This window comes from Scyliorhinus torazame, chromosome 13 (assembly GCF_047496885.1).
Source record: "Scyliorhinus torazame isolate Kashiwa2021f chromosome 13, sScyTor2.1, whole genome shotgun sequence".
NCBI lineage: Eukaryota > Metazoa > Chordata > Chondrichthyes > Carcharhiniformes > Scyliorhinidae > Scyliorhinus > Scyliorhinus torazame.
Window position 1 is genome coordinate 59,428,701 of NC_092719.1, and position 288,358 is coordinate 59,717,058.

Consider the following 288,358-nt stretch of genomic DNA (forward strand, 5'->3'; position numbering starts at 1 on the left):
ATGCACTAGCACACCCAGGTCTCTCTGCACAGCAGCATGTTTTAATATTTTATCATTTAAATAATAATCCCTTTTGCTGTTATTCCTACCAAAATGGATAAACTCACATTTGTCAACATTGTATTCCATCTGCCAGACCCTAGCCCATTCACTTAGCCTATCCAAATCCCTCTGCAGACTTCCAGTATCCTCTGCACTTTTTGCTTTACCACTTATCATAGTGTCGTCTGCAAACTTGGACACATTGCCCTTGGTCCCCAGCTCCAAATTATCTATGTAAATTGTGAACAGTTGTGGGCCCAACACTGATCCCTGAGGGACACCACTAGCTACTGATTGCCAACCAGAGAATCACCCATTAATCCCCACTCTTTGCTTTCTATTAATTAACCAATCCTCTATCATTGCTACTACTTTCCCCTTAATGCCATGCATCTTTATCTTTTGCAACAACCTTTTGTGTGGCACCTTGTCAAAGGCTTTCTGGAAATCCAGATATATCACATCCATTGGCTACCCATTATCTACCGCACTGTTAATGTCCTCAAAAAATTCCACTAAATTAGTTAGGCACGACCTGCCCTTTATGAACCCATGCTGCGTCTGTCCAATGGGACAATTTCCATCCAGATGCCTCGCTATTTCTTCCTTGATGATAGATTCCAGCATCTTCCCTACTACCGAAGTTAAGCTCACTGGCCTATAATTACCCGCTTTCTGCCTACCTCCTTTTTTAAACAGTGGTGTCACGTTTGCTAATTTCCAATCCGCCGGGACCACCCCAGAGTCTAGTGAATTTTGGTGAATTATCACTCGTGCATTTGCAATTTCCCTAGCCATCTCTTTTAGCACTCTGGGATGCATTCCATCAGGTCCAGGAGACTTGTCTACCTTTAGCCCCATTAGCTTGCCCATCACTACCTCCTTGGTGATAATAATCCTCTCAAGGTCCTCACCTGTCATAGCCTCATTTCCATCAGTCACTGGCATGTTATTTGTGTCTTCCACTGTGAAGACCGACCCAAAAAACCTGTTCAGTTCCTCAGCCATTTCCTCATCTCCCATTATTAAATCTCCCTTCTCATCCTCTAAAGGACCAATATTTACCTTAGCCACTCTTTTTTGTTTTATGTATTTGTAGAAACTTTTACTCTCTGTTTTTATATTCTGAGCATGTTTACTCTCATCATCTATCTTACTCTTCTTTATAGCTTTTTTAGTACCTTTCTGTTGCCCCCTAAAGATTTCCCAGTCCTCTAGTCTCCCACTGATCTTTGCTACTTTGTATGTTTTTTCCCTCAATTTGATACTCTCCCTTATTTCCTTAGATATCCACGGTCGATGTTCCCTCTTTTTACCGTCCTTCCTTTTTGTTGGTATAAACCTTTGCTGGGCACTGTGAAAAATCACTTGGAAGGTTCTCCACTGTTCCTCAACTGTTTCACCATAAAGTCTTTGCTCCCAGTCTACCTTAGCTAGTTCTTCTCTCATCCCATTGTAATCTCCTTTGTTTAACACAAAACACTAGTGCTTGATTTTACCTTCTCACCCTCCATCTGTATTTTAAATTCCACCATAGTGTGATCGCTCCTTCCGAGAGGATCCCTAACTATGAGATCCTGAATCAATCCTGTCTCATTACACAGGACCAGATCTAGGACCGCTTGTTCCCTCGTAGGTTCCATTACATACTGTTCGAGGAAACTATCGCGGATACATTCTATAAACTCCTCCTCAAGGCTGCCTTGACTGACCTGGTTAAACCAATCAACATGTAGATTAAAATCCCCCATGATAACTGCTGTACCATTTCTACATGCATCTGTTATTTCTTTGTTTATTGCCTGCCCCACCATAATGTTACTATTTGGTGGCCTATAGATTACTCCTATCAGTGACTTTTTTGCCTTACTATTCCTCATTTCCACCCAAATGGATTCAACCTTATCCTCCATAGCACCAATGTCATCCCTTACTGTTGCCCGGATGTCATCCTTAAATAACAGAGCTACACCACCTCCCTTACCATCCACTCTGTCCTTCCGAAAAGTTTGATACCCTCGGATATTTAACTCCCAGTCGTGACCATCCTTTAACCATGTTTCAGTAATGGCCACTAAATCAGAGTCATTCACGATGATTTGCGCCATCAACTCATTTACCCTATTCCGAATACTATGAGCATTCAGGTAAAGAACACTTATGTTGGCTTTTTTATCCCTGTTCTTAATCTTAACACCTCGATCAGTAACCTCTCCTAAGTTATATTTCCTCTTAACCTTTCTCCTAATTTTCCTTGTCGTCGAACCCATATCTTCCTGTAACAACCTGCCGCGTCGCTTACCATTAATGTTTTCACTTCCCGTTTTATTTCTTTTAGTATTCCTGGTCCTATTCACTGAGCTCCCCTCAGTCACTGTACCTTGTACTGTCGCCCTTTTTGATTTTTGACTATGGCTTCTCTGCCTTACACTTTCCCCCTTACTGCCTTTTATTTCTGTCCCTGCTTTACTACCTTCCAACTTCCTGCATCGGTTCCCATCCCCCTGCAACATTAGTTTAAACTCTCCCCAACAGCTCTAGCAAACACCCCCCCTAGGACATCGGTTCCAGTCCTGCCCAGGTGCAGACCGTCCGGTTTGTACTAGTCCCACCTCCCCCAGAACCGGTTCCAATGTCCCAGGAATTTGAATCCCTCCCTCTTGCACCATCTCTCGAGCCACGTATTCATCCTCTCTATCCTAACATTCCTACTCTGACTAGCTCGTGGCACTGGTAGCAATCCTGAGATTACTACCTTTGAGGTCCTACTTTTTAGTTTAACTCCTAGCTCCCTAAATTCAGCTTGTAGGACCTCGTCCTGTTTTTTACCTATATCGTTGGTGCCTATGTGCACCACGACAGCTGGCTGTTCACCATCCCCCCCAGAAGTTTAAACATTACTCAACACTGGTGGTGGTCTCTGAAGTTGTTGGTCCTGTACTTGCTGCAGTTGTTGTTGGCACTAAATAGCACAGAAAATGGCACAGACTATTCATACACAACTGCTGCAATTGGTTCCCAAGGTAATGTATAGGTACTAGCATCATTACATCAGTCAAATCATCAAGTAGCAAATGCATGTACATCAGTAAGGAGCAAGAAAAATTCATACCAAACTATAATTTCAATAATTCCCTCCCACAAATTCATAGGTTACTCTTCAGCCCACAGTCTTGAATAAGTTGCCTGCAGAAGTTTAAATAAATAATAACGTACTCAAGCATTGAATGATCTAAACAAGTTTGAAATGTTGCTTGTCAGTGAATGATGAAGTTGAAAGGTGACCAAATGATTATTTCTTCCAAAGAATGAAGGTCATTATTTGAAAATTTCACTGAACAAGTGCCATTTCTGATCAATCATTTGTCAATTTCTTGATAATTTGCACTTCCCATTCACCTCTTTTGAAGGAACGATTTTGTCTGTCATTCCAAAAACAAATTTCACATGGAAAGAACATCACTCTCCAGAATCAAAACAAAATACTCCTTTGGTTTTGGAATTCTACAACTCAGATGCTTTCAAGCAAGTACTTTCAGTTTCAGAAAGAAACAGGCAGTCTTATCATCATATTTTTGCTTACCTATTTTCTTTTTTTTTAATAAACATTTTATTGAGGTATTTTTGGTATAGTAACAACAACAAAATAAACAATATAGATGAAACCAGAAACATAGTGCAAAAGCCGTTTACCTTTTGTACAGGTCCCTCCCTTATTACCCCCCTACTCTAACTTAAACTACTCCCCCCCCCCGCCCCCCGTCCCCCATCTGCTGACGATTAATTTTCCGCAAAGAAGTCGACGAACGGTTGCCACCCCCGGGTGAACCCTAACAGTGAACCTCTCAAGGCAACCATGTCCGATAGCCAGGTCTCCGGCTTCAGGGGCTTTGAGTCCCTCCATGCTAATAGTATCCGTCTCCGGGCTACCAGGGAAGCAAAGGCCAGAACATCTGCCTCTTTCTTCTCCTGGATTCCGACACCACGAAAATCGCCACGGCTGGACTCAGCGACACCCTTGCTTTTAAAACCTTGGACATGACATCCGTAAACCCCTGCCAAAATCCCCTAAGCTTTGGACATGTCCAAAACATGTGGACATGGTTCGCTGGTCCTCCCGCCCATTTTGTGCACCTGTCTTCCACCCCAAAGAATCTGCTCATCCGGGCTACTGTCATGTGAGCCCGGTGAACAACCTTAAATTGTATCAGGCTGAGCCTGGCACATGTTGTGGACGCGTTGACTCTACTCAACGCATCCGCCCATAGACCATCCTCTATCTCTCCCAGCTCCTCCTCCCACTTGCACTTCAGCTCCTCGGTCTGCGTCTCCTCCGACCCCATAAGCTCCTGATAGATGTCCAAGACGCTCCCCTCCCCAACCCACCCTCTGGAAATTACCCTGTCCTGAATCCCCCTCAGCGGTAGGAGAGGGAAGGTTGACACCGGTTTACGAAGGAAGTCTCGCACCAGCAGATACCTGAATTTGTTTCCCCTCCCCAGCCCAAACTTTTCCTCTAACTCCCTCATACTCGGAAAGCTCCCCTCTATGAACACATCCCCCATCCTCTCAATCCCCGCTCTCCGCCATAACCGGAACCCCCCATCCATACTCCCCAGGGCAAACCGGTGATTACTACAAATTAGGACCAGACCAATGCTCCCACTGCTCCCACATGCCTCCTCCACTGGCCCCAAACTCTCAGGGCCGCCACCACCACGGGGCTGGTGGAGTACCATGCCGGTGCGAGCGGCAGAGGCGCAGTTACCAACGCCCCCCCGACTGGTGCCCTTACAAGAAGCCGCCTCCATATGCACCCATGCCGACCCCCACCCACCACCCACTTCCTGATCATGGTTATATTAGCCGCCCAGTAATAGTTCATAAAACTTGGCAGCACCAGCCCTCCCCCTGCCCGACTCCGCTCAAGCATTACCTTCCTTACCTGTGGGGTCTTGCCCGCCCAGACGAAGCCCGTGACCACTCTGTTGACCCACTTAAAAAAGGACCACAGAATAAAGATGGGGAGACACTGAAATACAAATAGGAATCTCGGGAGGACTGTCATTTTCAGCGTTTGCACCCTCCCAGCCAGAGACAACGGAATCGCGTCCAATCTCTGAAAATCGTCCTTCATTTGGTCCACTAGCCGGGCCAGATTCAATTCATGCAGCCAGTCCCATTCCCGGGCCACTTGGATGCCCAGGTACCTAAAACTTCCCCCTACTGACCTAAACGGCAGCTCCCCCAGTCACCCCTCCTGTACCCTCGACTGAACCACAAATATCTCACTCTTTTCCATATTTAGCTTATACTCCGAAAACCGGCCGAATTCCCCTAGAATCTTCATGATTTCTTCCATCCCCTCTACAGGGTCCGAAACGTACAGAAGCAGATCATCCGCATGGATCGAATCCCTGTGCTCCGCCCCCTCCCCTCCCCACCTCCTGACAGACCAGTCCCCCCCCCCCAGCCCTTGAGGCTGAGCAATTGCCAACGGCTCTATAGCCAGCTCAAACAACAGTGGGGAGAGGGGGCATCCCTGTCTCGTCCCCCGGTGCAGTCTAAAATAGTCCAAAGTTGTCCTATTCATCCGTACACTTGCCACGGGAGTCTGATACAGGAACCTGACCCAGTCAATAAAGCCCCGCCCGAATCAGAACCGTCCCAGTACCTCCCACAGATAGTCCCATTCTACCCGATCAAAAGCCTTTTCTGCATCCATTGCGATCACTATCTCCACCTCCCTACCTTCCAGGGGCATCATGATCACATTTAATATCCTTCTTACATTGGCCACCAACTGCCTACCCTTAATAAACCCCGTCTGGTCCTCCCCAATAATGTCTGGAACACAATCCTCAAAATCCTCAATTCTGGAGGACAAGATTTTGGCCTCCGCATTTCCGGGGGTTAGGCCGGTGCTGGAGTGGTTGGGGCTAAACCAAAGATAGGTATTGTGGTGTTGGGCGTTCTGACACACAGATGAGCCAACACAGTTGTATTTGGTAGAACGCTGTTTTATTCAAACTTACTATCTTCAGTTTTGTCTTGATACTCTGCACGTGGGGACTCCCTGTCTGTGATGTTAAAACAGGTCTTGTCGTTGTCCTTGTCCCCAGATCTACTGCCCACCAGGTGTCGTGTTTGTCCTTTTATACTGTCCCTGTCTTTGTCTGTGATTGGTTGTGGTGTTGTGTGTTCTGATTTGTCTGTTGGTGTGTCTATCATGATGTGTGTGTTTGAATATCATGACATCCCCCCTTTTTACAAAGATATGTGCCTACGTGGGTATAAATATAATCGTGTCGTGAGTGCATCTAAGAGTGTGTGTGTGTGTGTTGTGTACAGCATGTGCATATGATGTAACTATTTACATGGGGCGATGTCGGGTGCGTCATGCTAACGAGGTTGTACCATAACAAAACATGAGTGCGAAAAAAAACTTTGAATAGTGGTCTGGTCAAACGATATCTGGAACGATAAACAACAACAGGTTATAATACAGTAGTGTTTAACTTTTTAAACGTATGAACAGTGTTATAAGTCCAGTCTAATGGGTGTGCGACGAATTCGGGTTGACCGCCTCAAGGGTGGGTCAAGAACCACCGGCTGATGTGCAAGCCTGGCCATGGGTGGCGATGGAAGGGGCGTGATCTGCGACAGCTCCACGAAGTCATCCTCGGAAGCCTGTTGAGGATCCGGCATGTGTGTACAGCGTGGCTGCGAGCGTGGAAGTCAGCGAAGGGCGCGCCGATTGCGGCGACGCACTGAACCATCCGGCATGCGTATCAGGAACGAGCGGGGAGCCACACGTCGGAGAACTTCGGCCGGTGCTGACCATCCACCATGCGGTAGATGGATGCGTACTTTGTCTCCGGAGGACAGGGGGGGAAGGACCGTCGCCCGTGTGTCGTACAGACTCTTCTGGCGATCACGCTGCATTTGCATCTTACGAAGAACCGTATCATGGTCCGTTGTTGGTGCCAGGATGGATGGCACCGTCGTCCTGAGGGAGCGACCCATCAGGAGCTGTGCTGGCGAGAGACCCGTGGCTAGCGGGGCCGATCGATAGGCCAGCAAGGCGAGGTTAAAGTCCGATCCGGCAGCAGCCGCCTTGCAGAGGAGCCGCTTGGCAATGTGAACGCCCTTCTCTGCCTTCCCATTCGACTGTGGATGTAGAGGGCTGGACGTCACATGAGTGAAACCATATGCTGCAGCAAAGGATGACCATTCACGGCTGGCGAAACAGGGTCCATTGTCCAACATGACAGTCATTGGAATGCCATGGCGAGCAAATGTTTCCTTGCAGGCCCAATTACTGCGGACGACGTCAGATCGTGTAGAGGTATGACTTCCGGGTAATTGGAAAAGTAATCTATAATAATGATGTAATCTCTGCCGAGTGCGTGAAATAGGTCAACACCCACCTTCGCCCAGGGGGACGTCACCACCTCGTGTGGTAGAAGTGTCTCCGGAGGTTGCGCCGGCTGAAACCTCTGACAGGTTGTGCAATTGAGCACCATGTTGGCTATGTCTTCATTAATACCCGGCCAATATACCGCCTCTCGGGCCCTCCGTCTGCATTTCTCGACTCCCAAGTGGCCTTCGTGTAGTTGATTAAGAATCATCTGGCGCATGCTGTGCGGAATGACCATCCTGTCTAACTTCATAAGGACCCCGTCAATGTTGGTAAGGTCATCTCGCACATTATAAAACTGCGGGCACTGCCCTTTGAGCCACCCTTCCGCAAGTGGCGCATCACTCGCTGTAGAAGGGGGTCAGTCGCTGTCTCTGTGCGTATGCGGGCCAGACTTGGGTCGTCAGCCGGCAGACTTGCTGCTGTCAGAGTAACGTGTGCCTCAATTTGACATACAAACCCCTCCGCATCTGGTGGTGTACTCATTGCTCGGGAGAGCGTGTCCGCCACGATGAGATCCTTCCCCAGAGTGTAGATCAGTTCGAAATCATACCTCCTGAGTTTAAGTAAGATGCGCTGGAGGCGAGGGGTCATGTCGTTCAGGTCCATGTTTATTATGTTGACCAGGGGGCGGTGGTCAGTTTCGACCGTGAATCGTGGAAGACCATACACATAATCGTGGAACTTGTCCAATCCAGTTAACAAGCCCAGGCATTCTTTTTCTATTTGCGCGTAGCGCTGTTCCGTAGGGGTCATGGCTCGTGAGGCATATGCAACCGGGGCCCATGACGACGTGCTATCTTTCTGCAAGAGTACTGCTCCAATACCAGATTGGCTGGCAACCGTTGAGATTTTTGTGGGGCGAGCCGTGTCGAAGAACGCCAACACTGGTGCCGTGACCAGTTTGTGCTTGAGCTCCTCCCATTCCAGCTGGTGGGATTGTTGCCATTGGAATTCTGTTGATTTCTTCACGAGATGGCGCATAGCCGTTGTATGAGAAGCAAGTTTGGGAATGAACTTCCCAAGGAAGTTGACCATGCCCAAGAATCTTAGGACAGCCTTCTTGTCAGCCGGCCGTGGCATGGCTGTGATGGCGCTAATTTTGTCTGCATCGGGACGGACCCCTGATTGTGAGATGTGGTCCCCGAGGAACTTCAGCTCAGTCTGGCCAAAGGCACACTTGGCGCGGTTGAGACGCAGGCCATTTTGTCGTATGCGGGCGAAGACGCGTCGTAGACGATGCATGTGCTACTGCGGAGTGGTGGACCAAATGATGATATCGTCCACATATACACGTACCCCTTCGATGCCTTCCATCATCTGCTCCATGATTCGGTGGAAAACCTCAGATGCCGAGATGATGCCAAATGGTATCCGGTTGTAGCAGAATCTGCCGAAAGGGGTGTTAAACGTGCATAGCCTTCGGCTGGCCGGGTCCAATTGGATCTGCCAAAATCCTTTGGACGCATCCAGTTTGGTAAATATTTTGGCTTGCGCCATTTCGCTGGTGATTTCCTCTCGTTTGGGGATGGGATAGTGTTCCCGCATAATATTGTTATTTAGATCTTTAGGATCTATGCATATGCGGAGCTCGCCAGAGGGCTTTTTTACACAGACCATGGGGCTGACCCATGGCGTGGGCTCCGTGAGTCCCCTTGGTCCTGAAGAGCCTGCAGCTGCACCTTGAGGCGGTCTTTGAGTGGCGCAGGAACCCTGCGAGGTGCGTGAACGACCGGGATGGCATCCGGTTTGAGGCGAATCTTGTAAGTGTATGGCAATGTCCCCATGCCTTCAAATACCTCCTGGTTGTGAGCAAGGAGGGAATCGAGATTTGCGTGGAACTCAGCATCCGGGAAGTCGGATATCTCATCTGGAGAGAGAGACATAATGCGCTGTACCAGGTGAAGGACCTTACACGCCTGTGCGCCCAGTAACAAATCTTTTGATGAGCCAACAACTTCGAAGGGGAATGTGGCCGTGTGCATTTTGTGAGTTACCTGTAGCTGGCAAGAACACATGGACGGGATGACGTTCCCGTTATAATCAACCATCTTGAGCCGGGATGGCGTGATGGGTGGTTTGACCTTCATGGCCTGGAATTCAGAATATGCAATCAGGTTGGCGGATGCGCCGGTGTCCCGACGGAAGGTGACGTGCGATCGGTTGACCGTTAGGGTGACACTCCATTCATCGGCCGGATTGATGGCGTTGACCCTGTTTACATCGATGACGGAAACCCGGAAGGCATCCTGGTCATCTGCATCATTTAGCTGGAAGTCTTGATGCGTGGGCTGGACGGTCCTGACGTGTCTGCGAGGTTGTCGGAGATGTGTAGGATCCATGGGTTGAGCCGCACGACAGTGGGCCGCATAGTGGCCCATCTTGCCACATCGGAGGCACTGTCGGTTTTTAGCAGGACATTGCCCTTTTAAGTGTACAGCGCCACAGTTGCCGCACGTCATGATGTCACGGCGTTCGTTGCGCCACTGCGCATGCGCAGTGCGATCTTGCATTGGGCGCACCTGCGCGGTGCGTCCCTCGATGTTGCCGTTGGTTTTGGCGCGCACAAGCGCGGGAGACCGCGAAAAGCACGGGAAGCGGCCGCTCTCGTCGGGGCCGGGGGTCGGGAGATAATCGATGGCCTGGATGCGTTCGGCGTCGTGGGCGGCCTGGCTTGCCGATTCGACGGCTGGGGACCCCCTCCGTGCCAATTCAGACGCCTGAAATCGGGCAAAACAGCTGGTTGCATTCTCGTGGAGGACACAGGCTTCCACTGCAGACGCTAAGGTGAAGCTTTTGATTTTAAGAAGCTGCTGGCGTAGGCCACTAGAGGCAACGCCAAAAACAATCTGGTCCCTGATCATGGAATCTGAGGTGTTGCCGTAACCGCAGGACTGCGCTAGAATTCGGAGGTGCGTCAAAAAGGGTTGAAAAAGCTCCTCCTTACCTTGCAGGCGTTGCTGAAAGAGATATCTTTCAAAACTTTCATTCACTTCAACATTAAAGTGCTGGTCTAGCTTGAGGATGACTGTGTCATACTTGGATTGGTTTTCGCCTTCTTCGAACACCAGTGAGTAGAAGACATCGATGGCGTGCTGACCTGCATAGGAGAGGAGCATTGCAATCTTTGTTTCGTCCGAGGTACTTTGTTTCTCGTTGGCTCGGATGTACAGGTCGAATCGCTGCTTGAAGAGCTTCCAATTGGTACCAAGGTTCCCCGCAACTTGCAACGGCTGCGGTTTATTGGTGAGGTCCATGTCCAGAATGGCAGGTTAGTCGGCAGATATCGATCCAGTCCTGTACCATGTGGTGTTGGGCGTTCTGACACACAGATGAGCCAACACAGTGGTATTTGGTACAACGCTGTTTTATTCAAACTTACTATCTACAGTGTTGTCTTGATACTCTGCAAGTGCGGACTGTCATTCTCCGACCCCCCAGAGGGGTGGAGAATGGCCGTTGGCCGCCGTGAATCCCGCCCCCGCCCCCGCCGAAGTCTCCGAAGGGAGAAAAGTCGGCGGGGCGTTAATGGCGCCGCTGCCGCGGAGAATGTCACGGGTCTGCGCAAGGCAGCCGATTTTCGGCCTGCCGATATTCTCCCTTCCGGATGGGCCGAAGTCCCGTCGACGTGATGACCGTTCACGTCGACGTGAATCAAACCTCCTTTTCATCGGCGTGACCCGGTGCTCCAGGCTCACGCCGACCAGCGAGGAGGTGAGTGACGGCCTGGGGGGTTGGCTCTGGGCAGGAAATGGCGTGGCCGCAGACTGATTGCGTGAGGAGAGGTGTGTCTCGGCTTGTGTGTGTGTGTGTGCGGCGGGGGGGGGGGGGTGGTTAGAGTAGGCTGGGCTCCGGGGGAGTGCCGGGATGGGGTCCGTGCTGGGGTGGAGGTTGGGGGGGGGGGTCCGTGCTGGGGTGGAGGTTGGGGGTTGGAGGGGGTCCGTGCTGGGGTGGAGGTTGGGGAGGGGGTCCGTGCTGGGGTGGAGGTTGGGGGTTGGAGGGGGTCCGTGCTGGGGTGGAGGTTGGGGGTTGGAGGGGGTCCGTGCCGGGGTGGAGGTTGGGGAGGGGGTCCGTGCCGAGGAGGGTGATGGGAGGGCAAATGAGTTGGTCCACCTGGCCAGGTGCCAGCCTCCAACAGTTGGACCCATGCGGTCCATGCCACCTGGCTGGGGGGAGGAGGGGATATGGGCAATGATGACATGTCGTCGTTCCCCTCCCCCCCACCAGGCCGTCATGTTTTCAGATCATCCAGCGATGTTGGCCGCCGTGGTGGCAGCCGCTCATGTCTATGTTGCCCTGGATGAGGAGGAGGAGGAGGAGGAGGAGGAGGAGCGTGCCAGAGAGGCGGCGCAGGCTGCCGCAGAGGGACAGGCGGCAGCCGCCCAGGCTGGAGGGACACCTGACCGACAGGACGAGGAGGGGGAGAAGGACGTCGCGGCCCCACGGCAACGGAGGCACCCGAGGGCACCCCGTGTGTACCGGCCCCGCCAGTCATACCAGGACCTTACGGACCGGGAATGCAGGAGGAGACTCCGGATGAGCCGGGAAACCGTGGCACACATCTGCCACCTGCTGGCACACCTGTCACCGCGTGGCACTGGCGGGGGACACCCTCTCCCCGTGTCCGTCAAGGTTACGGTGGCCCTGAACTTTTATGCAACGGGGTCATTCCATGCACCGAGTGGGGACCTGTCCGGCATATCGCAGACATCGGTGCACCGGTGCATCCGGGCAGTGACAGATGCCCTTTATGCCATGGCGCACCGCTACATCCGCTTCCCCGTGGACCGGGCCAGCCAAGATGCCCGGGCCGTGGGCTTCTCTGCCGTGGCCGGGTTCCCCATGGTCCAGGGCGCGATCGATGGGATGCATGTCGCCGTGCGGCCACCTGCAGATAACAGGGCCGTGTTCACTAATAGGAAGGGGACCTATTCGATGAACGTACAGGTGGTCTGCGACCACCGCATGATGACCCTGCACGTCTGCGCCCGTCACCCAGGCAGTGTACATGACTCATTCGTGTTGTCGCGGTCATCCATCCCCGGCATGTACGAGGGACGCCATCCCCGGCTGAGGGGCTGGTTGCTGGGTGACAGGGGCTACCCATTGCGATCGTGGCTGATGACGCCTATACGGAAGCCACGCAATGAGGCGGAGAACCGCTACAATGATGCCCATGTAGCGACAAGGGGAGTGATCGAGAGGTGCTTTGGCGTGCTGAAGATGCATTTCAGGTGCCTGGACCTCTCTGGGGGCGCCCTCCAGTATCGGTCAGATAGGGTCGGCCGCATCATTGTGGTGTGCTGCGTCCTGCACAACATAGCCCAGCAGAGGGGCGATGTGCCGCAGGCAGAGGAGGGCGGAGTGGAGGAGCAGCAGGAAGAGGCACAGTCCTCCCCAGATGAGGGGGATGGGGGCAATGGTCAGGGCAGACGGGGTAGACACAGGCGGGTGGCTGTCCACCGTTACCGGTTGGCCCAGCGGGCACGGGACAGACTGATAGCCGCCTGCTTCACTGACTAGATGGGCGTGGGAATCGGGTAGTATGGCCACAGACCACACACCATGGCAACAGCCGACCACCCACACCCCCCACCCATCCACCCACCCAGCACCCTCACCCCCCTCCCCAACCCCACACACCCCACCCGCATGCACACCACCCCCCCCCCCATTGCCGATCCACCGGCGGCACAACGGGCCGGGCTCACCCAGTTGCGGGTGGACGCGTGTCTATCGCAGGCCATGGAGGATGATGACAACCCGCCCTGCGATGAGCTCCTGGCTCTACATCGTTGGACTATGTCTGACCCATGGCCACAGTACCACCATCCACCCGGACCATCCCTGCATGCGGCTGTGACACTGCAGCGCACGGTCCCGTCCTCTGCCCGGGGGATGTTGATGGCGGCCCAGGGGGAAGGGGGCAGACTCACCTGGGGCTGAGGTAAGACCACCCCTCACACACACACTTGCGCTCAACGTACATGACACGCCCGCATACTTTGGACAGAGCACAAAGGCAGCTTCGGTAGGTGTAACATTGACTTTAATAACCAAAGGAGTTCATGCACGTGCCCTCGCCCCTGAAACTCATCTGTGCCCTGCACCCGTGCCAACTTACTCAGTGTCTAATTGTTTGGCCTTTCGGGCCCTTTGGCTACGTCTACGTGGTTCCCCAGACGGTACAGCAGAACTGGAGGTGGACTCCTGTGATTCCTGCCCTCTGACACTGGATCCCTTTGGCGGCCGTTTCCTGGGGCGTCCTGGCCTAGATGGGCCAGGCTGCGGCCCGGGCGACTGGGATGGCGAGCTGCCAGCCTGTCCTGCCCGTTGCCCACCCGATGCACCTGGGACGGAAGGGGGGGAGTCCGAGGTGTCGCGGTGTACTGGGACCTCCCCTACAGAGGGAGCCGGGACGGACCACACCACCTCCTCCTCCCTCGGGGTGCCCGATGGCCCCCAGGCCTCTACATGGGTGGGGGATGCGAACGTACTGGCCATCCGACGCCCCCCCGACATCTGGCGCTGCCAGTCCTGGAGGCCCGTGCTGGTATCGACAGGAGTCTGCAGGTTTGCAGCCATGGAGCCCAGGGTGTTCTCAAACCCTGTCTGTGGCAGTGTGACGCCGGCTCGCACATGGCCACTGGCGCCGATGCCCTCAGCGATGGCCTGCTGAGACTGGGCCATGGTCTGCAGAGACTGGGCCATGGCCTGCAGAGACTGGGCCATGGCCTGCAGAGACTGGGCTATGGCCTGCTGAGACTGGGCCATGGCCTGCTGAGACTGGGCTATGGCGTTGAGCGCCTCTGCCATCTGGCGCTGGCACTGGCTCATGGCCTCCTGTGAGAGGGCAGCCATTTCCTGGGCCACAGACGCCGCCTGCACGGAAGGCCCCAGGCCTCGCAAACCGTTCCCCATGTCTGACACCGTCGCACCCATTGCCTCCACCGCGGACGCCACCCGTGCGGTGTCAGCCTGGGTGGCACGCATGACCGGGACCACTCCCAGCTCCTGGACGCGGGTGGACTCCTCCACCTGCGACGGCAGCCGCCGCAAGCCACCCGTCACCCTCTTCGCTCGTCTCCGGGTCGGTGGTTGCATCGGATCTATGTGTGGGTGTGGTAACTGCAGGAACCCGGGATCCATCTGGGCGGCAGATGTTCGCTTGGCCTGGGCTGCCCTCCGACCGCCCGGTCCCTCTGCTGCTCCTACCTCCACCTGCTGTACCGGGACGGCTGTGTTGTGCGCACCAGTGAGTGTACCAGACGCCTCATCACTAAAGTGCCCAACCGTGGTGAGTGTTTCTGCGATGGTGGAGGGTGTTGGTGACAGCAGTGGCGTTGTGTCGTGCTCTTCGTCCCACTCTGACTCCATGGCACTTTGGGGTGGGGGTTCGTCTCCACCCATCCACTCTGAGTCACTGTCCGGTATTTCGTCTTCCCGGGTAGGGGTGTCCTGGGTAGTGCTGTCCCGGGTAGGGGTGTCCTGGGTAGTGCTGTCCTGGGTAGTGCTGTCCCGGGTAGGGGTATCCTGGGTAGTGCTGTCCCGGGTAGGGGTGTCCTGGATAGTGGTGTCCTGGGTAGTGGTGTCCTGGGTAGTGGTGTCCTGGGTAGTGGTGTCCTGGCTCGGATGTGACGGGGGCCTGTGGCTGCCCCCCTCATCGCTGGGTGGTCGCTCCCGCACGTGACGGGGGTGTCGTCTCCCTGTTGCTCCAGGTCTCTCCGTCTCCCGTGGTGTCCGAGGGGCATCCTGCGGGCGTCGCATGCTAGAGGGTCCGGGTCTCTCCGTCTCCCGTGGTCTCCGAGGGGCATCCTGCGGGCGTCGCATGCTGGAGGGTCCGGGTCTCTCCGTCTCCCGTGGTCTCCGAGGGGCATCCTGCGGGAGTCGCATGCTGGAGGGTGCGGGTCTCTCCGTCTCCCGTGGTCTCCGAGGGGCATCCTGTGGGCGTCGCATGCTGGAGGGTCCGGGTCTCTCCGTCTCCCGTGGTCTCCGAGGGGCATCCTGCGGGCGGTGTGCATCTGCGGGGATGGGTGCCTGGACATTTGGTCATGCAATACACAATGAAGCATGCATGGTTAGACATCAGGCAGTGATCAGGTGATACGGGGAGGGGGATATAGGGGAGGGGGGATATGGGGACGGGCTGTCGGTGGCTCACTTGCTGGTGGGCCCCCGACCTCTGCATCAGCAACCTCCCGGTCCTCAGGTCCGCCAGCCAGTTCCAGGGCCCTTTCCTCGTGTACGGTCAGTGGCCTCTCATCAGCGGGCCCTCCTCCAGTCCTCACATGCTCCCTATTGTTGTGTGCGCGCTTCTCCTGTGGGGGGGGGGGGGGGGCGGTGGCAGGGGTAAAAGGCAACAGTGTGAGGCAGGTATATGAATGCACGCCATCGGTTGCACGTGCATTGCAGGGGTTAAGGTTAGGGCTGGATTCATTTGGGGATATGGGGGAGGGGGGATATGGGGGAGGGGGGATATGGGGGATATGGGGGAGGGGGGATATGGGGGAGGGGGGATATGGTGGATATGGGGGAGGGGGGATATGGGGGAAATGGGGAGGGGGGATATGGGGGATATGGAGGAGGGGGGAATATGGGGGAGGAGGGATATGGGGGATTATGGGGGAGGGGGGGATATGGGGTAGGGGGATATGGGGGATATGGGGGAGGGGGGATATGGGGAAGGGGGATATGGGGGAGGGGGCGATATGGGGGATATGGGGGAGGGGGGGATATGGGGGATGGGGGGATATGGTGGAGGGGGGATATGGGGGATATGGGGGAGGGGGGATATGGGGAGGGGGGAAATGGGGGAGGGGGGATATGGGCGAGGGGGGATATGGGCAAGGGGGGATATGGGGGATATGGGGGAGGGGGGATATGGGGAGGGGGGATATGGGGGCTATGGGGAGGGGGATATGGGGGAGGGGGGACATGGGGAGGGGGGGATATGGGGGAGGGGGGATATGTGGGGGGATATGGGTGATATGGGGAGGGGGGATATGGGGGAGGGGGGATATGGGGGAGGGGGGACATGGGGGATATGGGGAGGGGGGATATGGGGGAGGGGATATGGGGGAGGGGGGATATGGGGGATATGGGGGAGGGGGGATATGGGCGAGGGGGGGATATGGGGGTTATGGGGAGGGGGATATGGGGAGGGGGGATATGGGGGATATGGGGGAGGGGGGATATGGGGGATATGGGGGAGGGGGGGATATGGGGGATATGGGGAGGGCGAATATGGGGAGGGGGATATGGGGGATATGGGGGAGGGGGGGATATGGGGGGGATATGGGGAGGGGCATATGGGGAGGGGGAATATGGGGGATATGGGGGAGGCTCACCCTGCCTGCTCTGACGAGGTCGTTCACCTTCTTGTGGCACTGGGTGCCTGTCCGTGGTGTCAGGGCCACAGCGGTGACGGCCTCTGCCACTTCCCTCCACAGACACCGGCTGTGGCGTGGGGCAACTCTGCGGCCGTGCCCGGGATACAGGGCGTCCCTCCTCTGCTCCACCGCGTCCAGGAGCGCCTCCACATCGCGTGACTCGAACCTCGGGGCTGAGCGACGGCCATCCAGTCGGGTGTTGCGGTCGGGTGTTCCGGTCGGTTGGGGGGGAGCTGCGCGGCCTTATGAGCCGTCACGCCGTGCAGCGCGTATCACGCTGTACGGCGTGAACCACTGCGCAAGCGCAGATCCCGTTACGTCGCTGCTAGCCCATTTCGGGCCGGAGACTATCGTCCCATTTCTATGACATGACGCAAGTGGGATTTGCGCCGTTTTTTGCGCCGATCGGCGGACTTTCCGCCGATAACGGAGAATTTCGCCCAGGGTCTGGCTGTGATGTTAAAACTGGTCTTGTCGTTGTCCTTGTCCCCAGATCTACTGCCCACCAGGTGTCGTGTTTGTCCTTTTATGCTGTCCCTGTCTTTGTCTGTGATTGGTTGTGGTGTTGTGTGTTCTGATTTGTCTGTTGGTGTGTCTATCATGATGTGTGTGTTTGAATATCATGACATGTATTCCCTTAAGATTGTGATCCCTGTGACTGATTAGAAGAAGAATTTTAGACTTCCGAGATACTTGAAACGTTCGTGAAAACAACTTTGAAAAAAGCCTTTTGTTGAAATGTCTTTTAATTTGTAAATCTGGAGTTACTTGTATCTTGAAGCTTTTTGCTTTCACTCTTCAGTATCTCAAGGGCTTCTCAATGTACTCTCAAAAGCATTTTGATTTAATTTTGTGCAAATGTACCCAGTGAATTATTGAAAATAAAGAGTGCTTTGTATACTTCTTCAAGTGGACTGAGGGCCTTATCCTGAGTAAGACATGAGAGGATCTTTCACACCGCTAGCCTTATCTAACACCATTCAAGCAAATAAATGGATATATCTTTCTAAAATGAATGGCACAAAATTCCTAGTCCTTCAAAATGCTTTTGCAAAATGTAAATATGTCGAAATTTCAATTTCAATTTACACTTTCAAAACACAAATTCAGTCTGTCAAAACCCAGGTTTCCATCCATCAACTCATTTTGGCAGTCTTCCTTGTTGCTATCTTTTTAAATTTGAAAATGTTGCCATAAATACTCTGAAGTGGGCACCAGGAACACATTGGACGGGAACCATTACAATCGACAATTTTGTTCTACAACGCCATCCTCTCCCAAACGTTATCATTGATAATGCCAGATATCTACTCCAACAGGTCGCAATCATGATTCCAATTACTGGACAATGAAAAGTGGATGCAATATCCACATCAGAAAAAGAGCAAGAAGCACAATCAACCAAAAAGCGCTGACCAAATACAACATGGAACAACTCAACTTCTACTGATTAAACACACTTCCATTGGAATGGACTGAATATAAACTGAACTACAATGACGTGCCAATAACACGCCCCTTAGCAGGGACACATTGGCAGCACAAACATCGTATGACAATGAGAATACATTCACTCACAGTTAACACCCATTTCAGAAATAATAGGACTGACTATCCTATTGGTTGGATTAGGGGCAATGTAACACAGGACATAATGCAGCACGGTAGCCTTGTGGATAGCACAATTGCTTCACAGCTCCAGGGTCCCAGGTTCGATTCCGGCTTGGGTCACTGTCTGTGCGGAGTCTGCACATCCTCCCCGTGTGTGCGTGGGTTTCCTCCGGGTGCTCCGGTTTCCTCCCACAGTCCAAAGATGTGCGGGTTAGGTGGATTGGCCATGATAAATTGCCCTTAGTGTCCAAAATTGCCCTTAGTGTTGGGTGGGGTTACTGGGTTGTGGGGATTGGGCGGAGGTGTTGTCCTTGGGTGGGGTGCTCTTTCCAAGAGCCGGTGCAGACTCGATGGGCCAAATGGCCTCCTTCTGCACTGTAAATTCTATGATGTGGGATAGTTAAAAATCACACATAGCTCTCAATTAACAACAGTTTTATCGTCTCAAAGAAGCTCTGCTCACCTGTAATTCCAGTCTCAGAAACAGTGATACTTGTGAATGTCACTGATGTTGGCGCTAGGTTGCAGAAATAACATGAAACAATATTAATTCACAAGCCACAGAAATTAGTAGTAAAGTGGTGAGGAGAATAAAAACATTACTCACCACTGGCGGTGGTCTCTGAAGTTGTTGGTCCTGTACTTGCTGCAGTTGTTGTTGGCACTAAATAGCACAGAAAATGGTACAGACTATTCATACACTACTGCTGCAATTGGTTTCCAAAGTAATATATAGATACTAGCATCATTACTTCAGTCAAATCATCAAGTAGCATATGCATGTACATCAGTAAGGAGCAAGAAAAATTCATAGGGAATTATAATTTCAATAATTCCCTCCCACAAATTCATGGGTTACTCTTCAGCCCACAGTCTTGAACAAGTTGCCGATTGAAGTTGCCTACAGAAGTTTAAACATTACTCACCGCTGGTGGTGGTCTCTGAAGTTGTTGGTCCTGTACTTTCTGCAGTTGTTGTTGGCACTAAATAGAACAGAAAATAGTAAAGACTAATCATACACTACTGCTGCAATTGCTTTCCAGTGTAATGTATAGATACTAGCATCATTGGGGCTCAACCAATGGGCCAAATGGCCTCCTTCTGCACTCTACGGATTCTATGGTTCCATGCTTCTATGGCAGCAATCCGCTAGGTCATGAAAATGCAAATGCAAGATTTAAATATGTGGTATCACAAATGTCAATATTCGCGTCCCAAACACACAGACTGACTGTCAAACACTGGCAGGGGCAAATTTCACCAATAAAAATTATTCAGTGCACCGTCCGCTTCTGAAAGTTACAATTGATGCTGCCAGACATTGGGTCTCTCAACTAATCATTCACTTTTCCCATACCAATCCAATGAGTTGTTGTAACAATATCAGCGTACATTTTTATCAATGTTCATCGAAGCAAGTAAAAGACCAACAAGATTCAGCACAATGTACCTAATTTTCGGAGCTCAAATTGTACACAAGCGGAAATAAAGCATTTTCTAATTGCGGTTAGTTGATCAATGAAAAAGCAAACACTCACCATTAATCCCATTGTCAGAATTGTTTTTTTAAATTCAGAGTAGCCATCTATTTTTCCAAATAAGGGGCAATTTAGCGTGGCCAATTCACAGAACCTACAGATCTTTGTCTTGTGGGGAGAGGCCCACGCAGAAATGGGGAGAATGAGCAAACCCCACACACACAGTGACCCAGGGCTGTGATCGATCCTGGGTATCGCAGCCTGGAATGCGAACTTCGCGGCCCAAGATCGGAAGAAAGAACAGAGTGTCATGAACACCGCCCATTAAACCACACAACCCGCCTCCCATCCAATGACTCTGTCTACACTTCCCGCTGCCTTGGGAAAGCGGGCAGCATAATCAGAGACCCCCCTCACCCGGCTAACTCAGACTTCCAACATCTTCCATCGGGCAGGAGATAAAAAAGTCTGAGAACACGCACTAACAGATTCAAAAACAGCTTCTGCCCTGATGTTACCACATTCCTAAACGACCCTCTGATGGACTACTGGTCTGATCTGATCTCTTCCCACATCTTGAAATTTAAATGAAAATGAAAATCGCTTCTTGTCACAAGAAGGCTTCAAATGCAGTGACTGTGAAAAGGCCCTAGTCACCATATTCCGGCGCCTGATACGGGAATTGAACCCACGCTGGCGGCCTTGGTCTGTTTTACATGCCTTTCACTATTGAGTAGTACTACACTCCTGTATGATTCACCAATGCCCGTGTCGATCTAATTACATTGTGCATTTTATGTTGACCCTACTATGTACATTCTTTTCATGTATGCAATTGTGCTTTTGAGCCCAACGCGAAACAATACTTTTCACTGTACCTCGGTACACATGACAATAAACCAATCCAATCCAAACCAATCCTCAGCAGCAACAGAATTAACCACTGCGCCACCGTGCTGCCCCCATTGTCAGAAATAACAGCAATGACTGTCATTTAAGTTGCCGCTGGCCCAAATTAGCAGAAAAATTACTGCAGACTTTTAAATCATAAATTGCTTGAATTTAGCATCAGATTTTAATGTAGAAAGAAGCTCGACTCACCAGTAATTGTAGTCTGAGAAACAGTAGGTCCCCCTGATACACTCGTTGCAGTTGGCCCTGTGTAGCAGAGCAAATATGAAACAGTATTGATCCACAAATGAAAAAAATTAATCTCATGTGACGAAGTTGAGAAAAACAATACTCACAACTGATGGTGGTCCCTGAAGTTGTAGGTATTCCAGTTCCTGGGATTGGTGTTGACCCTAAATAGAAAGAGAATTGGCGCAGAATTATATTCACTCCTGCTGCAATTGGTTTCCAATGTGATTTTCAGATTGTAGCATCATTAAATCAAGTAGGAAAGGCTTCAAATTTGAGCAGGAACAGAATGATATCCCTAGCCAATGTCTAAAATCAACAACTCCCTCCTGCAATTGCAGTGGTTACGCATCAAAGAAGAAAGATGAAGAACAAAGAAATGTACAGCACAGGAACAGACCATTCGGCTCTCCAAGCCTGTGCCGATCATGATGGCCTAACTAAAAAAAAAATGTCTGCCCTTACTCGGGCCGTATAAAGATCAAGCCACGAACAAGAGCAGTTCCTCGACCGCATTGGCTCCAAAAGCCAACTACGTTTCAGGCAGCAACAATGAAATCATCTTGGAGTCTGTAATCGCCACATTAACATTTCTCAACAAGATTTTGATGTTGTTGATCAGTAAAGCCTAAATTTTAAAGGCTACTAAAAGGTTTACCTTCCAACAATGAAAGGTGCAATTCAAAAAACTCACTGAACAAGTGACATACATGATCAAGAATTCATCAATTTAAAAATAATGAGCACTTTATTTATTCTGTTTGAAAGAATAATTTATGAGTCATTCTGAATATAAATTTAAAATGCTAGAATCAACCGGCTCCAAATTCAATATAAATGACTCTTTTACTTGGGAAGTCTACAAATGAGATTCTTTCAAGAATGTCCTTTATATCTCAGCAAAAACGTGCATTTCGGTCCTCTTCATTTCTACTGTTGCGTCACCTAACATCATTCATGCAAACAAATGGATATATCTATCTAAAATTAATGGCACCAAATGCCTAGTCCTTCAAAATGCGTTTGCAAAATGTAAATGTCAAATATTAATTTCAATTTGCACTTTCAAAACACAAATTCAGTCTGTCAAAACCCAGGTTTCCATCCATCAACACATTTTGGCAGTCTTCCTTGATGCTATCTTTTTAAATTTGAAAATGTTGCCATAAATACTCTGAAGTGGGCACCAGGAACACATTGGACGGGAACCATTACAATCAACAATTTTGTTCTACAACGCCATCCTCTCCCAAACGTTATCATTGATAATGCCAGATATCTACTCCAACAGGTCGCAATCATGATTCCAATTACTGGACAATGAAAAGTGGATGCAATATCCACATCAGAAAAAGGGCAAGAAGCACAATCAACCAAAAAGCGCTGACCAAATACAACATGGAACAACTCAACTTCTACTGATTAAACACACTTCCATTGGAATGGACTGAATATAAGCTGAATTACAATGACGCGCCAATAACACGCCCCTTAGCAGGGACACATTGGCAGCACAAACATCGTATGACAATGAGAATACATTCACTCACAGTTAACACCCATTTCAGAAATAATAGGACTGACTATCCTATTGGTTGGATTAGGGGCAATGTAACACAGGACATGTGGGATAGTTAAAAATCACACATAGCTCTCAATTAACAACAGTTTTATCGTCTCAAAGAAGCTCTGCTCACCTGTAATTCCAGTCTCAGAAATAGTGATACCTGTGAATGTCACTGATGTTGGCGCTAGGTTGCAGAAATAACATGAAACAATATTAATTCACAAGCCACAGAAATTAGTAGTAAAGTGGTGAGGGGAATAAAAACATTACTCACCACTGGCGGTGGTCTCTGAAGTTGTTGGTCCTGTACGTGCTGCAGTTGTTGTTGGCACTAAATAGCACAGAAAATGGTACAGACTATTCATACACTACTGCTGCAATTGGTTTCCAAAGTAATATATAGATACTAGCATCATTACTTCAGTCAAATCATCAAGTAGCAAATGCATGTACATCAGTAAGGAGCAAGAAAAATTCATAGGGAATTATAATTTCAATAATTCCCTCCCTCAAATTCATAGGTTACTCTTCGGCCCACAGTCTCGAACAATTTGCCTATTGAAATTGCCTATAGAAGTTTAAACATTACTCACCACTGGTGGTGGTCTCTGAAGTTGTTGGTCCTGTACTTGCTGCAGTTGTTGTTGGCACTAAATAGCACAGAAAATAGTACAGACTATTCATACACTGCAGCTGCAATTGGATTCTAAGGTAATGTATAGGTACTAGCATCATTACTTCAGTCAAATCATCAAGTAGCATATGCATGTACATCAGTAAGGAGCAAGAAAAATTCATAGGGAATTATAATTTCAATAATTCCCTCCCACAAATTCATAGGTTACTCTTCAGCCCACAGTCTCGAACAAGTTGCCGATTGAAGTTGCCTACAGAAGTTTAAACATTACTCACCGATGGTGGTGGTCTCTGAAGTTGTTGGTCCTGTACTTTCTGCAGTTGTTGTTGGCACTAAATAGAACAGAAAATAGTACAGGCTAATCATACACTACTGCTGCAATTGCTTTCCAGTGTAATGTATAGATACTAGCATCATTGGGGCTCAACCAATGGGCCAAATGGCCTCCTTCTGCACTGTACGGATTCTATGGTTCCATGCTTCTATGGCAGCAATCTGCTAGGTCATGAAAATGCAAATGCAAGATTTAAATACGTGGTATCACAAATGTCAATATTCGCGTCCCAAACACACAGACTGACTGTCAAACACTGGCAGGGGCAAATTTCACCAATAAAAATTATTCAGTGCACCGTCCGCTTCTGAAAGTTACAATTGATGCTGCCAGACATTGGGTCTCTCAACTAATCATTCACTTTTCCCATACCAATCCAATGAGTAGTTGTAACAATATCAGCGTACATTTTTATCAATGTTCATCGAGGCAAGTAAAAGACCAACAAGATTCAGCACAATGTACCTAATTTTCGGAGCTCAAATTGTACACAAGCGGAAATAAAGCATTTTCTAATTGCTGTCAGTTGATCAATGAAAAAGCAAAGACTCACCATTAATCCCATTGTCAGAATTGTTTTTTTTAAATTCAGAGTAGCCATCTATTTTTCCAAATAAGGGGCAATTTAGCGTGACCAATTCACAGAACCTACAGATCTTTGTGTTGTAGGGAGAGGCCCACGCAGAAATGGGGAGAATGAGCAAACCCCACACACACAGTGACCCAGGGCTGTGATCGATCCTGGGTATCGCAGCCTGGAATGCGAATTTCGCGGCCCAAGATCGGAAGAAAGAACAGAGTGTCATGAACACCGCCCATTAAACCACACAACCCGCCTCCCATCCAATGACTCTGTCTACACTTCCCGCTGCCTTGGGAAAGCGGGCAGCATAATCAGAGACCCCCCTCACCCGACTAACTCAGACTTCCAACATCTTCCATCGGGCAGGAGATACAAAAGTCTGAGAACACGCACTAACAGATTCAAAAACAGCTTCTGCCCCGATGTTACCACATTCCTAAACGACCCTCTGATGGACTAATGGTCTGATCTGATCTCTTCCCACATCTTCAAATTTAAATGAAAATGAAAATCGCTTCTTGTCACAAGTAGGCTTCAAATGCAGTGACTGTGAAAAGGCCCTAGTCACCACATTCCGGCGCCTGATACGGGAATTGAACCCACGCTGGCGGCCTTGGTCTGTTTTACATGCCTTTCACTATTGAGTAGTACTACACTCCTGTATGATTCACCAATGCCCGTGTCGATCTAATTACATTGTGCATTTTATGTTGACCCTACTATGTACATTCTTTTCATGTATGCAATTGTGCTTTTGAGCCCAACGCGAAACAATACTTTTCACTGTACCTCGGTACACATGACAATAAACCAATCCAATCCAAACCAATCCTCAGCAGCAACAGAATTAACCACTGCGCCACCGTGCTGCCCCCATTGTCAGAAATAACAGCAATGACTGTCATTTAAGTTGCCGCTGGTCCAAATTAGCAGAAAGATTACTGCAGACTTTTAAATCATAAATTGCTTGAATTTAGCATCAGATTTTAATGTAGAAAGAAGCTCGACTCACCAGTAATTGTAGTCTGAGAAACAGTAGGTCCCCCTGATACACTCGTTGCAGTTGGCCCTGTGTAGCAGAGCAAATATGAAACAATATTGATCCACAAATGAAAAAAATTAATCTCATGTGACGAAGTTGAGAAAAACAATACTCACAACTGATGGTGGTCCCTGAAGTTGTAGGTATTCCAGTTCCTGGGATTGGTGTTGACCCTAAATAGAAAGAGAATTGGCGCAGAATTATATTCACTCCTGCTGCAATTGGTTTCCAATGTGATTTTCAGATTGTAGCATCATTAAATCAAGTAGGAAAGGCTTCAAATTTGAGCAGGAACAGAATGATATCCCTAGCCAATGTCTAAAATCAACAATTCCCTCCCGCAATTCCAGTGGTTACACATCAAAGAAGAAAGATGAAGAACAAAGAAATGTACAGCACAGGAACAGACCATTCGGCTCTCCAAGCCTGTGCCGATCATGATGGCCTAACTAAAAAAAAAATGTCTGCCCTTACTCGGGCCGTATAAAGATCAAGCCACGAACAAGAGCAGTTCCTCGACCGCATTGGCTGCAAAAGCCAACAACGTTTCAGGCAGCAACAATGAAATCATCTTGGAGTCTGCAATCGCCACATTAACATTTCTCAACAAGATTTTGATGTTGTTGATCAGTAAAGCCTAAATTTTAAAGGCTACTAAATGGTTTAACTTCCAACAATGAAGGGTGCAATTCAAAAAACTCACTGAACAAGTGACATTCATGATCAAGAATTCATCAATTTAAAAATAATGAGCAGTTTATTTATTCTGTTTGAAAGAATAATTTATGAGTCATTCTGAATATAAATTTAAAATGCAAGAATCAACCGGCCCCAAATTCAATATAAATGACTCTTTAACTTGGGAAGTCTACAAATGAGATTCTTTCAAGAATGTCCTTTATATCTCAGCAAAAACGTGCATTTCGGTCCTCTTCATTTCTACTGTTGCGTCACCTAACATCATTCATGCAAACAAATGGATATATCTATCTAAAATTAATGGCACCAAATGCCTAGTTCTTCAAAATGCGTTTGCAAAATGTAAATGTCAAATATTAATTTCAATTTGCACTTTCAAAACACAAATTCAGTCTGTCAAAACCCAGGTTTCCATCCATCAACTCATTTTGACAGTCTTCCTTGGTGCTATCTTTTTAAATTTGAAAATGTTGCCATAAATACTCTCAAGTGGGCACCAGGAACACATTGGACGGGAACCATTACAATCGACAATTTTGTTCTACAACACCATCCTCTCCCAAACGTTATCATTGATAATGCCAGATATCTACTCCAACAGGTCGCAATCATGATTCCAATTACTGGACAATGAAAAGTGGATGCAATATCCACATCAGAAAAAGGGCAAGAAGCACAATCAACCAAAAAGCGCTGACCAAATACAACATGGAACAACTCAACTTCTACTGATTAAACACACTTCCATTGGAATGGACTGAATATAAGCTGAACTACAATGACGCGCCAATAACACGCCCCTTAGCAGGGACACATTGGCAGCACAAACATCGTATGACAATGAGAATACATTCACTCACAGTTAACACCCATTTCAGAAATAATAGGACTGACTATCCTATTGGTTGGATTAGGGGCAATGTAACACAGGACATGTGGGATAGTTAAAAATCACACATAGCTCTCAATTAACAACAGTTTTATCGTCTCAAAGAAGCTCTGCTCACCTGTAATTCCAGTCTCAGAAATAGTGATACCTGTGAATGTCACTGATGTTGGCGCTAGGTTGCAGAAATAACATGAAACAATATTAATTCACAAGCCACAGAAATTAGTAGTAAAGTGGTGAGGGGAATAAAAACATTACTCACCACTGGCGGTGGTCTCTGAAGTTGTTGGTCCTGTACGTGCTGCAGTTGTTGTTGGCACTAAATAGCACAGAAAATGGTACAGACTATTCATACACTACTGCTGCAATTGGTTTCCAAAGTAATATATAGATACTAGCATCATTACTTCAGTCAAATCATCAAGTAGCAAATGCATGTACATCAGTAAGGAGCAAGAAAAATTCATAGGGAATTATAATTTCAATAATTCCCTCCCACAAATTCATAGGTTACTCTTCGGCCCACAGTCTCGAACAATTTGCCTATTGAAATTGCCTATAGAAGTTTAAACATTACTCACCACTGGTGGTGGTCTCTGAAGTTGTTGGTCCTGTACTTGCTGCAGTTGTTGTTGGCACTAAATAGCACAGAAAATAGTACAGACTATTCATACACTGCAGCTGCAATTGGATTCTAAGGTAATGTATAGGTACTAGCATCATTACTTCAGTCAAATCATCAAGTAGCATATGCATGTACATCAGTAAGGAGCAAGAAAAATTCATAGGGAATTATAATTTCAATAATTCCCTCCCACAAATTCATAGGTTACTCTTCAGCCCACAGTCTCGAACAAGTTGCCGATTGAAGTTGCCTACAGAAGTTTAAACATTACTCACCGATGGTGGTGGTCTCTGAAGTTGTTGGTCCTGTACTTTCTGCAGTTGTTGTTGGCACTAAATAGAACAGAAAATAGTACAGGCTAATCATACACTACTGCTGCAATTGCTTTCCAGTGTAATGTATAGATACTAGAATCATTGGGGCTCAACCAATGGGCCAAATGGCCTCCTTCTGCACTGTACGGATTCTATGGTTCCATGCTTCTATGGCAGCAATCCGCTAGGTCATGAAAATGCAAATGCAAGATTTAAATACGTGGTATCACAAATGTCAATATTCGCGTCCCAAACACACAGACTGACTGTCAAACACTGGCAGGGGCAAATTTCACCAATAAAAATTATTCAGTGCACCGTCCGCTTCTGAAAGTTACAATTGATGCTGCCAGACATTGGGTCTCTCAACTAATCATTCACTTTTCCCATACCAATCCAATGAGTAGTTGTAACAATATCAGCGTACATTTTTATCAATGTTCATCGAGGCAAGTAAAAGACCAACAAGATTCAGCACAATGTACCTAATTTTCGGAGCTCAAATTGTACACAAGCGGAAATAAAGCATTTTCTAATTGCTGTCAGTTGATCAATGAAAAAGCAAAGACTCACCATTAATCCCATTGTCAGAATTGTTTTTTTTAAATTCAGAGTAGCCATCTATTTTTCCAAATAAGGGGCAATTTAGCGTGACCAATTCACAGAACCTACAGATCTTTGTGTTGTAGGGAGAGGCCCACGCAGAAATGGGGAGAATGAGCAAACCCCACACACACAGTGACCCAGGGCTGTGATCGATCCTGGGTATCGCAGCCTGGAATGCGAATTTCGCGGCCCAAGATCGGAAGAAAGAACAGAGTGTCATGAACACCGCCCATTAAACCACACAACCCGCCTCCCATCCAATGACTCTGTCTACACTTCCCGCTGCCTTGGGAAAGCGGGCAGCATAATCAGAGACCCCCCTCACCCGGCTAACTCAGACTTCCAACATCTTCCATCGGGCAGGAGATACAAAAGTCTGAGAACACGCACTAACAGATTCAAAAACAGCTTCTGCCCCGATGTTACCACATTCCTAAACGACCCTCTGATGGACTAATGGTCTGATCTGATCTCTTCCCACATCTTCAAATTTAAATGAAAATGAAAATCGCTTCTTGTCACAAGTAGGCTTCAAATGCAGTGACAGTGAAAAGGCCCTAGTCACCACATTCCGGCGCCTGATACGGGAATTGAACCCACGCTGGCGGCCTTGGTCTGTTTTACATGCCTTTCACTATTGAGTAGTACTACACTCCTGTATGATTCACCAATGCCCGTGTCGATCTAATTACATTGTGCATTTTATGTTGACCCTACTATGTACATTCTTTTCATGTATGCAATTGTGCTTTTGAGTCCAACGCGAAACAATACTTTTCACTGTACCTCGGTACACATGTCAATAAACCAATCCAATCCAAACCAATCCTCAGCAGCAACAGAATTAACCACTGCGCCACCGTGCTGCCCCCATTGTCAGAAATAACAGCAATGACTGTCATTTAAGTTGCCGCTGGTCCAAATTAGCAGAAAAATTACTGCAGACTTTTAAATCATAAATTGCTTGAATTTAGCATCAGATTTTAATGTAGAAAGAAGCTCGACTCACCAGTAATTGTAGTCTGAGAAACAGTAGGTCCCCCTGATACACTCGTTGCAGTTGGCCCTGTGTAGCAGAGCAAATATGAAACAATATTGATCCACAAATGAAAAAAATTAATCTCATGTGACGAAGTTGAGAAAAACAATACTCACAACTGATGGTGGTCCCTGAAGTTGTAGGTATTCCAGTTCCTGGGATTGGTGTTGACCCTAAATAGAAAGAGAATTGGCGCAGAATTATATTCACTCCTGCTGCAATTGGTTTCCAATGTGATTTTCAGATTGTAGCATCATTAAATCAAGTAGGAAAGGCTTCAAATTTGAGCAGGAACAGAATGATATCCCTAGCCAATGTCTAAAATCAACAATTCCCTCCCGCAATTCCAGTGGTTACACATCAAAGAAGAAAGATGAAGAACAAAGAAATGTACAGCACAGGAACAGACCATTCGGCTCTCCAAGCCTGTGCCGATCATGATGGCCTAACTAAAAAAAAAAAATGTCTGCCCTTACTCGGGCCGTATAAAGATCAAGCCACGAACAAGAGCAGTTCCTCGACCGCATTGGCTGCAAAAGCCAACTACGTTTCAGGCAGCAACAATGAAATCATCTTGGAGTCTGCAATCGCCACATTAACATTTCTCAACAAGATTTTGATGTTGTTGATCAGTAAAGCCTAAATTTTAAAGGCTACTAAATGGTTTAACTTCCAACAATGAAGGGTGCAATTCAAAAAACTCACTGAACAAGTGACATTCATGATCAAGAATTCATCAATTTAAAAATAATGAGCAGTTTATTTATTCTGTTTGAAAGAATAATTTATGAGTCATTCTGAATATAAATTTAAAATGCAAGAATCAACCGGCCCCAAATTCAATATAAATGACTCTTTAACTTGGGAAGTCTACAAATGAGATTCTTTCAAGAATGTCCTTTATATCTCAGCAAAAACGTGCATTTCGGTCCTCTTCATTTCTACTGTTGCGTCACCTAACATCATTCATGCAAACAAATGGATATATCTATCTAAAATTAATGGCACCAAATGCCTAGTTCTTCAAAATGCGTTTGCAAAATGTAAATGTCAAATATTAATTTCAATTTGCACTTTCAAAACACAAATTCAGTCTGTCAAAACCCAGGTTTCCATCCATCAACTCATTTTGGCAGTCTTCCTTGGTGCTATCTTTTTAAATTTGAAAATGTTGCCATAAATACTCTGAAGTGGGCACCAGGAACACATTGGACGGGAACCATTACAATCGACAATTTTGTTCTACAACGCCATCCTCTCCCAAACGTTATCATTGATAATGCCAGATATCTACTCCAACAGGTCGCAATCATGATTCCAATTACTGGACAATGAAAAGTGGATGCAATATCCACATCAGAAAAAGGGCAAGAAGCACAATCAACCAAAAAGCGCTGACCAAATACAACATGGAACAACTCAACTTCTACTGATTAAACACACTTCCATTGGAATGGACTGAATATAAGCTGAACTACAATGACGCGCCAATAACACGCCCCTTAGCAGGGACACATTGGCAGCACAAACATCGTATGACAATGAGAATACATTCACTCACAGTTAACACCCATTTCAGAAATAATAGGACTGACTATCCTATTGGTTGGATTAGGGGCAATGTAACACAGGACATGTGGGATAGTTAAAAATCACACATAGCTCTCAATTAACAACAGTTTTATCGTCTCAAAGAAGCTCTGCTCACCTGTAATTCCAGTCTCAGAAATAGTGATACCTGTGAATGTCACTGATGTTGGCGCTAGGTTGCAGAAATAACATGAAACAATATTAATTCACAAGCCACAGAAATTAGTAGTAAAGTGGTGAGGGGAATAAAAACATTACTCACCACTGGCGGTGGTCTCTGAAGTTGTTGGTCCTGTACGTGCTGCAGTTGTTGTTGGCACTAAATAGCACAGAAAATGGTACAGACTATTCATACACTACTGCTGCAATTGGTTTCCAAAGTAATATATAGATACTAGCATCATTACTTCAGTCAAATCATCAAGTAGCAAATGCATGTACATCAGTAAGGAGCAAGAAAAATTCATAGGGAATTATAATTTCAATAATTCCCTCCCACAAATTCATAGGTTACTCTTCGGCCCACAGTCTCGAACAATTTGCCTATTGAAATTGCCTATAGAAGTTTAAACATTACTCACCACTGGTGGTGGTCTCTGAAGTTGTTGGTCCTGTACTTGCTGCAGTTGTTGTTGGCACTAAATAGCACAGAAAATAGTACAGACTATTCATACACTGCAGCTGCAATTGGATTCTAAGGTAATGTATAGGTACTAGCATCATTACTTCAGTCAAATCATCAAGTAGCATATGCATGTACATCAGTAAGGAGCAAGAAAAATTCATAGGGAATTATAATTTCAATAATTCCCTCCCACAAATTCATAGGTTACTCTTCAGCCCACAGTCTCGAACAAGTTGCCGATTGAAGTTGCCTACAGAAGTTTAAACATTACTCACCGATGGTGGTGGTCTCTGAAGTTGTTGGTCCTGTACTTTCTGCAGTTGTTGTTGGCACTAAATAGAACAGAAAATAGTACAGGCTAATCATACACTACTGCTGCAATTGCTTTCCAGTGTAATGTATAGATACTAGAATCATTGGGGCTCAACCAATGGGCCAAATGGCCTCCTTCTGCACTGTACGGATTCTATGGTTCCATGCTTCTATGGCAGCAATCCGCTAGGTCATGAAAATGCAAATGCAAGATTTAAATACGTGGTATCACAAATGTCAATATTCGCGTCCCAAACACACAGACTGACTGTCAAACACTGGCAGGGGCAAATTTCACCAATAAAAATTATTCAGTGCACCGTCCGCTTCTGAAAGTTACAATTGATGCTGCCAGACATTGGGTCTCTCAACTAATCATTCACTTTTCCCATACCAATCCAATGAGTAGTTGTAACAATATCAGCGTACATTTTTATCAATGTTCATCGAGGCAAGTAAAAGACCAACAAGATTCAGCACAATGTACCTAATTTTCGGAGCTCAAATTGTACACAAGCGGAAATAAAGCATTTTCTAATTGCTGTCAGTTGATCAATGAAAAAGCAAAGACTCACCATTAATCCCATTGTCAGAATTGTTTTTTTTAAATTCAGAGTAGCCATCTATTTTTCCAAATAAGGGGCAATTTAGCGTGACCAATTCACAGAACCTACAGATCTTTGTGTTGTAGGGAGAGGCCCACGCAGAAATGGGGAGAATGAGCAAACCCCACACACACAGTGACCCAGGGCTGTGATCGATCCTGGGTATCGCAGCCTGGAATGCGAATTTCGCGGCCCAAGATCGGAAGAAAGAACAGAGTGTCATGAACACCGCCCATTAAACCACACAACCCGCCTCCCATCCAATGACTCTGTCTACACTTCCCGCTGCCTTGGGAAAGCGGGCAGCATAATCAGAGACCCCCCTCACCCGGCTAACTCAGACTTCCAACATCTTCCATCGGGCAGGAGATACAAAAGTCTGAGAACACGCACTAACAGATTCAAAAACAGCTTCTGCCCCGATGTTACCACATTCCTAAACGACCCTCTGATGGACTAATGGTCTGATCTGATCTCTTCCCACATCTTCAAATTTAAATGAAAATGAAAATCGCTTCTTGTCACAAGTAGGCTTCAAATGCAGTGACAGTGAAAAGGCCCTAGTCACCACATTCCGGCGCCTGATACGGGAATTGAACCCACGCTGGCGGCCTTGGTCTGTTTTACATGCCTTTCACTATTGAGTAGTACTACACTCCTGTATGATTCACCAATGCCCGTGTCGATCTAATTACATTGTGCATTTTATGTTGACCCTACTATGTACATTCTTTTCATGTATGCAATTGTGCTTTTGAGTCCAACGCGAAACAATACTTTTCACTGTACCTCGGTACACATGTCAATAAACCAATCCAATCCAAACCAATCCTCAGCAGCAACAGAATTAACCACTGCGCCACCGTGCTGCCCCCATTGTCAGAAATAACAGCAATGACTGTCATTTAAGTTGCCGCTGGTCCAAATTAGCAGAAAAATTACTGCAGACTTTTAAATCATAAATTGCTTGAATTTAGCATCAGATTTTAATGTAGAAAGAAGCTCGACTCACCAGTAATTGTAGTCTGAGAAACAGTAGGTCCCCCTGATACACTCGTTGCAGTTGGCCCTGTGTAGCAGAGCAAATATGAAACAATATTGATCCACAAATGAAAAAAATTAATCTCATGTGACGAAGTTGAGAAAAACAATACTCACAACTGATGGTGGTCCCTGAAGTTGTAGGTATTCCAGTTCCTGGGATTGGTGTTGACCCTAAATAGAAAGAGAATTGGCGCAGAATTATATTCACTCCTGCTGCAATTGGTTTCCAATGTGATTTTCAGATTGTAGCATCATTAAATCAAGTAGGAAAGGCTTCAAATTTGAGCAGGAACAGAATGATATCCCTAGCCAATGTCTAAAATCAACAATTCCCTCCCGCAATTCCAGTGGTTACACATCAAAGAAGAAAGATGAAGAACAAAGAAATGTACAGCACAGGAACAGACCATTCGGCTCTCCAAGCCTGTGCCGATCATGATGGCCTAACTAAAAAAAAAAAATGTCTGCCCTTACTCGGGCCGTATAAAGATCAAGCCACGAACAAGAGCAGTTCCTCGACCGCATTGGCTGCAAAAGCCAACTACGTTTCAGGCAGCAACAATGAAATCATCTTGGAGTCTGCAATCGCCACATTAACATTTCTCAACAAGATTTTGATGTTGTTGATCAGTAAAGCCTAAATTTTAAAGGCTACTAAATGGTTTAACTTCCAACAATGAAGGGTGCAATTCAAAAAACTCACTGAACAAGTGACATTCATGATCAAGAATTCATCAATTTAAAAATAATGAGCAGTTTATTTATTCTGTTTGAAAGAATAATTTATGAGTCATTCTGAATATAAATTTAAAATGCAAGAATCAACCGGCCCCAAATTCAATATAAATGACTCTTTAACTTGGGAAGTCTACAAATGAGATTCTTTCAAGAATGTCCTTTATATCTCAGCAAAAACGTGCATTTCGGTCCTCTTCATTTCTACTGTTGCGTCACCTAACATCATTCATGCAAACAAATGGATATATCTATCTAAAATTAATGGCACCAAATGCCTAGTTCTTCAAAATGCGTTTGCAAAATGTAAATGTCAAATATTAATTTCAATTTGCACTTTCAAAACACAAATTCAGTCTGTCAAAACCCAGGTTTCCATCCATCAACTCATTTTGGCAGTCTTCCTTGGTGCTATCTTTTTAAATTTGAAAATGTTGCCATAAATACTCTGAAGTGGGCACCAGGAACACATTGGACGGGAACCATTACAATCGACAATTTTGTTCTACAACGCCATCCTCTCCCAAACGTTATCATTGATAATGCCAGATATCTACTCCAACAGGTCGCAATCATGATTCCAATTACTGGACAATGAAAAGTGGATGCAATATCCACATCAGAAAAAGGGCAAGAAGCACAATCAACCAAAAAGCGCTGACCAAATACAACATGGAACAACTCAACTTCTACTGATTAAACACACTTCCATTGGAATGGACTGAATATAAGCTGAACTACAATGACGCGCCAATAACACGCCCCTTAGCAGGGACACATTGGCAGCACAAACATCGTATGACAATGAGAATACATTCACTCACAGTTAACACCCATTTCAGAAATAATAGGACTGACTATCCTATTGGTTGGATTAGGGGCAATGTAACACAGGACATGTGGGATAGTTAAAAATCACACATAGCTCTCAATTAACAACAGTTTTATCGTCTCAAAGAAGCTCTGCTCACCTGTAATTCCAGTCTCAGAAATAGTGATACCTGTGAATGTCACTGATGTTGGCGCTAGGTTGCAGAAATAACATGAAACAATATTAATTCACAAGCCACAGAAATTAGTAGTAAAGTGGTGAGGGGAATAAAAACATTACTCACCACTGGCGGTGGTCTCTGAAGTTGTTGGTCCTGTACGTGCTGCAGTTGTTGTTGGCACTAAATAGCACAGAAAATGGTACAGACTATTCATACACTACTGCTGCAATTGGTTTCCAAAGTAATATATAGATACTAGCATCATTACTTCAGTCAAATCATCAAGTAGCAAATGCATGTACATCAGTAAGGAGCAAGAAAAATTCATAGGGAATTATAATTTCAATAATTCCCTCCCTCAAATTCATAGGTTACTCTTCGGCCCACAGTCTCGAACAATTTGCCTATTGAAATTGCCTACAGAAGTTTAAACATTACTCACTACTGGTGGTGGTCTCTGAAGTTGTTGGTCCTGTACTTGCTGCAGTTGTTGTTGGCACTAAATAGCACAGAAAATAGTACAGACTATTCATACACTGCAGCTGCAATTGGATTCTAAGGTAATGTATAGGTACTAGCATCATTACTTCAGTCAAATCATCAAGTAGCATATGCATGTACATCAGTAAGGAGCAAGAAAAATTCATAGGGAATTATAATTTCAATAATTCCCTCCCACAAATTCATAGGTTACTCTTCAGCCCACAGTCTCGAACAAGTTGCCGATTGAAGTTGCCTACAGAAGTTTAAACATTACTCACCGATGGTGGTGGTCTCTGAAGTTGTTGGTCCTGTACTTTCTGCAGTTGTTGTTGGCACTAAATAGAACAGAAAATAGTACAGGCTAATCATACACTACTGCTGCAATTGCTTTCCAGTGTAATGTATAGATACTAGCATCATTGGGGCTCAACCAATGGGCCAAATGGCCTCCTTCTGCACTGTACGGATTCTATGGTTCCATGCTTCTATGGCAGCAATCCGCTAGGTCATGAAAATGCAAATGCAAGATTTAAATACGTGGTATCACAAATGTCAATATTCGCGTCCCAAACACACAGACTGACTGTCAAACACTGGCAGGGGCAAATTTCACCAATAAAAATTATTCAGTGCACCGTCCGCTTCTGAAAGTTACAATTGATGCTGCCAGACATTGGGTCTCTCAACTAATCATTCACTTTTCCCATACCAATCCAATGAGTAGTTGTAACAATATCAGCGTACATTTTTATCAATGTTCATCGAGGCAAGTAAAAGACCAACAAGATTCAGCACAATGTACCTAATTTTCGGAGCTCAAATTGTACACAAGCGGAAATAAAGCATTTTCTAATTGCTGTCAGTTGATCAATGAAAAAGCAAAGACTCACCATTAATCCCATTGTCAGAATTGTTTTTTTAAAATTCAGAGTAGCCATCTATTTTTCCAAATAAGGGGCAATTTAGCGTGGCCAATTCACAGAACCTACAGATCTTTGTCTTGTGGGGAGAGGCCCACGCAGAAATGGGGAGAATGAGCAAACCCCACACACACAGTGACCCAGGGCTGTGATCGATCCTGGGTATCGCAGCCTGGAATGCGAACTTCGCGGCCCAAGATCGGAAGAAAGAACAGAGTGTCATGAACACCGCCCATTAAACCACACAACCCGCCTCCCATCCAATGACTCTGTCTACACTTCCCGCTGCCTTGGGAAAGCGGGCAGCATAATCAGAGACCCCCCTCACCCGGCTAACTCAGACTTCCAACATCTTCCATCGGGCAGGAGATACAAAAGTCTGAGAACACGCACTAACAGATTCAAAAACAGCTTCTGCCCCGATGTTACCACATTCCTAAACGACCCTCTGATGGACTAATGGTCTGATCTGATCTCTTCCCACATCTTGAAATTTAAATGAAAATGAAAATCGCTTCTTGTCACAAGTAGGCTTCAAATGCAGTGACAGTGAAAAGGCCCTAGTCACCACATTCCGGCGCCTGATACGGGAATTGAACCCACGCTGGCGGCCTTGGTCTGTTTTACATGCCTTTCACTATTGAGTAGTACTACACTCCTGTATGATTCACCAATGCCCGTGTCGATCTAATTACATTGTGCATTTTATGTTGACCCTACTATGTACATTCTTTTCATGTATGCAATTGTGCTTTTGAGTCCAACGCGAAACAATACTTTTCACTGTACCTCGGTACACATGACAATAAACCAATCCAATCCAAACCAATCCTCAGCAGCAACAGAATTAACCACTGCGCCACCGTGCTGCCCCCATTGTCAGAAATAACAGCAATGACTGTCATTTAAGTTGCCGCTGGTCCAAATTAGCAGAAAAATTACTGCAGACTTTTAAATCATAAATTGCTTGAATTTAGCATCAGATTTTAATGTAGAAAGAAGCTCGACTCACCAGTAATTGTAGTCTGAGAAACAGTAGGTCCCCCTGATACACTCGTTGCAGTTGGCCCTGTGTAGCAGAGCAAATATGAAACAATATTGATCCACAAATGAAAAAAATTAATCTCATGTGACGAAGTTGAGAAAAACAATACTCACAACTGATGGTGGTCCCTGAAGTTGTAGGTATTCCAGTTCCTGGGATTGGTGTTGACCCTAAATAGAAAGAGAATTGGCGCAGAATTATATTCACTCCTGCTGCAATTGGTTTCCAATGTGATTTTCAGATTGTAGCATCATTAAATCAAGTAGGAAAGGCTTCAAATTTGAGCAGGAACAGAATGATATCCCTAGCCAATGTCTAAAATCAACAATTCCCTCCCGCAATTGCAGTGGTTACACATCAAAGAAGAAAGATGAAGAACAAAGAAATGTACAGCACAGGAACAGACCATTCAGCTCTCCAAGCCTGTGCCGATCATGATGGCCTAACTAAAAAAAAAATGTCTGCCCTTACTCGGGCCGTATAAAGATCAAGCCACGAACAAGAGCAGTTCCTCGACCGCATTGGCTGCAAAAGCCAACTACGTTTCAGACAGCAACAATGAAATCATCTTGGAGTCTGCAATCGCCACATTAACATTTCTCAACAAGATTTTGATGTTGTTGATCAGTAAAGCCTAAATTTTAAAGGCTACTAATGGTTTACCTTCCAACAATGAAGGGTGCAATTCAAAAAACTCACTGAACAAGTGACATTCATGATCAAGAATTCATCAATTTAAAAATAATGAGCAGTTTATTTATTCTGTTTGAAAGAATAATTTATGAGTCATTCTGAATATAAATTTAAAATGCAAGAATCAACCGGCCCCAAATTCAATATAAATGACTCTTTAACTTGGGAAGTCTACAAATGAGATTCTTTCAAGAATGTCCTTTATATCTCAGCAAAAACGTGCATTTCGGTCCTCTTCATTTCTACTGTTGCGTCACCTAACATCATTCATGCAAACAAATGGATATATCTATCTAAAATTAATGGCACCAAATGCCTAGTTCTTCAAAATGCGTTTGCAAAATGTAAATGTCAAATATTAATTTCAATTTGCACTTTCAAAACACAAATTCAGTCTGTCAAAACCCAGGTTTCCATCCATCAACTCATTTTGGCAGTCTTCCTTGGTGCTATCTTTTTAAATTTGAAAATGTTGCCATAAATACTCTGAAGTGGGCACCAGGAACACATTGGACGGGAACCATTACAATCGACAATTTTGTTCTACAACGCCATCCTCTCCCAAACGTTATCATTGATAATGCCAGATATCTACTCCAACAGGTCGCAATCATGATTCCAATTACTGGACAATGAAAAGTGGATGCAATATCCACATCAGAAAAAGGGCAAGAAGCACAATCAACCAAAAAGCGCTGACCAAATACAACATGGAACAACTCAACTTCTACTGATTAAACACACTTCCATTGGAATGGACTGAATATAAGCTGAACTACAATGACGCGCCAATAACACGCCCCTTAGCAGGGACACATTGGCAGCACAAACATCATATGACAATGAGAATACATTCACTCACAGTTAACACCCATTTCAGAAATAATAGGACTGACTATCCTATTGGTTGGATTAGGGGCAATGTAACACAGGACATGTGGGATAGTTAAAAATCACACATAGCTCTCAATTAACAACAGTTTTATCGTCTCAAAGAAGCTCTGCTCACCTGTAATTCCAGTCTCAGAAATAGTGATACCTGTGAATGTCACTGATGTTGGCGCTAGGTTGCAGAAATAACATGAAACAATATTAATTCACAAGCCACAGAAATTAGTAGTAAAGTGGTGAGGGGAATAAAAACATTACTCACCACTGGCGGTGGTCTCTGAAGTTGTTGGTCCTGTACGTGCTGCAGTTGTTGTTGGCACTAAATAGCACAGAAAATGGTACAGACTATTCATACACTACTGCTGCAATTGGTTTCCAAAGTAATATATAGATACTAGCATCATTACTTCAGTCAAATCATCAAGTAGCAAATGCATGTACATCAGTAAGGAGCAAGAAAAATTCATAGGGAATTATAATTTCAATAATTCCCTCCCTCAAATTCATAGGTTACTCTTCGGCCCACAGTCTCGAACAATTTGCCTATTGAAATTGCCTATAGAAGTTTAAACATTACTCACCACTGGTGGTGGTCTCTGAAGTTGTTGGTCCTGTACTTGCTGCAGTTGTTGTTGGCACTAAATAGCACAGAAAATAGTACAGACTATTCATACACTGCAGCTGCAATTGGATTCTAAGGTAATGTATAGGTACTAGCATCATTACTTCAGTCAAATCATCAAGTAGCATATGCATGTACATCAGTAAGGAGCAAGAAAAATTCATAGGGAATTATAATTTCAATAATTCCCTCCCACAAATTCATAGGTTACTCTTCAGCCCACAGTCTCGAACAAGTTGCCGATTGAAGTTGCCTACAGAAGTTTAAACATTACTCACCGATGGTGGTGGTCTCTGAAGTTGTTGGTCCTGTACTTTCTGCAGTTGTTGTTGGCACTAAATAGAACAGAAAATAGTACAGGCTAATCATACACTACTGCTGCAATTGCTTTCCAGTGTAATGTATAGATACTAGCATCATTGGGGCTCAACCAATGGGCCAAATGGCCTCCTTCTGCACTGTACGGATTCTATGGTTCCATGCTTCTATGGCAGCAATCCGCTAGGTCATGAAAATGCAAATGCAAGATTTAAATACGTGGTATCACAAATGTCAATATTCGCGTCCCAAACACACAGACTGACTGTCAAACACTGGCAGGGGCAAATTTCACCAATAAAAATTATTCAGTGCACCGTCCGCTTCTGAAAGTTACAATTGATGCTGCCAGACATTGGGTCTCTCAACTAATCATTCACTTTTCCCATACCAATCCAATGAGTAGTTGTAACAATATCAGCGTACATTTTTATCAATGTTCATCGAGGCAAGTAAAAGACCAACAAGATTCAGCACAATGTACCTAATTTTCGGAGCTCAAATTGTACACAAGCGGAAATAAAGCATTTTCTAATTGCTGTCAGTTGATCAATGAAAAAGCAAAGACTCACCATTAATCCCATTGTCAGAATTGTTTTTTTTAAATTCAGAGTAGCCATCTATTTTTCCAAATAAGGGGCAATTTAGCGTGACCAATTCACAGAACCTACAGATCTTTGTGTTGTAGGGAGAGGCCCACGCAGAAATGGGGAGAATGAGCAAACCCCACACATACAGTGACCCAGGGCTGTGATCGATCCTGGGTATCGCAGCCTGGAATGCGAACTTCGCGGCCCAAGATCGGAAGAAAGAACAGAGTGTCATGAACACCGCCCATTAAACCACACAACCCGCCTCCCATCCAATGACTCTGTCTACACTTCCCGCTGCCTTGGGAAAGCGGGCAGCATAATCAGAGACCCCCCTCACCCGGCTAACTCAGACTTCCAACATCTTCCATCGGGCAGGAGATACAAAAGTCTGAGAACACGCACTAACAGATTCAAAAACAGCTTCTGCCCCGATGTTACCACATTCCTAAACGACCCTCTGATGGACTAATGGTCTGATCTGATCTCTTCCCACATCTTCAAATTTAAATGAAAATGAAAATCGCTTCTTGTCACAAGTAGGCTTCAAATGCAGTGACTGTGAAAAGGCCCTAGTCACCACATTCCGGCGCCTGATACGGGAATTGAACCCACGCTGGCGGCCTTGGTCTGTTTTACATGCCTTTCACTATTGAGTAGTACTACACTCCTGTATGATTCACCAATGCCCGTGTCGATCTAATTACATTGTGCATTTTATGTTGACCCTACTATGTACATTCTTTTCATGTATGCAATTGTGCTTTTGAGCCCAACGCGAAACAATACTTTTCACTGTACCTCGGTACACATGACAATAAACCAATCCAATCCAAACCAATCCTCAGCAGCAACAGAATTAACCACTGCGCCACCGTGCTGCCCCCATTGTCAGAAATAACAGCAATGACTGTCATTTAAGTTGCCGCTGGCCCAAATTAGCAGAAAAATTACTGCAGACTTTTAAATCATAAATTGCTTGAATTTAGCATCAGATTTTAATGTAGAAAGAAGCTCGACTCACCAGTAATTGTAGTCTGAGAAACAGTAGGTCCCCCTGATACACTCGTTGCAGTTGGCCCTGTGTAGCAGAGCAAATATGAAACAATATTGATCCACAAATGAAAAAAATTAATCTCATGTGACGAAGTTGAGAAAAACAATACTCACAACTGATGGTGGTCCCTGAAGTTGTAGGTATTCCAGTTCCTGGGATTGGTGTTGACCCTAAATAGAAAGAGAATTGGCGCAGAATTATATTCACTCCTGCTGCAATTGGTTTCCAATGTGATTTTCAGATTGTAGCATCATTAAATCAAGTAGGAAAGGCTTCAAATTTGAGCAGGAACAGAATGATATCCCTAGCCAATGTCTAAAATCAACAATTCCCTCCCGCAATTGCAGTGGTTACACATCAAAGAAGAAAGATGAAGACCAAAGAAATGTACAGCACAGGAACAGACCATTCGGCTCTCCAAGCCTGTGCCGATCATGATGGCCTAACTAAAAAAAAAATGTCTGCCCTTACTCGGGCCGTATAAAGATCAAGCCACGAACAAGAGCAGTTCCTCGACCGCATTGGCTGCAAAAGCCAACTACGTTTCAGGCAGCAACAATGAAATCATCTTGGAGTCTGCAATCGCCACATTAACATTTCTCAACAAGATTTTGATGTTGTTGATCAGTAAAGCCAAAATTTTAAAGGCTACTAAATGGTTTAACTTCCAACAATGAAGGGTGCAATTCAAAAAACTCACTGAACAAGTGACATTCATGATCAAGAATTCATCAATTTAAAAATAATGAGCAGTTTATTTATTCTGTTTGAAAGAATAATTTATGAGTCATTCTGAATATAAATTTAAAATGCAAGAATCAACCGGCCCCAAATTCAATATAAATGACTCTTTAACTTGGGAAGTCTACAAATGAGATTCTTTCAAGAATGTCCTTTATATCTCAGCAAAAACGTGCATTTCGGTCCTCTTCATTTCAACTGTTGCATCACCTAACATCATTCATGCAAACAAATGGATATATCTATCTAAAATTAATGGCACCAAATGCCTAGTTCTTCAAAATGCGTTTGCAAAATGTAAATGTCAAATATTAATTTCAATTTGCACTTTCAAAACACAAATTCAGTCTGTCAAAACCCAGGTTTCCATCCATCAACTCATTTTGGCAGTCTTCCTTGGTGCTATCTTTTTAAATTTGAAAATGTTGCCATAAATACTCTGAAGTGGGCACCAGGAACACATTGGACGGGAACCATTACAATCGACAATTTTGTTCTACAACGCCATCCTCTCCCAAACGTTATCATTGATAATGCCAGATATCTACTCCAACAGGTCGCAATCATGATTCCAATTACTGGACAATGAAAAGTGGATGCAATATCCACATCAGAAAAAGGGCAAGAAGCACAATCAACCAAAAAGCGCTGACCAAATACAACATGGAACAACTCAACTTCTACTGATTAAACACACTTCCATTGGAATGGACTGAATATAAGCTGAACTACAATGACGCGCCAATAACACGCCCCTTAGCAGGGACACATTGGCAGCACAAACATCGTATGACAATGAGAATACATTCACTCACAGTTAACACCCATTTCAGAAATAATAGGACTGACTATCCTATTGGTTGGATTAGGGGCAATGTAACACAGGACATGTGGGATAGTTAAAAATCACACATAGCTCTCAATTAACAACAGTTTTATCGTCTCAAAGAAGCTCTGCTCACCTGTAATTCCAGTCTCAGAAATAGTGATACCTGTGAATGTCACTGATGTTGGCGCTAGGTTGCAGAAATAACATGAAACAATATTAATTCACAAGCCACAGAAATTAGTAGTAAAGTGGTGAGGGGAATAAAAACATTACTCACCACTGGCGGTGGTCTCTGAAGTTGTTGGTCCTGTACGTGCTGCAGTTGTTGTTGGCACTAAATAGCACAGAAAATGGTACAGACTATTCATACACTACTGCTGCAATTGGTTTCCAAAGTAATATATAGATACTAGCATCATTACTTCAGTCAAATCATCAAGTAGCAAATGCATGTACATCAGTAAGGAGCAAGAAAAATTCATAGGGAATTATAATTTCAATAATTCCCTCCCTCAAATTCATAGGTTACTCTTCAGCCCACAGTCTCGAACAATTTGCCTATTGAAATTGCCTATAGAAGTTTAAACATTACTCACCACTGGTGGTGGTCTCTGAAGTTGTTGGTCCTGTACTTGCTGCAGTTGTTGTTGGCACTAAATAGCACAGAAAATAGTACAGACTATTCATACACTGCAGCTGCAATTGGATTCTAAGGTAATGTATAGGTACCAGCATCATTACTTCAGTCAAATCATCAAGTAGCATATGCATGTACATCAGTAAGGAGCAAGAAAAATTCATAGGGAATTATAATTTCAATAATTCCCTCCCACAAATTCATAGGTTACTCTTCAGCCCACAGTCTCGAACAAGTTGCCGATTGAAGTTGCCTACAGAAGTTTAAACATTACTCACTGATGGTGGTGGTCTCTGAAGTTGTTGGTCCTGTACTTTCTGCAGTTGTTGTTGGCACTAAATAGAACAGAAAATAGTACAGGCTAATCATACACTACTGCTGCAATTGCTTTCCAGTGTAATGTATAGATACTAGCATCATTGGGGCTCAACCAATGGGCCAAATGGCCTCCTTCTGCACTGTACGGATTCTATGGTTCCATGCTTCTATGGCAGCAATCCGCTAGGTCATGAAAATGCAAATGCAAGATTTAAATACGTGGTATCACAAATGTCAATATTCGCGTCCCAAACACACAGACTGACTGTCAAACACTGGCAGGGGCAAATTTCACCAATAAAAATTATTCAGTGCACCGTCCGCTTCTGAAAGTTACAATTGATGCTGCCAGACATTGGGTCTCTCAACTAATCATTCACTTTTCCCATACCAATCCAATGAGTAGTTGTAACAATATCAGCGTACATTTTTATCAATGTTCACCGAGGCAAGTAAAAGACCAACAAGATTCAGCACAATGTACCTAATTTTCGGAGCTCAAATTGTACACAAGCGGAAATAAAGCATTTTCTAATTGCTGTCAGTTGATCAATGAAAAAGCAAAGACTCACCATTAATCCCATTGTCAGAATTGTTTTTTTTAAATTCAGAGTAGCCATCTATTTTTCCAAATAAGGGGCAATTTAGCGTGACCAATTCACGGAACCTACAGATCTTTGTGTTGTAGGGAGAGGCCCACGCAGAAATGGGGAGAATGAGCAAACCCCACACACACAGTGACCCAGGGCTGTGATCGATCCTGGGTCTCGCAGCCTGGAATGCGAACTTCGCGGCCCAAGATCAGAAGAAAGAACAGAGTGTCATGACCACCGCCCATTAAACCACACAACCCGCCTCCCATCCAATGACTCTGTCTACACTTCCCGCTGCCTTGGGAAAGCGGGCAGCATAATCAGAGACCCCCCTCACCCGGCTAACTCAGACTTCCAACATCTTCCATCGGGCAGGAGATACAAAAGTCTGAGAACACGCACTAACAGATTCAAAAACAGCTTCTGCCCCGATGTTACCACATTCCTAAACGACCCTCTGATGGACTAATGGTCTGATCTGATCTCTTCCCACATCTTCAAATTTAAATGAAAATGAAAATCGCTTCTTGTCACAAGTAGGCTTCAAATGCAGTGACTGTGAAAAGGCCCTAGTCACCACATTCCGGCGCCTGATACGGGAATTGAACCCACGCTGGCGGCCTTGGTCTGTTTTACATGCCTTTCACTATTGAGTAGTACTACACTCCTGTATGATTCACCAATGCCCGTGTCGATCTAATTACATTGTGCATTTTATGTTGACCCTACTATGTACATTCTTTTCATGTATGCAATTGTGCTTTTGAGCCCAACGCGAAACAATACTTTTCACTGTACCTCGGTACACATGACAATAAACCAATCCAATCCAAACCAATCCTCAGCAGCAACAGAATTAACCACTGCGCCACCGTGCTGCCCCCATTGTCAGAAATAACAGCAATGACTGTCATTTAAGTTGCCGCTGGCCCAAATTAGCAGAAAAATTACTGCAGACTTTTAAATCATAAATTGCTTGAATTTAGCATCAGATTTTAATGTAGAAAGAAGCTCGACTCACCAGTAATTGTAGTCTGAGAAACAGTAGGTCCCCCTGATACACTCGTTGCAGTTGGCCCTGTGTAGCAGAGCAAATATGAAACAATATTGATCCACAAATGAAAAAAATTAATCTCATGTGACGAAGTTGAGAAAAACAATACTCACAACTGATGGTGGTCCCTGAAGTTGTAGGTATTCCAGTTCCTGGGATTGGTGTTGACCCTAAATAGAAAGAGAATTGGCGCAGAATTATATTCACTCCTGCTGCAATTGGTTTCCAATGTGATTTTCAGATTGTAGCATCATTAAATCAAGTAGGAAAGGCTTCAAATTTGAGCAGGAACAGAATGATATCCCTAGCCAATGTCTAAAATCAACAATTCCCTCCCGCAATTGCAGTGGTTACACATCAAAGAAGAAAGATGAAGAACAAAGAAATGTACAGCACAGGAACAGACCATTCGGCTCTCCAAGCCTGTGCCGATCATGATGGCCTAATTAAAAAAAAAATGTCTGCCCTTACTCGGGCCGTATAAAGATCAAGCCACGAACAAGAGCAGTTCCTCGACCGCATTGGCTGCAAAAGCCAACTACGTTTCAGGCAGCAACAATGAAATCATCTTGGAGTCTGCAATCGCCACATTAACATTTCTCAACAAGATTTTGATGTTGTTGATCAGTAAAGCCAAAATTTTAAAGGCTACTAAATGGTTTAACTTCCAACAATGAAGGGTGCAATTCAAAAAACTCACTGAACAAGTGACATTCATGATCAAGAATTCATCAATTTAAAAATAATGAGCAGTTTATTTATTCTGTTTGAAAGAATAATTTATGAGTCATTCTGAATATAAATTTAAAATGCAAGAATCAACCGGCCCCAAATTCAATATAAATGACTCTTTAACTTGGGAAGTCTACAAATGAGATTCTTTCAAGAATGTCCTTTATATCTCAGCAAAAACGTGCATTTCGGTCCTCTTCATTTCTACTGTTGCGTCACCTAACATCATTCATGCAAACAAATGGATATATCTATCTAAAATTAATGGCACCAAATGCCTAGTTCTTCAAAATGCGTTTGCAAAATGTAAATGTCAAATATTAATTTCAATTTGCACTTTCAAAACACAAATTCAGTCTGTCAAAACCCAGGTTTCCATCCATCAACTCATTTTGACAGTCTTCCTTGGTGCTATCTTTTTAAATTTGAAAATGTTGCCATAAATACTCTGAAGTGGGCACCAGGAACACATTGGACGGGAACCATTACAATCGACAATTTTGTTCTACAACGCCATCCTCTCCCAAACGTTATCATTGATAATGCCAGATATCTACTCCAACAGGTCGCAATCATGATTCCAATTACTGGACAATGAAAAGTGGATGCAATATCCACATCAGAAAAAGGGCAAGAAGCACAATCAACCAAAAAGCGCTGACCAAATACAACATGGAACAACTCAACTTCTACTGATTAAACACACTTCCATTGGAATGGACTGAATATAAGCTGAACTACAATGACGCGCCAATAACACGCCCCTTAGCAGGGACACATTGGCAGCACAAACATCGTATGACAATGAGAATACATTCACTCACAGTTAACACCCATTTCAGAAATAATAGGACTGACTATCCTATTGGTTGGATTAGGGGCAATGTAACACAGGACATGTGGGATAGTTAAAAATCACACATAGCTCTCAATTAACAACAGTTTTATCGTCTCAAAGAAGCTCTGCTCACCTGTAATTCCAGTCTCAGAAATAGTGATACCTGTGAATGTCACTGATGTTGGCGCTAGGTTGCAGAAATAACATGAAACAATATTAATTCACAAGCCACAGAAATTAGTAGTAAAGTGGTGAGGGGAATAAAAACATTACTCACCACTGGCGGTGGTCTCTGAAGTTGTTGGTCCTGTACGTGCTGCAGTTGTTGTTGGCACTAAATAGCACAGAAAATGGTACAGACTATTCATACACTACTGCTGCAATTGGTTTCCAAAGTAATATATAGATACTAGCATCATTACTTCAGTCAAATCATCAAGTAGCAAATGCATGTACATCAGTAAGGAGCAAGAAAAATTCATAGGGAATTATAATTTCAATAATTCCCTCCCTCAAATTCATAGGTTACTCTTCAGCCCACAGTCTCGAACAATTTGCCTATTGAAATTGCCTATAGAAGTTTAAACATTACTCACCACTGGTGGTGGTCTCTGAAGTTGTTGGTCCTGTACTTGCTGCAGTTGTTGTTGGCACTAAATAGCACAGAAAATAGTACAGACTATTCATACACTGCAGCTGCAATTGGATTCTAAGGTAATGTATAGGTACCAGCATCATTACTTCAGTCAAATCATCAAGTAGCATATGCATGTACATCAGTAAGGAGCAAGAAAAATTCATAGGGAATTATAATTTCAATAATTCCCTCCCACAAATTCATAGGTTACTCTTCAGCCCACAGTCTCGAACAAGTTGCCGATTGAAGTTGCCTACAGAAGTTTAAACATTACTCACTGATGGTGGTGGTCTCTGAAGTTGTTGGTCCTGTACTTTCTGCAGTTGTTGTTGGCACTAAATAGAACAGAAAATAGTACAGGCTAATCATACACTACTGCTGCAATTGCTTTCCAGTGTAATGTATAGATACTAGCATCATTGGGGCTCAACCAATGGGCCAAATGGCCTCCTTCTGCACTGTACGGATTCTATGGTTCCATGCTTCTATGGCAGCAATCCGCTAGGTCATGAAAATGCAAATGCAAGATTTAAATACGTGGTATCACAAATGTCAATATTCGCGTCCCAAACACACAGACTGACTGTCAAACACTGGCAGGGGCAAATTTCACCAATAAAAATTATTCAGTGCACCGTCCGCTTCTGAAAGTTACAATTGATGCTGCCAGACATTGGGTCTCTCAACTAATCATTCACTTTTCCCATACCAATCCAATGAGTAGTTGTAACAATATCAGCGTACATTTTTATCAATGTTCACCGAGGCAAGTAAAAGACCAACAAGATTCAGCACAATGTACCTAATTTTCGGAGCTCAAATTGTACACAAGCGGAAATAAAGCATTTTCTAATTGCTGTCAGTTGATCAATGAAAAAGCAAAGACTCACCATTAATCCCATTGTCAGAATTGTTTTTTTTAAATTCAGAGTAGCCATCTATTTTTCCAAATAAGGGGCAATTTAGCGTGACCAATTCACGGAACCTACAGATCTTTGTGTTGTAGGGAGAGGCCCACGCAGAAATGGGGAGAATGAGCAAACCCCACACACACAGTGACCCAGGGCTGTGATCGATCCTGGGTCTCGCAGCCTGGAATGCGAACTTCGCGGCCCAAGATCAGAAGAAAGAACAGAGTGTCATGACCACCGCCCATTAAACCACACAACCCGCCTCCCATCCAATGACTCTGTCTACACTTCCCGCTGCCTTGGGAAAGCGGGCAGCATAATCAGAGACCCCCCTCACCCGGCTAACTCAGACTTCCAACATCTTCCATCGGGCAGGAGATACAAAAGTCTGAGAACACGCACTAACAGATTCAAAAACAGCTTCTGCCCCGATGTTACCACATTCCTAAACGACCCTCTGATGGACTAATGGTCTGATCTGATCTCTTCCCACATCTTCAAATTTAAATGAAAATGAAAATCGCTTCTTGTCACAAGTAGGCTTCAAATGCAGTGACTGTGAAAAGGCCCTAGTCACCACATTCCGGCGCCTGATACGGGAATTGAACCCACGCTGGCGGCCTTGGTCTGTTTTACATGCCTTTCACTATTGAGTAGTACTACACTCCTGTATGATTCACCAATGCCCGTGTCGATCTAATTACATTGTGCATTTTATGTTGACCCTACTATGTACATTCTTTTCATGTATGCAATTGTGCTTTTGAGCCCAACGCGAAACAATACTTTTCACTGTACCTCGGTACACATGACAATAAACCAATCCAATCCAAACCAATCCTCAGCAGCAACAGAATTAACCACTGCGCCACCGTGCTGCCCCCATTGTCAGAAATAACAGCAATGACTGTCATTTAAGTTGCCGCTGGCCCAAATTAGCAGAAAAATTACTGCAGACTTTTAAATCATAAATTGCTTGAATTTAGCATCAGATTTTAATGTAGAAAGAAGCTCGACTCACCAGTAATTGTAGTCTGAGAAACAGTAGGTCCCCCTGATACACTCGTTGCAGTTGGCCCTGTGTAGCAGAGCAAATATGAAACAATATTGATCCACAAATGAAAAAAATTAATCTCATGTGACGAAGTTGAGAAAAACAATACTCACAACTGATGGTGGTCCCTGAAGTTGTAGGTATTCCAGTTCCTGGGATTGGTGTTGACCCTAAATAGAAAGAGAATTGGCGCAGAATTATATTCACTCCTGCTGCAATTGGTTTCCAATGTGATTTTCAGATTGTAGCATCATTAAATCAAGTAGGAAAGGCTTCAAATTTGAGCAGGAACAGAATGATATCCCTAGCCAATGTCTAAAATCAACAATTCCCTCCCGCAATTGCAGTGGTTACACATCAAAGAAGAAAGATGAAGAACAAAGAAATGTACAGCACAGGAACAGACCATTCGGCTCTCCAAGCCTGTGCCGATCATGATGGCCTAATTAAAAAAAAAATGTCTGCCCTTACTCGGGCCGTATAAAGATCAAGCCACGAACAAGAGCAGTTCCTCGACCGCATTGGCTGCAAAAGCCAACTACGTTTCAGGCAGCAACAATGAAATCATCTTGGAGTCTGCAATCGCCACATTAACATTTCTCAACAAGATTTTGATGTTGTTGATCAGTAAAGCCAAAATTTTAAAGGCTACTAAATGGTTTAACTTCCAACAATGAAGGGTGCAATTCAAAAAACTCACTGAACAAGTGACATTCATGATCAAGAATTCATCAATTTAAAAATAATGAGCAGTTTATTTATTCTGTTTGAAAGAATAATTTATGAGTCATTCTGAATATAAATTTAAAATGCAAGAATCAACCGGCCCCAAATTCAATATAAATGACTCTTTAACTTGGGAAGTCTACAAATGAGATTCTTTCAAGAATGTCCTTTATATCTCAGCAAAAACGTGCATTTCGGTCCTCTTCATTTCTACTGTTGCGTCACCTAACATCATTCATGCAAACAAATGGATATATCTATCTAAAATTAATGGCACCAAATGCCTAGTTCTTCAAAATGCGTTTGCAAAATGTAAATGTCAAATATTAATTTCAATTTGCACTTTCAAAACACAAATTCAGTCTGTCAAAACCCAGGTTTCCATCCATCAACTCATTTTGACAGTCTTCCTTGGTGCTATCTTTTTAAATTTGAAAATGTTGCCATAAATACTCTGAAGTGGGCACCAGGAACACATTGGACGGGAACCATTACAATCGACAATTTTGTTCTACAACGCCATCCTCTCCCAAACGTTATCATTGATAATGCCAGATATCTACTCCAACAGGTCGCAATCATGATTCCAATTACTGGACAATGAAAAGTGGATGCAATATCCACATCAGAAAAAGGGCAAGAAGCACAATCAACCAAAAAGCGCTGACCAAATACAACATGGAACAACTCAACTTCTACTGATTAAACACACTTCCATTGGAATGGACTGAATATAAGCTGAATTACAATGACGCGCCAATAACACGCCCCTTAGCAGGGACACATTGGCAGCACAAACATCGTATGACAATGAGAATACATTCACTCACAGTTAGCACCCATTTCAGAAATAATAGGACTGACTATCCTATTGGTTGGATTAGGGGCAATGTAACACAGGACATGTGGGATAGTTAAAAATCACACATAGCTCTCAATTAACAACAGTTTTATCGTCTCAAAGAAGCTCTGCTCACCTGTAATTCCAGTCTCAGAAATAGTGATACCTGTGAATGTCACTGATGTTGGCGCTAGGTTGCAGAAATAACATGAAACAATATTAATTCACAAGCCACAGAAATTAGTAGTAAAGTGGTGAGGGGAATAAAAACATTACTCACCACTGGCGGTGGTCTCTGAAGTTGTTGGTCCTGTACGTGCTGCAGTTGTTGTTGGCACTAAATAGCACAGAAAATGGTACAGACTATTCATACACTACTGCTGCAATTGGTTTCCAAAGTAATATATAGATACTAGCATCATTACTTCAGTCAAATCATCAAGTAGCAAATGCATGTACATCAGTAAGGAGCAAGAAAAATTCATAGGGAATTATAATTTCAATAATTCCCTCCCTCAAATTCATAGGTTACTCTTCAGCCCACAGTCTCGAACAATTTGCCTATTGAAATTGCCTATAGAAGTTTAAACATTACTCACCACTGGTGGTGGTCTCTGAAGTTGTTGGTCCTGTACTTGCTGCAGTTGTTGTTGGCACTAAATAGCACAGAAAATAGTACAGACTATTCATACACTGCAGCTGCAATTGGATTCTAAGGTAATGTATAGATACCAGCATCATTACTTCAGTCAAATCATCAAGTAGCATATGCATGTACATCAGTAAGGAGCAAGAAAAATTCATAGGGAATTATAATTTCAATAATTCCCTCCCACAAATTCATAGATTACTCTTCAGCCCACAGTCTCGAACAAGTTGCCGATTGAAGTTGCCTACAGAAGTTTAAACATTACTCACCGATGGTGGTGGTCTCTGAAGTTGTTGGTCCTGTACTTTCTGCAGTTGTTGTTGGCACTAAATAGAACAGAAAATAGTACAGGCTAATCATACACTACTGCTGCAATTGCTTTCCAGTGTAATGTATAGATACCAGCATCATTGGGGCTCAACCAATGGGCCAAATGGCCTCCTTCTGCACTGTACGGATTCTATGGTTCCATGCTTCTATGGCAGCAATCCGCTAGGTCATGAAAATGCAAATGCAAGATTTAAATACGTGGTATCACAAATGTCAATATTCGCGTCCCAAACACACAGACTGACTGTCAAACACTGGCAGGGGCAAATTTCACCAATAAAAATTATTCAGTGCACCGTCCGCTTCTGAAAGTTACAATTGATGCTGCCAGACATTGGGTCTCTCAACTAATCATTCACTTTTCCCATACCAATCCAATGAGTAGTTGTAACAATATCAGCGTACATTTTTATCAATGTTCATCGAGGCAAGTAAAAGACCAACAAGATTCAGCACAATGTACCTAATTTTCGGAGCTCAAATTGTACACAAGCGGAAATAAAGCATTTTCTAATTGCTGTCAGTTGATCAATGAAAAAGCAAAGACTCACCATTAATCCCATTGTCAGAATTGTTTTTTTAAAATTCAGAGTAGCCATCTATTTTTCCAAATAAGGGGCAATTTAGCGTGACCAATTCACAGAACCTACAGATCTTTGTGTTGTGGGGAGAGGCCCACGCAGAAATGGGGAGAATGAGCAAACCCCACACACACAGTGACCCAGGGCTGTGATCGATCCTGGGTATCGCAGCCTGGAATGCGAACTTCGCGGCCCAAGATCGGAAGAAAGAACAGAGTGTCATGAACACCGCCCATTAAACCACACAACCCGCCTCCCATCCAATGACTCTGTCTACACTTCCCGCTGCCTTGGGAAAGCGGGCAGCATAATCAGAGACCCCCCTCACCCGGCTAACTCAGACTTCCAACATCTTCCATCGGGCAGGAGATACAAAAGTCTGAGAACACGCACTAACAGATTCAAAAACAGCTTCTGCCCCGATGTTACCACATTCCTAAACGACCCTCTGATGGACTAATGGTCTGATCTGATCTCTTCCCACATCTTGAAATTTAAATGAAAATGAAAATCGCTTCTTGTCACAAGTAGGCTTCAAATGCAGTGACTGTGAAAAGGCCCTAGTCACCACATTCCGGCGCCTGATACGGGAATTGAACCCACGCTGGCGGCCTTGGTCTGTTTTACATGCCTTTCACTATTGAGTAGTACTACACTCCTGTATGATTCACCAATGCCCGTGTCGATCTAATTACATTGTGCATTTTATGTTGACCCTACTATGTACATTCTTTTCATGTATGCAATTGTGCTTTTGAGCCCAACGCGAAACAATACTTTTCACTGTACCTCGGTACACATGACAATAAACCAATCCAATCCAAACCAATCCTCAGCAGCAACAGAATTAACCACTGCGCCACCGTGCTGCCCCCATTGTCAGAAATAACAGCAATGACTGTCATTTAAGTCGCCGCTGGCCCAAATTAGCAGAAAAATTACTGCAGACTTTTAAATCATAAATTGCTTGAATTTAGCATCAGATTTTAATGTAGAAAGAAGCTCGACTCACCAGTAATTGTAGTCTGAGAAACAGTAGGTCCCCCTGATACACTCGTTGCAGTTGGCCCTGTGTAGCAGAGCAAATATGAAACAATATTGATCCACAAATGAAAAAAATTAATCTCATGTGACGAAGTTGAGAAAAACAATACTCACAACTGATGGTGGTCCCTGAAGTTGTAGGTATTCCAGTTCCTGGGATTGGTGTTGACCCTAAATAGAAAGAGAATTGGCGCAGAATTATATTCACTCCTGCTGCAATTGGTTTCCAATGTGATTTTCAGATTGTAGCATCATTAAATCAAGTAGGAAAGGCTTCAAATTTGAGCAGGAACAGAATGATATCCCTAGCCAATGTCTAAAATCAACAATTCCCTCCCGCAATTGCAGTGGTTACACATCAAAGAAGAAAGATGAAGAACAAAGAAATGTACAGCACAGGAACAGACCATTCGGCTCTCCAAGCCTGTGCCGATCATGATGGCCTAACTAAAAAAAAAATGTCTGCCCTTACTCGGGCCGTATAAAGATCAAGCCACGAACAAGAGCAGTTCCTCGACCGCATTGGCTGCAAAAGCCAACTACGTTTCAGGCAGCAACAATGAAATCATCTTGGAGTCTGCAATCGCCACATTAACATTTCTCAACAAGATTTTGATGTTGTTGATCAGTAAAGCCAAAATTTTAAAGGCTACTAAATGGTTTAACTTCCAACAATGAAGGGTGCAATTCAAAAAACTCACTGAACAAGTGACATTCATGATCAAGAATTCATCAATTTAAAAATAATGAGCAGTTTATTTATTCTGTTTGAAAGAATAATTTATGAGTCATTCTGAATATAAATTTAAAATGCAAGAATCAACCGGCCCCAAATTCAATATAAATGACTCTTTAACTTGGGAAGTCTACAAATGAGATTCTTTCAAGAATGTCCTTTATATCTCAGCAAAAACGTGCATTTCGGTCCTCTTCATTTCTACTGTTGCGTCACCTAACATCATTCATGCAAACAAATGGATATATCTATCTAAAATTAATGGCACCAAATGCCTAGTTCTTCAAAATGCGTTTGCAAAATGTAAATGTCAAATATTAATTTCAATTTGCACTTTCAAAACACAAATTCAGTCTGTCAAAACCCAGGTTTCCATCCATCAACTCATTTTGACAGTCTTCCTTGGTGCTATCTTTTTAAATTTGAAAATGTTGCCATAAATACTCTGAAGTGGGCACCAGGAACACATTGGACGGGAACCATTACAATCGACAATTTTGTTCTACAACGCCATCCTCTCCCAAACGTTATCATTGATAATGCCAGATATCTACTCCAACAGGTCGCAATCATGATTCCAATTACTGGACAATGAAAAGTGGATGCAATATCCACATCAGAAAAAGGGCAAGAAGCACAATCAACCAAAAAGCGCTGACCAAATACAACATGGAACAACTCAACTTCTACTGATTAAACACACTTCCATTGGAATGGACTGAATATAAGCTGAATTACAATGACGCGCCAATAACACGCCCCTTAGCAGGGACACATTGGCAGCACAAACATCGTATGACAATGAGAATACATTCACTCACAGTTAACACCCATTTCAGAAATAATAGGACTGACTATCCTATTGGTTGGATTAGGGGCAATGTAACACAGGACATGTGGGATAGTTAAAAATCACACATAGCTCTCAATTAACAACAGTTTTATCATCTCAAAGAAGCTCTGCTCACCTGTAATTCCAGTCTCAGAAATAGTGATACCTGTGAATGTCACTGATGTTGGCGCTAGGTTGCAGAAATAACATGAAACAATATTAATTCACAAGCCACAGAAATTAGTAGTAAAGTGGTGAGGGGAATAAAAACATTACTCACCACTGGCGGTGGTCTCTGAAGTTGTTGGTCCTGTACGTGCTGCAGTTGTTGTTGGCACTAAATAGCACAGAAAATGGTACAGACTATTCATACACTACTGCTGCAATTGGTTTCCAAAGTAATATATAGATACTAGCATCATTACTTCAGTCAAATCATCAAGTAGCAAATGCATGTACATCAGTAAGGAGCAAGAAAAATTCATAGGGAATTATAATTTCAATAATTCCCTCCCTCAAATTCATAGGTTACTCTTCAGCCCACAGTCTCGAACAATTTGCCTATTGAAATTGCCTATAGAAGTTTAAACATTACTCACCACTGGTGGTGGTCTCTGAAGTTGTTGGTCCTGTACTTGCTGCAGTTGTTGTTGGCACTAAATAGCACAGAAAATAGTACAGACTATTCATACACTGCAGCTGCAATTGGATTCTAAGGTAATGTATAGATACCAGCATCATTACTTCAGTCAAATCATCAAGTAGCATATGCATGTACATCAGTAAGGAGCAAGAAAAATTCATAGGGAATTATAATTTCAATAATTCCCTCCCACAAATTCATAGGTTACTCTTCAGCCCACAGTCTCGAACAAGTTGCCGATTGAAGTTGCCTACAGAAGTTTAAACATTACTCACCGATGGTGGTGGTCTCTGAAGTTGTTGGTCCTGTACTTTCTGCAGTTGTTGTTGGCACTAAATAGAACAGAAAATAGTACAGGCTAATCATACACTACTGCTGCAATTGCTTTCCAGTGTAATGTATAGATACTAGCATCATTGGGGCTCAACCAATGGGCCAAATGGCCTCCTTCTGCACTGTACGGATTCTATGGTTCCATGCTTCTATGGCAGCAATCCGCTAGGTCATGAAAATGCAAATGCAAGATTTAAATACGTGGTATCACAAATGTCAATATTCGCGTCCCAAACACACAGACTGACTGTCAAACACTGGCAGGGGCAAATTTCACCAATAAAAATTATTCAGTGCACCGTCCGCTTCTGAAAGTTACAATTGATGCTGCCAGACATTGGGTCTCTCAACTAATCATTCACTTTTCCCATACCAATCCAATGAGTAGTTGTAACAATATCAGCGTACATTTTTATCAATGTTCATCGAGGCAAGTAAAAGACCAACAAGATTCAGCACAATGTACCTAATTTTCGGAGCTCAAATTGTACACAAGCGGAAATAAAGCATTTTCTAATTGCTGTCAGTTGATCAATGAAAAAGCAAAGACTCACCATTAATCCCATTGTCAGAATTGTTTTTTTTAAATTCAGAGCAGCCATCTATTTTTCCAAATAAGGGGCAATTTAGCGTGACCAATTCACAGAACCTACAGATCTTTGTGTTGTGGGGAGAGGCCCACGCAGAAATGGGGAGAATGAGCAAACCCCACACACACAGTGACCCAGGGCTGTGATCGATCCTGGGTATCGCAGCCTGGAATGCGAACTTCGCGGCCCAAGATCGGAAGAAAGAACAGAGTGTCATGAACACCGCCCATTAAACCACACAACCCGCCTCCCATCCAATGACTCTGTCCACACTTCCCGCTGCCTTGGGAAAGCGGGCAGCATAATCAGAGACCCCCCTCACCCGGCTAACTCAGACTTCCAACATCTTCCATCGGGCAGGAGATACAAAAGTCTGAGAACACGCACTAACAGATTCAAAAACAGCTTCTGCCCCGATGTTACCACATTCCTAAACGACCCTCTGATGGACTAATGGTCTGATCTGATCTCTTCCCACATCTTCAAATTTAAATGAAAATGAAAATCGCTTCTTGTCACAAGTAGGCTTCAAATGCAGTGACTGTGAAAAGGCCCTAGTCACCACATTCCGGCGCCTGATACGGGAATTGAACCCACGCTGGCGGCCTTGGTCTGTTTTACATGCCTTTCACTATTGAGTAGTACTACACTCCTGGATGATTCACCAATGCCCGTGTCGATCTAATTACATTGTGCATTTTATGTTGACCCTACTATGTACATTCTTTTCATGTATGCAATTGTGCTTTTGAGCCCAACGCGAAACAATACTTTTCACTGTACCTCGGTACACATGACAATAAACCAATCCAATCCAAACCAATCCTCAGCAGCAACAGAATTAACCACTGCGCCACCGTGCTGCCCCCATTGTCAGAAATAACAGCAATGACTGTCATTTAAGTTGCCGCTGGTCCAAATTAGCAGAAAAATTACTGCAGACTTTTAAATCATAAATTGCTTGAATTTAGCATCAGATTTTAATGTAGAAAGAAGCTCGACTCACCAGTAATTGTAATCTGAGAAACAGTAGGTCCCCCTGATACACTCGTTGCAGTTGGCCCTGTGTAGCAGAGCAAATATGAAACAATATTGATCCACAAATGAAAAAAATTAATCTCATGTGACGAAGTTGAGAAAAACAATACTCACAACTGATGGTGGTCCCTGAAGTTGTAGGTATTCCAGTTCCTGGGATTGGTGTTGACCCTAAATAGAAAGAGAATTGGCGCAGAATTATATTCACTCCTGCTGCAATTGGTTTCCAATGTGATTTTCAGATTGTAGCATCATTAAATCAAGTAGGAAAGGCTTCAAATTTGAGCAGGAACAGAATGATATCCCTAGCCAATGTCTAAAATCAACAATTCCCTCCCGCAATTCCAGTGGTTACACATCAAAGAAGAAAGATGAAGAACAAAGAAATGTACAGCACAGGAACAGACCATTCGGCTCTCCAAGCCTGTGCCGATCATGATGGCCTAACTAAAAAAAAAATGTCTGCCCTTACTCGGGCCGTATAAAGATCAAGCCACGAACAAGAGCAGTTCCTCGACCGCATTGGCTGCAAAAGCCAACTACGTTTCAGGCAGCAACAATGAAATCATCTTGGAGTCTGCAATCGCCACATTAACATTTCTCAACAAGATTTTGATGTTGTTGATCAGTAAAGCCTAAATTTTAAAGGCTACTAAATGGTTTAACTTCCAACAATGAAGGGTGCAATTCAAAAAACTCACTGAACAAGTGACATTCATGATCAAGAATTCATCAATTTAAAAATAATGAGCAGTTTATTTATTCTGTTTGAAAGAATAATTTATGAGTCATTCTGAATATAAATTTAAAATGCAAGAATCAACCGGCCCCAAATTCAATATAAATGACTCTTTAACTTGGGAAGTCTACAAATGAGATTCTTTCAAGAATGTCCTTTATATCTCAGCAAAAACGTGCATTTCGGTCCTCTTCATTTCTACTGTTGCGTCACCTAACATCATTCATGCAAACAAATGGATATATCTATCTAAAATTAATGGCACCAAATGCCTAGTTCTTCAAAATGCGTTTGCAAAATGTAAATGTCAAATATTAATTTCAATTTGCACTTTCAAAACACAAATTCAGTCTGTCAAAACCCAGGTTTCCATCCATCAACTCATTTTGGCAGTCTTCCTTGGTGCTATCTTTTTAAATTTGAAAATGTTGCCATAAATACTCTGAAGTGGGCACCAGGAACACATTGGACGGGAACCATTACAATCGACAATTTTGTTCTACAACGCCATCCTCTCCCAAACGTTATCATTGATAATGCCAGATATCTACTCCAACAGGTCGCAATCATGATTCCAATTACTGGACAATGAAAAGTGGATGCAATATCCACATCAGAAAAAGGGCAAGAAGCACAATCAACCAAAAAGCGCTGACCAAATACAACATGGAACAACTCAACTTCTACTGATTAAACACACTTCCATTGGAATGGACTGAATATAAGCTGAATTACAATGACGCGCCAATAACACGCCCCTTAGCAGGGACACATTGGCAGCACAAACATCGTATGACAATGAGAATACATTCACTCACAGTTAACACCCATTTCAGAAATAATAGGACTGACTATCCTATTGGTTGGATTAGGGGCAATGTAACACAGGACATGTGGGATAGTTAAAAATCACACATAGCTCTCAATTAACAACAGTTTTATCGTCTCAAAGAAGCTCTGCTCACCTGTAATTCCAGTCTCAGAAATAGTGATACCTGTGAATGTCACTGATGTTGGCGCTAGGTTGCAGAAATAACATGAAACAATATTAATTCACAAGCCACAGAAATTAGTAGTAAAGTGGTGAGGGGAATAAAAACATTACTCACCACTGGCGGTGGTCTCTGAAGTTGTTGGTCCTGTACGTGCTGCAGTTGTTGTTGGCACTAAATAGCACAGAAAATGGTACAGACTATTCATACACTACTGCTGCAATTGGTTTCCAAAGTAATATATAGATACTAGCATCATTACTTCAGTCAAATCATCAAGTAGCAAATGCATGTACATCAGTAAGGAGCAAGAAAAATTCATAGGGAATTATAATTTCAATAATTCCCTCCCTCAAATTCATAGGTTACTCTTCGGCCCACAGTCTCGAACAATTTGCCTATTGAAATTGCCTATAGAAGTTTAAACATTACTCACCACTGGTGGTGGTCTCTGAAGTTGTTGGTCCTGTACTTGCTGCAGTTGTTGTTGGCACTAAATAGCACAGAAAATAGTACAGACTATTCATACACTGCAGCTGCAATTGGATTCTAAGGTAATGTATAGATACCAGCATCATTACTTCAGTCAAATCATCAAGTAGCATATGCATGTACATCAGTAAGGAGCAAGAAAAATTCATAGGGAATTATAATTTCAATAATTCCCTCCCACAAATTCATAGGTTACTCTTCAGCCCACAGTCTCGAACAAGTTGCCGATTGAAGTTGCCTACAGAAGTTTAAACATTACTCACCGATGGTGGTGGTCTCTGAAGTTGTTGGTCCTGTACTTTCTGCAGTTGTTGTTGGCACTAAATAGAACAGAAAATAGTACAGGCTAATCATACACTACTGCTGCAATTGCTTTCCAGTGTAATGTATAGATACTAGCATCATTGGGGCTCAACCAATGGGCCAAATGGCCTCCTTCTGCACTGTACGGATTCTATGGTTCCATGCTTCTATGGCAGCAATCCGCTAGGTCATGAAAATGCAAATGCAAGATTTAAATACGTGGTATCACAAATGTCAATATTCGCGTCCCAAACACACAGACTGACTGTCAAACACTGGCAGGGGCAAATTTCACCAATAAAAATTATTCAGTGCACCGTCCGCTTCTGAAAGTTACAATTGATGCTGCCAGACATTGGGTCTCTCAACTAATCATTCACTTTTCCCATACCAATCCAATGAGTAGTTGTAACAATATCAGCGTACATTTTTATCAATGTTCATCGAGGCAAGTAAAAGACCAACAAGATTCAGCACAATGTACCTAATTTTCGGAGCTCAAATTGTACACAAGCGGAAATAAAGCATTTTCTAATTGCTGTCAGTTGATCAATGAAAAAGCAAAGACTCACCATTAATCCCATTGTCAGAATTGTTTTTTTTAAATTCAGAGCAGCCATCTATTTTTCCAAATAAGGGGCAATTTAGCGTGACCAATTCACAGAACCTACAGATCTTTGTGTTGTGGGGAGAGGCCCACGCAGAAATGGGGAGAATGAGCAAACCCCACACACACAGTGACCCAGGGCTGTGATCGATCCTGGGTATCGCAGCCTGGAATGCGAACTTCGCGGCCCAAGATCGGAAGAAAGAACAGAGTGTCATGAACACCGCCCATTAAACCACACAACCCGCCTCCCATCCAATGACTCTGTCCACACTTCCCGCTGCCTTGGGAAAGCGGGCAGCATAATCAGAGACCCCCCTCACCCGGCTAACTCAGACTTCCAACATCTTCCATCGGGCAGGAGATACAAAAGTCTGAGAACACGCACTAACAGATTCAAAAACAGCTTCTGCCCCGATGTTACCACATTCCTAAACGACCCTCTGATGGACTAATGGTCTGATCTGATCTCTTCCCACATCTTCAAATTTAAATGAAAATGAAAATCGCTTCTTGTCACAAGTAGGCTTCAAATGCAGTGACTGTGAAAAGGCCCTAGTCACCACATTCCGGCGCCTGATACGGGAATTGAACCCACGCTGGCGGCCTTGGTCTGTTTTACATGCCTTTCACTATTGAGTAGTACTACACTCCTGGATGATTCACCAATGCCCGTGTCGATCTAATTACATTGTGCATTTTATGTTGACCCTACTATGTACATTCTTTTCATGTATGCAATTGTGCTTTTGAGCCCAACGCGAAACAATACTTTTCACTGTACCTCGGTACACATGACAATAAACCAATCCAATCCAAACCAATCCTCAGCAGCAACAGAATTAACCACTGCGCCACCGTGCTGCCCCCATTGTCAGAAATAACAGCAATGACTGTCATTTAAGTTGCCGCTGGTCCAAATTAGCAGAAAAATTACTGCAGACTTTTAAATCATAAATTGCTTGAATTTAGCATCAGATTTTAATGTAGAAAGAAGCTCGACTCACCAGTAATTGTAATCTGAGAAACAGTAGGTCCCCCTGATACACTCGTTGCAGTTGGCCCTGTGTAGCAGAGCAAATATGAAACAATATTGATCCACAAATGAAAAAAATTAATCTCATGTGACGAAGTTGAGAAAAACAATACTCACAACTGATGGTGGTCCCTGAAGTTGTAGGTATTCCAGTTCCTGGGATTGGTGTTGACCCTAAATAGAAAGAGAATTGGCGCAGAATTATATTCACTCCTGCTGCAATTGGTTTCCAATGTGATTTTCAGATTGTAGCATCATTAAATCAAGTAGGAAAGGCTTCAAATTTGAGCAGGAACAGAATGATATCCCTAGCCAATGTCTAAAATCAACAATTCCCTCCCGCAATTCCAGTGGTTACACATCAAAGAAGAAAGATGAAGAACAAAGAAATGTACAGCACAGGAACAGACCATTCGGCTCTCCAAGCCTGTGCCGATCATGATGGCCTAACTAAAAAAAAAATGTCTGCCCTTACTCGGGCCGTATAAAGATCAAGCCACGAACAAGAGCAGTTCCTCGACCGCATTGGCTGCAAAAGCCAACTACGTTTCAGGCAGCAACAATGAAATCATCTTGGAGTCTGCAATCGCCACATTAACATTTCTCAACAAGATTTTGATGTTGTTGATCAGTAAAGCCTAAATTTTAAAGGCTACTAAATGGTTTAACTTCCAACAATGAAGGGTGCAATTCAAAAAACTCACTGAACAAGTGACATTCATGATCAAGAATTCATCAATTTAAAAATAATGAGCAGTTTATTTATTCTGTTTGAAAGAATAATTTATGAGTCATTCTGAATATAAATTTAAAATGCAAGAATCAACCGGCCCCAAATTCAATATAAATGACTCTTTAACTTGGGAAGTCTACAAATGAGATTCTTTCAAGAATGTCCTTTATATCTCAGCAAAAACGTGCATTTCGGTCCTCTTCATTTCTACTGTTGCGTCACCTAACATCATTCATGCAAACAAATGGATATATCTATCTAAAATTAATGGCACCAAATGCCTAGTTCTTCAAAATGCGTTTGCAAAATGTAAATGTCAAATATTAATTTCAATTTGCACTTTCAAAACACAAATTCAGTCTGTCAAAACCCAGGTTTCCATCCATCAACTCATTTTGGCAGTCTTCCTTGGTGCTATCTTTTTAAATTTGAAAATGTTGCCATAAATACTCTGAAGTGGGCACCAGGAACACATTGGACGGGAACCATTACAATCGACAATTTTGTTCTACAACGCCATCCTCTCCCAAACGTTATCATTGATAATGCCAGATATCTACTCCAACAGGTCGCAATCATGATTCCAATTACTGGACAATGAAAAGTGGATGCAATATCCACATCAGAAAAAGGGCAAGAAGCACAATCAACCAAAAAGCGCTGACCAAATACAACATGGAACAACTCAACTTCTACTGATTAAACACACTTCCATTGGAATGGACTGAATATAAGCTGAATTACAATGACGCGCCAATAACACGCCCCTTAGCAGGGACACATTGGCAGCACAAACATCGTATGACAATGAGAATACATTCACTCACAGTTAACACCCATTTCAGAAATAATAGGACTGACTATCCTATTGGTTGGATTAGGGGCAATGTAACACAGGACATGTGGGATAGTTAAAAATCACACATAGCTCTCAATTAACAACAGTTTTATCGTCTCAAAGAAGCTCTGCTCACCTGTAATTCCAGTCTCAGAAATAGTGATACCTGTGAATGTCACTGATGTTGGCGCTAGGTTGCAGAAATAACATGAAACAATATTAATTCACAAGCCACAGAAATTAGTAGTAAAGTGGTGAGGGGAATAAAAACATTACTCACCACTGGCGGTGGTCTCTGAAGTTGTTGGTCCTGTACGTGCTGCAGTTGTTGTTGGCACTAAATAGCACAGAAAATGGTACAGACTATTCATACACTACTGCTGCAATTGGTTTCCAAAGTAATATATAGATACTAGCATCATTACTTCAGTCAAATCATCAAGTAGCAAATGTATGTACATCAGTAAGGAGCAAGAAAAATTCATAGGGAATTATAATTTCAATAATTCCCTCCCTCAAATTCATAGGTTACTCTTCGGCCCACAGTCTCGAACAATTTGCCTATTGAAATTGCCTATAGAAGTTTAAACATTACTCACCACTGGTGGTGGTCTCTGAAGTTGTTGGTCCTGTACTTGCTGCAGTTGTTGTTGGCACTAAATAGCACAGAAAATAGTACAGACTATTCATACACTGCAGCTGCAATTGGATTCTAAGGTAATGTATAGGTACTAGCATCATTACTTCAGTCAAATCATCAAGTAGCATATGCATGTACATCAGTAAGGAGCAAGAAAAATTCATAGGGAATTATAATTTCAATAATTCCCTCCCACAAATTCATAGGTTACTCTTCAGCCCACAGTCTCAAACAAGTTGCCGATTGAAGTTGCCTACAGAAGTTTAAACATTACTCACCGATGGTGGTGGTCTCTGAAGTTGTTGGTCCTGTACTTTCTGCAGTTGTTGTTGGCACTAAATAGAACAGAAAATAGTACAGGCTAATCATACACTACTGCTGCAATTGCTTTCCAGTGTAATGTATAGATACTAGCATCATTGGGGCTCAACCAATGGGCCAAATGGCCTCCTTCTGCACTGTACGGATTCTATGGTTCCATGCTTCTATGGCAGCAATCCGCTAGGTCATGAAAATGCAAATGCAAGATTTAAATACGTGGTATCACAAATGTCAATATTCGCGTCCCAAACACACAGACTGACTGTCAAACACTGGCAGGGGCAAATTTCACCAATAAAAATTATTCAGTGCACCGTCCGCTTCTGAAAGTTACAATTGATGCTGCCAGACATTGGGTCTCTCAACTAATCATTCACTTTTCCCATACCAATCCAATGAGTAGTTGTAACAATATCAGCGTACATTTTTATCAATGTTCATCGAGGCAAGTAAAAGACCAACAAGATTCAGCACAATGTACCTAATTTTCGGAGCTCAAATTGTACACAAGCGGAAATAAAGCATTTTCTAATTGCTGTCAGTTGATCAATGAAAAAGCAAAGACTCACCATTAATCCCATTGTCAGAATTGTTTTTTTAAAATTCAGAGTAGCCATCTATTTTTCCAAATAAGGGGCAATTTAGCGTGACCAATTCACAGAACCTACAGATCTTTGTGTTGTGGGGAGAGGCCCACGCAGAAATGGGGAGAATGAGCAAACCCCACACACACAGTGACCCAGGGCTGTGATCGATCCTGGGTATCGCAGCCTGGAATGCGAACTTCGCGGCCCAAGATCGGAAGAAAGAACAGAGTGTCATGAACACCGCCCATTAAACCACACAACCCGCCTCCCATCCAATGACTCTGTCTACACTTCCCGCTGCCTTGGGAAAGCGGGCAGCATAATCAGAGACCCCCCTCACCCGGCTAACTCAGACTTCCAACATCTTCCATCGGGCAGGAGATACAAAAGTCTGAGAACACGCACTAACAGATTCAAAAACAGCTTCTGCCCCGATGTTACCACATTCCTAAACGACCCTCTGATGGACTAATGGTCTGATCTGATCTCTTCCCACATCTTGAAATTTAAATGAAAATGAAAATCGCTTCTTGTCACAAGTAGGCTTCAAATGCAGTGACTGTGAAAAGGCCCTAGTCACCACATTCCGGCGCCTGATACGGGAATTGAACCCACGCTGGCGGCCTTGGTCTGTTTTACATGCCTTTCACTATTGAGTAGTACTACACTCCTGTATGATTCACCAATGCCCGTGTCGATCTAATTACATTGTGCATTTTATGTTGACCCTACTAATGTACATTCTTTTCATGTATGCAATTGTGCTTTTGAGCCCAACGCGAAACAATACTTTTCACTGTACCTCGGTACACATGACAATAAACCAATCCAATCCAAACCAATCCTCAGCAGCAACAGAATTAACCACTGCGCCACCGTGCTGCCCCCATTGTCAGAAATAACAGCAATGACTGTCATTTAAGTTGCCGCTGGTCCAAATTAGCAGAAAAATTACTGCAGACTTTTAAATCATAAATTGCTTGAATTTAGCATCAGATTTTAATGTAGAAAGAAGCTCGACTCACCAGTAATTGTAGTCTGAGAAACAGTAGGTCCCCCTGATACACTCGTTGCAGTTGGCCCTGTGTAGCAGAGCAAATATGAAACAATATTGATCCACAAATGAAAAAAATTAATCTCATGTGACGAAGTTGAGAAAAACAATACTCACAACTGATGGTGGTCCCTGAAGTTGTAGGTATTCCAGTTCCTGGGATTGGTGTTGACCCTAAATAGAAAGAGAATTGGCGCAGAATTATATTCACTCCTGCTGCAATTGGTTTCCAATGTGATTTTCAGATTGTAGCATCATTAAATCAAGTAGGAAAGGCTTCAAATTTGAGCAGGAACAGAATGATATCCCTAGCCAATGTCTAAAATCAACAATTCCCTCCCGCAATTCCAGTGGTTACACATCAAAGAAGAAAGATGAAGAACAAAGAAATGTACAGCACAGGAACAGACCATTCGGCTCTCCAAGCCTTTGCCGATCATGATGGCCTAACTAAAAAAAAAATGTCTGCCCTTACTCGGGCCGTATAAAGATCAAGCCACGAACAAGAGCAGTTCCTCGACCGCATTGGCTGCAAAAGCCAACTACGTTTCAGGCAGCAACAATGAAATCATCTTGGAGTCTGCAATCGCCACATTAACATTTCTCAACAAGATTTTGATGTTGTTGATCAGTAAAGCCTAAATTTTAAAGGCTACTAAATGGTTTAACTTCCAACAATGAAGGGTGCAATTCAAAAAACTCACTGAACAAGTGACATTCATGATCAAGAATTCATCAATTTAAAAATAATGAGCAGTTTATTTATTCTGTTTGAAAGAATAATTTATGAGTCATTCTGAATATAAATTTAAAATGCAAGAATCAACCGGCCCCAAATTCAATATAAATGACTCTTTAACTTGGGAAGTCTACAAATGAGATTCTTTCAAGAATGTCCTTTATATCTCAGCAAAAACGTGCATTTCGGTCCTCTTCATTTCTACTGTTGCGTCACCTAACATCATTCATGCAAACAAATGGATATATCTATCTAAAATTAATGGCACCAAATGCCTAGTTCTTCAAAATGCGTTTGCAAAATGTAAATGTCAAATATTAATTTCAATTTGCACTTTCAAAACACAAATTCAGTCTGTCAAAACCCAGGTTTCCATCCATCAACTCATTTTGGCAGTCTTCCTTGGTGCTATCTTTTTAAATTTGAAAATGTTGCCATAAATACTCTGAAGTGGGCACCAGGAACACATTGGACGGGAACCATTACAATCGACAATTTTGTTCTAAAACGCCATCCTCTCCCAAACGTTATCATTGATAATGCCAGATATCTACTCCAACAGGTCGCAATCATGATTCCAATTACTGGACAATGAAAAGTGGATGCAATATCCACATCAGAAAAAGGGCAAGAAGCACAATCAACCAAAAAGCGCTGACCAAATACAACATGGAACAACTCAACTTCTACTGAATAAACACACTTCCATTGGAATGGACTGAATATAAGCTGAATTACAATGACGCGCCAATAACACGCCCCTTAGCAGGGACACATTGGCAGCACAAACATCGTATGACAATGAGAATACATTCACTCACAGTTAACACCCATTTCAGAAATAATAGGACTGACTATCCTATTGGTTGGATTAGGGGCAATGTAACACAGGACATGTGGGATAGTTAAAAATCACACATAGCTCTCAATTAACAACAGTTTTATCGTCTCAAAGAAGCTCTGCTCACCTGTAATTCCAGTCTCAGAAATAGTGATACCTGTGAATGTCACTGATGTTGGCGCTAGGTTGCAGAAATAACATGAAACAATATTAATTCACAAGCCACAGAAATTAGCAGTAAAGTGGTGAGGGGAATAAAAACATTACTCACCACTGGCGGTGGTCTCTGAAGTTGTTGGTCCTGTACGTGCTGCAGTTGTTGTTGGCACTAAATAGCACAGAAAATGGTACAGACTATTCATACACTACTGCTGCAATTGGTTTCCAAAGTAATATATAGATACTAGCATCATTACTTCAGTCAAATCATCAAGTAGCAAATGTATGTACATCAGTAAGGAGCAAGAAAAATTCATAGGGAATTATAATTTCAATAATTCCCTCCCTCAAATTCATAGGTTACTCTTCGGCCCACAGTCTCGAACAATTTGCCTATTGAAATTGCCTATAGAAGTTTAAACATTACTCACCACTGGTGGTGGTCTCTGAAGTTGTTGGTCCTGTACTTGCTGCAGTTGTTGTTGGCACTAAATAGCACAGAAAATAGTACAGACTATTCATACACTGCAGCTGCAATTGGATTCTAAGGTAATGTATAGGTACTAGCATCATTACTTCAGTCAAATCATCAAGTAGCATATGCATGTACATCAGTAAGGAGCAAGAAAAATTCATAGGGAATTATAATTTCAATAATTCCCTCCCACAAATTCATAGGTTACTCTTCAGCCCACAGTCTCAAACAAGTTGCCGATTGAAGTTGCCTACAGAAGTTTAAACATTACTCACCGATGGTGGTGGTCTCTGAAGTTGTTGGTCCTGTACTTTCTGCAGTTGTTGTTGGCACTAAATAGAACAGAAAATAGTACAGGCTAATCATACACTACTGCTGCAATTGCTTTCCAGTGTAATGTATAGATACTAGCATCATTGGGGCTCAACCAATGGGCCAAATGGCCTCCTTCTGCACTGTACGGATTCTATGGTTCCATGCTTCTATGGCAGCAATCCGCTAGGTCATGAAAATGCAAATGCAAGATTTAAATACGTGGTATCACAAATGTCAATATTCGCGTCCCAAACACACAGACTGACTGTCAAACACTGGCAGGGGCAAATTTCACCAATAAAAATTATTCAGTGCACCGTCCGCTTCTGAAAGTTACAATTGATGCTGCCAGACATTGGGTCTCTCAACTAATCATTCACTTTTCCCATACCAATCCAATGAGTAGTTGTAACAATATCAGCGTACATTTTTATCAATGTTCATCGAGGCAAGTAAAAGACCAACAAGATTCAGCACAATGTACCTAATTTTCGGAGCTCAAATTGTACACAAGCGGAAATAAAGCATTTTCTAATTGCTGTCAGTTGATCAATGAAAAAGCAAAGACTCACCATTAATCCCATTGTCAGAATTTTTTTTTTAAAATTCAGAGCAGCCATCTATTTTTCCAAATAAGGGGCAATTTAGCGTGACCAATTCACAGAACCTACAGATCTTTGTGTTGTGGGGAGAGGCCCACGCAGAAATGGGGAGAATGAGCAAACCCCACACACACAGTGACCCAGGGCTGTGATCGATCCTGGGTATCGCAGCCTGGAATGCGAACTTCGCGGCCCAAGATCAGAAGAAAGAACAGAGTGTCATGAACACCGCCCATTAAACCACACAACCCGCCTCCCATCCAATGACTCTGTCTACACTTCCCGCTGCCTTGGGAAAGCGGGCAGCATAATCAGAGACCCCCCTCACCCGGCTAACTCAGACTTCCAACATCTTCCATCGGGCAGGAGATACAAAAGTCTGAGAACACGCACTAACAGATTCAAAAACAGCTTCTGCCCCGATGTTACCACATTCCTAAACGACCCTCTGATGGACTAATGGTCTGATCTGATCTCTTCCCACATCTTCAAATTTAAATGAAAATGAAAATCGCTTCTTGTCACAAGTAGGCTTCAAATGCAGTGACTGTGAAAAGGCCCTAGTCACCACATTCCGGCGCCTGATACGGGAATTGAACCCACGCTGGCGGCCTTGGTCTGTTTTACATGCCTTTCACTATTGAGTAGTACTACACTCCTGTATGATTCACCAATGCCCGTGTCGATCTAATTACATTGTGCATTTTATGTTGACCCTACTATGTACATTCTTTTCATGTATGCAATTGTGCTTTTGAGCCCAACGCGAAACAATACTTTTCACTGTACCTCGGTACACATGACAATAAACCAATCCAATCCAAACCAATCCTCAGCAGCAACAGAATTAACCACTGCGCCACCGTGCTGCCCCCATTGTCAGAAATAACAGCAATGACTGTCATTTAAGTTGCCGCTGGTCCAAATTAGCAGAAAAATTACTGCAGACTTTTAAATCATAAATTGCTTGAATTTAGCATCAGATTTTAATGTAGAAAGAAGCTCGACTCACCAGTAATTGTAGTCTGAGAAACAGTAGGTCCCCCTGATACACTCGTTGCAGTTGGCCCTGTGTAGCAGAGCAAATATGAAACAATATTGATCCACAAATGAAAAAAATTAATCTCATGTGACGAAGTTGAGAAAAACAATACTCACAACTGATGGTGGTCCCTGAAGTTGTAGGTATTCCAGTTCCTGGGATTGGTGTTGACCCTAAATAGAAAGAGAATTGGCGCAGAATTATATTCACTCCTGCTGCAATTGGTTTCCAATGTGATTTTCAGATTGTAGCATCATTAAATCAAGTAGGAAAGGCTTCAAATTTGAGCAGGAACAGAATGATATCCCTAGCCAATGTCTAAAATCAACAATTCCCTCCCGCAATTGCAGTGGTTACACATCAAAGAAGAAAGATGAAGAACAAAGAAATGTACAGCACAGGAACAGACCATTCGGCTCTCCAAGCCTGTGCCGATCATGATGGCCTAACTAAAAAAAAAATGTCTGCCCTTACTCGGGCCGTATAAAGATCAAGCCACGAACAAGAGCAGTTCCTCGACCGCATTGGCTGCAAAAGCCAACTACGTTTCAGGCAGCAACAATGAAATCATCTTGGAGTCTGCAATCGCCACATTAACATTTCTCAACAAGATTTTGATGTTGTTGATCAGTAAAGCCTAAATTTTAAAGGCTACTAAATGGTTTAACTTCCAACAATGAAGGGTGCAATTCAAAAAACTCACTGAACAAGTGACATTCATGATCAAGAATTCATCAATTTAAAAATAATGAGCAGTTTATTTATTCTGTTTGAAAGAATAATTTATGAGTCATTCTGAATATAAATTTAAAATGCAAGAATCAACCGGCCCCAAATTCAATATAAATGACTCTTTAACTTGGGAAGTCTACAAATGAGATTCTTTCAAGAATGTCCTTTATATCTCAGCAAAAACGTGCATTTCGGTCCTCTTCATTTCTACTGTTGCGTCACCTAACATCATTCATGCAAACAAATGGATATATCTATCTAAAATTAATGGCACCAAATGCCTAGTTCTTCAAAATGCGTTTGCAAAATGTAAATGTCAAATATTAATTTCAATTTGCACTTTCAAAACACAAATTCAGTCTGTCAAAACCCAGGTTTCCATCCATCAACTCATTTTGGCAGTCTTCCTTGGTGCTATCTTTTTAAATTTGAAAATGTTGCCATAAATACTCTGAAGTGGGCACCAGGAACACATTGGACGGGAACCATTACAATCGACAATTTTGTTCTACAACGCCATCCTCTCCCAAACGTTATCATTGATAATGCCAGATATCTACTCCAACAGGTCGCAATCATGATTCCAATTACTGGACAATGAAAAGTGGATGCAATATCCACATCGGAAAAAGGGCAAGAAGCATAATCAACCAAAAAGCGCTGACCAAATACAACATGGAACAACTCAACTTCTACTGATTAAACACACTTCCATTGGAATGGACTGAATATAAGCTGAATTACAATGACGCGCCAATAACACGCCCCTTAGCAGGGACACATTGGCAGCACAAACATCGTATGACAATGAGAATACATTCACTCACAGTTAACACCCATTTCAGAAATAATAGGACTGACTATCCTATTGGTTGGATTAGGGGCAATGTAACACAGGACATGTGGGATAGTTAAAAATCACACATAGCTCTCAATTAACAACAGTTTTATCGTCTCAAAGAAGCTCTGCTCACCTGTAATTCCAGTCTCAGAAATAGTGATACCTGTGAATGTCACTAATGTTGGCACTAGGTTGCAGAAATAACATGAAACAATATTAATTCACAAGCCACAGAAATTAGTAGTAAAGTGGTGAGGGGAATAAAAACATTACTCACCACTGGCGGTGGTCTCTGAAGTTGTTGGTCCTGTACGTGCTGCAGTTGTTGTTGGCACTAAATAGCACAGAAAATGGTACAGACTATTCATACACTACTGCTGCAATTGGTTTCCAAAGTAATATATAGATACTAGCATCATTACTTCAGTCAAATCATCAAGTAGCAAATGCATGTACATCAGTAAGGAGAAAGAAAAATTCATAGGGAATTATAATTTCAATAATTCCCTCCCTCAAATTCATAGGTTACTCTTCGGCCCACAGTCTCGAACAATTTGCCTATTGAAATTGCCTCTAGAAGTTTAAACATTACTCACCACTGGTGGTGGTCTCTGAAGTTGTTGGTCCTGTACTTGCTGCAGTTGTTGTTGGCACTAAATAGCACAGAAAATAGTACAGACTATTCATACACTGCAGCTGCAATTGGATTCTAAGGTAATGTATAGGTACTAGCATCATTACTTCAGTCAAATCATCAAGTAGCATATGCATGTACATCAGTAAGGAGCAAGAAAAATTCATAGGGAATTATAATTTCAATAATTCCCTCCCACAAATTCATAGGTTACTCTTCAGCCCACAGTCTCGAACAAGTTGCCGATTGAAGTTGCCTACAGAAGTTTAAACATTACTCACCGATGGTGGTGGTCTCTGAAGTTGTTGGTCCTGTACTTTCTGCAGTTGTTGTTGGCACTAAATAGAACAGAAAATAGTACAGGCTAATCATACACTACTGCTGCAATTGCTTTCCAGTGTAATGTATAGATACTAGCATCATTGGGACTCAACCAATGGGCCAAATGGCCTCCTTCTGCACTGTACGGATTCTATGGTTCCATGCTTCTATGGCAGCAATCCGCTAGGTCATGAAAATGCAAATGCAAGATTTAAATACGTGGTATCACAAATGTCAATATTCGCGTCCCAAACACACAGACTGACTGTCAAACACTGGCAGGGGCAAATTTCACCAATAAAAATTATTCAGTGCACCGTCCGCTTCTGAAAGTTACAATTGATGCTGCCAGACATTGGGTCTCTCAACTAATCATTCACTTTTCCCATACCAATCCAATGAGTAGTTGTAACAATATCAGCGTACATTTTTATCAATGTTCATCGAGGCAAGTAAAAGACCAACAAGATTCAGCACAATGTACCTAATTTTCGGAGCTCAAATTGTACACAAGCGGAAATAAAGCATTTTCTAATTGCTGTCAGTTGATCAATGAAAAAGCAAAGACTCACCATTAATGCCATTGTCAGAATTGTTTTTTTAAAATTCAGAGTAGCCATCTATTTTTCCAAATAAGGGGCAATTTAGCGTGACCAATTCACAGAACCTACAGATCTTTGTATTGTGGGGAGAGGCCCACGCAGAAATGGGGAGAATGAGCAAACCCCACACACACAGTGACCCAGGGCTGTGATCGATCCTGGGTATCGCAGCCTGGAATGCGAACTTCGCGGCCCAAGATCAGAAGAAAGAACAGAGTGTCATGAACACCGCCCATTAAACCACACAACCCGCCTCCCATCCAATGACTCTGTCTACACTTCCCGCTGCCTTGGGAAAGCGGGCAGCATAATCAGAGACCCCCCTCACCCGGCTAACTCAGACTTCCAACATCTTCCATCGGGCAGGAGATACAAAAGTCTGAGAACACGCACTAACAGATTCAAAAACAGCTTCTGCCCCGATGTTACCACATTCCTAAACGACCCTCTGATGGACTAATGGTCTGATCTGATCTCTTCCCACATCTTCAAATTTAAATGAAAATGAAAATCGCTTCTTGTCACAAGTAGGCTTCAAATGCAGTGACTGTGAAAAGGCCCTAGTCACCACATTCCGGCGCCTGATACGGGAATTGAACCCACGCTGGCGGCCTTGGTCTGTTTTACATGCCTTTCACTATTGAGTAGTACTACACTCCTGTATGATTCACCAATGCCCGTGTCGATCTAATTACATTGTGCATTTTATGTTGACCCTACTATGTACATTCTTTTCATGTATGCAATTGTGCTTTTGAGCCCAACGCGAAACAATACTTTTCACTGTACCTCGGTACACATGACAATAAACCAATCCAATCCAAACCAATCCTCAGCAGCAACAGAATTAACCACTGCGCCACCGTGCTGCCCCCATTGTCAGAAATAACAGCAATGACTGTCATTTAAGTTGCCGCTGGTCCAAATTAGCAGAAAAATTACTGCAGACTTTAAATCATAAATTGCTTGAATTTAGCATCAGATTTTAATGTAGAAAGAAGCTCGACTCACCAGTAATTGTAGTCTGAGAAACAGTAGGTCCCCCTGATACACTCGTTGCAGTTGGCCCTGTGTAGCAGAGCAAATATGAAACAATATTGATCCACAAATGAAAAAAATTAATCTCATGTGACGAAGTTGAGAAAAACAATACTCACAACTGATGGAGGTCCCTGAAGTTGTAGGTATTCCAGTTCCTGGGATTGGTGTTGACCCTAAATAGAAAGAGAATTGGCGCAGAATTATATTCACTCCTGCTGCAATTGGTTTCCAATGTGATTTTCAGATTGTAGCATCATTAAATCAAGTAGGAAAGGCTTCAAATTTGAGCAGGAACAGAATGATATCCCTAGCCAATGTCTAAAATCAACAATTCCCTCCCGCAATTGCAGTGGTTACACATCAAAGAAGAAAGATGAAGAACAAAGAAATGTACAGCACAGGAACAGACCATTCGGCTCTCCAAGCCTGTGCCGATCATGATGGCCGAACTAAAAAAAAAATGTCTGCCCTTACTCGGGCCGTATAAAGATCAAGCCACGAACAAGAGCAGTTCCTCGACCGCATTGGCTGCAAAAGCCAACTACGTTTCAGGCAGCAACAATGAAATCATCTTGGAGTCTGCAATCGCCACATTAACATTTCTCAACAAGATTTTGATGTTGTTGATCAGTAAAGCCTAAATTTTAAAGGCTACTAAATGGTTTAACTTCCAACAATGAAGGGTGCAATTCAAAAAACTCACTGAACAAGTGACATTCATGATCAAGAATTCATCAATTTAAAAATAATGAGCAGTTTATTTATTCTGTTTGAAAGAATAATTTATGAGTCATTCTGAATATAAATTTAAAATGCAAGAATCAACCGGCCCCAAATTCAATATAAATGACTCTTTAACTTGGGAAGTCTACAAATGAGATTCTTTCAAGAATGTCCTTTATATCTCAGCAAAAACGTGCATTTCGGTCCTCTTCATTTCTACTGTTGCGTCACCTAACATCATTCATGCAAACAAATGGATATATCTATCTAAAATTAATGGCACCAAATGCCTAGTTCTTCAAAATGCGTTTGCAAAATGTAAATGTCAAATATTAATTTCAATTTGCACTTTCAAAACACAAATTCAGTCTGTCAAAACCCAGGTTTCCATCCATCAACTCATTTTGGCAGTCTTCCTTGGTGCTATCTTTTTAAATTTGAAAATGTTGCCATAAATACTCTGAAGTGGGCACCAGGAACACATTGGACGGGAACCATTACAATCGACAATTTTGTTCTACAACGCCATCCTCTCCCAAACGTTATCATTGATAATGCCAGATATCTACTCCAACAGGTCGCAATCATGATTCCAATTACTGGACAATGAAAAGTGGATGCAATATCCACATCAGAAAAAGGGCAAGAAGCACAATCAACCAAAAAGCGCTGACCAAATACAACATGGAACAACTCAACTTCTACTGATTAAACACACTTCCATTGGAATGGACTGAATATAAGCTGAATTACAATGACGCGCCAATAACACGCCCCTTAGCAGGGACACATTGGCAGCACAAACATCGTATGACAATGAGAATACATTCACTCACAGTTAACACCCATTTCAGAAATAATAGGACTGACTATCCTATTGGTTGGATTAGGGGCAATGTAACACAGGACATGTGGGATAGTTAAAAATCACACATAGCTCTCAATTAACAACAGTTTTATCGTCTCAAAGAAGCTCTGCTCACCTGTAATTCCAGTCTCAGAAATAGTGATACCTGTGAATGTCACTGATGTTGGCGCTAGGTTGCAGAAATAACATGAAACAATATTAATTCACAAGCCACAGAAATTAGTAGTAAAGTGGTGAGGGGAATAAAAACATTACTCACCACTGGTGGTGGTCTCTGAAGTTGTTGGTCCTGTACGTGCTGCAGTTGTTGTTGGCACTAAATAGCACAGAAAATGGTACAGACTATTCATACACTACTGCTGCAATTGGTTTCCAAAGTAATATATAGATACTAGCATCATTACTTCAGTCAAATCATCAAGTAGCAAATGCATGTACATCAGTAAGGAGCAAGAAAAATTCATAGGGAATTATAATTTCAATAATTCCCTCCCTCAAATTCATAGGTTACTCTTCGGCCCACAGTCTCGAACAATTTGCCTATTGAAATTGCCTATAGAAGTTTAAACATTACTCACCACTGGTGGTGGTCTCTGAAGTTGTTGGTCCTGTACTTGCTGCAGTTGTTGTTGGCACTAAATAGCACAGAAAATAGTACAGACTATTCATACACTGCAGCTGCAATTGGATTCTAAGGTAATGTATAGGTACTAGCATCATTACTTCAGTCAAATCATCAAGTAGCATATGCATGTACATCAGTAAGGAGCAAGAAAAATTCATAGGGAATTATAATTTCAATAATTCCCTCCCACAAATTCATAGGTTACTCTTCAGCCCACAGTCTCGAACAAGTTGCCGATTGAAGTTGCCTACAGAAGTTTAAACATTACTCACCGATGGTGGTGGTCTCTGAAGTTGTTGGTCCTGTACTTTCTGCAGTTGTTGTTGGCACTAAATAGAACAGAAAATAGTACAGGCTAATCATACACTACTGCTGCAATTGCTTTCCAGTGTAATGTATAGATACTAGCATCATTGGGGCTCAACCAATGGGCCAAATGGCCTCCTTCTGCACTGTACGGATTCTATGGTTCCATGCTTCTATGGCAGCAATCCGCTAGGTCATGAAAATGCAAATGCAAGATTTAAATACGTGGTATCACAAATGTCAATATTCGCGTCCCAAACACACAGACTGACTGTCAAACACTGGCAGGGGCAAATTTCACCAATAAAAATTATTCAGTGCACCGTCCGCTTCTGAAAGTTACAATTGATGCTGCCAGACATTGGGTCTCTCAACTAATCATTCACTTTTCCCATACCAATCCAATGAGTAGTTGTAACAATATCAGCGTACATTTTTATCAATGTTCATCGAGGCAAGTAAAAGACCAACAAGATTCAGCACAATGTACCTAATTTTCGGAGCTCAAATTGTACACAAGCGGAAATAAAGCATTTTCTAATTGCTGTCAGTTGATCAATGAAAAAGCAAACACTCACCATTAATCCCATTGTCAGAATTGTTTTTTTAAATTCAGAGTAGCCATCTATTTTTCCAAATAAGGGGCAATTTAGCGTGGCCAATTCACAGAACCTACAGATCTTTGTGTTGTGGGGAGAGGCCCACGCAGAAATGGGGAGAATGAGCAAACCCCACACACACAGTGGCCCAGGGCTGTGATCGATCCTGGGTATCGCAGCCTGGAATGCGAACTTCGCGGCCCAAGATCGGAAGAAAGAACAGAGTGTCATGAACACCGCCCATTAAACCACACAACCCGCCTCCCATCCAATGACTCTGTCTACACTTCCCGCTGCCTTGGGAAAGCGGGCAGCATAATCAGAGACCCCCCTCACCCGGCTAACTCAGACTTCCATCATCTTCCATCGGGCAGGAGATACAAAAGTCTGAGAACACGCACTAACAGATTCAAAAACAGCTTCTGCCCCGATGTTACCACATTCCTAAACGACCCTCTGATGGACTAATGGTCTGATCTGATCTCTTCCCACATCTTGAAATTTAAATGAAAATGAAAATCGCTTCTTGTCACAAGTAGGCTTCAAATGCAGTGACTGTGAAAAGACCCTAGTCACCACATTCCGGCGCCTGATACGGGAATTGAACCCACGCTGGCGGCCTTGGTCTGTTTTACATGCCTTTCACTATTGAGTAGTACTACACTCCTGTATGATTCACCAATGCCCGTGTCGATCTAATTACATTGTGCATTTTATGTTGACCCTACTATGTACATTCTTTTCATGTATGCAATTGTGCTTTTGAGCCCAACGCGAAACAATACTTTTCACTGTACCTCGGTACACATGACAATAAACCAATCCAATCCAAACCAATCCTCAGCAGCAACAGAATTAACCACTGCGCCACCGTGCTGCCCCCATTGTCAGAAATAACAGCAATGACTGTCATTTAAGTTGCCGCTGGTCCAAATTAGCAGAAAAATTACTGCAGACTTTTAAATCATAAATTGCTTGAATTTAGCATCAGATTTTAATGTAGAAAGAAGCTCGACTCACCAGTAATTGTAGTCTGAGAAACAGTAGGTCCCCCTGATACACTCGTTGCAGTTGGCCCTGTGTAGCAGAGCAAATATGAAACAATATTGATCCACAAATGAAAAAAATTAATCTCATGTGACGAAGTTGAGAAAAACAATACTCACAACTGATGGTGGTCCCTGAAGTTGTAGGTATTCCAGTTCCTGGGATTGGTGTTGACCCTAAATAGAAAGAGAATTGGCGCAGAATTATATTCACTCCTGCTGCAATTGGTTTCCAATGTGATTTTCAGATTGTAGCATCATTAAATCAAGTAGGAAAGGCTTCAAATTTGAGCAGGAACAGAATGATATCCCTAGCCAATGTCTAAAATCAACAATTCCCTCCCGCAATTGCAGTGGTTACACATCAAAGAAGAAAGATGAAGAACAAAGAAATGTACAGCACAGGAACAGACCATTCGGCTCTCCAAGCCTGTGCCGATCATGATGGCCGAACTAAAAAAAAAATGTCTGCCCTTACTCGGGCCGTATAAAGATCAAGCCACGAACAAGAGCAGTTCCTCGACCGCATTGGCTGCAAAAGCCAACTACGTTTCAGGCAGCAACAATGAAATCATCTTGGAGTCTGCAATCGCCACATTAACGTTTCTCAACAAGATTTTGATGTTGTTGATCAGTAAAGCCTAAATTTTAAAGGCTACTAAATGGTTTAACTTCCAACAATGAAGGGTGCAATTCAAAAAACTCACTGAACAAGTGACATTCATGATCAAGAATTCATCAATTTAAAAATAATGAGCAGTTTATTTATTCTGTTTGAAAGAATAATTTATGAGTCATTCTGAATATAAATTTAAAATGCAAGAATCAACCGGCCCCAAATTCAATATAAATGACTCTTTAACTTGGGAAGTCTACAAATGAGATTCTTTCAAGAATGTCCTTTATATCTCAGCAAAAACGTGCATTTCGGTCCTCTTCATTTCTACTGTTGCGTCACCTAACATCATTCATGCAAACAAATGGATATATCAATCTAAAATTAATGGCACCAAATGCCTAGTTCTTCAAAATGCGTTTGCAAAATGTAAATGTCAAATATTAATTTCAATTTGCACTTTCAAAACACAAATTCAGTCTGTCAAAACCCAGGTTTCCATCCATCAACTCATTTTGGCAGTCTTCCTTGGTGCTATCTTTTTAAATTTGAAAATGTTGCCATAGATACTCTGAAGTGGGCACCAGGAACACATTGGACGGGAACCATTACAATCGACAATTTTGTTCTACAACGCCATCCTCTCCCAAACGTTATCATTGATAATGCCAGATATCTACTCCAACAGGTCGCAATCATGATTCCAATTACTGGACAATGAAAAGTGGATGCAATATCCACATCAGAAAAAGGGCAAGAAGCACAATCAACCAAAAAGCGCTGACCAAATACAACATGGAACAACTCAACTTCTACTGATTAAACACACTTCCATTGGAATGGACTGAATATAAGCTGAATTACAATGACGCGCCAATAACACGCCCCTTAGCAGGACACATTGGCAGCACAAACATCGTATGACAATGAGAATACATTCACTCACAGTTAACACCCATTTCAGAAATAATAGGACAGACTATCCTATTGGTTGGATTAGGGGCAATGTAACACAGGACATGTGGGATAGTTAAAAATCACACATAGCTCTCAATTAACAACAGTTTTATCGTCTCAAAGAAGCTCTGCTCACCTGTAATTCCAGTCTCAGAAATAGTGATACCTGTGAATGTCACTGATGTTGGCGCTAGGTTGCAGAAATAACATGAAACAATATTAATTCACAAGCCACAGAAATTAGTAGTAAAGTGGTGAGGGGAATAAAAACATTACTCACCACTGGCGGTGGTCTCTGAAGTTGTTGGTCCTGTACGTGCTGCAGTTGTTGTTGGCACTAAATAGCACAGAAAATGGTACAGACTATTCATACACTACTGCTGCAATTGGTTTCCAAAGTAATATATAGATACTAGCATCATTACTTCAGTCAAATCATCAAGTAGCAAATGCATGTACATCAGTAAGGAGCAAGAAAAATTCATAGGGAATTATAATTTCAATAATTCCCTCCCTCAAATTCATAGGTTACTCTTCGGCCCACAGTCTCGAACAATTTGCCTATTGAAATTGCCTATAGAAGTTTAAACATTACTCACCACTGGTGGTGGTCTCTGAAGTTGTTGGTCCTGTACTTGCTGCAGTTGTTGTTGGCACTAAATAGCACAGAAAATAGTACAGACTATTCATACACTGCAGCTGCAATTGGATTCTAAGGTAATGTATAGGTACGAGCATCATTACTTCAGTCAAATCATCAAGTAGCATATGCATGTACATCAGTAAGGAGCAAGAAAAATTCATAGGGAATTATAATTTCAATAATTCCCTCCCACAAATTCATAGGTTACTCTTCAGCCCACAGTCTCGAACAAGTTGCCGATTGAAGTTGCCTACAGAAGTTTAAACATTACTCACTGATGGTGGTGGTCTCTGAAGTTGTTGGTCCTGTACTTTCTGCAGTTGTTGTTGGCACTAAATAGAACAGAAAATAGTACAGGCTAATCATACACTACTGCTGCAATTGCTTTCCAGTGTAATGTATAGATACTAGCATCATTGGGGCTCAACCAATGGGCCAAATGGCCTCCTTCTGCACTGTACGGATTCTATGGTTCCATGCTTCTATGGCAGCAATCCGCTAGGTCATGAAAATGCAAATGCAAGATTTAAATACGTGGTATCACAAATGTCAATATTCGCGTCCCAAACACACAGACTGACTGTCAAACACTGGCAGGGGCAAATTTCACCAATAAAAATTATTCAGTGCACCGTCCGCTTCTGAAAGTTACAATTGATGCTGCCAGACATTGGGTCTCTCAACTAATCATTCACTTTTCCCATACCAATCCAATGAGTAGTTGTAACAATATCAGCGTACATTTTTATCAATGTTCATCGAGGCAAGTAAAAGACCAACAAGATTCAGCACAATGTACCTAATTTTCGGAGCTCAAATTGTACACAAGCGGAAATAAAGCATTTTCTAATTGCTGTCAGTTGATCAATGAAAAAGCAAACACTCACCATTAATCCCATTGTCAGAATTGTTTTTTTAAATTCAGAGTAGCCATCTATTTTTCCAAATAAGGGGCAATTTAGCGTGGCCAATTCACAGAACCTACAGATCTTTGTGTTGTGGGGAGAGGCCCACGCAGAAATGGGGAGAATGAGCAAACCCCACACACACAGTGGCCCAGGGCTGTGATCGATCCTGGGTATCGCAGCCTGGAATGCGAACTTCGCGGCCCAAGATCGGAAGAAAGAACAGAGTGTCATGAACACCGCCCATTAAACCACACAACCCGCCTCCCATCCAATGACTCTGTCTACACTTCCCGCTGCCTTGGGAAAGCGGGCAGCATAATCAGAGACCCCCCTCACCCGGCTAACTCAGACTTCCATCATCTTCCATCGGGCAGGAGATACAAAAGTCTGAGAACACGCACTAACAGATTCAAAAACAGCTTCTGCCCCGATGTTACCACATTCCTAAACGACCCTCTGATGGACTAATGGTCTGATCTGATCTCTTCCCACATCTTGAAATTTAAATGAAAATGAAAATCGCTTCTTGTCACAAGTAGGCTTCAAATGCAGTGACTGTGAAAAGGCCCTAGTCACCACATTCCGGCGCCTGATACGGGAATTGAACCCACGCTGGCGGCCTTGGTCTGTTTTACATGCCTTTCACTATTGAGTAGTACTACACTCCTGTATGATTCACCAATGCCCGTGTCGATCTAATTACATTGTGCATTTTATGTTGACCCTACTATGTACATTCTTTTCATGTATGCAATTGTGCTTTTGAGCCCAACGCGAAACAATACTTTTCACTGTACCTCGGTACACATGACAATAAACCAATCCAATCCAAACCAATCCTCAGCAGCAACAGAATTAACCACTGCGCCACCGTGCTGCCCCCATTGTCAGAAATAACAGCAATGACTGTCATTTAAGTTGCCGCTGGTCCAAATTAGCAGAAAAATTACTGCAGACTTTTAAATCATAAATTGCTTGAATTTAGCATCAGATTTTAATGTAGAAAGAAGCTCGACTCACCAGTAATTGTAGTCTGAGAAACAGTAGGTCCCCCTGATACACTCGTTGCAGTTGGCCCTGTGTAGCAGAGCAAATATGAAACAATATTGATCCACAAATGAAAAAAATTAATCTCATGTGACGAAGTTGAGAAAAACAATACTCACAACTGATGGTGGTCCCTGAAGTTGTAGGTATTCCAGTTCCTGGGATTGGTGTTGACCCTAAATAGAAAGAGAATTGGCGCAGAATTATATTCACTCCTGCTGCAATTGGTTTCCAATGTGATTTTCAGATTGTAGCATCATTAAATCAAGTAGGAAAGGCTTCAAATTTGAGCAGGAACAGAATGATATCCCTAGCCAATGTCTAAAATCAACAATTCCCTCCCGCAATTGCAGTGGTTACACATCAAAGAAGAAAGATGAAGAACAAAGAAATGTACAGCACAGGAACAGACCATTCGGCTCTCCAAGCCTGTGCCGATCATGATGGCCGAACTAAAAAAAAAATGTCTGCCCTTACTCGGGCCGTATAAAGATCAAGCCACGAACAAGAGCAGTTCCTCGACCGCATTGGCTGCAAAAGCCAACTACGTTTCAGGCAGCAACAATGAAATCATCTTGGAGTCTGCAATCGCCACATTAACGTTTCTCAACAAGATTTTGATGTTGTTGATCAGTAAAGCCTAAATTTTAAAGGCTACTAAATGGTTTAACTTCCAACAATGAAGGGTGCAATTCAAAAAACTCACTGAACAAGTGACATTCATGATCAAGAATTCATCAATTTAAAAATAATGAGCAGTTTATTTATTCTGTTTGAAAGAATAATTTATGAGTCATTCTGAATATAAATTTAAAATGCAAGAATCAACCGGCCCCAAATTCAATATAAATGACTCTTTAACTTGGGAAGTCTACAAATGAGATTCTTTCAAGAATGTCCTTTATATCTCAGCAAAAACGTGCATTTCGGTCCTCTTCATTTCTACTGTTGCGTCACCTAACATCATTCATGCAAACAAATGGATATATCTATCTAAAATTAATGGCACCAAATGCCTAGTTCTTCAAAATGCGTTTGCAAAATGTAAATGTCAAATATTAATTTCAATTTGCACTTTCAAAACACAAATTCAGTCTGTCAAAACCCAGGTTTCCATCCATCAACTCATTTTGGCAGTCTTCCTTGGTGCTATCTTTTTAAATTTGAAAATGTTGCCATAGATACTCTGAAGTGGGCACCAGGAACACATTGGACGGGAACCATTACAATCGACAATTTTGTTCTACAACGCCATCCTCTCCCAAACGTTATCATTGATAATGCCAGATATCTACTCCAACAGGTCGCAATCATGATTCCAATTACTGGACAATGAAAAGTGGATGCAATATCCACATCAGAAAAAGGGCAAGAAGCACAATCAACCAAAAAGCGCTGACCAAATACAACATGGAACAACTCAACTTCTACTGATTAAACACACTTCCATTGGAATGGACTGAATATAAGCTGAATTACAATGACGCGCCAATAACACGCCCCTTAGCAGGGACACATTGGCAGCACAAACATCGTATGACAATGAGAATACATTCACTCACAGTTAACACCCATTTCAGAAATAATAGGACAGACTATCCTATTGGTTGGATTAGGGGCAATGTAACACAGGACATGTGGGATAGTTAAAAATCACACATAGCTCTCAATTAACAACAGTTTTATCGTCTCAAAGAAGCTCTGCTCACCTGTAATTCCAGTCTCAGAAATAGTGATACCTGTGAATGTCACTGATGTTGGCGCTAGGTTGCAGAAATAACATGAAACAATATTAATTCACAAGCCACAGAAATTAGTAGTAAAGTGGTGAGGGGAATAAAAACATTACTCACCACTGGCGGTGGTCTCTGAAGTTGTTGGTCCTGTACGTGCTGCAGTTGTTGTTGGCACTAAATAGCACAGAAAATGGTACAGACTATTCATACACTACTGCTGCAATTGGTTTCCAAAGTAATATATAGATACTAGCATCATTACTTCAGTCAAATCATCAAGTAGCAAATGCATGTACATCAGTAAGGAGCAAGAAAAATTCATAGGGAATTATAATTTCAATAATTCCCTCCCTCAAATTCATAGGTTACTCTTCGGCCCACAGTCTCGAACAATTTGCCTATTGAAATTGCCTATAGAAGTTTAAACATTACTCACCACTGGTGGTGGTCTCTGAAGTTGTTGGTCCTGTACTTGCTGCAGTTGTTGTTGGCACTAAATAGCACAGAAAATAGTACAGACTATTCATACACTGCAGCTGCAATTGGATTCTAAGGTAATGTATAGGTACGAGCATCATTACTTCAGTCAAATCATCAAGTAGCATATGCATGTACATCAGTAAGGAGCAAGAAAAATTCATAGGGAATTATAATTTCAATAATTCCCTCCCACAAATTCATAGGTTACTCTTCAGCCCACAGTCTCGAACAAGTTGCCGATTGAAGTTGCCTACAGAAGTTTAAACATTACTCACCGATGGTGGTGGTCTCTGAAGTTGTTGGTCCTGTACTTTCTGCAGTTGTTGTTGGCACTAAATAGAACAGAAAATAGTACAGGCTAATCATACACTACTGCTGCAATTGCTTTCCAGTGTAATGTATAGATACTAGCATCATTGGGGCTCAACCAATGGGCCAAATGGCCTCCTTCTGCACTGTACGGATTCTATGGTTCCATGCTTCTATGGCAGCAATCCGCTAGGTCATGAAAATGCAAATGCAAGATTTAAATACGTGGTATCACAAATGTCAATATTCGCGTCCCAAACACACAGACTGACTGTCAAACACTGGCAGGGGCAAATTTCACCAATAAAAATTATTCAGTGCACCGTCCGCTTCTGAAAGTTACAATTGATGCTGCCAGACATTGGGTCTCTCAACTAATCATTCACTTTTCCCATACCAATCCAATGAGTAGTTGTAACAATATCAGCGTACATTTTTATCAATGTTCATCGAGGCAAGTAAAAGACCAACAAGATTCAGCACAATGTACCTAATTTTCGGAGCTCAAATTGTACACAAGCGGAAATAAAGCATTTTCTAATTGCTGTCAGTTGATCAATGAAAAAGCAAACACTCACCATTAATCCCATTGTCAGAATTGTTTTTTTAAATTCAGAGTAGCCATCTATTTTTCCAAATAAGGGGCAATTTAGCGTGGCCAATTCACAGAACCTACAGATCTTTGTGTTGTGGGGAGAGGCCCACGCAGAAATGGGGAGAATGAGCAAACCCCACACACACAGTGGCCCAGGGCTGTGATCGATCCTGGGTATCGCAGCCTGGAATGCGAACTTCGCGGCCCAAGATCGGAAGAAAGAACAGAGTGTCATGAACACCGCCCATTAAACCACACAACCCGCCTCCCATCCAATGACTCTGTCTACACTTCCCGCTGCCTTGGGAAAGCGGGCAGCATAATCAGAGACCCCCCTCACCCGGCTAACTCAGACTTCCATCATCTTCCATCGGGCAGGAGATACAAAAGTCTGAGAACACGCACTAACAGATTCAAAAACAGCTTCTGCCCCGATGTTACCACATTCCTAAACGACCCTCTGATGGACTAATGGTCTGATCTGATCTCTTCCCACATCTTGAAATTTAAATGAAAATGAAAATCGCTTCTTGTCACAAGTAGGCTTCAAATGCAGTGACTGTGAAAAGGCCCTAGTCACCACATTCCGGCGCCTGATACGGGAATTGAACCCACGCTGGCGGCCTTGGTCTGTTTTACATGCCTTTCACTATTGAGTAGTACTACACTCCTGTATGATTCACCAATGCCCGTGTCGATCTAATTACATTGTGCATTTTATGTTGACCCTACTATGTACATTCTTTTCATGTATGCAATTGTGCTTTTGAGCCCAACGCGAAACAATACTTTTCACTGTACCTCGGTACACATGACAATAAACCAATCCAATCCAAACCAATCCTCAGCAGCAACAGAATTAACCACTGCGCCACCGTGCTGCCCCCATTGTCAGAAATAACAGCAATGACTGTCATTTAAGTTGCCGCTGGTCCAAATTAGCAGAAAAATTACTGCAGACTTTTAAATCATAAATTGCTTGAATTTAGCATCAGATTTTAATGTAGAAAGAAGCTCGACTCACCAGTAATTGTAGTCTGAGAAACAGTAGGTCCCCCTGATACACTCGTTGCAGTTGGCCCTGTGTAGCAGAGCAAATATGAAACAATATTGATCCACAAATGAAAAAAATTAATCTCATGTGACGAAGTTGAGAAAAACAATACTCACAACTGATGGTGGTCCCTGAAGTTGTAGGTATTCCAGTTCCTGGGATTGGTGTTGACCCTAAATAGAAAGAGAATTGGCGCAGAATTATATTCACTCCTGCTGCAATTGGTTTCCAATGTGATTTTCAGATTGTAGCATCATTAAATCAAGTAGGAAAGGCTTCAAATTTGAGCAGGAACAGAATGATATCCCTAGCCAATGTCTAAAATCAACAATTCCCTCCCGCAATTGCAGTGGTTACACATCAAAGAAGAAAGATGAAGAACAAAGAAATGTACAGCACAGGAACAGACCATTCGGCTCTCCAAGCCTGTGCCGATCATGATGGCCGAACTAAAAAAAAAATGTCTGCCCTTACTCGGGCCGTATAAAGATCAAGCCACGAACAAGAGCAGTTCCTCGACCGCATTGGCTGCAAAAGCCAACTACGTTTCAGGCAGCAACAATGAAATCATCTTGGAGTCTGCAATCGCCACATTAACGTTTCTCAACAAGATTTTGATGTTGTTGATCAGTAAAGCCTAAATTTTAAAGGCTACTAAATGGTTTAACTTCCAACAATGAAGGGTGCAATTCAAAAAACTCACTGAACAAGTGACATTCATGATCAAGAATTCATCAATTTAAAAATAATGAGCAGTTTATTTATTCTGTTTGAAAGAATAATTTATGAGTCATTCTGAATATAAATTTAAAATGCAAGAATCAACCGGCCCCAAATTCAATATAAATGACTCTTTAACTTGGGAAGTCTACAAATGAGATTCTTTCAAGAATGTCCTTTATATCTCAGCAAAAACGTGCATTTCGGTCCTCTTCATTTCTACTGTTGCGTCACCTAACATCATTCATGCAAACAAATGGATATATCTATCTAAAATTAATGGCACCAAATGCCTAGTTCTTCAAAATGCGTTTGCAAAATGTAAATGTCAAATATTAATTTCAATTTGCACTTTCAAAACACAAATTCAGTCTGTCAAAACCCAGGTTTCCATCCATCAACTCATTTTGGCAGTCTTCCTTGGTGCTATCTTTTTAAATTTGAAAATGTTGCCATAAATACTCTGAAGTGGGCACCAGGAACACATTGGACGGGAACCATTACAATCGACAATTGTGTTCTACAACGCCATCCTCTCCCAAACGTTATCATTGATAATGCCAGATATCTACTCCAACAGGTCGCAATCATGATTCCAATTACTGGACAATGAAAAGTGGATGCAATATCCACATTAGAAAAAGGGCAAGAAGCACAATCAACCAAAAAGCGCTGACCAAATACAACATGGAACAACTCAACTTCTACTGATTAAACACACTTCCATTGGAATGGACTGAATATAAGCTGAATTACAATGACGCGCCAATAACACGCCCCTTAGCAGGGACACATTGGCAGCACAAACATCGTATCACAATGAGAATACATTCACTCACAGTTAACACCCATTTCAGAAATAATAGGACAGACTATCCTATTGGTTGGATTAGGGGCAATGTAACACAGGACATGTGGGATAGTTAAAAATCACACATAGCTCTCAATTAACAACAGTTTTATCGTCTCAAAGAAGCTCTGCTCACCTGTAATTCCAGTCTCAGAAATAGTGATACCTGTGAATGTCACTGATGTTGGCGCTAGGTTGCAGAAATAACATGAAACAATATTAATTCACAAGCCACAGAAATTAGTAGTAAAGTGGTGAGGGGAATAAAAACATTACTCACCACTGGCGGTGGTCTCTGAAGTTGTTGGTCCTGTACGTGCTGCAGTTGTTGTTGGCACTAAATAGCACAGAAAATGGTACAGACTATTCATACACTACTGCTGCAATTGGTTTCCAAAGTAATATATAGATACTAGCATCATTACTTCAGTCAAATCATCAAGTAGCAAATGCATGTACATCAGTAAGGAGCAAGAAAAATTCATAGGGAATTATAATTTCAATAATTCCCTCCCTCAAATTCATAGGTTACTCTTCGGCCCACAGTCTCGAACAATTTGCCTATTGAAATTGCCTATAGAAGTTTAAACATTACTCACCACTGGTGGTGGTCTCTGAAGTTGTTGGTCCTGTACTTGCTGCAGTTGTTGTTGGCACTAAATAGCACAGAAAATAGTACAGACTATTCATACACTGCAGCTGCAATCGGATTCTAAGGTAATGTATAGGTACGAGCATCATTACTTCAGTCAAATCATCAAGTAGCATATGCATGTACATCAGTAAGGAGCAAGAAAAATTCATAGGGAATTATAATTTCAATAATTCCCTCCCACAAATTCATAGGTTACTCTTCAGCCCACAGTCTCGAACAAGTTGCCGATTGAAGTTGCCTACAGAAGTTTAAACATTACTCACCACTGGTGGTGGTCTCTGAAGTTGTTGGTCCTGTACTTTCTGCAGTTGTTGTTGGCACTAAATAGAACAGAAAATAGTACAGGCTAATCATACACTACTGCTGCAATTGCTTTCCAATGTATAGATACTAGCATCATTGGGGCTCAACCAATGGGCCAAATGGCCTCCTTCTGCACTGTACGGATTCTATGGTTCCATGCTTCTATGGCAGCAATCCGCTAGGTCATGAAAATGCAAATGCAAGATTTAAATACGTGGTATCACAAATGTCAATATTCGCGTCCCAAACACACAGACTGACTGTCAAACACTGGCAGGGGCAAATTTCACCAATAAAAATTATTCAGTGCACCGTCCGCTTCTGAAAGTTACAATTGATGCTGCCAGACATTGGGTCTCTCAACTAATCATTCACTTTTCCCATACCAATCCAATGAGTAGTTGTAACAATATCAGCGTACATTTTTATCAAAGTTCATCGAGGCAAGTAAAAGACCAACAAGATTCAGCACAATGTATCTAATTTTCGGAGCTCAAATTGTACACAAGCGGAAATAAAGCATTTTCTAATTGCTGTCAGTTGATCAATGAAAAAGCAAACACTCACCATTAATCCCATTGTCAGAATTGTTTTTTTATATTCAGAGTAGCCATCTATTTTTCCAAATAAGGGGCAATTTAGCGTGGCCAATTCACAGAACCTACAGATCTTTGTGTTGTGGGGAGAGGCCCACGCAGAAATGGGGAGAATGAGCAAACCCCACACACACAGTGACCCAGGGCTGTGATCGATCCTGGGTATCGCAGCCTGGAATGCGAACTTCGCGGCCCAAGATCGGAAGAAAGAACAGAGTGTCATGTACACCGCCCATTAAACCACACAACCCGCCTCCCATCCAATGACTCTGTCTGCACTTCCCGCTGCCTTGGGAAAGCGGGCAGCATAATCAGAGACCCCCTTCACCCGGCTAACTCAGACTTCCAACATCTTCCATCGGGCAGGAGATACAAAAGTCTGAGAACACGCACTAACAGATTCAAAAACAGCTTCTGCCCCGATGTTACCACATTCCTAAACGACCCTCTGATGGACTAATGGTCTGAACTGATCTCTTCCCACATCTTGAAATTTAAATGAAAATGAAAATCGCTTCTTGTCACAAGTAGGCTTCAAATGCAGTGACTGTGAAAAGGCCCTTGTCACCACATTCCGGCGCCTGATACGGGAATTGAACCCACGCTGGCGGCCTTGGTCTGTTTTACATGCCTTTCACTATTGAGTAGTACTACACTCCTGTATGATTCACCAATGCCTATGTCGATCTAATTACATTGTGCATTTTATGTTGACCCTACTATTTAGATTCTTTTCATGTATGCAATTGTGTTTTTGAGCCCAACGCGAAACAATACTTTTCACTGTACCTCGGTACACATGACAATAAACCAATCCAATCCAAACCAATCCTCAGCAGCAACAGAATTAACCACTGCGCCACCGTGCTGCCCCCATTGTCAGAAATAACAGCAATGACTGTCATTTAAGTTGCCGCTGGTCCAAATTAGCAGAAATATTACTGCACACTTTTAAATCATAAATTGCTTGAATTTAGCATCAGATTTTAATGTGGAAAGAAGCTCGACTCACCAGTAATTGTAGTCTGAGAAACAGTAGGTCCCCCTGATACACTCGTTGCAGTTGGCCCTATGTAGCAGAGCAAATATGAAACAATATTGATCCACAAATGAAAGAAATTAATCTCATGTGACGAAGTTGAGAAAAACAATACTCACAACTGATGGTGGTCCCTGAAGTTGTAGGTATTCCAGTTCCTGGGATTGGTGTTGACCCTAAATAGAAAGAGAATTGGCGCAGAATTATATTCACTCCTGCTGCAATTGGTTTCCAATGTGATTTTCAGATTGTAGCATCATTAAATAATGTAGGAAAGGCTTCAAATTTGAGCAGGAACAGAATGATATCCCTAGCCAATGTCTAAAATCAACAATTCCCTCCCGCAATTGCAGTGGTTACACATCAAAGAAGAAAGATGAAGAACAAAGAAATGTACAGCACAGGAACAGACCATTCGGCTCTCCAAGCCTGTGCCGATCATGATGGCCTAACTAAAAAAAAAATGTCTGCCCTTACTCGGGCCGTATAAAGATCAAGCCACGAACAAGAGCAGTTCATCGACCGCATTAGCTGCAAAAGCCAACTACGTTTCAGGCATCAACAATGAAATCATCTTGGAGTCTGCAATCGCCACATTAACATTTCTCAACAAAATTTTGATGTTGTTGATCAGTAAAGCCTAAATTTTAAAGGCTACTAAATGGTTTACCTTCCAACAATGAAGGGTGCAATTCAAAAAACTCACTGAACAAGTGACATTCATGATCAAGAATTCATCAATTTAAAAATAATGAGCACTTTATTTATTCTGTTTGAAAGAATAATTTATGAGTCATTCTGAATATAAATTTAAAATTCAAGAATCAACCGACCCCAAATTCAATATAAATGACTCTTTGTGATAGTATGTATTAGGGGTCATGTGGGACTGGAAGCCCTAATGTCATTGGCTGACAGATCCCGGTTCCTGGTTGGCCGTTGACCTCTAGCTCCGCCCTGAAGGCGGAGTATAGGTGGGCAGCACGGTAGCATTGTGGATAGCACAATTGCTTCACAGCTCCAGGGTCCCAGGTTCGATTCCCGGCTTGGGTCACTGTCTGTGCAGAGTCTGCACATCCTCCCCGTGTGTGCGTGGGTTTCCCCCGGGTGCTCCGGTTTCCTCCCACAGTCCAAAGATGTGCAGGTTAGGTGGATTGGCCATGATAAATTGCCCTTAGTGTCCAAAATTGCCCGTAGTGTTGGGTGGTGTTACTGGGTTATGGGGATAGGGTGGGTTGTTGACCTTGGGTAGGGTGCTCTTTCCAAGTGCCGGTGCAAACTCGATGGGCCGAATGGCCTCCTTCTGTACTGTAAATTCTATGAAGGATAAGAAGCCGGAGTCCTCCCCCGCAGGCCATTCTACTATCGAGCTGCCAGGGAACAGACACGCTTAATAAAGCCTCATCGACTTCACTCTATTCGTCTCACGGAGTCTTTTTGCGCTACAATTTATTAAGCGTGCCTAAAAAGGACTATGGAGCTCAGGATCATCCTGGAATGCCTGAGGATCAGCCCCCACGCAGTGAACGCGCAGCAGCCTTCAAGCACTGGCAGACTTGTTTCGAGGCCTACCTCAGAACGGCCACCGGCCGGGTCACAGAAGACCAAAAACTACAGGTCCTGCACTCGAGGTTAAGCACGGAGATTTTCTCCCTCATCGAAGACGCGGAAGATTTCCAGACGACGTTCAGCAGCACTGAAAAGTCTCTATGTCCGCCCAGTTAACCAAATCTACGCTCGCTACCAGCTCGCGACGAGACGGCAAGGTCCCGGAGAATCGATGGACGAATTCTACGCCGCGTTGCTGATTTTGGGACGAGCTTGCAGCTGCTCTTCGGTGAACGCAAATGAACACACGGACATGTTAATGCGCGATGCTTTTGTGGCAGGTATGAATTCCTCCCAAATCCGCCAAAGACTTCTAGAAAGAGAGTCGCTAGGACTCTCAGAGGCCCGGGCCCTAGCAGCCTCCCTAGACGTGGCCACGCGTAATACCCGCGCCTACGGCCCCGACCGCGCGGCAGCCCATTGGGCTCCGTACGTACCCGTCGCGACAAACCCACCCCCCCCCCCCCCCCCCGCGGACACCCCACAGGCTTGCGCGGTCCAAACGCCAAGTCGCACCGGGGGCGCCCGCTGCTATTTCTGCGGCCAGGCGAAACACCCCCGGCAGCGCTGCCCAGCCCGCGCAGCAATCTGCAAGAGCTGCGGGAAAAAGGGCCATTTCGCGGTTGTGTGCCGGTCCCGCGAGGTTGCCGCTGTCCCGGGAGAACAGGGAGCCCTGCAAGCCGTTTACGCTCCCCAACCCCCCCCCCCCCCAGCGCCCCATGTACGACCCGCAGGCGCAGCCGCTCTGGGTCCTGACCACCGCGGTCCCGGGTAAACAGGGAGCCCTGCACGCCGCTTACGCTCCCCAACCCCCCCCCCCTGCCCCATGTATGACCCGCCGGCGCTACCACTTTGGGTCCCGACCACCGCTCTCCCCGGAGAAGAGGGAGTTCTGCGCGTCTCTAACGTCCCCCAAACCCCCCCCCCGCGCCCCACGTCTGACCCGCCGGCGCTACCAACTTGGGTCCCGACCACCGCTGTCCCCAGAGATGAGGGAGCCCCGCGCGGTCCTAACGCTCCCCAACCCTCCCAGCGCCCCATGTGCGACCCGCAGACGCCGCCATTTTGGGTCCCGGCCACCATGAGGGGAGGAAGGGCGCCGCCATCTTGGACCACCCCAGACCTGTACGACGCGTGGGGGCGGCCATTTTGTCCACCCCCGCCGCCATCTTGTGACCCCCCAGCCATGTGCGATGTATGGGGGCGGCCATTTTGTTCATCCCCGACGCCATCTTGGATGGCAACAACGGACCCCACTCCACTACTACAACCATGTCTCGCTTCAATTACGCTCGATCAAGCTCGGCCCCGGACACTCCAGACGACGACGACAACGGTGCTAATAAACGGCCACGAGACACCATGCCTAGTTGACTCCGGGAGCACGGAGAGCTTTATCCACCCCGACACGGTAAGACGCTGTTCCTTGACCACCTATCCCAGCGCACAAAAGATTTCCCTAGCTGCAGGATCCCACTCCGTACAGATCCAAGGTTTCTGCATAGTTACCCTAACGGTGCAGGGGAGGGAGTTCAAAAACTACAAACTACACGTCCTTCCCCAACTCTGCGCCCCCACTTTACTGGGATTAGATTTCCAGTGCAATCTACAGAGCCTTACATTCAAATTCGGCGGCCCAATACCCCCACTCACTATCTGCGGCCTCGCAACCCTCAAGGTGCAACCCCCGTCCTTGTTTGCGAACCTCACCCCGGATTGCAAACCCGTCGCCACTAGGAGCAGACGGTACAGCGCCCAGGACCGGACCTTCATTCGGTCCGAAGTCCAGCGGCTACTAAAGGAAGGCATAATCCAGGCCAGCAATAGTCCCTGGAGAGCACAGGTGGTAGTAGTGAAGACAGGGGAGAAACAAAGGATGGTCATAGACTATAGCCAGACCATCAACAGGTACACACAACTAGACGCGTACCCTCTCCCCCGCATATCCGACATGGTCAATCGGATTGCCCAATATAAAGTCTTCTCCACCGTGGACCTCAAGTCCGCCTACCATCAGCTCCCCATCCGCCCACGTGACCGCAAGTACACAGCCTTCGAAGCAGACGGGCGATTATACCATTTCCTAAGGGTCCCATTTGGCGTCACAAACGGGGTCTCGGTCTTCCAACGGGAGATGGACCGAATGGTTGATCAACATGGGTTGCGGGCCACGTTCCCGTATCTCGACAATGTAACCATCTGCGGCCATGACCAGCAGGACCACGACGCCAACCTCCAAAAATTCCTCCAGACTGCCAAAGCCTTGAACCTCACGTACAACGAGGACAAGTGCGTTTTTAGCACCAACCGGCTAGCCATTCTGGGCTACGTAGTGCGCAATGGGATAATAGGCCCCGACCCCGAACGTATGCGCGCCCTCATGGAATTTCCCCTCCCGCACTGCTCAAAAGCCCTGAAACGCTGCCTGGGGTTTTTTTCATACTACGCCCAGTGGGTCCCCCAGTACGCAGACAAGGCCCGCCCCCTAATACAGACCACGACCTTCCCTCTGTCGACATAGCTTGCCAGGCCTTCAGCCGCATCAAAGCGGATATCGCAAAGGCCACGATGCGCGCCATCGACGAGTCTCTCCCCTTCCAGGTCGAGAGCGACGCCTCCGACGTAGCTCTAGCGGCCACCCTTAACCAAGCAGGCTGACCCGTGGCCTTTTTCTCTCGAACCCTCTACGCTTCAGAAATCCGCCACTCCTCAGTGGAAAAGGAAGTCCAAGCCATAGTGGAAGCTGTGCGACATTGGAGGCATTACCTGGCCGGCAGGAGATTCACTCTCCTCACCGACCAACGGTCGGTAGCCTTCATGTTCGATAATGCACTGCGGGGCAAAATCAAAAACGACAAGATCTTAAGGTGGAGGATCGAGCTCTCCACCTTCAACTACGAGATTTTGTATCGTCCCGGAAAGCTGAACGAGCCGTCCGATGCTCGTCCGATGCTTGTGCCAACGCACAAATTAACCGCCTCCAAACCCTCCACGAGGACCTCTGCCACCCGGGGGTCACTCGGTTTTTCCACTTTATCAAGTCCCGCAATCTCCCATACTCTTTAGAGGAGGTCCGTACAGTCACAAGGGACTGCCACATCTGCGCGGAATGCAAACCGCATTTTTTCAGGCCGGATGGTGCGCACCTGATTAAGGCTTCCCGCCCCTTTGAACGCCTTAGTCTCGATTTCAAAGGGCCCCTCCCCTCCACCGACCGCAACACATACTTTCTTAATGTGGTGGACGAATTCTCCCGCTTCCCATTCGCCATTCCCTGCTCTGACATGACCGCGGCCACAGTCATTAAAGCCCTGAACACCACCTTCACACTGTTCGGTTGCCCCGCATACGTCCACAGCAACAGGGGGTCCTCTTTCATGAGTGACGAGCTGCGCCAGTTCCTGCTCAGCAAGGGCATAGCCTCAAGCAGGACGACCAGCTACAACCCCCGGGGGAACGGGCAAGTAGAGAGGGAGAACGGCACAGTCTGGAAGACCATCCTACTGGCACTACGGTCCAGGGACCTCCCAGTTTCACGGTGGCAGGAGGTACTCCCGGACGCTCTCCACTCCATCCGGTCGCTATTATTTACGAGCACTAATCAAATGCCTCATGAGCGTCTCCTTGTCTTCCCTAGGAGGTCCTCCTCTGGAATGCCGCTGCCGACCTGGCTGGCGGCCCCAGGACCCATCTTGCTCCGAAAGCATGTGCGGCCACACAAGGCGGACCCGTTGGTCGAAAGGGTTCACCTCCTCCACGCGAACCCGCAGTACGCTTACGTGGAGTACCCCGACGGCCGACAGGACACGGTCTCCCTGCGGGATCTGGAGCCCGCCGGCAACATGCATACCCCCCCCGACACCATTCACCCAACACCCCCCCCACTTCCTGCCACCGCCGCACCCCGCGACCGCCCCCTTCCCAGGAGGATCGGTTCCCCTCCCCTCAGGCCCGACCAAGAAGAAAGCCCAAGCTGAAACCGTAAGGCTCCTGGAGACGACAACACCGGTACAAGCACCACCACCACCACCGGGGCCGAGGCGATCGACACGGACGACCAGACCGCCCGACCGACTCGTGGCGTCGATCTAAATCAATATATGGACTTTTCACAAGAACATTTTGCATTTCTCCCGATACCTTCTGTAAATAGTTGAAACAGGACAAAATTGTACATACTGTATTGCCATGTGAATGTTTTCCTCCCAGGACCAGCCCTGTAAACCCTTACCACCATGTGAAGCATCACCCCGCCGGGTTCATTTTGACAAGGGGTGAATGTGGTAGTATGTATTAGGGGTCATGTGGGACTGGAAGCCCTAATGTCATTGGCTGACAGATCCCGGGTCCTGGTTGGCCGTTGACATCTAGCTCCGCCCTGAAGGCGGAGTACAAGAAGCCGGAGTCCTCCCCCACAGGCCATTCTACTATCGAGCTGCGGGGGAACAGACACGCTTAATAAAGCCTCATCGACTTCACTCTATTCGTCTCACGGAGTCTTTGTGCGCTACACTCTTTTACTTTGGAAGTCTACAAATGAGATCCTTTCAAGAATCTCCTTTATACCTCAGCACAAACGTGCATTTTGGTTCTCTTCATTTCTCCTGTTGCCTCACCTAACATCATTCATGCAAATAAATGGATATATCTATCTAAAATTAATGGCACCAAACGCCTAGTTCTTCAAAATGCATTTGCAAAATGTAAATGTCAAATATTAATTTCAATTTGCACTTTCAAAACACAAATTCAGTCTGTCAAAACCCAGGTTTCCATCCATCAACTCATTTTGGCAGTCTTCCTTGGTGCTATCTTTTTAAATTTGAAAATGTTGCCATAAATACTCTGAAGTGGGCACCAGGAACACATTGGACGGGAACCATTACAATCGACAATTTTGTTCTACAACGCCATCCTCTCCCCAACGTTATCATTGATAATGCCAGATATCTACTCCAACAGGTCGCAATCATGATTCCAATTACTTGACAATGAAAAGTGGATGCAATATCCACATCAGAAAAAGGGCAAGAAGCACAATCAACCAAAAAGCGCTGACCAAATACAACATGGAACAACTCAACTTCTACTGATTAAACACATTTCCATTGGAATGGACTGAATATAAACTGAACTACAATGATGCGCCAATAACACGCCCCTTAGCAGGGACACATTGGCAGCACAAACATCGTATGACAATGAGAATACATTCACTCACAGTTAACACCCATTTCAGAAATAATAGGACTGACTATCCTATTGGTTGGATTAGGGGCAATGTAACACAGGACATGTGGGATAGTTAAAAATCACACATAGCTCTCAATTAACAACAGTTTTATCGTCTCAAAGAAGCTCTGCTCACCTGTAATTCCAGTCTCAGAAACAGTGATACCTGTGAATGTCACTGATGTTGGCGCTAGGTTGCAGAAATAACATGAAACAATATTAATTCACAAGTCACAGAAATTAATAGTAAAGTGGTGAGGAGAATAAAAACATTACTCACCACTGGCAGTGGTCTCTGAAGTTGTTGGTCCTGTACTTGCTGCAGTTGTTGTTGGCACTAAATAGCACAGAAAATGGTACAGACTATTCATACACTACTGCTGCAATTGGTTTCCAAAGTCATGTATAGATACTAGCATCATTACTTCAGTCAATCATCAAGTAGCAAATGCATGTACATCAGTAAGGAGCAAGAAAAATTCATAGGGAATTATAATTTCAATAATTCCCTCCCACAAATTCATAGGTTACTCTTCAGCCCACAGTCTCGAATAAGTTGCCTATAGAAATTGCCTATAGAAGTTGAAACATTACTCACCACTGGTGGTGGTCTCTGAAGTTGTTGGTCCTGTACTTGCTGCAGTTGTTGTTGGCACTAAATAGCACAGAAAAATAGTACAGACTATTCATACACTACTGCTGCAATTGGATTCTAAGGTAATGTATAGATACTAGCATCATTACTTCAGTCAAATCATCAAGTAGCATATGCATGTACATCAGTAAGGAGCAAGAAAAATTCATAGGGAATTATAATTTCAATAATTCCCTCCCACAAATTCATAGGTTACTCTTCAGCCCACAGTCTCAAACAAGTTGCCTATTGAAGTTGCCTACAGAAGTTTAAACATTACTCACAGCTGGTGGTGGTCTCTGAAGTTGTTGGTCCTGTACTTTCTGCAGTTGTTGTTGGCACTAAATAGAACAGAAAATGGTACAGACTAATGTACTTCTGCTGCAATTGGTTTCCAATGTAATGTATACATGCGAGCACCATTGGGGATCAACAAAAAGGCCAAATGGCCTCCTTCTGCACTGTACGGATTCTATGGTTCCATGCTTCTATGGCAGCAATCCACTGGGTCATGAAAATGCAAATACAAGATTTAAATATGTGGTGTCACAAATGTCAATATTCACGTCCTAAACACACATACTGACTGTCAAACACTGGCAGGGGCAAATTACATCAATAAAACTTATTCAGTGAACCGTCCGCTTCTGAAAGTTACAATTGATGCTGCCAGACATTGGGTATCTCAACTAATCATTCACTTTTCCCATACCAATCCAATGGGGAGTTGTAACAATATCAGCGTAAATTTTTATCAATGTTCAACGAGGCAAGTAAAACACCAACAAGATTCTGCACAATGGTCCTCATTTTCAGAGCTCAAATTGTACACAAGCGGAAATAAAGCATTTTCTAATTGCTGTTAGTTGATCAATGCAAAAGCAAACACTCACCATTAATCCCATTGTCAGAATTGTTTTTTTAAATTTAGAGTAGCCATCTATTTTTCCAAATAAGGGGCAATTTAGCGTGGCCAATTCACAGAACCTACAGATCTTTGTGTTGTGGGGAGAGGCCCACGCAGAAATGGGGAGAATGAGCAAACCCCACACACACAGTGATCCAGGGCTGTAATCGATCCTGGGTATCACAGCCTGGAATGCGAACTTCGCGGCCCAAGATCGGAAGAAAGAACAGAGAGTCAGGAACACCGCCCATTACACCACACAAACCCGCCTCCCATCCAATGACTCTGTCTGCATCTCCCGCTGCCTTGGGAAAGCGGGCAGCATAATCAGAGACCCCTCTGAGTATGTAACAGTATGTAATGGAACCTACAAGGAAACAAGCAGTCCGAGATCTGGTCCTGTATAATGAGGCAGGATTTATTCATGATCTCATAGTTCGGGATCCTCTTGGAAGGAGCGACCACAATATGGTGGAATTTAAAATAAAGTTGGAGGATGACAAGGTAAAATCAAACACTAGTGTTTTGTGCTTAAACAAAGGCGATTACAATGGGATGAAAGAAGAACTAGCTAAGGTAGACTGGGAGCAAAGACTTCATGGTGAAGCAGTTGAGGAACAGTGGAGAACCTTCCGAGCGATCTTTCACAGTGTTCAGGAAAGGTTCAAACCGACAAAAAAGAAAGACGATAGAAAGGGGAAAAATCGACTGTGGATATCTAAGGAGGTGAGGGAGAGTATCAAATTGAAGGAAAAAACATACAAAGTGGCAAAAATTAGTGGGAGACTAGAGGACTGGGAAGTCTTTAGGGACAACAGAAAACTACTAAAAAAGCTATAAAGAAGAGTAAGGTAGACTATGAAAGTAAACTTGCTCAGAACATAAAAGCAGATAGTAAAAGCTTCGAACAAATATAGAAGACAAAAAAGAGTGGCTAAGGTAAATATTGGTCCTTTGGCAGATAAGAAGAGAGATTTAATAATAGGAGACGGGGAAATGGCTGAGGAGCTGAACAGATTTTTTGGGTCAGTCTTCACAGTGGAAGACACAAAGAACATGCCAGTGACTGATGGAAATAAAGATATGATTAGTGAGGATCTTGAGATGATTGTCATCTCGAAGGAGGCAGTATTGGGCAAGCTCATGGGGCTAAAGGTAGACAAGTCTCCTGGCCCTGATGGGATGCATCCCAGAGTGTTAAAAGAGATGGCTAGGGAAATTGTAAACGCACTAATGATAATTTATCAAAATTCACTAGACTCTGGGGTGGTCCCAGAGGATTGGAAAGTAGCAGACGTGACACCACTGTTTAAAAAAGGAGGTCGGCAGAAAGCGGGTAATTATAGGCCGGTAAGCTTAACTTCGGTTGTAGGGAAAATGCTGGAATCTATCATTAAGGAGGAAATAGCGGGGCACCTGGAGGTAAATTGTCCCATTGGGCAGACACAGCATGGGTTCATAAAGGGTAGATCGTGTCTGACTAATTTGGTAGAATTTTTTGAGGACGTTACCAATGCAGTAGATAACAGGGAGCCAATGGATGTGGTATATCTGGATTTCCAGAAAGCTTTTGACAAGGTGCCACACAAAAGGTTGCTGCATAAATTAAAGATGCATGGCATTGAGGGTAAAGTGGTAGCATGGGTAGAGGATTGGTTAACTAACAGAAAGCAGAGAGTGGGGATAAATGGATGTTTCTCTGGCTGGCAACCTGTAACTAGTGGGGTCCCTCAAGGATCAGTGTTGGGCCCGCAGTTGTTCACAATTTACATAGATGATTTGGAGTTGGGGACCATGTGCAATGTGGCAAAGTTTGCAGACGACACTCAGATGAGTGGTAAAGCAAAAAGTGCAGAGGATATCGGAAGTCTGCAGAAGGATTTGGATAGGTTAGGTGAATGGGCTCGGGTCTGGCAGATGGAATTCAATGTTGCCAAGTGTGAGGCTATCCATTTTGGGAGGAATAACAGCGGAATGGATTATTATTTAAACGGTAAGATGTTAAAACATGCTGCTGTGCAGAGGGACCTGGGTGTGCTGGTGCACGAGTCGCAAAAAATTGGTGTGCAGGTGCAACAGGTGATTAAGAAGGCTAATCGAGTTTTGTTTTTCATTGCTAGAGGGATGGAGTTCAAGACTAGGGAGGTTATGCTGCAATTGTGTAAGGTGTTGATGAGGCCACATCTGGAGTATTGTGTTCAGTTTTGGTCTCCTTACCTGAGAAAGGAAATATTGGCACTGGAGGGGGTGCAGAGGAGATTCACTAGGTTGATCCCAGAGTTGAGGGGATTAGATTATGACGAGAGGTTGAGTAGACTGGGACTGTACTCATTGGAGTTTAGAAGGATGCGGGGGGAGCTTATTGAAACATATAAAATTATGAAGGGAATAGATAGGATAGATGCGGGCAGGTTGTTTCCACTGGTCGGGGAAAGCAGAACTAGGGGGCATAGCCTCAAAATAACGGGAAGTAGATTTAGGACCGAGTTTAGGAGGAGCTTCTTCACCCAAAGGGTTGTGAATCTCTGGAATTCCTTGCCCAGTGAAGCAGTTGAGGCTCCTTCTTTAAACCTTTTTAAGAAAAAGATAGATACCTTTCTGAAGAATAAAGGGATTCGGGTTTATGGTGTGCGGGTCGGAGATTGGAGCTGAGTCCACAAAGATCAGCCATGATCTCATTGAATGGCGGAGCAGGCTCAAGGGGCCAGATGGCCTACTCCTGTTCCTAATTCTTATGTTCTTATGTTCTCTCACCTGGCTAACTCAGACTTCCAACATCTTCCATCGAGCAGGAGATACAAAAGTCTGAGAACACGCACTAACAGATTCAAAAACAGCTTCTGCCCCGATGTTACCACATTCCTAAACGACCCTCTGATGGACTAATGGTCTGATCTGATCTCTTCCCACATCTTGAAATTAAAATGAAAATGAAAATTTCTTCTTGTCACAAGTAGGCTTCAAATGCAGTGACTGTGAAAAGGCCCTAGTCACCACATTCCAGCGCCTGATACGGGAATTGAACCCACGCTGGTGGCCTTGGCCTGTTTTACAAGCCAGCTATTTAGCCCACTGTGCTAAACCAGCCCCTTCACTATTGAGTAGCACTACACTCCTGTATGATTCACCCGATGCCTATGTCGATCTAATTACATTGTGCATTTTATGTTGACCCTATTATGTACATTCTTTTCATGTATGCAATTATGTTTTTGAGCTCCACGCGAAAACAATACTTTTCACTGTACCTCGGTACACGTGACAATAAACCAATCCAATCCAAACCAATCCTCAGCAGCAACAGAATTAACCACTGCGCCACCGTGCTGCCCCCATTGTCAGAAATAACAGCAGTGACTATCATTTAAGTTGCCGCTGGTCCAAATTAGCAGAAAAATTACTGCAGACTTTTAAATCATAAATTGCTTGAATTTAGCATCAGATTTTAATGTGGAAAGAAGCTCGACTCACCAGTAATTGTAGTCTGAGAAACAGTAGGTCCCCCTGATACACTCGTTGCAGTTGACCCTATGTAGCAGAGCAAATATGAAACAGTATTGGTCCACAAATGAAAGAAATTAATCTCTTGTGACAAAGTTGAGAAAAACAATACTCACAACTCATGGTGGTCTCTGAAGTTGTAGGTATTCCAGTTCCTGTGATTGGTGTTGACCCTAAATAGAAAGAGAATTTGCGCAGAATTATATTCACTCCTGCTGCAATTGGTTTCCAATGTGATTTTCAGATTGTAGCATCATTAAATCAAGTAGGAAAGGCTTCAAATTTGAGCAGGAACAGAATGATATCCCTAGCCAATGTCTAAAATCAACAATTCCCTTCCGCAATTGCAGTGGTTACACATCAAAGAAGAAAGATGAAGAACAAAGAAATGTACACCACATGAACAGACCATTCGGCCCTCCAAGCCTGTGCCGATAATGATGGCCTAACTAAAAAAAAAAAATTCTGCCCTTACTCGGGCCGTATAAAGATCAAGCCACGAACAAGAGCAGCTACAATAAAATCATCTTGGAGTCTGCAATCGCCACATTAACATTTCTCAACAAGATTTTTATGTTGTTGATCAGTAAAGCCTAAGTTTTAAAGGCTACTAAATGGTTTACCTTCCAACAATGATGGGTGCAATTCAAAAAACTCACTGAACAAGTGACATTAATGATCAAGAATTCATCAATTTCAAAATAATGAGCACTTTATTTATTCTGTTTGAAAGAATAATTTATGAGTCATTCTGAATATAAATTTAAAATGCAAGAATCAACCGGCCCCAAATTCAATATAAATGACTCTTTTACTTTGGAAGTCTACAAATGAGATCCTTTCAAGAATCTCCTTTATACCTCAGCACAAACGTGCATTTTGGTTCTCTTCATTTCTCCTGTTGCCTCACCTAACATCATTCATGCAAATAAATGGATATATCTATCTAAAATTAATGGCACCAAACGCCTAGTTCTTCAAAATGCGTTTGCAAAATGTAAATGTCAAATATTAATTTCAATTTGCACTTTCAAAACACAAATTCAGTCTGTCAAAACCCAGGTTTCCATCCATCAACTCATTTTGCCAGTCTTCCTTGTTGCTATCTTTTTAAATTTGAAAATGTTGCCATAAATACTCTCAAGTGGGCACCAGGAACACATTGGACGGGAACCATTACAATCGACAATTTTCTTCTACAACGCCATCCTCTCCCAAACGTTATCATTGATAATGCCAGATATCTACTAAAAACAGGTCGCAATCATGATTCCAATTACTGGACAATGAAAAGTGGATGCAATATCCACATCAGAAAAAGAGCAAAAAGCATAATCAACCAAAAAGCGCTGACCAAATACAACATGGAACAACTCAACTTCTACTGATTAAACACATTTCCATTGGAATGGACTGAATATAAACTGAACTACAATGATGCGCCAATAACACGCCCCTTAGCAGGGACACATTGGCAGCACAAACATCGTATGACAATGAGAATACATTCACTCACAGTTAACACCCATTTCAGAAATAATAGGACTGACTATCCTATTGGTTGGATTAGGGGCAATGTAACACAGGACATGTGGGATAGTTAAAAATCACACATAGCTCTCAATTAACAACAGTTTTATCGTCTCAAAGAAGCTCTGCTCACCTGTAATTCCAGTCTCAGAAACAGTGATACCTGTGAATGTCACTGATGTTGGCGCTAGGTTGCAGAAATAACATGAAACAATATTAATTCACAAGTCACAGAAATTAATAGTAAAGTGGTGAGGAGAATAAAAACATTACTCACCACTGGCAGTGGTCTCTGAAGTTGTTGGTCCTGTACTTGCTGCAGTTGTTGTTGGCACTAAATAGCACAGAAAATGGTACAGACTATTCATACACTACTGCTGCAATTGGTTTCCAAAGTCATGTATAGATACTAGCATCATTACTTCAGTCAATCATCAAGTAGCAAATGCATGTACATCAGTAAGGAGCAAGAAAAATTCATAGGGAATTATAATTTCAATAATTCCCTCCCACAAATTCATAGGTTACTCTTCAGCCCACAGTCTCGAATAAGTTGCCTATAGAAATTGCCTATAGAAGTTGAAACATTACTCACCACTGGTGGTGGTCTCTGAAGTTGTTGGTCCTGTACTTGCTGCAGTTGTTGTTGGCACTAAATAGCACAGAAAAATAGTACAGACTATTCATACACTACTGCTGCAATTGGATTCTAAGGTAATGTATAGATACTAGCATCATTACTTCAGTCAAATCATCAAGTAGCATATGCATGTACATCAGTAAGGAGCAAGAAAAATTCATAGGGAATTATAATTTCAATAATTCCCTCCCACAAATTCATAGGTTACTCTTCAGCCCACAGTCTCGAACAAGTTGCCTATTGAAGTTGCCTACAGAAGTTTAAACATTACTCACAGCTGGTGGTGGTCTCTGAAGTTGTTGGTCCTGTACTTTCTGCAGTTGTTGTTGGCACTAAATAGAACAGAAAATGGTACAGACTAATGTACTTCTGCTGCAATTGGTTTCCAATGTAATGTATACATGCGAGCACCATTGGGGATCAACAAAAAGGCCAAATGGCCTCCTTCTGCACTGTACGGATTCTATGGTTCCATGCTTCTATGGCAGCAATCCACTGGGTCATGAAAATGCAAATACAAGATTTAAATATGTGCTTTCACAAATGTCAATATTCACGTCCTAAACACACATACTGACTGTCAAACACTGGCAGGGGCAAATTACATCAATAAAACTTATTCAGTGAACCGTCCGCTTCTGAAAGTTACAATTGATGCTGCCAGACATTGGGTATCTCAACTAATCATTCACTTTTCCCATACCAATCCAATGGGGAGTTGTAACAATATCAGCGTAAATTTTTATCAATGTTCAACGAGGCAAGTAAAACACCAACAAGATTCTGCACAATGGTCCTCATTTTCAGAGCTCAAATTGTACACAAGCGGAAATAAAGCATTTTCTAATTGCTGTTAGTTGATCAATGCAAAAGCAAACACTCACCATTAATCCCATTGTCAGAATTGTTTTTTTAAATTTAGAGTAGCCATCTATTTTTCCAAATAAGGGGCAATTTAGCGTGGCCAATTCACAGAACCTACAGATCTTTGTGTTGTGGGGAGAGGCCCACGCAGAAATGGGGAGAATGAGCAAACCCCACACACACAGTGATCCAGGGCTGTAATCGATCCTGGGTATCACAGCCTGGAATGCGAACTTCGCGGCCCAAGATCGGAAGAAAGAACAGAGAGTCAGGAACACCGCCCATTACACCACACAAACCCGCCTCCCATCCAATGACTCTGTCTGCATCTCCCGCTGCCTTGGGAAAGCGGGCAGCATAATCAGAGACCCCTCTGAGTATGTAACAGTATGTAATGGAACCTACAAGGAAACAAGCAGTCCGAGATCTGGTCCTGTATAATGAGGCAGGATTTATTCATGATCTCATAGTTCGGGATCCTCTTGGAAGGAGCGACCACAATATGGTGGAATTTAAAATAAAGTTGGAGGATGACAAGGTAAAATCAAACACTAGTGTTTTGTGCTTAAACAAAGGCGATTACAATGGGATGAAAGAAGAACTAGCTAAGGTAGACTGGGAGCAAAGACTTCATGGTGAAGCAGTTGAGGAACAGTGGAGAACCTTCCGAGCGATCTTTCACAGTGTTCAGGAAAGGTTCAAACCGACAAAAAAGAAAGACGATAGAAAGGGGAAAAATCGACTGTGGATATCTAAGGAGGTGAGGGAGAGTATCAAATTGAAGGAAAAAACATACAAAGTGGCAAAAATTAGTGGGAGACTAGAGGACTGGGAAGTCTTTAGGGACAACAGAAAACTACTAAAAAAGCTATAAAGAAGAGTAAGGTAGACTATGAAAGTAAACTTGCTCAGAACATAAAAGCAGATAGTAAAAGCTTCGAACAAATATAGAAGACAAAAAAGAGTGGCTAAGGTAAATATTGGTCCTTTGGCAGATAAGAAGAGAGATTTAATAATAGGAGACGGGGAAATGGCTGAGGAGCTGAACAGATTTTTTGGGTCAGTCTTCACAGTGGAAGACACAAAGAACATGCCAGTGACTGATGGAAATAAAGATATGATTAGTGAGGATCTTGAGATGATTGTCATCTCGAAGGAGGCAGTATTGGGCAAGCTCATGGGGCTAAAGGTAGACAAGTCTCCTGGCCCTGATGGGATGCATCCCAGAGTGTTAAAAGAGATGGCTAGGGAAATTGTAAACGCACTAATGATAATTTATCAAAATTCACTAGACTCTGGGGTGGTCCCAGAGGATTGGAAAGTAGCAGACGTGACACCACTGTTTAAAAAAGGAGGTCGGCAGAAAGCGGGTAATTATAGGCCGGTAAGCTTAACTTCGGTTGTAGGGAAAATGCTGGAATCTATCATTAAGGAGGAAATAGCGGGGCACCTGGAGGTAAATTGTCCCATTGGGCAGACACAGCATGGGTTCATAAAGGGTAGATCGTGTCTGACTAATTTGGTAGAATTTTTTGAGGACGTTACCAATGCAGTAGATAACAGGGAGCCAATGGATGTGGTATATCTGGATTTCCAGAAAGCTTTTGACAAGGTGCCACACAAAAGGTTGCTGCATAAATTAAAGATGCATGGCATTGAGGGTAAAGTGGTAGCATGGGTAGAGGATTGGTTAACTAACAGAAAGCAGAGAGTGGGGATAAATGGATGTTTCTCTGGCTGGCAACCTGTAACTAGTGGGGTCCCTCAAGGATCTGTGTTGGGCCCGCAGTTGTTCACAATTTACATAGATGATTTGGAGTTGGGGACCATGTGCAATGTGGCAAAGTTTGCAGACGACACTCAGATGAGTGGTAAAGCAAAAAGTGCAGAGGATATCGGAAGTCTGCAGAAGGATTTGGATAGGTTAGGTGAATGGGCTCGGGTCTGGCAGATGGAATTCAATGTTGCCAAGTGTGAGGCTATCCATTTTGGGAGGAATAACAGCGGAATGGATTATTATTTAAACGGTAAGATGTTAAAACATGCTGCTGTGCAGAGGGACCTGGGTGTGCTGGTGCACGAGTCGCAAAAAATTGGTGTGCAGGTGCAACAGGTGATTAAGAAGGCTAATCGAGTTTTGTTTTTCATTGCTAGAGGGATGGAGTTCAAGACTAGGGAGGTTATGCTGCAATTGTGTAAGGTGTTGATGAGGCCACATCTGGAGTATTGTGTTCAGTTTTGGTCTCCTTACCTGAGAAAGGAAATATTGGCACTGGAGGGGGTGCAGAGGAGATTCACTAGGTTGATCCCAGAGTTGAGGGGATTAGATTATGACGAGAGGTTGAGTAGACTGGGACTGTACTCATTGGAGTTTAGAAGGATGCGGGGGGAGCTTATTGAAACATATAAAATTATGAAGGGAATAGATAGGATAGATGCGGGCAGGTTGTTTCCACTGGTCGGGGAAAGCAGAACTAGGGGGCATAGCCTCAAAATAACGGGAAGTAGATTTAGGACCGAGTTTAGGAGGAGCTTCTTCACCCAAAGGGTTGTGAATCTCTGGAATTCCTTGCCCAGTGAAGCAGTTGAGGCTCCTTCTTTAAACCTTTTTAAGAAAAAGATAGATACCTTTCTGAAGAATAAAGGGATTCGGGTTTATGGTGTGCGGGCCGGAGATTGGAGCTGAGTCCACAAAGATCAGCCATGATCTCATTGAATGGCGGAGCAGGCTCAAGGGGCCAGATGGCCTACTCCTGTTCCTAATTCTTATGTTCTTATGTTCTCTCACCTGGCTAACTCAGACTTCCAACATCTTCCATCGAGCAGGAGATACAAAAGTCTGAGAACACGCACTAACAGATTCAAAAACAGCTTCTGCCCCGATGTTACCACATTCCTAAACGACCCTCTGATGGACTAATGGTCTGATCTGATCTCTTCCCACATCTTGAAATTAAAATGAAAATGAAAATTTCTTCTTGTCACAAGTAGGCTTCAAATGCAGTGACTGTGAAAAGGCCCTAGTCACCACATTCCAGCGCCTGATACGGGAATTGAACCCACGCTGGTGGCCTTGGCCTGTTTTACAAGCCAGCTATTTAGCCCACTGTGCTAAACCAGCCCCTTCACTATTGAGTAGCACTACACTCCTGTATGATTCACCCGATGCCTATGTCGATCTAATTACATTGTGCATTTTATGTTGACCCTATTATGTACATTCTTTTCATGTATGCAATTATGTTTTTGAGCTCCACGCGAAAACAATACTTTTCACTGTACCTCGGTACACGTGACAATAAACCAATCCAATCCAAACCAATCCTCAGCAGCAACAGAATTAACCACTGCGCCACCGTGCTGCCCCCATTGTCAGAAATAACAGCAGTGACTATCATTTAAGTTGCCGCTGGTCCAAATTAGCAGAAAAATTACTGCAGACTTTTAAATCATAAATTGCTTGAATTTAGCATCAGATTTTAATGTGGAAAGAAGCTCGACTCACCAGTAATTGTAGTCTGAGAAACAGTAGGTCCCCCTGATACACTCGTTGCAGTTGACCCTATGTAGCAGAGCAAATATGAAACAGTATTGGTCCACAAATGAAAGAAATTAATCTCTTGTGACAAAGTTGAGAAAAACAATACTCACAACTCATGGTGGTCTCTGAAGTTGTAGGTATTCCAGTTCCTGTGATTGGTGTTGACCCTAAATAGAAAGAGAATTGGCGCAGAATTATATTCACTCCTGCTGCAATTGGTTTCCAATGTGATTTTCAGATTGTAGCATCATTAAATCAAGTAGGAAAGGCTTCAAATTTGAGCAGGAACAGAATGATATCCCTAGCCAATGTCTAAAATCAACAATTCCCTTCCGCAATTGCAGTGGTTACACATCAAAGAAGAAAGATGAAGAACAAAGAAATGTACACCACATGAACAGACCATTCGGCCCTCCAAGCCTGTGCCGATAATGATGGCCTAACTAAAAAAAAAAAATTCTGCCCTTACTCGGGCCGTATAAAGATCAAGCCACGAACAAGAGCAGCTACAATAAAATCATCTTGGAGTCTGCAATCGCCACATTAACATTTCTCAACAAGATTTTTATGTTGTTGATCAGTAAAGCCTAAGTTTTAAAGGCTACTAAATGGTTTACCTTCCAACAATGATGGGTGCAATTCAAAAAACTCACTGAACAAGTGACATTAATGATCAAGAATTCATCAATTTAAAAATAATGAGCACTTTATTTATTCTGTTTGAAAGAATAATTTATGAGTCATTCTGAATATAAATTTAAAATGCAAGAATCAACCGGCCCCAAATTCAATATAAATGACTCTTTTACTTTGGAAGTCTACAAATGAGATCCTTTCAAGAATCTCCTTTATACCTCAGCACAAACGTGCATTTTGGTTCTCTTCATTTCTCCTGTTGCCTCACCTAACATCATTCATGCAAATAAATGGATATATCTATCTAAAATTAATGGCACCAAATGCCTAGTTCTTCAAAATGCGTTTGCAAAATGTAAATGTCAAATATTAATTTCAATTTGCACTTTCAAAACACAAATTCAGTCTGTCAAAACCCAGGTTTCCATCCATCAACTCATTTTGCCAGTCTTCCTTGTTGCTATCTTTTTAAATTTGAAAGTGTTGCCATAAATACTCTCAAGTGGGCACCAGGAACACATTGGACGGGAACCATTACAATCGACAATTTTCTTCTACAACGCCATCCTCTCCCAAACGTTATCATTGATAATGCCAGATATCTACTAAAAACAGGTCGCAATCATGATTCCAATTACTGGACAATGAAAAGTGGATGCATATTCACATCAGAAAAAGAGCAAAAAGCATAATCAACCAAAAAGCGCTGACCAAATACAACATGGAACAACTCAACTTCTACTGATTAAACACATTTCCATTGGAATGGACTGAATATAAACTGAACTACAATGATGCGCCAATAACACGCCCCTTAGCAGGGACACATTGGCAGCACAAACATCGTATGACAATGAGAATACATTCACTCACAGTTAACACCCATTTCAGAAATAATAGGACTGACTATCCTATTGGTTGGATTAGGGGCAATGTAACACAGGACATGTGGGATAGTTAAAAATCACACATAGCTCTCAATTAACAACAGTTTTATCGTCTCAAAGAAGCTCTGCTCACCTGTAATTCCAGTCTCAGAAACAGTGATACCTGTGAATGTCACTGATGTTGGCGCTAGGTTGCAGAAATAACATGAAACAATATTAATTCACAAGTCACAGAAATTAATAGTAAAGTGGTGAGGAGAATAAAAACATTACTCACCACTGGCAGTGGTCTCTGAAGTTGTTGGTCCTGTACTTGCTGCAGTTGTTGTTGGCACTAAATAGCACAGAAAATGGTACAGACTATTCATACACTACTGCTGCAATTGGTTTCCAAAGTCATGTATAGATACTAGCATCATTACTTCAGTCAATCATCAAGTAGCAAATGCATGTACATCAGTAAGGAGCAAGAAAAATTCATAGGGAATTATAATTTCAATAATTCCCTCCCACAAATTCATAGGTTACTCTTCAGCCCACAGTCTCGAATAAGTTGCCTATAGAAATTGCCTATAGAAGTTGAAACATTACTCACCACTGGTGGTGGTCTCTGAAGTTGTTGGTCCTGTACTTGCTGCAGTTGTTGTTGGCACTAAATAGCACAGAAAAATAGTACAGACTATTCATACACTACTGCTGCAATTGGATTCTAAGGTAATGTATAGATACTAGCATCATTACTTCAGTCAAATCATCAAGTAGCATATGCATGTACATCAGTAAGGAGCAAGAAAAATTCATAGGGAATTATAATTTCAATAATTCCCTCCCACAAATTCATAGGTTACTCTTCAGCCCACAGTCTCGAACAAGTTGCCTATTGAAGTTGCCTACAGAAGTTTAAACATTACTCACAGCTGGTGGTGGTCTCTGAAGTTGTTGGTCCTGTACTTTCTGCAGTTGTTGTTGGCACTAAATAGAACAGAAAATGGTACAGACTAATGTACTTCTGCTGCAATTGGTTTCCAATGTAATGTATACATGCGAGCACCATTGGGGATCAACAAAAAGGCCAAATGGCCTCCTTCTGCACTGTACGGATTCTATGGTTCCATGCTTCTATGGCAGCAATCCACTGGGTCATGAAAATGCAAATACAAGATTTAAATATGTGGTGTCACAAATGTCAATATTCACGTCCTAAACACACATACTGACTGTCAAACACTGGCAGGGGCAAATTACATCAATAAAACTTATTCAGTGAACCGTCCGCTTCTGAAAGTTACAATTGATGCTGCCAGACATTGGGTATCTCAACTAATCATTCACTTTTCCCATACCAATCCAATGGGGAGTTGTAACAATATCAGCGTAAATTTTTATCAATGTTCAACGAGGCAAGTAAAACACCAACAAGATTCTGCACAATGGTCCTCATTTTCAGAGCTCAAATTGTACACAAGCGGAAATAAAGCATTTTCTAATTGCTGTTAGTTGATCAATGCAAAAGCAAACACTCACCATTAATCCCATTGTCAGAATTGTTTTTTTAAATTTAGAGTAGCCATCTATTTTTCCAAATAAGGGGCAATTTAGCGTGGCCAATTCACAGAACCTACAGATCTTTGTGTTGTGGGGAGAGGCCCACGCAGAAATGGGGAGAATGAGCAAACCCCACACACACAGTGATCCAGGGCTGTAATCGATCCTGGGTATCACAGCCTGGAATGCGAACTTCGCGGCCCAAGATCGGAAGAAAGAACAGAGAGTCAGGAACACCGCCCATTACACCACACAAACCCGCCTCCCATCCAATGACTCTGTCTGCATCTCCCGCTGCCTTGGGAAAGCGGGCAGCATAATCAGAGACCCCTCTGAGTATGTAACAGTATGTAATGGAACCTACAAGGAAACAAGCAGTCCGAGATCTGGTCCTGTATAATGAGGCAGGATTTATTCATGATCTCATAGTTCGGGATCCTCTTGGAAGGAGCGACCACAATATGGTGGAATTTAAAATAAAGTTGGAGGATGACAAGGTAAAATCAAACACTAGTGTTTTGTGCTTAAACAAAGGCGATTACAATGGGATGAAAGAAGAACTAGCTAAGGTAGACTGGGAGCAAAGACTTCATGGTGAAGCAGTTGAGGAACAGTGGAGAACCTTCCGAGCGATCTTTCACAGTGTTCAGGAAAGGTTCAAACCGACAAAAAAGAAAGACGATAGAAAGGGGAAAAATCGACTGTGGATATCTAAGGAGGTGAGGGAGAGTATCAAATTGAAGGAAAAAACATACAAAGTGGCAAAAATTAGTGGGAGACTAGAGGACTGGGAAGTCTTTAGGGACAACAGAAAACTACTAAAAAAGCTATAAAGAAGAGTAAGGTAGACTATGAAAGTAAACTTGCTCAGAACATAAAAGCAGATAGTAAAAGCTTCGAACAAATATAGAAGACAAAAAAGAGTGGCTAAGGTAAATATTGGTCCTTTGGCAGATAAGAAGAGAGATTTAATAATAGGAGACGGGGAAATGGCTGAGGAGCTGAACAGATTTTTTGGGTCAGTCTTCACAGTGGAAGACACAAAGAACATGCCAGTGACTGATGGAAATAAAGATATGATTAGTGAGGATCTTGAGATGATTGTCATCTCGAAGGAGGCAGTATTGGGCAAGCTCATGGGGCTAAAGGTAGACAAGTCTCCTGGCCCTGATGGGATGCATCCCAGAGTGTTAAAAGAGATGGCTAGGGAAATTGTAAACGCACTAATGATAATTTATCAAAATTCACTAGACTCTGGGGTGGTCCCAGAGGATTGGAAAGTAGCAGACGTGACACCACTGTTTAAAAAAGGAGGTCGGCAGAAAGCGGGTAATTATAGGCCGGTAAGCTTAACTTCGGTTGTAGGGAAAATGCTGGAATCTATCATTAAGGAGGAAATAGCGGGGCACCTGGAGGTAAATTGTCCCATTGGGCAGACACAGCATGGGTTCATAAAGGGTAGATCGTGTCTGACTAATTTGGTAGAATTTTTTGAGGACGTTACCAATGCAGTAGATAACAGGGAGCCAATGGATGTGGTATATCTGGATTTCCAGAAAGCTTTTGACAAGGTGCCACACAAAAGGTTGCTGCATAAATTAAAGATGCATGGCATTGAGGGTAAAGTGGTAGCATGGGTAGAGGATTGGTTAACTAACAGAAAGCAGAGAGTGGGGATAAATGGGTGTTTCTCTGGCTGGCAACCTGTAACTAGTGGGGTCCCTCAAGGATCAGTGTTGGGCCCGCAGTTGTTCACAATTTACATAGATGATTTGGAGTTGGGGACCATGTGCAATGTGGCAAAGTTTGCAGACGACACTCAGATGAGTGGTAAAGCAAAAAGTGCAGAGGATATCGGAAGTCTGCAGAAGGATTTGGATAGGTTAGGTGAATGGGCTCGGGTCTGGCAGATGGAATTCAATGTTGCCAAGTGTGAGGCTATCCATTTTGGGAGGAATAACAGCGGAATGGATTATTATTTAAACGGTAAGATGTTAAAACATGCTGCTGTGCAGAGGGACCTGGGTGTGCTGGTGCACGAGTCGCAAAAAATTGGTGTGCAGGTGCAACAGGTGATTAAGAAGGCTAATCGAGTTTTGTTTTTCATTGCTAGAGGGATGGAGTTCAAGACTAGGGAGGTTATGCTGCAATTGTGTAAGGTGTTGATGAGGCCACATCTGGAGTATTGTGTTCAGTTTTGGTCTCCTTACCTGAGAAAGGAAATATTGGCACTGGAGGGGGTGCAGAGGAGATTCACTAGGTTGATCCCAGAGTTGAGGGGATTAGATTATGACGAGAGGTTGAGTAGACTGGGACTGTACTCATTGGAGTTTAGAAGGATGCGGGGGGAGCTTATTGAAACATATAAAATTATGAAGGGAATAGATAGGATAGATGCGGGCAGGTTGTTTCCACTGGTCGGGGAAAGCAGAACTAGGGGGCATAGCCTCAAAATAACGGGAAGTAGATTTAGGACCGAGTTTAGGAGGAGCTTCTTCACCCAAAGGGTTGTGAATCTCTGGAATTCCTTGCCCAGTGAAGCAGTTGAGGCTCCTTCTTTAAACCTTTTTAAGAAAAAGATAGATACCTTTCTGAAGAATAAAGGGATTCGGGTTTATGGTGTGCGGGCCGGAGATTGGAGCTGAGTCCACAAAGATCAGCCATGATCTCATTGAATGGCGGAGCAGGCTCAAGGGGCCAGATGGCCTACTCCTGTTCCTAATTCTTATGTTCTTATGTTCTCTCACCTGGCTAACTCAGACTTCCAACATCTTCCATCGAGCAGGAGATACAAAAGTCTGAGAACACGCACTAACAGATTCAAAAACAGCTTCTGCCCCGATGTTACCACATTCCTAAACGACCCTCTGATGGACTAATGGTCTGATCTGATCTCTTCCCACATCTTGAAATTAAAATGAAAATGAAAATTTCTTCTTGTCACAAGTAGGCTTCAAATGCAGTGACTGTGAAAAGGCCCTAGTCACCACATTCCAGCGCCTGATACGGGAATTGAACCCACGCTGGTGGCCTTGGCCTGTTTTACAAGCCAGCTATTTAGCCCACTGTGCTAAACCAGCCCCTTCACTATTGAGTAGCACTACACTCCTGTATGATTCACCCGATGCCTATGTCGATCTAATTACATTGTGCATTTTATGTTGACCCTATTATGTACATTCTTTTCATGTATGCAATTATGTTTTTGAGCTCCACGCGAAAACAATACTTTTCACTGTACCTCGGTACACGTGACAATAAACCAATCCAATCCAAACCAATCCTCAGCAGCAACAGAATTAACCACTGCGCCACCGTGCTGCCCCCATTGTCAGAAATAACAGCAGTGACTATCATTTAAGTTGCCGCTGGTCCAAATTAGCAGAAAAATTACTGCAGACTTTTAAATCATAAATTGCTTGAATTTAGCATCAGATTTTAATGTGGAAAGAAGCTCGACTCACCAGTAATTGTAGTCTGAGAAACAGTAGGTCCCCCTGATACACTCGTTGCAGTTGACCCTATGTAGCAGAGCAAATATGAAACAGTATTGGTCCACAAATGAAAGAAGTTAATCTCTTGTGACAAAGTTGAGAAAAACAATACTCACAACTCATGGTGGTCTCTGAAGTTGTAGGTATTCCAGTTCCTGTGATTGGTGTTGACCCTAAATAGAAAGAGAATTGGCGCAGAATTATATTCACTCCTGCTGCAATTGGTTTCCAATGTGATTTTCAGATTGTAGCATCATTAAATCAAGTAGGAAAGGCTTCAAATTTGAGCAGGAACAGAATGATATCCCTAGCCAATGTCTAAAATCAACAATTCCCTTCCGCAATTGCAGTGGTTACACATCAAAGAAGAAAGATGAAGAACAAAGAAATGTACACCACATGAACAGACCATTCGGCCCTCCAAGCCTGTGCCGATAATGATGGCCTAACTAAAAAAAAAAAATTCTGCCCTTACTCGGGCCGTATAAAGATCAAGCCACGAACAAGAGCAGCTACAATAAAATCATCTTGGAGTCTGCAATCGCCACATTAACATTTCTCAACAAGATTTTTATGTTGTTGATCAGTAAAGCCTAAGTTTTAAAGGCTACTAAATGGTTTACCTTCCAACAATGATGGGTGCAATTCAAAAAACTCACTGAACAAGTGACATTAATGATCAAGAATTCATCAATTTAAAAATAATGAGCACTTTATTTATTCTGTTTGAAAGAATAATTTATGAGTCATTCTGAATATAAATTTAAAATGCAAGAATCAACCGGCCCCAAATTCAATATAAATGACTCTTTTACTTTGGAAGTCTACAAATGAGATCCTTTCAAGAATCTCCTTTATACCTCAGCACAAACGTGCATTTTGGTTCTCTTCATTTCTCCTGTTGCCTCACCTAACATCATTCATGCAAATAAATGGATATATCTATCTAAAATTAATGGCACCAAATGCCTAGTTCTTCAAAATGCGTTTGCAAAATGTAAATGTCAAATATTAATTTCAATTTGCACTTTCAAAACACAAATTCAGTCTGTCAAAACCCAGGTTTCCATCCATCAACTCATTTTGCCAGTCTTCCTTGTTGCTATCTTTTTAAATTTGAAAGTGTTGCCATAAATATTCTCAAGTGGGCACCAGGAACACATTGGACGGGAACCATTACAATCGACAATTTTCTTCTACAACGCCATCCTCTCCCAAACGTTATCATTGATAATGCCAGATATCTACTAAAAACAGGTCGCAATCATGATTCCAATTACTGGACAATGAAAAGTGGATGCAATATTCACATCAGAAAAAGAGCAAAAAGCATAATCAACCAAAAAGCGCTGACCAAATACAACATGGAACAACTCAACTTCTACTGATTAAACACATTTCCATTGGAATGGACTGAATATAAACTGAACTACAATGATGCGCCAATAACACGCCCCTTAGCAGGGCCACATTGGCAGCACAAACATCGTATGACAATGAGAATACATTCACTCACAGTTAACACCCATTTCAGAAATAATAGGACTGACTATCCTATTGGTTGGATTAGGGGCAATGTAACACAGGACATGTGGGATAGTTAAAAATCACACATAGCTCTCAATTAACAACAGTTTTATCGTCTCAAAGAAGCTCTGCTCACCTGTAATTCCAGTCTCAGAAACAGTGATACCTGTGAATGTCACTGATGTTGGCGCTAGGTTGCAGAAATAACATGAAACAATATTAATTCACAAGTCACAGAAATTAATAGTAAAGTGGTGAGGAGAATAAAAACATTACTCACCACTGGCAGTGGTCTCTGAAGTTGTTGGTCCTGTACTTGCTGCAGTTGTTGTTGGCACTAAATAGCACAGAAAATGGTACAGACTATTCATACACTACTGCTGCAATTGGTTTCCAAAGTCATGTATAGATACTAGCATCATTACTTCAGTCAATCATCAAGTAGCAAATGCATGTACATCAGTAAGGAGCAAGAAAAATTCATAGGGAATTATAATTTCAATAATTCCCTCCCACAAATTCATAGGTTACTCTTCAGCCCACAGTCTCGAATAAGTTGCCTATGGAAATTGCCTATAGAAGTTGAAACATTACTCACCACTGGTGGTGGTCTCTGAAGTTGTTGGTCCTGTACTTGCTGCAGTTGTTGTTGGCACTAAATAGCACAGAAAAATAGTACAGACTATTCATACACTACTGCTGCAATTGGATTCTAAGGTAATGTATAGATACTAGCATCATTACTTCAGTCAAATCATCAAGTAGCATATGCATGTACATCAGTAAGGAGCAAGAAAAATTCATAGGGAATTATAATTTCAATAATTCCCTCCCACAAATTCATAGGTTACTCTTCAGCCCACAGTCTCGAACAAGTTGCCTATTGAAGTTGCCTACAGAAGTTTAAACATTACTCACAGCTGGTGGTGGTCTCTGAAGTTGTTGGTCCTGTACTTTCTGCAGTTGTTGTTGGCACTAAATAGAACAGAAAATGGTACAGACTAATGTACTTCTGCTGCAATTGGTTTCCAATGTAATGTATACATGCGAGCACCATTGGGGATCAACAAAAAGGCCAAATGGCCTCCTTCTGCACTGTACGGATTCTATGGTTCCATGCTTCTATGGCAGCAATCCACTGGGTCATGAAAATGCAAATACAAGATTTAAATATGTGGTGTCACAAATGTCAATATTCACGTCCTAAACACACATACTGACTGTCAAACACTGGCAGGGGCAAATTACATCAATAAAACTTATTCAGTGAACCGTCCGCTTCTGAAAGTTACAATTGATGCTGCCAGACATTGGGTATCTCAACTAATCATTCACTTTTCCCATACCAATCCAATGGGGAGTTGTAACAATATCAGCGTAAATTTTTATCAATGTTCAACGAGGCAAGTAAAACACCAACAAGATTCTGCACAATGGTCCTCATTTTCAGAGCTCAAATTGTACACAAGCGGAAATAAAGCATTTTCTAATTGCTGTTAGTTGATCAATGCAAAAGCAAACACTCACCATTAATCCCATTGTCAGAATTGTTTTTTTAAATTTAGAGTAGCCATCTATTTTTCCAAATAAGGGGCAATTTAGCGTGGCCAATTCACAGAACCTACAGATCTTTGTGTTGTGGGGAGAGGCCCACGCAGAAATGGGGAGAATGAGCAAACCCCACACACACAGTGATCCAGGGCTGTAATCGATCCTGGGTATCACAGCCTGGAATGCGAACTTCGCGGCCCAAGATCGGAAGAAAGAACAGAGAGTCAGGAACACCGCCCATTACACCACACAAACCCGCCTCCCATCCAATGACTCTGTCTGCATCTCCCGCTGCCTTGGGAAAGCGGGCAGCATAATCAGAGACCCCTCTGAGTATGTAACAGTATGTAATGGAACCTACAAGGAAACAAGCAGTCCGAGATCTGGTCCTGTATAATGAGGCAGGATTTATTCATGATCTCATAGTTCGGGATCCTCTTGGAAGGAGCGACCACAATATGGTGGAATTTAAAATAAAGTTGGAGGATGACAAGGTAAAATCAAACACTAGTGTTTTGTGCTTAAACAAAGGCGATTACAATGGGATGAAAGAAGAACTAGCTAAGGTAGACTGGGAGCAAAGACTTCATGGTGAAGCAGTTGAGGAACAGTGGAGAACCTTCCGAGCGATCTTTCACAGTGTTCAGGAAAGGTTCAAACCGACAAAAAAGAAAGACGATAGAAAGGGGAAAAATCGACTGTGGATATCTAAGGAGGTGAGGGAGAGTATCAAATTGAAGGAAAAAACATACAAAGTGGCAAAAATTAGTGGGAGACTAGAGGACTGGGAAGTCTTTAGGGACAACAGAAAACTACTAAAAAAGCTATAAAGAAGAGTAAGGTAGACTATGAAAGTAAACTTGCTCAGAACATAAAAGCAGATAGTAAAAGCTTCGAACAAATATAGAAGACAAAAAAGAGTGGCTAAGGTAAATATTGGTCCTTTGGCAGATAAGAAGAGAGATTTAATAATAGGAGACGGGGAAATGGCTGAGGAGCTGAACAGATTTTTTGGGTCAGTCTTCACAGTGGAAGACACAAAGAACATGCCAGTGACTGATGGAAATAAAGATATGATTAGTGAGGATCTTGAGACGATTGTCATCTCGAAGGAGGCAGTATTGGGCAAGCTCATGGGGCTAAAGGTAGACAAGTCTCCTGGCCCTGATGGGATGCATCCCAGAGTGTTAAAAGAGATGGCTAGGGAAATTGTAAACGCACTAATGATAATTTATCAAAATTCACTAGACTCTGGGGTGGTCCCAGAGGATTGGAAAGTAGCAGACGTGACACCACTGTTTAAAAAAGGAGGTCGGCAGAAAGCGGGTAATTATAGGCCGGTAAGCTTAACTTCGGTTGTAGGGAAAATGCTGGAATCTATCATTAAGGAGGAAATAGCGGGGCACCTGGAGGTAAATTGTCCCATTGGGCAGACACAGCATGGGTTCATAAAGGGTAGATCGTGTCTGACTAATTTGGTAGAATTTTTTGAGGACGTTACCAATGCAGTAGATAACAGGGAGCCAATGGATGTGGTATATCTGGATTTCCAGAAAGCTTTTGACAAGGTGCCACACAAAAGGTTGCTGCATAAATTAAAGATGCATGGCATTGAGGGTAAAGTGGTAGCATGGGTAGAGGATTGGTTAACTAACAGAAAGCAGAGAGTGGGGATAAATGGGTGTTTCTCTGGCTGGCAACCTGTAACTAGTGGGGTCCCTCAAGGATCAGTGTTGGGCCCGCAGTTGTTCACAATTTACATAGATGATTTGGAGTTGGGGACCATGTGCAATGTGGCAAAGTTTGCAGACGACACTCAGATGAGTGGTAAAGCAAAAAGTGCAGAGGATATCGGAAGTCTGCAGAAGGATTTGGATAGGTTAGGTGAATGGGCTCGGGTCTGGCAGATGGAATTCAATGTTGCCAAGTGTGAGGCTATCCATTTTGGGAGGAATAACAGCAGAATGGATTATTATTTAAACGGTAAGATGTTAAAACATGCTGCTGTGCAGAGGGACCTGGGTGTGCTGGTGCACGAGTCGCAAAAAATTGGTGTGCAGGTGCAACAGGTGATTAAGAAGGCTAATCGAGTTTTGTTTTTCATTGCTAGAGGGATGGAGTTCAAGACTAGGGAGGTTATGCTGCAATTGTGTAAGGTGTTGATGAGGCCACATCTGGAGTATTGTGTTCAGTTTTGGTCTCCTTACCTGAGAAAGGAAATATTGGCACTGGAGGGGGTGCAGAGGAGATTCACTAGGTTGATCCCAGAGTTGAGGGGATTAGATTATGACGAGAGGTTGAGTAGACTGGGACTGTACTCATTGGAGTTTAGAAGGATGCGGGGGGAGCTTATTGAAACATATAAAATTATGAAGGGAATAGATAGGATAGATGCGGGCAGGTTGTTTCCACTGGTCGGGGAAAGCAGAACTAGGGGGCATAGCCTCAAAATAACGGGAAGTAGATTTAGGACCGAGTTTAGGAGGAGCTTCTTCACCCAAAGGGTTGTGAATCTCTGGAATTCCTTGCCCAGTGAAGCAGTTGAGGCTCCTTCTTTAAACCTTTTTAAGAAAAAGATAGATACCTTTCTGAAGAATAAAGGGATTCGGGTTTATGGTGTGCGGGCCGGAGATTGGAGCTGAGTCCACAAAGATCAGCCATGATCTCATTGAATGGCGGAGCAGGCTCAAGGGGCCAGATGGCCTACTCCTGTTCCTAATTCTTATGTTCTTATGTTCTCTCACCTGGCTAACTCAGACTTCCAACATCTTCCATCGAGCAGGAGATACAAAAGTCTGAGAACACGCACTAACAGATTCAAAAACAGCTTCTGCCCCGATGTTGCCACATTCCTAAAGTACCCTCTGATGGACTAATGGTCTGATCTGATCTCTTCCCACATCTTGAAATTAAAATGAAAACGAAAATCGCTTCTTGTCACAAGTAGGCTTCAAATGCAGTGACTGTGAAAAGGCCCTAGTCACCACATTCCGGCGCCTGATACGGAAATTGAACCCACGCTGGTGGCCTTGGTCTGTTTTACAAGCCAGCTATTTAGCCCACTGTGCTAAACCAGCCCCTTCACTATTGAGTAGCACTACACTCCTGTATGATTCACCCGATGCCTATGTCGATCTAATTACATTGTGCATTTTATGTTGACCCCATTATGTACATTCTTTTCATGTATGCAATTATGTTTTTGAGCTCCCCGCGAAAACAATACTTTTCACTGTACCTCGGTACACGTGACAATAAACCAATCCAATCCAAACCAATCCTCAGCAGCAACAGAATTAACCACTGCGCCACCGTGCTGCCCCCATTGTCAGAAATAACAGCAGTGACTATCATTTAAGTTGCCGCTGGTCCAAATTAGCAGAAAGATTACTGCAGACTTTTAAATCATAAATTGCTTGAATTTAGCATCAGATTTTAATGTGGAAAGAAGCTCGACTCACCAGTAATTGTAGTCTGAGAAACAGTAGGTCCCCCTGATACACTCGTTGCAGTTGGCCCTATGTAGCAGAGCAAATATGAAACAGTATTGGTCCACAAATGAAAGAAATTAATCTCATGTGACGAAGTTGAGAAAAACAATACTCACAACTGATGGTGGTCCCTGAAGTTGTAGGTATTCCAGTTCCTGGGATTGGTGTTGAACCTAAATAGAAAGAGAATTGGCGCAGAATTATATTCACTCCTGCTGCAATTGGTTTCCAATGTGATTGTCAGATTGTAGCATCATTAAATCAAGTAGGAAAGGCTTCAAATTTGAGCAGGAACAGAATGATATCCCTAGCCAATGTCTAAAATCAACAATTCCCTCCCGCAATTGCAGTGGTTACACATCAAAGAAGAAAGATGAAGAACAAAGAAATGTACAGCACAGGAACAGACCATTCGGCTCTCCAAGCCTGTGCCGATCATGATGGCCTAACTAAAAAAAAAAATTCTGCCCTTACTCGGGCCGTATAAAGATCAAGCCACGAACAAGAGCAGTTCCTCGACCGCATTGGCTGCAAAAGCCAACTACGTTTCAGGCAGCAACAATGAAATCATCTTGGAGTCTGCAATCGCCACATTAACATTTCTCAACAAGATTTTGATGTTGTTGATCAGTAATCCCTAAATTTTAAAGGCTACTAAATGGTTTACCTTCCAACAATGAAGGGTGCAATTCAAAAAACTCACTGAACAAGTGACATTAATGATCAAGAATTCATCAATTTTAAAATAATGAGCACTTTATTTATTCTGTTTGAAAGAATAATTCATGAGTCATTCTGAATATAAATTTAAAGTGCAAGAATCAACGGGCCCCAAATTCAATATAAATGACTCTTTTACTTTGGAAGTCTACAAATGAGATCCTTTCAAGAATCTCCTTTATACCTCAGCACAAACGTGCATTTTGGTTCTCTTCATTTCTCCTGTTGCCTCACCTAACATCATTCATGCAAATAAATGGATATATCTATCTAAAATTAATGGCACCAAACGCCTAGTTCTTTAAAATGCGTTTGCAAAATGTAAATGTCAAATATTAATTTCAATTTGCACTTTCAAAACACAAATTCAGTCTGTCAAAACCCAGGTTTCCATCCATCAACTCATTTTGGCAGTCTTCCTTGATGCGACCTTTTTAAATTTGAAAATGTTGCCATAAATACTCTCAAGTGGGCACCAAGAACACATTGGACAAGAACCATTACAATCGACAATTTTGTTCTACAACGCCATCCACTCCCAAACGTTATCATTGATAATGCCAGATATCTACTCCAACAGGTCGCAATCATGATTCCAATTACTGGACAATGAAAAGTGGATGCAATATCCACATCAGAAAAAGAGCAAGAAGCACAATCAACCAAGAAGGCGCTGACCAAATACAACATGGAACAACTCAATTTCTACTGATTAAACACACTTCCATTGGAATGGACTGAATATAAGCTGAACTACAATGACGCGCCAATAACACGCCCCTTAGCAGGGACACATTGGCAGCACAAACATCGTATGACAATGAGAATACATTCACTCACAGTTAACACCCATTTCAGAAATAATAGGACTGACTATCCTATTGGTTGGATTAGGGGCAATGTAACACAGGACATGTGGGATAGTTAAAAATCACACATAGCTCTCAATTAACAACAGTTTTATCGTCTCAAAGAAGCTCTGCTCACCTGTAATTCCAGTCTCAGAAACAGTGATACCTGTGAATGTCACTGATGTTGGCGCTAGGTTGCAGAAATAACATGAAACAATATTAATTCACAAGTCACAGAAATTAATAGTAAAGTGGTGAGGAGAATAAAAACATTACTCACCACTGGCAGTGGTCTCTGAAGTTGTTGGTCCTGTACTTGCTGCAGTTGTTGTTGGCACTAAATAGCACAGAAAATGGTACAGACTATTCATACACTACTGCTGCAATTGGTTTCCAAAGTCATGTATAGATACTAGCATCATTACTTCAGTCAATCATCAAGTAGCAAATGCATGTACATCAGTAAGGAGCAAGAAAAATTCATAGGGAATTATAATTTCAATAATTCCCTCCCACAAATTCATAGGTTACTCTTCAGCCCACAGTCTCGAATAAGTTGCCTATGGAAATTGCCTATAGAAGTTGAAACATTACTCACCACTGGTGGTGGTCTCTGAAGTTGTTGGTCCTGTACTTGCTGCAGTTGTTGTTGGCACTAAATAGCACAGAAAAATAGTACAGACTATTCATACACTACTGCTGCAATTGGATTCTAAGGTAATGTATAGATACTAGCATCATTACTTCAGTCAAATCATCAAGTAGCATATGCATGTACATCAGTAAGGAGCAAGAAAAATTCATAGGGAATTATAATTTCAATAATTCCCTCCCACAAATTCATAGGTTACTCTTCAGCCCACAGTCTCGAACAAGTTGCCTATTGAAGTTGCCTACAGAAGTTTAAACATTACTCACAGCTGGTGGTGGTCTCTGAAGTTGTTGGTCCTGTACTTTCTGCAGTTGTTGTTGGCACTAAATAGAACAGAAAATGGTACAGACTAATGTACTTCTGCTGCAATTGGTTTCCAATGTAATGTATACATGCGAGCACCATTGGGGATCAACAAAAAGGCCAAATGGCCTCCTTCTGCACTGTACGGATTCTATGGTTCCATGCTTCTATGGCAGCAATCCACTGGGTCATGAAAATGCAAATACAAGATTTAAATATGTGGTGTCACAAATGTCAATATTCACGTCCTAAACACACATACTGACTGTCAAACACTGGCAGGGGCAAATTACATCAATAAAACTTATTCAGTGAACCGTCCGCTTCTGAAAGTTACAATTGATGCTGCCAGACATTGGGTATCTCAACTAATCATTCACTTTTCCCATACCAATCCAATGGGGAGTTGTAACAATATCAGCGTAAATTTTTATCAATGTTCAACGAGGCAAGTAAAACACCAACAAGATTCTGCACAATGGTCCTCATTTTCAGAGCTCAAATTGTACACAAGCGGAAATAAAGCATTTTCTAATTGCTGTTAGTTGATCAATGCAAAAGCAAACACTCACCATTAATCCCATTGTCAGAATTGTTTTTTTAAATTTAGAGTAGCCATCTATTTTTCCAAATAAGGGGCAATTTAGCGTGGCCAATTCACAGAACCTACAGATCTTTGTGTTGTGGGGAGAGGCCCACGCAGAAATGGGGAGAATGAGCAAACCCCACACACACAGTGATCCAGGGCTGTAATCGATCCTGGGTATCACAGCCTGGAATGCGAACTTCGCGGCCCAAGATCGGAAGAAAGAACAGAGAGTCAGGAACACCGCCCATTACACCACACAAACCCGCCTCCCATCCAATGACTCTGTCTGCATCTCCCGCTGCCTTGGGAAAGCGGGCAGCATAATCAGAGACCCCTCTGAGTATGTAACAGTATGTAATGGAACCTACAAGGAAACAAGCAGTCCGAGATCTGGTCCTGTATAATGAGGCAGGATTTATTCATGATCTCATAGTTCGGGATCCTCTTGGAAGGAGCGACCACAATATGGTGGAATTTAAAATAAAGTTGGAGGATGACAAGGTAAAATCAAACACTAGTGTTTTGTGCTTAAACAAAGGCGATTACAATGGGATGAAAGAAGAACTAGCTAAGGTAGACTGGGAGCAAAGACTTCATGGTGAAGCAGTTGAGGAACAGTGGAGAACCTTCCGAGCGATCTTTCACAGTGTTCAGGAAAGGTTCAAACCGACAAAAAAGAAAGACGATAGAAAGGGGAAAAATCGACTGTGGATATCTAAGGAGGTGAGGGAGAGTATCAAATTGAAGGAAAAAACATACAAAGTGGCAAAAATTAGTGGGAGACTAGAGGACTGGGAAGTCTTTAGGGACAACAGAAAACTACTAAAAAAGCTATAAGGAAGAGTAAGGTAGACTATGAAAGTAAACTTGCTCAGAACATAAAAGCAGATAGTAAAAGCTTCGAACAAATATAGAAGACAAAAAAGAGTGGCTAAGGTAAATATTGGTCCTTTGGCAGATAAGAAGAGAGATTTAATAATAGGAGACGGGGAAATGGCTGAGGAGCTGAACAGATTTTTTGGGTCAGTCTTCACAGTGGAAGACACAAAGAACATGCCAGTGACTGATGGAAATAAAGATATGATTAGTGAGGATCTTGAGACGATTGTCATCTCGAAGGAGGCAGTATTGGGCAAGCTCATGGGGCTAAAGGTAGACAAGTCTCCTGGCCCTGATGGGATGCATCCCAGAGTGTTAAAAGAGATGGCTAGGGAAATTGTAAACGCACTAATGATAATTTATCAAAATTCACTAGACTCTGGGGTGGTCCCAGAGGATTGGAAAGTAGCAGACGTGACACCACTGTTTAAAAAAGGAGGTCGGCAGAAAGCGGGTAATTATAGGCCGGTAAGCTTAACTTCGGTTGTAGGGAAAATGCTGGAATCTATCATTAAGGAGGAAATAGCGGGGCACCTGGAGGTAAATTGTCCCATTGGGCAGACACAGCATGGGTTCATAAAGGGTAGATCGTGTCTGACTAATTTGGTAGAATTTTTTGAGGACGTTACCAATGCAGTAGATAACAGGGAGCCAATGGATGTGGTATATCTGGATTTCCAGAAAGCTTTTGACAAGGTGCCACACAAAAGGTTGCTGCATAAATTAAAGATGCATGGCATTGAGGGTAAAGTGGTAGCATGGGTAGAGGATTGGTTAACTAACAGAAAGCAGAGAGTGGGGATAAATGGGTGTTTCTCTGGCTGGCAACCTGTAACTAGTGGGGTCCCTCAAGGATCAGTGTTGGGCCCGCAGTTGTTCACAATTTACATAGATGATTTGGAGTTGGGGACCATGTGCAATGTGGCAAAGTTTGCAGACGACACTCAGATGAGTGGTAAAGCAAAAAGTGCAGAGGATATCGGAAGTCTGCAGAAGGATTTGGATAGGTTAGGTGAATGGGCTCGGGTCTGGCAGATGGAATTCAATGTTGCCAAGTGTGAGGCTATCCATTTTGGGAGGAATAACAGCAGAATGGATTATTATTTAAACGGTAAGATGTTAAAACATGCTGCTGTGCAGAGGGACCTGGGTGTGCTGGTGCACGAGTCGCAAAAAATTGGTGTGCAGGTGCAACAGGTGATTAAGAAGGCTAATCGAGTTTTGTTTTTCATTGCTAGAGGGATGGAGTTCAAGACTAGGGAGGTTATGCTGCAATTGTGTAAGGTGTTGATGAGGCCACATCTGGAGTATTGTGTTCAGTTTTGGTCTCCTTACCTGAGAAAGGAAATATTGGCACTGGAGGGGGTGCAGAGGAGATTCACTAGGTTGATCCCAGAGTTGAGGGGATTAGATTATGACGAGAGGTTGAGTAGACTGGGACTGTACTCATTGGAGTTTAGAAGGATGCGGGGGGAGCTTATTGAAACATATAAAATTATGAAGGGAATAGATAGGATAGATGCGGGCAGGTTGTTTCCACTGGTCGGGGAAAGCAGAACTAGGGGGCATAGCCTCAAAATAACGGGAAGTAGATTTAGGACCGAGTTTAGGAGGAGCTTCTTCACCCAAAGGGTTGTGAATCTCTGGAATTCCTTGCCCAGTGAAGCAGTTGAGGCTCCTTCTTTAAACCTTTTTAAGAAAAAGATAGATACCTTTCTGAAGAATAAAGGGATTCGGGTTTATGGTGTGCGGGCCGGAGATTGGAGCTGAGTCCACAAAGATCAGCCATGATCTCATTGAATGGCGGAGCAGGCTCAAGGGGCCAGATGGCCTACTCCTGTTCCTAATTCTTATGTTCTTATGTTCTCTCACCTGGCTAACTCAGACTTCCAACATCTTCCATCGAGCAGGAGATACAAAAGTCTGAGAACACGCACTAACAGATTCAAAAACAGCTTCTGCCCCGATGTTGCCACATTCCTAAAGTACCCTCTGATGGACTAATGGTCTGATCTGATCTCTTCCCACATCTTGAAATTAAAATGAAAACGAAAATCGCTTCTTGTCACAAGTAGGCTTCAAATGCAGTGACTGTGAAAAGGCCCTAGTCACCACATTCCGGCGCCTGATACGGAAATTGAACCCACGCTGGTGGCCTTGGTCTGTTTTACAAGCCAGCTATTTAGCCCACTGTGCTAAACCAGCCCCTTCACTATTGAGTAGCACTACACTCCTGTATGATTCACCCGATGCCTATGTCGATCTAATTACATTGTGCATTTTATGTTGACCCCATTATGTACATTCTTTTCATGTATGCAATTATGTTTTTGAGCTCCCCGCGAAAACAATACTTTTCACTGTACCTCGGTACACGTGACAATAAACCAATCCAATCCAAACCAATCCTCAGCAGCAACAGAATTAACCACTGCGCCACCGTGCTGCCCCCATTGTCAGAAATAACAGCAGTGACTATCATTTAAGTTGCCGCTGGTCCAAATTAGCAGAAAGATTACTGCAGACTTTTAAATCATAAATTGCTTGAATTTAGCATCAGATTTTAATGTGGAAAGAAGCTCGACTCACCAGTAATTGTAGTCTGAGAAACAGTAGGTCCCCCTGATACACTCGTTGCAGTTGGCCCTATGTAGCAGAGCAAATATGAAACAGTATTGGTCCACAAATGAAAGAAATTAATCTCATGTGACGAAGTTGAGAAAAACAATACTCACAACTGATGGTGGTCCCTGAAGTTGTAGGTATTCCAGTTCCTGGGATTGGTGTTGAACCTAAATAGAAAGAGAATTGGCGCAGAATTATATTCACTCCTGCTGCAATTGGTTTCCAATGTGATTGTCAGATTGTAGCATCATTAAATCAAGTAGGAAAGGCTTCAAATTTGAGCAGGAACAGAATGATATCCCTAGCCAATGTCTAAAATCAACAATTCCCTCCCGCAATTGCAGTGGTTACACATCAAAGAAGAAAGATGAAGAACAAAGAAATGTACAGCACAGGAACAGACCATTCGGCTCTCCAAGCCTGTGCCGATCATGATGGCCTAACTAAAAAAAAAAATTCTGCCCTTACTCGGGCCGTATAAAGATCAAGCCACGAACAAGAGCAGTTCCTCGACCGCATTGGCTGCAAAAGCCAACTACGTTTCAGGCAGCAACAATGAAATCATCTTGGAGTCTGCAATCGCCACATTAACATTTCTCAACAAGATTTTGATGTTGTTGATCAGTAATCCCTAAATTTTAAAGGCTACTAAATGGTTTACCTTCCAACAATGAAGGGTGCAATTCAAAAAACTCACTGAACAAGTGACATTAATGATCAAGAATTCATCAATTTTAAAATAATGAGCACTTTATTTATTCTGTTTGAAAGAATAATTCATGAGTCATTCTGAATATAAATTTAAAGTGCAAGAATCAACGGGCCCCAAATTCAATATAAATGACTCTTTTACTTTGGAAGTCTACAAATGAGATCCTTTCAAGAATCTCCTTTATACCTCAGCACAAACGTGCATTTTGGTTCTCTTCATTTCTCCTGTTGCCTCACCTAACATCATTCATGCAAATAAATGGATATATCTATCTAAAATTAATGGCACCAAACGCCTAGTTCTTTAAAATGCGTTTGCAAAATGTAAATGTCAAATATTAATTTCAATTTGCACTTTCAAAACACAAATTCAGTCTGTCAAAACCCAGGTTTCCATCCATCAACTCATTTTGGCAGTCTTCCTTGATGCGACCTTTTTAAATTTGAAAATGTTGCCATAAATACTCTCAAGTGGGCACCAAGAACACATTGGACAAGAACCATTACAATCGACAATTTTGTTCTACAACGCCATCCACTCCCAAACGTTATCATTGATAATGCCAGATATCTACTCCAACAGGTCGCAATCATGATTCCAATTACTGGACAATGAAAAGTGGATGCAATATCCACATCAGAAAAAGAGCAAGAAGCACAATCAACCAAGAAGGCGCTGACCAAATACAACATGGAACAACTCAATTTCTACTGATTAAACACACTTCCATTGGAATGGACTGAATATAAGCTGAACTACAATGACGCGCCAATAACACGCCCCTTAGCAGGGACACATTGGCAGCACAAACATCGTATGACAATGAGAATACATTCACTCACAGTTAACACCCATTTCAGAAATAATAGGACTGACTATCCTATTGGTTGGATTAGGGGCAATGTAACACAGGACATGTGGGATAGTTAAAAATCACACATAGCTCTCAATTAACAACAGTTTTATCGTCTCAAAGAAGCTCTGCTCACCTGTAATTCCAGTCTCAGAAACAGTGATACCTGTGAATGTCACTGATGTTGGCGCTAGGTTGCAGAAATAACATGAAACAATATTAATTCACAAGTCACTGAAATTAATAGTAAAGTGGTGAGGAGAATAAAAACATGACTCACCACTGGCGGTGGTCTCTGAAGTTGTTGGTCCTGTACTTGATGCAGCTGTTGTTGGCACTAAATAGCACAGAAAATAGTACAGACTATTCATACACTGCAGCTGCAATTGGATTCTAAGGTAATGTATAGGTACTAGCATCATTACTTCAGTCAAATCATCAAGTAGCATATGCATGTACATCAGGAAGGCGCAAGAAAAATTCATAGGGAATTATAATTTCAATAATTCCCTCCCACAAATTCATAGGTTACTCTTCAGCCCACAGTCTCGAACAAGTTGCCTACAGAAGTTTAAACAAGACGGTGCTCCACAATTTCGACATACACTTCAGTGCTGAAGTCAACGAAAGTTTAGAAATGTACCTGTTCCAGCAGCGCTTGCAGGGTAAGGACGAGCCTTTCCACTCCTATTTAACACACCTCCGCATCCTCGCGCAATCCTGTGGCTACGGGCCCACCTCCGACTCCATGATACGCGACCAGATTGTTTTTGGGGTCATGTCGGACACCCTGCGTCAGCAGCTCCTTAAAGTTAAGCAACCCTAGTGACTGCCATCGAGACCTGTGTCCTGCATAAGAATGCCACCAGCTGGTACTCCTACATACAGGCAGCTGAAACGGAACGGCAAGGGCCCCATGAGGCGGAACGGGTCCAAACGATCGAACACCTCCCGGGCCGCAGTCTGGAGGAGGGCGTCCATTTTGTGCGCTTTCCTAGGCCTCCCGCGCTTGTACGCGCCAAACGAGGGGCGGTAACGTGAAGAAATGCGATGCGCAGGCCCTCACCACTCAAGACCGTACCGCGCATACATGGTAGCGCAACAAACGCACTGACGTCACGACGTGCGGCAACTGTGGCTCCGCCCACTTAAAGCAGCAAGCCCTGCAAAATCACGACTGTGCCTACACTGTGGCTGGCTTGGCCACTATGCTGCCTGCTGCCGAGCAGCCCAGCCTGCCAACTTGCAACGATTTAACCAGCCTCGCAGGACTGTTCGGGCAATCCAACCCACCTTCACCGAGTCCGATCCTGACTTCATGCAGACCAGTGACACCGAGGACAGGGAGCTTTTTCGAGTCGATGTCATAACCAAGAACAGGCTGTCCCCGAATCGAATGCACCAGCCGCTGTTGGTGCACAGCATTGATCCGGACGACGAGTGGTGTGCCACCCTGACGGTCAACCGATCCCAGATCAGATTCCGTCTGGACACTGGTGCTTCCGCCAATCTCCTCGCATTGTCAGCATTTCAAACTCTGGGGGTCAAACCAACAATTCTTCCATCCAATTTCCAACTGGTCGACTATAATGGTAACGTCATCCCTGCCACCGGGCAATGCCAACTCGAGGTTACGCACAACTCGCGAAAAGTCACCCTACCTTTCGGGATCGTGGGCTCCTCAAAGGACTCCCTGCTAGGCGCACAGACGTGCAAGCCCCTTAACCTCGTGCAGCGTGTACATTCCCTCTCTCCAGAGGACACGTCTGACTTCCAAGATGCGGACTTCAGGGCGCAACTAAGTGCCATCATCACTCAACACCGAGATGTTTTCGAAGGCATGGGCACACTTCCCTACAATTCCCTACACATACAAAATCCTGCTCAAACAGGACGCCACGCTTGTGGTTCATGCACCTCGCAGAGTCCCAGCACCCCTCAAGGACCGCCTCAAGTAGCAGCTGCAGGACCTCCAGGACCAAGGAGTGCTTTCCAGAGTGACGGAACCAACCGACTGGGTCAGTTCCATGGTGTGCGTCAAGAAGCCTTCCGGCGAGCTCCGGATCTGTATCGACCTGACGGATTTAAATCGTAACATCATGCGGGAGCATTACCCTATCCCCAAGCGTGAGGAGATCACGTGCGAGATGACTCGAGCCAACATATTCACCAAGCTGGATGCATCAAAGGGTTTCTGGCAGATTCAATTGAACAAGTCCAGCAGAAAGCTGAGTACTTTCAACACCCCATTTGGCAGGTACTGCTACAATAGAATGGCATTTGGAATCATATCAGCATCTGATGTGTTCCACCGCATCATGGAGCAGATGATGGAGGGCATCGAGGGTGTGCGCGTCTATGTGGATGACATCATCATCTGGTCCACCACCCCGCAGGAGCATATCAGTCGCCTCCAACGCATTTTTCAGCGAATACGGGACCAAGGCCTGCGCCTCAACAGAGCCAAATGTTCGTTCGGACAGACCAAACTCAAGTTTTTAGGAGACCACATCTCCTGGTTGGGTGTGAGGCCGGATGCGGACAAGGTGGCAGCCATCACGGCCATGCAGAAGCCGGCGGATAAGAAGGCGGTGCTCAGGTTCTTAGGAATGGTCAACTTCCTAGGAAAGTTCATCCCTAACCTCGCTTCCCACACCACGGCTCTCCGCAACCTAGTTAGGAAGACGACGGACTTCCAGTGGCTTCCCGCCCACCAGCATAAATGGGAGGAGCTCAAGGTCAAGCTGACCACCGCCCCGGTATTGCCGTTTTTCGATCCTGCAAGGGAGACGAAAATGTCAATGGACGCTAGCCAATCTGGCATAGGGGCGGTGCTCCTGCACGAGATGATGGCCCCTCGTCATGGGCCCCTGTTGCCTATGCGTCACGGGCCATGACCCCCACAGAGCAGCGCTATGCGCAAATCGAGAAGGAGTGCCTAGGCCTGTTGACCGGTGTCGACAATTTCCATGACTACGTGTATGGCCTTCCCCAGTTCACTGTGGAGACCGACCATCGCCCGCTGGTCGGCATCATCCAAAAAGACCTCAATGACATGACCCCTCGCCTACAACGCATTCTGCTCAAGCTCCGGAGATCCGATTTCCAGCTCGTGTACACACCGGGTAAGGACCTGACCATAGCCGACGTCTGTCCAGGGCAGTCACCACTCCGTCTGACCCAGAGGGGTTTGTTTGCCAAGTCGACGCCCATGTGGCCGTCACAGCCGCCAATCTGCCGGCCACGGATGAATGCCTAACCCACATTCGCCGTGAGACTGCGGCTGACCCCCTGCTACAACATGTGATGCGCCACATGACTGACGGATGGCTCAAGGGACAATGCCCGCAGTTCTATAATATTCGAGACGATTTGGCAGTCGTTGATGGCATCCTCCCTAAAGCTGGACCGTATTGTGATCCCACACAGCATGCATCACCTGGTTTTAGAGCAGCTGCACGAGGGCCACCTCGGCATAGAGAAGTGCCGACAGAGGGCCCAAGAGGCTGTCTACTGGCCTGGCATAAATGAGGACATTGCCAACACTGTGCTCAATTGCCCCACCTGTCAGCGGTTCCAGCCGACCCAACCACGGGAGACCCTTCAACCCCATGAATTGGTCACGTCCCCTTGGTCTAAGGTAGGCGTGGACCTGTTCCATGCGCCCGGCAGGGTCTATGTTCTCATAGTTGATTATTTTTCCAGCTATCCCGAGGTTGTACACCTGCACGACAACACGTCATCGGCTGTTATCCGTGCCTGCAAAGAGACCTTTGCTCGTCACGGCATCCCACTCACTGTGATGTCGGACAATGGCCCTGCTTCACGAGCCAGGAATGGTCTAACTTCGCCAGCAGGTACAACTTTGTACACGTGACGTCCAGTCCCCTGCACTCCCAGTCAAATGGCAAAGCAGAAAAGGGCGTCCACATCGCAAGGCTGCTGATGCTAGATCCGACTTCAGCCTCACCTTGCTGGCCTATCGCTCGGCTCCACTGTCCACGGGCCTGTCACCAGCCCAGCTGCTGATGGGTCGCACCCTCAGGACCACTGTCCCGTCCATTCATGTCCCAGACTTCGATCATGCTCCGGTCCTTCAGCGGATGCAACAGTCTCGCGCGCAGCACAAGGCGGTGCATGACGCTCGAGCGACTGACCGTCCGGCTCTGGCGTCAGGTGACGATTATGTCTATGGTCTGCCAACCTTCACAGTAGAGACTGACCACAGACCCCTAGTTCATATCATACACAAGGACTTGAATGACATGATGCCCAGGCTCCAGTGCATTCTCCTTCGGCTCCGCAGGTATGATTTCAAACTGGTTTACACACCTGGAAAGGAGCTAATCATCGCGGGTGCCCTGTCGCGTGCCATCACCTCGCCCTGTGAGCAGGTAGACTTCATACGCCAAATTGAAGCACAGGTGCAACTGTGTGCCAGCACTCTCCCGGCATCTGACGAACGATTCGTCATCATTCGAGAAGAGGCAGCCAAGGACCCTCTTCTGCAGCGGGTCATACATCACCTCACGAATGGCTGGCAGAAAGGGCAATACCCCCAGTTCTATAATGTAAAGGATGACCTAACACTGTCGAGGGGATCCTCCTTAAATTGGATCGCATCATCATTCTTCGCAGCCTCCAGAGCTTAGTGCTCACGCAGATCCACGAGGGACACCTCGATATTGAGAAGTGCAGGCGCAGGGCCCGGCAGGCTGTCTATTGGCTCAGCATCAATGAGGATATATCAAACGTGGTCCTCAATTACGTGACCTGCCAGCGCTTCCAGCCTGCTCAGCCCAAAGAAACACCCCAGCAGCACGAGATCATGACCTCTCCGTGGTCTAAGGTAGGAGTTGACCTTTTTCACACCAATGGGCGTGACTACGTCCTTATCATTGACTACTTCTCCAGTTACCCGGAGGTGGTGAAACTGTCCGACTTAACATCCAGGATTGTCATAAAGGCCTGCAAGGAGGCATTTGCCAGGCATAGTATCCCGCTCACGGTTATGAGCGACAACGGTCCCTGTTTTTATAGTCAAGAATGGTCCAATTTCGCAAAGCAATACCAGTTCCAGCACATCACCTTGAGCCCGCATTACCCGCAAACTAATGGGAAGGTTGAAAAAGGGGTCCATATCGTGAAGCAAATGCTCTGCAAGGCTGCGGACTCAGCTTCGGACTTTAACCTTGCTCTTCTGGCATACAGGGCAACCCCTCTGTCCAATGGTATGTCACCGGCACAGCTCCTTATGAATCGTAACCTGCGGACGACTGTTCCGGCCATTCATTTACCTGACCTGGATCACCTTCCAGTGCTGCAAAAGATGCAGCAAATCAGAGCCCGGCTTTTGTGAGGGCCACGAAGAATCCAGCACGAGTTTTAAGGATACAAAGTAATAACATTTATTTACAATAACATATATATATATATATATATATATATATATAACAGCAGCAACAACTTTCCTTGCTGCACACTCCATCCTGCTGGTTCCAAACTGGCCAGCTTTATTTATACTTGGAGTTTACTAATGGTTTCTCCACCCCCTCATTGGGGAAGCCCATACTCCCACAGGATTGTGGGATTGTCATTACACCGGCAAAAGCTGACATATGATGCTCATGCTACTGATCTGCCCGTGCTCTCTCCGAAGGATGCTGTTCGCATCAAGTTGCCTGGTGGAGGCTGGTCAGCTCCAGCTGTTGTTGTTTGACAGGCTGCTCCCAGGTCGTTTGTGGTTCGCATGGCTGATGGATCCATTGCCTGTCCACCACCGGATCTCACGTTCCCAGATGTTGTTATGCCTTATCCAGACACCTCGCTCCACGAGGCCACCAATCTGGCTGCATACCAGCCTGTCAAGACGCCATCATCCCCACCTCCACCTCTCAGGCGGTCAACAAGAATCCAACGCCAGCCCCAACGACTGGACTTATAAATAGTTCCTTTGTATATATATATTGTTATGCTTATGCACGCTAGACACCTTACATGTACATATGCAGTCACTCACCAATTGCTGTAAATACTTATTTCTGTAAATATGTTGTATATGCTCTAAGCAACTGACAACGTTTTTTTAAAAAGGGGGATGTCATAATATGCACCCATGCACATCATGAGGTAAACGCAGGCAGTAACAGACACCCAGGTGAGCCAATCAACATACAGAACAGAACACAACCAATCACCAGACAGAACACCAGAGGAGGGCTTCCAACTATAAAACACACAAGGCATCAACACTCCGCCTCTTTCCACTGGTGACAACTGTAGTGACAGTCAGGGTGAACATATCAATCAACACCTTCTACACGTGGATCAGAGCTAGCCTGGTCTAGATAGTTAGAGTTAGTTTACTTGAGTAGTAGAGAGTCAACCCACAGGCAGCTGTGTGCTTCGTTACTGAAGTTCAATAAATCTTATTGAACCAACGCCTACGTTTGGTGTATGCTTTATCATTTATCTGCACCGTGTGCAGTCTGTGTTACCCCAGGGTGAATAACACAACAGTTTTCTGAAGGTGCAATTCACTTAGTGCCTCTTCCCAGCCTGCTCCCTGTAGCCCTGCACATTCTTCCTTTTCACATAATAATAATTCCTTTTTAATTGCATTGATTGAACCCCCACACCACTCATCCCCCTCCCCCCACCCCCAGCCTGCCATACACTCCCCCCAACCTCACCATGCTCTCAGGCCATGCATTCCAGATCCTAACCACTAATTGTGTGAAGTATTTTTTCCTCATGAAGCCATTGTTTCTTTTGCAATGATCTTAAATCTATACCCTCTAGTTCACAATCCTTCCCTCAATGGGAACAGTTGCCCCATACCTATTCTGTCAAGTCTCCACATATTTTATATACCTCTTACGAATCTTCTCTCAACATTCTCTTCTCTAAGGAAACAGCCCAAACGTTTCCTATATATCTGCATAACTGCAGTTCCTCATCCATGGCACCATTCTCATTCCTCTTTTTTGCATCCTCTCTAAAGCTTTCACATCCTTCCTAAACTGTGGTGCCCAGGACTGGATGCAATACCCCAGTTGAGGATTGAACTAATGTTTTGTGCAGGTTTAACAGAAACCTCCTAGCGTTTCTATTATATGCCCTTGATATAACCTAGATTGAGTGTGCTCTAGTAGTCATGTCCTCAACTTAACAAGCCACCATCAATGTTTAATGCACATATACCCACGGGTCCCTCTGCTCCTCCACCCCTTTAAAATTGTAGCTTTTATTTTACATTGTCTGCCCACATTTTTCTGCTGCAATGAATCACATCACATTTCTTGGCATTAAATTTCATCTGCCACTTGCCCGCCTGTTTCCTGAAGCTGTCCATGTCCTTTTGAAGTTCATCCTATCCTCCTCACAGTTCACAATACTTCCAAAAGTTTAACCTTATCCCAGAGTAGTTCGGAGGATTTTTAGAATTCTTCATATAGGGCAGCTTCATGTCAAAGTATAACCCCTTTTGTTTGTTTTATCGTGATCTACTGGTGATTACTTCAATCCGAGTTGAGATGTGACTAAGCAGGAGACAAATCCAACTTGATAAAGTTCACTAATTCTGCACACAAATCTTGGAAAATCCATAAGGGATACTGCTCCTCACTCACTCCCTCATTCATTCTGACTTCATAGCCCTCAAATAGTTCTACAGCTTTGACTGACTTGGGTAGTTCGACAATTGCAGTTGCCCAATCATTATGATCAGTTTTACTAGCACACCGTTCTCTCCAGCTACTTTAGTTCCTCTTCAGCCTGGACTGTGGAAACTTATATAACTGGCTTACTAGTCTTGTATCATGCCTGATTTGGATATGTGCTTCCTGGCTGATAACGCCTTTGTGACTGCCCTTGAAAATGTTGCTTAATTATTCAATAGCTGATCAAGCTTTTTGGTCACCTCAACTTGGGAAAGTTCCAGTGTAACTTCAGCTTGTGAAGCCAGTCTTTATCGAATCACATTTCTTTCTTGAACTGCTGCAATCCTTGAGATGTCAATATGCCGACAGTGCTGTTAGGGGGGGATTTCAGGATTTTGACCCAGCAACAGTGAAGTAACAGTGTTACATTTTCAAGTCAGGATGGTGAGTGACCTGGAGGGGAACCTCCAGGTGGTATTCCCAAGTATTCTGCTGCTCCTATCCTTCTAGATGGAAGTGGCCGTCGGTTTGGAAGTCACTGCAATTGTTTGTCGGTGATGGGGGACTTGAATGTTTATGGAAAGGGGAGCAATAAATTGGGCTTCTTTGTCTTAGATTGTGTCGAGCTTCTTGACTGTTGTTGGAGCTGCACATGTCCAGGCAAGTGGAGAGTATTTCATTACATTCTTGACTGGTGTCTTGTAGATGGTGGACAGGCTTTTGGGGGGGGGGGGGGGGGGTGTCAGGAGGTGAGTTACTTGCTGCAGGATTCCTAGCCTTCAATCTGATCTGATGGCCTGCTCTGTATGTGCTGATGTACAGTTGATTTACTAACACCTTTGTACAAGAGTCACTGTCTTTTGAGTGATTGTTAGGGGCATAAATGCTGTGTGGTTCTTGCTGCTCTTTGCTTAGGCATTCTGGCTTCACTTCAAGAGTGTAAAATCTAACCTTGTAACATCGCTATTTTCCATCACTGCTGGAACAATCTTTCTTTGCTGCTCTGGCCTTCACTCAGCAAGATGTTGCAATATACCCTTTCTTTGGCAATTGAAGCATTTGATATTTCTTTAAAGATGGCTGAGCTATAAGGTTGCCAATACAACAATAACAAGTCACTAAACTGCAATTACCAACACTCTTCTGCTCAGGTTTCCACACTTTAGGCCTGGCATTAGCCTTCTGATCGTGGACAGAGGCTGTACTAGTTACTTGGGTGGGACATAATTCCCAAGCATTCTTCTTTGCCATGTTCATGGAAAGAGCAATCTTACACCTTAGCTCAAATGTAAGATTTTGTGTGTTAAGTAAAATTAATTGGATTCTTCCATGCACCAACACGCACATAAATCTATCTCTAAAGGTACAGTCTAAGGATGTGCCAAAGTTGGAAGGCAGAGATAAATTCTTCAGTCCCACAATGCACTCCCCATTGTTTCATTACCTTTCTGAATTCTGGTTCCACATTTGTAGCTTTCCATTAACTGTAGAGACTTTTAATCATAGATCATAGAATTTTACAGTGCAGAAGGAGGCCATTCGGCCCATCGAGTCTGCACCGGCTCTTGGAAAGAGCACCCTACCTACGGTCAACACCTCCACCCTATCCCCATAACCCAGTAACTCCACCCAACACTAAGGGCAATTTTGGACACTAAGGGCAATTTTATCATGGCCAATCCACCTCACCTGCACATCTTTGGACTGTGGGAGGAAATCGGAGCACCCGGAGGAAACCCACGCACACACGGGGAGGATGTGCAGACTCCGCACAGACAGTGACCCAAGCCAGAATCGAACCTGGGACCCTGGAGTTGTGAAGCAATTGTGCTATCCACAATGCTACCGTGCTGCCCACATATTTCATGGGGGTTGAAACATTCTGCAATCATGGTGATGCTTATTTTGAAAGGCACATCTTAGCCTCGTGGGGAGCCAAAAGATTTGTTAGTGTGCCAGGCATTTCCAGGCCAGAAGATATGTTAGTATGCTGTACACATCCAGGCCAATTTCTGTCAGCAAAATTACTTTCTTGATCTCTTTACCTCCACCTTCATGATCCAAACAACGATTTATTCTGAAAACAATACCCACTGTTTCGATATTCAAACTGAAAGATTTTTGAGCCCTCTCGTATGTTCAAAGCCTTGTGATGGATTCCATGGGTGCAGGCATTTCCAAATTCAACAGTCACACAGTGAACACTTCATTCTGGCTATCTATAACAGTGATACCACGTTTCATGCACGCCTGCTAAGGTCATAAGGCAGACGAGAATCAAGTCCGTGTTTGTGAGAAAACATCTCAATAGGTCAGTTGAGGGAGAACAAATTCAGCAGACCCTGACAATAATCGGTCCCAGTGAGAAAGGCAGCACAGGTGCTCAAGACTCCCAAATCAGCAACACCTTCCTATTTTCTGGCTGGGCAGAGTACATACATGCTTGCCCCAAGCACTGTAATTTTTCAACACTACAGATCTATGTTGCATTCTAAAAATGTTCACTGCCCACAATAAAATGGTTACGTTTACTCATTAGTTATCACCTGCCCAAACTGTTGCTCTCATTTATGTTCCCTAATCAATTCTCTAACCATATGTGCAAATACATTTTTCAGACAATAATTCAGTCTTTTGATACTACTTGCATTTGTCATGTGGGAACATTGAAGCAGCACAGTAAGTTAATGCATTGCATTTGCTGGGTACTCTTAATATGTATCAGACAGACAATTTAGCACATTGATGTACGATAATACTATTTCCAGTTCTCTCGCGCTTTGACAAACAGTCATCCAGACTTGTATCTGAGGTTTTGCTATTATATATTGCAGGATATCATCATTCACCAGTTGTGCAGCCTCAGGCAGAACCAGTTGTAGTGACACTATTTCAACTGTTCCTTCTGAATAACGTTAATAACACTCAAAATCACAACCACCAATTCAATTTTGAAACTACTCTTGTAGAATTTCACCAGAAGACAATGCGACACACGTTGAGCAAGAAATATTATATATAAAAAATGAGCAGAGATTTACATTGCATTCTCCTAAACAATAGTGGTCAAGTGTTGAGAATGCGGCTGTAATGGGTTTGTACTGAACAGGAGCAGAAGCTCCAAGAGTACACTTCTGTTAAATTATTTGCGAATGCATTTTGGAAAAAAAAGGACTCACCCAGTGTAGTGGTTGGCACTGTTGTCATTATTTCCTCTGAAGAAAAACAAAAGCATGCACAACTGAATTGAGATAATATTAAGAGGTTTGCTATGATTCACCACATACAGAAAAGCATTTTAAACCTATTACTAAAAACACACCATCACACTGTAACCAGTCATAACACTTAGGAACATAAATAGGAGCTGGAGTGGACTATTAGGCCTCTTGAAACTGCTCCGCGATTCAGTAAGATCATGGCTGATCTGATTAAGGTTTTAAATCTACTTTCCTGTCTGATGCCCCTATCCATAACCTTCATCTCCTTTTCTGATCAAAAATGTGTCTACCTCAGTCTTGAATATATTCAATGTCCTTTCCCCTACTGCTCTCTTGGGGAGGGAATTCCAAAATCAATGCCCCTCTGAGGGAAGAAATTCTTCCTCGTGTGCAGTTTGATTGGGAGATGCCTTGTTTTAAAATTGTGACCGCTTTCTAATTTTCCTCATGTGGGGAAATATCCTCTCAGCAACAATTCTGTCAAGGCCCCCCACAATCATGGATAAACACAACAAATAGCAGCATCTGTGGAGAGACAAACAAAGTTAATGTTCTGAGTCCACATAGCCCATCAACAGGAATCTCCACAGATGCTGCCAAACCTGCTGAGTTTATCCAGCATTTTCTGTTTTATTTTGGGGTGGCACAGTGACACAGTGGTTAGCACAGCACCAAGGACCCCGGTTCGATACCGGCCCGGTTAGGTGGATTGGCCACGCTAAATTGCTCCTTAATTGGGAATTTATTTTTAAATTCTGTTTTTATTTCAGATTTCCACCATCCACAGTATCTTGCTTTAATACCCTCAAAATCTGATCTGTTTCAGTAAGATCAACTGTTACTCCTGTCATGTGACAGTTCCTTTAAGAAATGGGTGTTTACAAATGGGTGTGTATATAAATATTTGTAGTGAGAGTACCTTGAAGAAATGTGTGTTTATTACTGCAGTGATGTCAGAGAGTGGGTGGAGCTGGGCTGTCTGTCACCGTTTTACTTTCGTTTTAGGCTGTTTGCTGCATGGTGTGTTTTAGTTTTGTTTTCAGGGTGGGAGCTGAAACCAGACACAGCAGCTGTACTGTTGATCACTCTGCCATGAAAAGACTATCTCTTGATCATTTGGTGAATTCAGAATTATAAATGTTTTCAGTAGTGACTTTAACCTGATGCGCTTCTGTTAAAAGGTGTTTCTTTTGTAAGTCTTCTGGATATTAAAAGGACAGCATAAGCTTTACTTAGTGTTGTATTCTTTGGGGGTTGTATTTGAATTAATGGTTGCTAAGATGTTCACTGTATGTTTTAAAAAGGTTAAATATTAGTTCATAGAATAAACATTGTTTGCTTTTAAAACATACTTTTCCATTTCTGCTGTACCACACCTGTAGAGTGGGCTGTGTGCTCCCCATACCACAATCTATTAAAAGGTGAGGGTCAGGTGAACTCCATGATACACTTTGGGGTTCTCTAAACCCTGGCCCATAACAAATTGGGGGCTCGTCCAGAAAAAAAGCCTATCTACTGGATTGGCTTTGTGACCTTAAAGACAGTGAGGGGTGAGCATATTGTGGTTGCTTTTCAGGTGTGGTATTTCAGTTTAAGTAGGGAGTGTGTTGTGGACAGTGGCTCTTTCAGAGGCTCTGAAGTTTTTGGGGGGTGGAGACTAAAAGCAGACTGTTGGATTTGGCAAAAAACATTGCAGTTAACATTACCTGACAAAATGATAAAAGATGAGGTCATTATGGTGGTGGCTAAGCATTTAAAGTTGCCCGAGATACAGTTTGACTCATTGGAAATAGCAAAAATTCAGATGCAAATTAAACAAATGGAACATGAGAAAGAATTAAAGCAGCTTGAATATGAAAGAGAGGAAAAAGAAAGAGAGAGAGAGAGAGAGAGCGGAAAAAGAAAGAGAAAGAGATAGAGCGGAAAGAGGAAGAGAAAGAGAGAGAGAGAGAGGAAAAAGAAAAGGAGAGAGAAGAAGGGAGAAAAGAAAGAATGGCCCTAGCAGAACAAAAAGAAAGAGAAAGGAAGATACAGATCAGGGAAAAGATAAAGAGAGAGTTTAAACTTCAGAAAATGGCCATGAAACATGACAGTCAGTTATAATTGGCAGGCGTAAAGGGAAACATACAGTTGGATGATAGTGATGAGGATAGTGAGAAAGAGCGTCATAATCAAAGGCTTGGTGGGAATCTATTTACATATGACCAAGCATTGCCAAGGTTTGATGAGAAGGAGTTAGAAGCCTTTTTCATTTCATTTGAGAAGGTGGCTAAACAAATGAAATTACCACAGGACATGTGGGTATTACTGATTCAAACAAAGCTAGTAGGTAGGGTAGTGAAGTCCGGAGTCACTACCGGAGGAGATATCTGAGACGTATGAGGAGGTGAATAAAATACATCTTAGGTGCTTATGAACTAGTGCCTGAAGCCTACAGACAAAGGTTTAGAAATTTAAGGAAAGAATTTGGTAAAATATACATGGCGTTTGAAAGGATCAGAGTAATTTTGATCGGTGGATAAGGGCTTTGAAAATAGACCAAACGCATGAAGCTCTCAGAGAAATTATACTTTTGGAGGAGTTTAAAAATTCAATTCCTGATGTAATGAGAACTCATGTGGAAGAGCAGAGGGGTAAAACGGCGAGGTTTGCAGCAGAAATGGCAGATGATTATGAATTAGTTCATAAATCAGAGCTTGGTTCCGACATCAGTTTCAGCCTGTGAGGGATAGAAACTGGAGCATGAGAAATACTCAAGTGGTAAAGGTAAAGGTGATGTGATGGGAGATAATAAGGAGAGTGTACCACAGATTAAAAAAGAAATCCAGGAGGGTGGAAAAGACATGAAAAGTTTCAAATGTTTTCACTGTCATAAGCTAGGCCATGTAAAGTCACAGTGTTGGTGGTTGAAGAAAAGCACTGGGAAGGCTGATGTGGTAAAACAGGATTAAGACAGTGGGGTTTGTTAAAGTGGTAAAGGAAAGCCCAAGTGAAGTGAAGGGGGTGCAAAAGATTGTACAGCCTGATCAAGAGGTGATTGATAAGAAGGTGCCAGATCTCTTTAAAGAATTTACTTGTGTGGGTAAAGTTTACTCATGTGTATCAGGAGGAGCAGGTAAAGAAGTCACAATTTTAAGAGATACGGGAACTAGTCAATCTTTAATGGTAAGAGATGAGGAGTTATGGAGTTTGGGAAGAATGTTGCGAGAAAAGGTGGTAATATGTGGAATTCAGGGTGAGAGGAGTAGTGTTCAATTACATAAGGTAAGGTTGGAAAATCCAGTGAAGAGTGGTGAAGTGGTCGTAGGAGTATTAGAGAAACTATCTTGTCCAGGAATACACTTTATCTTGGGTAATGATATAGCTGGATCGCAGGTGGGAGTGATGCCTACTGTGGTTGGTAAGCCAGTGAAAATCAGACAACTGAAGTGTTGAAGGACGAATATCCTGGGATTTCTCCGGATTGTGTAGTAACAAGGTCGCAAAGTCACAGGTTAAGACAAGAGGAGAAATCAAAGAGTGAACATGAAATTGAAATGCAATTATCAGAAACGATTTTTGATCAAATGGTTGAAAAAGAACAAGAACCGGTGGAGGATGAGACGGATACTTTTAGTTCAGGAAAATGATGGTCGGAGTTACGACAAAAAGATAGAGAAATAAAACGGAGTATCAGAAAGCATATACGGAAGAGGAATCTGAAATGAAATGAAATAAAAATCGCTTATTGTCACAATTTGGCTTCAAATGAAGTTACTGTGAAAAGCCCCTAGTCGCCACATTCCGGCGCCTGTTCGGGGAGGCTGGTACGGGAATTGAACCGTGCTGCTGGCCTGCCTTGGTCTGCTTTAAAAGCCAGTGATTTAGCCCAGTGTGCTAAACCAGCCCCATGCATGTATACCAGAGTGTTATTAACGTAAAAGTGATGTCTTGATGAGAAAATTGAGACCTTTACATATGCAGGCGGATGAACAGTGGGCAGACGTTCATCAAGTTATATTGCTGGTAGGGTATAGCGAGGAGGTGTTGCGAGATGCACATGAGGTATCAGTGGGAGGTCATTTGGGAATAAGGAAAACTCAAGCTAAAATCCAGAAACAATTTTATTGGCCTGGACAACAAACAAAGAACAAAGAACAAAGAAATGTACAGCACAGGAACAGGCCCTTCGGCCCTCCAAGCCCGTGCCGACCATACTGCCCGACTAAACTACAATCTTCTACACTTCCTGGGTCCGTATCCTTCTATTCCCATCCTATTCATATATTTGTCAAGATGCCCCTTAAATGTCCCTATCGTCCCTGCCTCCACTACCTCCTCCGGTAGTGAGTTCCAGGCACCCACTACCCTCTGCGTAAAAAACTTGCCTCGTACATCTACTCTAAACTTTGCCCCTCTCACCTTAAACCTATGCCCCCTAGTAATTGACCCCTCTACCCTGGGGAAAAGCCTCTGACTATCCACTCTGTCTATGCCCCTCATAATTTTGTATACCTCTATCAGGTCGCCCCTCAACCTCCTTCGTTCCAGTGAGAACAAACCGAGTTTATTCAATCGCTCCTCATAGCTTATGCCCTCCATACCAGGCAACATTCTGGTAAATCTCTTCTGCACCCTCTCTAAAGCCTCCACATCCTTCTGGTAGTGTGGCGACCAGAATTGAACACTATACTCCAAGTGTGGCCTAACTAAGGTTCTATACAGCTGCAACATGACTTGCCAATTCTTATACTCAATGCCCCGGCCAATGAAGGCAAGCATGCCGTATGCCTTCTTGACTACCTTCTCCACCTGTGTAGCCCCTTTCAGTGATCTGTGGACCTGTACTCCTAGATCTCTTTGACTTTCAATACTCTTGAGGGTTCTACCATTCACTGTATATTCCCTACCTGCATTAGCCCTTCCAAAATGCATTACCTCACATTTGTCCAGGTTAAACTCCATCTGCCATCTCTCCGCCCAAGTCTCCAGACAATCTAAATCCTGCTGTATCCTCAGACAGTCCTCATCGCTATCCGCAATTCCACCAACCTTTGTGTCGTCTGCAAACTTACTAATCAGACCAGTTACATTTTCCTCCAAATCATTTATATATACTACAAAGAGCAAAGGTCCCAGCACTGATCCCTGTGGAACACCAATGGTCACAGCCCTCCAATTAGAAAAGCATCCCTCCATTGCTACCCTCTGCCTTCTATGGCCTAGCCAGTTCTGTATCCACCTTGCCAGTTCACCCCTGATCCCGTGTGACTTCACCTTTTGTACTAGTCTACCATGAGGGACCTTGTCAAAGGCCTTACTGAAGTCCATATAGACAACATCTACTGCCCTACCTGCATCAATCATCTTAGTGACCTCCTCGAAAAACTCTATCAAGTTAGTGAGACACGACCTCCCCTTCACAAAACCGTGCTGCCTCTCACTAATACATACATACTAATACATGGACTACATGAAGATGTAGTTAAATTATGTCACACATGTCAAGTGATCGGGAAACCTCAAGCAGTGATAAAACCAGCGCCCTTAATATCCATTCCAGCATTTGAAGAATCTTTTACAAGGGTCCTAATTGATTGCATAGGACCGCTTCCTAAAACGAAAAGTGGGAATCAATATCTTTTGACTATAATGGATGTGTCTACTAGGTTTCCAGAGGCCATTCCAGTATGTAATATTACAGCTAAAAATATTGTGGAGGAGTTACTTAAATTCTTTACTAGATATGGACTGCCCACAGAAATAAAATCGGATCAAGGATCAAATTTTACCTCAAGGTTATTCAAAGAAGTTCTGGATAGCTTAGGAATAAAACAATTTAAATCAACTGCATACCATCCAGAATCACAGGGAGCGTGAGAAAGGTGGCATTAGACATTAAAGACAATGTTGAGGGATTATTGTCATGATTATCCAGAGGATTGGGATAAAGGAATTTCATTCGTACTGTTTGCAATTAGGGATGCACTTAATGAGTCAACCAAATTTAGTCCTTTTGAGCTAGTTTTTGATCATGAGGTAAGAGGACCACTTAAATTGATTAAAGAAAAATTGGTGAGTGAGAAATCAGAAATTACATTATTGGATTAAGTGTCAAATTTCAGGGAACGATTAAATAGAGCAGGTGAATTGGCTAGACAACATTTAAAAGTTGCACAAAATGTGATGAAACGGGTACCGGACAAGAAATCCAAACTTCGTAGTTTTGCCATTGGAGATAAAGTTTTAGTGTTGTTTCCAGTGGTAGGTGAACCTTTAAAAGCAAGGTTTTGTGGACCTTATCAGATTGAAAGGAAATTAAGTGAGGTGAATTATGTGGCACAAACGCTGGATAGAAGGAAAACTCACCGAGTTTGTCATGTGAATATGCTTAAAAGGTACTTTGAAAGGGAAGGAGAGAAAAAGGAGGAGGTTTTAATGATTCTAACTCAAAGTGACGAACCAAATCCAGATGACTGTAAATTTGACATACCTCAAATTAAATTGGAAAACGAGGATATTCTTAAAAATTGTAATAAATTGTTGAGTTACCTTCCAGAGGAAAAATGGAATGACCTGAAAGAGTTATTGATATCACATGGGCATATTTGTGGAGATAAATTGGGAAGTACTTGTGGTGGTATGTATTAGGGGTCATGTGGGACTGTGAAGCCGTGATGCTATTGGCTGACAGATCCCGGGTCCTGGTTGGCTGTTGACTCCTGGCTCTGCCCTGAAGGCGGAGTATAAGAACCCGAGCTTCTCCCCGCCGCTTCATTCTGTTGCTGAACTGCTGGGGACATGTCTCGCTTAATAAAGCCTCATCGACTTCATCACTACTCGTCTCTCTCGTAAGTCATTGTGCGCTACAGTACTAAAATGGCTATACATGATGTAGATGTGGGAAATGCTGTTCCAATCAAACAACATCCGTACAGACTTAACCCTTTTGAATTGGCACAGGTTAACAAAGAGATTGCGAGTATGCTTAAAAATGGTATAATTGAAGTGGGTTGCAGCCAATGGAGCTCACCCATAATGATGGTAGCTAAACTAGACAGTAGCCAACGGTTGTGTGTGGACTATAGAAAGGTTAATGCAGTTACAAGAATGGACTCTTATCCTATCCCACGTTTGGAGGATTGCCCTGAGAAAGTGGGACAATCAGCTTTTATTTCCAAACTGGATTTACTTAAAGGTTACTGGCAGGTATCTTTATCCGAAAGGGCGATGGAGATTTCAGCTTTTGTGATTCCGGATGGTATATACCAATTCAAAGTTATGCCATTTGGCATGAAAAACACCCCAGCCACATTTCAACGGTTAACTAACAAAGTTGTTTCAGGATTACCCAATTGTGCGGTATACATCGACGATCTGGTAATTTTCAGCCAGACATGGAGAGAACATGTAAAACATCTGATGGAGTTATTTGATCGACTTCAGGAGGTGGGATTGGTGGTATACCTAGCCAAAAGTGAATTTAGAAAAGCCCAAGCCACTTTCCTTGAGGAGTTTTCGATACCCTTGAGATGAAGGGAAATAATGCGATTTCTTGGCATGAGTGGCATGATCGAACATTTGTGCAAAATGTTTGGAGCGTGGTGGCTCCACTGATGTAGGATATGTAGGAGCAGAAGTAGGCCATTTGGCCTATCGAGTCTGCTCCACCATTTAATGAGATTGTGCCTGATCTGATATTATCCTCAACTCCACACTCCCACTTTTTCTCCATAACCTTTAATTCCCTTACTGATGAAAAATCTGCCTATCTCAGCAGTGAACATCTTTAACGACCCAGCCTCTACAGTTCTCAGCGGTAAAGAATTCCACAGATACACTACCCTCTGAGAGATCAAATTCCTCTTCATCTCTGTCTTAATTGGGCAACCCCTTATTATTTGATTCTGCCCTCTGAACTTAGGCTCTTCCAGAAGAGGAAACATCTTCTCAGCATCTACCCTGTCAAGCCTCCTGAGAATCTTATATGTCTCAATAAAGAACCCTCTCAATCTTCTAAACTCCAGTGATTACAGGCCCAACCTACTCAACCTCTCCTCAGAGAAAAACCCTCCATACCCAGGATCAACCTGGTGAACCAACTGTGGACTACCTCCAATGCCAGTATAGCTTACCTTAAGAAAAGGGGACCAAAACTGTTCACAGTTTTCCAGGTGTGGTTTAACTAGTGCCTTGTATAGTTTTCGAAGGACTTCTCTATTTTTATACTCCATTCCATTCAAAATAAAGGCCTTCATTTGATTTGCCTTCCAATTTCCTGCTGAACTTGCACTTTAGACTTTTTGTGATGTATAACAAGATTCATGTGTGTTGGTCTTTTGCTGAGAATTCACAATGTGCAGCTCCACATGATACTTGGCCTGCGTTTAAGCTGCCATGAAGGTCAGGAGAACAAGATTCCAAACTAATTCCCTGTCATCGGGAAACTGCTTCTTGGCCTCCTGACAAATCTTGCTCCCAAGCCCTCCATGATTGCCGCTGTGAGTGGGAACAGAGAGTTCCTTCCTTTGTGTCAATTCGCAACTTGCTTTCTTACCTATCTTTGTGCAATCAACAAATTTGGCTACAAAACATTTGGTCCTTTCATCAAAGTTATTAATAAAGATCATAAACACTTGAGGCCCCAGCACTGATACCCACTGAGGTCAATTGTTAGGAAATGAGCAGTAAAATGGTATCATGTGGTTTTAGCTCCTGTCCAACCCTTTTCAGCCAGGCAGAAGGAGTTAAAATTCTGTGAATGTGTCTTTAACAATGAGGCTATCCTTGCAATGTGCTTACAATATCTCATGGTCATCAATCCGAAATGAAAAATTACTGGGGAATTTTTTTTCCTCATGATTATTTGATCAATTTTCAAATCATAATCAATGAGAAGTGCATGACAAAATGCTATAACTAATAATGTGGTTAAATATGACTTACTCAATTCACAAAACGGGTGTATTCTGAACTGAAATATATGTTAATTGTATGTTGTGGTGCTCAGTATCATTATATCTAAATTGACAATGAATATTTCAAAAGGTTAGCTTCCAGTTAGGTGTTGGAGTGATAGTGGGCTGCAAGTTTGTATGTGACACTGAAAAACATATGGCCATTCCTGAATCCACGTTCAGGTAAATATATGTTGACAAATCCATCTTATCACTTGTGCCTTGCAGTGGCCCCTTTAAAGATTGACTGCTACACCACATGTAGATCCGGTTTTCCTGAACACAGCTAATCAATAGCATTCCTCTTCCTAATCAATTAGAATGACAGAGGGACTAACAGCACTGCTTTTTAACATTCAAACTCATACTTACGGCAGGTTGTGGTTCCATTATGGCACGTACTGTAAGATATAAAATTAAAATGTTCCAGTATTGTATTCATTTGGGGAAAGCAATAGCAAATTGGCCTTTATTTTAACAACAATTCATGTTTTTGTTCATTGAACAAATTTGCTTGTTTTGCTCAAATTTGACCAAAACGACTTGTTAAAATTCATTTATGGGATGTGCGCGTCGCTGGCTAGGCCAACATTCATTGCCAGTCCTAATTGTCCTTGAGAAGGTGATGGTGAGCTGCGATGTAGACACACCCATAATGCTATTAAGGAGAGAGTTCCAGAATTTTGATTCAGTGATAGTGAAGACATGGCGATATATTTCCAAGTTTTCATAGATTATCATAGAACTTAAGTGCAGAAGGAGGCCATTTGGCCCATCAAGTCTGCACTGGCTCTTGGAAAGAGCACCCTATCCAAGGTCAACACCTCCACCCTATCCCCATAACCCAGTAACCCCACCCAACACTAAGGGCAATTTTGGACACTATGGGCAATTTAGCATGGCCAATCCACCTAACCTGCACATCTTTGGATTGTGGGAGGAAACCGGAGCACGCAGAGGAAACCCACGCACACACGGGGAGGATGTGCAGACTCCGCACAGACAGTGACCCAAGCCGGAATCGAACCTGGGACCCTGGAGCTGTGAAGCAATTGTGCTATCCACAATGCTACCGTGCTGTTAAGACAGTGAGTTATTTGCCATCATGAACAGCACTGGGGTATGCATTTACCCTGGGATACATTGCATTGGAGCTCATTTTAGTCCCTTTTTAAACATTTAAGCAGGTCCACATAGCTTTACTCTGCGTTCTATATGATTAGAAGCATTCTCAATAAGACAGGGGAGACGGTCAAAAATATCTGCAATGTCGCTGAGCAGTTTGCAATTCTTAATCATCCAAACAACGTGCATAAGCGCTTGACAAATTCTACCACATAGTGTGTACGTCTTTAATGCGTTTCCTATTGATTGGGTGTGTAAATTAACAGGCCAATAATGCTAATGATGAAATGCATCAAATGAATTGTGCAAAGAACGAGAAGAGCCCAAGAGAAGAGTGGCAGGTTCTATCCAATCATACTGGCAACAACCTCCCAAATGGCGATGTGGGCACAAAATCCCGCCAAAATCAGAACATGAGAAACTCACCAGCGAAATCTCGTTTTCAGATTACCCCACTCCCTCCCATCACAATCCCCCCCCCCACCCCCCCCCCCCACCCCACCCCTCACCAGCGAGATCTCGTTTTCAGATTACCCCACTCCCTCTCACCACAACACCTCCCCCCCATCCCTCCCACCCACCCACCCCCCACCCACCTGCCCCCAGTTGAGATCTCGAGGTTTACAACAAGTTTTTATAAACGGGAACCAGGCAAAGGAAATTGGTTGTGGAGCACACATGGAAGTAGAGTCTCCAGGAGAGGGTGGCATGCCCAGCAAGTACCCTGGCACTGCCCTGGCACCTTGGCACTGCCACCTGGGAGGGCTATTAAAATCCATCTTTAAGGATCCACATCCAGTTGGAACAACTAGTGAGTTAATATTTCATCCATTTCAGGTGGATGAGGTGAGAACTAGGCAGTGCTTGGAAAAACATTGTGACATTATTTCCATGACCATTACAGTTAGACAAAGATTAATCAGAGGAACAAATTCCCTTTAGTGCTGTGAAGCAGGAGTGTGCACATGCATGCCCATAATTTAAATTCAAACTCGTACACAAGCATGCACCACCCCTCCCCATCCCCTGTCACCCTACCACAATACCAGCAGAGTCTCACTATTGCAGAACTCAAGTTTTAATGGTCTCATTGGGCGAGATCCAGATGAACATATTTAAATGAGCCATTAGGCTCATTTAAGTATGTCTAAGATGGATAATCGCGAAGCCCAGGAACTACCAACATCACCTGGGAGACCTCGCATTTAACACTGATCCACACAAACGCTTAGTAGGCGTGATGGCATCTGGGGGTGTCTCGAAGGCCATTGGAGGCCCATGGGTGGTCGTACTCTGGGCAATGTGGTACGCCAGCACTCGAGCTGGCACCAGGATACTTTAGCACTGCCAGCCTGGCACCTTAGCACTGCCACCCAGGCACCCTGAAAGTGTCACCCTGGCACTGCCAGGGTGCCAAAGTGGAACTGCCCTGCTGGAAGGGGCACTGCTAGGGTGCCAGGCTGGCAGTGCCAAGGTGCCCAGATGTCAGGTTGACTGTGCGAAGGATCAGGCCGGGAGGTGCCCTTAAGAAGTGGGGTAAGGGGGGCCCGAGGTCACCCCAAGAGGTAAGTTGGGGCAGTGGGAGGATTCAGCAGCTGCGGGCAGTTGCCAAAGAGAGTTGAAAGATCGGGACGGCATTTTAAAATGGTGAGCCCATCAGTGCAGGAAATGAGGTATGTGCAGGAAATTATGTAAGTACAGCCTCGATGGGGCATGCCCCGCAGAGACCAAATAAAATGGCAGCGTCCTTTTAGATAGCTGGGTCACTCCTGGCACTGCAGGTGCCGAGAGACACCCAAAACAAGTTCAAAACTGGACATTTTCTGTTAAATCTCACCCTATATCTTTTATAACTGAGTTATTTAATGGTTAGCTTCAGAAAGTTTGGCAAGGTTCTACATTTGTGATCAATGGCTGAAGTAGCAAATAATGAAACAGAAGGTTTAAAACCAGGAATCAGAGAGCTAGTACCAATGAGGAACTTTCATGTCGCTTTAGTCTTGATACTCTCTATTTTCCATGCATACTACTGGAACAGACAAAGAGAAGGAAGATATTGAAAAACAAAATGCTGGACTGACCACCGACTAATCCGCTCTGCCATCTCCATCACCCTGGCCCCAAACCGGCAGAGGCGGAAGAAGCTCTGCCACAGGAGACTCAATGTCGCTGGACTCAAAGACCCCGAGTCAGCACCTCACAGCTAACCTGGCGACAACCAATGAGCCAGAGCCTCAGAATGCCCACAGCACCTGGTCCACCTTCAAAGCCGCTATAGTCAGCACCTGCGAGGAGACACTCACACCCTTTACCAGGAAACACCAAGACTGATTCGACATGAACGATCAGGAGATCCAGGATCTCCTTGATCGTAAGACTTTCCTGACTGACAAAACCCGAGTGAAAGGAAACAAGTCTGCAGGTAACTGAAGGTAGAGGTGCAACAAAGAACTCATGACCTATAGAAAAGATGGTGGTTTTGCAGGAGACCCAGCAACTTGCTGACAACCACGATATGCACAGCTTCTTCAGCACAATCAAAACCCTCTACTGTCTGATTATCCAGGGACCACCCCACTGAGAGCCAAAAATGGAGAGGCGCTCATCAGAGAGGCAGTCAATGCCCACTGGAGAGATGACATAACCAACATTCAACATAACCATTCTTGGCACCGTCCTGCAACGTGCTACCTGCCACCAATTCCAACATGGCGCCGGAGCGAGGCAATTTCTTGCAAGCTGTGCCCAGCACGCCCTCTAATTCTATCCCGATGTACGGTATACATTGCCTGTATAGCATGCAAGAAACAATACTTTTCACTGTATACTAATACATGTGACAATAATAAATCAAATCAAATCAAAACCATCTCCACACAACCCCAGCTGGCCGTGAGGTCAAAAAAGCAATCCGACAGCTGAAGAACACCAAGGCCTCTGCCGCAGATGGAATCCCCACAGAATTACTAAGATGCGGCGGAGAGGCACTCTTGACGAGAATCCACAACCTCACCACCCTTATCTGTAAGGAAGAGAGCATGCCGGATGATCTCAGAGATGCCATCATTGTGATCATCTTCAAGAAAGGAGACCGGTCCGACTGCGGAAATTACAGAGGGATTTCCCTACTCCCTGCCACGGGAAAGGTCATTGCGAGAATTTTCCTCAACTGCCTCCTCCCCGTGGCTGAAGAGCTCCTCCCTGAGTCTCTGCAGCTTCCATCCTTCAAGAGGCTCAATGAACATGATCATCAGTGCTTGGAAAATCCAAGAAACGTGCAGGGAGCAGCATCAACCTCTGTACATGGCCTTCTTCAATCTTGCAAAGGCCTTTGACTCTGTCAACCAGGAGGGATTGTGGAGCATCCTACTCAAATTCGCTGCCTGCAGAAGTTCGTCACCATTCGCCTGCCCCATGATGACATGTAAGCCTCGCCAATGACATGATCCTCACCAACGGAACCACCACAGACCCAATACGTGTTCAAACTGGGGTCAAACAGGGCTGTGTCATCGCACCAATTCTCTTCTCCATCTTCCTCGCACCAACACTCCACCCAGTCACCCTGGAAATCCCTACTGGAGTGGAGCTAACCTACCGGCAAGTGGGAAACTGTTCAACCTCCGACACCTCCAGGCCAGAACCAAGACTTGATGGGCCGAATGGCCTCCTTCTGCACTGTATGTTCTATGTTCTAAGACCACGCCAACATCTGACATCAATCTGTAGTGCACAGACGACGCCTGTGTGTGTGCACATTCAGAGGCCGAGCTACAAACCATCGTTAACGCATTCACCAATGCATATGAAAGAATGGACCTCAGACTAAACATCCGGGAAACAAAGGTTCTCTACCAGGCCGCTCCTGCCGAACAGATCTGCCCCCCCAATCATCAAGATCCATGGTAAGCCCTTGGACAATGTGGATCATTCCCATACCTTGGGAGCCTCCTCTCGGTCCGAGCAGACATTGACAACGAAATGCAACATCGACTCCAATGTGCCAGTGCAGTCATTGGACACCAGAGGAGTAGAGTATTCGAAGATCAAGACCTCAAACCGAGCCCCAAGCTCATGGTCTACAGAGCAGCTGTGGTCCCCACCCACCTGCATGCATCAGAAACATCAAATCCTTGGAGACGTATCACCAACGCTGCCTCGGGAAAATCCTGCACATCCTCTGGAAGGATAGACAAACCAACGTGAGCGTCCTCTTCCAGGCCAATATCCCCAGTGTCGAGGCACTGGTAACGCTCGACCAGCTGTGATGGGCAGGCCACATTGCCCGCATGCCCGACACAAGACTCCCAAACAAGTGCTCTACTCCGAGCAACGCATTGGCAAGAATTCACTAGGAGGGCATAGGAAATGCTACAAGGACACTCTGAAAGCCTCCCTAATTAAATGTAACATCCCCATCGACAAGTGGGAATCGCTTGCCTTAGAATGGACAAACTGGAGAAAAAGAATCCACAAAGGTGACAATCACCTTGAGCGTTGTAGTGTGGAGCACGTAGAGGCCAAGTGAAAACAGCGGAAGGAGAGCCCAGAATCCAAAGTGTCCCACTGACCCACCTTATCAAGCACCACCTACCAAACCTGTGGTAGAATCTGTGGATCCAGGATGGGGCTATTCAGCCATCGCAGAACCCACCTCCCTGGAGTGGAAGCAAGTCATCCTCGACACTGAGGGACTGTCCAAGGCATTCCCTATTTTCCATGCATATTAATAGTACAGCCAAGGAGAAGGAAGATGTTCAAAATTTGAAGAGGATAACAGAAACAGAAGAAAGGACAAAGAATTATGAATAATCTGACCCGGGCCAGAATTCTCCGGCGACGGGATTCTCTGGTCCTGCCGGCAGCATACCCATGTGTTTCCCGGTGGCTTGGGTTGGCTTAGTGGGAAATCCGCCAAGAAGCACATGGCTGGGAGGCTGGGAATCCTGCTCCTGATTAGAAAGGTTTAGCTATTTTAGGCAATTGGAGCAACAGGTGGCAGATTTAATTCCACAGGCATTAATGCAAATTTGTTTAAATAATCATGATGGGATGTGGGCATTGCTGGCTGGGCCAGTATTTATTGCACATTCCTAATTACCCCTGAACTGAGTGGCATTTCAAAGTTAACCACATTGCTATGGCTCTGGAGTCACATGTAGGCCAGAGCAGGTACGGGTGGAGGATTTGCTTTCCTAAAGAGCATTAGTGACCCAAGTGGGTTTTTCCGACAATTAACCATGGTTTTGTGGTCATCATAAGACTTTTCATTCCAAGTTATTTATTGAATTCAAATTTCATCAGTGCCGTGGTGGGATTTGAACCCAGGTCCCCAGAGCATTACCCTGGACTCTCAATGCAAAATGGGCATAACAGAGTCATGAACAAATGGTATAGGGGGTGCCAGTAGAGTTGGATTAATTCACAGGATCTGGGCGTCACTGCAAGGACAGCATTTGTTGCTCATCCCCATTCAACATTGGAAATGTGGTAATTAACTAGTCCATGTACTATAGGTACTCCCTGTGCTGGCGAGTAGGGAGGTCCACAATTTTGACCCAGTGACGAACAAACTGTTCTTTGTGCCAGTAGCCAACAGAGATAAAGAGAAAATAAACTGAAAGAATCAGCTGAAGCCATTGGCTAAAACTTCTGTTAGGCAGGGAAATTGAGGGCAGCACGGTGGCGCAGAGGGTTAGTCCTGCTGCCTCACAGCGCTGAGGTCCCAGGTTCGATCCCGGCTCTGGGTCACTGTCCGTGTGGAGTTTGCACATTCTCCCGTGTTTGCATGGGTTTCGCCCCACAACCCAAAGATGTGCAGGGTAAGTGGATTGGCCACACTAAATTGCTCTTTAATTGGAAAAAATGAATTGGGCACTGTAAATTTTTTTTTAAGGCATGGAAACTAGTGCTATCTCCTCCTGTCTCCAAGGCATAAATCACAACATGAAGAATTTTGAAGATTATGTTATCATGAAAGCAAACAGTGTAAATGGATCGAACAGACAAATAAGTAGTTCTCAAGGACGACATTAAGAATATATTGAGGGCATCGGAATGTTTGAAAACCTCTGTAAAAGGAATACGTTTCTTGGATATATCATGCTTTTCCTGGTTACTAAAAATTGCATTTATTATAATTTTATTTCAACATGAAGTACGTTTAAGGTTAAACAATCAAACACATTGGGCACGATTGAACGGCCATGTTGTGCCCAAAAAGCAATACGTCGCGACCAACGTGGCCTATAGAAGCCAGAAGACCACTCTCCTGGGATCTACCCAGCTCTCAACACCTCACGTGATCTAACGCGATCTCGCAAGACATTGCAATGTGAATCCCAGCCATTGTGGGCGGGATGACTTTTTGGCAAATCTGCATATTAGAGTGAGACAGATAATCTCACTTTAATATACAGTTTCCCGAGACACCCGAGGCGTTGGGGTCAATCCCCTTCACCTCGGAGTACTGGGCGAGTGCAGTTCAATACTGGTCTCCACAAACGGGGACCAGATAAAATGGCACTCGTAGGGCAGCACGGTAGCATAATGGTCAGCACAGTTGCTTCACGGCTCCAGGGTCTCAGGTTCGATTCCCGGCTTGGGGCACTGTCTGTGTGGAGTCTGCACGTTCTCCCCGTGTGTGTAGGTTTTCTCCGGGTGCTCTGGTTCCCTCCCACAGTACAAAGATGTGCAGGTTAGGTGGAATGGCCATGATAAATTGCCCTTAAGTGTCCAAAAAAGGTTAGGTGGGGTTACTGGGTTATGGGGATAGGGTGGAGGTGTGAGCTTGAATGGGGTGCTCTTTCCAAGGGCCGGTGCAGACTACATCGGCTGAATGGCCCGTTCTGCACTGTAAATTCTATGATCTAGGCAAGGTGGCATCCTGGCACTGTTGGTGCTGCCTGGGTACCCTGGCACTGCCAGCCTGGCATGCTCACAGTGCTACGTGGGAGCAGCCTGATGCTGCCAAGGTGTTCAGGTGACACTGCCAGTTGGCAGGTCAGGGTACCAGGTTGGCAGTGCCATTTTCTCCACGATGGCAATCGTGCCGGGGTGCCCTGCACGGGTGTTGGAGCAGGCCCAGGGAACCACTCATAGTGAGTTAGTGCTTGGGGTGGGTCAAGGGTCGAGTCTGGGCTCCAGAGAAATAGCGTCCCGATTTCTCACTGCGAGCGTCAGGAAACATGCGGCTAAACGCGCTTTGGGACTTTGATCCCATTTAATTAAATCACGCCCATCATTTAGAAATCGATAATTATGTGATACTTTACCATTGTCCACAGTTCATAATATACACTTCATTTGGTTGCATTAATAGTCCATTATAATAACAGGTACACTCAGATAAGGGAACACATTTCATCATATTTCCATCCAGATAAGGAGCATGATTAGGGCAATTTGCATAACAACCTGTACAATAAAAGAAAATAGTAAAATTAGTCTGAGACATTAAACCTAACTAAGCTACTAAAGCTGAAATACATTTTACCTATCGATTGACACAAACCTTTTGGGGATAATTTCATGAGTGACTAAATTTTTAAGAGCCACAATTTAGCCCACTCACTTTGTGCAGATGGGTAGGCTGTGCACTACTCATGGTCTACCCCTTTGTACCTGAACATGCCAAAAAGTGTCCTGACACTGGGCTAGGACTCCAACTTTCAAACTGAAGCAGCCTACTACTTGGACCTGTTGCTTGCCCTATTTGCCATATTAAGTAGGCATTGAGCAATGTGACCAATTGCCCCTCCCCCAACAAGCAACTGCCAACCATAAACTGGCTGCTGGCAATCACCTCAGTTCCATTTGTGATGTGTAAATTATTTGAAGAGTATTGTGACATTTGGCTGCTTAACGAGCAGGGCCTTACTTTGCACTTTGTAAAGGAGGCAAAAAATAGACTGGAAAATGCGGGAAGCTGCCATATCATGCCCACTCATGAGCTGCAGCAGAGTGCCCAAATGTCATCCACTGTTAGCCATCAGCACATAATCATGGTCTCGGCTTCCAAATGGTTCAGATCTCATAGCAGCAACCATAGGTGAGCAGCAGACACACCTGCCAGTTATCTACTTCAAGTTAAAATTGGCTCTCCTGATTCACCCTCAGAAACAAACTGGTGGGAAGATTCCATCCAGTCATTGCATAGGGAAATTATAAATGCATTAAAAATACATTTCACAACACATAGGAAATCTTTCTCGGTTAAACATGCGATAGGCAGTGATATGTAAGTTAGGTCTGCACACTGCCGATGTACATGCTAGGGCAACACTGTGGTATAGTGGTTAGCACTGCTGCCTCACAGCATGAAGGACCCAGGTTCAATTCCGGTGTTGGGTGACTGTGTGGAGTCTGCACGTTCTCCCTGTGTCTGCCTGGGTTTCCTCCTGGGGCTCCGGTTTCCTCCCACAGTCCAAAGATGTACTAGTTAGCTGAATTGGCCATGGTAAATTGCCCCTTAGTGTCCAGGAATGTGCAGGTTAGGTGGGGATGCAGGGATGGTGTGGGGGAGTGGACCTGGGTGGGGTGCTCTTTCGGAGGGTCGATGCAGACATAAGGGGCTGAATGGCCTCCTTCTGCACAATAGGGATTCTATGAAATGATGCAAGGGGCATCATGAAATATTTCCATGATAAGGAAAAAACTTAGAAGCCTAGCTAAGTCTTCAAGTAAAACGTAATAAAATGTAATAAGCTGAGGGGAGCCAAAGTCAACTCCCTCAGCTGGTGCAAACAGCAGGAGAGCAACATGGGATCATTGACATATTTCAGCGCAGAGGCTAGCTCAGCTATTTCAAAAGTTCAGTGAGGCCTTGAGGGTTCACTGAAGCCACATTCAGGTCCTATTAAAGCCACCAATTCAATGTAAATATATGTTGATGTATCCTGCAGCTCTGTTCTTGGGCCAGTTTAGGGAAGGCATCATAAAAGGAATTATAAAATAAAGTATGACACCAAGTCACATAAGGAGATATTAGGTCAGGTGGCCAAAACCTTGGTCAAAGAGGTAGGTTTTAAGCATTGTCATAAAGGATGAAAATTAAGTAGAGAGGTGGAGAAGTGTAGGGCGGTTATTGCAGAGTCTGGGGCTAATTATTATTGGTGGAATGATTCATATCAGGGATACACAAGATCAACACCAGAATTCGGGGAGTGGAGCTATCTTGAAGAGTTGTGGGACTGGAGGAGATTACAGAGATAGGTAGAGGTGATGGATGGGTTTGAAACCAAGGGTGAGAATTTCAGAATCAAGACGTTGCTTGAATAAGAACTAATGTGGTCGTGGTGAGCACAGGATGACAGTTGAAGGGGACTTGATGCAAGTTAGGCCAGCAGAGTTTCGGATGGCCTCAAGTTTACAGGGGTAGAAGGTGGAAACACAGCCAGGAATAGCCAAGTTAGAAGAAGGAAAGCATGAAAGAGCATTCAGCACCCACTGAGCTGACCTCCAAGGTGAGGACCTCAGAATGGCCAGCTGAGAGATGTCACTGCAAAACCCTGCCTACACCAAACTTCCTATTCACAGCATTCAATGATATTGAGCTATCTTAATATCTTAATATGAAAAGTTCATGCGTAATCTGTAGACTGTGTACGTTAACATGCACCCTCTTAAGTAGCAGTCCATCATGTGGAGACTGAGACATCAGAAACCATGCTTTTTGAGAATTAAAAACAGGCACGTCATTCAATGACAATTTCAGATAATAGAAATAATTTTCAGGATAAACTTGAGGCAATGTTTGCTATATTATTACTATAAAGCCACGATGTATATACTCAAATGATTATTAACCTTGAAAGATATTTTGAGAAATTAATTCTGCGACATATCACATATAACTAAATCATAGACTAACTAGAATAAAAGAAATGAAACCTTCAAGAACTTTAGAGAACGTTTCTGCAACAGGATGGTTATTGCACATCTTTGGAGTTATCCTTGTCCCACATGGTTTGTAGTGCCACTTGCAATCAGGACCGTGGTTATAATAGTCACAGTATATAGCTGCAATATAAAATATAAACAATTCATATCCTTTAATACCACAAGAAGAATGAAACTATTGTGGAATATTCTAATTGAGAGCGTGCCAGTAAATCAAATGAAATATCTGCCCTTCCAAAAAAAGAAACACAGGCTGAGATGACAAGCTGCCAAGCTGTGAGCACCACCTAGAGGAGTAGAGGCTACAAGATTGGAGAGCTCACTGTCGGGAGGGTGAAACCAACGGGAGTGTGCAGTGAAAAATCAGAGTGCTAGCTTGGAGTTCAGAGCTCCTGAGGTGACATCAAGGGCGGGATTCTCCGACCCTCCGCCGGGTCGGAAAAGCGCCATGGGTCGGCGTGAATCCCGCCCCCGCCTTCCTCCAAATTCTCCCCCCCACCAAAAATTGCCTCGGCGTGAGTCGCGCCGCCCACCTCGGAGAATGGCGGGGACCGGCGGGACTCAATGGGCCCCGGGCCTCCACAAATTCTCAAGCCCACAATGGGCCGAAGTCCCGCCCGTTCATTGCCAGTCCTGCCGGCGTAAATTAGAGTAGGTCCCTTACCGGCGGGACCTGGCAGCGGGGCGGGCTCCGGGGTTCTTGGGGGGGCGCGGGGGCATCTTGCCCCGGGAGGTGCCCCCACGTGATCGGGGCCCACCGATCCGCGGGCGGGCCTGTGCCGTGGGGGCACTCTATCCTTCCGCACCGGAGGCTGTGGTCCTCTGCCATTCCCGGTGCGGAAGCGAATCCCTCTGCGCATGCACGGGGATGATGCCAGCACACGCTGGCACCGTCGTGCATGCGCCGACTCACGCTGGCGGAGGCCCTTCGGCGCCGGTTGGCATGGCGCCAAGCCCCTTTCCCACCGGCCGGCGGGGCGCAAACCACTCCAGGGCGGGCCTAGCCCCTGAAGGTGCGGAGGATTCCAGAGTGACGCCAGAGTGATTCATGCCACACCGACCCGCTGGGACCCCCCGCCCTGCCAAGTAGGGGTGAATCCCGCCCCAGGATTCAAAAGTGATGCGGGGCAAATGGAACCAGCTGATTGGATGAGTATTTACTACTTTTATCGCTAATAGATTGTAAGGTCTTTATTTTCAAAGTTTGAAAGGTCTATACTCTGTAGTAACGAGGACCAGAGAAGAGGGGTCAAGAGTAATTGATATCATTTGATTTGGGGCAATTTAGCGTGGCCAATCTTTGGGTTGTGGGGGCGAAACCCACGCAAACACGGGGATAATGTGCAAACTCCACACGGACAGTGATCCAGGGCCGGGATCGAACCTGGGATCTCGGCGCCGTGAGGCAGCAGGGCTAACCGAAATAGTTTAATGTAAAGAGTTAAGTCATGGCAGCAGAGCTCAAAGCCATGGTATGCTCCTCCTGCTTTATGTTGAAATCTGGGAACATTTCCAGTGCCCAGGGTCAGTATGTGTGCAGTAAGTGTCCGTAGCTGCAGCTCCTAGAAGCCCGGGCTTTGGAGTGGAGCAGCGGCTGGGGAGCATCCACAAGGTGTAGAGTATTGTGGATAGCACATATAGAGAGATGGTCACGCTGCAGTCTAAGACTCCACAGGCAGGAAGGGAATGGGTGACCACCATGCAGAGCAAGAGGACTAGACAAACAGTGCAGGAATCTCCCATGGCCATTCCCATGAAAAGAAAATATGCTACTTTGGATACTGTTGGGTGGAGTGGCCTCTCAGGAAGTAATTTGAAAAGTAGGTCAAGGGCCAGAATCAAAGGTAATGATTGCTACCAGGGACGCATGTGGGTCAGATCAGAAATAGCAGGATATCTCCAATGAATATGTGGCTGAAGAGATGATGCGCGGGGGAGGGTTTCAGATTCCTGAAACATTGGGACCGGTTCTGGGGGAGGTTGGACGAGTATAAACGGGGGGGGTTGCACCTGCGAAGGACCGGGACTGATGACTTAGAGGAGCAGTTGCTGTAGTGGTTGGGGAGGGTTTAAACTAAAATGACAAGGGGATGGGAACCTAAGCACGGAGTGAGTGGGGGAGGAAACAAGGATGTGAATAAAAGACAAAAAGGGGACTAAGAAGAGTGATTGACAGTGAAATCAAGGGCCAGAATCAAACAGGACTACAGTTAAAAATAATGGAAATGGGACAAGGAATGTTAAACAGTCAAGCCTGAAGCCTTTGTGCCTTCATGCATGGAGCATCCGCAATAAAGCAGCTGAATTAATCAAGTAAATAGATGTAAACGGGTATGAAATAGTCAGGATTACAGAGACATGACTGCATGGTGACCAGGGATGGGAATTGAACATCCAGGGGTTTTCAGCATTTAGGGAAGACAGAATAAAAGGAAAAGGCAGTGGGGTTACTTTGCAGGTCAAAGAGGAAATTAATGTAATAATGGAAGGATGTTAACTCCAACATTGTGGAATCTGTATGCGTAGAGGTGAGAAACACCAAGGGGCAAAAAACATTAATAGGGGTTGTATATAGACCCCCAGACTGTAGCGGTGATGTTGGGGATGGTATTAAACAGAAAATTAGAGATTAATGGGCAGCAAGGTGGCACAGTGGTTACCATTGCCGCCTTACAGTACCAGGGAACCTGGGTTCAACTCCGGCCTTGGGTGACTGTGTGGAGTTTGCACATTCTCCCCGTGTCTGCGTGGGTTTCCTCTGGTTGCTCTGGTTTCCTCCCACTATTCAAAGATGTGTCCAAAGTTTAGGTGGTGTTGTGGGCTAGTGGGCCTAGATATGGTTCTCTTTCAGAGGGTCAGTGCACTCGATGGGCCAAATGGTCTCTTCCGCACTGTAGGGATTCTATGATTATTAGAATATGATAAAGGAATGCGATAAAGGAATATCTGTATTTATAGGTGACCTTAATCTGCATGTAGATTGAGCAAATCAAATTACTAATAATCCTGGCTGATCAACAGGTTCAAAGGAGTGAGGATGTTCATTGCTGACAGAACTGTTCACTGAACAGGCCCATTGTTGACCAGAAAAGGACGTCTGTCAACGCTATAGAGACAGAATTGTGGTCCTTGATTGGAGGGGAAATACATTTGTATTTTAAACATCTCCTGCAAAGTTGGAATTTCTTTCAGATGATATTCGGAACTCGTCTTGTTGAGTTATTAAAAGTACATTGAGATTCCCTTAAACTGGTCCTTGATTAACGTGCATGATGAAAGTCATTACTTACGACATGATTCTGGGGTTCTCCAGTCAATACAAACACCAGCTTTACTACAAACTTCTGCATACACTGCCACTGTAGTACAGAAACCCAGAAATCTTCCTTCCATGTCACAGGCACATGCTTCCTTGACACAAGAGTCGTAGTATGGCTGTGGGTCAACCTGATGGGGTGTAGGTCCAGAGTGTCAGAAAGCACATGAACAGAGGCCTCATCTCTTTTTATTTTGAAACTTTGTTGATGCAACTCCTTATATAGACACTCATTAATTCCTACCATTTTATGGCATTCTTTAAAAATGTCTCCATTAATGATGCCGCATTTCCTTGCTGCCCATGCATAACAATATGGATTTCTGTCACAAGGAGAAATTTGGGTGACTAATGAGCAGCATGGCTTTGGAGATATCCAGCTTTCTGCAAATTCCACAACACTGGTAACCAATGATTTTGACTTTGTCATTTGATCATCTTCAATCCGGGAATTGTAATTTCCACAGAGGCCAACTACTTTGTTCTGTAATACATTTTCAAAAGAATACAAGAATGAATCACTGAGAACAGTAACATTTTTATTAAACATATATTCTCCTCAGGAAAAAGTACCTTTCTCATCACGTCCAACCATGTCATATGTTTCAGAGGCAACCTGATCTAGGTCTACAAGATTTTGAGAGGCATAGAATATAGAATTTACAGTGCAGAAGGAGGCCATTCAGCCCATCGAGTCTGCACCAGCTCTTGGAAAGCGCACCCTACCCAAGCCCACACCCCCTCCCTATCCCCATAACTCAGTAACCCCACCCAACACTAAGGGCAATTTTGAACACTAAGGGCAATTTAGCATGGCCAATCCACCTAACCTGCCCATCTTTGGACTGTGGGAGGAAACCGGAGCACCCTGAGGAAACCCACGCACACACGGGGAGAACGTGCAGACTCTGCACAGACAGTGACCCAAGCAGGGAATCGAACCTGGGACCCTGGAGCTGTGAAGCAATTGTGCTAACCACTATGCTACCGTGCTGCCCACTTAAGGGTAGAGTGGATGGGCAGGTCTTTCCTAAGGTGGAAGGGTCAGTCACTGGGGGCCATAGGTTTAAGATCCATGGGGCAAAGTTTAGAGGAGATGTGCGAGGCAGGTTTTTTACACAGAGGGTGGTGAGTGCCTGGAACGCGCTGCCAGGGGAGGTTGTGGTACATTAACGGCGTTCAAAAGGCATCTTGACAAATACATGGATAGGATGGGTATAGAGGGATACAGCACTAAGAAGTGCTGAGGATTTTGGCCAAGGATGGTATCATGACCGGTACAGGTTTGGAGGGCCAAACGTCCTGTTCCTGTGTTGTATTGTTCTTTGTTCTTTGTATCAACAAATTACAATAATTAAAATTGGAATATTAAAATAACTTTGCATTTGCATCAAATGAAGAACCTTTACGGTACACTGCTTCCAATTTTACATAGAATCCCTACAGTGCAGAAGGAGGCCATTCAGCCAATCGAGTCTGCACCAGCCCTTGCAAAGAGCACTCTACTTAAGCCCATGCCTCCACCCTATCCCCGTAACCCAGTAATCCCACCTATCCATTTGGACACTAAGAGGCAATTTAGCATGGCCAATCCACCTAACCTGCACATCATTGGACTGTGGGAGGAAACCGGAGCACCCCGAGGAAATCCATGCAGACGCAGGGAGAAACTCCACACAGACAGTCACCCGAGGCCGGAATTGAACTCGGTCCCTGCCAAAATTGCCAATATGATGCCAAAATTCTTCATTGGTCTTTAAATAAAGTATTTCCAACATTGAAATAAACCATATAACTCACTGCTCAATTTTTACCATCCCTTCTTCCTACCCTACCAAATAAATAGTAACTCTTTTTTACAAAACAAAATAATAAATAGTAATAAAATTCCTTAGTATATAAATGTCTCTTCTTTGTCTTTGGGTTGTATTACTTGGATGCTGATAGCATGGGTGCAAAAGCAACAGTCCGGTTCATGTTAATATAATGGGTATATATTGTAAAACATGCACAGCAGATTTTGTAATTAAAGTACCATTTCAAATGATTTATAACAAAATGCAACAAGCCAAACTAAAAAATCGTCACCCAAAACTAAGGATTGTAGTTTTCCAATTGAGTTGGATTCCAATTAAATAAAAGATAATGGCCCGATTTTAACCTATTCAAAACCTACCCATTTGCACAGGGCTAAAATTGGGCCCAATATATTACAATTGATTCACAATTCATTAAAGTTTATCGTTGACAGTCAAAAGAAAAATTTGTACACATTTGTAGATATCTGTTGAAAACCCTCTTAAGAGTAACAAAATTACAAACATGGTTTAAATTAAGCTGTAATATTACATTAGGATCAAACCTATGGCCAATACAATTTGATCTTTAAAAGGTTAAATTTACTCTATGTGTTAAAGGTAGCACATATTAAGGGCTAAATGTTAAGACCACAATGGGGACCCAGTCATTGGGCCCAAAAGCCAGCGATGAGCCATTGAGGGATACAGAGTATAGTGACCCCAAGTTGGGAGAGCAGAATGGAGGCCACAGTTTCAGGCATTCTTGCAAATCTATTTGTCTTTTGCAAATTGGGCAGTAAGAAAAACTTCGGAGAAATGTTATATCTCAAGCACTTAATAATACTCAACTTTACAGTCTAAAACATTTTGGGGAAAGGAGTGAATTTCTTTGCAGGAACACAGTTGTTTCTGAATCATGAGCACGATGATAATGTGGATACCGTTAAAGAGCCACTGGAAGTAAGAATTGGGAGATACCATAGAAGGTGGGCAGCACGGTAGCACCGTGGATAGCACTGTAGCTTCACAGTGCCAGGGTCCCAGGTTCGATTCCCCGCTGGGTCACTGTCTGTGTGGAGTCTGCACGTTCTCCCCGTGTCTGCGTGAGTTTCCTCCGGGTGCTCCGGTTTCCTCCCAAAGTCCAAAGACTTTGCAGGTTAGGTGGATTGGTCTGCTAAATTGCCCTTAGTGTCCAAAAGAAGGTTTGGAAGGGTTATTGGGTTACAGGGATAGGGTGGAAGTGAGGGCTTAAGTGGGTCGGGCAGACCCGATGGGCTGAATGGCCTCCTTCTGCACTGTATGTTCAACGTTCAAAGCTTTATCAATACCGATTCCTTCAGATATATTGACCTCATGAGGGCATACATTGGCTTTTAAACAAAGCAACATTTTAGAAAGCTACGCTGCACCCAAGGTTATGGAGAGTTATTTTAATTCAGCCAGTTTAACAAACAACAAAATGTGTGGATGATAAAGTGAATGCAACCTTGAATTTATACACCAACCAGTCTCTGCTGACCTGATACAGGTCATGTGCATTATTGCAGTAACACAGATAGTCAGTTCATGCAAGAATTCCAATATATTCCCTTCCGGCTGCACACTGCCCAGCAAACCCAGTGAGGTTTATGGCAGAAATCCTCTAGGCAAATATTATTGATGCTAATCATTCAAGGTCCAAGATGGGAATCCTCTTCAACTTAGATTACAGAAAAGGCTTTAATTTTGATAAAATGAACTGAGATCAAAGCCAACACTAGTCTAGATACACCGACCAACATGAAGTATCTGCAGCCAAGGTCCATTGATTAAATACATCAAAAGGCGAAGACCTTCCTGCGAGAGAAAGGCAGGAAAGCCAATTCATCCATGACAACTCATTAGAGCTTGTTTAGACAGGTTTTGGAAAAATTGTCAACTGGCAACTTGGAGACCAATGCTTCTAAATCGTCAACTATTCATTTAATCAATTATCACAATCTCAGATAATTCTCTACTAAATTTATATTCAAAAATAAATGAATGCTGAATAACCGTAACATAACTGAACTGCCTCTGCTAGCTTTTTGTCAATTAACTCTCTCCACTCATTATTTACATGCTCAATAACAATAATTTCAGTGAAGTTGTTGTAGACTCATTAATGTTAACATATCCCTGGTAGCGCAGCTCCCGACTGGCACAGCATTTATCTTCAATGAAGTATCGGTCGGCATTCCATAGTTAGGATGTGTTTTGTGGAATTCCTCATTATTTTCTGATCAATAATATTTGGTGAAATATGTCAATTTCTCAAAACCCATTAAGGCCTTCACTCTGTTTATGGGGTTAATTCCTATTTGCTAATACTTGACACACACAGAAAAAATTGAAGTGCACTTACTTGCCACTTTGGAGCCAGTGCTACCGAAAATCTGGTCATTTTATCCCATATCACTGTTATTCCATTGGAAAATTCAAGAATTAAATAAAATCCGACGATGTGCATTGAATAGATATCTTCTCTGCATTGAATTTTATTAGAATATATATTATGTACTTTCCCATCAAGTAGCTTGATTTCCATATCCTATAAGAATATGTTGAAGAAGAAAATAAATTATGTTTAAACTAACAGTGCTAAAAATCCGTCTGCCCGTTTTTGTGCATGGATGTTGCGATCGGCATTCTGGCCAAATTGGTTTCAACAAAGGTTGCCGGCCTTCGGCATTTTCATGATCGTAACCTGGGGCTGAGTGGGTTCCTCATTGCCAGGCACATCTGCGCTTAGCAGCGGGCCTATCAGCATTGTGCTACTGGCACTTGGTTCAGTCAGTCAGCTCTTCTTAAAGACATACCGTCCTTCTTAAAGGAAAGCAGCACTGAATAAAGTTTCTGGAATTTAAAATTGAGCAAATGGAATTCCAGCGCAGAGGATGGTAGGAGACTCACAGATACAGCTCCAGGTGCATTAGCGGTCAGCAAGAGAAGAATCACAGCGGCCTGAATTTAATGTAGCCTGTCACAGTGGGAAACATAGCATCCGGCGCTTATTTAATCACGGGAGAGGCAATGCATCTGTCTCCCAGTGACAGGTAAAGATCAACTGATTAAACTGAGGGCCAGAAGGAACCCTTTGGAGAAATTCACCCACTGGTAGCACAGCTTTCCCATGCTTCCCAAAGGCTGCCCAGCAAACCTGACGGGTTTGCCCCGCAAACCTGACGGGTTTGCCCCAAGCCATTTACGGAAGGTTCCTCTCTCAAAGCCCCTGAGTGCCTGATTGAGTGACACAGCATTGGGAAGTGGGGTGGCTGCTGCAAGCCCCCATCCTGCCCTTGCCACCTGACACCAAAGCCCTGTCCCATGATCCTCTCCCTGCAACGTTCATCCTGCCCACACCCACCTGAGTCGAGGGAGCCTCTGAAAATCCCAGGGAAAATTCCGACAGCATTGCTGGCAGTAGCTACTGCTCCTGGTGGAACTGCCTGCAATGTAAGCAGCTGACCTTTGATCGACCAGCAGCTCTCAGAAGGGTGGGACTTCCACCCCGAGGTTCCTCAATACTGGGCAAGACTTGGCCCTGGTGAGTTAAGTGCCGGATATAACTTAATCCAATTGGGCCCCTCCCTCAGAAGAGATATAGATTTCCCTTTGGATATCCTACTGGTTGGCCAGACCCACATCAGTTACATTATATCCTGCCCCAACTTTCAGCAGGCGCAGGTAGTCCTCCAGGCCACTCTCGGAAGGGAGTAGGAGCAGTTGGTCAGAGCGGTGAACACCGGAGTCTGATCCTGAAGACCTGGTCGTATTGCTATTGAGCTCATGCAGCAGGTGAAAGCCAGCAAATGCATCTTCACATGGCATCTCCAAACAACCACACTCTCAACCTCTCATGCTGCTCAATGCACCACACCCCTTAACAATCACCCAGCAGCATTCCCTATTACCTCACATCCAGACATTTGCTTTACACATCTACCAATGGAGCACCCTTACACCTACCTCTCTTGCTGCCTCCATATAGCTCCAGCAATACACTCCACCCAAAAACACAACCATCAACCTTCTTCCCCTTCTCTCGTGGCAGGGCAAGTGGCACACAGCAGAAGGGAGCTAACAGAAGTGGCAGGAGACAAAGGGCACCTGAGTCCTACAAAGATAATGGCTCTCAGCATCCTGGGGCCGATTTGCTTCAGAGTCTGTCACATCTGGAATCACTGAGAACATAGAGGGTGACAGTATGCTCCTGCTTTATTCCCTTTCTTAACACTCACCTTACCCTCATCTTATATGGTGTAACGTGAATCTCTTCCTTCTTGTCTACCCCTGCCCTCACACCAACCTTCCCTTTCTGACTTCCCGCTTTCGGATACCCAAGAACTGCTCCCATACTTTCAAAACGTGCATTTATGTTTAAGCAGTAACAGCAGCTGCTTAGAAATTACAAAAACACATACCTCAATTAAAATTCTGATCGTTCTTGAACATGTCACACCATTTACACAGCAAGGCAAATTCTTGGTTAAAATTTGAAACGAATCGGGTCCTTCAAAGCTGCTCTAAAATTTAAAATAGAGATTGAAATATAGTGCCCTTCCTGCCGTTTAAGTCTTCCAGCCCCGCAGAAGGCGCCCTCCACCCGCAGTGGGTTCCCCAGTGGCACGGCCCCCAAGCAACGCGAATGGCTTAGGCGAGACCGGAATGGAGGGTCTGTGGTAGGGTGGAACGTAGGTGCGATTAAATTATTAAAAAGATGGCAGTGCAAGAAAAAAAGTGAAATGATAATAGTGTGATGAAATATTTTTTTCAATATTTTCCCAATATCACTGTGGTATACTGTGAAACAGATTGAAGTCTGTGATGTGTGTTTGAGTACAACTAATTTGATTAGATGAAGACAGTTAGACTGCAAGGTTAAAACATCAAAAAAAGGGTTAGGGATGAAAGCAAGTATTTTGAAGTGGAGATAAACAAGTCTAAGAAGGGAAACCTGTGGGCAGTGTGAATTAAAATTTGGGTTAGAAAGCTCTAATCTTTACTGTCACAAGTAAGCTTACATTAACACTGCAGTGAAATCACTGTGAAAAGCCCCTAGTCGCAGGTACAAGGAGGGAGAATTCAGTATGTCCAATTCACCTAACAGCAGGGGCGAAATTCTCCGTAATCGGCGCGATGTCCGCCGACCGGCACCAAAAACGGCGCAAATCAGTCCGGCATCGCGCCGCCCCAAACGTGCAGTATCCTCCGCAGCTTGACCGTCCGAGCCCTAACCTTGAGGGGCTAGGCTCGCGCCGGACTGATTTCCACCCCCCCAGCTGGCGGGAAAGGCCTTTGGTGCCCCCCCAGCTGGCGCGGAAATGACAATGCCGGGCGGCGCATGCGCGGGAGCGTCAGCGGCCGCTCACGGCATCCCCGCGCATGCGCTGTGGAGGTAGTCTCTTCCGCCTCCGCCATGGTGGAGACCGCGGGGAAGGCGGAAGGTAAAGAGTGCCCCCACGGCACAGGCCCGCCCGCGGATCGGTGGGCCCCAATCGCGGGCCAGGCCGCCGTGTGGGCACCCCCCGGGGCCAGATAGCCCTGCGCCCCCCCCCCCCAGGACCCCGGAGCCCGCCCGCGCTGCCTTGTCCCGCCGGTAAGAGAGGTGGTTTAAATTACGCCGGCGGGACAGGCATTCTAGCAGCGGGACTTCGGCCCATCCGGGCCGGAGAATCGCAGGGGGGAGGGGCCCGCCAACCGGCGCGGTGCGATTCCCGCCTAATTTACGCCAGCGGGACTGGCCGAAAGTGGGCGGCCGCTCGGCCCATTGCGGGCCGGAGAATCGCCAGGGGGGGTTGTTGTTTAAATTTCATGTTTAAATTTAATATTTGAAATCTCTCAACATGGTTTTATATTTTTGTCATTAACCTCAGCACAGATATTGTCTGAGGGGGGCAGAAAATCCCACCCGTTAACATTTTAACTTATTTTTCTCCATTAGGTCTCACCTGAGCAAAAATGGATTCACAATTGTTATCAAAGAACCACCTTTGTCCGTCAAAGGTTACATAATGGCCATCTCCATAAACCAGGCAAGTCTTTGTGCATTCATTTTGACTACATTGCCATGATCCACTTTGGCATGTGCTTTAATAAAAAGAATGCAAGGTCAAAATATTTTACAATGTTATTCAGGTAACGTTGCATTAGTTTATTTATTATTTGTTTAGAGTTTTATCTTACCAGATGTTGCAGTCCAGGTGGATTGTAGCTTTAGTTTTATAATACCTATCACCATATAAACAAGGACATTGTTCACGTGGAATGCAGTTACCAAATTGATCCTCCACTTGATCGTCCGGGCAGACACAGGCGGGAACACACACACTTGGCTTTAAATAGATAAAGGGCAATACTATTTTAATAATCATCTACAGGTACACTCTCTCATAACCAGCCAGGCTGTGTCAGATTTTGACTGTTTCCTTTTCTGCATACTGTCACTTCTGGAAAGAGTGTTCTCTGTATCCATTCAATAGAATCGTAGAAAGACCAATTAGGTCAACATGCAACCTTCAAAACCCAAGGGAATACAAGCTGATTTTGTCCAATCATTATTTAGCACTTTAATCTATAGTGCCCTGATAACTCAGTCCTGTAACCCCGTCAATTCAATATACCATGCCTGAAGTGGAGCACCCTGAACAAAATGCAGAGCAGCTAAATGGCCATGACACAGGAAGATGCTTAAACCAGCAAACAAGGTAAAACAGCAGGAAGAGTGGATGTTGGAAGTAGTCAGTTTACTGAGCCATGAAAATGGTAGCACCAGGAAAGTTTTCATCAGATCTGACTCAGAGAACATAGAACATACAGTGGAGAAGGAGGCCATTCGGCCCATCGAGTCTGCACCGACCCACTTAAGCCCTCACTTCACCCTGTCCCCATAACCCAATAACCCCTCCTAACCTTTTTTGGTCACTAAGGGAAATGTATCATGGCCAATCCACCTTACCTGCACGTCTTTGGACTGTGGGAGGAAACCAGAGCACCCAGAGCACTCAGCCATGAATTTGGATACTGGCATCTACAGTACTAAATCCATGAAATGTATGAACATTTGAGTGGTCCCAATATTTAAATGGAAAAACACTAATGATCACTGACTGGGTTTACAGATTGGACAAAATAGAAAGTCAACTATTTTTACGAATTATAAGTAATTGAATTAGGTTCATACAAGCAAGGAACCCATAAACGGACCCTTGGAAAGGTAAACATGCCACTAGTGGTGTGTTGGGTGTTCTGGATCACAAACAGGTCACCGACACTGGAAGTGGTACAACTCTATTTTATTATAAAGTTAACTATATTAACATACTTGAACTGTGGGTAAATGCAATACCAGCTTTTACTGTTGACCCTTGCCTAGTCGTAACCAGGTGATGCACTCAGCACATGGTGAATGTCTGTGTTGCAGGCTGTGAGCTCTGTGCTCCGAGCTGACTGCTACTAGAATGAGCAGGAACTCTCCTGTCCCCTGTCTTTATAGTGCGTGTGCTCTCACTGGTGATTGGCTGCGGTGTTGTGTATGTTGATTGGTCCCACTGCATGTCCATCAGTGTGTGTGTGTGTGTGTCCGCACCATAATATACTGGTGTATATCATGACAACTGGCACAAGAGGGTATTGAATATTTTTTTTCCCTGACTCTCAAGCTGATTAAAAAGAAAATATACTTAATCGCTCTTTGGTGTCAAGCAGTTACAAATGAGCAAAATATTTGAATGTCACTTACACAGGGCACATTTAAATTTTGGCATGACTTTGCACACCAACTCTGTTTTTGAGCATCAGCACAATTCAAAAGTACTTTTCCAGGGCAATCTAATGGAAAAAAGGATCAAATTAAGTTGGAGCAAAAGTTCAATTTTATGTGCCAATGATGATGAAATGTAATTGACAGAAAATAAATTACCTTCTTTGGAATCTTCTAATGTTACGTAGAAGCAACTGAGATTTCCACTTTTGCAGAAGCTGCGCAATGGAAAATGTTATTTTATTTTATACTGCTCATTATTTATGCTCAATTTGTTTGTGTGGAAGGAAACTACTTACCAAATGGCACCTTGAACAGCTGCATTGTGTCCATGCTTAATCATACTATCAGCAATATAACAGGAACATTTGTCCTGTTCTACACAGGTTCCATCGTGATCCAGGTATGTTCCTTCAGGACAGCCACAGCCACTGACCAGGACATCTTCAACATCACAGGTAAAATCATGCTGCATTAATGATTTACAGGTCTGGTTACAAGCCCTCATGTTATACTGAAACACTTGGGTTTCAGGACAGTTTACTCCTGTAAACAAATAGCACAAGCATCAGTGGTAGAATTGTAATAAAAATGCACCACAGAAGTTAATCCTAATGAATGCAGGAAAATATGACATTGATAATTTCAAATGCATTAGAATTGTGCTTGAATGACAAATGCATTTACCCATACTTTCTTGCACGTAAATAATGCAACTTACTGAAGCTTGGACTAATTTGAACAATTCCAAAATATTCAAGCACAAACTGACTCCTCAAAGGATGTTACGCATTTCTGTTACTATCGAGATTTTAACTCATTCAAACCCCACCCACTTGCGCAACATTAAAATCGGGCCCTATCTGTATTTTACCATATTTTGTAATATACTCCAAGTTTCCGAGGCTGATGTGAAATTGTGTCAGCAGTCCTTTTGAAAATGCAAGCGCATAGCAGATGCACTTAATGCTGTCCGTGCTGCAGGTAAACAGTTAAAGTCACTTGTTCACCAAGGTCCGGTTCTCTTCGCACAGTTTTTGATCAGGCACATAGGACATCGAGAAGTAATGTTCTCCAACAAGGTTCAACAGGGCCTGACTGGTATTTTAAACAGAGATCTGTCTGGGAATGCCATAGTTTAAGCTAGTGGAAATTGGAGTCAGTTGCATAAAAGGATACAAGAAAGTAATTTATTTTAACCTTTCTTTGCTTTCCATGGGTTCGAGGAGGAGGAATGTTTCTTTGGGCCCCCACCTTTCTCCTCCAAGCAACACAAAGGAAGTACTAAAAGTTGAGACCTTCACTGTTAATAAGAACGTAAGAACTAGGAGTTGGAGTAGGCCATCTGGCCCCTCGAGCCTGCTCCGCCATTCAACGAGATCATGGCTGATCTTTTTTGGACTCAGCCCCACTTTCCTGCCCGAACACCATAACCCTTAATCCCTTTATTCTTCAAAAAACTATCTATTTTTATCTTTAAAACATTTAATGAAGGAGCCTCAACTGCTTCACTGGGCAAGGAATTCCATAGATTCACAACCCTTTGGGTGAAGAAGTTCCTCCTAAACTCAATCCTAAATCTACTTCCCCTTATTATGAGGCTATGCCCCTAGTTCTGCTTTCACCCACCAGTGGCAACAATCTGCCCGCATCTATCCTATCTATTCCCTTCATAATTTTATACGTTTCTATCAGATCGCCCGCATCCTTCTAAATTCCAACGAGTACAGTCCCAGTCTACTCAGCCTCTCCTCGTAATCCAACCCCCTCAACTCTGGGATTAATTTAGTGAATCTCTTCTGCACATCCTCCAGCACCAGTACATCCTTTGTCAGGTAAGGAGACCAAAACTGAACACAATACTCCAGGTGTGGCCTCACTAATACCTTATACAGTTGCAGCATAACCTCCCGAGTCTTAAACTCCATCCCTTTAGCAATGAAGGACAAAACTCCATTCGCCTTCTTAATCACCTGTTGCACCTGTAAACCAACTTTTTGCGACACATGCACGAGAACACCCAGGTCCCTTTGCACAGCAGCATGTTTTAATATTTTATAATTTAAATAATAATCCATTTTGCTGTTATTCCTACCAAAATGGATAACCTCACATTTGTCAACATTGTATTCCATCTGTCTTATTAAGGTTTGCACAGTACGAAGTCTTACAACACCAGGTTAAAGTCCAACAGGTTTGTTTCGATGTCACTAGCTTTCGGAGCGCTGCTCCTTCCTCAGGTGAATGAAGAGGTCTGTTCCAGAAACACATATATAGACAAATTCAAAGATGCCAAACAATGCTTGGAATGCGAGCATTAGCAGGTGATTAAATCTTTACAGATCCAGAGATGGGGTAACCCCAGGTTAAAGAGGTGTGAATTGTGTCAAGCCAGGACAGTTGGTAGGATTTCGCAGGCCAGATGGTGGGGGATGAATGTAATGTGACATGAATCCCAGGTCCCGGTTGAGGCCGCACTCGTGTGCGGAGCTTGGCTATAAGTTTCTGCTCGGCGATTCTGCGTTGTCGCGGGTCCTGAAGGCCGCCTTGGAGAACGCTTACCCGGAGATCAGAGGCTGAATGCCCTTGATTGCTGAAGTGTTCCCCGACTGGAAGGGAACATTCCTGCCTGGTGATTGTTGCGCGATGTCCGTTCATTCGTTGTCGCAGCGTCTGCATGGTCTCGCCAATGTACCACGCTTCGGGACATCCTTTCCTGCAGCGTATGAGGTAGACAACGTTGGCCGAGTCGCACGAGTATGTACCGCGTACCTGGTGGGTGGTGTTCTCACGTGTAATAGTGGTATCCATGTCGATGATCTGGCACGTCTTGCAGAGATTGCCATGACAGGGTTGTGTGGTGTCGTGGTCACTGTTCTGAAGACTGGGTAGTTTGCTGCAAACAATGGTTCATTTGAGGTTGCGCGGTTGTTTGAAGGCAAGTAGTGGGGGTATGGGGATGACCTTGGCAAGATGTTCATCGTCATCAATGACGTGTTGAAGGCTGTGAAGAAGATGACGTAGTTTCTCCGCTCCGGGGAAGTACTGGACGACGAAGGGTATTCTGTCGGCTGTGTCCCATGTTTGTCTTCTGAGGACGTCGGTCCGGTTTTTCGCTGTGGCGCGTTGGAACTGTCGATCGATGAGTCGAGTGCCATATCCCGTTCGTACGAGGGCATCTTTCAACGTCTGTAGATGTCTGTTACGCTCCTCCTCGTCTGAGCAGATCCTGTGTATACGGAGCGCTTGTCCATAGGGGATGGCTTCTTTAATGTGTTTAGGGTGGAAGCTGGAGAAGTGGAGCATCATGAGGTTATCCGTGGGTTTGCGGTAAAGCGAAGTGCTGAGGTGACCGTCCTTGATGGAGACGAGTGTGTCCAAGAATGCAACTGATTTTGGAGAGTAGTCCATGGTGAGTCTGATGGTTGGATGGAACTTATTAATGTCATCGTGTAGTCGTTTCAGTGATTCTTCGCCGTGGGTCCAAAGGAAAAAAATGTCATCGATGTATCTGGTGTATAACATCGGTTGAAGGTCCTGTGCGGTGAGTAGGTCCTGTTCAAACTTGTGCATGAAGATGTTGGCGTATTGGGGTGCGAATTTGGTCCCCATGGCTGTTCCGTGCGTCTGGATGAAGAACTTGTTGTCGAAGGTGAAGACGTTGTGATCCAGAATGAAGCGGATGAGTTGCAGAATTGCGTCTGGAGATTGGCAGTTGTCGGTGTTGAGTACTGAGGCTGTTGCAGCAATGCCGTCGTCATGGGGGATGCTGGTGTAGAGTACCGAGACGTCCATTGTGACGAGGAATGTTCCTGGTTCAACTGGTCCATGGGTGCTGAGTTTCTGTAGGAAGTCCGTCGTGTCGCGACAGAAGCTGGGTGTACCTTGTACGATGGGTTTCAAGATGCCCTCGATGTAGCCAGAGAGGTTCTCACACAGGGTCCCATTGCCTGAAACGATTGGGCAGCCTGGTGTGTTGGCCTTATGTATTTTTGGGAGGCAGTAGAGATCTCCAATGCGGGGAGTACGTGGGATGAGAGCACATAGGGTGCTCTGAAGATCTGGATCCAAGGTCTTGATCAGTCTGTTAAGTTGACGGATGTGTTCCTTGGTCGGATCTGCGGGTAACTGTCTGTAGTGTTCTTGTTTGTTCAGTTGTCGGTATACTTCTTTGCAGTAGTCCGTTCTGTTCAGTACGACAGTGGCCCCCCCCTTTGTCTGCTGGTTTGATGACGATGCTGTGGTTGGTCTTGAGAGCGCGGATGGTATTGCGTTGTGCTTGGGACACATCATTATTAAGGTTTGTTAATGTCATGGCAATTATATTAAGATGAAGAGAAAAATGTGATGGATATTAATTATCTTTGAGCACATATAACCAGGGTCTAGCTGGGACACTGGGTTGTGTGGGAGGAGAGCTGTGAGACTAAACAAGTCAATAATAATAATCTTTATTATTAATGATCGTTATTATTGTCACATGTAGGCTTACATTAACACTGCAATGAAGTTAATAAAGAAAAGCCCTGTGTCTTGATTCCAGCTTAATCAACTGGCTTGGGTCCTATTAAAATTCACTGCCCCACACGCCTTTCCCTGAATCATGGACCCCCTCCAGGTGACGTAGTGCCAGGTTTCTCTCCAGCCTAATGCTTCAATAATTGCGAGTGGAAGATCGCATACCTTTGCAAATTAAGGCTGGGAGTTAAATTCCTGGGGCCCCATACTTGCTTATTCAAAGTGGGCTGTCAATCAGCCTGGGACCTAGCTGCCTCGACTGAATTTATTTTTCTGGTTATACGTGATGAACATTTTATTCTTTTTGTTGCAAATTCTATATAACATTTTTGATATGCTGTTGTTGCAATACCGTTTATACTTGAAGTAAATGTGATAACTTACTGCACATGTCTTTTCTCCAGTCAACCACAGTAATACCTCTAACAGCACACTCATGGGTATATGCTTCAATTGCTGAGCAGATACAGTCATCAATGTTCAGGCAGGTGCACGAGGAAGTTATGCACATCTGAGGAAATGGGCAAATTTAAAGGAGTTATTTCTTTCTGAAGTGTTAACTCTGTAGTTGCAGCTCTTTTACTTAAATTCAAATATACATTATGGCATAAAACGGAGGGTCCAGCAGAGGTTTCCTGTGAAGGTAAATCATGATGGATTGGTTTCTGTGGTTGAGAAATCAGTAGCAAGAAGTATAGACTCAGGAGTGAAATTAAGAGAATTCAGGAAGAAAGTTAGATTAGTTTTTCAGGGGGTTCATTATTAGAAAATGGAACGCTTTATTACAAATAGTCATTGAGGCAGTGGCATTTGAAGAAATTGGCCAAGAGAATATGGGACATGAACAGTAAATCACAGTACTCCTTGCCAAGCGTATCTGCGGACCAACACAGAAGTCCACGGCCACTGTGGTATTATCATAACTATCAGCATTGTAAGAGTTGATGTACTGTTGAGAGTAACCATTAAAGGAAGCTACAGACACTACCATATAAGGCAGTAATGCTAGACCTTAGGGGAGGAGTGTATGCAGAAGATAGCTGGTGAAGGTCATAAGACCAGAGTGTGAGTAAGGTTTGATTATAGTTTATACTAGTTAGTGAGATTAGCAGTAGATGAGTGTCATTAGATGTTATTGATCAATTGTCCATTCTTAAGGACTAAGTGTTGAATCCCAGTTTAGTAGTGTGAATAAAGTCATAGCTTTGTTTAAGTTAAAGCTATTTTGTGTTCTTTGTGAACGCTATGCCAACCATCCTGAAATAAGCAACATGAAGAACACCACAGTCGCCATTGCCCTTTCAGGGCCTGGTACCTGAAGAGAGAAAGAGCAAGATGGGCCAAGATTACAATATTCACTGCTTCTATTACAATAATAGACAAACAATAGGCAACTTGGAGAATTTGATAAATATGGGCCGGGATTCTCCCCTACCCAGCGGGGTGGGGGGTCCCGGTGGGATGGAGTGGCGGGAACCACTCCGTCGTCGCGCCGCCCCAAAGGTGCGGATTTCTCCGCACCTTTAGAGGCCAAGCTCTCACCTTGAGGGGCTAGGTCCGCACCGGAGTGGTTGGCATGCCGCCGGACGGCGGGAAAGGCCTTTGGCGCCACGCAGGTCGGGGCTGAAGGGACTCCGCCGGTCGGCAGAAGTCCGCGCATGCGTGGGAGCATCAGCGGCTGCTGATGTCATCCCCACGCATGCATCGGGGGGGGGGTCACTTCCGCATCGGCCATCGCGGAGGCTGTTGCCAAGGCGGAAGGAAAAGAGTGCCCTCACGGCACAGGCCCTCCTGCGGATCGGTGGGCCCCGATCACGGGCCAGGCCACCGTGGGGGCACCCCCCCCCCGGGCCACATCGCCCCGCGCCCCCCCCCCCAGGACCCCGGAGCCCGCGCAGGCCGCCAGTCCCGCCGGGAAGGTAGGTGGTTTGATTCACGTCGGCGGGACTGGCATGACAGCAGCGGGACTTCGACCCATCGCGGGCAAGAGAATTGCCGGGGGGGGGAGCTGCCGACCGGCGCGGCGCGATTCCCGGCCACGCCAAATTTTCGGTACAGAAGAATTCGGTGGCCGGCGGCAGCGGGATTCACGCCGCCCCCCGGCGATTCTACAACCCAGCGGGGGGTCAGAGAATCCGACTCATGGGGCGAGATTCTCCGACCCCCCCGCCGGGTCGGAGAATTGCCAGGGGCTGGCGTGAATCCCACCCCCGCCGGTTGCCGAATTCTCCACCACCGGATATTCGGCGGGGGCAGGAATCGCGCCGCGCCGTCTGGTGGGCCCCACCCCCCGCGATTCTCCGGCCCGGATAGGCCGAAGTCCCGCCACTAAAATGCCTGTCCCGCCGGCGTAGATTAAACCACCAACTTACCGGCGGGACAAGGTGGCACGGGCTGGCTCCGGGATCCTGGGGGGGTGCGCGGGGCGATCTGGCCCCGGGGGGTGCCCCCACGGTGGCCTGGCCCGTGATCGGGGCCCACCAATCCGTGGGCGAGCCTGTGCCGTGGGGGCACTCTTTTCCTTCCGCCTTCGCCACGGTCTCCACCATGGCGGAGGCGGAAGAGACTCCCTCCACTGCGCATGCGCGGGAATGCCGTCAGCGGCCGCTGATGCTCCCACGCATGCGCCGCCCGGAGATGTCAATTCCGCGCCAGCTGGCGGGGCACCAAGACCTCTCCCGCCAGCTGGCGGGGCGGAAATTCGTCCGGCGCGGGCCTAGCCCCTTAAGGTTGGGGCTCGGCCCCCAAAGACATTGTGCCGTTTCCGGAGAATTTCGCCCATGATTTGTAAAATAAGTAGTTATGTTTGAGAGATCTGGGTGGAATTCTCCGGTCTCCCAGCTGTGTGTTTCTCAATGGCATGCTGTTCGCTGGCGGTGGGATTCTCTCTTCCCGTGTTTGTCAATGGAATTTTGTATTGAAGCCACACCACACTTCTGGGAAACCCGCAGGCGGTGGTATGCTGCCAGCAGGAAAATAAAATCGCAAAGGCTGGAGACTTCCGGCCATGAAGGCAATCCCAGTTATGGTTGTGTTAAACTATGCCATATGGGAGAATGAAAAGTGTTGCGTGCACTCAGAAACCACAATGTTTGTCCTTATTTATTGAATCAATAAACTGTCAAAAAACTCTTTTGCTGTTCAGCTGCCTCACCCTTCTCCCATTCCTGCCGTTACTTTGGAACATGGACACAGGGATAGACTTTTCAGCTCCTCGTACCTATTTCACCATTTAATTAAATCGTGGTGGGATTTTATTTATCCACCTTTGCTCCACATTCCTGATACCCTTACCTAATAAAAAATGTAGCATCTGAATCTGAACATTTTCAATTGACTCAGCATCCTTGTTGGGCGAGTAAGTTCCAGATTTACATTGCCCTTTGTCTGAACATTGCTCCCTCTGTTTGCTCTGCATGACGTGATTCCATTTTTGTTTCACTTTCCACATTGAGTATCGAGGACCTTGCTACACATGAATTGATTCTGTCCTCTCAGGTGAATATAAAGAATAACATTATGCCGTTCGCAGGATTGTCCTCCCCGTGGCCTGGACGACATTTATCACTCAATCAACATCCTTATTAAATGGCTGTCTGAGACCCTGCTGAGCAAAATCTGGCTGTCTCCTTCCCGATATAACAAGTTACGACAATTCAAAAGAGACCTATTTCATTGCCAGTTGTGTGCTTTGATAGGTTTTGAGGTGGGAAAGTTGCCATTTAAACCCAAGTCTTTCTGCCTTTACAAGCCTCTCTACAGGATAACATTATGAAGGATGCACATTGCCATCACATCTACAAATCTACTTGAAGTAAACGCCAAACACCCTCCAAAATGACCCAGACAACAGAAGCAAACAGTTAACGTGCTAATAGTAAGTTCTGATCAATACGATCAGAAGTCTTTAGATCCTGTAAAATCATTCAGTGAGATCCTGATTGATTCCGATGTTAACTCTATCTACCTGTATTGGCTCCATAATCTTTAATACACTTGGCTCGCCAAAATCGATCAATCTCAATTATTCATTTTAATTTTGAATCTACTGCTTTTTGTGGGGGAAAGTTCCTACTGCACTTACTCTGAAAAGGAATTTCCAAACTTATCTCTTGAATGGTGTCATGACAACAGAAAACTGTGATCGAATGACAGCTACCCACAACTTCGCCAACGAGCCACAGACGTGCTGAACTGTGTCAGGGGACCTGTTTTTAAAACGATACAAGTAGCAACACTGACCAAAGCGGACTTAAAATCCATTGTGATTCTGTGCAGAAAATGGGAACTGCAACCCAACCAATTGCCCATCGAGCCTGACCTGCCAACGTTCAAGTAAATCCAGGCTGATCATCTACCTCAACACCATTGTCCCACGCTACCATTGATGTCATTAGTCACCAGGGGCGAGATTCTCCGAACTTAGCCGCCCGATGGGAGAATCCCGCCCCTGATTTACATCCACCATGCCCAGTCCTGTAAGAATCTTGTAATTTTCAGTGCAGCTACCCCTCATTCTTCGAAACGCTAAGGAATACAGTCCCAAGGTTTTCTTATGTCCCAATCAGACTATTGTCAAAGGGACAAGGAACAGGGATATAAACAAGGTACTGTTTACTGAAGTTAAAGAAAGGTGCAGAGAGTGGCTCCCAGTTGAAGCCCGAGCTGCAGGTTCTGGAGAGCTCAGCTAGTGAGAAGCCAAACATCTGAAGTACTGCTAAGATTGGTGACACATTAATACAGACTGTGCAAATTCTGGTATCTGGGATTACAGATAATTCATAACAGGAGGAGGTGAAGAGGGACCTACAAAGATGAGACTCACTCCCGCTCACGGGAATAGAATCATAGAATCTACAGTGCAGAACAAGGCCATTCAGCCCATCGAGTCTTCACCAGCCCTCAGAAAGAGTACCCTACTTAAGCCCATGCCTCCACCCTATCCCTATAACCCAGTAACCCCACCAAACACTTTGGACACTAAGGGGCAATTTCAAAATGGCCAATCCACCTAACCTGCACATTTGTGGACTGTGGGAGGAAAACGGAAAACGGAGCACCTGGAGGAAACCCACGCAGACACGGGAAGAATGTGCAAACTCCACACAGTCACCCAGTGCCAGAATTGAACCAGGGTCCCTGGAGTTGTGAGGCAGGAGTGCTAGCCACTGTGCCGCCCTGTGGAGAAATGTGCAGATGATCAAGATGAACGTGCTGCCCAGGTTCCTCTTCATATTCAGTTCGCTCCCAATCTTCATCTCCAAATGCTTCTTCACCAGGGTTGATAAGCTAATCATGGCCTTTGTCTGGGATGGAAAAGTCTCTAGGGTGCAGAAAATCATCCTACAGAGAACCCTCCCACCTAGGCTTTGCCTTCTTCCAGACTCTTTCATCAAGAAGAAGGGACAGAAGGAACAGTTCTTTCCCCACAGCTACGAGTCTCCTCAACGACTCTCCCTCGGACTGAGGAGGGCACAGGGGGAGGGGAAGGAAGAACTGAAGGGGGCAAGGGTGGGAACATGCACAGAACAGAGAAGAAATGGGGAGGCAGGCCCTACACCTGGAGGGACATAGACCGGGAAGACAGAGCACCCTTCTTATCTCCTGTAATCGATGGTTCAATATTACTTTCTCCGTCACTGTAAATAATGTGTTCTCTGTACTATGCACACCAATGTAAAAAAGGAAACACTATTATCAAGACTATAATCACAGATGGTGTGGCAACCTGTTATACATGTATATTGTTGTTATTGTTTTTATTCTAGTTTGGAAGTTTTGATATAAAGCGCTAAAATTTCAATAAAAATATTTTGCAAAGAAAATGAACACAGCCTATGAAGCAATGGTGTTCAGTTTGTGTGGCTGTGTACCTGAGAGATTGCATGGAAGTTTGAAAGCATATGAAAAGTCAAGGTAGAGGAATACTGAAAGAAGAGATTGAAATCCTGGATGTGGATCCTTGGTGAAGGTATCTGAGAGAAAGCCCTGTGGAGGAGAAGATTCCAAAGTGTGTACTTCAAGAATAGAGTTTGGAAGCCTTCGTGTGGAAGCCAGAGTTCCAATGAGAGCAGTTGGCTGACAGTGTGACAAGTACATAGGGGGGTTTGATAGAAAATCCACAAAAATTGTTTGGGGTGGCATCTGTCACTTGGTTTCAGTATGTGAGGCGTCATTCTCCGACCCCCCGCCGGGTCGGAGAATGGCCGTTGGCCGCCGTGAATCCCGCCCCCGCCCCCGCCGAAGTCTCCGGTACCGGAGATTGGGCGGGGGCGGGAATCGGGCCGCGCCGGTTGGCGGGCCCCCCCGCTCAATTCTCCGGCCCGGATGGGCCAAAGTCCCGCCAAGAAATTGCCTGTCCCGCCGGCATAAATTAAACCTGATATTTACCGGCGGGACCAGGCGGCGTGGGCGGGCTCCGGGGTCCTGGGGGGCGGCGTGGAGCGATCTGACCCCGGGGGGTGCCCCCACGGTGGCCTGGCCCGCGATCGGGGCTCACCGATCCGCGGGCGGGCCTGTGCCGTGGGGGCACTCTTTCCCTTCCGCCTCCGCCACGGCCTCCACCATGGCGGAGGCGGAAGTGACTCTCCCCACTGCGCATGCGCGGGAAACTGTCAGCGGCCGCTGACGCTCCCGCGCATGTGCCGGGAAACTGTCAGCGGCCGCTGACGCTCCCGCGCATGCGCCGGGAAACTGTCAGCGGCGCTGACACTCCCGCGCATGCGCCGCATTTCCGCGCCAGCTGGCGGGGCAACAAACGCCATTTCCGCCAGCTGACGGGGCGGAAATCCCTCCGGCGTCGACCCAGCCCCTCAATGTTGGGGCTCGGCCCCCAAAGATGCGGAGCATTCCTCATCTTTGTGGCGGCGCAATGCCCGTCTGATTGGCGCCGATTTGGGCGCCAGTCGGCGGACATCGCGCCATTGGGGGAGAATTCCGCCCGTGGTGTGTCAGACCACATTTCAACGATTGGTTTACATGGACAGTGCACTTACTGAGAACATTAGATTTTATGATATTTTGTGGTTTGTGTAATCCTGAAAGTCTCGATATACCTGTAAAGATATAACAGGGGCGAAGGAGTAGTGTAGTATAGTTGATCCTTTCTTATTTAAAAAATGTTTTGTTCTTTTGTCTAAAGTTAACCAGCAGGCCCGAGACTCAGTTCGCCCCTGGCTCTAAACAAAAAATAAAGTTACAATCTACTGTGCAGGGATCGTGACATAGTGGTTAATCTAGGTAATCTCTGTTGCACTCCCTTGATGGCAAGTCGAACCCTCCTTAGATAAGGGGATCAAAATTGTACACAATATTCCAAGTGCAGTCTCACCAAGGCTCTATACAACTGCAGCAAAACAGCTTTACTCCTGTACTGAAATTGCCTTGCGATGAAGGCCAACATATGGCCTCCCGTGATCTAATGGCCTCCCCAGCAAATCCCCTGGATCGGGTTGGCCTGTTCCAGAGGCAACCACAGCCTCTGTCTACCTGCCCCACCCATAACTCCCACTGACCGTGGAAGCCTCTGGTTGCACGGCTGATGGCTATTGCTAATGGGGAATTGGTAATAATTCTCAAGTGAGCACTTCACAGCTCCCAAGTGGATCCCCGTGGATCCACATTTGGGGTTATTGCCTAGCATCCCAAACAGACAGTGATGCCTGGGCACTGTGCCTGAACACTGCAGCAGGCAACACTATGGATGCAGCGGCCAACATCCGAACACCCAGGGGCTGGGTCCCAGCACCAGGGACATTACCGCAACCTGAGGGTGGATGTGCGCACTGGGGAAGGGAGCGGCGCCCATCCAGGTAATGTTGTGTGCGGGTGACTGGGGTACAGGATTTGGGGTCCAGTGAGCAGAGGCAGGGTGTTCTGGGTGGTGGGGGGTGGAAGAGGCATCCAGGAATTCTGTGCCTGGGCAGATGGGGTTTGGGATTGGTGTTCGGCCCGTATTCCGGAAGAAAGTGCCAAAGGCATCATGTTGATCGAGGTCAGCAATTTCTATTGTTCAACAAATGTGTCCCCAACTGCTCCAATCCCTCGATGGTGCCCCCCCTCCCTACCCCTCCATCCCCCATAAAATGCAGCCAACTCCCCTCCCTTACCCCTCCCCCCAACCCCCCCGTGGTAATCGATCTGCTCTACCCCTGCCTTCCGTGCTCTACCCCTGCACCTAGGTGTGTCCCCTGAAGGCAAGTCAGAGGTGGAAGCAGCCAGGTGCCTACCACGTTCCATGGCCTTCGATGTCCCTGGTGGGTTGCCTCAGGGTGTTCTGGGGCCGAGTGGCCCACTTTCTGGCGGCACATGATTCACCATGCCGCCCTCTTCCGGGTGCTGACTCCGAGACGCTGCACTGTCAGTGGGGTGGGTCTCACGGGAGTGGGTGGCCACAGTCGTTATTCCATAGGGTGACTCCGGGTTGCACCCAGTGCCCCTCCTTCCGGTCATGCCCATCAAGCTCTGGGGATCTCCTCAGGATATAGAGGGACAGCTGGATCAAGTCCCGGCTGCCCCGCATCATTTGGCTTTGCCAGCCCTGGTGGCTCCCCAATGTTTGCAGCACAGTGTCAACGCCCTTGGCGATGCTCATTAGTGACTGGGACATGCTCTGGACCACTCCAGAAATGCCCACCTGTGACTGGGACACGTCCCCCAGCGACCAGGACATGCTCTCAGCTATGCCCACCTGAAAATGGGGATGTCCCACTACACCTTAGCTATGCCCACTTGGGACTGGTAGACCTCGCCTCAGGACCAGGACGCTCTCTGTTGGGCCTCAGCAATGCCCACTTGAGACTGGGACATGTCCTGCAGTGCCTCATCAAGGTCTGCCTGGTTCTGGGACATGTCCCCCATGATATTCTACCATCAGCCATGGCCGCCACCGTCTGAACTACGTCTTGGACACCTTCATATGTTGTGCACCAGGCTCTCCACCGCGGTCGCCACCCTAGCAGTGTTAGCCTCGGTGCCACGCATTGCCGGCACCGATCGACTTTGGACCTAATGGAGAGTCGCTGACATCCCCCTCTGAATCTTATGGCCACACCCTAGCATCTGCATCAGTTTTGGGTAAATCTATTCCAGAGCCTCAGCATCCAACTGGAACCCTGCTGTGTCTTGGGTCCTGGGATCCAGCAGACTTCCGACTGCTGTCTCGCCTGGGCATTCCTGCCTCCTGATGTGCATTAGCAACTGTGAGGTGCTCACCAGAATGTGCTCCAGAAGCCTGACCACCACCGTTGCCCATTGAGGTGTGTCTCTGCGCTGGTGGAGGGTGGGGATGATAGCTGTGACTCTACAACAGTGGTCTCCTCAGAGCTCTCCTCTGAGGTGCTCTCATGGGAGGCCTGGGGAGAGTGGGTGGCCACCGCGGATGGGCCAGCGCCGTCGAATCTCCCCCATGATATTCTACCGACGCACTCAGCCATTCCCGCCACCGTCTGAACTACGTCTTGGACACCTTCATACATTGTGCGCCAGGCTCTCCACCGTGGTCGCCACTCTAGCAGTGTTAGCCTCGGTGCCACACATTGCCAGCACCGATCGACTTTGGACCTAATGGAGAGTCGCTGACATTCCCCTCTGAATCTTATTGCCACACCCGAGCAGGAGAATAGACATGTGGTCATTTGGAGTTGTGTGCCATTAACAACTCACGTGTGGCAGGTTATCTGGGTGGAGGCCATTTGAACCTCACCTCTGCACTGTACACAGACCTCTACTTTGGTTCCTGATCTGTCCTCGTCCACCCCTGTGACCTCCAAAGCCTGTACATTGTATGAGGAAAGGGCTCTGATGTCCAGCACCCTGCCGCCTATCTGCGCCCTCTCCTACCTGTTGTGGGGACACAGAGGTGGCATCATTAGCCGCACGCCTCATTCGTAAGGAGCGAAGATGGTTGGGGGAAGTATGGGGGTGCATTGTGGGTCCAATGCCAACTCACCCGTGCAGTCCAGTGGAGGTTGTTCTTGATGTGTTGGGTGCTCTGGATCCGTGGAACACATACAGGCCACCAACACTTAAAATAGTGCAACACGATTTTATTAAGTTAGAAACTGTTGAACATACTTTCACTGTGGGTTAACACGATGTTAGATTAAATTAAAGTCATATGCCTGTCCGAACCAGTCTATACACTCAGCACATGGTGAGGATCCGTGCTGTAAGCTGTAAGCTCTGTCCTTGTAGGATGCTGTATCCCGAATGAGCGGGAACTCTGATGCCCCCTGTCTTTATAGTGAGTGTGCTCTAACTGGTGATTGGCTGTGGTGTTGTGTGTGTTGACTGGTCTTGCTGTGTGTCCATCGGTGTGTGTGTATCTGCACCATGATGTACTGGTGTATATTATGACAGTTCTTCCTGCCAAGCTTGAGAGGGTTTTCTCTGGCAAGGATGTCTACTTTCTTTGTAACTTCAAAATCATTTCAACTATACAATAAAGATGTGCCAGGCACTCGCCGGTTTTGGAACAATAAAGCAGCCCTTTACTTCAGCAGAGAGAGACAGAGTTCCTTCTTCATTCAAGGTCTAATCACTTCCACCTAGCTCTCTCAGAAGCACCATACAGGAACGAATCACTGACTGTTGTCAGCCAGAAATCTGTTCCTGGCCAACACACAGGTTGCCAGCCAACCAATCAACTTCCTCCAAAGCTGGTTCGAAAGGTTCACCAGCGTAAAACAACTCTTGGTGCACACTGTCCTGACCAGCAGGCTGTCTCAGCTTATGTACACTGCTTAAAGAGCATTCCAATTCGGAGCCCACGAACCAAAATTAAAACAAAAGACATGGGCCGGGATTCTCCCGGAATCGGCGGGGCGGCCCGTACCGGCGCCAAAGAGTGGCGTGTACTACTCCGGCGACGGTTGCGGAATCCTCCGCACTTCCGGGGGCTAGGCCGACGCTGGATGGTTCGCACCACGCCAACCGGCGCCGAAGGGCCTCCGCCGGCCGGCGCGAGTTGTTCTGGCAGAACCGCTGGCGTGTTTCCTGCGCATGCGCAGGGGGTTTCTTCTCCGCGCCGGCCATGGCGAAGTCTTACAGAGGTTGGATGAAAACGGGCGGCCGCTCAGCCCATTGGGGCTTGGAGAATTGCCGGGGGGGGGCCGCTGCCAACGGCCCCCGATTGGCCCGGCGCGATCCCCGCCCACGCCCGAAAACCGGCGCCGGAGAATTCGGCAGCCAGCATCGAAGCGGAGGGATTCACGCGGCCCCCCCGGCGATTCTCCGACCCGGCGGGGGCCGGAGAATCACGCACATGGAAACCAAGGGAAATCAAAAGGAAACACTTGGAAGTGCTTGTTATCAGCAGCTGATATGGAAGTCAGACACCACCCACTGGGGCTGGAGAAAAAGACACTAAAGTTTAATATTCCCTCTATATATAATTGAAATATTTCTCAAAATGAAAATTAGCCACACCCACAAGAGGTGATAAAGAGAAAAGGTTTACAGATGCTTGTCTGAAGAAATGGGAGAGCACTAAACCACCACCTGGTGGCCGGAACACAGAACTGCAGAGTTACAGATCACAATAGCTTATCAATGTTACCATCACTAAATGAAGGTCCCAGATGACTTTTTAATGGAATGTGGGAATAAATAGCAATAGAAATAGAAAATTTAATAATAGTATCTGAACTTGGAAAGGCTGAGGGAGAATTCTTACCTCATAGTATTTATCGTAATTCACTCTGGAATGACACGCAGCAAAATAGCCATCAGCTTGTTTTAATCGGGAGCAATGCTGTTTGGCATAGATTTCTAGAAGGTAAAATTCAGATATGATTAGAATTTATTTTACAGATCAGCAAATAATTCAACAATGTTATAATGTTTGTTTTCTTTAAAAACCTTTTGCAATTGGTGATCTTATAACTTTACCAGGATTCACCTCAGGGGGATTAAAGCTATGATAAGCGTCTGAACTGTTGTACAATGCAAGAAAGTCATTTAATGAAACAATATATGTTGGAATTGTATAAAACACTGGTGAGGGCACAAGTGGAATATTGTATGCAGTTCTGGTCACCACATTACAGGAAGGATGTAATTGCTCTGGAGAAACGGTAGCACAGTGGTTAGCACAATTGCTTCACAGCTCCAGGGTCCCAGGTTCGATTCCCGGCTTGGGTCACTGTCTCTGCGGAGTCTGCACGTTCTCCCAGTGTGTGCGTGGGTTTCCTCCGGGTGCTCCGGTTTCTTCCCACAGTCCAAAGATGTGCCGGTTAGGTGGATTGGCCATGCTAAATTGCCCGTTGTGTCCAAAATTGGGGTTACAGGGTTATGGGGATAGGGTGGAAGTGTGGGCTTGGGTAGAGTGCTCTTTCCAAGAGCTGGTGAAGACTCGATGGGCCGAATGGCCTCCTTCTGCACTGTAAATTCTATGAAATCTATGTAAATGCAGAGGAGGCTTACAAGAATGTTGCCAGAAAAGTGTTGCTACAAGGATAGATTGGAAAGTCTGGGGTTATTTTCCTTGGAACAAAGAAGTCTGAGGTGAACAAAATAATAAGGGATGGACTGGACAGGATAAAATAGAAGCATGGAAAATAGGTGCAGGAGTAGGCCATTCAGCCCTTCGAGCCTGCACCACCATTCAATATGATCATGGCTGATCATGCAACAGCATGATCCCAATCCAGCTTTCTCTCCATATCCCATGATCCCTTTAGCCACAAAAGCCACACCCAGCTCTCTCTTCAATATACCCAATGAACTGGCCTCAACAGTATTTTGTGGTGAAGAATTCCACAAGTTCACACCTGTCTGAGAGAAGAAGTTCTTCCTCATCGCCGTCCTGAATGGCTTACCCCTTATTCTTAGGCTGTGAACCCTAGTTCTGGACATCCCCAACATCAGGAACATTCTTCCCGCATCTAGCCTGTCCAGTCCCATCAGGTTTTAATATGTTTCTATGAGATCCCTTCTCATTCTTCTAAACTCCAATGAGTACAAGCCCAGTCGATCCAGTCTTTCTTCATGTGTCAGTTCTGCCATCCCGGGAATTAGTCTGGTGAACCTTTGCTGGACACCCTCCATAGCAAGAATGTCCTTCCTCAAACTAGTAGACCAAAACTGCTCACAATACTCAAGGTGTGGCCTCATCATGTGCATTATGTGTGGCCATGTATAACTACAGCAAGCCATCTCTACTCCTATACTCAAATCTTCTCGCTATGAAGGCCTGCAAGCCATTAGCTTTCCCTTGGTGAAAAATTCTAGAACCAGGGGTCATAGATTCAAGATAAGTGGCAGAAGGTGCAGAAGGGACATGAGTAAGAACATTTTTATGGGTGTATCGAATTTGCTACCCAAGTTGGTGGCAAAGACTAAACTCTTTTTAAAAGTACCTGGGTCTGCAACTTACATGCTGTAAGCCAGGTGCAAGAAGGTGGGATTAGAAGGAGCACCTTAGTGTCCTCATGGTGGCATTGACAAGGTGGGCCAAATGGCCTCCTTTAGTGCTATAACGTTTCTATGGTTTTATGGATACCTACATGTTCAAATCAGAAAAATTAAATGGTTGCAAACACATTCAAAAGCTGTTTTTAAATTTGTGTTTTTTTGCAGTATCAACTCCTATCACATGGGCCTTGTGCAGCAAGTGACAACTCCAAAGTAAGCTTCCTAGAGTTTCTAAGACCCTAGCATCCCATTAAATCCAGCTTCACACCATCCAACCATAGGGACATGGCACATGGATATCAAATGCCGGGAGGCGCTGCATTTCTAGGTAATTTCAGACTATATAGTACCAGAATTCAGTAATATAAAAGACAATGAGCATGTGGGAAGGTGAGGCCACCAATGTAATGCAAGGTGAGGAGGATAAGGTTCAGGCAAAGGAAGCAGCCTGGGTCCTAAAGAAAGGAATGTATTAAAGGGGGCAATATCCCGCCACAGATGGAATGGAGGCTGACCTGATCAGGAAAATGGGAACACAATGTCACACAGACAGGAATGAAAAGATCAGACATTTAACCTAAATCCACTTCAAGACAACATTCAGAAGCCTTTGAGTACCCCTCGCCCTGCTAACGACAAGCCCTGGTCCTTCCAATTATAAATACTATAAAACTATGTTACCAAACGTAAAACTCTAATTTTAAAAGAAATACACAATAGAACACAAAAGTATTTTGAGATGGAGTATTACCATTTTCTGAACTGAGACATGGAGGGGGCGCAGTCACTTCATAAATACATCGTGAAGCCTTCCAAGAATGAGCAAACGCAATTGCCATTGGTTCCACAATGTTTTCCGATGATAGGAAATCGTCATCTATTCTGTCATTGAAGTTGCCACATAGCCCTAGAAAAGAGAAAAATGTGCATTAGAATGTACCAATCTCCACCACTGCACCATCTCAAGTGTGGTCATTGATCTTTAGGGCTGCATGGGTAACAGACAGCAACATTCACGAGAGGTCAGTGCAGTTAAGGGAAGTCAGAGAGATGCTACAGAGCAGAAACGAAGAATGAAACAAAATAAAACTTCATATTCCAAATTTTGAAGGTGGACAGGGGATAACTGTGAACTTTGGCAGGAGGTCCTTGTTTTTATTTAATTTAGAGTTCCCCATTAATTTTTTTCCCAATTAAGGGCAATCCACCTACCCCTTCTCATCTTTGGGTTGTGGGGGTGAGACCCACAAACACGGGGAGAATGTGCAAACTCCACACAGACAGTGCATGCTAGCACTAGCCACCACACCCTCCCTGAAGAGCATGTATTTTGTCTTGGCTGTGCCCATTGGCAATGCTTATAATAGTCTATTGTCTGGCATTTGCAACCTTCCAGAGCATGTTCCCTAGTACTCTTGGGGCCATCATTGCATTTCCTTGACTGCCGAGTTGAGCTCTGATATTGTAATGGACTGGCTGACATCTTTCTAACAGTGCCCTAAGTTGAAGAATGGTCCACGAGGCCCCTCCCTCTAACCAGAGGACATTTCTGTCTGATGCCCCTCGTAGGTCCTGAGCCCCTTTGTCTGCATTTTGCAGTAATGAAGCTATTTCAATGACTTGTAAAAATCAAGATTGAATTTTACCAATAATTTTTTTTTGGGTTGTCAAGTTGTTTATTATACCAATTTGTCTCGCAATATTTCGTTTAGGGATGGTCCAAATTCACAATGTTCTGCCAATTTTCGTAATCTAGCCAAACATTCGGTGACAGGCACCCCCAGGATTCTCCCTGCTATGTTAAAGTCAAAAAGCCGAGTGCAGGACTGAATGAGCCAGTAAAAATCCAGTGCAGGAGTACATACTCTAAATGAACTGGAGTATCCAGTAAGTCTAATATCAGTGGCTTTGCTGGCAATGTTCTGGCAGGATTCCAATTTTTGTACAGACGAGAAGGGACTTTCTGAAGGCCAGTATTGAGAACGATGGGGATGGCGGTTACTCACCGATTTTAGCTGCCTACATGTGACCACCAATCATTATGTCAGACCAGCATATGTTCCCTCTTGAAGAACAGAATTTAGACTAGAGGACAAGGTAGAGGGACAGATGTTTTAGATTGTATTGCTTCATCAGTTGTTGGCAATCCATGGTAATTTAGATAGCTACTCTTCTGCACAGAAATAAATCATCAATAACATCATCGTAGGTAAACCTTGTAAGGATGCATTTTTAACTGTCAGTATTGCTGAACTTGTCAAATGTTCTTGACTCATCGTACTTTACAGATAAGTTTTCACTCTTTTCAATACACAGAAAGAACGTTCACCGAAAGCATCTGTGACAGGTATTGTTAATATTATTTTCAGAATGATTTCCACATTTGCAAAAAGCTTGCCTGCAAACCATCACATCGAAGTCTGTGCAAATCAGGTGGTGGTCTCGAAGTGCAGAGCTCATCATTATCGATGAAATTAATTAATTGTTTCACTTCATCTTCAAAAAGATCCATGTCTACGTCCTCCTGGTAGTGCCTCTGTTTCCACTGAGAAATAGTCAAAATAGCATTTGCACGAGCGGATCACCTGGTGTCACAAATTCTTTTGACTATCAAATGTTTTCCATGTGCCTGCTCCTAGTGTGATTGCAGAATATTCCACCAATGCGTGGAAACCAAAAAGAAGGCACACAAGTTTTGAACAAAGTCAAACAAATGCAAGGCTGCCTCACGTGATTCAGCTACTGCATTGCAGATTAAATTCGAGAAGGGACGGGAACATGGGATGAATAATGCACAGGGGCTTGCATTGTTCAGTCTTGTTTCGGAACCTGAATATTTTCCTGCCGTATTTGCACCATTATCGAAGCTCTGTCCACGACAATTTTTGATGTCCAAACCTAAAGTGTGTGATTGTAGCTTGACAAAGCAGAGAAATCGCTCAACAACCTCACTATCTCTGGTCACATATCTTAAAATCAATGTTAATTGGTCCACATGACTCAGATCTTGTGTTGAATCAACTATTGTGGAATAGTAGTTGGCATCTTTGACTTCATTAGTGAATTGGGGCGAAAGTCTCCGGAAACGGCACGATGTCCGCCGACTGGCGCCCACCGCATCTTTGGGGGCCGAGCCCCAACCTTAAGGGGCTAGGCCGACGCCGGACAAATTTCCGCCCTGCCAGCTGGCGGAAAAGGCCTTTGGTGCCCCGCCAGCTGACGCGGAAATGACATCTCCGGGCGGCGCATGCGCGGGAGCATTAGCGGCCGCTGACGGCATTCCCGCGCATGCGCAGTGCATGCGCAGTGGAGGGAGTCTCTTCCGCCTCCGCCATGGTGGAGACCGTGGCCCCCCCGCGCTGCCTTGTCCCGCCGGTAAGGTAGGTGGTTTAATCTACGCCGGCGGGACAGGCATTTTAGCAGCGGGACTTCGGCCCATCCGGGCCGGGGAATCGCGCGGGGGGGGCCCGCCAACCGGCGCGGCCCGATTCCCGCCCCCGCCGAATATCCGGTGCCGGAGAATTCGGCAACCGGCGGGGGCGGGATTCACGCCAGCCCCCGGCATTTCTCCGACCCGGCGGGGCGTCGGAGAATCTCGCCCCAGATTTCTGAGTCACTCTGCCATTATAATGATGAAGTAATCATAGGTTTGGTGCGTAGAAAAGTTGGTCTCTGAGGCGCAATATTGCTAACTTTTCAAATGCTCTTTGAGAAGCTCGTCAAATTCATTGAGATATTCAAGGCAGGCTAAAAAATTACCTCTTCGACTTGACACTGATGACTCATCATGTCCTCTTAACGGAAGCCCCAAGGAAGCCAGCAGTTTGAGTGTGACAGAAACATGTCTCAGCACTTTCCTCCAGTAAGAATATTCCTTCTCAAACTGAGCCGAGAACACAGAACCAATTATTCCAGATAATTTACATCTTTGAACGAACGCACGCATAGCCTTAATCTGAGTTTTCAAAGTTTCATGATCAGGAATATCTCTTCCAACATTTTTCCAGTTAGAGTACCCATCAATAAGTGATTGTTTCCTTTCACTGGTGCCAAATGTAACAGTAGACTGCCTCCGAGGTTTCTGAAAAAAATCAAACTATTTCTCCTTTCCGTCAGGCCATTTCTCTTCACACTCAGAAAATGAGACTCATGAAGATTTATAAATAGCTTTCGGCCTTGAATCTCAAAATCTTTACTTAAATTTTCCATATTACCTATGTTCTCCGATCTATTTATTATGAAATATTCAATCATATCCAATGGAACAGATTTTGTCCAGAAGACAATGTCTTCAGGTAGGATGCTTCCCTCACTTCAGCTGCAGAAGAATGAGCTTGAGCAGTATCTACCATTTCCATTTCAGTATCCGCTTATTGTTCAGGTTTTTCAGGCAAAGTGTTGTGTCCGGAAATCAGCAGGTGGAAATCATCAGACAAGTCACCAAAACGTTTGGTGGATTTTGTTGTTGAGGGTGTTGTGCAGTTTGGCCACTACTCAACACTTTCATCCTCTTCCCTCACCTTTGACTTTCTGTGTTTTTGACTGCCAGATTAATCGTGTCCCTTAATGTTGATTGATCTGTCTTGATTTCAACAAATATTAATTTTCAGAAAGAGCAGGGGAGGCGGTGGCATAATGGTATTGCACTGGACTAGTAATCCAGAGACCCAGAGTACTCTGGGGTCCCTGTTTCAAATCCCGCCACTGCAAATGTTGCAATTTGAATTCAATAAAAATCTGGAATTAAAACTCTGATGATGACCATGACACCATTGCCGATTGTTGTAAAAACCCATCTGAAATGAAAATCGCTTATTGTCACAAGTAGGCTTCAAATGAAGTTACTGAGAAAAGCCCCTTGTCGCCACATTCCGGCGCCTGTTCAGAGAGGCTGGTACGGGAATTGAACCGTGCTGCTGGCCTGCCTTGGTCTGCTTTCAAAGCCAGCGATTTAGCCCTGTGCTAAACTAAACACTAATGTCCTTAGGGGAGGAAATCTGTCGTCCTTACTTGGTCTGGCCTACACGTGATACCAGACCCACAGCACTGTGGGTGACTCTTAACTGCCTCTCAAAGACAGTTAGGGAGGGGCAATAAACGCTGGCAGAGCCAGCGACACCCACGTCCCATGAACAATTTTTTTTTAAAATTTGCCCTCCTCAGCCCTGACACCCTCCAGCCCTACAGCTACTCCCCTCGACACCCAAAGCTTGAAGGTGCGTTAGTTATGGCGGCACAGTGGCACAGTGATTAGCACTGCTGCTTCACAGTACCAGGGAACCGGGTTCAATTCCAGCCTTGGGTGATTTTCACTTTCTGCCCGTGTATGCGTGGGCTTTCTCCAGGTGCTCCGGTTTCCTCCCACAGTACAGTGATATGCAGTTTAGGTGGAGTGGCCATTCTAAATTGCCCCTTGGTGGGTTACAGGGATAGTATGAGGACCTAACCCTAGGTAGGGTGCTCTTTTAGAGGGTCTGTGCAGACTCAATAGGCCAACTGGCCTCCTTCTACACTGTAGGGATTCTATGATTCTCTTATTCTAATGATGGTTCACTGGCTGCTTGGTTTTTTTTGCTGGCTATCTGGCCTGGCCTCTGCTCTCGCCCTCGACAGTCCAGATGCCGCCCATCTCTCAATTCAGCCCTGGCCTTTGGTTCTGTTTGAGTTTCCCTGCCCCGTTGCTCCCCAAAAACCATGACCCCGGCGCTTGGCTGACTTTTCACCTCCTGACTGCTCACCTCCCGGCTCTCGCTCAGGTGGCTGGCCTTAAGCTTCAACGACCGCATGTGCCCCTGGCTGGCTGCCTGACTCCTGTTATTGGCTATTCTGGTGTGGCCTCGGCTTAGGCCTCTCATTCTCAGCCTTGGCCTCTGGCTATGGTTGAGTTGCCTTGCTGGCTGTTGCTCCCCGAAAACTATGACAGTGGAGCTTGCCTGCCCTTCACTTCACTCCACAACTCACCTCTTGGCTCTCGCTAGAGTGGACAGCCTCGAGCCTTAATGACCGCGGGTGTGCGCGTGGCTGCTGGCTTTATCTGACCTGGCCTCTATTGGTTGGTTGGTTGGTTGGCCGGCCAACTAGCTGCCCGCCCACCTCCTCAACACTGACCTGCAGTTCGAGAGTCATCCCACTGAAGGCTTTGCAAGCTCGCACCCGATGTTAGGCCGCGACCTCGCCTTTCCCTCAGGCTGCCGCTGGGCTGGATGTCAGGGACCTGGCTGCTACTTCACTCAAAGGAAGTTCAGAAATTTCGTATCAATTCGGAAGATTCATCTGTACTGCTCTAAATCTCCGCCACCGCTCCATGTCTGGCAAACAGTTTTCCTACTCTAAAGAGTAGTCCACCAATCAGAGCCTGATGTTGTTCTGTATTGTCTGCTGATAGAGAATGAGCCTATCAGCAAATTCAGAGCTTCCAGGCTCTGATTGGTGCACCCACACCACAGTCAGCTCTCAGTATGCACCAACCTCCTCCCTGCCCACATTGGCCGGGGCCGCCGCTGAGGTGCTGTGAGTTTCACTGTAAATCCACCTCTGGGGCCCCACAAGCTGTAGTTTCTGTTTTTCATCTCCCGCAATATTATTAACCCAGAAGAAGTAATGCATGCTTTCTGTGTATTGGCCCTGTCTTCTCTGCTTACATCATAGTGTTTATGTTTACTGAAGAGAGGGCATTTTTGTTTTCTTACCAGAGAAACTGTTTGTTCTCAACAATTAAGGTTGCTCGGAGAAAAAAGCTTGTTTACTTCTCATCGCCAATGTAGTAATCTTGCCAGGGTCAGTCTAACTCCATAGCCTTTTATTTATATAACAGAAAAGGGCCACAGCCGAGACTTACAGCGCATAAGTTCAAGTCTGGGGACTTATAGAATACCAGCCTGGGTTGAAGCAGTGGGTTTTAAGCTCCTGCTGCTCATTTCTCATTGGGCGATTACAATCAAATGTCGGTATTGAAAACAGCATGGTTGGTTCTTCATGCCACCTGCACACTGAGGATCTTGCCTTTTTGGCTGAATGAAGTGGGACCTTGCAGGCAGCAGCTTATAGCCACATTCCTAGATATTATTGCAGGTTTCCGGTCATTTTCACTGATCGGAATACATTCATAAGGACCTCCATTCCTTGGTCACTGAAACTGGCTTTTCCATCCCTTTATGCTTCATGATTGACTGGTTTCTGTTTGCTCTTGCTCTTGAATTTGAGGAGCACAATCGCATTGGCCCCAAGGGATTTTAAACCCAACACATCAAAGGAAATCTGAAGATAAGCTAGCAGGTACCTTTGCTTTAAAATACTCTGCCTGGAATTATAGACACCATGGGCTCTAATATATTGCAACTTCTCTTGAGACATGTGTGACAGAAAGAATTCTAAATGTCTGTAAGTCTTCCTCCTGTCATGATATGCAGACATGCACATAATGAGATACAAACAGGCAGCTAATGAATACAAAAAACAGGACATAACCAATCAGCAGGCAGAACACTTGGGGGTGGTTTCCCACTATAAAAGGCAAAAGGCTCTCACACTCTGCCTCTTTCCACTGGTGACATCTACAGTGTGAGTCAGGGTGTACATATCATATAACTCCTACAGCAGGTGGCTGAGAGCTAGTCTGGTTCAGTCAGACAAATTAATCACACTAGGTTAGCAGAGAGTCGAACTCACAGAGGATTGAGCTAACTGTGTGACAGGTTCAATAAATCTTATTGAACTAACTTCAAGATGTGGAGTATCTCTCAGGTAAAGCTGCATCCAGTTGCAGCCCGTGTTATTTTACTGTGCTTAACACAACACCTCCCACCCCCTCACCATGTCAACTACACCAACCACAAACACCATCGCCTCACTACATTAGGTTCCAAAGATCTCCCGTGCTAATTTATAAGTACACAATTAACAATGATGTTTTGTAGCTAACCTTTGCAGCTCCATTGGAACACAGAAGATAAACTTTGCATGGCAGCATAAATAGGTGATAGCGAATCAAAAGCCCCTTTTCTATCTCTCCCAATTTCATTGATTTCAATGATGTAAAACCAACTACTGACTCATTATCACCCATTTTACATTCTCGCACAAAGTCAAAATCTACCCGTCAGCCATGGGAGAAAAGCTAGTTATCACATTTTACTGTTATTGCTATATTGTTCATTCCTTTATCATTCATTAAATGTTATACACTGAGGCGACTGTGCCTCAAAAGCATCTCAAAGGTTTTGATCTTAAAGACAGCATCATTAGGGCGCCACGTGGTGCAGTGGATAGCACTGGGACTACAGCGTTGAGGACCCGAGTTCGAATCCCGGCCCTGGGTCACTGTCCATGTGGAGTTTGCACATTCTCCCCATGTCTGCGTGGGTTTCACCCCCACAACCCAAAGGTTAGGTGGATTGGCCACACTAAATTGCCCCTTGTTGGCAAGATCCCACAAAGGGTTAACAGCAGCTGCAAAGAGCAGAATTGTAAAATGCAGATAGCCTTAGTCAAGCAGGCTTAGCAAACACACAGGATTTTTGTATGAAGCTAAAAACAATGGTTCACACCTTCAGTGAAATTAACCATCTTAGTAAGCATCTGGAAAAGCATGGATGAAGGTTTCAGTTGAGCAAGGTGATAAATGTAAACCTTTCAAGTTATAACCAAGTGGATTTTTAGCATTACGCTAAAAGCAATGATTCACACCTTCATTGAAGTAAAATCAGCAGATAAAAAAGAATGACTAGGGGGGCAAATATATAGGTGTGAAACTCTGCTAACACCAAGTAAATTAAAGAAAACTGGAGACTATTAGTCTACGAGAAACATAATTTAGAGCCAAAATCAAAGTCAACATTACTAGCTGGGGACACAATTGGAAAATAAAACTATAGAAATGACAGGAACCAAGATTCACACCCCTCTTGAAATCAAAGCATTTTGAACATCACAAAGGACATTACAATGTAATCAGATCTATGAGATGAAGTCATGTCAAAATGAATACTTAGTCATGTTAGAAATATTCAGATTAAAGATACTTTTTACAATCCAAGTGAAATAAAAGTTACTTTACAATAAAGTCATAAAAACTTAATAACTGTTAGAAAGAGAATATAAACCCAGAGACCAGAGCAGGAACTACTGGAACTCAGGGAGAAGCAGAGAAGGTACAAGAGAAGCAAGCAGAGTCAGCTTACAGTCAGCTTGGTCATGGGACAGAGCCAAGTAGCCGAGCTAAAACAACTAATACATCCAAGGCAGACCAGAATTTAAAGAGGAGGCAGAGTCAGCTCAGAGTCAGCTCAGAGACAGCCAGCAGAGCCAGCTCTCATAGCTCAGTACATGGGATCGACAAGACATAGCAACCGAGCTAACCAGCGAATACATCTAAAGAAGACCAGACTTTAAAGACAATTGATTGTCAAGGTGGGCCTGAAGGTCCCTTCAACCAACCAGAAGGATCCAGAAGCAAGATCGTTTTACCTTTCTATAAAGACAGTGATTGCAGCTTTTAAAAGAAAAAATATAATAATAAAATAACTTAAAAGTTTTAACCTGAAACAGTTATTCCAAAGTCTACTTTACTTACTGAGCAATGTGGGACCCAGGATCGATGCTACTAAGTGGTAAGTAGATGAAATCTTCTGTGAAGGTCTGGGTTATACCGGGGGATAACTTGAAAACATAGTTTGACCTGAATAGCACCCACCGAAGCCTGCATAGGAGTCGGGGAGTGAAAATCCCTGTTCACCATTTAGAATGTCGGCCCTTTTTGGTATAGGGGGACATCTAAGAATAGTGGTGAGTTTTCAACAACACCCTTAATTGGGAAAAAAAATACTTGGGTACTCTAAATTTATTTTTTAAAAAGACAGCATCATTGTGGTCTAGTTATTCACTTAATTTCTCTAAGTTGAGTGACTCTATTGTAATGTAAGATAATGTAAGAAACAGGAGCGAGATTCGATCATTTGGCCCATTGAGCCTGCTCCACTATTCAGTAAGATCAAGGCTGTTCTGACTGTGGTCTAAACTCTCCTACCTGTTCCTCTTAACACTCAACTCTTTTCCTTGATCCAAAAAAGTCAGCCTTGAATATGTTCAATGACCCAGCCTCCATTTCTTTCTGGAAAAAGGAATTCCAAAAACTAACCACCTTCAACAAGAAGAAATTCCCATCCCCATCTTCCCCATCCCCGTGCGGGCAGCACGGTAGCATTGTGGATAGCACAGTTGCTTCACAGCTCCAGGGTCTCAGGTTCAATTCCGGCTTGGGTCACTGTCTGTGCGGAGTCTGCACATCCTCCCCGTGCGTGCGTGGGTTTCCTTCGGGTGCTCCGGTTTCCTCCCACAGTCCAAAGATGTGCAGGTTAGGTGGATTGGCCATGATAAATTGCCCTTAGTGTTCAAAATTACCCTTGGTGTTGGGTGGGGTTGCTGGGTTATGGGGATAGGGTGGAGATGTTGACCTTGGGTAGGGTCCTCTTTCCAGGAGCCGGTGCAGACTCGGTGGGCCAAATGGCCTCCTTCTGCACTGTAAATTCTATGATCTATGATCTTCGATTGGCGACTCCTTATTTTTAAACTGTGCCCTCCACTACTAAATTAAGTAGGAAGGAACTTAAGCAAGGAGTCAGGAGGGCTAAAAGGGGTCACGAAAATCATTGGCAAATAGGGTTAAGGAAAATCCCAAGGCTTTTTACACATACATAAAAAGCAAGAGGGTCGCCAGGGAAAGGGTTGGCCCACTGAAGGACTAGCGAGGGTATCTATGTGTGGAGCCAGAGGAAATGGGCGAGGTACTAAATGAATACTTTGCATCAGTATTCACCAAAGAGAAGGAATTGGTGGGATGTTGAGTCTGGAGAAGGGTGTGTAGATAGCCTGGGTCACATTGAGATCCACAAAGACGAGATGTTGGGCGACTTGAATAATATTAAGGTAGATAAGTCCCCGGGGCCTGATAGGATCTACCCCAGAATACTGAAGGAGGTTAGAGAGGAAATTGCTGAGGCCTTGACCAAAATCTTTGGATCCTCACTGTCTTCAGGTGATGTCCCGGAGGACTGGAGAATAACCAATGTTGTTTGTTTGTTTAAGAAGGGTAGCAAGGATAATCCAGGGAACTACAGACCAGTGAGCCTTACGTCAGTGGTAGGGAAATTACTGGAGAGAATTCTTCGAGACAGGATCTACTCCCATTTGGAAGTAAATGGACGTATAAGGAGAGACAGCACGGTTTTGTGAAGGGGAGGTTGTGTCTCACTAACTTGATAGAGTTTTTCGAAGAGGTCACAAAGATGATTGATGCAGGTAGGGCAGTGGATGTTGTTTATATGGACAAAAGAGTAAGGCTTTTGACAAGGTTCATTATGGTAGATTGGTATAAAAGGTGAAGTCACACAGAATCAGGGGGGAGCTGGCAAGATGGATACAGAAGTGGCTAGGTCATAGAAGGCAGAGAGTAACAATGGAAGGGTGCTTTTCTGATTGGAGGGCTGTGACTAGTGGTGTTCTGCAGGTATCAGTGCTGGGACCTTTGCTATTCGTAGTATATATAAATGATTTGGAGGAAAATGTAACTGGTCTGATTAGTAAGTTTGCAGATGACACAAAGGTTGGTGGAATTGCGGATAGCGATGAGGACTGTCAGAGGATGCAGCAGGATTTAGATCATTTGGAGACTCGGGCGGAGAGATGGCAGATGGAGTTTAATCCGGACAAATGTGAGGTAATACATTTTGGAAGGTCTAATTCAGGTAGGGAATATACAGTGAATGGTAGAACCCTCAAGAGTATTGAAAGTCAGAGAGATCTAGGTGTACAGGTCCACAGGTCACTGAAAGGGGCAACACAGGTGGAGAAGGTAGTCAAGAAGGCATACGGCATGCTTGCCTTCATTGGCCGGGGCATTGAGTATAAGAATTGGCAAGTCATGTTGCAGCTGTATAGAACCTTAGTTAGGCCACACTTGGAGTATAGTGTTCAATTCTGGTCGTCACACTATCAGAAGGATGTAGAGGCTTTAGAGAGGGTGCAGAAGAAACTTACCAGGATGTTGCCTGGTATGGAGGGCATTAGCTATGAGGAGTGGTTGAATAAACTCGGTTTGTTCTCACTGGAACGATGGAGGTTGAGGGGCCGACCTGATAGAGGTCTACAAAATTATGAGGGCATAGACGGAGTGGATAGTCAGAGGCTTTTTCCCAGTGTAGAGGAGTCAATTATAAGGGGGCATAGGTTTAAGGTGCGAGGGGCAAGGTTTAGAGGAGATGTACGAGGCAAGTTTTTTACACAGAGGGTAGTGGGTGCCTGGAACTCGCTGCCGGAAGAGGTGGTGGAAGCAGGGACGATAGTGACATTTAAGGGGCATCTTGACAATTACATGAATAGGATGGGAATAGAGGGATACGGACCCAGGAAGTGTAGAAGATTTTAGTTTAGATGGGCAGAATGGTCAGCACAGGCTTCGCGGGCCGAAGGGTCTGTTCCGGTGCTGTACTTTACTTTGTTCTTTGTTCTAAATTCCCACAAGGGGATACATCTTCCCAGCGTGTTCACAGAGCAAGTGAGGTTGATATATTCAATGAATTACATGTGAATTGTACCTTTCACGGTGCCTTTCAGATTGTCAGGCAGTGAAATATAAAGTTGGGCAATCTCATTGATGTACAGCTGCATGTTGAGCCCTTTGTCCGTTGATATTTGAATGTAACTCGAGGACTGATGAAAGATTTTTATGCCATCTGCAAAAGTAAAACAAAGTTAAACTCATGTTGAGAAATTTATTCTCTCATCTTAAAGAGTATAAACCAAGTTCTCTTACTTTGATTCAATGGCAGTCGAATTGAATTTCCATTAACATTGACAACGCCATTCTTTTTGATGCAATATTCCGTCTACAAAGGAAAAATAAACATGGTCTTGCATCATTTAATAAAGAAAATATATGAAGCCAGCAAGTTTGGAAATAAGTAATCTTAAAATACTTGCCTCAGCATAAGCGTACACAACACTCTCCAAACAGATCTGTTTGTGTTCTTCCATACACGGATGCATCTCCACCTTGACTAACCACTCATTTGTCTAAATAGTAATTGAAAAAGCCAGTCTCAGACATTGATTCAGCAGGCATTGTTAAGTGCATGTTTTAAGCAACTAGGACTGCAGAAGCCAATGCAGAAAAAGATCACTTACGAATGCAGCAACGTATGAACAATCTCCCATCAATTGATAGCTTTTTCTATCAAATGTTGTAATATAGCTTCCTTCTTCGAATCTGCACACACGAGGGCAGTTAAGAGACGTGCAATGCCATTCTCCGCCTATGCAGGTGCTAAAAGTGCAGGAGAATACATTTATAACAAATCTTTGTTGAAATGTTTGAAAATTAATTTGATCAACAGTATATGGTTTGAAGTGGCCACCATTACCATATTTGGCAGTAGTCAGCTCTTGTTTGTCCATTTACGTAAATAGTTCCAGCATGGGTGCAAGGACATTCCATTTGCAAGATACAGCTGTTTGTTTTTCTTATGTTATCAAGAACAGTCCCTGAAGGATAAAATAATTGTCTCAGTAAAACATTGCACAGCGATTTAAAGATGTAGAACACATTTTAACTTGCTAGAATAAAAACAGAAATCAATGGAAATTCTCGGCAGGCCTTGCCGCATCTGTGACTAGCTTGATGTAGTTTTAAAACATGATGAGATTTCCTCACAAGAAGCTGAGTGATTTATTGTGATTGTCAGGGTGAATGTGAATTTAAATTTATTGGTTGATCATTGTTATGTAGTCCGTCAACAGCTGGTGCGAAGCTATGTTATAACCAAGTGTGAATTTTGAGATATTTCTGATGAACCCTGAACCTTTGCTGATAAAAGGTAATTTTTGATTTTCAAGATGGTGTGTTCAGCTGCAGGATTATGCCACACCAGAACTCATCAACCTTCCTTTTCATTTAACTCAACTAATTATATACGTCCAACAAAGGATGAATTGTTGCTTGGAACTATATTTGATTTGAAAGCCTTTGCATTGAATATGGTCGATCAACAGATTGAGAGACAAGCAAACCTCTTTCTGTAGTAAAAACAGAAAATGCTGTAAAAACCCAGCAGGCCTGGAAGCATCTGTTGAGAGAGAAACAGAGTTAATGGGCGTGATCTTCCGGCCTTGTTACACTCACGCTCATGCCTAAACGAGGCCGGTGAATAGCGGGAGAGGCTAAAAACAGGAACCGCACCAGGCGGCACATAGTTTGCGATTCAATCGGTCCGCTCCTGTAGGCAAAATCGTGATCTCGCCGCAGTGTGGCGAGAAACCAATTATCACCACTTAAGCCCCAGTTCCATACAATTAACGGGAGCCACACCTTATCCAAAGGCCTCCTGTCATTTAGCGGCCTCCCCAGCAAGAGGTCACACTGGCGCCGAATAGTACTTTTTATAAATGTGAACCTGACGGAAGGGCTTCTGCAAGGAGCCGAGGAGGTGAGTAGCCATCTTTGCTCATATGCAAAGAGTCTGGGGCGCTGGGCTTGCTGCCCCTGTTCTCAGTGGGGGATGGGGTCCCTCTGCTGGGGGTGGGGGGACCCTCCGCAGGGGTCAGCCACCATGGGACGGTGAGGGGAGGGGTTGGGAGGCAGCCGGGGGAAAACGCTCACAGCACTACCATGCCAACCCAGGGATCATATGTACCCATTCTTGGGGCAACCCTTATCACTGCCCGTCTGTCCCCAGACCACCCATCGCCCCCACCGACTGACAAGGCCTCTGGCTGCGCGACTGAAGGCTATAGCCTCTAGGGAATTGGCAATCGTGGTTAAGTGAGCACTTCACACATCCCAAGTGGATTCCCGTGGGTGGGCAGGCCACATAGCATATGGGAGCCATTAGTTAGCATTCCAATCACACCTTGATGACTGGACACTGTGCCAGAACACTGCGGGAGGCAACACCACACACGCAGCAACCAGCATCCGAACACCCAGGGGATGGAGCACAGCTCCAGGCAACATTACCACTGCCAGAGGGTGGGTGAGTGCCATGGGGAGGGGGCCAGTGCCCCGTCCGGTTTACATTGTGAGCGGGTGTCCAGGGTACAGGGTCTGGGGCCTGGTGAGGGGGGCCGCTGCAGCCTGGAATACGTTGGCAGGGCGGTCCGGATAGGGTGGTGGGGGGGATCAGTGGGGGAATGGAGGATCTCAGGGTGGGAGCCACCACTGTTATCAATCTAACATCCACACCCAATGCCTTACAGATATTGAACGCTATGGCAGAGATGTTGGACACAGAGGTTGCCTAAGTGGTGCTGGTGCTACGCGATGCTGCCAGAAGTCGGAGACGGCGGAAGCAGCAGCGTCTGCAGATGCTCGAGGCAGCGGTCCATGTGCTGGACCCTGCCCCACTCACTGAGGACCCGGCCATCAGGCCAGGGAGGAACCCAGAGGGGGAGTCCCGTGACGGCCCAGGGTGTACAGGCGTCGTTGGTCGTTTGAACAGATGGCGGACAGCGCGTGCCACAAGAGGCTCCGTCTCAACAAGGAACACCTGTGCCATATCCTCAAGGCTTTGGCACCACATGGAGGAGGAAGGCACTGGCTCCTGGTGGCCGTCAAGGTCACTGCAGCCCAGAACACTTGTGCCACGGGATCATTCCAGGGCTCAAGTGGGGACTTGTATGGTATCGCACAGGCCACAGACCACAGGTGCATCCGGCAGGTCACGAATGCCCTGTGGAAGACTACATCATCTTTGACATGGACCTGGCCCAACATGGACCCCGGGCAGCAAGTTTCTCCACCATTGCCACAATGCCCTAAGTCCTGAGAGTCATAGATGTCACGCATGTCGCCTGCGCTCACTGGTCCACCTCGGGGTGCCCTATGTTAACCGAAAGGGGTTCCACTCCCTCAACATACAACTCGTCTGCGGCCACCAGGTGAAGATAATGCACGTGTGTGCATGCTTCCCTGGAAGTGTGCACGACAGCTACATTCTGGAGCAGTCAGTCATCCCTGCCCACTTCGAGGAGACCAAGATGGCCGGTTGGCTCTTGGGGGATAAAGGATACCCACTGAGGACATGGTTAATGATGCCAGTACATAGGCCGGTGACTGAAGCGGAGACCCGGTACAACCAGGCCCATGCAGCCACCTGGGCTGTGATTCACTGGTACATCAGACTCTTCAAGATGCGGTTCCGATGCCTCGACCATTCCGGAGGTCCCCTCCAATACATCACCCAGAGGGTCACCCGCTGTGTCCGCCATAACCTGGCACAGCAGTGGGGCGGCGAGCTGGAGGTTGGTGACGAGGAACATGTGGGCCACCTCTGAGGAGGAGGGTGATGTGGACGAGGCGGACGAGGATGATGAGTAGGCGCTGGACCAGCAGGGGCTTGAGGATGAGGCGAGGAGGAACCTGAGGCCCAGCCGGAGGCTGCAGGACACGCTGTAGCAGTGAGGGTCCGGCAAGCCGGGAGGGCCAGGGAGGCCCTGATACTCACCAGATTTGCTTAGCTCGTGTCCTGGTCCACCATCGCATCCTTACCCACGCACCACCCCCATTTCCCACTCTCCCAGGATATGTGTCACATCACTCCAGGGTGTTGGAACTGTGTCAGCACTGTCAGCGGGTCACTGTCAAGGGTGTGGTAAACCACTGTTAGACCTGTATTAGGTGATGTAAGGTAGCCCCTGCCTGCTGACTCCGTCCAGTAGGAGTATAAATATGCGTGTCCTCTATTTAGCAGCCATTTCGCCAGCTGCTGTGGGAGGCCACACATCTTACTGCAATAAAGCCATAGTTGTATCCAACCTTAGTCTTTGTACAATTGATTGTGCATCAATCCATTGCAGTTAGACTTTTTAGAAGATAGACCTCCGAATCGAACCACATCGCCTGCAGCTGAATCCGCAATCTAGCGACGCCAAAAAGGACTTTAATCACTGGCTAGCTTGTTTCGAGGCCTATATCAACTCAGCGACCACCCCTCCGATGGAGGCTCAGAAGATACAGATCCTGTACTCAAGGTTGAGCCCCAGCGTGTTTCCGCTGATCCAGGATGCCCTGAACTATGTGGACGCCATGGCACTTCTCAAAGAAAACTACGATCAGAAGACGAACACGCTCTTCACCAGGCACGTACTCGCCACTCGCTCTCAACTCCCTGGTGAGTCCATTGAAGACTTCTGGCGGGCCCCAATTCCACTTGTCCGGGACTGTGACTGTGAGGCCGTTACGGCCACCGAACATTCTAATCTTCTTATGCAGGACGCGTTCGTAACGGGGATTGGGTTGGACCTCATTTGCCAAAGGCTGCTTGAAGGGGCCATGCTCGACCTAGCGGGGACTAAGAAGCTAGCACTCTCCATGACAGTCGCCTCACGTAATGCTCAGGCCTACCCCTCCAGCCGGGCGGCCCATCCCTCCTATCCCTCGTGGACCCCACAAACGGCCGCCCCAGCCGGGGCTTTACCCAGCCAATATGCCTGCGCCACACGCCAATCCGCGTACCCCGGGGTCCCCGATGTTGCTTCTGCGGCCAGCAGAAGCACCCTCGCCAACGCTGCCCGGCCCGCGCTGCCATTTGCAAGGCTTGCAGCAAAAAGGGCCACTTCGCCGCGGTGTGCCAGGCCCGCGCAGTCGCCGCTATCGCCCCCTCCCCCCTGACCCACACACAATGGGCGCCGCCATTGTCGTCCCGGACCACACGCGGCCAGTGGGCGCCGCCATCTTCACCTCCCTGGACCACGCGCGGCCTGTGGGCACCGCCATCTTCCCCCCCCCCACGCAGTCCACTTGCGGCCCATGGGTGCCGCCATCGTGTCCAGCACCCGATACGTGCGGCCCATGGGCGCCGCCATCTTGTCCAGTCCCCTCAACGTGCGGCTCATGGGCGCCGCCATTTTGCCCCCGCAGGATCTTCAGGCGCCGCTGTCTTGCCTTCCCCACGGGGCATGGACGACAACAAAGTTCCACAACCTGGGCCCCCCACGCTCTCCATCTTTGGATGCCAGCGACGACCAACCGCAGCTCGTCTCAATGACGCTCAACCAGTCTCGTCCACACGACCTGGCCACCACTTCGAGTACGGTGAAAATCAACGGACGCGTGACCTCTTGCCTGCTGGACTCCGGGAGCACCGAAAGCTTCATGCACCCGAATACGGTAAGGCTCTGCTCCCTCGCGTTCCACCCCGCCAATCAAAGAATCTCCCTGGCCTCCGGATCCCATTCCGTCCCGATCCGGGGGTTCTGCACGGTCACTCTCACGGTCCAGGGCGTAGAATTCAGCGGCTTCCGCATCTACATCCTTCCTAATCTCTGCGCTGCACTACTACTAGGCCTGGACTTCCAGTGCAATCTCCAGAGCCTCACCCTCAAATTCGGCGGGCCCCTACCACTCCTCACTGTGTGCGGCCTCACGACCCTAAAGGTTGACCCACCCTCCCTCTTTGCCAATCTAACTTCGGATTGCAAACACGTTGCCACCAGGAGCAGACGGATAAGACCTTCATCAGGCCCGAGGTCCAGCGGCTGCTTCGGGAGGGTATCAAGTGTTAGTTATTAAAACTGGGGGAAAGCACAGAATGGTCGTGGACTACAGCCAGACCATCAATCGGTACACGCAGCTCCCATGCATATCTGATTTATGCATCAGATATGCCCCCTCCCATGCATATCTGATTTGGTCAATTAGATTGCGAGTACCGGGACTTCTCAACGATAGACCGAAAATCCGCCTTCCACCAGCTCCCCATTCGTAAATTGGACCGTCCATACACTGCTTTTGAGGCGGACGGTCGTCTCTATCACTTCCTCAGGGTTCCCTTCCGCGTCACTAACGGGGTCTCGGTCTTCCAAAGAGAGATGGACCGAATGGTTGACCGGTACGGTTTGCGGGCCACCTTTCCGTACCTAGACAACCATCTGCGGCCATGATCAGCAGGACCACGATGCCAACCTTGCTAAATTCCTCTGCACCGCCACTCTCCTCAACCTCACCTACAACAAGGAGAAGTTCACGTTCAGCACAACCCACCTAGCCATCCTCGGCTATGTGGTCCAGAATGGAGTTCTGGGGCCCGTTCCCGACCACATGCGCCCTCTTATGGAGCTTTCCTTCCCCCACTGCCCCAATGCCCTCAAACGCTGCCTGGGGTTCTTCTCCTACTACGCACAGTGGGTCCCAAACTACGCGGACAAGGCCCGCCCACTCATTCAGTCCACTCACTTTCCCCTTACGGCCGGGGCTCAACAGGCCTTTGCCCGTATCTGAGCTGATATAGCCAATGTCGGGATGGACGCAGTAGACGAGATCCTGCCCTTCCAAGTAGAAAGTGACGCATCAGACGTCGCACTGGCTGCCATCCTCAATCAGGCAGGCAGACCCGTGGCATTCTTTTCCCGCACCCTTAATGCCTCAGAAATTCGGCACTCATCTGTCAAAAAAGAGGCCCAAGCTATCGTTGTGCAGCATTGGAGGCATTACCTGGCCAGCAGTAGATTCACGCTGTGGTCGATGAGTACTCCAGGTTCCCCTTCGCCATCCCCTGCCCCGATATGACGTCTGCCACCATCATCAAGGCACTCGACACAATCTTCGCTCTGTTCGGCTTCCCCGCCTACATCCACAGTGACAGGGGATCCTCATTCATGAGTGATGAGCTGCGTCAGTTCCTGCTCAGCAGGGGTATCGCCTCCAGCAGGACGACCAGCTATAACCCTGGGGGAAACGGACAGGTAGAGAGGGAGAACGGGACGGTTTGGAGGGCCGTCCAACTGGTCCTATGGTCCAGGAACCTCCCAGCCTCTCGCTGGCAGGAGGTCCTTCCTGATGCACTACACTCCATCCGGTCACTACTGTGCACCGCTACAAATAACACACCCTATGAACGTCTTTTTGCCTTCCCCAGGAAGTCCACATCCGGGGTGTCGCTCCCGACTTGGCTCGCAGCTCCAGGACCGGCCCTGCTCCGTAGGCACGTCTGACTCCACAAGGCGGACCCGTTGGTGGATAGGGTGCACTTGCTCCACGCCAACCCCCAATATGCCTATGTGGCATACCCCGACGGCTGCCAAGGTACTGTCTCCCTCAGGGACCTGGCACCAGCAGGTTCCACACATACACACTTCTCCGGATGGCGCCACCCTCCCCTCCCCCGGCTCTCCCAACATTAACCCCGCCAGGACCATCCCTCCTTCCCCTGCCCACGCAAGAGGATGAAGAGGATTTTGGCACGCTTCTGGGGTCACCCAACATCAGGCCAGCCCCAACGTCGCCAGCATCGACATCGCCGCCACCATTACGCCGCTCCCAGCGGAACATCAAGGCACCAGACCGGTTGAATCTCTAACTGGCACCGGACTTGCAAAAGACATTTATTTTTCTCCTACTAAAACACTGTACATAAATTCACTACTGTATATAGTTCTCCACCACCCCCGCCGGACTCATTTTTAACAGGGGGTGAATGTTGTAAACCACTGTTACACCTGTATTAGGTGATGTAAGGTAGGATCTGTACTACAGGTTCGTCGGTAGCCCCTGCCTGCTGACTCCACCCAGTAGGGGTATAAATATGCGTGTCCTCTACCCAGCACCCATTTTGCCAACTGCTGTGGGAGGCTATACGTCTTACTGCAATAAAGCCACAGTTGTATCCAACCTTAGTCTTTGTACAATTGATCATGCATCATGCTGATGTTAGGGATGTTTGAGGAGGTGATAGGGGAGGGGGTATTGCCACAGACTTTGAGGCAGGCATCGATCTCCTTATTGCACAAGAAGGATAAGGATCCAACAGAGTTTGGTTCGTATAGGCCCATATCACTCTTGAATGTGGATGCAAAAGTACTGATGAAGGTGTTAGCGGGTAGGTTGGAGGAATGCCTCCCGAAGGTGATAGGGGCAGATTAGACTGGGTTTGTAAGAGCGAGGCAGCTTTTTTCAAATATTAGGAGGGTTCTGAATGGAGTTATGGCACCTGCAGAGGGGAGGGAGACAGAGGTAGTTGTGGTGCTGGACTCCGAGAAGTCGTTTGACTGGATAGAGTGGAGGTACTTGATGGCGGTTTGGAGCCGTTTGGGAATGGGTCACGATTTGTAAAATTGAGTAAAATTACTTTACAGGGTGCCGAGGGCAAGTGTCTGCACAAGTAATATGAATTCTGAGTATTTTGCTCTATATCGAGGGACTAGGCAGGAGTGTCCTAAATGCCCCCTGTTGTTTACGCTTGCAATCGTGCCTTTGGCCATCGCGTTGAGAAGTAAGGGGGTCTTTGTATGCAGACGACTTGCTTCTGTATGGACCGGAACCAAGTGTGTTGATGGATGGTATATTGTAACTGCATCGAGTGTTTGAACTAAATTTGGACAAAAGCGAATATTTTCTGGTGTCCCGGCCTGCGGTGGGAGCAAGGGTGGGGGGGGGCTGCCATTCCGTAGGGCGGTAACCCACCATAGATACAGCATTGCCGCAGTTTTCCATTTTTCAGTGCCTGCCGATCTTTTTATCAAAGGTGCTTTTAAGGAAGTAGAAAAGATGATTAGCTTGTTTATTTTGGGTGGCGGGGGGGGGGGGGGGGGGGGGGGGGGGGGGGGAAGGTGGCTAGGATTAAGAAGGTGCTGTTGCAGAGAGGACATTAGTCAGGGAGGTTTGGTCTCCCGAATTTATTGTATTATTACTGGGCGGAAAATGCTGAAAAGGTGCGGGGCTGGGTTAGAGGGTGGACTCCCAGTGGGTTAGAATGGAGGAGAATCAATACAGGGGGTGAGGGTTGAGGGTGTTGGCAACAGCATCGCTCCCGATGGCCCTGGGGAAATATTCAGAGAGTCCGGTGGTAGTGGCGACGCTCAAGATCTGGAGGCAGTTGCACCGGCACTTAGGTTATGGGCGGGGTCAAGGAAATGACGATTCGAGGGAAACATAGATTTGAACCAGGGAGGTGGGCTGGGAATTTTCAGAGATGGGAGGAGAGGGGAGTCAGGGTATTAAAGGATTTGTTTCTGGGAGGCTGGTTTGCGAAGTTGGAGGAGCTGGGGAGAGAAATATGGGTCGGGGTTTAGGTACGTGCAGGTCCGAAATTTTGCTAGGAAGGAGGTACAGTGCTTTCCAATGGCACCGGCCTCACACTGTTGGAAGAAATATTGATGGCGGAGGGATTGGAGAAAAGGGTGGTGGCGGCGATTTATGGAGTTATTCTGGGAGAAGATAAGGTATCACTGGATAGGATTAAGGTAAAGTGGGAGGAAGAGTTGGGAGAGGGCATAGAGGAGGGATTGTGGTGTGAGGTGCTATGGAGGGTGAAAGCGTCAACTTCGTGCGCGAGGTCGGGCTGATACAGTTAAAGGTGTGCATAGGTCGCACCACACAAGGGTGAGGAGGAGCCGACTTTTTGAAGGGGTGGAGGCTGTTTGTGAACGCTCTAGGGTGGCCCCGCAAATCATGTCCATATGTTTTGGTCCTGCCCAAAACTGGAGGGGTATTGGAGGGAGGTCTTTAGCGTAATCTCAAAGGTGGTCCACGTGAGACTCAAATCAGGTCCCTAGAAGCCATATTTGGAGTGTCGGATCGGACGGGGTTGGAAGTGGTTGGGGAGGCAGATGTCTTAGCCTTCGCCTCGCTGATCGCCCAAAGGCGGATTCTGTCTGGGTGGAGGTTGGCTTCTTGCCCTGTGCCTCAGCGTGGCGGGGGGACCTGCTGCAGATCTTAAAACTCGAGAAAATAAGGTTTGAGTTGAGGGGGAGGATGGAAGGGTTCTACAACTCATGGGCCTTGTTCATCATACATTTTCATGAATTGGATGACATTGAACATTAGGGGGTTGTGTTGGGGGGGCGAGTTTGGAATGTATAAGTTGTTGATGATTCTTTTTCATTGGTGCTTTGTATTGGAAATGTTGGGAGCTGTTTGAGGATGGGTGGGATGAGGAGTTTGTTGGCTCGGGGATTGCCATTGTATTTGTTGTTATTGTTAATTATTTGTTGTAAATATCGTAAAAATGTGAAAAAGGAGGAGAATAAAAACATTTGAAACAAAAACATTGGAACGGTAAGTCAGGTAGTGTGGAAGGTGATCTGACTTTGTCTCAATGTTATTTTCAGAAATTCCTACCATGATAAATTAATTTGGATCTGATTATTTGTAACGCATATTTCTTTAAGCAATGACAGAAACTGGACAGAAATGCCCAGTTCCCTCGCTGCCACTGCAGCCATGGTGAAATAGGACTTATGTCAGCAGTCCACAAGGGCCACATTGGAATTTCCATTGGGCACATATTCCAGCAGCAACAACAGTTGGGTTTCCACTAGATGGTGGGATGGGCAGAGAAAATTAGTAATGGAAGACAACCATTGAGACTGAATGCAAGCTATTTGAAGAGGATGGATGAAGAGGAAAATGTAATTGTGCCTTTTCACTTTCAGTGGTTTAAATTGCTTCACATGACTGTTATGAAAATAATTTGACACCAAGCCATATAAACAGATATCAGGCAGGACAACCAAAAGCTTAGTCAAAGAGGCAGATTTTAACAAGCAGCTTAAAGACGAAGAGATCATCTTATAAACCTCTATCAAGTCGCCCTCATCCTTCTCCGTTCTAATGAGAAAAGGCCTAGCACCCTCAACCTTTCCTCGTAAGACCTACTCTCCATTCCAGGCAACATCCTGGTAAATCTCCTTTGCACCTTTTCCAAAGCTTCCACATCCTTTCTAAAATTAGGCGACCAGAACTGTACACAGTACTCCAAATGTGGCCTTACCAAAGTTTTGTACAGCTGCATCATCACCTCACGGCTCTTAAATTCAATCCCTCTGTTAATGAACGCTAGCACACCATAGGCCTTTTTCACAGCTCTATCCACTTGAGTGGCAACTTTCAAAGATGTATGAACATAGACCTAAAGATCTCTCTGCTCCTCCACATTGCCAAGAACTCTACCGTTAACCCTGTATTCCGCATTCATATTTGTCTTTCCAAAATGGACAACCTCACACTTTTCAGGGTTAAACTCCATCTGCCACTTCTCAGCCCAGCTCTGCATCCTATCTATGTCTCTTTGCAGCCGACAACAGCCCTCCTCACTATCCACAACTCCACCAATCTTCGTATCATCTGCAAATTTACTGACCCACCCTTCAACTCCCTCATCCAAGTCATTAATGAAAATCACACACAGCAGAGAACCCAGAACTGATCCCTGCGGTACACCACTGGTAACTGGGCTCCAGGCTGAATATTTGCCATTCACCACCACTCTCTGACTTCTATCGGTTAGCCAGTTTGTTATCCAACTGGCCAAATTTTCCACTATCCCATGCCTCCTTACTTTCTGCATAAGCCTACCATGGGGAACCTTATCAAATGCCTTACTAAAATCCATGTCCACTACATCCACTGCTTTACCTTCATCCACATGCTCGGTCACCTCCTCAAAGAATTCAATCAGACTTGTAAGGCAAGACCTACCCCTCACAAATCCATGCTGACTATCCCTAATCAAGCAGTGTCTTTCCAGATGCTCAGAAATCCTATCCTTCAGTACCCTTTCCATTACTTTGCCGACCACCGAAGTAAGACTAACTGGCCTGTAATTCCCAGGGTTATCCCTAGTCCCTTTTTTGAACAGGGGCACGACATTCGCCACTCTCCAATCCCCTGGTACCACCCCTGTGACAGTGAGGACGAAAAGATCATTGCCAATGGCTCTGCAATTTCATCTCTTGCTTCCCATAGAATCCTTGGATGTATCCCGTCAGGCCTGGGGGACTTGTCTATCCTCAAGTTTTTCAAAATGCCCAACACATCTTCCTTCCTAACAAGTATTACCTCGAGCTTATCAGTCTGTTTCACACTGTCCTCTCCAACAATATGGCCCCTCTCATTTGTAAATACAGAAGAAAAGTACTCGATCAAGACCTCTCCTATCTCTTCAGATTCAATACACAATCTCCCGCTTCTGTCCTTGATCGGACCTACCCTCGCTCTAGTCATTCTCATATTTCTCACATATGTGTAAAAGGCCTTGGGGTTTTCCTTGATCCTACCCGCCAAAGATTGTTCATGCCCTCTCTTAGCTCTCCTAATCCCTTTCTTCAGTTCCCTCCTGGCTATCTTGTATCCCTCCAGCGCCCTGTCTGAACCTTGTTTCCTCAGCCTTACATAAGTCTCCTTTTTCCTCTTAACAAGATGTTCAACCTCTCTTGTCAACCATGGTTCCCTCACTCAACCATCTCTTCCCTGCCTGACAGGGACATACATATCAAGGACACGTAGTACCTGTTCCTTGAACAAGTTCCACATTTCACTTGTGTCCTTCCCTGACAGCCTATGTTCCCAACTTATGCACTTCAATTCTTGTCTGACAACATCGCATTTACCCTTCCCCCAATTGTAAACCTTGCCCTGTTGCATGCACCTATCCCTCTCCATTACTAAAGTGAAAGTCACAGAATTGTGGTCACTATCTCCAAAATGCTCCCCCACTAACAAATCTATCACTTGCCCTGGTTCATTACCAAGTACCAAATCCAATATTGCCTTCCCTCTGGTCGGACAATCTACATACTGTGTTAGAAAAGCTTCCTGGACACACTGCACAAACATCACCCCATCCAAACTATTTGATCTAAAGAGTTTCCACTCAATGTTTGGGAAGTTGAAGTCACCCATGACTACTACCCTGTGACTTCTGCACCTTTCCAAAATCTGTTTCCCAATCTGTTCCTCCACATCTCTGCTACTATTGGGGGGCCTATAGAAAACTCCTAACAAGGTGACTGCTCCTTTCCTATTTCTGACTTCAACCCATACTACCTCAGTAGGCAGATACTCCTCGAACTGCCTTTCTGCAGCTGTTATACATTCTCTAATTAACAATGCCACCCCCCCCACCTCTTTTACCACCCTCCCTAATCTTATTGAAACATCTATAACCAGGGACCTCCAACAACCATTTCTGCCCCTCTTCTATCCACGTTTCCGTGATAGCCACCACATCGTAGTCCCAAGTACCGATCCATGCCTTAAGTTCACCCACCTTATTCATGATGCTTCTTGCGTTGAGGTATACATACTTCAACCCATCTCCGTGCCTGCAAGTACTCTCCTTTGTCAGTGTTCCCTTTCCCACTACCTCACTACACGCTTTGGCGTCCTGAATATCGGCTACCTTAGTTGCTGGACTACAAATCCGGTTCCCATTACCCTGCCAAATTAGTTTAAACCGTCCCGAAGAGTGCAAGAAAACCTCCCTCCCAGGATATTGGTGCCCCTCTGGTTCAGATGCAACCCGTCCTGCTTGTACAGGTCCCACCTTCCCCAGAATGCACTCCAATTATCCAAATACCTGAAGCCCTCCCTCCTACACCATTCCTGCAGCCACGTGTTCAGCTGCACTCTCTCCCTGTTCCTAGCCTTGCTATCATGTGGCACCGGCAACAAATCTGAGATGATAACTCTGTCTGTCCTGGCTTTTAACTTCCAGCCTAACTCCCTAAACTCGTTTTTTACCTCCACACCCCTTTTCCTACCTATGTCGTTGGTACCAATGTGCACCACAACTTCTGGCAGCTCCCCCTCCCCCTTAAGGATCCTGAAGACACGATCCGAGACATCCCTGGCCCTGGCACCCGGGAGGCAACATACCTTCCAGGAGTCTCGCTCGCGACCACAGAATCTCCTATCTATTCCCCTAACCATTGAATCTCCTACTACTATTGCTTTTCTATTCTCCCCCCTTCCCTTCTGAGCCCCAGAGCCAGACTCAGTGCCAGAGACCTGGCCGCTAGGGCCCTCCCCCGGTAGGTCATCCCCCCCAACAGCATCCAAAACGATATACTTGTTTTGAAGGGGAACGGCCACGAGGGATCCCTGCACTGTCTGCCTGTTTGTTTTCTTTCCCCTGACTGTAACCCAGCTACTCTTGTCCTGTACCTTGTGTGTGGTTACCTCCCTGTAACTCTTCTCTATCACCCCGTCTGCCTCCCGGATGATCCGAAGTTCATCCAGCTTCAGCTCCAGTTCCCTAACACGGTCTTTGAGGAGCTGGAGTTGGGTGCACTTCCCGCAGGTATAGTCAGTGGGGACACCGGTGGTATCCCTCACCACCCACATCCTACAGGAAGAGCATCCCCTCTTACCCTACAGAATATAGCTGCCCTGTGGACCAACTGGACCTCCGCCCTCCGACTCTGCTCTCAGTCAGCTGCACTCTCTGTGAACTCCTGGCTCCCTTCTCGCTCTTTGCGGAAATGTAGGAAACGAAATGAAAGGAGCGCCTTACGCCCTCCTCACCTAACTCCCTCAGTCACCAAACTCTCACTATAGCACTCAAATGCACTAAATTCAGCACTCCCTCAGTCACCAAACTCTCACTATAGCACTCAAATGCACTAAATTCAGCACTCAGTGCAAACAATGTCTGCACTGTAGGGGATCACTTTTATACTGCGAACCTAGCCTCTGAAAACTGGCCTAATCCAATTCGCTAATTAACAAGCTCCAGCTGCAAGTACCTACAAGTAAAACCTTTGTTTAAAGCTGATTGAAAATTCACCTTCTTCTAAACCAAACAGCAACTTTTAACTTAATTAACTAAATAAAAGAAAGACTAGACTAGATAAAAATGAAGCCTTATACTCCCTCAGTCACCAAACTCTCACTATAGCACTCAAATGCACCAAATTCAGCACTCAGTGCAAACAAAGTCTGCACTGTAGAGGATCAATTTTATACTGTGAATCTAGCCTCTGAAAACTGGCCTAATCTAATTAACTAATTAACTAATTAACTAATTAACAAGCTCCAGCTGCAGGTACCTACAAGTAGAACCTTTCTTTAAAGCTGATTGAAAATTCACCTTCTTCTAAACCAAACAGCAACTTTTAAGTTAATTAACTAAATAAAAGAAAGACTAGACTTTAGATAAAAATGAAGCCTTATACTCCCTCAGTCACCAAACTCACTATAGCACTCAAATGCACCAAATTCAAAGCAGTGATTCAAGAAGTGCTGCCTTTGTAGAGCAATCAGGGAGGGGTAATAAATGCCAGCCTTGCCCACATCCCCAAAATGATTTTAGAATAAAAACAACTGTCACTTTATGAGTTTAACATCTTGGATTTAACGTGCCAATTCCTCATTCAGATATATTTAGTGAAGCTGCAAGTAGAATTGTCAGATGGGTCACAAGGAAGACACAGGCCTGATCTGATTAGGCATCACTGCCATTATGAACCCCGTAATCCGTGGTTTAAAGTGGCACTGCACTGAATAATGCTCCAGAAATGCCAACAAGCATTAATAATGGATAATAATCATATATTTGCATGTGTTCAATGAGATTATATAAAATGTAATTATGGTAGTGCGGCTCCTTTTAAGGGGCGAGCCCTCGCGGTCCATATGATTGGCTCGGGGGCTATCGCGTGGCAGCGCAAGAGCCCAAACCAATGTGAAAAACACACGGGGCCCTGGGAACAGGTCCCAGGGCAGAGTGGACCCTGGAGCCAGAGAGTGAAGACCAGTTTAGTGACTCTGCCTGTGTACAGCTTACCCTTACTTGTTACCAAGAAACCCTTGTTCATTTACAGTGAAAGCCTCCCTCGTATTGCCTCGAGCCATCACAGCAATCTCAAGCAAACTGAATTGTGACAAACAATGTAATCTGATTACCATGTGGACACTCGCACGTATTCACACACTGATGGCAATGGTGTTGAGGATTTGGATCGGTACAGGTTGAAATACAGGCAGGGCCACACTCCTTGTATATCTGATTCCCTGGACAGGCCTTTTGTGCTGAAAATGAGAAATTGTTAATTTTATCATTTGACCTAGATAATGTTCTTAAGCAGCAAAAATTTATGACATTTGTTTTTCTTGGTTTAAGTGGCATGAGATTGAAAAGAAAATAAGTTACATTCACTTCTAAAAGAGTGTGGTTAAAATTCACGAACTGGCTGCTTGCTGTAGATAGAACTTACCACAATCTTTGGATTGCCGCCATTGCTGCCACTCTTCACTAACTGCAGCTCCACACTGACGTGCTACTTCTTCAAAATGGGCACAAACAGAATTAACCGTGTTGCCTATGGAAGTGCAAACATCCTTCTGACACATCTCCAAATAATTCTTCTGAATGGTAGGGTCAGTACAGTTCAGGAAAATATCTGAGATTTCTGAACAGTTCTGAATAGAAACAAAAATCACAAAAATAATTAGATGAGCACAAATCTCCATCAGAGTCTTGCATTAAATAAATAATTAAACAAGCAGCAGGGAGTTAGCCAATGCCCTGTGCAGCTAGGCTACATAGTTTTAAATAGTTGATCTCCAGGAGGTAGAGGTCCCAAATATTTAGCTCTGTCAATTGGTGCCCAAGATTGGGGCAGCACGGTCGCACAAGTGGATAGTACTGTGGCTTTACAGCGCCAGGGTCCCAGGTTCGATTCCCCGCTGGGTCACTGTCTGTGCGGAGTCTGCACGTTCTCCTCCGGGTGCTCCGATTTCCTCCCACAGTCAAAAGATGTGCAGGTTAGGTGGATTGGCCATGATAAATTGCCCTTAGTGACCAAAAGAAGGTTAGGAGGGGTTATTGGGTTACGGAGATGGGGTGTGAGTGAGGGCTTAAGTGGGTCGGGCAGCCTCGATGGGCTGAATGGCCTCCTTCTGCACTATATCTTCGCACTGCTACTACTGTGCGTTAGTGGTGGAGGGAATGAATGCTTAAGTTGGTGGATGGGGTGCCGTTCAGGCAAGTTATTTTGTCCTGAACAATGTTGACCATCTTGAGTGTTCTTGGAGTCACACTCATCCAAACAAATGGGGATTAGAATAATAATAATCTTTATTAGTGTCACAAGTAGGCTTACATTAACACTGCAATAAGGTTACTGTGAAAATCTCCTAGTCGCCACACTCCGGCGCCTGTTTGGGTACACTGAGGGAGAATTCAGAATGTCCAATTCACCTAACAAGCACGGGCGAAATTCTCCGTAATCGGCGCGATGTCCGTCGACCAGCGCCAAAAACGGCGCAAATCAGTCCGGCATTGCGCCGCCCCAAAGGTGCGGAATCCTCCGCCCCTTGAGCGGCCGAACCCAAACCTTGAGGGGCTAGGCCCGCGCCAGACTGATTTCCGCCCCGCCAGCTGGCGGGAAAGGCCTTTGGTGCCCCGCCAGCTGGCGCGGAAATGACATTGCCGGGCGGCGCATGCGCGGGAGCGTCAGCGGCCGCTCACGGCATCCCCGCGCATGCGCAGTGGAGGGAGTCTCTTCCGCCTCCGCCATGGTGGTGACCGTGGCGAAGGCGGAAGGAAAAGAGTGCCCCCACAGCACAGGCCCGCCCGCAGATCGGTGGGCCCCAATCGCGGGCCAGGCCGCCGTGTGGGCACCCCCCGGGGCCAGATCGCCCCGCCCCCCCCCCCCAGGACCCCGGAGCCCGCCCGCGCCGCCTTGTCCCGCCGGTAAGAGAGGTGGTTTAATCCACGCCGGTGGGACAGGCATTCTAGCAGCGGGACTTCGGCCCATACGGGCCGGAGAATCGCCGGGGGGGGCCCGCCAACCGGAGCGGCGCGATTCCCGCCCCCGCCGAATATCTGGTGCCGGAGAATTCGGCAACCGGCGGGGGCGGGATTCACGGCAGCCCCCGGCGGTTCTCCGACCCGGCGGGGGGTCGGAGAATCTCGCCCCACGTCCTTTGGGACTTATGGGAGGAAACCGGAGCACCCGGAGGAAACCAACACAGACAGAGGAAATACGTGCAGACTCCGCACAGACAGTGACCCAAGCCAGGAATCGAACCCGGGTCCCTGGTGCTGTGAAACAACAGTGCTAATCCATCACATTCCATCACAGTCCTAACTTGTGCCTTGTAGATGTTGGACAAAAATTTCGAGAGACAGGAGGTGAGTTACTCGCCACAGGATTCTAAGCTTTGGACCTGCTTTTGTAGCCACAGTATTTATATGACTGTCCAGTTCACTTTCTGGACTGTGGTAACCCCAGGACGTTGACAGTGAAATAACTATTTAATCAATTCTATAAAACCTTCTTTATAATATTGTCTTAAGTTTTCTCCTGAAGCTATAACTTACATTGGCCAATGCGCACTTTGTTTGCTCAGAGACTGTAGTCACACAGAGTTCCCGTGAATCACTCAGCTGTGATGAATATATTACACCTAAAACAAGCATAGTGCAGTGAGAAAATAACCTTAACTTTTCTCATTAATTCGATTCAACGTATTAATATTTGTCAAACAAGTGTAATATGCAACATTAGTGCATGAGAGATTTAACTCATCATCTTCATACAACAAATTACAATTTTACTTACGCTCAGCATTAAATGGCTCTTCTGGAACATCACTGTTGTGGTTAATATCCCTACAAAGGCCACATAAACCCCGTAGGTATTGATCATCAAGAGTTACCTGACAACAAAAGCAATAAAGTATTAGATGTAACTCATAGAACGTGTTCACAGTTTTGTGAAATCTTATGGAGATAATATATCCTCAAAGCATAAAAGAAAACATGTATCAAAAATAAACTTTATATGTTTGCAAGTATTTTGCCATTACCACCACCACAACCCCCACGCCCCCCAACCCCCATCCCGTTAACTGCCGCAACAGTGAGTATCAGTGAGAACCTTTTCACAAATGGCACACATAACACTGTCGGTTTCAACAATCCAGGCATGTAAGTGCCGGAATAATCTTAAACCTTGCCTCCTTTCATATAGCGTTATATGATCTTGAACAAAAACAGAAACATCCACATTATGTGGCAGGGACAACTCTGCTGCACACATTCAAATTAACTTACCAGCCTAAGACAATTGGCCTGATTTTGAGCTGGCAAATAGATATACCGGCAGTTTCAATTCACATCACAATGTTCATTGGATTCTGAAAAGTGTTGGTTTCAGGGTTTAATACTGGAGTGAATGTGATCCTGAGGACTTGTTTGTTTAACTCTGTTGTGGCTGTGCCCTTTCTTTGAGCATTCTATTGGAAATTATTCCACCATTTACAATATAAACTGCTCTAATTGCACAGTCTGGTCATTGTGGTATTAAGGGTGACGCGGTGGCACAGTGGTTAGCACTGCTGCCTCACAGTGCCAGGGACCCGTGTTCAATTCCAACCTTGGGTGACTGTCTATGTGGTGTTTGCATGTTCTGCCCGTACCTGTGCGGGTTTCCTCCGGGTGCTCCGGGTTCCTCTCACAGTCTAAAGGTCTGCATGTTAGGTAGATTGGCCATTCTAAATTGTCCCTTAGTGTCCAAAGGTTAGGTAGGGTTTCGGGAATGGGGTGGGCGGGGGGGGGGGGGGCGGGGGGGGGGGGGGGGAGTTGGCCTGAGTGGGTGCTCTTTCGGAGGGTTGGTGTGGACTCAATGGGCCGAATGGCCTCCTTTTGCAGTGTAGGGATTCTATGATTCTAACTGAATTGGATTAAACAGATAGTAAAACGCTCTGAACACCAGAAACCCTCTTGAACAAGTACATGCCCAGGAAATCGAGAACATAAAAATGATCAAAGGTGACACAATAGCGCAATGGTTAGCACTGCTGCACCACAGCGCCAAATACCCGAGTTCAATCCTTAATTGCCCCTTAATTCGCAAAAAAAAGAATTGGATACTCTAGATTTATTTTTAAAAAGAGAAACATAAAAGTGATCTTTTGAAAAGGAATTTTAAAACCATTCATCGCATTGTATTATTATTATTTCTTATTTTGCTACCTGCACACAATATGTGCACTAATGGTGCCAAATAATTTGCAGTACAACAAACTATAAAAGGAAACAAAATTATCATGGCATTAATGAATTATTTTTGTTATGAAATATAACTGTTCACATAAAATGCATGTTCTCTTATTTGTATTTCTGCCTCCAGGGTCAAGTTTCTCATTGTAGCTTTGGTGCAGGACAGCTGAAAAATAAATGCTGTGAAAATCTGCCAAAAGACACATGGACCACATCAGTACGATCCAGCTGATAGTTTTTTGGAATGGCCAAACCTGACTCATATGTTGGACAATGTCCAAATGTAATTCTCCCACAGTTCTAAATCATTCCAATATGAGGAAAATATGTGGCAAAGCCATAAAACCATTTACAAACAATGCTTGAATGGGTTTTCTCTATGTGGCATAGATATTTCTTCACTCAAAGCCATACTCACCCAATACTCCTTAGATACAGAGCTGGTGCTGGAAAACTGGAGCATTGCAAATGTTGGGGCAGCACGGTGGCATAGTGGGATTCGAACCCGCTGAGAACCCGGGTTTGAATCCCGGCCTTGGGTCACTGTCTGTGTGGAGTTTGCACATTCTCCCCATGCCTGCATGGGTTTCACCCCCACAACCCAAAGATGTGCAGGGTAGGTGGATTGGCCATGCTAAATTGTCCCTTAATTGGAAAAAATGAATTGGGTACTCGAAAAAAAATTTTTAAAATTATTTTAATAATTGCAAATGATATGCCATCATTCAAAAGTGTTCTTCAATGACAAAACGATGAGCAATCCTAAAATGTGACGGAAACATCTCAATAATTCTGAAATAGAATAATGATGCACCTAATGTTGCAGATTGTAAAGACAATGGTTTGAAACGTTGATTCCTTAACTTTCCAGATGATGGAAAGGTGAACAGATCTAAATAATTTTCTTTTTTTGCTCAATACATGTTAGTGAAGGAGCAAGATGGTCACAGTTCTATTGTAACATTTGGTTATCTTTAATGATTGTGGATTTCATGACACCTGAACGTCCAAACTGATATCAAAGAAAGAGGTAAAAATCAGAAGAGTTCCTGATTTTCAAAGGTACACAGAGTTCACAAAACCCTGCGCAGGTGCAGATTTGAACAGTAGGCAACTTATTCTACACCCAGTTTGAGAAGCATGTGAAACAGGCTAAACCCAGAAGTAGCATGTTTGAAACAAACTTACCGACAGTGCAGATTTTAAGTCCCAGATTAGAGATATGGTGCCCTTCCTGTTTGAAAACTTTACGTAAATTCCATATGGCTGAACACTGATGACCTTGTCATCGTATGGCACTGTTACACTATGAAACAAAGATAGTAACAAAAGAAGTAAGTCCTGCCATGCGAACACTGTGAAAATGTTTTGGGAAAAGTTCCTTCAATAATATATAAAGGAATTAGCACTTAAAACAAATTTCACTTACTAACTAGCTTACAGAAAGTGGTACACGCTCAACTCTGAATCAGAAGGTCTTTGGTTCAAGTCCTATTCAGAAACTTTAATACAACATCTAAGTTAGCATTCCTATAGCATGCTGAAGAAATAGCGTGCAGTCTGAGTTGCCGCATGAGATGTTGAATTGAGTCCACATCTGCCTCAAAGATGGACAGGAAAGATTTTGATCAAGCTTGGCAGCAGGTTAGAGGACAAGGCTGACCTGCTACTCCCATGTCTCATGATACCCAATCTGCACCCAAAAACTCCAGCTCTGATAAGCTATGGCAGCACGAAGGCCATAATGGAGCAAGGCACCAATGTGCCGAAACAGAGGTCCAGGTGCTGAGGAATGAGGGATTCCTTCAATATTACGCCCATTCATACTCCCCAATCATAATTCTTTTCTACGTTTTTTGCATAAATCTGCCTTGCAATGGAGCCAGGATATTGTGCCAGCAACAGCGTAGGGGAAGTCACCATCAGAAGAATGAGCGCCCAATGAGGATATAACAAAATTGACCAGGCCTCCTGGCACATGGTTGGGCAGCAGGAACAACAGTATCACCCAATAGCCTCCTCTACATATACAATTATGTTGCTGTATCATTTCTATAATCATCAGGATATTTACTGACTGGGCAGTACTGGATTCCCATTTCACATAGGTATTCATTATCTTGGCGGTTACAAGAGCAGGAAAATAGAGTGTGGCATTGACACACTACAGATGAATCAACACCCATCCAATCAGAGGAAGGTAATTCACCAACTACTGTTCCTGCCAACCCATAATGCACTGGAACACTAACACACTGCATTTCTGGAAAGGTAACATTTCAACTAAGTTTGTACATGTAGCCAACATGGCACCACCCCAGAAATCAATGGTGTTCTGATGGGGAAAGCCAAGGCTGAACTGTGCTGCTGTCTTGAGATGGGAGCCTCAGGTTGGTCGACATCCAGTCAACCCATCTGGCCCTTAATTGATGTCCCTACTGCTGAATAGGATGGCTGAAATAACGGCAGCAATCAGAAGCTAAAAGCCATGAGAGATAGGAGCCCTCATGCTAGATGGAAGTCAGTATGTACGTTGCTGTCTATTCGGATACCTAATCCCCACCACCACCCGCACACATACTTCCATCAGAGCAGCAGTCTGCGCTTCTGTGGAGGTGAAGGTGGGGGCACAGAATGCTTCTTAGTCAGGGAGCTGTTGCAGATGTTGTTGTGCCGATTGAATTTCTTGCTGCACTGGGCAATAGTTCTGTGGGTGAAAGAGTTGATACTTAGTGGACACTGATGGCACAGGAGAAATTTATTGGAGGTTCCACTCAATGGACACCAGCAGTAAGCCTGTCCACTATTATACATTATTGAAGGCACAGTGGGTGGGATTCTCCGTCTGCTGACGGCAAAATCGGGAAATGCGATTGGGCGGAGAATAGCTTCCGGAGCCAAAATAGCGGCAGGTGCCGATTTGACGCCAAATCGCGATTCTCCATCACGTCGAAAACGGCGTCAATGCGTTTCACTCCGCACGTACAGTAGACACCGTTTGCATATCATTAGGGGGCCTGACCTGGTATTCTCCAGGGCCTCTGCGATTCTCTGCCTCCAATGGGCCGAGTTCCCAACGCTATGGTTCACTTCTGCTTTTAAAAATCATGAAACCGGCATGGCGGCTGCTGAGAGAGGGGGGGGGGTACGGAAGGTGTCCAATATCGCCATAGTTTGCTGACAGTTGGGCTGCTGGCCAGGGGCTTCTGCCAGGGATGGGGGTGTAGTGGGGGGTGGCCAGGAGATGGACTGTGGGGTCAGGGTGGATGGGCATGGAGCACTATTGCCGCAGCCAGGAAAGCAGCCATGCAACTGCGCACACCGCTAACAGCCCACTTTAAACCTGATGCCACGGGTCGTATAGGTGTTTCCCCCAGGGCACCCACCTGGGTGCCCTCTGGCCCCAGCCAACCCATCAGCTGTATTGGCATGCTCCAGCACAACCAGTGCCATCTTTTTGGCCGGAATAAGTGTGGGGAGCATAATGTGTATGTGCGGCTGCAGCTTGTCAGCCTCCCGAGTAACGATCACGGACGCGGTGAATCCTGTACCATTTTTCATTGGAATTGATTGTATTCCACGCGGCAGTAGTGCTAGCCCCTCAACGGTAGCGGAATCGGTCCAGGTGCGGCATCGTTTTTTCTGTCATAAAAGCGTCAACGCTTAGGGCGGGATTCTCCACTTGCTGACGGCGAAATCACATTTGCCGATTGGGCGGAGAATCCCTTTTGATGCCAAAACCAGGGCCGACGCCTGTTTTCAGATGCCTTGCCCCCCCCCCCAAAACGGCATCATCAGTAAATACGCCGCACGCCGTTGTGACGGCCTCAGGCCATCACCTGAAGGCCCTCCCCTGATGCTCCGCCCCAGATGGGCCAACTTCCCGATGGCATGGATTACTTGTGCTCTGAGTTTTCGTCAACCTCACGTGGCAGCTGCGGACTGGGTCCAGCACCGCCACAGTCGGTGGGGGGGGAGGGGGAGCCGTTCCGCTGACCCGGGTGGCTTTGGCAGGGGCTAGGGGTCTGGTGGGGGGTGATCCGGGGTTGGCGAGGGGGGTTACAGAGGGGCACTATCTGACAGGCCAGGTCCGCGCGCGGGCAGGGCCATATTGTACGGCACGACCGCAGCAGGTCATCGCTATGCATGGCCACGGACCTGGCAATTCTCCGTCCTTTTGTCGGGAACGCCAAGGGTTTTACATGGTGCAGCTGCTAGCCCCCCACCGGGCGGAGCATCGGTGGGGGGATGGCGCCGAATTTTTCATCTTAAGACTAGAAACTTTCTCCAGGCGTAGGGCGAAATTCTCCGGAAAGGGCGGGATGTCCGCCAACTGGCGCCCAAAACGGCGCACATTAGTCGGGCATCGCGCCGCCCCAAAGGTGCGGAATGCTCCTCATCTTCGGGGGCCGAGCCCCAACCTTAAGGGGCTAGGCCGGCGCCGGACGAATTTCCGCCCCGCCAGCTGGCGGAAAAGGCCTTTGGTGCCCCGCCAGCGGAAATAACATCTCCGGGCGGCGCATGCGCGGGAGCGTTAGCGGCCGCTGACGGCATTTCCGCGCATGCGCAGTGGAGAGAGTCTCTTCTGCCTCCGCCATGCTGGAGACCGTGGCGAAGGCGGAAGGGAAAGAGTACCCCCACGGCACAGGCCCGCCCGCGGATCAGTAGGCCCCGATCGTGGGTCAGGCCACCGTGGGGGCACCCCCAGGGGCCAGATCGCCCCGCGCCCCCCCCAGGACCCCGGAGCCACCCCGCGCCGCCTTGTCCCACCGGTAAGGTAGGTGGTTTAATCTACACCGGCGGGACAGGCATTTTAGCGGCGGGACTTCGGCCCATCCGGGCCGGAGAATCGCGGGTGGTGGCCCGCCAACCGGTGCGGCGCGATTCCCGCCCCCGCCGAATATCCGGTGGTGGAGAATTCGGCAACCGGCGGGGGCGGGATTCACGCCAGCCCCTGGCGATTCTCCGACCCGGTGGGGGGTCGGAGAATCTCGCCCATAGCCTCAAAATCGGAGAATCCAACCCTTAGTCTCAGAAGTGGAGAATCTCACCCTGGGACTTTTTAATTGGACAAGATTCTCCGTTCCCCGACGTTATTCAGGTGGAGAAACCCTTTTTACGACAAAATCGGATGCGGTGCCTGTTTGACGCAGATTTCATATGCTCCGCCCCCTCCGAAAAGCGTCATCGCGGCATGCACCGCACGCCGTTGGGACGGCATTGGCGCGTCACTTGAAGGCCACCCCCCGATGCTCCACCCCCAATGGGCCAAACACACGATGGGGTGGTTCAGTTCTGGGGCGGGATTCTCCGACCCCCCGCCGGGCCGGAGAATCGCCGGGGGCGGCGTGACTCCCACTCCCGCCGGCTGCCGAATTCTCCGGCACCGGAGATTCGGCTAGGGCGGGAATCGCGCCGCGCCGGTCGGCGGGCCACCCCAGCGATTCTCCTGCCCACTATGGTCCGACGTCCCGCTGCTGTAATGCTGGTCCCGCCGGCGTGAAATAAACCACCTCCCTTACCGGCGGGACCAAGTGGCGTGAGCGGGCTCCGGGGTCCTGAGGGGGGGAAGGGACCATCTGGCCCCGGGGAGTGCCCCCACGGTGGCCTGCCGCGCGAGCGGGGCCCACCTATCCGCGGGCGTGCCTGTGCCGTGGGGGCACTCTTTTACTACGCGTCGGCCGCGTAGGTGTCCGCGATGGCCGACGCGTAGGTGACCCCCCGCGCATGCGCGGGGATGATGTCAGCAGCCACTGACGCTCCCGCGCATGCACGGAATTCCGCCGGCCGGCAGAGTCCCTTCGGCCCCGGCTGGTGTGACGCCAAAGGCCTTCCACGCCAGCCAGCGGGACGGCAACCACTCCGGCGCGGGCCTAGCCCCTAAAGGTGAGGGCTTGGCCCCTAAAGGTGCGGAGAAATCCGGAGTGGTTCACGTCACTATATCCCACCGGGACCCCCCGCCCCGCCGGGTAGGGGAGAATCCCACCCCTGATCTCAGCCATGCGAGAACCCGGCGTGGAGGCTGCGGACTGTGTCCACCGCTGCCACGGTCGGGTAGGAGCAGTGCTGCGGGCCGGAGGAGCTCCCATGAGGGCTGGGGATCTAGTGGGGAGTGGCCAGGGGGTGCCGAGGGGGGCACTATCTGGCAGGTCGGGTCCGCGCACGGCCGGCACCATGTTTCATGGCGCGACCGCTGCAGTTCATCAGCGTGCGCATGTGCGGCCACCGACCCAGCCATTCTCCGGCCGTTTATTTCGTGGAGGCCGGGAGTTTTACGTGGTGCGGCTGCTAGCCCCTCACCGGCCGCAGCATTGGTGAGGGGGCGGCGCCAATTTGTTTTCACGTAAAACGCCTCGGATCCTCCGCCCTTCTCCTCAAAATCGGTGAGTCTGGCCCTGTGGCTCTACACCATACCTTCTCTCGCTGATTCTGTGACATTGCACTCCAATGTCAGGTGTTCTTTAAAAATGGCACAATAAAACTCATGAAACATCAAACCAAGTTGATTGACATCAATTCACTAAGCATTTTGCTTGGTGCTTCCCCCGCCCTATGTTGCAAACTTGAGAGAAAGCTGTTTATGTTTAAGGCTGAACCTAATTTCCAAGCAGCCCCGCAAATTAAACCGACATTACATGGGCAGTTACACCAGTGACTCCTCCAATGGATATGCAATTGAGTTAATTCATGAAACTCTGGTGCAAGCAGCTCAGCAAACAAGGATTGGAGCAATTCATCTCCCTTTGGCACAGATGTGTTGTGGCTGATCATGTGGGACGTAAGGGCCAGAAGTTGATTTTTGAAATTACATCTTTAAAAAAACAGAAGTAATCAAAGCAGAACTTACACAACACCCTCAATCATAATTTTCCCATCTTTGACAGAAATCATGGCACCTTCTATTTCCATAAATATATGTTGCAGTTGGCCAGATGCTGAGTGGCGAATCCTTACATTCAAAACGGTGGGGTCTTCGCAAATGGAGGTCAAAGTGAAATAGCAAGTTGATGTAAAGTGGTAAAAATAATTGTCAAATGTCCTGATAGCTCCCTTTCCCCATATTGCACAGGCACCTGAAAGAAAAGCACAGAATGACATATAATAAAACAGTAGAAATCTATTGTTCAATGTGATGTGGGATAAAAAAGGTATACTTAAATATTCGAACTCCGTAATGAGAGAACAAATGTATACTCACTGGAATTGTCACTCGATATCGAAGCAGCTATTACGCTGTCTGGATTAGGTCGAGAGTTCCATTCTAGTACAAAATAATTAAATTAGGGTTAGAAACAATGGAAATTCAACATGTTTTAATATTAAAACTAATATTCCTGCTGATATTCTTTTAAACCAGGAGTCACATGGGGCGGAATTTTGAAACTGGGTTAGCCATCGGTGAGGACAGCGACATGGGAGGAAATCAGGAAAAACAATTCTCGCTGGTGGGATTCCATTTTCAGATTTTCCTGGCCCCTTGCCGGTAGCGTAATGAGATATCCCCACAGAAGGTCAGGGAACTCATTTAAATGTATTAACATATCATTAGTGAGCCCTCCCAACAGGACTTCCAACCCCACTGAATATTCATTGGTCGTGCCAACACGGTTTACAACAGCCGAATAAAAACGAGGATCTGCCGACTTCACCTCCGAAAGGGGATATTCGACGTGAGCGCTCAGGTCATCTTTACCATCCGGGGGTCAGTTGCAGGGGGGGGGGATGCGGAGGGACCAAGATAGGTTCAACTCAAGGTCAGGTGGGTGGGGGTTCAGTCTCGGAATCGCGGGATTGGAGTTGCTCGCAGGGCATAATGGCCCTTCTTGTCTCTGAGCCTCCAGGTTTAAAGGGGTCTGGTGGCTGGTAGGCAGCAGTGCTTGCCATGTCCTCCTTGCTGGGCTTGTGACAATAGAACCACTGAGGGATTGCCCTTTCAGAGTGGCAGCTGCAAAATGGATGGGAGCAGGTGAATCCATAGGGCCAGCACAGGGGGTGACCGTGAGGTCCCTGGGTGGGCTCACATTAGATGCCAGGCTGCATGAGCGGAGCAGAAAAGAAAAAATCTCAAACTGAAACCCCGGATTAAAGCAAAGGTGCCGGAAACAACCATCTGAAACAAAGACTCTTGGGCGAAATTCTCCGTTATCGGCGGAAAGTCCGCCGATCGGCGCAAAAAACGGCGCAAATCCCACTTGCATCACGTCACAAAAATGGGCCGATAGTCTGCGGCCCGAAATGGGCTAGCAGCGACGTAACGGGATCCGCGCTTGCGCAGTGGTTCACGCCGTGCAGCGTCGTACGCGCTGCACGGCGTGACGGCTCATAAGGCCGCGCAGCTCCCCCCCACCCGACCGGAACAGCCGACCGCAACACCCGACTTGATGGCTGGCCGTCGCTCAGCCCCGAGGTTCGAGTCACGCGATGTGGAGGCGCTCCTGGACGCGGTGGAGCAGAGGAGGGACGCCCTGTATCCCGGGCACGGCCGCAGAGTTGCCCCACGCCACAGCCGGCGTCTGTGGAGGGAGGTGGCAGAGGCCGTCACCGCTGTGGCCCTAACACCACGGACAGGCACCCAGTGCCACAAGAAGGTGAACGACCTCGTCAGAGCAGGCAGGGTGAGCCTCCCCCATATCCCCCCCTCCCCATATCCCCCATATCCCCCCCTCCCCCATATCCCCCCTCCCCCATATCCCCCCTCCCCCATATCCCCCTTCCCCCATATCCCCCCTCCCCAATATCCCCCATATCCCCCCTCCCCCATATCCCCCCTCCCCCATATCCCCCACATCCCCCCTCCCCCATATCCCCCCTCCCCCATATCCCCCCTCCCCCATATCCCCCCTCCCCATATCCCCCCTCCCCCATATCCCCCCTCCCCCATATCCCCCATATCCCTAAGTGAATCCAGCCCTAACCTTAACCTCTGCAATGCACGCGCAACCGATGGCGTGCATTCATATACCTGCCTAACACTGTTGCCTTTTACCCCTGCCACCACCCCCCCCCCCCCACAGGAGAAGCGCGCACACAACAATAGGGAGCATGTGAGGACTGGAGGAGGGCCCGCTGATGAGAGGCCACTGACCGTACACGAGGAAAGGGCCCTGGAACTGGCTGGCGGACCTGAGGACCGGGAGGTTGCTGATGCAGAGGTCGGGGCCCCACGAGCAAGTGAGCCACCAACAGCCCGTCCCCATATCCCCCCTCCCCTATATCCCCCTCCCCCGTATCACCTGATCACTGCCTGATGTCTAACCATGCATGCTTCATTGTGTATCGCAGGACCAAACGTCCAGGCACCCATCCCCGCAGATGCAGACCGCCCGCAGGATGCCCCTCGGAGACCACAGGAGACGGAGAGACCCGCACCCTCCAGCATGCGACGCCCGCAGGATGCCCCTCGGAGACCACAGGAGACGGAGAGACCCGCACCCTCCAGCATGCGACGCCCGCAGGATGCCCCTCGGAGACCACGGGAGACGGAGAGACCCGCACCCTCCATCATGCGACGCCCGCAGGATGCCCCTCGGAGACCACGGGAGACGGAGAGACCCGGACCCTCCAGCATGCGACGCCCGCAGGATGCCCCTCGCACACCACGGGAGACGGAGAGACCTGGACCCTCCAGCATGCGACGCCCGCAGGATGCCCCTCGCACACCACGGGAGACGGAGAGACCTGGAGCAACAGGGAGACGACACCCCCGTCACGTGCGGGAGCGACCACCCAGCGATGAGGGGGGCAGCCACAGGCCCCCGTCACATCCGAGCCAGGACACCACTACCCAGGACACCACTATCCAGGACACCCCTACCCGGGACACCACTACCCAGGACACCCCTACCCGGGACAGCACTACCCAGGACACCCCTACCCGGGACAGCACTACCCGGGACAGCACTACCCGGGACAGCACTACCCGGGACAGCACTACCCGGGACAGCACTACCCAGGACACCCCTACCAGGGAAGACGAAATACCGGACAGTGACTCAGAGTGGATGGGTGGAGACGAACCCCCACCCCAAAGTGCCATGGACTCAGAGTGGGACGAAGAGCACGACACAACGCCACTGCTGTCAGCAACACCCTCCACCATCGCAGAAACACTCACCACGGTTGGGCACTTTAGTGATGAGGCGTCTGGTACACTCACTGGAGCGCACAACACAGCCGTCCCGGTACAGCAGGTGGAGGTAGGAGCAGCAGAGGGACCGGGCGGTCGGAGGGCAGCCCAGGCCAAGCGAACATCTGCCGCCCAGATGGATCCCGGGTTCCTGCAGTTACCACACCCACACATAGATCCGATGCAACCACCGACATGGAGACGAGCGAATAGGGTGACGGGTGGCTTGCGGCGGCTGCGGTCGCAGGTGGAGGAGTCCACCCGCGTCCAGGAGCTGGGAGTGGTCCCGGTCATGCGTGCCACCCAGGCTGACACCGCACGGGTGGCGTCCGCGGTGGAGGCAATGGGTGCGACGGTGTCAGACATGGGGAACGGTTTGCCAGGCCTGGGGCCTTCCATGCAGGTGGCGTCTGTGGCCCAGGAAATGGCTGCCCTCTCACAGGAGGCCATGAGCCAGTGCCAGCGCCAGATGGCAGAGGCGCTCAACGCCATAGCCCAGTCTCAGCAGGCCATGGCCCAGTCTCAGCAGGCCATGGCCCAGTCTCAGCAGGCCATAGCCCAGTCTCTGCAGGCCATGGCCCAGTCTCTGCAGGCCATGGCCCAGTCTCAGCAGGCCATCGCTGAGGGCATCGGCGCCAGTGGCCATGTGCGAGCTGGCGTCGCACTGTCGCAGACAGGGTTCGACAACCCCCTGGGCTCCATGGCTGCAAACCTGCAGACCCCTGTCGATACCAGCACGGGCCTCCAGGACTGGCAGCGCCAGATGTCGGGGGCGCGTCGGATGGCCAGTCCGTTCGCATCCCCCACCCATGTAGAGGCCTGGGGGCCATCGGGCACCCCGAGGGAGGAGGAGGTGGTGTGGTCCGTCCCGGCTCCCTCTGTAGGGGAGGTCCCGGTACACCGCGACACCTCGGACTCCCCCCCTTCCGTCCCAGGTGCATCGGGTGGGCAACGGGCAGGACAGGCTGGCAGCTCGCCATCCCAGTCGCCCGGGCCGCAGCCTGGCCCATCTAGGCCAGGACGCCCCAGGAAACGGCCGCCAAAGGGATCCAGTGTCAGAGGGCAGGAATCACAGGTGTCCACCTCCAGTTCTGCTGTACCGTCTGGGGAACCACGTAGACGTAGTCAAAGGGCCCGTAAGGCCAAACAATTAGACACTGAGTAAGTTGGCACGGGTGCAGGGCACAGATGAGTTTTAGGGGCTAGGGCACGTGCATGAACTCCTTTGGTTATTAAAGTCAATGTTACACCTACAGAAGCTGCCTTTGTGCTCTGTCCAAAGTGTGCGGGCGTGTCATGTACGTTGAGCGCAAGTGTGTATGTGACGGGTGGTCTTACCTCAGCCCCAGGTGAGTCTGCCCCCTTCCCCCTGGGCCGCCATCAACATCCCCCGGGCAGAGGACGGGACCGTGCGCTGCAGTGTCACAGCCGCATGCAGGGATGGTCCGGGTGGATGGTGGTACTGTGGCCATGGGTCAGACATAGTCCAACCATGTAGAGCCAGGAGCTCATCGGAGGCGGGTTGTCATCATCCTCCATGGCCTGCGATAGACACGCGTCCACCCGCAACTGGGTGAGCCCGGCCCGTTGTGCCGCCGGTGGATCGGCAATTGGGGGTGGGGGGGTGGTGTGCATGCGGGTGGGGTGTGTGGGGTTGGGGAGGGGGGTGAGGGTGCTGGGTGGGTGGATGGGTGGGGGGTGTGGGTGGTCGGCTGTTGTCATGGTGTGCGGTCTGTGGCCATACTACCCGATTTCCACGCCCATCTAGTCAGTGAAGCGGGCGTCTATCAGTCTGTCCCGTGCCCGCTGGGCCAGCCGGTAACGGTGGACAGCCACCCGCCTGTGTCTACCCCGTCTGCCCTGACCATTGCCCCCATCCCCCTCATCTGGGGAGGACTGGGCCTCTTCCTGCTGCTCCTCCACTCCGCCCTCCTCTGCCTGCGGCACATCGCCCCTCTGCTGGGCTATGTTGTGCAGGACGCAGCACACCACAATGATGCGGCCGACCCTATCTGACCGATACTGGAGGGCGCCCCCAGAGAGGTCCAGGCACCTGAAACGCATCTTCAGCACGCCAAAGCACCTCTCGATCACTCCCCTTGTCGCTACATGGGCATCATTGTAGCGGTTCTCCGCCTCATTGCGTGGCCTCCGTATAGGCGTCATCAGCCACGATCGCAATGGGTAGCCCCTGTCGCCCAGCAACCAACCCCTCAGCCGGGGATGGCGTCCCTCGTACATGCCGGGGATGGATGACCGCGACAACACGAATGAGTCGTGTACACTGCCTGGGTGACGGGCGCAGACGTGCAGGATCATCATGCGGTGGTCGCAGACCACCTGTACGTTCATTGAATAGGTCCCCTTCCTATTAGTGAAACCGGCCCTGTTCTCTGCAGGTGGCCGCACGGCGACGTGCATCCCATCGATCGCGCCCTGGACCATGGGGAACCCGGCAACGGCAGAGAAGCCCACGGCCCGGGCATCTTGGCTGGCCCGGTCCACGGGGAAGCGGATGTAGCGGTGCGCCATGGCATAAAGGGCATCTGTCACTGCCCGGATGCACCGATGCACCGATGTCTGCGATATGCCGGACAGGTCCCCACTCGGTGCCTGGAATGACCCCGTTGCATAAAAGTTCAGGGCCACCGTAACCTTGACGGACACGGGGAGAGGGTGTCCCCCGCCAGTGCCACGCAGTGACAGGTGTGCCAGCAGGTGGCAGATGTGTGCCACGGTTTCACGGCTCATCCCGAGTCTCCTCCTGCATTCCCGGTCCGTGAGGTCCTGGTATGACTGCCGGGGCCGGTACACACGGGGCGCCCTCGGGTGCCTCCGTTGCCGTGGGGCCGCAACGTCCTCCTCCCCCTCCTCGTCCTGTCGGTCAGGTGTCCCTCCAGCCTGGGCGCCTGCCGCCTGCCCCTCTGCGGCAGCCTGCGCCGCCTCTCTGGCACGTTCCTCCTCCTCCTCCTCCTCATCCAGGGCAACATAGACATGAGCGGCTGCCACCACGGCGGCCAACATCGCTGGATGGTCTGAAAACATGACGGCCTGGTGGGGGGGAGGGGAACGACGACATGTCATCATTGCCCATATCCCCTCCTCCCCCCAGCCAGGTGGCATGGACCGCATGGGTCCAACTGTTGGAGGCTGGCACCTGGCCAGGTGGACCAACTCATTTGCCCTCCCATCACCCACCCCGGCACGGACCCCCTCCCCAACCCCCAACCTCCACCCCGGCACGGACCCCCCCCCCAACCTCCACCCCGGCACGGACCCCCTCCCCAACCTCCACCCTGGCACGGACCCCCCCCCCCCAACCTCCACCTGGGCACGGACCCCCTCCCCAACCCCCAACCTCCACCCCAGCACGGACCCCCCCCCAACCTCCACCCCGGCACGGACCCCCTCCCCAACCCCCAACCTCCACCCCAGCACGGACCCCCCCCCCAACCTCCACCCCGGCATGGACCCCCTCCCCAACCCCCAACCTCCACCCCAGCACGGACCCCCCCCCAACCTCCACCCCGGCACGGACCCCCTCCCCAACCCCCAACCTCCACCCCAGCACGGACCCCCCCCCCAACCTCCACCCCGGCACGGACCCCCTCCCCAACCCCCAACCTCCACCCCAGCACGGACCCCCCCCCCCAACCTCCACCCCGGCATGGACCCCCTCCCCAACCTCCACCCCAGCACGGACCCCCCCCCAACCTCCACCCCGGCACGGACCCCCTCCCAAACCTCCACCCCAGCACGGACCCCCCCCCCCAACCTCCACCCCGGCACGGACCCCCTCCCCAACCTCCACCCCAGCACGGACCCCCCCCCAACCTCCACCCCGGCACGGACCCCCTCCCCAACCCCCAACCTCCACCCCAGCACGGACCCCCTCCCTAACCTCCACCCCAGCACGGAGCCCCCCCCCAACCTCCACCCCGGCACGGACCCCCCCCAACCCCCAACCTCCACCCCGGCACGGACCCCCTCCCGGCACTCCCCCGGAGCCCAGCCTACTCTAACCACCCCCCCTCCCCGCCGCACACACACACAAGCCGAGACACACCTCTCCTCACGCAATCAGTCTGCGGCCACGCCATTTGCTGCCCAGAGCCAACCCCCCAGGCCGTCACTCACCTCCTCGCTGGTCGGCGTGAGCCTGGAGCACCGGGTCATGCCGATGAAAAGGAGGTTTGATTGACGTCGACGTGAACGGTCATCACGTCGACGGGACTTCGGCCCATCCGGAAGGGAGAATATCGGCAGGCCTAAAATCGGCTGCCTTGCGCAGACCCGTGACATTCTCCGCGGCAGCGGCGCCATTAACGCCCCGCCGACTTTTCTCCCTTCGGAGACTTCGGCGGGGGCGGGATTCACGGCGGCCAACGGCCATTCTCCGACCCGGCGGGGGGTCGGAGAATGACGCCCCTTATCTTTTGACTTCCATCCTTACTATTTTTACCCCTCTCTCCCTCTCTGTGTTTGTTTGTCTTGTGTGTGTGTAGAGGCTGCAGACAAGTTAAGGTGAAGGATTAGGAATCAGATAATGGTTACCAGTTGAAGTGAGTTTCCTGAAGAAAGTCCTGAGTGATTCTCCTACCTGAAGGGGGCTAGCAGGGCACTGGAGTAGTCTCCGCAGCTCCGGCTGCCGATACAGTGCCCTGCACTCCCGGTTGGCGTTCCGCGCATGCGCACGGCGGCGGCCTGCGCTGGCACCCAGCGCAAGATGGCGGACCCACACCGCAGACCGGCACCAAAAAGAAAAGCCCCCCTGAGATTGCGTGAGCCTGCAGATCAGTGGCCCCCAATCGATCTGGGAGGTCCCCTCCGGTGAAGGATCCCCCTGATCCCACAAGGGCGGCCGGCGAGTTCACGACGGGTGGGACCATAAGGGAACCACGCCGTCGGGAACTCGGCAAGTTAAACTTGGAGAATCGCCGCAGGGGTCTCTTCTACCGCGCTGCATAGACTGCTCGCGACTCGTGGCGATTCTCCGGGGACCGGAGAATCGCGGGAGCGGCATCCCGCCGGATTTCGGCGTAGACACCCATTCTCCGCCCCCACGCCGATCCTAATTTCAGCGCGGAGGCCCCAGAGAATGCTGTCCACATCTCTCTAACTTCCACCCCACCAGAATATCTGTAAGGATTCATTACCCAGGGCCCTCTGTCCTCGCACACCCTCAAAATAGTACCATTTAGAACATACAGACACTGTGTGCTGTTTCTGAGTATCACACCACATTTATCAGCATTAAGTTGGACCGGCCAGGTGTCTGCCTACATCCTGGTGAAATCTGACACTATTATAATCACTGGGCAGGATTTTCCTCCCCTCTGTGGCATGTTCTACAATGGTGGAGGGCAGCTCGCCAGTGGTAGGTGGCGTGATCATCTGGTCCTGCCGTTGTCAACAGGGTTTCCTGCTGAATGCACCCCTCGCCACCGCGAGTGCACAATCGGTGGGGCAGTAAGATCCCGCCTACCAATTGCTGCCTTGTCTAGTTTTATACTGTCTGTCAGCTTTGAAATTGTGCTCTCTATACCCAAGTCCAGAATGTATACTGTATTTTGCAGCATATAAGTCGACCTTTGAATATGTGTCAGCTTATACGCTGTGTATAAAATGTGTCAAACCAAGTAACAGCAAGGGATACAAATACTTGGACTTGTCCACGTATATTTTTGCAAAAGAAAGTTAGGTTCAAACCTTTAATTCCATCTTTCTGACATAATTCGGGCCATCAGATGTAAGCATTGAACAATGCCAGGGGACATTGGGTTTAGAAGGTTTGTGGGGAAGCACAAAGATAAAAATAAAACACTACAGTGGGACCTATATAGAGACAGAAGAGCGGACGCAACTGCTGATCAGTAAATCCGGTCCAGGTTTATTTTTTGTGCCCTTCATCAAGGCAGACAGAATACTAAAAGCCCATGATGGCATTACTGCTTTAATTTTGATCAACGTGTTTATTTTTCATATCTATGGGCAACATTCTCTTTCCCCGCATCTGTCAGTTTCTCTGTGGCATGCCATTCACTGAAGGCGGGATTCTCTATTTCCCATTATTTCTCGATTTCCCATTGAAGCCACCCCACGCTGTGGGAAAACCTGTGGGTTGGGGTGTGCTACCATCAGGAACAGAGAATCCCAACGGTCAGAGAATTCCAGCCGTCAACATTAAATCCCGAGAAAATGTATCATTATGAGTGGTAATCAAGTGTAACGAGCATTATTACTTAAGTATATTCAAGAAGAGGTTGTCATAATATGCATCAGTACATTATGGTGCAATCACATATACACACTGATGGACATGCAGTAGGACCAACCAGCATACATAACACCGCAGCCAATCACCAGTGAGAGCACAAGCACTATAAAGACCAGGGACAGGAGAGTTCCCGCTCATTCTAGCAGCAGCCAGCTCAGAGCACAGAGCTCACAGCCTGCATCACAGACATTCACCATGTGCTGAGTGCCTCACCATAGCAAGTGATAGGAAAGGGTCCACAGTTAAGCTGGTATTGCTTATACCCATGTTTACAGTATGTTAGCATAGTTGAACAGTTAATAAAATAGCGTTACACCACTTCCAGCATTGTTGGCTTGTTTGTGAACCAGAACACCCAACACGACAGAGGTGATCTCATGGAAATATACAGGATTCTGAGGGGGTCTTGTCAGGGAGATACTGAAATGGGGCAGGATTCTTCCCTACCCAGCGGGGCGGGGCGGAGTCGCGTGAACCGCTCCGGCATCGGGCCGCCCCAAAGGTGCGGAATCCTCCGCATCTTGAGCGGCCTAGCCCTAACCTTGAGGGGCTAGGCCCACGCCGGACTTGATTTCCGCCCCGCCAGCTGGCGGGAAAGGCCTTTGGTGCCCCTCCAGCTGGCGCGGAAATGATATTGCCGGCGGCGCATGCGTGGGAGCGCCAGCGGCCGCTCACGGCATCCCCGCGCATGCGCAGTGGAGGGGGTCTCTTCCGCCTCCGCCATGGTGGAGACCGTGGCGAAGGCGGAAGGAAAAGAGTGCCCCCACGGCACAGGCCCGCCCGCGGATCTGTGGGCCCCGATCGCGGGCCAGGCCACCATGGGGGCACCCCCCGGTGCCAGATCGCCCCGCGCCCTCCCCCAGGACCCCGGAGCCCGCCCGCGCCGCCTTGTCCCACCAGTAAGAGAGGTGGTTTAATCCACGCCGGCGGGACAGGCATTCCAGCAGCGGGACTTCGGCCCATCCGGGCCGGAGAATCGCCGGGGGGGGCCCGCCAACCTGCACGGCGCAATTCCCGCCCCCGCCAAATCTCCGGTGCCGGAGAATTCAGCAACCAGCGGGGGCGGGATTCACGCCAGCCCCTGGCGATTCTCCGACCCGGTGGGGGGATCGGAGAATCTCGCCCAAGAACTGGAGGGCATAATTGGATTTTCCCATTTAAGGTGGAGACTGGAAACATTTTTTCCTCGTAGAGGGTTGTGAATCTTCCCCAGAGAGGGAAGGGTCGTTGAATATTTTTAAGGCAGAGGCAGACAGACTCTTGAAGAACAGAGAAATCAAAAGGTTATTGCAGGTAAGGGGAAATGTGGAGTTGTGGCCAACCTGCCTTCCAGCTCCTAATTTGTCTGTTTGAAATAAAGCCACAACTCCTAACCATATTTACGTTACACCTTGAACATAAAATATTTCTCAAATATTTTAAAATATTTCTCAAATATTTTAAAATATTTCTCAAATATTTTAAAATATTTCTCAAATATTTTAAAATATTTCTCAAATATTTCAAAATATTTCTCAAATATTTTAAATAGAAAGGGAGGGAGATGAAAACAATAGTGGCAAAGTGTAAAGCAGCAGACACTGAGGAGTTGCAAGAGGGAGATAAGAATTTCTGCAGTTTTTGGACCTGGAGAAGAATGAACTTCGCAGAAGCTGGTGTCGTGAACCTCGACCTCTGAACTTACCAGTTGTTTTACTGCTTCCCTCAGGTAAACCTGAAAAATGTAAAGAAAAGGGAAAATCTTATAACATTTTTATAAAGGTATTAATAAACTAACTTTAACAAAAACACAATGATGCAACATAAAACAAATGTGGGAACAAATAGTGCTATTGTAAATATATTCTTGTGACAAAGTGGACAACATAAAAGCTTGCAATAATAAGGGCAGATCTTCCTTATGGTGCAAGATCTTCCTCTGAATGAACCAGGTGACCAGACATTGCTAGCGACCGACAAAGTGGGAGTCCACTCTTTCTTGCCTCCCACAAATTGGCATCTCTGACTTGTGCCAAGTTGTGTGCGATCTTTTCTCTTGCAAGGAGAGAAGGCAGGAAGGTGGAGCTGTTAGGAATGGCTTCTGGGGACCTCTGGTGGCAACATGCAAAGAGAGGTCGCACGTTGGGTAGCTCCCGCCAGAGTCATTGGTTTTTGGCCTTCTTCGCCTGTTTTGGGGGGAGAATTTGCATGGAAACCTGTTCCATTTGAAAGTTGTTTATGAGCGGATGTTTATGAACCAAAGAAGGAATATTTTGAAGAAAGGTGAAAGCGCTAGTCCGTCGGCAGGGATGGGTTCAGGGTAACGCACAACTCTAGGGTTCACTTCTTCAAGATGGCGGAGGGGGCGGAGGCGTGTGTGAAGGCAGAGGGTCTTGGTCTGAACTCAGAATGGTGGAAGTCGACTTTGTTTTTTATCTGGTGACTACGGATAAGGTGGTGCATCAGCTGTGTCGGGCTAGGGGGCAATGTCCGACAATGGGAAGAAGACTAGCCGCTTGTTGGCTGGCCAGTTGAGACGCCAGATTTCTCAAGTGTGGGATATGAGAGGTAGGCTGGTGGCTTGAGAAGGTGAATGGGGTGTTGAGGCAATCTGTGAGAGGGTATATGGGTCGGAACTACCAGCGGTTGAGTCAGACATGGGTTAGAAGAGCCACTGGGAACAGAGGAGGTTTGGAAGTTAATCAGAAACATGCAGACGGGCAAGGCGCCAGGGAAACCGGGTTCATGGTGGAATTTTATAAAACGTTTGCCAACTGGTTGATACCGCTGCTAGTGGAGGCATTTGATGACTCAATGGCTCATGGTTCGCTCCCAGAGACGATGATGCAGGCATCCATCTCGCTCCTTCTGAAGAAGGATAAGGACTCGGTGGAGTGTGAGTCATAGCAGCCAATCTCTTTATTGAATGTAGAGGCTAAGATCCTGGCGAGGGTACCGGCACACGGGTTGGGGGAGTGTCTTCCAAACATTGTTGGGGAGGATCACAGGGCTTGTGAAAGTTGGGCAGTTGTCCGCTAATGTGTGGCGCCTGTTAAATGTGGTTCTGATCCCACCAGCTGTGTGTGTGTGTGCATGGGGTGTGTGTGGGGGGGGGTGGGAGGGGGAGTGGGGGGGGCTGATAGGGGTTCATTGTGGCACTGAATGCAGAAAAGATCATTGACAGGGTAGAGTGGAACTATTTGTTTGTGGTGTTGGAGCGGTTTGGGATTGGGCCCAGGTTTGTGTCATGGTCAGACTGTTATACGTAGCTTGTGTTTGCACAAATAGTACGAGTTCAAAGTATTTTAAGATGCACAGAGGAACGAGGCAGGGGTGCCCTATGCTCCTCTCTTATTTGCGTGGGTGATTGAGCCTTTGGCATCGCACTGAGGAATTTGGCGGAGTGGCGGGGGGTAGTGAAGGGGGGGATGGAGCATAGGGTGTCCATGTATGCTGATGCCCTTGTACGTCTCCAACCTGGTCCCTTCAATGGGGAGCATAATGGCGCTGCTGAAGTGGTTTGGTGTGGTTTCTGGGTGTAAGTTAGGTTTCTCGGTCATCCCATCGGTGAAGGGAGTTAATCTGGGGGGCTTGCCATTTCATTTGACGGGCATGCATTTTAGGTACTTAGAGGTGCAGGTCGCGTGGGATTGGGCTCAGCTTCGGATGTTAAACTTTATAAGTCGGGTGGGCAGGGGTGGGGATGCCTCCCTCTGTCCTTGGCAGGCCGTGTGCAGCCAGTGAAGATGAACATTCTGCCACTGTTTCTGTTCCTATTCCAATGCTTGCCATTTTTTTTGCCAGAAGCGTATTTTGTGGGGGTAGAGAGACAGATTTTGTCCTGTATTTGGGCAGGTACAGTTGCTAGGATTTAGAGTACTGTCCTGCAGAGGAACCAGCAATTTGGGGACTTGACATTGCCGAGCCTGATCTTTTATCAGGGGAAGGTGTTGGGCTGGTGTGGGGACCAGGAGGCAGTTTGGGTGAGGATGGAATCGGGTCCATGTAGGGAGTCAGGGCTGCGGGCGCTGGCGACGACCATCTTCCGTTCTCTCCAGGGAAGTTTTCAGGTGACCAGATGGTTGTCACGAGGTTGAAAATCTGGCAGCAATTATGGCAGCATTTTAAATTAGGTAGGCTGTCGAAGCTGGCACCAACCTGTAATGTTTGAGCCGGCAAGATCGGACGCCAGGTGTCGAGGATGGGTGGACGAGAGGGTGGAAGTGTTGAGGGACTTGTTCCTGCAGGGATGGTTTGCGTGTCCAGAAGAGTTATCAGAGAAGTTTGGGTTTTCACAGTTGTAGAACTTTAGATATCTGCAGGTGAGGAACTTTGCAAGGAAGTTCTTTACATTGTTTCCAGTACTGCTGCCAGTCTCATTGTTGGAGAGGGGTGCACCTCAGGAATTTATGGGAGGGCAATGGCTGAGGATACTGCATCCCTGGTGGGGACTAAGGCCAAGTGGGAGGAGGAGTTGGAAGTGGAATTAGATAAGGGGGTATGGTGTGAGGCTTGCATAGAACAAAGAACAAAGAACAAAGAAATGTACAGCACAGGAACAGGCCCTTCGGCCCTCCAAGCCCGTGCCGACCTTACTGCCCGACTAAACTACAATCTTCTACACTTCCTGGGTCCGTATCCTTCTATTCCCATCCTATTCATATATTTGTCAAGATGCCCCTTAAATGTCCCTATCGTCCCTGCCTCCACTACCTCCTCCGGTAGTGAGTTCCAGGCACCCACTACCCTCTGCGTAAAAAACTTGCCTCGTACATCTACTCTAAACTTTGCCCCTCTCACCTTAAACCTATGCCCCCTAGTAATTGACCCCTCTACCCTGGGGAAAAGCCCAGGGTGAATGCTTTTTCGTCGTGCATGAAACTGGAGGTTGATACAGTTGAAGTTGGTGCACTAGGCACACTTAACTAGGGCTGAGATGAGTCGGTTGTTTGAGGGGGTGGAAGATAAGTGTGAGCGTTGTGGGAGGGGTCTGGCAAATCATGTGCATATGTCCCGGACATGTCCTGAACTGGTGAGATTTGGGGTTTCCTTCTTCAGCTCCATGTTGTCAATTCTCCAGATGGAATTGAAGCCCAGTCCCCTGGTGGCCATATTTGGGGTTTCAGACCGGGCAGATGTCTTAGTCTTCACCTTGCTGATCGCTCGCAGGCAGGTACTATTGGAGTGGAGGTCAGCTTCTCCATCCAATACCTCGGTATGGCTGGAGAATCTTATGGAGTTTTTGTATTTTGAGAAAATTAAGTATACATTAAGGGGTGCAATTGAGGGCTTTTATAAAAAGATGGCATCCTTTCATTCTGTTTTTTAAAGAGCTAGTCACTGTCAGCTGTTGGGAAGGGGAGTGTGGGGACGGGGGGGGGGGGGGGTATGGTTTTGCTTGAGGGTCTGTTTTGTTTTATTTTATCATTCTGTATTCATTAAAAAATGGTGAGTAAAATATATTTTTTTAAAGGAATGGCTTCTGTTCAGAGGAACGAAGGACAACATTTATTTGCACATGGTGACTGTGAGGTATGGATGCAAAAGTACAGTTCGGCATGGGTCATTGTTGATGTCTGCTCAATTGGGGATGTGAAATGCTGCAGAAAGAGGAATGTGTGGAGTTTCAAGCTGAGTTGACTTGAGGCGTGCTGCGCAGGAGAATGCTGTGTAAGTCAAAGAATGGGGCCATAAAACCATAAGACATAGGAGCAGAAATAGGCTGTTCTGCCCATCGAATCTGTTGCACCATTCAATGAGACCATGGTGATATGATAGAATCCTTAACTCCACTTTCCCATAACCTTTGATCTCTTACTAAAATTCTGTCTATCTCAGCCTTGACGACCCAGCCTCAATAGCTCTCTGGTAAAGAACTCTATGGGTAAAGAATTCCACATATTTACTATCCCCTGAGAGAAGAAATTCCTCCTCATTTCTGTCTTAAATGGGCTCCCCCTTACTCTGAGAGTACGCTCTCTAGCACCTGGCACCTGACAGTGTTACACCACTCACCTGTTACTGGAATTGCAACTCTTGTGGATTTTCAAAAGGTCATCGATAAGGTGCCACACAACAGACTAATGAGTAGTATCAGAGAATGTGGACTTATGAGACAAGTGGCGGGATTGCTAGTTTGCTTCAAGATAGAAAGCAAGAGAGTAGGAGTAGAAATACTTATTCATAGTGATGGAGGGTAGACAATGGTGTTCCACAAAGATCAGTGCTGGGATCACTGCTGCTCACAAATGACATTAGCAACTGTGACTTTGACATCAAAATCACAATTTCAAAATTTACGGATAACTCCAAATTGGGTGGAGGTGGATAGTCAACATCGTAATGCATGTTTGTAATGTTACTTTGTGTAAATAAATTAATTTGTTATTTTGACATTATATAAATTTTTCCAAAATTGCTGGAAAGAAAAAGTCAAGAATGAAAACTATACTTGCATACTTTATTTAGCATGTGCTCGAAACCTACATCGCAAAGCATTGCAAATGATCATTTAAAAACTACTCATAAAATATTGGGAAAATGAAATTATACACTTTTGGTATGAAGAAAAGATAATTGTGGAGGCTATAAGCTTAATTTCCAATATACCTGGGTGTTAAAATACAAAATGCTATTTTTCTTTCAAAAAATAGCAATAGACTTTTACAAGTTAAAAATGCATGCCATAGCTTATCTTGTTTTGCCTCTTGTGTATGGAATAAATAATAATGCAGATAGATGAATTTTGCACGTTTTGAATCTGTGCCCAGAAAATAAAATCTTTGCATGATTTACTTGTTCATGCTCATTGAACTCTTGGAAAATTATATTAATTTTCATAGAAACATATAGAAAATAGAAGCAGGAGGAGGCCATTCGGCCCTTCGAGCCTTCTCCGCCATTCATTATGACCATGGCTGATCATCAGGTTCAATACCCTGATCCCGCCTTCCCCCCCCCATATCCCTTGATACCTTTAGCCCCAAGAGCCATATCTAATTTATTTTTCTAGATTCCACAACATTTTGGCCTCAACTACTTTTTGTGGTAGTGATTTCCACAGAATCACCACTTTCTGGGTGAAGAAATTTCTCCTCACCGCAGTCCTAAAAGGTTTACCCCTTAACCTCAAATTATCACCCCTAGTTCTGGACTCCCCACTGTAGGGCACATTCTTTCTGCACCTATTCTGTCTGATCCTGTTAGAATTTTATAAGTTTCTATGAGATCCCCTCGCACTCTTCTAAATTCCAATGACTATAATCCTAACCAACTTAGTCTCTCCTCATGTGATAGTTCCGCCATCCTAGGAATCAGCCTGGTAAATCTTCACTGCACTCCCTCCATGGCAAGAACATCCTTCCATAAGGACATCAAAACTGCACATAATAGTCCAGATGTGGCCTCGCCAATGCCCTATACAATTGCAGTAAAACATCCCTATTCCTATACTCAAAGCCTCTTGCTATGAAAGCCAACATACCATTTGCCTTCTTTACTGTCTGCTGTACCTGCGCGCTTACTTTCAGTGACTGATGCACGAGAACATTAAGGTCTCGCTGAGTATCCAGGGCTCTTGATGTACACCCATTCAAATAATAATCTGCCGGCCTATTTTTGCTACTGAAGAGAATAACCTCACATTTAACCACATTATACTTCATCTGCCATGCATATGCCCACACACATTCAGCCTGTCCAAATCCCACTGAAGCATCTCTGCATCCTCCTCACAGCTCACCCTCCCACCCAACTTTGTATCATCTACAAATTTGGAGATAATCCATTTAATTCCCTCATCCAAATCATTAATATTTAATGTGAACAGTTGGGGTCCTGACACAGATCCCTGCGGTACCCCACTAGTCACTGCCTGTCTAACAGTAAAAGACCCATTTATTCCAACTTTTTCTTCCTGTCTGCTAACCAGCTTTCTATGCATCTCAAGACACCATCCCCCCCACCCCCGCAATCTCATGCGTTTTAACTTTACATAATAATAATCTGCTATGTGAGGTCTTGTCGAAAGCCTTATGAAAGTCCAAATAAACCACATCCACCAGTCTCGGATCAACTCTACCAGTTACATCTTCAACAAATTCCAGTAGATTTGCCAAGCATGATTTCCCTTTTGGAAATCAGTGCTGACTGTCTGATTATACCACTGCTTTCCAAATGCTGTAATATGGAATCCTTGATAATGGACTCTAGCAATTTCCCTACCATCGACGTTAAGCTCAGTGGTCTACAGCTGTCTGTTTTCTCTCTCCCTCTCTTTTTAAATAGCGGGGTTCGCTACCCTCCAATCCGTAGAAACCATTCCAGCGTCCAAAAGATTTGGGAAAATGACTGCCAATGGATCTTCTATTTCTAGGGCCACTTCCTTAAGTACTCTGGGATGAAGATTATCAGGCCCTGGAGATTTATCCGCCTTCAATCCCATTAACTTCCCTCAAACCACATCTTTATTAATACTAATTTTGTTCAGATCCTCACTGAAGTATGTTTTTCTCAGAACCTCCGGTACATTATTTATGTCTTCCTTTGTGAAGACAGAAGCAAAGTACAAATTTAGTTCCTCAGCCATTTATTTGTTCCCCGTTTGGCAACAGTTTCCCTTTTATTCTTGTGCCAAATAAGAATAAACAACTTTTGGAGTTCACCTATTCATTCCTTGAATGCCTGCCATTGCCTGCTCACTGTCCTTCCTTTCAGTAATGTTTCCCAGTCGTTCATAGCCAACTCATGCTACCTTTATTGAGATTCAGGGCCCTGGTCTCAGAATCAACTACCCCACTATCCGCCTTGATAAACAATTCAATCATATTATGGTCACTCATCTCCTAGAGTTTTCTCACAACGAGATTGCCAACTAATCATTTCTCAATGCACAACGGCCAGTCTAAGATGGCCTGCTCCCTTGTTGGTACCTCAACGTATTGGTGCAGAAAACCATTACTATACATTCCTGAAATTCTTCCTCTATTTGCTGTGACTAATTTGACTCACCCAATCTATGTGCAGATTAAAATCACCCATAATCACAGATGTTCCTTTATCACATGCCTCTCTATTCCCGACATTACCACTGTGGTTTGGTAGTCTGTATACCACCCCAACTAATGTTTTTTGCCCCTTGATGTTTCTTAACTCAACCCATACAAATTCCAAATTGTCTGTGCTAATATCTTTCCTCAATATTGTATCAATATCGTCTTTAATCAACAATGCAACTCCACCGCCTTTTCCTCACTGTCTGGCCTTCCTAAAAACTGAATGGCCCTCAATGTTGAGTTCCCATCCTTGGTTATTATCCAGCGCTCCGAAAGCTAGTGACATCGAAACAAACCTGTTGGACTTTAACCTGGTGTTGTAAGACTTCGTACTGTGCTCACCCCAGTCCAACGCCGGCATCTCCACATCTTGGTTATTTTGGTCATTAGCATTTAATAAATTGTTATAAAACAGGTAAATATGAATATGTTTTTAACATAATATATATTTCATATTATTACTGTTTAGGTGTTAGACGCAATAATGTATGGGAAAAAATAACTTACCTTCAAAAAGAATCAGAACCCAGAAAACAGAAAATATGAAGTGTTTCATTGTTTCAGTTAAAGACTGAGCAGCAACAGTGAGCTAACTGGCTCCTCATTGAAGTCTTTTATAGCCTAACTGCTCCCAATCAGATTTGCATAGAATGAGAAAGTTAAATAAGAAGTGATGAATTCAACGCATAAAATTATGCTGTGCATTCAACTTTGCTACATTTTTTATGTAAATAAAATTTGCAACTTTGATATGTACCTTTCACACAACATCAAATAGATTAACAAAAATATTGAGCATTTTCCTTTCAAATAACATGATGGCCAAAGTGCTTTCCAGAGACAACAAGGGGACACAATGCAATGAGGGGAGAAAGGTTTGGGCAGGTGACTCAAAAAGTGCTGAGGTGGGTTTTGAGGCAGCAAATCCAATAGGTTTTGGGAGGAAACATTGAAAAGCATCTGCTATTAAAAGTTGAACGTAGAAAGGAGCTCTATGAAAGGAGGTCAGAGACTGAGGAGTGGAGAGCTTATAAGAGTGGCTGGTTTAGCACACTGGTCTAAATCTCTGGCTTTTAAAGCAGACCCAGGCAGGTCAGCAGCACAGTTCAATTCCCGTACCAGCCTCCCCGAACAGGCGCCGGAATGTGGCGACTAGGGGCTTGTCCCAGTAACTTGATTTGAAGCCTACTTGTGACAATAAGCGATTTTCATTTCATTTTCATAACGACACACAAGCCTAGAAATGTTCAAAAAAGTCAGATGGGCATTGGAAGGACTTCACAATTAAAAGAGAGTTAATTTTATTTGCGTCTTCTCAACATAAATGGGGTAACAAAATTATATCAGGCCATTTATTATAATGATGATCCAACAGCCATCATCATGGGGCGGGTCCATAGATGGTCAACCAGAACGTCAAATTCATGCAGTTGGCCCCTGGAAATATGCAAATCTATATTTTGCGGCATGCATAAGACCTCACCTGCAAGGTTTGAGCTATATATAGTCATCTGTGGCACACACTCCAACTATTTGCACCAGACGCCAAACAACCTAATCAGTAAATGCCCTATTGTGGAACAGTTATAATTCACCCATGAAATGTTAACATCTCATTGACAAGAGGAGACATTTATTGTGAAAGCGCATCAGACTCATAAATTAGTGTGGATTTATGGTTCATTAAAGCAAATGTAATATAGGGAAGGATCTTACCAGCAGGGAGGAAGTCCCGCCAATAGGACCAAAAGCAAGTCATGAATCCGCAGCCGGAGGACAGCCGGAACCTTGGGTGATTTTACTGGCAGCCATCCAATTCAGGTCAGCGGCCTACATCTTAGAGCTGACGGTTCAATCAGAAGACCAGCAACTTGGCAGCTCCACCAATAGAGAAGGCCACTACTAAGACTGCAGAGACAAGGAAAGGGTGCCTCCCTGTTGTGGTACCCATGTAGTGTGGTCAAGTACTTTTGTTAATTTGCAAGCAGATCAGGTAACTGAAAGGTGAACCCTCCCACGGGGGTGGCCATTGCCAGCAGGGGTAGAGGACAGGGGGAGAGGAGCCTTCTGTTGGTTATAGAAGGAAAGGTCTCCCACCGCTCTCTTGGTCACCGATTGGTGATCTCCTTACACAGTGGGGCCCCAAGCTGATGTCAGGGAAATGTCAACCATGTGGAGAGTGGCTGTCAATTAGCAACTTAATTAAAATAATTAGCCCACTACTTCCAGTCACCAGGGGGCTACGCTGCTGCCATTCCCGCTTCTGGGAATGTCCCATGGCAGCAGAACAGCATTAGACTTTCCTGCCATTTTATCAGTTCTAGAGGGCTGGTCAAAGCCCGGCCACAATCTCAAAGCAAAAGAGACTCCATTTGATTCCTAATGATTAAATACATGAAGGGATTCTAGGATTTAAAACAATGGATTTTAAAATAATTTGTGTACACAAGTATTAATTTACAATTAAGTCCAAATTACCTCAATAAGGTGTAACACGCAGAAAGTGAAACAAACTTCATACAGAATTAAGAATTGGCACAAGAGGTCGGCTTTGAAATGAAATGAAAATCGCTTATTGTCACAAGTCGGCTCCAAATGAAGTTACTGTGAAAAGCCCTGTTGCTAACTTTTGGTTGGTTCAATTGGCTCTGTTTTATAACCTTTGCTCTAGAGTCGCCAGGTATCTTTATGATACCGCCACGAGGTTCAAGTCCAAGTAATGATCAATAACTCAATACACCGATTAGTAAGATTCAAATCAAAGCACATTTATTATACACAGTAATCGCTACTCAGGTACAAATTCTACGTCTAAGCTACTTCTACAACTAACAGGCCTATACTTAGCTTCGGACTGGCCCATCAGGTCTGGGGAACAAATGGCCTTTCGTTCGGGTCCTGAGTCTGCGGGATTCGAAGTTGGTACGGATTGGTAGCTAGGAGCGCCTATCTCGTAGTGAGCGTTGACTTAAGACTTACGGTCTCTCGGCGGCAGCTGCACCGGTCATGGTCAAGGTTGGTTCGCGTTGCTGTGTGACCCGGTCAAGAAGAACGATTTGAACTTGGGGCTTAACTTTATAGTCCCCAGGGGCTTCCCGCCTTTCGGGGCGGACCCTGTACCTGGTTCTAGGTGATTGGACTTTGTTCCAATTGCTTGGTTCGATTTCTCCAATACTGGAGCGGTTCCCTGATCGATGTGCGGTCTTGAGGTGTCTGTTAACCTCTTTTGTGTTGGCTCCTGCTGGGGCCGGGGAGTCTGGCTTAGCTTTGTTTGTCCCGAATGTTGCGATTGTTCCCGGGGATTGCCGGGGATCAATAATTTGAGGGGGGAATGACTGACATTAAGGAAAAAGAAACAGGGGCGAAACTCTCCGGAAACGGCGCGATGTCCGCGGACTGGCACCCAAAACGGCGCCAATCAGACGGGCATCGCGCCGCCCCAAAGGTGCGGAATGCTCCGCATCTTTGGTGGCCGAGCCCCAACATTGAGCCCCAACGCCGGAGGAATTTCCGCCACGCCAGCTGGCAGAAACGGCCTTTGTTGCCCCACCAGCTGGCGCGGAAATGGCATCTCCGGGCGGTGCATGCGCGGGAGCGTCAGCAGCCGCTGACAGTTTCCCACGCATGCGCAGTGGAGGGAGTCTCTTCCACCTCCGCCATGGTGGAGACCGCGGCGGAGGCGGAAGGGAAAGGGTGCCCCTACGGCACAGGCCCGCCCGCGGATCGGTGGGCCCCGATCGCGGGCCAGGCCACCGTGGGGGCACCCCCCGGGGTCAGATCGCCCCGCGCCCCCCCCCAGGACCCCGGAGCCCGCCCGCGCCGCCTTGTCCCGCCGGTAAGGTAGGTGATTTAATTTACGCCAGCGGGACAGGCAATTTATCGGCGGGACTTCGGCCCATCCGGGCAGGAGAATCGAGCGGGGGGGCCCGCCAACCGGCGCTGCGCGATTCCCGCCCCGCCAAATATCCGGTGCCGGAGACTTCGGCAACCGGTGGGGGCGGGATTCACGCCAGCCCCCGGCGATTCTCCGACCCGCCGGGGGGTCGGAGAATGTCGCCCCAGAAGTGGGTCATTCAATCCTTTAGGCTCGATCCACCCCTCAAATCTGTTCTTTTATTCAGATCAATCATGGCTGATCCATATTTTAATTCCTGACACCCACTTTGGTCCCATGTCCTTTTTACCAGGCACGAACCCATAAATCTCAGTTTTAAATTTTTCAAATGGCCAAGCCTCAACATCATTTTGTAGGGCACAGAATGCAGTTCTACAACCATTGAACAACTTTGACCCCTTTGCATCCCACCGCACTTGAGATTAAGACCAACATTTGGTCAAACAGCAATACCACACAAAAATGGAAGTCACTTTCAATGATATTTGCACTTACTGATTTGCCATCAAAGATTTATAAAAAGTAGTTCTGTTTAAATAACTTAATTTTAACTGGGTTGAAACGTCTGCAATATTGTTAAATAAGAAGAGCATTTTGAACAGTGAGAAAGGACTTATGACTAATCACCTCAAGTCCAAGTGATGGTGCCGTCACTCCAATGCAATGAGGCCAAAACTGCGAGGGTGGCGACCGCATTGGAGATATTGGTGTAGATCATGCACTCCATGGCTGAGGTATCCGCTCCATGGCTGAGGGCATGACCTCTATCGCTGAGGCCTTCACTTTCCTGGTGAAGGTGCTGTTGTGCTGGGAATCCAAAAGCGTCTGCGCCAGAGGAGCAGTTGCCCCTCCATCCCATGGAGAAGCTCAGGGACCTCCACACCCAAAGGGAAGAGGATCGGTAGGGGCACAGACCAGGGCCCTCCACCCATGGGGCCTGGGTGAGGCTGTCCAGCCCATTTGGCACGCCCTTCTCTGTGAGAAAAACACCTCCAGCCCTGCACACCAAGGAGGACAGCACTGGAACACCTGTGCTGTTTGACAGTATGCCCAGATCCTCAAGGTTCAGCTCACCAGGGGACCCCCACCAAAGTCATCTCAGGCAGCAGGACATGGAAGGCGGCAGACCGCCTCAACCTCAGCTCTGGATCCTGGGCAGATCCCGGGCACATCTAAATGTAATAGGAGGGTCAGGAGGAGTAGGAAATTGAAGACACAGGTGAAGATAGGCACTACTTAAGATGGCTCACCACTGTATATAGGCACATCACTTTGGTCATCGCCAGATCCTCCATCTTGTCATTTCATGGCGCCATGTTACCCAAACCCACGGGCACATTCGGCGCTTCATCCCTGTGCAGTGTGAGAGTGGCAACACTATGGTTCTACCAGCTCCCAAACTGATGACTCAGTGGAGACGTGTTGCGGGCAACATCCACCCCCCCCCCCCCCCCCCACCCACATGAGAATGAAATGAGAATGTATTACACTGAATTTAATGGGCTTGCCCAGTACCATCCCATCACCTCACTGGCGGAGGGGTTGGGGAAGGAGTAGGGGGGTAGGTTCCAAGAGCCAATCATGCTGGAGAGAATCACGTGTTTCGACTCTCTATGGATTTTGAGTCTGTGCCAAGTTTCTGATGGACGGAGAGGACTCGAAATGTTTAAAATACATCTTAAATTTCCTTTCATCTTTCACAGATTTTCACTCAGTTCACGATTTCTTTAAAATTGCTTAAAATTAAATGTAAGTTGTAAGAATTGATGCTGATGTCAACAGAGGACAAAATGTCAAGTGGCATCTTGTCACTTTAACATTTAATTAATTATTGTATGATAATGCTTGTGAGCATTGTTTGGTAATAACTATTAGCTTTCTCATAGGTTAAGTACATTGCAACCGGATTATACATGTAAGTGCTTCAGTAATGTATTCTTTTGGATGGAAGAGAAATGCTTCTGGCTATTTTAAAATACGAGAAATGTCCCTTAGTAATCTAACCAGATGCCGATGGTATAATTACTCTCACAAGTTCCCTGTCACTGACAATCTCCAAGAGTTACCTGTTTGCAAATTAAAACTGTACCTATTTGTAAGGCTGAGTGATTCATAAACCCCTTCCACAATGGTTTTTGTACCTTATTACTCACTTAATTTGATTCAAACACTAATAACAGTGGTCAGTTCAACAATGTTAAATTGCCAGACTATATTTCTCTGTATCTTAAGTAGCTCTTTTGTTATTACTAAGGATTCAGATGCATTGTTCAAGGGTGCCATCTGACTGGATTTGTTCTAAGTGTGGTAGCGAGCGGAAATGCCGGGACCATAGCAGGGGTGCCGGAGAATCGCCATTTTGGGTGTCTCGGGCGATTCTCCGGCCTGCGGCCCGCGGAACTCGACTTGGGAGAATCACGGGAGGGCGTCGGACCAGCGTCGCGGGAAATTTTGGCGGCCAGGCGATTCCCCCAACCGGCGCGGGAGTGGAGAATCTCGCCCCTCATCATTGCTGACGCTCTCTCCAGGGCAGTCAACACTCCATGTGACCCAGCGGGATTTGTCTGCCAGGTTGACGCCCATGTGGCATTCGCAGCCTCCAATTTACCTGCCACGGATGAACGCCTCGTCCAAATTCGCCGCGTGACGGCGGCTGACACTTTGCTACAGCGTGTCATGCACCACCTAACAGATGGGTGGCTCAAGGGCCAATGCCCTCAGTTCTATAATGTCAGAGATGATCTGGCAGTAGTAGACAGGGTTCTTCTAAAACTGGACCGCATTGTCATCCCGCATAGCATGCGCCAGCTCATCCTGGAACAACAACACGAGGGCCACCTTGGCGTGGAAAAGTGCCGCCGACGGGCCCGAGAGGCAGTGTACTGGCCCGGCATTAATGAGGACATAGCCAACACAGTGCTCAACTGCCCCACTTGTCAGCGCTTCCAGCCAGCCCAACCACTTGAGACTCTGCAGTCCCATGAGTTGGTCACGTCACTATGGACCAAAGTGGGCATCGACCTATTCCACGCATTGGGTTGAGACTATGTCCTGATCGTGGACTACTTTTCGAATTACCCAGAGATGATACGGTTGCACGATATCACCTCGTCTGCAGTCATTTGTGCCTGTAAGGAAACCTTTGCTCGACACGGCATCCCCCTCACGGTTATGTCGGGCAATGGCCCCTGCTTCGCCAGCCAGGAATGGTCCAACTTTGCCAGGCGGTACAATTTTGCCCATGTGACATCCAGTCCCCTGTACCCCAATCCAACGGCAAAGCGGAGATGGGAGTACAAATAGTCAAACGGCTCCTCTGCAAGGCTGCCGATGCTGGATCCGATTTCTACCTCGCCTTGCTGGCCTATCGCTCCGCCCCACTGTCCACTGGCCTGTCGCCAGCCCAGTTGCTCATGGGTCATACCCTGAGGACGACGATGCCGTCCATTCATGTCCCAGACCTCGACCACATTCTGGTCCTTCGCCGGATGCAGCTGTCTCGTGCACTGCACAAGGCGGCTCATGACTCCCGTGCAGCTGATCTCCCTGTTATGGCTCCAGATGACAACATCTGCATCCATCTTTCGGATGGTGGCTGGTCTGCAACCGCTGTTGTCCTTCGGCAGGTGGCCCCCCGCTCGTTCCTGGTTCGTCTACCGGATGGCTCCATTCTGCGCTGCTTCGTCTCGTTCCACGCTCGCTACGTGGTCCTCCACTGTCGCCTCGCCCTCCTGCTGACCCTGCCACGGACTATGCAGAAATCCCTGTCACTCTGCATCCCCCTGACTCTGACGCAGTCCAGCTCGCTCCTGAACCGGCGGCTCTCGACCCACCCTTGAGGCGGTCAACCAGAATTCTTCGCCCACCTCAGAGACTTAATTTATGAACTTTGCGGACTTATAAACTTTCTGAATTGTTTTGTTGCTTTGTTTGATTGTTTACCTGGTTTGTATATAGTGTTCATCTCGTTATTCTTGGTGCATACTGCTTCTCTGCACCAGGCACCTTCCCATGTAAATAGCTTAGTTCTCATGTATGTAGTCCTGTAAATATGTCTTCACACCCCACGTAGTTAGGAACATTCTCATCATACACTATTTATTGCCACACATATACATTCTTTTATAAAAGGGGGGATGTCATAATATACAGCAGTATATCATGGTGCAGACACACACACACTGATGGACACACAGCGGGACCAATCAACACACACAAAACTGCAGCCAATCACCAGTTAGAGCACACACACTATAAAGACAGGGGGCATCAGAGTTCCCGCTCATTTGAGCTGCAGCCTGCTAGTAGGACAGATCGCACAGCCTGCAGCACAGATCTTCACCATGTGCTGAGTGCATAGACTGGTTAGGACAAGGCATAGGTCTTTAGTTCAATCTAATATCGTGTTAACCCACAGTGAAAGTATGTTCAACAGTTTCTGACGTAATAAAATAGTGTTGCACTATTTTAAGTGTTGGTGGCCTGTATGTGTTCCACGGATCCAGAGCACCCAACACATCACCCTCCATCCTCAAGTCTGCCAGAGGATGCCCATCTAGGGCATCACAGGACGCGATACGCAGCAGGCTGCTTCCACCTCTAACGTAAATCCCGGAGAAACTCCTAGACATAGCAGCAGAGCATGATAGGAAGATTGAGAATCACTGTGAGAGCACCGGGGGAGGGGGGGAGGTGGCACCACCGGGAGGTTGGGAGGTTACTAGAGTCAGTCGGGAGGATTTAAACTCGTATGGCAGAGGGGTGGGAACCAGAGTGTTAGCTTAGAATAACTGAAGGGGAAATAGAGAACAAAATTAAGAGAACAACATCACCCTCAGGCAGAGCAAAAAAGGTGACAAGTATGAAGGGAGGTGGTCAATGCAGGACTGAGGATGTTGCACCTAAAAGCACGCAGTATACGGAACAGGGTATATGAGCTTGTTGCGCACATTGAAATTGGGCGGTACAATGTTTTGGGCATCACAGAGATTTGACTGCAAGGGGATCAGGGCTGGGATCTAAATATACAAGATTACGTGTCCTATCGAAAGGACAGGCAGATGGGCAAAGGTGGTGGGGTTGCATTGTTAGTAAGGAATGAAGTTAAATCAATAGCAAGGAGTGATATAGGATCAGATGGCATAGAATCGCTGTGGGTAGAGTAGTGGAATCGCAAAGGTAAAACGACCCTGATGGGAGTTATGTACAAGTCCCCTAGCAGTAGTCAGAACGTGGGGCAGAAAATAAATCAGACGTAGAAAAGGCATGAAAGAAAGGCAATATTACAATAATCATGGGGGACTTCAATGTGCAGGTGGACTGGGAAAATCAGATTGGTAGTGGATCCCAAGAAAAGGAATTTGTGGAATGTCTAAGAGATGTTTTTTCGAGCAGTTTGTGATAGAGCCGACTAGAGAACAGGCAATTCTGGATTTGGTGATGTGTAATGAGGCAGACTTGAATAGAAGGCCTTTGACAAGGTGCTGCTTAGGAGCTTGTTAAATAAGGTGAAGGAACCCTTAAAGGGCAGTGACCATGATATGAAATAATTTACTCTGCAGTTTGAGAGGGAGATGCTGGAGTCAGATGTAACGGTATTACATTTAAATAAAGGTAACTACAAAGACATGAGGGAGGAGATGGCCAGAGTTGATTGGAAAGGAGCCTAGCAGGGAAGAGAGTGGAATAACAATGGCAGCTGTTTTGGGGGTTATTCGGGAGGTACAACAGAAATTCATCCCAAGAAGGAGGAAACATGCAAAGGAGAGGACAAGGCATCCATGGCTGACAAGGGAAGTCAAGAACAGCATAAAGCAAAAGAAAAAACATACACAGTGGTGAGGATTATTGGGAAGCCAGAGAATTGGAAAGCCTTTAAAAGCAAGCAGAGGGCAACTAAAAAAGCAATAAGGGGGGAGAAGATGAAATATGAGTGCTAGCTAATAATATAAAAGAAGATAGGAAGAGTTTTTTCAACATATAAAAGGTAAGGGAGAGGCAAAAATAGACATTGGACCACTGGAAAATGTAGCTGGAGAAGTAATAATAGGAAACAAAGAATAGTTACTTTGCATCAGTCTTCACGGTGGAAGACAACTGTGGGATGCCAGAGCTCTAGGATAATCATGGGGCAGAGGTGAGTGCAGTGGCCAACACTAAGGAGAAGGTTCTGGGGAAACTGAAAGGTCTGAAGGTGGATAAATCACCTGGACTGGATGGACTACACCCCAGGGTTCTAAAAGAGATAGCTGAGGAGATTGGTGACGATCTATCAGGAATCACTGGAGGCAGGAAGGGTCCCAGAGGACTGGAAAGTGGCTTATGGAACACCGCTGTTTCAGAAGGGAGGGAGGCAGAAGATGGGAAATTAAAGGCCGGTTGGCCTGACTTAGGTCATTGGTAAGATTTTGGAGTCCATTATTGAAGATGAGATCACGGAGTACTTGGAAGTGCATGATAAAATAGGCCTGAGTCAGCACAGCTTTGTCAAGGGGGGGTCATGTCTGACAATCTGTTCAAGTTCTTTGAGGAGGTAACCAGGAAGTTAGACAAAGGAGAACCAACGGACGTGATTTATTTAGATTTCCAGAAGGCCTTTGACAAGGTGCTGCATAGGAGACTGTTAAATAAGTTAAGAGCCCATGGTGTTCAGGGTAAGATCCTGGCATGGATAGAAGATTGGCAGACTGGCAGAAGACAGAGAGTGGGGATAAAGGGGTCTTTTTCAAGATGGCAGCCAGTGACTAATGATGTATCTCAGGGGTCGGTGCTGGGACCACAACTTTTCACAATATACATTAATGATCTGGAGGAAGGAACTGAAGGCACTGTTGCTAAGTTTGCAGATGATACAAAGATCTGTAGAGGGGCAGGTAGTATTGAGGAAGCAAGGGTGCTGCAGAAGGATTTGGACAGGTGAGGAAAGTGGGCAAAGAAATGGCAGATGGAATACAATGTGGAAGAGTGTGAGGTTATGCACTTTGGATGGAGGAATGGAAGCAGAGACAATTTTCTAAATAGGGAATTGCTTAGGAATTCAGAAGCACAAAGGGGCTCAGGAGTCCTGTTCATGATTCTCTTAAGGTTAACGTGCAGGTTCAGTCAACAGTTAGGAAGGCAAATGCAATGTCAGCATTCATGTTGAGAGGGCGAGAGTACAAGACCAGGATGTACTTCTGAGGCTGTACAAGGCTCTGGTAAGACACCATTTGGAGTATTATGAGCAGTTTTGCACCCTGTATCGAAGGAAGATGTGCTGGCCTTGGAAAGGGTCCGGAGGAGGTTCACAAAAATGATCCCTAGAATGAAAAGCATGTCGTATGAGGAACGGTTTAGGACTCTGGGTCGTACTCATTGGAGTTTAGGAGGATGAGGGCGGATCTTATTGAAACTTACAGGATACTGCGAGGCCTGGTTAGAGTGGACGGGAGAGGATGTTTCCACTTGTCGGAAAAACTAGAACGAGAGAACACAATTGCCTGGGGAGAGGGGGAAGAGTGAGGTGGACCGGTTTTGGGGGGGGGGGGGGGGGGGGGCACATTGTGGGTGGACGGTGGGTGGGAAGGGGAGAGGGGGAGAGATGATGGATGAAACCATTTCCTCTGTGATGCGGTGAGACTGAGTGCCAGACCTTCACCTTCGCCGCCTGGCCTCCACCCTTTGACTGGTGTCGCGGGTCCTCTCCGGGTTCACCCAGCCTTTCCTGAACCGGCGCCTCATCGGAGGTGGCCGCATGTTTCTCCTCCTCTATCTCCTGCATGTCATCCCACTGCTGTGCCAGGTCGTGGAGGGCACAGCAGATCACCACAAAGTGGGCGACCCTCTGGGGGAAGTGTACTGCAGTGCACCACCAGCGCGGTCGAGGAATTGGCACTGCATTTTCAGCAGCCCAATGCACCGTTCAATGACAGCCAGAGTGGTGATGTGGGCCTCGTTATATTGGGTCGCCGTATCAGTCACCGGTCTCCGTACTGGTGTCATCAGCCTAAGCGGGTACCCTTATCCCCCCCAAGAGTCAACCGGGGTTGTCCCTCGAAGATGCTAGGGATCTCTGAGTGTCCAACGATGTAGCTGTTGTGCACAATCCCTGTAGAGCACGCACACCCGTGCATGATCTTCATATGTTGGTCGCACACAAGTTTGACGTTCAGGGAGTGTAACCCTTTCCTGTAGATGAAGGGTGCTCCCGGACCGCAAGGCTAAATGCTTGCCATCTATTACCCCTGGACCTGGGCACCCTGACAATGGCAAGAGGCCAGCGACAACTGTACACATTGGGCCGTTGCCAGCCTCCCCCTCTGGGACACTCCCCAGCTTGACGGGTCCTCCAGGTGTGGGACAGGCCCCTGATCATGGGCTGCTGCCTCAAGCCTTGATCGACGCTGCTACTGCTGCCTTTTCTGACACCTGGCTGGCCATCAGCACTGCAATGCTGATTCCGCGGGATCCATGATATAAGGGATTGGAGAGGGTGTGAGGCCAATGAACAGCTACGGCTTTCACCCCGGGACCCTCGGATCCCCAGGCATCCCCCATTCTCACATCTTCTGCCAACCCTCAGGGTGCCATCCAACCTGCCCTGCACACACCCACAGCCACAGCAGGGTTCTGGACCAGGCGCTGGTTCCCTCACCAATCCACACACCCACCCTCTGGCCACAGAGATGTCCCCAATGTAGACGCCAAGCTCCTGGGTGTTAGAATGTTGGCTGCTGCCTCTGTGGTGTTCATGCCTCTGGAGTTCAGGCAAAGTGTCCAGGCCTTTCAGTCTGATTGGGCAGCTAGGCAATTACAACCACCTGCGACATTTTTTTGTTTAAAGTTCTTTCATTTAACAAATTTTCAACAGTTTTACAATTCAAAACAACCCCAGAAAAAAAAAAACACCCCACCCAAACCACCCCCCTAACCCCCCCCCCCTCAACAGTAAACGGTAGCCAACTCCCGAAAATACATAATGAATAAACCCCAACAATTGTAGAACCCCTCACTAACCCCTCTCAGAGCAAACCATTTCCACAGTCGCAAACTCCAGCAGGTCTCCCCGCCATGCCAAGGCACAGGGTGGAGAACCTGATCCACCCCAACAAGACCCTCAGCCACAGGCAATCAGCAAGGCAAAGGCTAAAACGTCTGCCCCCACACCCGCCTGCAGCTCCGACCGGTCTGACATCCCAAATATGGCTTCTAGAGAACCGGGCTCCAAGTACACATGTAAAACCCCTGAGATGGTGCTGAACACCGTCCTTCAAAACTTTTCCAACTTCGGGCAGGACCAAAACATATGCACGTGATCAGCAGACCCCTCCCACATCGTTGACAGACACCCTCAACCCCTTTGAACAACCGACTCATCCTGGACTTCGTAAGGTGTGCCCAGTACACTACCTTCAGCTGTATCAGCCCCAGACTTGCGCACAAAGTCGAGGCATTTACCCTCCGCAGCACCTGAGCATCCGTGAGCAGGTTTATGCCAAGTAAGTTCCACTTGATAGCATTGTTAATGACTCCTTCCATCACTTTGCTGATGATGAAGAGTAGATTGATAGGGCGGTAATTGGCTGGGTTGGATTTGTCATCTTCTTTGTGTGCAGGACACACCTGGGCAATTTTCCACATTGCCAGTGTTGTAGCTGTACTGAAACAGCTTGGTTAGGGATGTGACAAGTTCTGGAGCACAAGTCTTCAGTACTATTGCCGGAATGCTTTCAGGACCCACAGCCTTTGCAGTATCCAGTGCCTTCAGCCGTTCCTTGATATCATGTGGAGCGAATCATATTGGCTGAAGGCTGACATCTCTGATGCTGGGGACCTCTGGAGGAGACCGAGATGGGTCATCCACTAGGCACTTCTGGCTGAAGATTGTTGCGAATGCTTCAGCCTTATCTTTTGCACATATGTGCTGGGTTCCTCCATCATTGAGGATGGGGTATTTGTGGAGCCTCCTTCTCCAGTCAGTTGCTTAATTGTCCACCACCATTCACGGCTAGATGAGGCAGGACTCCAGAGCTTAGATCTGATGGGTTGGTTCTGGAATCACTTAGCTCTGTCTACTGCTTGCTGCTTATGCTGTTTGGCACATAAGTAGTGCTGTGTTGTAGCTTCACCATACTGCCACCTCATTTTTTGGTGCGCCTGATGTTGCTCCTGGCATGCTCTCCTGCATTCTTCATTGAACAGGGTTGATCCTCTGGCTTGGTGCTAATGGTAGAGTGGGGGATATGCCGGGCTGCCCGCTTTCCCAAGGCAGCGGGAGGAGTAGACAGAGTCAATAGATGGGAGGCAGGTTTGTGTGATGGACTGGGCGGTGTTCATTACTTTCTGTAGTTTCTTATGGCCTTGGGCCAAGCAGTTGCCACACCAGGCTGTGATGCAGCCAGATAGGATGTTTTCTATGGGGCATCTGTAAAAACTGGTAAGAGTCCGTGTGGACATGCCAAATTTCCTAATTTTCCTGAGGAAGTGCAGGCGCTGTTCTGCTTTCTTGGTCGCCGTGTCAACATGGATGGGCCAGGACACATTGTTGGTGATGTGCACACCTCGGAATTTGAAGCTGTCAACCATCTCCACCTCGGCACCATTGATGCAGACAGGGGTGTGTACCATCCTTTCTGAAGACAATGACTGATGCACAATCAATTGGACAAAGACAAGAGTTGAATACAACTGAGGCTTTATTGCTCTAAGATGTGTGCCCTCCCACAGCAGCTGGTGAAATGGCTGCTGCATGGAGGACACATATTTATACTCCGCCTACTGGGCGGAGCCAGCAGGCAGGGACTACCGCCGTACCTGTACTACAGGTCCTACCGTACATCACCCAATATAGGTGCAACAGTGGTTTACCACATTCACCCCCTGTTAAACCTGAGTCTGGCGGGGGTGGTTGAGAACTAAATACAGAAATTGAATTTACATATACAATATTTGCGAGAGAAAAAAAATTATTTTGAAGTCCAGTGAACCAATTAGAGGTTTAACCAGTCCGGGGCCTTGATGTGCCGCTGGGAGCGAAGCAGTGGTGGCGGCGATGCCGATGCTGGTCTGGTCTTCGGTGACTCCGGGAGCATGCCAAAATCCTCTTCATCCTCGGGCGTGGGCAGGGGGAGGACGGATGGTCCTGGGGGGGTTGCTGCTGGGAGTCCCTGGGAGGGGGGGGGGGGTGGAGCCAGGCCAGAGGTGTGTGTGTGTGTGGAACCTGCTGGTGCCAGGTCCCTGAGGAAGACAGTATCTTGGCAGCCGTCGGGGTACGCCACGTAGGTATACTGGGGGTTCGCATGGAGCAACTGCACCCTCTCCACCAACGGGTCCGCCTTGTGGAGTCAGACGTGCCTACGGAGAAGGACGGGTCCTGGAGCTGCGAGCCAAGTCGGGAGCGACACCCCGGATGTGGACTTCCTGGGGAAGGCAAAGAGACGCTCATGGGGTGTGTTGTTAGTGGCAGTGCACAGTAGCGACCGAATGGAGTGTGGTGCATCAGGGAGGACCTCTAGCCAGCGGGAGGCCGGGAGGTTCCTGGACTGTAGGGCTAGGTGGACGGCCCTCCAGACCGTCCCGATCTCCCTCTCTACCTGTCCGTTTCCCCGAGGGTTATAGCTGGTCATCCTGCTGCAGGCGATACCCCTGCTGAGCATGAACTGACGCAGCTCTTCACTCATGAATGAGGATCCCCTGTCACTGTGGATGTATGCGGGGAAACCGAACAGAGCGAAGATTGTGTTGAGGGCTGTGATGATGATGGCAGACGTCATGTCGGGGCATGGGATGGCGAAGGGGAATCTGGAGTACTCATCGACCACATTGAGAAAATACGTGTTACGGTCGGTGGAGGGAGGGGCCCTTAGAAATCCACGCTGAGGCATTCAAAGGGGCGGGAGGCCTTCACCGGGCACGCACGGTCTGGCTGGTAGAAGTGCGGTTTGCACTCCGCACAGACCTGGCAGTCCCTGGTGATTGTCCGTACTTCCTCGACGGAGTAGGGCAGACTGCGGGCCTTTATGAAATGATACAACCGTGTGACTCCCGGGTGACAAAGGCTGCCGTGCAGGGCCCAGAGTCGGTCTACTTGTGCGCTAGCACATGTACCTCGGAATAGGGCGTCTGGGGGCTCGTTGAGCTTGCCGGGGCGATACAAAATCTCGTAATTGTAGGTGGCGAGCTCGATCCTTCACCTCAAGATCTTATCATTCTTGATCTTGCCCCGCTGTGTGTTATTGAACATGAAGGCTACCGACCGTTGGTCAGTGAGGAGAGTGAATCTCTGCCGGCCAGGTAATGTCTCCAATGCCGCACAGCTTCAACGATAGCTTGGGCCTCTTTTTCGATGGATGAGTTCCAAATTTCTGAGGCATGAAGGGTGCGGGACAAGAATGCCACGGGCCTGCCTGCCTGATTGAGGGTGGCGGCTAGGGCAACGTCTGATGCTTCGCTCTCCACTTGAAAGGGCAGCATCTCGTCTACTGCATCGCGGCCTTGACGATATCGGCTCTGATACGGGCGAAGGCCTGTTGAGCCTCGGCCGCCAGTTGAAAATGGGTGGACTGTATGAGTGGGTGGGCCTTGTCCGCATAGTTTGGAACACACTGGGCGTATTATGAAAAGAACCCCAGGCAGCGTTTGAGGGCCTTGGGGCAGTGGGGGAGGGGGAGCTCCACGAGGGGGTGCTCCATGAGGGGGTGCATGCGTTCAGGATCAGGCCCCAGATCTCCGTTCTGGACCACATAGCCGAGGATGGCTAAGCGGTTCGTGCTGAACACGCACTTCTTGTTGTAGGTGAGGTTTAGGAGAGTGGCGGTGTGGAGAAATTTGGCAAGGTTGGCATCGTGGTCCTGCTGATCGTGGCCGCAGATGGTGACGTTGTCTAGGTACAGGAAGATGGCCCACAAACCGGTCGACCATTCGGTCCATCTCCCTTTGGAAGACCGAGACCCCATTGGTGACGGCGAAGGGAACCCGGAGAAAATGGTAGAGGCGGCCATCTGCCTCGAAGGCAGTGTATGGGCGCTCCGCCTTACTGATGGGGAGCTGGTGGTAGGCGGATTTGAGGTCAACAGTTGAGAAGACCAGGTACTGTGTAATCTGATTGACCATATCAGATATGCGTGGGAGGAGGTACGCGTCGAGCTGCGTGTACCAATTGATGGTCTGGCTGTAGTCCACGACCATTCTGTGTTTCTTCCCAGTTTTAACTACTACCACTTGGGCTGTCCAGGGGCTGTTGCTGGCCTTGATGATGCCTTCCTGAAGCAGCCGCTGGACCTCGGACCTGATGAAGGTCCTGTCCTGGGTGCTGTACCGTCTGCTCCTGGTGGCGACGGGTTTGCAATCCGGGGTTAGATTTGCGAAGAGGGAAGATGGATCGACCTTTTGGGTCGCTATGCCGCACACAGTAAGGGGTAGTAGGGGCCCGCCAAATTTCAGGGTTAGGCTCTGGAGGTTACACTGGAGTCCAGGCCGAGTAATAGGGCAGCGCAGAGGTTAGGGAGGACGTAGAGGCGGAAACCGCTGAATTCTACGCCCTGGACCGTAAGTGTGACCGTACAGTACCCCCGGATCACCACGGAATGGGATCCGGAAGCCAGAGAGATTCTTTGATTGGCGGGGTGTACCGTGAGGGAGCAGCACCTTATCGTATCCGGGTGGATGAAGCTTTCGATGCTTCCGGAGTCCAGCAGGCAAGAGGTCACGTGCCCGTCGATTTTAGCGCTGGTCGATGCGGTGGCCAGGTTGTGCGGACGAGACTGGTCGATGGTCACTGAGGCGAGTCGTGGTTGGTCGTCGCTGGTGTCGGATGATGGGGTGCCCGGGGGGCACGGGTCCTGGAACGCTGGTGGTGCCCATGTGCCATGGGGGAGACAAGATGGCGGTGCCTGAAGATCTTGGAGAGGACAAAATTGCGGCGCCCATGAGCCGCACGTGTTGCGCGGAGGGGAAGATGGCGGCGCCCACTGGCCGCACGTGGTCTGAGGCGGAGAAGATAGCGGCGCCCACTGGCCGCACATGGTCCGGGGGGTGAAGATGGCGGCGCCCGTTGTGTGGAAACGAGGGGGATGGGGGCGATAGCGGCGACTGCGCGGGCCTGGCACACCACGGCGGAGTGCCCCTTCTTACCGCAAACCTTACAAAGGGCAGCACGGGCCGGGCAGCGTTGGCGGGGGTGATTTTGCTGGCCGCAAAAGTAACATCGGGGACCCCTGGGATTAGCTGGCTGGCGCGTGGCGCAGGCGTATTGGCTGGGTAAGGCACCGCTGGGGCGGCCGTCTGTGGGGTCCACGATGCGTAGGAGAAGTGGGCCACGCGGCTGGGGGTGTTGGCCTGAATATTGCGCGAGGCGACGGTCATAGAGAGCGCTAGCTTCTTTGTCTCTGCGAGATCGAGCGTGGCCCCTTCTAAACGTCCCTGTGTATGAGGTCCAACCCAAACCCCGTCACAAAAGCATCCCGCATAAGGAGGTTAGAATGTTCAGTGGCCGTAACGGCCTGACAGTCACAGTCCCGGAATAGTGGGATTAGTGCCCGCCAGAAGTATTCTATGGACTCACCAGGGAGCTGAGAGCGAGTGTGGAGTACGTGTCTGGCGAAGAGCGTGTTCGTCCGCTGGGCGTAATTTTCTTTAAGTAGCGCCATGGCTTTGTCGTAGTTCGGCGCGTCCTGGATCAGCGGAAAGACGTTGGAGCTCAACCTCGAGTACAGTATCTGTATTTTCCGAGTCTCCGGAACAGGGTCTGGTGCAGACCTGATGTACGCCTCGAAACAAGCTAGCCAGTGTTGAAAGTCCTTTTTGGCATTGCTTGATTGCGGATCCAGCTGCAGGCGATCCGGCTTGATCCGGAGGTCCATCTTCTGAAAATCTTAGAGCAATAAATTGATGCACGATCAATTGGACAAAGACGAGAGTTGAATATAACTGAGGCTTTACTGCTCTAAGATGTGTGGCCTCCCACAGCAGCTGGCGAAACTGCTGTTGCACGGAGGACACACATATTTATACTCCGCCTACTGGGCGGAGCCAGCAGGCAGGGACTACCGCCGTACCTGTTGTACAGGTCCTACCGTACATCACCTAATATAGGTGCAACCGTGGTTTACCACAAGGACCAGCTATTTAGTTTTGCTGACATTGAGGGAGTGATTGTTGTCATCACACCACTCCACTAGGTTCTATATCTCCCTCCTGTATTCTGACTCATCATTGTTGAAGATCTGGCCCACTGTGGTCGTGTCATCAGCAAACTTGTAGATGGAGTTGGAGCCAAGTTTTGCCACGTAGTCTTGTGTGTATTGGGAGACCTGCTGGAGTATAGTAGGGGGCTAAATACGTAGCCTTGCACCCCAGTATTGAGGACTATCATGGAGGAGGTGTTGTTTATCTTTTCTGATTGTGACCTATGGGTCAGAAAGTCAAGTATCCAGTTGCAGAGGAGCCAAGTCGTAGGTTTTAGAACTTTGATATGAGCTTGGTTGGGATTATGATGTTGAAGGTGGAGCTGTAGTCAATAAATAGGAGTCTGATGTAGGCACTTGTCAAGATGCTCCAGGGATGAGTGTAGGGCCAGGGAGATGGCGTCTACTTTGGACCGGTTGTGGCGGTATGTGAATTGCAGTGAATCTAGGCATTCTGGGAGTATGGAGTTGATATGTCTCATGAACAACCCCTATATGTTATTATGCCTGACATGTCTCTCAGTACTTTCTCTGAGGATATGCTGATGATTGTTCTCACCTCTCTGTTCTTTCTGCTCATTTTTCACCCGCCTTCTTGGACCTGTGGGCACTCTTCCACCTTCTCTCTTATTTTTTGGTGCTTGTGCTGGTTCCAACAATAAGAAGCAGCACTTTGCCCTACCATTCCGGACCGTGAGTGGCTGGCTTTGAGCTACACATATGCTATCCCTGTTAAACTTACCATCTAATGTTTCACCTTCTGGGTTCTTAATAGGAACCAACACTTCTATTCAAACAACAATGGAAGGACTTTACAGAGGATGTAGTTGTAGAGTTCTTACAATTCCGCCATAACAAACCAGAGGAATGTCAATTTTTACAATCGCAGTCAACAAATCTGGTAATTGGTGGGTTTGGTACCAGTGTGGATCAAGAGCTGACAAATTGGCTTAATGCATTCAACAATTGTTATGTTTTTTAAATTTAGAGTACCCAATTATTTTAATCCAATTAAGGGGGCAATTTAACATGGCCAATCCACCTACCCTGCACATCTTTGGGTTGTGGGGGTGAGACGCGTGCAGACACGGAGAGAATGTGCAAACTCCACACGGACAGTGACCCAGGGCTGGAGTCAAACTGGGTCCTTGGTGCCATGAGGCAGCAGTGCTAACCACTGCATCACCGTGCCACCCCTACATTTTAAAAATGTTATGGGTAGCAGGAATGAGGAAGCGCAAATGGGACAGTGAGGGACTGTAAAGGGGAGGGGATGTGGAAGGAAGGGTATACATGGAGCTGATGTACCATCAATGACCACGAGATGAAAATGGTGAAATTATTGAGGCTTTATTGCACAAGATGTTGAGCCTCCTGCAGCTGGAACCAGAATGGAAGCAGCGCTGGAGAGCATCGCTTTTATACATTGCCTGCTGGGAGGAGCCAGCAGGCTGGGATTTACCATGTTACCTGTAGTACAGTGGCAGTACCGTAATACGCGTAGTGTGTTACCAGTCATGTTTACCACATTCACCCCCTGTTTAAAAGAAGTCCAGCAGGGATGAAAAACAATGTTACACATTGAGTCTGTCGGGGGCCTTTACCCTCCGCCGCGATCGCCTCAGTCCTGGTGGTGGTGTGTGCGCCGATGTGGTGACCTGCGACTCCGGGAGCGTGTTGTCCTCTCCTTCGTCACCCAGTAGTGGATCTGGTGAGGGGACGGATGCTGCTGGGGTGGGGCCGCGGTGAGGTTCGCTGGTGGAAGGGTGGGCGGCGCATGAGCGAGGGAGGCAACCGGAGAGGGAGGGGACGGTACCAGGTCGGGGGTGGTGGCGGTTGTGGGTGGGGACCCTGCGAGCGCCAGGTCCCGGAGGGAGACTGTGTCCTGTCACCCGTCATGATGTGCCACGTAGGCGTTCTGTGGGTTTGCATGGTGGAGGAGGACTTTCTCAACCAAGGGATCCAATTTGTGGCTCCTCACATGCTCCCGGAGGAGGACGGGCCCAGGAACTGTCAGCCAGGTTGGGAGCAAGACCACGGAGGTGGACTTCCTTGGGAAGGCAAAAACACGTTCGTGAGGGGTCTCATTAGTAGCAGTGCACAGGAGCGACCGGGTGGAGTGGAGCGCATCGGGGAGGACCTCCTGCCAGCGGGAGACCGGGAGATTCCTCGACCGAAGGGCCAGCAGGACGGCCTTCCAGAGCATCCCGTTCTCCCTCTCCACCTGTCCGTTTCCCCAGGGGTTGCAGCTGGTTGTCCTGCTCGAGGCGATGCTCTTGCTGAGCAGAAACTGACGCAGCTCATCACTCATGAAGGAGGTTCCCCGATCGCTATGGATGGAGGTGGGGAAACCGAGCAAGGTGAAGATGCTGTGCAGGGCCTTGATGACCGTGGCAGAAGTCATGTCGGGGCATGGGATGGCAAATGGGAAACGGGAGTACTCATCAATGACATTGAGAAAGTACACGTTGCGGTCGGTGGAGGGGAGGAGCCCTTTGAAGTCCATGCTTAGGCGCTCAAAGGGGCTGGAGGCCTTCACCAGTTGCGCTCTATCTGGCCAGTAGAAGTGCGGCTTGCACTCCGCGCAGACTGGGCAGTCCCTAGTCACGGTCCTGACCTCCTCGATGTAGTAGGGCAGGTTGCGGGCCTTGATAAAATGGAAGAACCGGGTGACCCCCAGGTGGCAGAGGTCATGGTGGAGAGCCCAGAGTCGGTCCACTTGTGCGCTGGCACATGTTCCGCCGGATAGGGCATCTGGGGGCTCATTGAGCTTCCCCGGGCGATACAAGATCTCATAGTTATAGGTGGAGAGCTCGATCCCCCACCGCAAGATCTTGTCATTCTTGATCTTGCCCCGCTGTGTATTGCTAAACATGAAGGCAACCGACCGTTGGTCAGTGAGGAGAGTGAATCTCCTGCCGGCCAGGTAATGCCGCCAATGTCGCACAGCTTCCACAATGGCTTGGGCCTCCTTTTCGACAGAGGAGTGACGAATTTCGGAGGCATGAAGGGTGCGGGAAAAGAAAGCCACGGTCCTGCCTGCCTGGTTGAGGGTGGCGGCGAGAGCCACGTCCGATGCATCGCTCTCCACCTGGAAGGGGAGGGATTTGTTGACCGCGTGCATCGTGGCTTTGGCGATGTCCGCCTTGATGTGGTTGACGGCGGGCCTCAGCCGTCAGGGGAAATACTGAGGACTTGATGGTTGGACGGGCCTTGTCCGCATAATTAGGGACCCACTGGGCATAATATGAGAAAAACCCCAGGCATCGTTTCAGGGCCTTAGGGCAGTGGGGGAGGGGGAGTTCCAGGAGGGGGCGCATGCAATCGGGGTCTGGCCCTAGGACTCCATTTTCCACAACGTAGCCAAGGATGGCTAAGCGGTTGGTGCGGAAAACGCATTTCTCCTTATTGTAGGTGAGGTTAAGGAGTTTGGCGGTATGGAGGGATTTTTGGAGGTTTGCGTCGTGGTCCTGCTGATTGTGGCCCCAGATCGTGACATTATCTAGGTACAAGAACGTGGCCCACAGCCCGTACTGGTCAACCATTCAGTTCATCTCTCGCTGGAAGACCGAGACCCCATTGGTGACGCTGAAGGGGACTCTAAGGAAGTGATAGAGGCGGCTATCTGCTTCGAATGCAGTGTATTGGCGGTCCTCCGGGCGGATGGGCAGCTGGTGGTAGGCGGACTTCAAGTCAACTGTGGAGAAGACTCGCTACTGCGCAATCTGATTGACCATGTAGATATGCGAGGGAGAGCGTACGCATCGAGCTGCATGTACCGGTTGATGGTCTGACTGTAGTCGATGACCATCCTGTGTTTCTCCCCAATCTTATCTACCACCACTTGAGCTCTCCAGGGGCTGTTACTGGCTGTTAATGACCCCCTCCCGCCGAAGCCATTGGACTTCCGACTTGTAAAGCTCCTGTCCTGTGCAATGTACCGTCTGCTCCTCGTGGCGACGGGCTTACAGTCCGGGGTGAGGTTTGCAAACAGTGAAGGCGGCTCGACCTTCAGGGTCGTGAGGCCACAAACGGTGAGGGGGGGCAGGGGCCCGCCGAATTTCAGAGTAAGGCTTGGGAGGTGACACTGAAAATCGAGACCTAGTAACAGGGCAGCGCAGAGATGGGGGAGGACTTAGAGTCTGAAGTTGCTGTACTCTACGCCCTGAATGGAGAGGGTCGCGACGCAGTACCCCCGGATTTGAACAGAATGGGGTCCGGAGGCCAGGGAGATTTTCTGGGTGACGGGGAGAACCGGAAGGGAGCAGCGCCTTACTGTAGCAGGGTGGATGAAACTCTCTGTGTTCCCGGAGTCAAAGAGGCAGGTCGTTTTGTGCCCGTTGATCTTTACCGTCGTCATAGCGGTCGCGAGGTTGCGGGGCTGAGACTGATCAGGGTGATGGAGGCGAGCTGCAAAAGATGTTGGGAGTTGCTGGGCTGATCAGCGGTGGCGGAGATATCGGCGGGCCGTGAACGGCCGGGCGTGGTCCAAGATGGCGCCGAAGATGGCGGTGCCCACGGGGCGCACGACATCCAAGATGGCGGTGCCAACAGGCCGCATGTGGCGGGTGGCGGAGAAGATGGCGGCGCCCCTGGATCGCACGTGGGGGGTGCAGCGATGTTGGGCCTGGAAACGGCCACGACTGATCGGGCCTGGCCATCAGAGGCCTGGCAGCGCTGCCTGGGATGTTTGCTCTGGCCACAAAAATAACATTTGGCTGGCTGCCACGCGGCGCAGGCTTGCGATGTACTCGAGTCGGCAGATGGTGGGGCCCACGATGCCCATGAGGGTACCGCACGATCGGAGGTGTAGGACTCTAGATTGCGGGAGGCCACTTCTAGGGAGCTAGCAAACTGCACAGTCTCTGCATGGTCGAGTGTACCCCCTTCCAATAACTGCTGGCGAACGTAATTAGATATAATGCCCGTAACATAGGCGTCTCTGATTAGCAGTTCTGTGTGCTGGTCTGCTGACACAGCCTGGCAATTACAGTTTCTACCCAGTATCCGCAGAGCACGCAAGAAATCGTCCTGAGACTCTCCCGGGAGTTGCCGTCTCGTGGCCAGGAGGTGCCTGGCGAACACTTGATTCACAGACCTGATGTACTGTCCTTTTAGTAGCGCCATCGCTTCCGTGTAGATGGGCACGTCCCAAATGAGGGGGAAAACTTGTGGGCTCACACGAGAGTAGAGGATCTGGACCTTCTGCGGGTCTGAGAGGGCTTCTGTGGATGCTCCGAGGTATCCTTCAAAGCAGACTAGCCAGTGCTCGAAGGTGGCTGTGGCGTTGGCTGTGTGAGGGTTCAGCTCCAGGCAATCAGGCTTGATTAAGATGTTCATCTCTAAAAATCTTGTGCAATAAATTGATGTACCATCAATGACTACGAGACGAAAATGGTGAAACTATTGAGGCTTTATTGCACAAGATGTTGAGCCTCCTGCAGCTGGAACCAGAATGGAAGCAGCTCAGGAGAGCAGACACTGTTATACAGAGCCTGCTGGGTTGAGCCAGCAGGCTGGGTTTTACTGTGTTACCTGTAGTACAGTGGCAGTACTGTAATACACGTAGTGTGTTACCAGTGGTGTTAACCACAGGAGCAAAGGAGGCGTGGAAGAGAGCAGTGAGTTTAGTAAGGACACGAAGAGTCTACACCGAGTAAATTGAGAATATTTACACAAACAATATGTACACTACCCGGTTGACTCCTTCAGGGTTTCTATTCTAGTCGGTGCCTTACTGGCCGACCTTTTATACATTGGTTAATTGAGATACCCCGCCTCTAGCAGGGGAGCTCATACTCCTCAAGGAGCATAGGGAAGGCAAGCATTCCCACCCCGTAGGTTCAGTGCGGGATAGTACAGTGAGCTTTAGAGCAGTGGAGTGTACTGTGAGAAGGGGAGCACAGGATCACACAGGGTCAGGAGAGGATGCAAAACAGGGATGAAGTGCGGTAGAGAGGAAAGGGTAATAAACAGTGAAGATAGGGGTGAAGGATGAGGCTGTATCTATTTGTTGTAGTAAGTAAAGTCGTCATAGTCCCAGATGACCATAGGCTGCTTTCCCCTTTGAGGAGGAGAGCTGACTGCTGGTGATTTACCCCGAGGATCACCACAGCTCAGGCGAGGGGCACGTTTGAGAAGGTGGGGCCCATCATGAATAACCTCAGTTGGTTTGGGAATTGAACCCATGCCGTTGACCTCCCTCTGATATAGGTGAAGGCTGAAAGGAGAGGAGGAAAAGGAGATGGAAGCTTTAATGAAGCATTGATGAAGGAAGTGATGTGGAACTCTCTACCATAGGGGTAGATTGAAATGAATAGTATAAATGCTTTAAAAGAGAAGCTCGACAAGTGTGTGAAGTGTTATGATGGTAGATTTATATGAAACAGATGCGGGGGAGGCTTGGCTGGAGCATAAACATTGTCATGGAATGGTTGGGTCAAATGTTCTGTTTCTGTGCTGTATAGTCTATGTAATCCTATGAAGCCTGCTCAGCTAGAAATACCAAGGATTATATGGGGCAGTGGGGAGTGATATGGGTGGAGAGGCGTTTGTGTGACATCATTAATGTATTGTGCTATTCGTTGACCAAATGGCGCGGGACAGTGAACACTTTAAATACTTCACTGGGCCCAAAGATGATGCACTAACTGCAACTTCTTACCTGCAGTAACAGAAAAGAGACATAAAGAAGTAGGAAATGACACAGTGACAAGTAGTAAAGAGGCTGGAGAGACCGAAAAGCAGCATCACAAATATGACAAAAAGAAACAATATTAAGTAGCATCGCATTAATTCTATCAATGCTCGAAATATTGTTTTAGGAATAAGCAGGACCTAATTAGGGAGCTAGCTGGATGAAGAAACCTGTTCCCTGTCAACACAACTTTGAGAAAATAAGTGGAGGTTCCAGATTAGTTAACAGGACTTAAGTGATTAAGCATCTGAAGATTATTGGGCCGAGGACACTGCTCTGATGAACTCCTGCAGCACAATTCTAGGGTTGTAATGATCAGTCTCCAGTAACCACTGCAAGCGAGACAAGGGGGTTGAGGATTATGGGGGACAAGCAGGAGAGTGGAGTTATAGACGCATTCAGAACAGCTCTTATTGAGTGGTAGAGCAGGCTTGAAGGGCCGAATGGCCTAATCCTGCTCCTATAACTTGTGTTCTTATATAACCACAGCCACCTTCCTATGCGCTGGGCAAGTTTCCAATCAGTGAAGAATTTCCTCCCCCTCGATTCCCATTGACTTCAATTTCATTAGGGCTCCTTGATGCCACACTTGGTCAACTGCTGCATTGGTTTCAAGAGCAGTCATTTGCACCTCACCTCTTGAATTCCACTCTTTAATCCAACATTTGGGCCAAGACTGTAATGAGATCTGGAATCCGGTGGCCATGGCAGAACCCAAACTGAGCATTGGTGAATAAGTGGCACTTGTCAGCACTGTTGGCTACACCTTCCATAATTTTGCTGATGAGCTTACCGATGGACCAGATTGGATTTGTCCTGCTTTGTTGTGAACAGGCCACAAGATGATGAATATATTTAAGATGAAGATTGATAAAATTTTGGCCACGAACTGGATTGAAGGATGTGGGACAAGGCAGTAATGTGGAGTGAAGCTAGAGGTTCTCTCATGTCCTCACTGAATGAGCAAGAATATAGAACTATATGGCTTACTCTCACTCTTATCCTCTCACCTTCTTCACTTTGTCCCAGTTCCTACTGGACCCGGTGCTACCTAAAAGTAAATTGGGAGAGGTGAAATTTCATGTTGAAATTGAAGGCAAAATAATTTTTGCATAATAATGCATCATATTATTAACCTATTACAGAGTAATTACAACTTCATTAACAGAAATATAATTGTATCGCTGCAGTAAATTGACATTCCCAATTCTTTGTCAGTAGCAATGGGGACAATTTCAGTGTTCCGCCTTGGATTTGATGTGTTCTGTTATGCAGGTCATCGAAAAATCGAGGGGCAAATTCTCCGCTGGCTGGATTCCCCGTTCTGCTGGCAGGGGACCCACCCTCCTGCGGGTTTCCTGACGGCATGGGGTGGCAACAATGGTAAATCCCATTGGCTGGCAGCAGGAATGGAGAATCCCACTGCCAGCGACAGTACGCCGCCGATGAACACGTAGCTGGGGAGGCGGAGAGTTCGCCACAGAGTTTTCCTTGATTTGGGGCATGAACTACTGGCCACATCGCTCTGGGTGAGAGTTCTTCGGTGGGGAGTATAATGGGGTTGCTCCAGAGATTTGGGATGTTTTCAGGGGACAAATTGAATTGAGGGAAAAGTGAGTATTTTGTGGTCTTTCTTCCAGGAGTGGCAGCGCGGTGGGGGGGCTGCCATTTCGCCTGGTGGCATATCATTTTAGGTATTTGGGTGTACAGGTGGTCCGGCATTGGGCAGGGGTTTGGACATCACTGCAGGAGTTTCTCAGGGTAGTGTCCTAGGCCCAACCATCTTCAACTGCTTCACAAATGGCCTACCTTCCACTATAAGGTCAGAAGTGGGGATGTTTGCAGATGACTGCACAATGTTCAGCACCATTCGCAACTCCTCAGACAAAGAAGCAGTCCATGTGCAAATGCATCAAGACCTGGACAATATCCAGGCTTGGGCTGACAAGTGGCAAGTTAAATTCGCACCACACAAGTGCCAGACAATGACCATCCACAGCTGTGGCAGACCAGCCACTGTCAGGCAACTGCACACGAACACGATCAGTTGGGACCAGCTCCGGGAGATCCGTGGCATGAGCGTCGTATGCTGATTTCTGTTGGGCCCGAGACTGCTGCATCTTTTGTATGACCGTGAGGTGGTCAGGGTCAGGAACATGGATGGCTGGAACCGTGGTTCGCAGAGTGCAATTCATGAGCATCTGCGCAGGAGACAACCCAGTGGACAGCAGGGATGCTCTGTATGCCAGCAGCGCCAGGTTGAAATCGGAGCCTGAGTCTGCAGCCTTGCATAGTAATCTCTCGACGGTATGGACCCCTTTTTAGGCCTTCCCGTTTGACTGTGGGTAGTGGGGGCTGGAGGTTAAGTTGTATAGACGGGCAAAATCAGACAATTCCTGGCTGTAAAAACAGGGACCGTTGTCACTCATCACCGTGAGCGGTATTCCATGCCTGGCAAACGTTTCTTTGCATGCTTTAGTCACTGACTTCGACGTGAGGTCGGACAGTTTCACCACTTCAGGGTAATTGGAGAGGTAGTCGACCAGGAAGACATAGTCACGCCCCTTGGCGTGGAAAAGGTCGACACCGACTTTGGACCATGGGGAGGTCACTATCTCATGTTGCTGCAGAGTTTCTTTGGGTTGAGCTGGCTGAAATTTCTGACATTTGGGGCAGTTGAGGACTGTGTTGGCAACGTCCTGGCTGATGCACGGCCAATAGACTGCCTCTCGAGCTCTGCGTCGACATTTCTTGACCCCCAGGTGACCCTCATGGAGTTGGCCGAGCACCATAGCTCGCATGCTCTGCGGAATCACAATCCTATCGAGCTTCATGAGGATGCCGTTCACCACCCTCAGGTCGTCCTTGATGTTGTAAAACTGGGTACGCTGTCCCTTCTGGCAGCCATTCGTGAGGTGCTGCATTGCACGCTGTGGCAGAGGATCCTTGGCCATTTCCTCACAAATTTGGATGACCGTCTCATCAGTGGCCGGAAGGTTGGAGGCACACAATTGCACCTGCACATCGATTTGGCAGACAAAGTCAGTTTGTTCACACGGTGTGGTTATAGACCTGGAAAGGGCATCTGAAACAATGAGTTCTTTGCCTGGTGTGTAGACAAGTCCAAAGTCATAGCGGCATAGCTAGAGAAGGATTCGCTGCAACCGAGGCGTCATGTCATTCAAATCCTTCTGGAATATGTGGACTAGTGGCTTGTGGTCTGTCTCAACTGTGAATTTTGGGAGGCCATACACATAGTCCTGAAATTTGTCGATTCCCGTTAGGAGGCCCAGGCATTCCTTCTCGATCTGAGCATACCGTTGCTCAGTGGGTGTCAAGGCTCTGGAGGCATATGTAACTGGGGCCCATCAGGAGGAGTCATCCCGTTGGAGGAGCACCGCCCCATTACTGTCCTAGCTCACGTCAGTGGATATTTTGGTCTCTTTGGTAGGGTCGAAGAACGTCAGAACCGGGGCTGTGGTGAGTTTTGCCCTGAGCTCACGCCATTCGTTGTCATGAGCAGGCAGCCACTGGAATTCCGTCGACTTTTTGACGAGATGGCGGAGGGCTGTGGTGTGTGCTGCCATGTTGGGAATGAGCTTCCCGAGGAAGTTGACCATCCCCAGAAAGCGGAGGACTGCCTTCATGTCCTTTGGGGTCTTCATGGCGTTGATCGCCGAGACCTTGTCAGCATCTGGCCGCACGCCTTGCTGCGAGATGTGGTCACCAAGGAATTTGATTTCTGATTGACCGAATGAGCACTTGGCTCTGTTGAGTCGGAGGCCATGCTCATGGATTCTGTGGAATACCTGCTTGAGGCGATCGATGTGTTCTTGGGGAGTTGTGGACCAGATTATGACATCGTCAACATACACGCACCCCCTCGATACCGTCCATCATCTGTTCCATGATGCGGTGAAATACCTCTGAGGCAGAGATGATGCCAAAAGGCATCCGGTTGTAGCAGTAGCAACTGAACGGGGTATTGAATGTGCACAGCTTGCGACTGGATGCATCCAGCTGTATTTGCCAGAACCCCTTGCAGACGTCCAGCGTCGTAAAGAGTTTGGCATGAGCCATGTCGCTGGTCAACTCCTCTCATTTTGGTATCGGGTAATGTTCCCTCATGATGGTGCAGTTTAAATCCTTGGGGTCGATGCAGATTCGAAGCTCCCCTGATGGCTTCTTGATGCAGGCCATGGAGCTGACCCAGTCCGTGGGCTCTGTGACCTTTGATATGATGCCCTGGTCCTGGAGGTCCTGAAACTGCTGCTTGAGGCGGTCATTGAGAGGTGCCGGCACCCGACCTGGTGCGTGGATCGCAGGGGTGGCATTCGGTTTGAACAGGATTTTCTATCGGTATGGGAGTGTGCCCATTCCGTCGAACACGCTGTGGCACTGCGTGATAATGTCATCAATTTCAGCCTGCAAGTTCTCACCAGGTGAGGCCGTCGCCTGTGAGGATGACATGGTGTGGATTCGCTGAATCAAGTTCAGGAGTTTGCAGGCCCGAGCACCGAGCAGGGATGCTCTGTCAGATCCCATAATCTCAAATCGCAGTGTCGCTTTAAATGACTTATTGGAAACTCCGAGTTGGCATGAGCCATTGGCAGCAAAGGCATTGCCATTGGAGTCAAGGAGCTGGCAGGCCAGTGGAAGAATGCTTGGTCTGACGAGGATGGTGTCGAGATCGGATTTGGAGATGAGGTTCGCCGATGCGCCGGTGTCCAGTTTGAACCGGATGTGAACCTTGTTGACTGTGAGGACAGCACACCACTCATCATTGTGGTCCACGCTGAGGATCAGGAGGTGCGTCACTGTTGTGGAGAAAGGCGGCGCATGCTTTGTAATGATGCCCACCCGGTTTGGAGATTTGAGGCACGCAGCATCAGGATCTGTTGGGCTGTCGGTGTCGGAGTCTGGCATGGCCTGCTGTATTGAACGGACGCTTCTGCGCCGCGGCTGGGATCGCTGGATGCTGGGCAGTGGAGCAGATCTGCAAAGGGCTGCGTAGTGGCCAAGCTTGCCACACTGTAGACACCGTCGTCATTCTGCCGGACATTGCCGCTTTAAATGGGCAGAGCCACAATTCGGACACGTCTTGACGCCAACGTCAGCGTGTTCTGTGCGCCATTGCGCATGCGCAGTGCGGTCGAACGACGTATGCACCTGCGCAGTCTGGTCGTCGGTGACGTCGTCCCCTCGGTCGTGGCGCGCATGCGCAGGGGCCCGGGAAAAGCACGCAGAATGGCCTCTCTCATCAATAGTCCCTGCATTTGTGCGATGGCCTGCACCCATTCCGCCTCGTGGGAGGTTAGCTTTGTCGTTTCTGCCACCCTGATGTGGGAGTACCAATTGTTAGCATGTTCGTGGAGAACGCACATTTCGATGGCGATGGTGAGGGTGAGCTGCTTGACTTTCAGGAGCTGCTGGTGAAGGGAATCAGAGTGGACCCCGTAAACGATCTGATCCTGGATCATGGAATCAGTGGTCAAGTCATAGTTACATGACTGCGCGAGGATGCGGAGATGGGTCAGAAAGGATTGAAAAGGTTCATCCTTACCCTGAAGCCTCTGCTGGAAAATGTACCGTTCAACACTCTCATTCACCTCAATGTCGCAGTGGCTGTCGAACTTCAGTAGCACTGTTTTAAATTTTGTCTTGTCTTCGCCTTCAGCAAATGTAAGGGAGTTGTAGATGTGGATGGCGTGGACCCTGACTGTGGAGAGGAATAGTGCTATTTTCCTAGCGTCCGATGAAGCCTCAAGATCGGTGGCTTCGAGATAGAGTTGGAACTTCTGTTTGAAGATCCTCCAATTTGCACCAAGGTTGTCGGCGATGCGGAGCTGCGGAGGAGGGCGGACGTTTTCCATGTCACCGGATGGCTGTTTGCTGGTCAGCGTTGATTCACTCAAGGTGGGTCTGTCAAATTTTCAGCATCACTCAGTTGGTACCATGATGTGTTGGGTAGGCTGGGTCGAGGTGAACTGCACTTAATGCTGTGTAGCGAGAGACAGACCTCCAACACTTGATAAAATGCAACACGATTTTATTCAACATCTAAACTATTATACATGTTCAACTGTGGGTTGACACTATGCTGACTTGACTGGAGACCTGATACTAGCCTGACCAGACTAACTGACCTACCACATGGTGTAGGCACTGGCTAGTTCACAAGCTCTGTCTGTCTCAGAGGCTGGGTCCCGAGAGCACAGGAAAACTGGTGCCCTCTGGCTTTATAGTGGTCGTGTCCTGACTAGTGATTGGCTGCTCAGTTTTATGTGCTTACTGGTCATCCTGTGTGTCAATCACTGCCTGTCTGCACTCCATTGTATACATAGATGTATATTGTGACAGCACATATCCTCTAAACTTTGCCCCTCGCACCTTAAACCTATGTGCCTAGTAATTGATACCTCCACCCTGGAAAACAGCTTCTGACTGTCCACTCTGTCCATACCCCTCATAATTTTGTAGACTTCTATCAGGTCGCCCCTCAACCTCCGATGATCCAGTGAGAACAAACAACCAAGTTTATCCAACCTCTCCACATAGCTAATGCCCTCCCCATACCAGGCACATCCTGGTAAACATCCTCTTCACCCTCCCCAAAGCCTCCACATCCTTCTGGTAGTGTGATGACCAGAATTGAACACTGTGGGCGTGATTCTCCAAAATGGAGACTAAGTGTTCGCGCCGTCGTGAACGCGGTCGCGTTTCACGACAGCGCGAACAAGACCCGGTCACAACCTATTCTGGCCCCCACAGGGGGCCAGCACGGCGCTGGAGCGGTTCACGACGCTCCAGCATTCTTACACGACGCCAAATGGGCGCCGCGCCAACCCGTGCATGCGGTTGGGCCGCGGCATCTTGCGCATGCGCGGGGAACTTCTTACGCGTGACGGCCCCTCACCACCATGGCGCCGGTGTTCTGGGGCCGTCCGCGGAAGGAGGTAGGCGCGGGGGGGCGGCCCGCCGATCGGTGGGCCCCGATCGCGGGCCAGGCCCCATCGGAGACCTCCCCCAGTGAAGGAGCCCCCATCTCCCCCCAGCCCCCCCCCCCCCCCGCCCCCCCACAGGCTACCCCCCCCAGCATTCCTGCAGAGTTCCCGACGGCGGCGACCAGGGGTTGACGGTGCCGGCAGGAACCTGTCGTGTCGTAGCGGCTGCTCGGCCCATCCAGTTACTGTGAAAAGCCTCTGGTCGCCATATTCTGTCGCCTGTTCAGGTACACAGAGGGAGAATTCGGAATGTCCAACTTACCTAATGGCACATCTTTCGGGGCTTGTGGGAGGAAACCAAAGCACACGGAGGAAACCCACGCAGACACGAGGTGAACGTGCAGACTCCGCACAGACAGTGATCCAAGCCGGGAATCAAACCTAGGACCCTGGTGCTGTGGAGATATTGTGCTAACCACTGTGCTACCGTGCTGCCCACACGTGCTTGCTTAAGTTCCTTCCTACTTTCCTTATATTCTTCACAGACTTCGTCTGTTTACAGCCTTCTAGCCCTTATAAATGCTTCCTTTTTCTTTTTGACGAGGCTCACAATATCTCTCGTTATCTCAAGTTCATGGAAATTGCCACACTTTTTTTTAAATAAATATTTGATTGAAAATTTTTGGTCAACCATCACAGTACATTGTGTATCCTTTACACAATAATATAACAGTATAAATAACAATGACCTGTTTTATAAACAAAGAATAAATAATATATAACAAAAACTAAAACTAAAACTAAATGGCAACTGCCTTGTCTCAGATAAACACTCTCCAAAAATATGATTTAACAGTCCAATATACAATTATTTATATCAACGACCTATGCATATTATACATATATATTAACAACCCTGAGAGTCCTTCTGGTTCCTCCACACCCCCCCCCCCCCTGGGCTGCTGCTGCTGCCTTCTTCTTTTCCATTCCCTCTATCTTTCTGTGAGGTATTCGACGAACGGTTGCCACCGCCTGGTGAACCCTTGAGCCGATCCCCTTAGGACGAACTTAATCCGTTCCAGCTTTATAAACCCTGCCATGTCATTTATCCAGGTCTCCACCCCCGGGGGCTTGGCTTCCTTCCACATCAACAGTATCCTGCGCCGGGCTACTAGGGACGCAAAGGCCAAAACATCGGACTCTCTCGCCTCCTGCACTCCCGGGTCTTGTGCAACCCCAAATATAGCCAACCCCCAGCTTGGTTCGACCTGGACCCCCACTACTTTCGAAAGCACCTTTGTCACCCCCACCCAGAACCCCTGTAGTGCCGGACATGACCAAAACATGTGGGTGTGATTCGCTGGGCTTCTCGAGCATCTCGCACACCTAACCTCTACCCCAAAAAATTTACTGAGCCGTGCTCCAGTCATATGCGCCCTGTGTAACACCTTAAATTTAATCAGGCTTAGCCTGGCACACGAGGACGATGAGTTTACCCTACTTAGGGCATCCGCCCACAGCCCCTCCTCAATCTCCTGCCCCAGCTCTTCTTCCCATTTCCCTTTCAGCTCATCTACCATAATCTCCCCCTCGTCCCTCATTTCCCTATATATATCTGACACCTTACCGTCCCCCACCCATGTCTTTGAGATCACTCTGTCCTGCACCTCATGCGTCGGGAGCTGCGGGAATTCCCTCACCTGTTGCCTCGCAAAAGCCCTCAGTTGCATATACCGGAATGCATTCCTTTGGGGCAACCCATATTTCTCGGTCAGCGCTCCCAGACTTGCGAACTTCCCATCCACAAACAGATCTTTCAGTTGCGTTACTCCTGCTCTTTGCCACATTCCAAATCCCCCATCCATTCTCCCCGGGGCAAACCTATGGTTATTTCTTATCGGGGACCCCACTAAGGCTCCCGTCTTTCCCCTATGCCGTCTCCACTGTCCCCAAATTTTCAAAGTCGCCACCACCACCGGGCTTGTGGTGTATTTCTTCGGTGAGAACGGCAATGGGGCCGTCACCATAGCTTGTAGGCTAGTCCCCCTACAGGATGCCCTCTCCAATCTCTTCCACGCCGCTCCCTCCTCTTCTCCCATCCACTTACTCACCATTGAGATATTGGCGGCCCAGTAGTACTCACTTAGGCTTGGTAGTGCCAGCCCCCCCCTATCCCTACTACGCTGTAAGAATCCCTTCCTCACTCTCGGGGTCTTCCCAGCCCACACAAAACTCATGATACTCTTTTCGATCCTTTTGAAAAAAGCCTTCGTGATCACCACCGGGAGGCACTGAAACACAAAGAGGAATCTCGGGAGGACTACCATTTTAACTGCCTGCACCCTCCCTGCCAGTGACAGGGATACCATGTCCCATCTCTTGAAGTGCTCCTCCATTTGTTCCACCAATCGCGTTAAATTTAACCTATGCAATGTACCCCAATTCTTGGCTATCTGGATCCCCAAGTAACGAAAGTCCCTTGTTACCTTCCTCAGCGGAAAGTCCTCTATTTCTCTGCTCTGCTCCCCTGGATGCACCACAAACAACTCACTTTTCCCCATGTTCAGTTTATATCCTGAGAATTCTCCAAACTCCCGAAGTGTCCGCATTATCTCTGGCATCCCCTCCGCCGGGTCCGCTACATATAACAACAAATCATCCACATACAGAGATACCCGGTGTTCTTCTCCTCCTCTAAGCACTCCCCTCCACTTCTAGGAACCCCTCAATGCTATTGCCAGGGGCTCAATCGCCAGTGCAAACAATAATGGGGACAGAGGGCATCCCTGCCTTGTACCTCTATGGAGCCGAAAGTATGCAGATCCCCGTCCATTCGTGACCACACTCGCCACTGGGGCCCTATACAACAGCTGCACCCATCCAACATACTCATCTCCAAAACCAAATCTCCTCAGCACCTCCCACAGATAATCCCACTCCACTCTATCAAATGCTTTCTCGGCATCCATCGCCACCACTATCTCCGCTTCCCCCTCTGGTGGGGGCATCATCATTACCCCTAGCAGCCTCCGTATATTCGTATTTAGCTGTCTCCCCTTCACAAACCCAGTTTGGTCCTCATGGACCACCCTCGGGACACAATCCTCTATCCTCATTGCCATTACCTTGGCCAGAATCTTAGCGTCTACATTTAGGAGGGAAATAGGTCTATAGGACCCGCATTGCAGCGGGTCCTTTTCCTTCTTTAGGAGAAGCGATATCATTGCCTCAGACATAGTCGGGGGCAGCTGTCCCCTTTCCTTTGCCTCATTAAAGGTCCTCATCAGTAGCGGGGCGATCAAGTCCACATATTTCCTGTAAAATTCAACTGGGAATCCATCCGGTCCCGGAGCCTTCCCCGCCTGCATGCTCCTAATTCCTTTCACTACTTCCTCTATTTCAATCTGTGCTCCCAGTCCCACCCTTTCCTGCTCCTCCACCTTGGGAAATTCCAGCCGGTCCAGAAAGCCCATCATTCTCTCCCTCCCATCCGGGGGTTGAGCTTCGTATAATTTTTTATAAAATGCCTTGAACACTCCATTCACTCTCTCCGCTCCCCGCTCCATCTCTCCTTCCTCATCCCTCACTCCCCCTATTTCCCTCGCTGCTCCCCTTTTCCTCAATTGGTGGGCCAGCAACCTGCTCGCCTTCTCCCCATATTCGTACTGTACACCCTGTGCCTTCCTCCACTGTGCCTCTGCAGTACCCGTTGTCAGCAAGTCAAATTCTACGTGTAGCCTTTGCCTTTCCCTGTACAGTCCCTCCTCCGGTGCCTCCGCATATTGCCTGTCCACCCTCAGAAGTTCTTGCAGCAACCGCTCCCGTTCCCTACTCTCCTGCTTTCCTTTATGTGCCCTTATTGATATCAGCTCCCCTCTAACCACTGCGTTCAGCGCCTCCCAGACCACTCTCAGCTGGACCTCCCTATTATCATTGAGTTCCAAGTACTTTTCAATGCACCCCCTCACCCTTAGACACACCCCCTCATCTGCCATTAGTCCCATGTCCATTCTCCAGGGTGGGCGC

The 288,358-nt window shown here is 46.3% G+C and overlaps 5 protein-coding genes and 10 long non-coding RNA genes across 15 annotated transcripts; all 15 read right to left on the reverse strand.

Annotated features, from left to right (window-relative positions):
• Nucleotides 1-18,869: 18,869 nt before the first annotated feature.
• LOC140387622 (uncharacterized) lies at nt 18,870-31,761 on the reverse strand. Its single transcript, XM_072470815.1, has 20 exons — nt 31,587-31,761; nt 31,268-31,324; nt 31,124-31,177; nt 29,532-29,588; nt 29,386-29,442; nt 27,732-27,788; nt 27,413-27,469; nt 27,094-27,150; nt 26,950-27,003; nt 25,360-25,416; nt 25,214-25,270; nt 23,560-23,616; nt 23,241-23,297; nt 22,922-22,978; nt 22,778-22,831; nt 21,188-21,244; nt 21,042-21,098; nt 19,389-19,445; nt 19,070-19,126; nt 18,870-18,979 (listed from the first exon to the last, which is right to left on the reverse strand). The coding sequence occupies exons 1-20, from the start codon at nt 31,759-31,761 to the stop codon at nt 18,870-18,872; spliced, it is 1,302 nt and encodes a 433-aa protein (XP_072326916.1).
• Nucleotides 31,762-31,905: 144 nt separating this feature from the next.
• Nucleotides 31,906-35,499, reverse strand: LOC140387690 (uncharacterized). The gene is made up of 5 exons (XR_011933949.1): nt 35,442-35,499; nt 35,298-35,351; nt 33,706-33,762; nt 33,560-33,616; nt 31,906-31,962 (listed from the first exon to the last, which is right to left on the reverse strand). It is a non-coding gene; the product is annotated as an uncharacterized lncRNA (long non-coding RNA).
• A 253-nt stretch (nt 35,500-35,752) lies between these two features.
• LOC140387623 (uncharacterized) lies at nt 35,753-56,794 on the reverse strand. The gene is made up of 31 exons (XM_072470816.1): nt 56,620-56,794; nt 56,301-56,357; nt 56,157-56,210; nt 54,567-54,623; nt 54,421-54,477; nt 52,767-52,823; nt 52,448-52,504; nt 52,129-52,185; nt 51,985-52,038; nt 50,395-50,451; nt 50,249-50,305; nt 48,595-48,651; nt 48,276-48,332; nt 47,957-48,013; nt 47,813-47,866; nt 46,223-46,279; nt 46,077-46,133; nt 44,423-44,479; nt 44,104-44,160; nt 43,785-43,841; nt 43,641-43,694; nt 42,051-42,107; nt 41,905-41,961; nt 40,251-40,307; nt 39,932-39,988; nt 39,613-39,669; nt 39,469-39,522; nt 37,880-37,936; nt 37,734-37,790; nt 36,080-36,136; nt 35,753-35,817 (listed from the first exon to the last, which is right to left on the reverse strand). Exons 1-31 carry the CDS (start codon nt 56,792-56,794, stop codon nt 35,753-35,755), a joined length of 1,878 nt encoding a protein of 625 aa, XP_072326917.1.
• A 1,810-nt stretch (nt 56,795-58,604) lies between these two features.
• Nucleotides 58,605-60,829, reverse strand: LOC140387691 (uncharacterized). Its single transcript, XR_011933950.1, has 5 exons — nt 60,792-60,829; nt 60,473-60,529; nt 60,329-60,382; nt 58,739-58,795; nt 58,605-58,649 (listed from the first exon to the last, which is right to left on the reverse strand). It is a non-coding gene; the product is annotated as an uncharacterized lncRNA (long non-coding RNA).
• A 1,947-nt stretch (nt 60,830-62,776) lies between these two features.
• Nucleotides 62,777-65,001, reverse strand: LOC140387692 (uncharacterized). Its single transcript, XR_011933951.1, has 5 exons — nt 64,964-65,001; nt 64,645-64,701; nt 64,501-64,554; nt 62,911-62,967; nt 62,777-62,821 (listed from the first exon to the last, which is right to left on the reverse strand). It is a non-coding gene; the product is annotated as an uncharacterized lncRNA (long non-coding RNA).
• A 273-nt stretch (nt 65,002-65,274) lies between these two features.
• Nucleotides 65,275-73,483, reverse strand: LOC140387624 (uncharacterized). Its single transcript, XM_072470818.1, has 12 exons — nt 73,309-73,483; nt 72,990-73,046; nt 72,846-72,899; nt 71,256-71,312; nt 71,110-71,166; nt 69,456-69,512; nt 69,137-69,193; nt 68,818-68,874; nt 68,674-68,727; nt 67,084-67,140; nt 66,938-66,994; nt 65,275-65,339 (listed from the first exon to the last, which is right to left on the reverse strand). The coding sequence occupies exons 1-12, from the start codon at nt 73,481-73,483 to the stop codon at nt 65,275-65,277; spliced, it is 804 nt and encodes a 267-aa protein (XP_072326919.1).
• A 4,307-nt stretch (nt 73,484-77,790) lies between these two features.
• Nucleotides 77,791-90,166, reverse strand: LOC140387625 (uncharacterized). The gene is made up of 18 exons (XM_072470819.1): nt 89,992-90,166; nt 89,673-89,729; nt 89,529-89,582; nt 87,939-87,995; nt 87,793-87,849; nt 86,140-86,196; nt 85,821-85,877; nt 85,502-85,558; nt 85,358-85,411; nt 83,768-83,824; nt 83,622-83,678; nt 81,969-82,025; nt 81,650-81,706; nt 81,331-81,387; nt 81,187-81,240; nt 79,598-79,654; nt 79,452-79,508; nt 77,791-77,855 (listed from the first exon to the last, which is right to left on the reverse strand). Exons 1-18 carry the CDS (start codon nt 90,164-90,166, stop codon nt 77,791-77,793), a joined length of 1,143 nt encoding a protein of 380 aa, XP_072326920.1.
• Nucleotides 90,167-90,310: 144 nt separating this feature from the next.
• Nucleotides 90,311-99,009, reverse strand: LOC140387693 (uncharacterized). Its single transcript, XR_011933952.1, has 4 exons — nt 98,962-99,009; nt 92,105-92,161; nt 91,959-92,015; nt 90,311-90,367 (listed from the first exon to the last, which is right to left on the reverse strand). It is a non-coding gene; the product is annotated as an uncharacterized lncRNA (long non-coding RNA).
• A 414-nt stretch (nt 99,010-99,423) lies between these two features.
• On the reverse strand, nt 99,424-105,585 carry LOC140387694 (uncharacterized). Its single transcript, XR_011933953.1, has 5 exons — nt 105,531-105,585; nt 103,984-104,040; nt 103,838-103,894; nt 99,744-99,800; nt 99,424-99,480 (listed from the first exon to the last, which is right to left on the reverse strand). It is a non-coding gene; the product is annotated as an uncharacterized lncRNA (long non-coding RNA).
• Nucleotides 105,586-105,992: 407 nt separating this feature from the next.
• On the reverse strand, nt 105,993-112,153 carry LOC140387695 (uncharacterized). The gene is made up of 5 exons (XR_011933954.1): nt 112,099-112,153; nt 110,553-110,609; nt 110,407-110,463; nt 106,313-106,369; nt 105,993-106,049 (listed from the first exon to the last, which is right to left on the reverse strand). It is a non-coding gene; the product is annotated as an uncharacterized lncRNA (long non-coding RNA).
• A 407-nt stretch (nt 112,154-112,560) lies between these two features.
• On the reverse strand, nt 112,561-118,722 carry LOC140387696 (uncharacterized). The gene is made up of 5 exons (XR_011933955.1): nt 118,668-118,722; nt 117,121-117,177; nt 116,975-117,031; nt 112,881-112,937; nt 112,561-112,617 (listed from the first exon to the last, which is right to left on the reverse strand). It is a non-coding gene; the product is annotated as an uncharacterized lncRNA (long non-coding RNA).
• Nucleotides 118,723-119,129: 407 nt separating this feature from the next.
• On the reverse strand, nt 119,130-123,748 carry LOC140387697 (uncharacterized). Its single transcript, XR_011933956.1, has 4 exons — nt 123,690-123,748; nt 123,544-123,600; nt 119,450-119,506; nt 119,130-119,186 (listed from the first exon to the last, which is right to left on the reverse strand). It is a non-coding gene; the product is annotated as an uncharacterized lncRNA (long non-coding RNA).
• A 1,994-nt stretch (nt 123,749-125,742) lies between these two features.
• Nucleotides 125,743-130,361, reverse strand: LOC140387698 (uncharacterized). Its single transcript, XR_011933957.1, has 4 exons — nt 130,303-130,361; nt 130,157-130,213; nt 126,063-126,119; nt 125,743-125,799 (listed from the first exon to the last, which is right to left on the reverse strand). It is a non-coding gene; the product is annotated as an uncharacterized lncRNA (long non-coding RNA).
• Nucleotides 130,362-159,970: 29,609 nt separating this feature from the next.
• On the reverse strand, nt 159,971-166,498 carry LOC140387626 (mucin-2-like). The gene is made up of 5 exons (XM_072470820.1): nt 166,490-166,498; nt 166,161-166,400; nt 165,891-166,047; nt 162,592-162,720; nt 159,971-160,116 (listed from the first exon to the last, which is right to left on the reverse strand). Exons 1-5 carry the CDS (start codon nt 166,496-166,498, stop codon nt 159,971-159,973), a joined length of 681 nt encoding a protein of 226 aa, XP_072326921.1.
• Nucleotides 166,499-170,159: 3,661 nt separating this feature from the next.
• On the reverse strand, nt 170,160-173,807 carry LOC140387699 (uncharacterized). Its single transcript, XR_011933958.1, has 3 exons — nt 173,685-173,807; nt 172,158-172,259; nt 170,160-170,284 (listed from the first exon to the last, which is right to left on the reverse strand). It is a non-coding gene; the product is annotated as an uncharacterized lncRNA (long non-coding RNA).
• Between the last annotated feature and the right edge of the window lie 114,551 nt (nt 173,808-288,358).

Coding starts and splice junctions, on each gene's coding strand:
- LOC140387622 (XM_072470815.1), bottom strand. CDS start 31,761: ATGCATATGCTACTTGATGATTTGACTGAAGTAATGATGCTAGTACCT. Junction 27,789..29,385: donor TTCTCAGACTACAATTACTG/GTGAGTCGAGCT, acceptor TGTTCTATTTAG/TGCCAACAACAACTGCAGAA. Junction 19,127..19,388: donor TTCAGAGACCACCACCAGCG/GTGAGTAATGTT, acceptor TGTGCTATTTAG/TGCCAACAACAACTGCAGCA.
- LOC140387623 (XM_072470816.1), bottom strand. CDS start 56,794: ATGCATATGCTACTTGATGATTTGACTGAAGTAATGATGCTGGTATCT. Junction 52,186..52,447: donor TTCAGAGACCACCACCAGTG/GTGAGTAATGTT, acceptor TGTGCTATTTAG/TGCCAACAACAACTGCAGCA. Junction 47,867..47,956: donor TTCAGAGACCACCGCCAGTG/GTGAGTAATGTT, acceptor TCTGCAACCTAG/CGCCAACATCAGTGACATTC.
- LOC140387624 (XM_072470818.1), bottom strand. CDS start 73,483: ATGCATATGCTACTTGATGATTTGACTGAAGTAATGATGCTAGTACCT. Junction 68,875..69,136: donor TTCAGAGACCACCACCAGTG/GTGAGTAATGTT, acceptor TGTGCTATTTAG/TGCCAACAACAACTGCAGCA. Junction 67,141..68,673: donor TTCTGAGACTGGAATTACAG/GTGAGCAGAGCT, acceptor CTTTCTATTTAG/GGTCAACACCAATCCCAGGA.
- LOC140387625 (XM_072470819.1), bottom strand. CDS start 90,166: ATGCATATGCTACTTGATGATTTGACTGAAGTAATGATGCTCGTACCT. Junction 89,730..89,991: donor TTCAGAGACCACCACCAGTG/GTGAGTAATGTT, acceptor TGTGCTATTTAG/TGCCAACAACAACTGCAGCA. Junction 85,412..85,501: donor TTCAGAGACCACCGCCAGTG/GTGAGTAATGTT, acceptor TCTGCAACCTAG/CGCCAACATCAGTGACATTC.
- LOC140387626 (XM_072470820.1), bottom strand. Junction 166,048..166,160: donor TTAAAGAATGCCATAAAATG/GTAGGAATTAAT, acceptor ACACCCCATCAG/GTTGACCCACAGCCATACTA. Junction 162,721..165,890: donor GAGAACCCCAGAATCATGTC/GTAAGTAATGAC, acceptor TTTATATTGCAG/CTATATACTGTGACTATTAT.